The sequence below is a fragment of the Grus americana genome, chromosome 2 (assembly GCF_028858705.1).
Source record: "Grus americana isolate bGruAme1 chromosome 2, bGruAme1.mat, whole genome shotgun sequence".
NCBI classification, from domain to species: domain Eukaryota; kingdom Metazoa; phylum Chordata; class Aves; order Gruiformes; family Gruidae; genus Grus; species Grus americana.
The window spans coordinates 123,198,196-123,486,553 of record NC_072853.1 but is presented as its reverse complement, the minus strand read 5'-3'; the positions used below and the strand labels follow the sequence as shown (position 1 = coordinate 123,486,553).

Sequence of the window (288,358 nt, the reverse complement as noted above, 5' to 3'; positions counted from 1 at the left end):
CCATTCAATTAAATAATTGGTTGTGAGCACCTTTTCTTATTAAAATGAAGCAATTGTAAATAACAGAATGATATTTAAATGAAATGGTATGTAAGGGGAGTAAGAAAGATTTGCGAGAAACATTTGTAATTGCATTATCTCTAAGTAGAAAATTTATAAATTATAATGAATAATACAAATGTATCCTGATATAAAATGGAAATGTTTGATCAAGAGGCTGAATATGTAAGGATTAAGTTATTTTTATTGAGGAAGTTTCTCCTGGCTGTATGCAATATTCATAAAATGTGTTACAAGTTTATAAACAGAAAAGATATTTGTTAAAATACAAATTTAGTATAGAAGGTATATTTTAAATATTTAATGAAACAATTACGCTGTATTAACAGTGTGCTCTTTATTTCTCAGATTAAAAATTCACAGGGATTTTTATCCCTCCCATCTTTATTTGATGTAGCTTTTATTAGTTATTCTCTATACATTTTCAGAAACAGCTGAAGAGTACTAATTATTTAGGTGTACATTTAAGAACACCTGTAGTTTGTGCTTCAAATTTATTATATACATATACATATACATATACATATACATATACATATACATATACATAACATCTCACTTGGGCATTTATTGCCCAAATAGTCTTCACACTCTATGACTGCGTAACTGGAAATATGGCATGTAAACTGGCTGCTTTTTACATGTTCCTGTGATGAAAATGTCCGGCCGTGTGAGGGGAGGAGAGGTGGGAAACGGCCGTCGGGTGAGGAGCAGCAGTGGTTGCCAGGGCTGGAGGACACCAGCTCTGTTCATTGCATTACCTCCCAACGCCTGCCACCTCCTGAGTCCGGGTTGTTCGATGAAATTAGGCAGTACTTCATCTAGGCAATACAGAAAAAAACTTTCCCTCCCCTCCCACCAAGGACATTTCCTCGTAGACCAACCTCTGGCTGCTGAGAGGTCCTGGAGCACAAGGGTTTACCTTCCCAGAGCAGGCTGGTTGGTGATTAAAGAAAAACCACTGTCATTCTGAATTTTCCTATCATTTAAAATGCAGGTCTAATTTTTTTCTGGACTTGTATGAAACCCAGGGAGACTTGACACTGCCCTCTGCATGAAGCCCCACAAATTATTGGCCTGCAGTGAAGCAATCCACTGGGACCTGCTGAAAATACCTCCACAAAACCTCTTTTCTCTTCTCTTTCCCTTTTTCCTTTGGGGCAGGTTTTTTTGACTATTTACATTTTTGTTTGCAGAAAATGTGGGCTCCTTTGCAAAAAGGGTGAACACCTGGCAAAGAAGCCAGCAAACTCAATCCACGCATGGCCCAGGAGGAGGGTTGGTGGGGTGCTGCCCCCAGGCACGGGAACGGGGACCACCGCGGCAGTGGCTGCGAGAAGCTGGGGACCTCCTGACCCACCAGATGATGTGGGGAAACGCTGCAGGTTGCCTGCGGGCAAGAGCAGATGGGGCAGGGCTGTCTGTCCATCCAGGTCACCTCAGTTAGGGCTGCTCTGAGCTGCGGGTTTGAGGGACGTGGATCTGCAAAGCCACCTCTGCTGTGCTTTGCAAAAAGACACCGCAAATGGTCAAATTAAGACTAGCAGGAGATGCATTTTTTTGTAGATGTAAGAAAGGTGACCCAAAGCCTGTCCTGCCGCAGACCTCCTGTGTGCCTCTGGGGCAGTTACCCCAGCTTTGCTTTTGCATTGTGTGAAGACATGACACCAAATATCTTCCCTGGCTGAACTTTCAGACGTTCTCCAAGCTGAGTCAGTGCTAAGGTGTTTCTGAAGTTAAGTTTCTCACCATAGAAGCCACCCAGAAGCCAACAGGGAGCCAAGTGGAGCTTCCTGTAGTGCAGACACTGCTTACAGCAAGTGACACTTACCACCAAGTGCTGCACCAGCTTAACCAGCTAACCGGATTTAAGACAAACCATCACGTGAAGCATAGCAGCCCATGCACCAGCTCAGAGGTACAGTCGTGAACCAGAAAAGAAATGGTCATAACCTCCTGGACACTTACAGCCTGGAGGACAAAAAGCTGTTCTGACTGCTAATGGTTGCTGATCACCTCTTTTAACTTATGGAAATTACTCTGTCCCTTAGGTTGCAAACCCAACAGGTCTAGTATGTTTTTGATTTTTCCACCAACATCTAAGTGACACCATTTGGACTGAGCATCAGAGAAGTTAGAACCTCAGAGCTGCGGGGACGCCTTGCAAATAAGCTTTTAGAGAAGGATTTAATACAATATGAGCCAGGACAAGCACTGCTGGGGACCTTCATGTAGGACTTACTTACCCAAAGGTGGTGAAAACACTCTGTGAAGTAGAGACAGGAATGCAGCACTCAAGGTCAAATTTACTGATAACTTCACAAAGACATTTCTCTTTGCCCAAGATACCAACGTAATACTTGCGAGGAAACTGTTGTGGAAAATGGCTCTCCGGAGCACTGCGACGCTGCTCTGTGCTCTGGGGTGTAACAGGGCAGAGCTGCCATCTCATTTCAGGCGGCATTTTTCTCATAAAAGAACTGATCCCAGATCAGCTCTGAAGACAGTAAAGTGCTACCCACAGCCATTTATTATTTTTAGCCGTGGAAAAAATTTGATAAACTAAGTGGTTTAATTGGCGCAAGACCCATTGCTCAAGCAGCAGGCTTTATCGCGTGATCAATTTAAAGACAAAGAAAGAAAATCCTACCAAAGCAGAGCCTAACCTGGGTGCTGATAGAGCACTGTCAGCATCTGCAGCAAATGACTCAGAGCCTGACAACTGAATTTATTAGAAAGAAGGATCTGGACTCCAATGGATTCAGTCCTGCTGAAAAATTAATGGATTTATAAGTCTCCTTTGAGCTTTTTGAAACATTAATACCTATTTTTATTTGTATTACCTTGATTTTAATGATTGTGCTCTTACATATGAACTGTACATAAATATTGACCTTGTCAGACGTCCGCTCCTTGAAAGGTCCCTGGCAGGTCCCTGTGCTCTACATTTTCTGCTGGATACGGAGAGAGTTTCTAGCTGATGTAACCGTATTTTTGCTCCATTCATACAATTAGTTTAAGAATATTTTTATAGAATAATTATCTGAATGTAGCGTAACTTGATGGAGGAATGCTTTCTAAAATCAGATGAGTTGAGCACGAAATGTCATTTGTGCTAATCTGTCTGAAACTAGGAAAGTGTGAAATGTGCTGTGGGGAGGAATTATCTCTTCTGCAATATTACCGGCCAGGAAAGGAATATCTGTTTATTACACAAAATAAAATATATTTATAATAAACCTTAACTTATTCTCACTCATTCCTGGCTAAGTTAATGTGTTATTAATTGTACATTTTTGGATACAATTTGAGAGGGGGGGAGGACGAACTATCTCTAGCACTGCAGCCACTTAACTGTAATAATCACATTTTCTTTTTAATAGAGCAAGTTAATTTTTAAAGTGATCTACAGAGGAACAGATGGGGAAACGAATTCTCTATGGGTATCTCCCGGTACACCGATGCTCAGAGCACGGAGCGGTGCCTGGTGCCAGGCGCATCTACCTCGCAGTCCTTCCTCCCCTTGTTCTCCCGTTATCTTACGTCTGGTGACCAGAAATGGAAAGCCAGCCTCTGAAGGTAAAATCCCTCCGGCGTTTGAGCTAACCTTGCGTTGCTATCTACTTAGTAAACAAACTCCTTGCTGGGCTGCAGCTTCCCATCCTAGGGGTTCGTCTGCGTGTCTGTAAGCGCGATAGGCCTGCAGCAGCGAGGGAGGAACGTGGGTGCAAGGAGAAAGTCAGGAGAGCGGTCCCTGGCCCACTGATCCCAGTGAAAAATGCCGGAATAATTAACCGCTGCCTCATCCTCTGTTTCGTTTCCCTGCTGGCACGTGAACTCTTGTTATGCAGGAAGCAAAAACCCCACCGGCTTTGATTAAACTGGGATTTCACTCCGGATTGCATCACCCTCATTTTTTTCTCATTAATTATTGCTCCACTGCTTTATCTGTGAAAGCAAGGAGCAGCAACACATCGATCATAAAGCAGACTTGAACTGTGGCTTTTCCATGTCCTGTGATTTTGGAAGGAGGTCTCAGACAAGGGGGACTTGGAGGCTGGAGACTGCTTTAGCAGGTGGTCTGAGAGGCTCCCCGAGCTCCCGGAGCATGTCCTGTCCTCCTCTCCCCTCTCCTCTCCCCATGCACACAGCCTGCTGCCAGCAAAGGGGCTGTGTATTAACACCCAATATTTTTAATCCAAATTTTTGAACCGGAAAGTGTGCTTTCAGTTTACAGTGTTAGTTCAGGCAGCTGATTCAGGGTCACCGCAGGGAATAATCCCACCACCGCAGGAGGAACTGCCTTGGGTGGCTGATGCTCCTTTAGAGTGCCAGATCTGCAGCAGAAACGAGCCTTGTAACATACAGTTAAAAATCTTTAATAATGGTAATTACACAAGAGCAAATAGGAAAGAAACTGAAAAACCCCAACCTTTTCTTTGACATATATTTTTAATTAAAATATTGTCTACATCTGCTACCAACCTCTGAACCCCAGCACCACCCTCCTAGAGTATGCAGAAGCTGAACATTGATGCAGGAGATAAATGTACCTTAACCCATAGTTCATGATGGTGGGAAACATTTTTAACCCTTCTATTAAGGGGATTTACATAATAGATAGAGCTGATTTTGAGAGTTCTGGATTTAGACATGCAAGAGATTGGGGGGAAAAATAAATCTTAGCGGAAGCTGATCCCCTTTCATTTCCAAAGAATGAAATTATTGACTGTTGTATTTATTCCTAACGACAGTAATGTTGTGTTTATCTGACAAATTCAGCTCCAGACCTTCAAAACAAGTGCTGAGGTGCCCCAGAGCCATGCTGTGGTAGCGCTGCATCTCCCTGGGCTCAGAGAAGGAAGGTAGTGCTGGGAGCTGGTGGGGAACTACGCAGGAAGGAAGCCCACCGCCCGGAGAAAAGCCCCGTGATACTCGATGGCGTGTGCGCGCACATCATCCCTCTGCTACCGGATAGAGTTTTACAAGATGTAGATCGCAGCGATGAGAGATGACAGGGCGCTGTGAGGCAACAATGATGTTTCTGGGAAGATGTCTCAGGAGACAAGTATTAGCGTGACAGCTAGCGACGTGCTCAGCCCCTGCTGCCAGCCATGCCCCAGCAGCTCGGGTACCACACAGGGCATCTCCTGGCGAGGATGCCAGCCATGACCCTTGCTCCCTGGGCTTCCTGCTGCCCCGCAGCAGCTTTGCCACAAGCAGCAGCGTTTCTCCATGCGATCAGGCCCGTCCCCGGCTGCCGAGAGCTGCTGGTTGTGCCCCTTGATGAGGTGTGCAAGACAGCGGAGCACGTTTACACGTCCGCTCCTTTAGGACTCAAAATCAGGGATCTTTAGTTGAAGCCTCATCTTTAAACCAGCTCCTCCAAAGCCGCCCATGTCGTTGCAGCAGACTGAGTTTTACTGAAATGTGTTTTCTTCCCTCTAATCAGGGAAGTTTCTCAAGGTCTGTTTTGGCTCTGAAACCACAGAGTCCAAGCAAAACTGAAACACCCTCTCTGGAAAAAATGCAGTTATCTGAGCATTTTAGAGTTATGCGAAGAATTTTAAACCCGTGCTGGGAGTCCATTTCAATTTCATCTGTATTTTAAGAAGCATTTTGGTCGAGTCTGTCCCCTACTGACTATCCCTCCTCGGCCCTCAACAGCCACCCATGCGCTCACGCCACTGCGTCCGAGGAGGTGCAGCACGTGCCTTGGTTTGTTTTCACAGCACGTTATCTGCCTGGATGGCCCAGAAATGGATGGGCCAGATTTCCAGGTCCCCAAGATGAACCCACCTCAAAAATAGCACCATATTTGAGGAGACAGAGATTTTAAAGCCCAGACTTTACTGCTAACTGTCTCCGGGCACCCTGGGCCTCCAGCAGAGCTGGTTTGCCTTTTGGCCAAGCTGAGGAGCATTCTTTAAGGTACACCACGCTAAATGGCACATGTCTATGTGGATTAGAAATTATTCACTCTGTCAGGAAAGGAATCCTTTAAAGCAATTGCAAATCGCTTCAGTGGGCAATGCTTGTCATGGCATTGCATTAGATAGCGCTTTATGGGTGACTGATCAATATGTTTGTGTATACAAGTATGTAAAACTGCATCAGGACTTAGCAAATGCAATATTCATGGAGGTGTGGTGTCGTGGGCATCTCTCCCCACCTCCCCACAGCCAGACCAGTGTCTGCAGTAAATGCAGGACAATCTCATACCTTGTACCTTGGCCGCTCTGTAGTGAGGATCCAGGAAAAGATTGATAAATTCAATATCTGACAGTTTTGCAGAAAAAAATTATTTTGCTAAGTATTTCAATTAGATAAGTGGTCTGACTCTTGTATAAGAGCTTTTTACCAGCTTTGCCAGCGGTGGCATTTAGCAATAGCAAGAAGACACTTCTTGGGGAACGGTTCAGCCCTTAGTCCTTAATACCTGGGGACAAGGTGGGGTAGGTCATTGCCTTTACTTCTACATCCACCTGAAACTATTGGTTCTTCCAGCACATGAGTTAGAAAATATTGATTTGCTCATCAAGATAGATGTGCACAGAGGTAAACAGGAAATAATATGCACCTCATAAGGCTTTTTGCCACTGTAAATTTGATTTCTGATTCTGTTATGTCATGACTCAGCACAAGGAAGGCCTAGGGTTATTTTTCACCACCTTGCACCATTCCTGCAACGTATCACTAAACCATTTTTAAAACACAATTTAGTTGGTCCAGTTCCCAACAGAAAAAAACAATTTCAAGCCCCTACCAATTGCATCTCACTTATCCTTCAGGAAACAGCTATGGGACTTAAAGAGTGAACCCATGTTACGGGTGCCAAATCTCTTAGTTTATCATTAAGTTGATAATACACTTCACCCTCATTACTATTCTATCATTAGGATCTGAGTGGTTTGAGTGTTTGACTAAGTGGCTGTTTTTTCTCCTCAGAGGTATATGAGATGCTGCCTCTCAGCAAGGTGTCCTGAAAACCTTTTCTTAATGAACAAGTGATTAAAAGGCTTAAGTGCAAGCAAGCATCCAAAACACAAGCTGCATTATCACAGAACGAGCCAGAAATAGGCTAACCCTCAGTGCCACCAAGAGCACAGAGGTCCTTCACTCAGATGCGCTCTTGTTTTGTCTCAGTGGTAGCTGCCGGGCAGGGTCCTGTGGGCTACCTGTGCTGTGACCCTGTCTCCGCTGCGGATGGTTGGCTTGTCCTCTGTCATGCACAGCAAAGCCACCCCAGGGCAGAGCTGGCTTTTCCCTGGTCCCCGTACACGTCCCCGTTTCTGGTCTCGGGCAGCTCAGAAACGTGCTGTGACCGTCCTGCTCCTACCGTGGCTGCGTCTCCTTTGACTTGGCTGCCAGGAAAAGCAGAGCTGGCGAGTGAGAGTGAGACAGTCAGAGTCCTTGGTGGTTTGTACTTCTGTGCTATCTTTCACCAGGTCAGATTTTAATATTTCCTGTGGAGGTACAAGAAAATAACACCCGGACTGCAGCAGTCAGCATCCCTTCCCAATTAGTGGAGATGGCTGCAGCAAATGAAAGCACATCCCCTCTGGAAGGAGCGTAATCCAAGGAAATGCAACATCCCCAGAGTGAAACTCCAGTCCTTCAGAAATCAGGGGAAGTTTAGCCAGTGGTTGCAGCAGAGACCAAATTTCACCTCCTTTTCCTCACCAAATGTGAGCGTTGTGCAGATGTACAAAGGCTTTGTGCTTGGTGCTGCTTCTCCAAGGGATCCCTCGGCGCTGGCCCACTGCTGAGGCAGCCCCTGCACGGTATCCGCCTGCTCCCCAAATGGGTGTGGGATGAAAAGGAAGGCTCTGGGGAAGCAATGATGGGTGTTTAACACACCATGCCAAGACCTCCAGGACCTCAGCGTAGCACTAGTGCCGATGTCGTGTGTCTGGTCAGGGCCCTTCAGGTGCTTATTCCCTCAATGAAGAAAGGTGGAGAGATAAAAATAAAACTCTCTCCCTGACATCTGGTAGAAATTTCTCTTCCATTTGTTTCTATTTCTGCCCTCTTCTCCTCCCATTTGTTCCAGTAACTGAAACAGCAGTATGGGCTGACACCATCTGTCATCACCCACATCATTTTCAGTGACATCATTGGTTCAATTAACTGTCCTCATAGATGTCTTCATGCTCCCAAGAATGAAGTTTTATTTCTCTGGCCCCGGAGAAGCTATCTGTGGGGATGGGATCAGTTTTGCTGCCTCTGGTGTCCTCGGGACTTGTCTGGCTGACGGGTTGTGTGGTGGCTCCATCATTTCCTATTTCTTATTGACCCCAAAAGATGCGGGTACCAGGCACCTGTACCACCCCAGCACCACGTCTGAGTTTCACCACCACTGAGTGAATTAAATCTCTGGTCTAGTCTTCCCAGTGGTTGACACCCTGTAATTGTTTTCTTTTTTGAAGCGGTTGTGATAGCCTTGCTCTGAGAAGTGTCTTTGGTGGGGCTGCCTGGGCAGGGATCCTCGCTGATGGCTGGGTCTGCAGCCTGGCCCTGGGCAAGCATGGTGGCCGAAGCCAAGGAAGAACCGTCCTCCTCTTGGTACCATGACCTGGAGAAGAGCTGCCCAGTTTGTCTCTGTTTCTCTGCTGGCCAGTCTTATTCTGGAACATCTTGTTTATTGCAATTCTCTGTAGTGACCAGAATTTAGCATCCTTAGTTTTGATTTAGCTTGTGGTTTCTATACAGATAGCATGTCAGCACATATGACTTCCTTGTAGGTTGTCATTAAGGGCTGTGTATTAGTTTCCAGCGCTGCCTATTTTCTCCCAAAGGCATCTCCTCTCCTTCCAGTCATTTGAGACACCCAGGGAAAAGGAACATTTTGCATTTGCAGACACTAGTTTATGACCTTGCTTTGGCTGAAGAAGACTTTTGACAGAGGAGAGGTTAGTATAATCCAGGTTGTAACAGACTTATCCAGTCCTGGACCTTGGTTAACATCTCATTCCTCTTCTTCTGAAGAGAAGAGGCAGTACAAATCATCTAATGTACCTTGCCCAGGGCTGCGGGCGCAGCGCTGATACACTGGAGAGCAGGGAATCCAGGAGGAAGACTTTATTAACTTCTCGCCCTGCTGGCAGTCTAGGTAGGGGGGAAAAAACGGAGGCTTGGAATTAAAAGTCTGATAACTTGCCAGGGAGATGATGACAAAAATCAGAAGGGAAAGCACATTTTATTTGCAAAGTTCAAGAAGGGTATTACAATCAAGAAGAGGAAAGCAAATTGAAGCATTAAAAATAAAGCACTTGATAGGAGCTCTTCGAAAGGGTGGCTAAAAAGTGTTTCACTCAAACTCCCTCATGACACCACCACGTTCTCCCCTCTCTCCCATTCCCCCCCTGCCCCGTCACATCAATTAATTAGATTACAGCTGTTTGTGACGCCAGCCCGGCTGCAGCCGCGGTGCTGCTGAGCGTGGGCGGTCTCAGGCTGTGCGGGAAGGAGCCCGCTGGGTTATTCTCACCCCTGAACCCCGAAACCAGCTTGCTGGTCCCTGACGCCGTGCTGAACTGCGTGTCGCAGTAAGGTTTATGTCGCAAGTGAGGACAAGGTTAAGTCACCAGGGAAGGCCCCTTGAATATTGAATGTTATGGCACCGACCTGTCAGCAGTCAAGAACTTTGTCTCCTTCCTTCCATGATGGGCCGACCCAAAACAGCGGTGATGGGCTGCGGGCAGTCAGACCCTCTGCTCTAGTCCAGTGTGGAGGTGGGTAGCTGGCAGACAAAATCAAAACTTTAGCTCAAACCTGTTTTTTGTGCTCACTGTTTTTCACTTGTACGTGCAGGGAGCTTGGGGAGCCTCTGGCAAGCCCAGGAGCAGAGCTGCCACCACCAGTGCCACCACCAGTGCCACCACCAGTGCCACCATCACCACCCCAATTTCCCTGCTCGCTGCCGCAGACACCTCAGGGGAACCACCAGCACAGTCGCCTGTTTTGCATTCCTGCGGACAGGCTTTGCGAGGAGGACAAAGACAGTTTGGGGTTTTTTTTTAAAGGCCAAGTTTGTTCAAAAAAGACTTAACCTTGTCTTTGGACACAAGAAATTCCAGCTCAACTTATCTGGAGAGTGCCCCCAGGTCAGGAATAAACCCCTCTGAGCGGAGGAGAGAAAACCCAACACCCTGCAAGTCTACCGGTGTCTGCACGGAAATATCCGTCTCTTGGTGCAACACCAGAAACCTTCTCCTTCTTCCCAGCCCAGGGTCCTCTCTGAAAACTTTAACTGGTGACACATCAGGTACCTTGGGGTTTCTATTTAAAACCTAAAAACTATTTTATTACTCAGCTTCAGAGGAAAGGGAGAATGTCCTGTGAGAAAGGTGGGCTCTCTCCACCATGAATGCTTTTATAATCATCCACCACTGTTTGATGAAGATGGCGATGCTGTATTTAAATATATATCTACATTTCCTTCCAGTCCCTCAGGCTGCTGCTTTGGGTACCACTGCTGGGTACAGCTTGTGCGGCAGTACCGACACGAGGCAGAAGCGAGCTACCAGGTCCAGTGTTACTCAAGTAATACTCCAGCTCAGCCTGTGTTGTAGTTGCTGAGCCTGAACGCTGTGAGAGCCGGGATGCCAGCCCAGGCCACGCTCTGTTTACCTCAGTCTCGGAGCGGAGAATAGGAGAGGCCACAGGGAAGAGGTGGGAGCGGGATGCCTGCCACTGGTGCTCTCCCATGGCCACGAACCTGCGTCCGGCACTTCGCCATCAGAGACTTCCGAGGAGACTGCAAACTCTCCGAAACTTGTCCCTTCTCGCAGCAGGAAGCCAAGGAACAGCCAAGACTAAAAATAGTCAGCATAAACCTCAGCAGCACCAGTTCTTGAATGTAAGGCGCATTTCTTCAAAAGCATAGCATAAATATTTCAATAATTCTTCTGACATTAGAATTACCCAGATGGGCTGAGATAGAAACCCCTCAAACAAATACAATGCAGCAAATTGCATTGCATCAAATCGTCCCCGCTCGCCGGGTACCCACCAGGACTGCGTGAATAACAGGTGGAATTGCAGGAGCGGGTCACCGGAGCTCAACAAGAGCGCAGCAGGGCTCAAAATGCTCAGGGGAAGGCAAGCGAGAAAGGCTAACACAGGAAACGGCTTCTCTGCAAGGCAGAGACACAGCAGAGCAGGACTCTGCCACCACTAAGGGACACAAAAGGACCATGGGGAGGGCAGGAGAGAAGGTCCCGGAGATGCAGGAGCAGCGGGGAAAGGGTGCGCAGGGGGCCGTTACTCACCCTTCCAGGTCTTGTGCAAGAAACCTGTGCAATCATCAGTCTTAAAAGAGAATTAAATATTCAGAGATCAGATTAATGAAAATTAAATGCATACACCCCCCCGCCCCCCCAAAATCCCACATCTTTTTTAGCCAAGTGCTCTATGAATTTAAATAATTTGTCAGCACAAGGTGATGTGGACCCCCAAACCACAAGTGAATTAAAAAGCATGTTTAAACAAATGTACATGCCTCTTGCTTGCTTCTGGAAACAGGGTGTTGGGCTAGGGGATCCCTTAGCAGAGTAAACTTTAAGTTCTTCTGTTATATTAAACGTTTCCATCGATTGTAAGGGTCTTTTAATTTTTTAATGATGCAAAGAGACCTGTTGACTTAATTTTGACCAGTGTGGGGAATGCAAGGGCTGAGCCGGGAGCAGGGCTGGTGGAGGCGGCACCGGTCGGGGTGGAAAGTGGGGGTCGGGCTGGTGCTTCCCTCGGGGGGTCGTCAGCCTCGTGGGATGGGCAGGCTGGGACATATCTGACAGCGGTATCAGGGAAAGGGGGACAATCTTCTCTGAGCCTGCCACCAAAACAAACACCTAAAAGCCATGTTTTCTAAAACCCCCGGGCTGACATGACTTTGCTGGGTCTCAGAGCTCCTCGGAGGATGGGTAGCCCCGAGAGGCACACGGCGGGATGCTACACCTACTGTCCTGGCTACTCCGTCCCAAGTCAGGCAGGTTTTGGTTTCCCTACAAGAGCCATTCATACAGTAGCTAATGGCCAGAAAAAACAGCGGAGGATGTGCATGGTCTTAGAAAGGGCTTTATAGCTCAAGAGAATGGGATTAGTCCTAAAGCAAAAGCTTTATGAATACTTCACTGGTTTTAATAATTTAGTTTGGTTGTTATTGTTTTCCTGTATTTTCCCTGGTTTGGGGTTTTTGATTTTTTTTTTGTGTTCGTATTTAGTTTTAATAGAATTAAACAGGCCAAAGTGTTTGCTGGTTTAGTAGTATGGCAAATTGGCAGGTTTTTGCTCAGTCTGGGAGCCTAGACACTAATCTTGGAAAACTGGTGATGACCTGAGACTGTACCTAAGACATCCTAGCAAACTAGATTCTTAATAACCTTGTCCAATATTTTGGTGTTTATTTTTGTTTTATTTTTTTTGTGTTAAATTTGTAAGGGTAACATGAATTGCTAGAGTTCATATAGCAAATTTTGAGGAGACAGCTGAGCATCCTTCTGCTGTGTTTCAGTCCAAGGGCGTCTTCATAAGCTTTTATGATTTTCTTTTGTTGTGTGTGAGAAGTTCAGGAACGCCTTTTTATGCTGACAAGCAGAAAAGAAGCGCTGTCAAAATGCATGCAAAAAAGGGACTTTCCTTTCTGGTATCCACATTTCTCCTCTTTGGCATTCATGCTGCGGTTTGGTGTTCACTGCCTACACCGAAAAGTCAACATTTATAAAGAGATGCTAACGCAAAAGTTAAAATCAGTGCTGATGTAGAAGTTACTATAAAAGCCAGGACAAGCCAGCTGGATTGCAACACACCAGTTATCGCGGTTCTGGGGGCGTCGCTGTCTGTCCCCCTCGGGCACCGCTTGCCCGCGCCCTGCAGCGCAGCCGGAGGCAGCTCTCAGCTCGGCTCCTCTGTGTCCGCCCGGGGAGCGAGGCTCCCTGACCGGATGATTTACTGCTTGGGGAAGGGCTGGTCGCTAATGCGAATGCCGATCTGTTATGTACGGCACAGGCACCTTACCTCCTACCTGCGCTTCGCGGCCCCGTGCCTCGCGGAGAGCCAGCGTTTAGATACCCCGGTCAGCGTGACCCCACCGCAGAGGGGACCCCCCCCGGGTTTCCGTGGGGGTGCAGGCAGTTGCATCCTCCCGCTGCTGCTGAGGATGCACTTGGCAGAGTGTGTGCATGAGAGTGAGACACACGTGCACACGCACACACACACATGCATGCACGCATGCACTCCTCTGACTCCAAGACGTTAGCGATGAGCGTGCGGGGGGAGGCGGACAGCGAAGGGCACGCTTAGGTTTTGAAATTAGCCTGAGCCAAGACAAAACTGCTGCTCCCTTACATGCCCCAGGGAATTTCTGATGTGCTCCTCCCTTCTGGAGGAAGGGTTAATAAATTGGGCTGCTTCACCGACAGCCATCCCCACCGCCGGGCAAACCTGCCCGGATGGAAAATGGGTCTGGCCCCATGGTGTGGGAGGAAAACGGAGGCAAAGCCCCCGTGCACAGCACACGCTTCTGCACAAGCACGGGCACACTGTCTTGCCACGGCTAGCAGGCAGGCTCCTGGGCTTGCCGCGTGGCTTGTACGCCGGGGTTTTGCCGAAGTGAAGGTAAATACAAAACGGGGGATTTGGGAGAGACCTGGCACAGGAATCTAACAGCAAAGCAAGGGGAAGCTACTGATACAGCGTGAGATAAAATGAAGAGTGAAAGGGCTGTGGGGTAGCAGCAGCCTTATCGGGTTTTTTTAGCCTCGATCTAATTAAAAGAGATACATAATTAAAATGAAGCAATTAACCGTTTTGTAATTAAATACAAAAATAATTAAGTTGAAATTGAACACGATAACATCCAATTGTCAGGACAGGATTTATTTGTACTTTAATCTGATGAATTATTTTCATTGTTCCACTGATTGCGTTCCTGCAGAAAGAAATCGGTCCTTTCTGCAACGGGGGACACAGGCTGTTATTCCACGTCCTTTGGGCTTACTGAAACCTGAACCACGGTACAACACGTATACGGACCTTGATTCCACATTTCTGCAGAAAGAGCTGCGTTTTTGCCAGTGCAACAAAGGTTTCATGTTATAAGCTATGTTTTCCATCACACTTGTTTGTAAGTATTTGGTGGTGAAAAGCACTATGCGAAATGTAAAGCGCTTTGCTTAAACACTGGTTTTGTTGCCGTATAAATGGTGATGCTTTGTACAGAGGTTCAGACCAGAAGAAATAAGTACATGGACATGAAGTCCATTGCAGCGTAGCAAGTGAAGGAACAAATTTACAACCACGTTTTGACAGGTAGACCCTGATCTTTCAATGTTTATGAACCTGTTTATGTTTCATTGTGCTTATGTGTGGGGTATTTATGTGCTTTGCTAGATAAGGGCATTAAAAAGTGGGATTACAATTGCCCAGGTTAAGAATAGGTCACTCATTCTGATGCCTTCGCAGAGGTTTGAGTACATGGGTTTAGACTTCCCACCTTGAACAGGGGATCAAAAAAATCTTTTCCTCTTTCTCCGAGCCAACAGTGACAATTCAGTATCGCTCATCTCAGAACAAGGGCATGTCTTGGTGCCTTGCTTGTCTTCAGTGGAGCTGTGGTGATTTATGAAATAACTGAAGTCATCTGGGCAAAAGGCAACGAAGAACGGTTAGAAATACTGTAAGGATGGAGATCCATCTTTCATTTGGACATTTTCAGCTAACAAATTTCATGCTGGTGTGGGGATTTAGGACATGAGTAGTGTCCTTCATTGCTCTTTACTTGAAGCGTATTGCTATTTGTGTAGCTTTTGGTCTTCTGTACTACAAGTCTTGTGCTTGCAACAGTGATGGAGTGAGCATTGTCCTGCGTGAATATATATTAGAATTTGGCCAGACTCTTCCAGACAAAGCATCTATTTCAAGTAGCTGCCTGGAACTGAGGGGAATGGTGACCTGTGGACCTTTTTGCAGTCTCGGATCTGCACTTGGAAAAAAAAATAATACAAGTGTGGATTTATCTGTGAAAAGAATAATCTCAGTTAAGATCACAGGAACTGCCAAATTTTTTGGCCTCATTGGAGATGGGATACTGGGCAAGCCCAGTGTTAGATGCCTCCAAGAGACGCACAAGAAAACCAAGACAGGCAGATGTCAAATAATCTCCTGCTGCTGCCCACACAGTTCTCTAGTACTCAAACTAGTGTAGGGCACAAAAACCCCCAGTTTAGTACTTATGCCAGAACCTGTTGCCCAATTTAAGGAGCAAAGTCAGTGGTGGGGGGTAATTAAAAGGAAGTCTGTACTGCAGAGAGAAACCCAGCTGTGATAATGGATATTAAAAGAGTATGGTAGTGGAGAGTTGTATAGCTCAGAAAATACTTATCATATAGTAAATGTCATCTCATTGTTCAAGAAAATGATGGTCCTCCCCCACAAGGCTGAAATGAAATGATGCTAAATTCACTTACAGATGCCTCAGTAATACTGGAAAGATGGCAGAGAGGGAAAAACTCCTAAATGAGAAACAGAGAGAAGGTTGAACAAGCTGATTTATGGGGAAAGATTAAAGTAACTAAACACACATCACTCAGCTAAATGACATCTCGGGGGAACGTCATTGCTGACTCCAAGGACTTGAAGGATTGGGCACCAAGGAATGAGAAGAATCCCCAGGGCCACGCAAGGCTGGGAGCTATATAACAGGGAGAAATGAGTGAAAGTGGACAAATGAAAATTCAGGTAGAGGCATGAGAAATGGTTCCTTACGGAGAGATTTCTTCAACTGTGAAATTCTCTCCTAAGGGGCCCAGTGAAATCTTGGATTATTTAGCACTAGACCAAAAAAGCACTTGAAAATATACTAAAAGGCACAAATCTGCATCTGCAGTTGGTGCGCTGGGTAAGTTATAACTTTTTTCTAGGTCTAAATACTACGGCTTTATTTTTTTTTAACAAAGCTGTCCCTCTTCTATAGCATCTGCCCGCAACCCTTTGGTCCTCTGCATTCAGCATCACTCATGGCCCCAGCCCTGTCAAGCCCCGTGCTCTGATACAGCAGATTCTCCGAGCTGAGTCACACGTCCAAGGGAGCCGACGCCACACCGTGACGAGACAACTTCTCTGCTTTGTACCCTGCAAGAAGAAGTGTCACTTGCTAATTGCATAGCATCTCCGGTCTTTCACGTAGTTCTGCTGGCAGCAGCAGAAGATGCAGCGGTCTGTTGGCACGCGCTGGCGGAGCCAGCCCTGGGTGGCAGCCAGTTGCACACATGCAGCAACAGGAATAAAAATCTTGACCTTCATTTCCAAAGACATGGACCTCTGCTGAAGGACCCTGCCCGGTCAGCTAGTCCACAGTATTTTGAGGAGTTAATGCATGCAATTTAGTAAAAGATAGAAGAGTAAATAACTAAGTTTTATTACCAGTGACACCAGGCTGCAGAGTCATTTTAGATACATCGTAATACTCAGAACACAAAGTGATCTGGAGCATAAGGTTTCTCAAGAGGCAATGGTTAAAAAAAATCTTTCAAAACCGAAACAGATCAAGAATATTGGGACTGCCTTTTGTGCTAGAGAAAAAATACAGGGGTCCAGAATTTGTTCCATTATTCATCTGATTTTTTGATGGCAACCAAGCATAGCTGGACTGGTCATCCTTCTCTCTGGCAAGCGAAGAAACCCTAAAGAGACATCTTCACGACTGTTACCTGAGGATAGCAGGTTCCCGAGCCCGGCACACCTCCCACCAGCTGGGAGCAGGTGCTGGGGAAGGGGTTATGGGGGCGAGCTAGACTGTGCCCACGCTGAGATCCATCCCAGCTCTCCTGCTGGGGCGGTGCTGTCTGGTGCAGGTCAGGTCAGCCCCTACCTTGTGCTGGTGACAAGGACAGGAACAAGATGTGCCATCAGACCGAGGCAGGCAGAGGCTGTTCACTGCTCCGATCGCTAGATGGGTAGAAATTGTTCATTGCCTTAATCTGCGCTAGGTGACGAAGAACAGCCAGGCAGTGATTTCTACCTCTTTGCCCTTTCTGTCTGGGTTTTCCTGTTCCTATATTTTTTACATGAAAAAGGAGGAGATGGGGCAGAATGAAACCGATGTCAGCATCAAAAGGATGATAGCGTCTGCGTGGATGTCTACTTTTTTCACTCTTACAGGGTGACGCTCACATCAGTCGGCATTTCAATGCCCAAGAGCGCCCGTCACCAGCAGCCAGGATCCTCTTGACTGGCTGAGAAGAAAGCAGCGGCGTAAACGTGTCAATAGAGCACCAGCGATTTGTCAAGCGGTTATAATGCGCTAATCAGGGGGGTGGAGGGGAGAAAACCCTGCCAAGACTCAGCCAGCTCAAAGGGAGCCACTGCTAGTGCATAATGCCGGGGTTCTTCCATCATGCGGGCAAGCCCGGTAACTTCCTGGGGGTCGCTCAGTAACGAGGCAGAGCCGGCTGCCCTGGCTTTGCTTGCTGGCTCTCGGCTGCTCAGCCCCCCCTGGCCCCCAACAGAGCCACGCCGTGCTGTCGAGGGATGCCACGGCTCCGGGGTGCCCCGGCAGCAGGGGACGGTGCCGGCGAGCATCAGGACAGCCCTCCGAGCCGCACACAGGGACACTGCCTGCGGTTGTCCTCCACCTGTCTGCGCTCACCTCAGACACCCAACAACCTTGCCTTCCAGGTCAAAAAAGTTGGGGCCATTTAGAGCTGGGTTAGTTGCTACGAAGTACCACTCAGCACCTGATTTCCAGAGCTTGCCTGACATAAGAAAAAGCGTTCCAGTCCTTCTGTGGTAGTCTCCCTGGTTTTTTTGTTAATGCAGCACATTCCAGTCGAGAAAGGCACTTGAAAAGCATTGGTAGGCACAAATAAAATTATACCCATGTGGACAGGCAGCAAGGGAAGGAGTACTGCAGTCATGTGCAAAGTTGGGGAATACTTCTGCAAATCAGCCCCCACAGCCCTTAAATATACTCACCCCCCCCCGGGATTGACAAAGAAACCTTTGGAAAAAGAGATCTCCGCTGCATCCAGCGTTGTCTACATTCCTCTCCTCCGCGGTCAGACCAAATAGGCGCAGTATTGATTCATTGCTTCAGGATTTGGGGGGGGGAGAGGGGATGGGGAATGGCTGTACTGCATATTCCCCATGCTATCTTATCATTAATGCATTAAGGAGCTGAACAAGCAATAAGGGCAAATGGACTTCAAAACACAGGGAACTGTCTCCATAGGGTTCAGACTGATTTACGGCAATTACGTCTTGGCAGCATCGCCAAAGCCCATTAAGCCCCGCACCTGGCTGTAACTTGAACATCCCCCGGTTTCGAGGGGGGACTCACCATTAGTCACCCCGGCACTGCCACAAACCCTCCTTCTCTGTGATGGAAAGCAAGATGTAAAACAATGTGGGGAGATTTAACAAAAAGTTAATAGGCTGCAGAGCGCAAATTGATCCGAACTTCAGGGTCGGATACTGTTTCAGATACCGGGATGCTCTGCTGGCCTCCTTCCAAGGTCTGAGGGGAAGGGATCGGAGACAGAGCCTGGAGCCATTGCATTTGACTCAGGTTCTCCTTGTCTATCCGCTTTCTGTTTCATTACCAGAGGTGGGCTGGTTGCTCAGCTATTAATTTCCTTTCCCTGTTTTTTTAATTTTTATTGCTTTTTAAAAGGTGTCTCCTTGTGACACCATTACATCGGCAGGGCAGCTGTGTACAAATCACCAAGAGAAAGCACAGCGCTGCTGGATCCGAGGGGACGGCTTGTGCGAAGCCCTCGGAGGGAGGATGCCGCTCGCTCTGAGGGCTGGGGCGCAGGAAAGCCGGGTTTGCCACGTGCGCTGCTGTTTGTGCGGGGAGTATCACACCGAAAACACAAAAAGAGGGGCATACTTCTGCAGCATCGGCGCACCGAGGACGTGTAAAGATCTCGTGACAGATCCTGATGCTGGGACAGACGCGGATGGACGGGGTTTTGGGGGGGAAGGCAGCTAAGTATTTCATTGCAGATACCACCAGCACAAAAGACCTTCGGAGGAGTTAAAATTTACTCAGTGCTCCAGAAAGTGTTTATGGCCCACATAAAATTTACCAGAAAAATGTCAGATGTCAGCGGATCGTATTAAATGTAAATATTATACAGCTCGCAGCCTCCGTTTCTTATTGCAGCTTGGCACGTAGCTCTCATGGATCTCCTGTTTGAAGGGGAGTCTCTGGAGGTGCTGCTGCTCAGCGGCGGGTTTGGAAAGGTTTCAGCGTGAGCTGTGCCAGGCCGCGCCTCCCCCTTGCCCCCCCATGCCGCACTGCCGGGACCGACCGACGGGTGACTTTTACGGCAGCGAGGGTGCCCGGTTCACCAGAGAAGCCCACCCCATATGTCTGCGACAGACACTGCTGCAACAACGATGTCCGTCGTCCCCAAACCGGCTGTTTTCTCAGGCAGCACCCCGGCGGGGAGAGGAGCGGGTGGCAGAGGATGCTTTCTTGGGTCCCACCATCGCTGCCTCCAGCCCCAGGGGCTGAGCCGGCTGGCTCTGCCCCAGCGAGGTGGGCACCGGCACCGCGTGGTGTCTCCTAGGGGTGACATGGGGAGGAAGGAGGGAGTGTGCCGGCATTGCTGCTTGCTTGGAAGAGGCTCAAGTACACGGCGGCGATGGGATTGCGCAATCGTTAAATGCGCTTCCATTTAACGAAGGGGAAGGCATTTTGTGCGGCTGTCACAGGGGGGCTCAGGCAAGTCCCCCCAAGGCTGAGCGGGGGCTCGATGTAGCTTTCTCCATCAACTCCTCCCCAATGAGCCTGAGAAACATCTGGCATGCTTACATTACTGCTGGACCGCTAATCCGTTTTCTTGGATGTTTCACCAATTTAATAAATTACTGCTTCTTCGGCCTGGCTTGTGGAGCTCAAACGCTGTGTTGTGCACAGGATGTGACTAAGGGCTTGGTACATCTTTTCAGTATTAAGACGTCTTGAGGAGTTACGGTGCTAAGTCATATCAACGTGTTTCCACAGCCGGGCCGAGCCAGGGAAAGTGAGTCAGGGTGGTGCATTGCAGCTGGTAGCAACAGATGCCGGGAAAGGGCTCCGTGCCGTGGAAATGATGTTGTGTGTTGCCCTGTTGTTCATTGTGCGCGTTTTACTCTTGTGGTACCAGCTCTTACAAAGAAAAAAAAAAAAGGAACACACGGAGAAATTTTTTTTTTTTTTTTGCTTGCTTGTCAGAATGTGTAAAGGGAAAAAAAACCCAACCCCAAACGCTTCTTGCTACAACTTATATCATTTAGAGCTGCAGTGGATTTCAGTGTACTTTTCCCCCAAAGGATTAACTTTGATAATACTGTTCCTGAAAATCCCTTTCTGCAGTCTCTGGGAAGCTCACTGGCACAGCACGAGCGCATCCACAAAATGCAGGAGCCTGGCCCATTCATGCTGCAAGATAAAGGGGATTCAGAGTCACACTTCTCCTATAAAAACCGTAAATGTGACAGGCTTTAGGAGGATCTCACAACAGCTTCAAATAAATGTTTCTGGGATCTCTTTTACGGACAGCAAGGTTTTCACTCTGCGCTTAAACAGTGAATTTACTATTTTTAAGTCAGGAGAATGTACGCTGGTATTATCTAGAAATAGCTTCTGGAAAGCAGTTTCAATTCCTGCAGGCATGTAAACAGGGATGATCCTCAAATACGGATTGTATAATGTTTTTTTCTAATACAAGAGAGAAGACCTATTAACAGTTCATTCATGTGTTTTCCAGAAAGCTGAGGAATCCTGTTGATATTTGGAGGAAGGAGTAATTGCCTGAACGAGCAAAATCCTTCTCTCTAGTCGCTACGGCAGAGACACATTGCGGATTTGACTTTGGGAACAGATCCCTCTTGTGCAGACCAAAGAAACAAACTCGCTAAAACTGTATAATGAGATAAGCACGTGCAATTCCTGCTGATAGTCACAACAAGCTGAGGCGCCGTACGCTTGTCAGAGACCTTGCCTTTCATGAGAAACAGCAAAATGTTTAGTCATTCCCTCACTATTAAGCAGCTGGAAGATGCCCCAGCAGCTCGCTGCATCTCCTGGCAGGCTTAGGCTCAAGCACGTGCCGCAATTCTGCGTTTGGCTTCCAGAAGGTGATTTGGGAAAAAAAAAAAAAAATGCAGAAGTTTCCTGCTCAAGAAACCCCCGCCAAATCTACCAGAAGTCACTAAAATAATTTTAGGCATTATTCATGTATTTTGATCTGGCTATATGTGAATGTCTCTGCTTTTCCCCCAGTAACAACAGCTGGGTACACACAGGAGAATTTCATACAGGGTTTAGGGCTTGTGTTTCCCCATAACGCCGCAAAGCCGTTTAGACCTGGGGGGCAGGAGGAACACGCTGTGAGCCCCCATGGGCACCTCCACTCTCCTGACAGAGAAAGAGCACGGTTTTTCCTGTCTTGTTTGACATATGCAATAAGTACATTTTGCTTTCAATCTGTTAAAGCGAGTGATTGCTGCAGCAGTGAGAAGATCTCCTTGGACGGACACAGTTGAAAGGTTAGCAGTGTTTATTGATTTAATAATTCTCACATTCTTTCTCGACAGATTATCTTTCCAGAGACATTAGCAGAGGCAGAGCCCAGAAATGCAGGAGAGCATCTCCGATACGTGACGAAGGCAATGGACAGGGCGGAAAGGTGATGAATTGCTCTGGTCCTGACCTATTAAGCCCTTGGCACAGATTGTGTTCCTATTTTCTATAGGGAACGTTTATAAGGATGCTGTTTACGTTGACCTTTCACACCGAGGTCATGCACCACTTCGTATGACATATTGGTTAGTCAATCACTGGTGCAGACAGCAGGTAGGGTGACATCATGGCTCCACACCTTCTTCTTGTGGGAGCTGGTGAGCTCATGGACAGGGAGGAATCGTGCGCCCTTTTCTAAGTCAGGGTAGAGTGCTTTTCTGGAGGCAGAAGAGTGGGATTGCAGCCCCAGAATATGTTGGTCCTGAGTGGCAGCGACTATCAGATGCCTGCAAACGCACTGTGGGCTTCCCCAAACCAGACTCACCCAACCCACTGAAGGGATGAACAGTCCGTCCCTACTACCCTGCTTTCTACTGCTGTCCGGTTACCATTTCTTATCATTTTCAGAGCATCAGAGGGAACCAATGACATCTCTTCATGTTCCCTTTCTGCTTCTTCCAAAGCAAAAAAAGGTTTGTTACGTGCCCATACAACTGGGAGCTGAACAATCTTGTTTGGAGCAGGTTGAGTACCCACAGGAGAAGTTTATCACACCTTCCAGCCAGACCATGGCAGTGCCTGGGACCTCGTCCTCTTGCCACTGAGATCAGTCCAAACTGATGATTTCCATGATTTTGCTGTATCAACTGAAAATTCCTATTCTGAGCACCCGACCTTTCCTCTCTCTGTAGGCTTGTTCTCCTTCACAACAGAGTGTAGACAGTGGACCTTCTGCCTGAGTTTCGGAGTCGGAGTGGGCCCGCTCCTGAGTTGCACTCCGTACCCCCGCAGCCATGGGCATGCTGAGACCTTTAATGGGTTGCTAATTGCTCTGATTACCAGTCAGGACTGAAGAGGAATTGTTGGATGATGAGCTCCCTGGCAGACAAGAAGATACCAGTGGAACATTTTGGATGAATAATTCAGTAGGCAGGAATGGGAAATGAGCAAGTCTTCTGTCTGCTAAAGGGAAGAAAAAAAAGACCAAAGAAAAAGAGAAGGAAGGACATCTCCTGCAGGAGCGAGGCAGACCCCTCTGAGCTTGGGCTTCAGGCCGCGAATGGCAGCGCAGCCTGGTGTTGTACGAGGGTGGCCGAGCACCGTGCGGAGCCTTTGCGTGATCGCACCAAACCAAGTTATGAAACACTTTGCAAAGCGGAATAAATTTGCCTCTCTGTAGCTATCACTGTGACCAAGTGAGAGCTCACAGGTTCAGGTTCCCATGTGGTGTAAATCCCTCAGAGTCTATTCAGCTATAAGAACATAGTCACAACTAAGGATGAATCAGTGACAAGCTAGCAAGCCACGAAAGCTAGGATAGAGATTTCACATTGGGGCAAGGGATTAAAGGGTTTTTTTTCCATGTGTTTTTAGTTTTGGGTCAGTAGAGTTGGAAGGTCTTAGAACAAATTTGTTTCTCCAATATGAAGAGGAGCTTTTTGCAAGTGTGGCATTTGTTGTGTCCAGACCAGAGGAAGATGTGCAAATACAAGTCTTAGTGCAAGACAGGAACATTTGCAGCGAGGGCCGCTTTTATTTCATGCACGTACTTAAATGTGCCAATAGCAGTGCAAAACTTTCTCCCCATTCACGATGCTGGAGTTGTGATATCTTTTTTTCTCTCTTTATAGTTTCCAATTACTCCTCTCGCCCCCATTCTGCAGATAGATACAAACTAACTTAATCTCTTCACTAACGAAGGTCCGCTGTCTTAATCCAATGGTGACAACAGCGGCAAATATTTCAATTAAAACTTCATCCTGCAAAATAGCTTTATTCGTTATATCATCTCCCTTCCTTTGCGAGGGAAGAACTAATTGAGAACAGCCAGGACTTGCACCCAGAAGCCTGTGAATAGAAATGCACTGGTTACTCTTCCAGCAGAGAGAGAGAGGCAACTGCCCGAGCTGCCGGAGCAAACAGCCACGGCAGAAAGCAGCGAATGGGAAACAAGTGTGCCAGGAGTGAAAGGCTTCCGCCCGCTGTCCTGGGCCATCCCTGGATCCATTCCAGATAAATTCTCCCCCCCTTTTTGAGAGGTCTCAGTGCTGCAGGCTGCGGAGGAGCAGATTCACCGGGTTGCTACAAAGCTGTCGTGGGTAGGGGGGGGGTCTTCACGGAGGAGCTCTGGCCCTTGCTTTGGCACTGCTGCTGCTAGAGGCTCCCACAAAGGGGGACAAGGGGAAACTTTTGGTTTAGGCTCCATTTTCTCTATCAGTTCATGTGCGTAAATCAGGTTACGGTACCTTCTGCAGTTTGCTTCCTCCCTTGGAGTCAAGCTGGGGTGCTGGTTCGTTTGTACAAAGGTGGTATGATCTCATTTGAGACTTGAGGTCTTAAACCCAGGACATGGGGCTTTGCATTAAACTGTTATTTTTCCCTTGGGCAAAGCAGCTCACATGAGGAGATTATCCTGAACTGAATACAGTTCTTCTCACAAGCAAGTGCAAAAATAATTTCCCAGCTTCATTTACAGCTTCCTCTAGAGAAGTTAAAAGCCTGCTAAGGCGAAGCCTGGACACCCCTCTCCCCAGTAAAGAAAGATTCATTTTATTTGGGAGCCTATTGAATCAGCGAATTATACATTGAAATCTTTTGTACTGAAAAGCAGCCAAGTTTGCCATCGAGTACTTTCTTAACAAAAAATAAATGAATGGCTGCAGCAAAGTGTGTTGTAATCATTATTCTCGAGTAGAGAGGGCGGCACAGATCCCCGCCCTGTAAAGCGTGTACGCAGGCATAGCATGCCACATCCAGTCATGGGATTTTCTTTCTCTGCTCTCCTTATCCAGAGGCTGATAGGCATCACAAACACCCGGAAAGGCTGTGCCTCAATTTGCCGTCTCTTTCCAGATAGTTTTAACCAGGGGTTTTTAAAAGGGTGATGGATAAGCTGGGAAACGTGTGTAGCTGCTGGTAGAGCTCATCTCTCTAATGCTGCCTGGCGGCATCTAAGAAGAAATAATAAGAAGGAGAGGATTGAAGTCCAAAGTTTCGGTGTCCACCTGCAGTAAATCCACAGTTTTCAGGATTCTCACGTCTGCTTCAAACACTGAAAGGGCATTTGTCCTTCATACCGCAGCGAGTGCTTTCACCATCACTCACGTTCCTTGTTGCGTACTTCTGTCCCCGGCTATTCATAATGTGAGCTGCTGTGCTGGACCCAAAGGCTCTCCTGCAACCCAGCCCCCACAGCTTGACCCCCGTGTACTTACCAATTTACCCATCGTGGAAGAATATGACACTTCTGAGGGCAGCGCTTGCAGCACGGAGGTCTTTGGTGAGGTTGGAGGGTGTCTCTCACTTTTGAGTGTTGGACATCCCTCCTTGGCCACTCCAGAATTATTCAGGAACCTCATGCTGCTGATTCAACCTGAGAAGAGGACAAGGATAAAGTCACCAAAATGTTGCAGTGTGGATTTGAGATCTTTCAGCTGCTTCTTCATGGCTTTTATCTCCACAATGAAGTATCACAGACTCCATAACACTTCTCCTTATGCCAAATCTTATTTCAATATCTTAAATGGGAAATAATTTTTTTTTTTTTCGGTGGAAACGATAGACATCCCCCTTCAAATGAGGTGAGACTGAAGCTTCAGTCCTTAGTTTTGCTCAAGATATAAACAAGCTTCAGTTCAAAATATCCTTATTAAATACACTCTGTGGGATACGGTTCTAGGGCTATAGGTGACAGTCACAGGCACTGTCTCAAGCCTCTTAAACGTACAATCCTTCTTTACTGTAGTTGCATCATCTTTCACTAGTTCTGAATTTGATCTGTTTGAAAAGTGTGTGCATGTAAGGGAGTGCAGAGACAATTGTCCAATAATGAAATATTAAGGAGAAGGCTTATGTCAAATCTGGGCGATGCCAAAGTATTTGTGATGCAAACGAGCTTGCAAACACAGCCCACCTGCTCTGCTTCAATACTTTTCTGACAATTCAGTGCGTTATTTATTTGGTTAAATCATTCTCTGACCTTCCTCTTGCCCTCCTTCCCCAAGGAAATAACCTTGACCTTTTTTCTTTGCAGAGAAATCCTTAAGAGTGGCTTCTGAATGAAAACACATTGGGATAAGAGCAAACACCAAACATGCTATAAATGAAAACAATTCCATGTCAAGAGGCACCAAAGTCTTGCTGAGCATCGCAAAGAGCACTTCTGCTCCTGAGAGGAAAGGGAGACTTCGTTCTTCCAGGTGACGCAGATGGCGGGAGGAAGGATTCAGTAACAGTGGTAAATAGTTCATGGTTTCAGGCGATTTCCCCCAAATCTCTGAGGGGGGTTTTATGTGCTAAATCAACCCAGCCACCGCAGAAATGCTTCCTAAGTTGCACTGGGTAGCGGGGTGTCCACGACGTGCCCCTGTTTTAGGCACATCCCACGCGATGTTCCAGGCACGACCGTGGCTGGCGGCACCCAGCATCGCCAGCAGCTGGACCGCGCGTGCCCGTCTGGGCAAGGCGAAGCGCGGCCGGGGCGATGCTTAGCTTTCGCAATGGAGGGGAGGGAAGACTCGCCACTCAAGCAGAAACGTTTTCAGAATCAAGAATACAAAAAGAAAAGAAAAGAAAAAAAAAAAACCAAAAAACCCACCCCAAACTTTTAGAAGTCTCGCAGCTGCTATTGCCGATCGTGTGTGTGACTCAGAGGGTAGACTGTACGCTATAAATGGAAATGGGTTACTTACAATTTGACTGATAATGTCTTAGTTTTTGTAAGAAAAATGTCTTTTGAAGAAATACTATAGCGGGGTGGCAAGCTGTACCATATGTTCTTTGCTGCAGCTGACTTTATAATACATCTCAGCTACACTTTAAACTGTATAGCGCTGATTGCATTGTAACTCCTATGTCCTCTGCAGATAAAGTTATGGAAATATAATGATTGCGCTTCAGATATGTGCCAGCGCTGCCTATACTATTTCAAATCATCAGAGAAGAGAAGAGCACCTGCTTGCCTAGGCTTTCCCCGCTTGTTTACCACCTTCTGCACCGCAGCAAGGGAGGCTTGCAGGTCCCCCAGGGAGAGCCACCACCAAAAATAAAAATTCACGCCGGCCGGAGCTGTGCTTTGACTGTGCAGTACTTTGTGGCAAAGGATGGATGCCTTGTGCCCTAACACAGGGAAAAATTAGTAACTTCAGCTGCTTGGGCCATTCCTTCAGAGGGCTAACTGGGGAGGGGACAGCCAGGAGAAAATCTGGACGATGTCCTCCTCCCTGAAGGAAAACAGATCTGGAAATGATGGCCATTGCATCCCAACTTCATCTCGAAATGGCTTGTCTGTTGGGAAATTCCCCGGACCATTTCCTGCCGTACCTCCAGGAAAGGCTGACACCTCTCGCAAGAGCTGCGGTTTGGCCAGCACCCCTGTGATTATTGACTTATTAAATTTTGATATTGCGAGAAGGTTGAAGCCATCCGAAACGCTGTGGTGTGGTCTCCCGGCAGCGTCTTGCTGGGTCGGAGCTAGCAGAGCTCTGCTTCTCTCTGTCTCCAGATAAACAAACTGGCAAGATGTCTATCTGAACTTGAAAGCCTGGCTACGTATTGATATTTGCAGGGAAAACAATTTGTCACTGCAAAGCTGTCTGTACGGGGTGAGGCATCGAAAATGGTTGAAAAATAACTTTCTCACTGAAGATTTTGATGCGGTGTCTCTGGTGGCAATTTTACCACTGCTTTACATATGATATTTTAATATAGGGCTGGATCGAACGGTTGTCTGCCCAAAAAGTCTGTTTGCACCACACAGTATGCCTCAGTCCTGGGCTGTTCAGGTGCCTCAAAGGCTTTACCATGTCTTGTGGCAGGGCAATGCCGTAAAACCTCTGGGGAGCGGCAGGCATCACAGTGTAAGGAGTCCCTAGGTCCCTGCGCTTTACCCTTTGCAACCTCCCACAGCACTCGCTGCTGCCCCTCTGCCGCTGTTGGCAATAGGGCTGGGGGGGCTCTGCATGCTCAGCCACATCTCCGCAGCTCTTCCCTTGGCTGCTCCACCCCGTCTCCCTGCTTCCATGCAATATCTTATTTTTTTTCATGATACTGCAGCTTGGGGACCGTGCCAACCCACAGCAGCCAGGGCTGGCCAAAGTCTCAGGCAGGGCAGTGCTCAGGATATGTTTTTCCAGCGGCGGCCAAGGGCGGTTTTCCCAATTCCCCACGTGCCTCCAGCAGGTCCTGGGGCGATGTCCCTGCACGGCTGGTTATAGTGGCATTAGGCACATATGACCTCAGGAATTGAAAAAGGGACCATGCTGAGGCAGAGGGCTTAATCTTTCTGTAGCCTCCTAAGCAAGGTTGCCTTGAAAGGTTATCGTTTAACCCACACGCTGATTGCAAATCATTTCATATAGGACCAATGGTGAACAAGCAGGAAAAAATTCCATGAGGGATGGCAAAAAGTGATGGTTTATGCATTGCAACGTCGTACACCTCCTTCATATACATATATATATATATAAGCCTGAATGCATTGTATCTACTGAATGCTTTATGGGATGAGGAATGCACAGGCTAAAGGTTGAAAGGAAAATTTAATATCACATTTAAACAGTGACTCAGTGACTTGCAGAGATAATTCCCGATAGGCTGGATGGGTCAGCGCCAGAGAGGGAGCGAGTGTGACTCAGAGGCATGGGGAAAGGTGGGGAAGGGACGGGGAAGGGGCCAAGGCTGGGAGAGGGCAGCTTTGAGTTTGGGAGGACGGGTGGAGCAAGCCCTTGGAAAGCTCTGTGGGCTGGAAGGATACTGTGGGAAGGAGCTGAGGGCTAGGCGAGTGCCAGCGGCTGTGCCAGTGCGTGGTGAGGAGACACCTCCTGTCCTCAGGTGATGGAAGCTCTCAGGAGCTCCTAAAATTCAGGGAAATGACTTTGGGAGCAAAGCAAAAATAAAGTGTGTGTGTGAGGAGTGCTGGCTCTGGGGAAGGAGCCTTGGAAAAAAAAAAAAATCCATCCCCCAAGCAAAGGGTGTTGTAGGTCGACTGCATCAAAATAATGTATCGGTGTGGGGAGCAGGACAGGGACAAGGGCACCAGAGCCACGCCATGCCTGCGGCCTCACGGTGTGGCATCCCTCAAGCAGTGGGACGGCATCGCTGCCGCTTGCCACCATGCCTGAGGTTTGCAGCATCTGTGAGTTGGGGAGGGGAAGGGGGTGCTCTTCCAAGGTTGGACTGCTGCGAACCGTAGTGTCCTGGGCACGGTCTGGGTGCTGTCATGGTAAGACAGGAATAAAAAGGAAGGCAATAGAGACCCTAGACTTTGAAATGCACTTACATATCCTGTGGGGTCAGAGCCTGAGCTGGAAATAAGAATTTCGGCAAAGCCAGCCAAGAGATGGGAAGCCAAGAGGTAAGAAGTTGATTTATAAAAAAAAGCAAGGAAACATGAAGCTTGTGGTCCCAAATGCTGCTAAAGATGATGCCTTACCCATCTGAGCTCCAAGGCTTTCCTAGGAGGCAGCTGGGAGACAGCCGGGTGGTGACCTGCACAGCATCCATCCCCAGACAATATCTACGCTGGTGTCAGTCACAGGGAGAGATGGACCCAGGCAGATCGATGAAGAAAAAAATCCTTATGGAAGAGAAGGGATCCAGAAGGGAACTGGTCATGCATCCTTCTAGCACTCACATGGGTTGGTCCTTCCACGGCACAGAAAGGAGCGTGCAGGTGGAAATGATGTCAAGGGAGAGTCTGCTGCTGTCAGCAACGTGGGAAACACAGCTCATCTGGGTGCTAGGAGGACCTGGACCCCTCAGCAGCGGCAAGGAGTGAGCCACGAGGTCACTTTTTGTGGACGATGCTTCAGTGTGCAAGGTAAATTGGTGAATATTTAACAATTACTCTGCCTCTTGGCAAGACGGGACATGGGATCTGAAGAAACGAGCACTTGTTTGCTGCTGAAGGAAAGACATGTCAGGGATCTGTTTACTTGAAGGAGTCAGTCCTTTCCGTCTCCTGTGAGGTTATTAACTGTGATCCACTCCTGATGTACAGTAGATGCAATTTTATTGCAATTTGTGAGTAATTAATGCCCATTGCTCACTGTTTTACGCAACTAGGTGCACGCATTTGTTTTAATATACCTCAGATGAAGTATGGTATGGGAGGATAGTCCCTCCCCCATCAGTATGCACCAAATTTCATCAGAGTACTTATACTCCTATCCTAATTTCTTTGGCAGACACAGAAGAATCACAGGATTCGTCTAGACTGAGAAAAGAAATCCCACATTACTATCAGGCAGGATACCAATGCCGTTCCAGACTGCTGTACATTATTATCCAAATATAATTTTTCTCCTTCCGCGCTTGTGCCAGCAACGGTGTCGATGGAGCAGCCTATGGAAAGGACTGGTTCAGGTCAGCAGAGAGGTTTTGCAAACATGCTGGCAGAGGTGTTTTCCCTCCTCCTCATGCACAAAACGACAGCCGAGTCTGGAATTGACTCTTTTTGGTTAAATCATTGTCTTGTAGCTCCCCAGGAAACTTGACTATTGGGAGGAAAGGAGCCCCTCATTGTTAGCCTGGCCTGTGAGCTGACCCCTTACAAGCCCTGCTGTCCTGCTCTGTCAGAGCGAAATGCAGAGGCATGTTTGTTCCCTGCTCTCCCATCATTGAGATATCAGTTAATATTAAGACGCAGAGGACCAGAGGCCTCAAAGGCGGCAAGGGAAGATTTACGGCAGAGTGGCTGTCAGTTGCTTTGGTCTAATTAAATGGCTCCTGCCTCCTTGACTCGGTTCCAGTGCAGTGGAGCTTGACTTGTTAAGCATTAAGGAAGCATTCTGGTCGCTCACTGTTACTAATGCCTCAGCCCCAAAGTCTGACTGTCTGAAATAAGCTGTAAAAACCTGTTGTTGCCTTCCCACCCACCTTCGTGGGCAGCCAGACGTCTCTCCTGATGGGTGCCTGCGCCCGTGACAGCTGCAGCAGACCCCATGGGGCAAGGAGCACCATGCGTGGGCAGCAGGACATGGGGTTAGATGCTGCTCCTGCAAGGCCACCGCTACCCTTAGACCCTCTTGGGAGGTATAGGCACTTCTGTTCTCTACCTCCCTTTTGGAGGGGGCAACAGGGAGCCGGCCGTAGAAGAGCACTCTGGAGATGAGGACCAACCCCAGCAGTTGTCCCATGAGGTTCTCTCCATACGACCCCATGCCTCTCGGGTAGGGGTCCTTCCCGTCTTTGCCTGGAGCCACCCTGCCTCTCCTGGGGCACTTTCTGGCCCACCTTGCTGCTCTCCAAATTTCTAAACATCTAGAAACAGAGCTGACTGACTCGTTCACAACGAGTAACTCACCCAACACCCTCAGCTCATTTTTTCATGTCAGTGAAATAAGGAACAGGTCACGGTTTGAGTACATGTGCCTATTAGCCTCAGTCACTTGAATTATTTTTTATTATGGATTATTATATGTGTCTTGTTAGCGAGTTGGCTTGTTTTAGTCGTCAGAGCACATGCCATCTAATTGGCCTTTTACATCATATGTTATTCCCTCACTTCCCTGATTGGGTGAATTAAATTTTATTAAACAGTAGCCTTCTTTCTCTCATTTGCAGATGATACATGAACATTTGTAGCTACTTGGCAATTCTGTTGTGAGACAATAAAAGAGCTTTTCAAAATGCCAGGAGAGGAAATCCAGTGTGCATACTCTTGCAAATATTTGCTTGTGCTCCTATTTGCAGTATTTTATTGTGTAATGGATTTAATGATGCTATTTATCAAATAATTATGATTGTTCTCTTTAATGAATTCAAATTTAACTAAGCAATTTCCAGAAATAACTGTCAAAATTAAAAGAAAATTCCAGTGCACTAAATGCACAAGATACGGGAAACCATTATAAATAATTATAGCTATATGGTGCTTAGATATTGCACAAATGTGTGTTTCACAAGCACCTTAAGAGGAGAGAAAACAAGCCCAGACTTACCTCAGATACAATAACAAATTAGCAAATAGTAAATCTCTGCTTCCTCAATTTGGCAGCACCGATTTAGGACATGGTGAACTGGCCTTTTCATTGCAAGTGGAGCCGAGCAAAGCTGAACGCTACCCAAAGGTCTGTTGCTTCAAGACAGAGCAGTGATACCAGCTGTATTTCAGACACCTGAGATGTTTTCGGGGTTTGGGGATGGTTTCACAAGCAGGGCTGCCTCATCCCGGTAGCCTTCCAGCCCTGCCCTGTGGCCCCAGCCCCGATGCCACCCTTCTCTGCCTCTTGGGGAAAGAGGAAATGGGACCCACCAGCAACGGGGATGTCTAAGAGTCCCTCAGGTTTAACGCATTGGCTGACCAACTCTGGCCATGGAGCTGTGGCTGACGTTTATTCTGCCGAGACCAAAGAAGTTGATGTGGAGACACTGTCCCTCTCTACTTCTTTCCTACCCGTGAAGCTTCCAGCACCTGCAGAGATAATCTCTTGCTACCTTTGCTGGAAAAGAAAATGTTCATTTCAGAGGTATTCAAGAAAACATGGATGAGCATAGTGAGACCTTCCCAAGGTCAGCAGCTGTGCATTTCACGCTTTTCTTTGAAGGATCTTCAAGGATGTGTTCCCAAAATACTGAAGACAAGGTCAGTCTGCAAGTCCAGTCTCTTTCTCTGGAAGCTGAGGGCTGGACATCTTCCAGTGGCCATGACTTGAAAGGCTCCATCCTTTAAATCACTAAGCTGAAAGTGATGGGCTGCAAAAATCCCTCAAAATCTACAGGATCTATGCTAGGTCTAGGAAAAAGAAGCAACAAGGACACATTCTTATCCTAGTCTGAGGGGACGTGTAGTGAAACACCCAAGTTTCTTTGAAATCAAATACACTCTTTCCTTGTCTGATTAAAATGGAGGTACTGACTTTTTCCACATTGCTATGTTGACATGTACCTTGCCTGAATATGCAACACCAGCCTCTATTTCCAAGTAATGCAGTAAACGTGTGCCATGGTTTAAGCCCAGCTGGCAGCTCAGCCCCACACAGCCACTTGCTCGCTCCTCCCTGGTGGGATGGAGGAGAGAATCAGAAGAGTCAAAGTGAGAAAACTTGTGGGTTGAGATAAAGACAGTTTAATAGGTAAAGCAAAGCAAACCAAGGGATTCATTCCCCACTTCCCATGGGCAGGCAGGTGTTCAGCCATCTCCAGGAAAGCAGGGCTCCATCACACGTGACGGTGACCTGGGAAGACAAAAGCCATCACTCTGAACATCCCCCCCTTCCTTCTTCTTCCCCCAGCTTTATCTGCTAAGCATGACGTCATATGGTATGGGATATGCCTTGGGTCAGTTGGGGTCAGCTGTCCTGGCTGTGTCCCCTCCCAACTCCTTGTGCACCCCCAGCCTCCTCGCTGGTGGGGCGGTGTGAGAAGCAGCAAAGGCCTTGGCTCTGTGTAAGCACTGCTCAGCAGTAACGAAAACATCCCTGGGTTATCAACACTGTTTTCAGCACAAATCCAAAACACAGCCCCGTACTAGCTACTATAAAGAAAATTAACTCTATCCCAGCCAAAACAAGCACAATGTGGTTTCTTGGACATCCAAATTCCTCTTTACTAGGTCTGAAGCACCCAAATCTTTAAAGCAAGAAATTTTTCCTCCAGCTGTCCATGCATGAAGTTGATTTATGACTAGTTTTCTGTTCAAACCACTGTAATTTTGTGAAATGATAGCAGTATTGATTCTAGCAAGAGTTTCACTTTGCTGAAACTACCAGGGCAGGGGGACTAAATGGAGCCTTGGAGTGAATAATATAGCTTTCCACTTTATCAATTTCATCTGTTTTGCTCCCCACCTTCACTTAACAACCTACATCTCTTCTTTCCTTCCTTCTTTTCCCTTTAAGGCATTGGTTGTTTGCTGTGGTTCACAGCTGTAAATGATGGAGTGTATTTTCTTACCTGGGAACTCTGAGCAGCATCAAAACACAATCTGAACAATTCATGGACTGCTCGACATCTCCGAGTGGTTCATGTTGCTGTGTGGGAAGCTGAATTCTGGCTCTGAAAGATACTGAATTACGGAGGTGAAAGATGATTATTTTTTTTTCATGGAAGAAAATATTTCTGGTTTAGTTTACCTTAAGATAACAAGTAAGCGAATATATTTGCTTAGAAGAACTAGGAAGTTCCTTATTCTGGGCTAGATTCTGCTCTCAGTTACGTTGATATGAAGATAAACTTTACTGAAGGTAATGAAAATATCTTGGCATAAAACTGGTCGGAAGACCAGTTCCGCAAACAGACAAATCCTCAGCTATGAAGGAGAGAAACACAGGAGAGCTGGGTGACATTTCTGGACCAGTAACCTCAACAATGTCCTATTTTAGAGAATAAGTAAAAATTGCAGATGAAGTCCATGCACATTCCGTCCACACTCGTTGTGTGCAGGTGTGGCCATGTTTCCATTTCCAAAGTCAGGGTGAAAAAAAAGCAGAAAATACGAATGCTTCAGTGGCGCTATTAATTCAGCTATAGGCACAGCGTGTATGTCAGCAGAGATCTTCAGTAGCCTAGCCATCTACTGAAACTGCTGCTTCTGCATTTGCTTTCTCTGTACTTACTTAAAGAAACACATTTCAGAAAACCAGAGGGCTATAAATGTGTTAGGAACAAATGCCACTCAGAAAAAAGAAGAAAAAGCTAAATATGATATTTTTCTGGGCATACATACAACATAGATTTATTTTTGCAAATGGACCACTCGAGGCTCTGTAAGCACGTTAGATGTTTGAAGATTTTTGAGGCAAGTGTTCAGGAAAAAAAAAAAGGCAAATAATGCAAACAGATTTTAGCACAACCAAATACTAGTTTGGATTCTACTATAGGAAACAAGGTTTAAAGTAAAGCTGAGACATGCTGCATTTCTCCAAAAGGCAATGTGTGGCAGTGAGGTTCCAGCACGGGAACGTCACCGGTCGGCACACGGAGTCAGGTGTGAAGGTGGAGGTGGGTCGCTGCCTCCACGCTGGCGCTAAACAGCTCAGTGGTGGCCGTGAAAGCCCCAGGCAGAGGGAAAGGCAAGTAATTGCTCAGCAGCTCCCAACACAGAAAAAAAACCCAAACCACATCATGATGCAGGAGGGAGAAGGCTCCTGCTTGAGAACCAAGCCAAGCATGAAATTAATATTTCCTATACAGTAAAAAAAAAAAAAGAAAGAAAGAAAGCCTGTAACATGGGAATAAATGTAAACTTGAGGTGGGAACAGACTTTGAATCTCCTTGTAAGATGAGCAATGTTTTGGCTGGTTGATGTCTCTCCCTGTTAAGCAGCGTAGTGCCGAAGAGGTGTAGGATGAGCTACAGATCTGACACCCAACCTGCCGCCTGGGTAAAATTCCTGTAGGTCAGGAACCTGTAGGTTCTGTATTCTCAGCCCCCTTGGGAAAATCTCACCTGTGAGGTATAGGCAGGACCCGTGCAAGACTTCAGACCCCCAGGAATGGATTAGCTCCTTCCCTGCCAGCTCTCAGCACCGCTTGCCAAGCAGCCAGGTGCCGAAAACACTGCAGAGAGCTGGTGGGACTTTCCTGCAGACCAAAGGGCAGCGGCGGTGTGCAGGTTGAGCATCAGCAGGTGTTTTTACTTTGACGGTTGGGTTTCACGAAGTCATTTGTATTTCTTCATCCCTCCATTTCCTTTAAGGAACCACTCCAAAACATCTCATATTTGAAACCATCAGCGCTGGGACTGACCGAAAGCAGTGTGTAAAAGTAAAGCTCAGGCAACCCAAGAGGTATGAGATTCAATCAAAACTGCATCTTCATTAAAAATGGCACACTTCCTTCTGCAGTTTCCCGGGGAGGAGCTCTGCACCTCGAGCCCAGCGCGGCGTGGCCGGCGTGGTTATCCCGGCCGGCTTAGCGCAGGAGCAGACATCCCTGCAGCATCACTGGTGCTCCCCAGGGGAGGCAAACTCTTAGTTTGGCCATCACCATGGAGTAATTGAAGCAAAGCAAGTGAGCAGCAGGGACTGGCCAACACCCTGCGTGACAAGCAGAAGCAAAGCCTCCCATGGTGGGGAAGAGCCACATCTACCCAGGATGGGCATGTTTTGGAGGGTGCTGGCGTGGGTGGTGGGCAGGGGAACACCCAACGTGTCGTGCACTTGCTGCCTTTACCTCCTTGAACGGAGTGGGAGGAAGGAGGCAGAGATGGCCGTTCTACGATGGAAACAAATGACCCAGCTTTGCCCATTTTGGACACAACACGCAAGGGAAAAAGAGTAAAATTATGGAAAATGTAGAAAATGTAGGAAACTTTTCAGCACAAGGAAAAAAGCTAAATAAAATCCTATGGCCATTTTGGTTTTGAAAAGCTAGTGTTTGGGAAATCCACTTGCAACTATGCTTCACCTGCCTCTGTTCTGCCTTTGCTGGGCTGAGCCGTTGCTGGTTCATGAGGTCTGACCTGCAGTGATGCTCAGTGCATTGCCGGTATTTTTTCCTGCCCTCCATCCAATGTTTTGGTCACTTGGGCATACCGAAGCTCAGCTCTGTTTTGAGCAAGTCAGCAAGCTGCTCCTTCTCTCTCTCTCTATGAGGAACCCAACATGCCCATTGAAAAAGGCAAAAAAAATCCCTTTTTGTCCTGCAATTGCTGTTTCGGAGCCAACTTGGCTGGCACAGCAGGAGCTGGACTCTGGCCCACGGCACACGTGCCCTTGCTCCCTTCGTGGACCCCCTGCACAGCCGAGGAGGGCGAAGCCATCGCACAAACGCTGCTGCCTTTTTGGGATGGAGTCTGGCAAGGAGTATCTTTCTAAAAGTCAGGTTTTCAAACCTAATCAGAGAGCGATGCTCTGTGGTATCTACTTTTCAAAAAAATAGAGGGGATCTGACAGGAGGAGGCAGCTGGGGCGAGGAGCCCCTCGGCATGCTTGGGATGCCGCCACGCTTTGGTCCCTTTCCCTGGCAGGCTGCCGCTCCCTCCTGCCCTCGGTGCTCCCACAGGCCTTTAAATTCCCCGAAAGCGCTATGTTTTTGGAGGAAATAATTAGAAAAAAGAAGGAAAAAAAGAAAAAGTGGAGGAAAATTCCTCCTTGATTGCTGAGGCACTGATGACAGGACCCCTCCTTCCCGGCGGGTTTCTCTCCCCGTCGAAGCACTTAATCAGGCCGACCCCGCCATCTCCAGCAGCCGCCCCCCCCTCCCCACAGCAGCGGGTGCCCACTGAGGCCGCCTCACGAAATCTCCTCATCACCAGCAAACGGCCATGATGACGGCACAGCAGGCGCCAAGCGAGGCCGGCTCTTAGCGAGCACGGAGGAGCTTCACCAGCACTGCCAGAGCATCCCACCTCTCACCAGTTCCGGCAGGAGGGAGGCTGCTCCGCCGCTGCCCCGGGGCAGGTTCCTCGGGCTCTGGCCACCAGCTGCTGATGCTGAGGATGCTCAGCTCCGAGCCCTGGCGCTGGCGGTGGTGGTGACGGTACAGCCCAGCGCTCCCCAGTTTTGAGCAGGAGGGCTTGTACCTGCTTGGGTGGCGAGCAAACGCCATGATTTCAAAGGACAGGAGGCATCAAGGAGCCGCCTGTGACATAAACTGATTTGACTGACCGCTTTCCTGGTGTTGCACTTTCTTTTTGCTTACGGCAACGTGGCCGGGCTGGCACTCACTGCTCGTCCTCTGGGAAGTTGTGCTGTCACGTATGGTGCTCATACTGGGCCCTATTCCCAATCTGAGCCAATCTTTAGGAATGGCAATAGAAAACACAGTTTGGCACAACCCCAGTGCTTTCCCCTTGGCTTTTGTACCACAAATAGCGGTGCCTTCCCGTGACCCGCAGCTCTCTGCCCCGGGCATTACCAGGGTTACGTGGCTGCCCTCCCAACTTTACTCGAGGTGACGTGATTACAGTCCCTCTCGATAAATGTCTTCAGTTGCTCAGCAACCTCCACACCAGGATTAAATTAACTTTGATTACAATTACAGACAGCACGAATCAGCCCGCGCCATCAGAAGAAAGCAGAGCGCAGGTGGTTTTTTTCTGGAGGATTTTCTTCCCAAAGCGCCGCTCTCGGGAGGAATCACATCTCCCCCCTCTGCTTTGTGCCGAGCGCGGACGCATCCCAGCCCCGAAGCTTTTAAATGTGCAGTGGGATTGAGCACAAAAGAATTGATTTGCGTGCCTGACAATATTTTTTCCTGCGCAGGGAAGGACATAGACAGGAGGCCCAAGTGCTGAAGTGCATCACCCATCACCCTCATAGGGTTCTTGCTGTTGTCTCCTCCAGGTCATCAAATTAATATATGGTAATGTGCAGTTATTTGGCATAGCTCCACATCTCCCTGGAGCAGACTCCCTGGGCAATGAGGGGTTGGGGGTGACCAACCCAGCAGGGATCAGACCTACGGGGTGCAATGCAGGAGGGTTAAATACCTCTATCTGCTGCTCATGGTCTTCTCTGCCTGCACCTGGAGCAGACCTGCCGGGCTGGCAGGATGCTTTCGTGGTGCCCAGCGTCTCCCCACTTGGGCTGTAGTGGGCTGTGCCTGGACTGGCAGGAGAGCCTTCACCGGGGTCTAGAAAACTGAGGGCTGCCTGAAACACTGCTCATTTACTCCTGGCCTCAGGGAGGCCAGGCTGCTCTGCTCCCTGCTCTTGCACCTCTTCATTTCACCACCTCCTCTCAGCCAAACCGGAGCTGCCCTTTCCTCAGCTTTCTTGCTTCCCTGGCTCGTCGCGTGGGAGAGCTGAGTGCTGGCCACCGCCAGCCTGCAAGAGAGCTGCTGGCATCTCCCTGAAGCCCCGACTGAGCTGTTTCTTCAGGGAAGAACCTCCTTCAGGTAGGTGGAGAGGAAAATGGTGCAGAGTGGTGTATCGGTGTGGGAATTGGGACTGGCGGTGCCGTTGAGAGGCATGTAAAGCCTGGGTGTAGTTAAAATTGAGGTTGGTTTGCTAAATGCCTTAGTAGAGGGGCAGCGTTGCTTCTTTCTCTGGACGAGGGGGAATAGGAGAGGGCAGGGCAGCAGCTTTTGCTCCTCTCTGCAGTCCCCTGGCCAGGAGACTTTCGCCAACTTGGTAGGCAGGAGCATTGGTTGCTGCAGGAATTGGCCAGCAGCAAATGACTGCTCCCAAGTGGGAGCAGGGAAGGAAGTGTGGAGGCTCATTACATTTAATGTAATTACTCTAGACTTACAGCAGGGTATGCGACAAAGGAATTTGGCCTTCTCTCTCTTTTTTCCCCCCCCTCTGCCTTAACCTTCAATGATACAAGGGTCTGGTCATACCAGCCCATGATCCAAAGTGTTTCTCCATAGCTTCTCCTTAAACAGGGACACTCCTGGACTTGCACAGGCAGAGTTAACATGGCAGAAAAAATTATAAGTAAGTCTAAAATTTGGCTAAGGCTACTGCTGTGCGGAGGTCTGACGCAAGCAGCTCCCCACCCTGCATCCCCCACCGGGCAGGTTCCTCATGCTGCCGGAGCCGCTGCCCTCCCAGCTTTGCCAGGGATGGGTCAGAGCTGCTCCTTGGCTATCTGCCCATCTCCTGGACAGGAGGCATGGCCGCAGAGGCCAGCAAAATATTGCCTTTGCCTGGGACCCACCACCGCACCTGCACCACCTGCACAACAGATAGCTGGAGAAGTGTTGGCCAGGATGTCCCAGAGGAGGTTGGGATACAGGGGCTTTGATCCACCCACTCATCCCTCCCCAGCTCTAGGCTTTGCCTGCCTTGCTTCCTGCCAGGGAAGATGGAGGTCGCTAAAAAGCTGTGGCAGCGCTGTCCCGCTCCCCTGGGCATGCACCTCTCCTCGGCACCCTGTGCACTGGGGTTGCACCCCTGTCCTGGCAGGGACCCCGTGGATCGTGGGTACTGACCTTCACCCTGGGGTTCCCAAGGCTTGTCTGTGCAAGCCAGGCTGGGGCCATCTCCTGCCAGAGGCATTCACGGGTTACGCAGGCAGGTCCCTGGGCTGTGTCAGTGGGCAGCTACCTGCACCTTGGGAAAGCGCGTGGTCATCATCTGTATCATCCATCGCTGCTCACAGCTGTCTTTCAGTATCTGTTTTCTCTCTCTTGTGAGGTGCTTGATGTTTCCTGACACTTTCACCTTCCTCTTCCTTGTGCGCACCCAGGGGAAAGTGTCTTTGACTCACATTCCTGTTTCACTGTGACGCATTTCAGTCCTGCTGCAGCCTGCTCCGACCACTTGCCTGAGTGCAGTGTGTCAGATACACCAGAGATTGCCAGGATTTGTCTTTCCTAACTGTATTTCTTACGAGAGGAGCCTTTGCATAGTCCACGTCTCGCAGACTGGGTCAAACAGACCACTTTGATCTTGCAGTCATCAAGAAGTTTCAGGTCCATGCTCACCTTTTCCTAGGGTCAAGTTGGACTTTCACACGGTTTAAATTTGGCTTTCTTCTGTCCCTACCAAACATCTCACACCCTTGTTTGTTCCAGCAGGAAATACTCTCTGTGGCCGATCAGTCTGCAGGAGTGCGATGTTTATCTGTTTCGTGCTGCCAGCTCTACGTTTACTCGCATCCCTGAGCAGCCTGCTTTAAACAGAGTCCCCGTCTGGGTACACTGCTTCTCATTTTTTGGTGCTGGAGGTAGCGCAGCACACTTGGTCCTTGCAGTCTGGCCATCAATGAAATGTCACCTCCAACTCACGCTGCACCCAGCCCTACTCAGTGCTTGGCAGGACTGCCTGGAGCCTCCTGCCAGAGAGACCAAGGGTGGTAGGGTGAACCTTCTTCTCCCGTTGAACTATCTGTGTTGTACGCTGTGTGTCCTGCTTGCGTGGGAGACAACTGCTCCACGTACACATGGAGCCACCATTGCTGTGTTTTGCAGACAGGCAGTACAGTTGGCCATGGCTTCCTCCTGGCTGGTGCTCAGGCTGTGCATCCTGCTGGCACCCAGCGATGCTCCATGGTAACCTGCTGTCTCCTCCCCGCGCCTCTCGGGGCTCTGCTGCAGAAAGCCCTGGGCTGTTGTCTCTGCACCAGCAATGCTCAGAGTCCCTCCTCCACGACAGCGCATGGCAGCACTAGCAGCTCCACCTGCCCCCAGTGTGTCAGGGCTTAGCCGTACGTATTGTCTTCTTAAAACTTCCAAGTTCAGAAGGTGGACTTCTTTTCTTCGTGCTACTGGTCACCAAAGTCAACCGTTCGCATACTACAAAAAGAGAGATTGAGCTATTGCTGGCAAGGGCATCTCCATCTCAAGGGCTCTTGTGACACCCTCAAGTCATTGCTTCAGCAGCAGTGATGGAGGCCTCCAAAACGAGATGCCCAGGTGTTCTCACCACCCCCCTCCCTCATGTCAACAGCTGTAGGAGCACCGTTCCCGGCCATGCAATCCACATGTGTCAGCCTACAGCCTCTGGCGAAGGCACTGTCTGTCTTCCGTTTCCCTTTCAGGAGCGAGTGTCCACAGCGTCCATTTCTCCTGTGCAGATAAGCCCAACTTTCAGAATATGAAGGACTTTAGGTCCATTTAAATACTTATTTGCTAACACAAAAGCAAGTGCCCCCATAATTTAATATTCTTCTGGAAGTAATTGGATAGAAGTCCTTTGTTTCTTTTCCTCCTGTCAGCTTGCATTTGTTTAATTTGGCTGTCGTGACATGAAGTGACAGATCCCATGCTCCATTTTTACAGATAGCAAAACTCTGGGATTCTTCTTTCTGCGTTGTTAGAAATTTATGTATTCTCCCCATTCACTCGTACATCACTATCGTGTCAGATTACTGACCCCCGTAAGAATAAATGCATTTTAATACAGCTGACCCAGAAACCTCCCAGAGGGGAGATAAAGCGTAGCTCCGAGAACCAGCTGAATTTGCTGTAGCTTAGAGAGGAATCAGAGAAGGGTGCAAAGCGGGCAGTGGCTCAGTGCCACAGCTATTTCCTATTAACAAGCCTCCCACCATGTCCACATTTCCTGCTGCTCGGCCGCGGCCACTCCTCTGGGTGGGAAGGAGATGCTTGCACAGAGTTTTCTGCAAGGCTTTCCCGGAGATACAGATGCAGGGGAGGATCAGGCTTTATCCCTGTGCAGAGCAGGCAATAGGGCTGTCCCAGACACCTGGGATGCTGGTGTGAGGCGCAGCAGGCACCGAGGACAGCCGAATTCAAGGCCAGGTCTCAACATCTGCAAGGGCGAGAAGGCAGGGGACAACGCAGTCTGCAGGGGTTGGGGTGGTGCATTGTAAATAATGCCTCATGCTATGTTTGCCTGGCTGGCAATGTTCCTGGCACTTCTCTTTAAAGAATATTTTTCAGAAGAAAGGAGAAACAGCAGGAAATTGCAGATTCAACCTTGTATGGAAATGTGAAGCCGCAGAATGCAGGAGAAAAAAAAAAAAAATCATCTTTCTCCTTCTAGAAGTCTTCAGATATTTTTCTCAAATTTCATACAGTGAATCTTGCTCCCCGTCCATTTTAGCAAGTTGTTTTAGACTGATTTCTACAAAATGCATTCAAAGCTTGAAGGACTTGCTCAGTTCTGAGGACCACAGGCTAATAACGCTTTTCTTGCTTTGAGGTTTCTGAGCCGTGTGTTTGGGTCCCTGTGGGTGTCTTCAGTTCAGAGGAAATGTCTTCAGAGCATGGCTGTGGCAAATGGTTGGGGGGAAATCTGTGTCGCGTCGGATGCTTCAGTTACCCATCATGTTATTGTAACACCTTTTGCAAGCACCACAGGCCTTAGGTGCTTAACCTCTGCGCTATAACGTAACAGTGACCTTTTCAGGCAAAACTTACCTTAATTTACGAACTGCATGTTGAATGTTATCCTCAAGCAGTTTATAATGGCCACGTTGTTGTTAGCCCTAAGAGGCTGGTCCTGCAGTGGCCCTGGTAATGACCTTGCCCTGCTGGGAACAGCAGATGTGGGTGGACGCCGCTGCTTGGGAACCTGCCCACGCATTCGGTTTGCCACCACGGGTGGCCCGGCTGTGCGGGGAGTGGGTCTGCATCCACAGAAGGGATGGAGCCTCCCACCGACCAACTTCCCATGCAGCACTGCTGAGGGCACCGGGAAGGTCCTTTGCCCCGGCAATACGCTTCGCGCCCACTCTCGAAGGGACCAAACCCTCCATGGTGCTCTCCCCGTGTCCCACGCACACCTGGAGGTGAGGTCCCCTCGCCCACCTGCCAGCCCGGACCCTGCGGTCATGAGCTGAACCAGGTCTCTGCTCTCACTGCTGGAGCAAGAAGCTGTGGGCACAGCAGGCAGTTTCACACGAGCTGCTGAAGATGTGCTCGCCACGAAGGTGCGGGGACCAGTGCTTCTGCATCCGCTGGGAGCCAGCGCACCTCGTTTAACCTATTAACCCAGGCAGAGCTGAGCCTTTCCGCTGTTTTATTACTGATGATCGGTGGTGTAGGGATGAATCAGAGAGCGGCTAAGTTCATTTACTTGATCTTCCAGCGAAGACTGGGTAGGCTCTTCTAATCCGTGTTTCCCTTCCCTGAGGGGGTATGAAAGCCAAGAGGAGAAAATAGCTGAGGTTCAGATCTCAGGTTGATTTTGCAGCATGGGCAGAAAAAGAAAGCAAGCTTCTCCTCTTGTTTGGACCTGAAGAACATTTGCTCTGGAAGCCCTTGAAAGAAAATAAACACGGTGCAATATGGTGGTGTTTGTACGATCAGTTTTCTGTGAAAAACTTCACTTTAAGTGGTCGTGGAGATCTGGATAATGTTCATCACGCATGTGGATTTAAGGACTATGTTATCACCAGGGTAATATTTCTACAAATGCCTAATTAGGGAATAAAGCAGGCTACAGAGAAAGATGCATTTCTGAGGGCCGCTCGCCTTCTCTCCGATACAAACAGGCTCACACACATGCATATATATACATATATATACACGACTTTATTTAGATCTAAGGCCCATTAAACAACCTGGCTTTAAGACTCATGATGAGATTAATCGGGCATGGTAATTACATGTGCTTGAAAATTACTTAGCAATTATACTTGAAGTTACCAAGAATTTCTATGATGAATTACCTTAGGATTTTAATTCTGAAAGAGGTAAGGACAAGGTTAACAGAGGTCTAGTTTGAAGACAGTTGAGCACCAGATAATTATCCTGTGCTGCTGTATATTTACAGCATGTACTGCTGCCATGAATCTTCAGACCTGTTGCTATGTAATTATTTCTGTTTTCCATAATATGAAATTAATTCTGCACCATGGCTTGGGATTCCCTGCTCAAATACGTGGATATTTTTTTGTCAGTGGTCCAGAGAGGGGACCTGGCAGTCCCTTAGGTGAGCAGGTGGCTCATCCCACTCTCCTTTCCTTACGCACCAAGATGTGGAGCAAGATGCCAGATGCTGGGCACCTATTTGGGGAATTTTCATGGCAGAGGATTAAAAAAATTCTGTTTTCAGAAAGAATTTAAGTTGTATAAAAATGCAGTCTAAGGGGTCGCTGCTTGCCTGTGTCAGCTGACCTAAGGAGAAGATGGAGGGTTGGCATACAGAAGCACACCTTTTTTCATCTACAAACATCTATGCTGTGCATTAAAACCAAAGAAGCCCTAACTTTCCCTTGCTGGCCTCAACCTCCCCAGGGCGTACGAGTTGGGTGGCACCAGGACCTCAGCCCTACGGCAGACCAGGGGTCGGTTTCAGCAGTCAGGCTTGGCACACTGGGTCTGTACCGGCTGCGCGGGCATCCACGGGCACGGTGTCGGTCTGCCGGTGCTCAGGCAGGACCGGCACCCTCCTCACGGCAAATGACAGGCAGAGCCTGGCTCGTCCTCGGCAACATTGCCGTGTCTTCAAGAGTTACACAAGAGAGGGGGTTCGTCCCCGGTGCCCAGGCAGCGGGAGCAGGGGAGAGGTGGGGCTGAATGAAATCTCTGCAGCACTTAAGTTCCCAAGTAAATATCTAATTAGAGAAATGTTTGGCTTCAATAATAAATGAGCAGAATATCAGGAGACATGAGTACTGGCAAAGTAAATCTACGGCAAAGTCTTTGCAATAGGGTCATTTTTTTGGCCTGCCCTCCTATTTAAGATCCTCATGTAAGTGGAAAAACCATGTGTGCAGCTGCTAAGGGTAGGGCATGACTTTCCTCGCTCTTGCTCGAACAATTTGGAGGCACCCATCGGCAAACCCACCCTCATCAATTCTGCATCTTCCTGAAAATGTACTTTTAAGCACCTTAATTGCATTTCAGAGATAACCCTGCAGGCAAAGTGACAGGAAGAGAAACCATATGGAGCAGTTTGGCGGTCGGGCTCTTTGTTTTAAATCAATCAAACATCTGCGGCTAATGTAGCTTTGGGCTGCTCCTCAGGAAACATTAGCCCTATTAGTCTGGGCTGGCAGGAACACAAAATAATATATTTATGGACAAAGCACATGTGCATTACTGCTGGAGAGCGAGCGGAGGAGGAGGAGGAGGAGGAAGAGAAGATCTGTGGTCAGCACTTTGCCTTCTCGGGAGGTCAGCTCCAATACGCAAAGAGCAGGGACGTGGGGTCCTGTCTCCTTGCCCCAGCCCTGTGCCACCCACCTCCCTGCCCGGGTCCAGCCTCAAGACCTGCTGCCCCAAGCCCAGACAGGAAAAACAACCAAAAAGATGCTGGGTGACTTCTTACCGTAACAGAAATGATGTGGGACGGTGCAGTGGGATGTGTTGCAGTCTGCAGGGGCAGCAACGGGAGAAGAGCACTGAGCAGTGGGGCTGGCCGTGGGACAGTGTCTGGCTCCCCACAACACCCCGTCCCTGTAGGGCTGACGTACCCCAGCAAGCACAGCACAGGGATCACACTCATCACTTACGGGCGGAGGCAAGGACCGTGCGTGTGAGGGCAGCAGGGTCCTACTGGGCTGAAGCCAACCAAGGTTTCACGTCAAGGGCTACAAAAGCCCGAAGGGGCTGGTTCCCCATATAGTGTTCCCTTTTAAATCTAGACAGCCTTCGGGTCGTTCATCCCATTTTTCCTCCCAGGCAGTGTCTTTATGCGCGCTCACACAACAGCAGCAGTCCCAAGGAGGAGGCAGGAGATGGAAAGGGTAACAAGGCTATTTCATTTACACTGTCATGCAGACAAATACGTGTGCATTTGCATGTGCATCCATAAACGAGAGGCACAAGGACATATGTCCATCTTCCAGCACCTCTCTGGTCCCTGCACCCGTACCCTGGTTCCAACCGCAGTTTTAGGCTTCCTTGTTTCTATTCCCTACAGAGGAAAACTAAAAAGCCTATGACATTGAGGGGGGTAAGATAGGGCATCCATATTTAAGGAAAAGTAAATCATTGGCATGTTTTGATTCTGCCAAAGCAAAATGTAGCGAATCCTGAAAACACAAATAATTGTTGAATCTAAGAAAAAAACCCAAACTTATGTGGAGTAAGGAGTTGTCTATTAGGTAGGCTGAGACAAACCTTAACCCTGCCCCTTGATGACACTGTGAAGTAGTCATGTATCTATGACATTTCAACTAAGTTTTCAGTCCAGCACTAGATGAGCCTGATTTCCAAAATACAATCGAGTTAATCTTTTATTTTTTCTGATGCTATCAACACTGGGCAGAGTCAGGGATCTGGAGATGCCTGAACTGTGGCTTTCCATATTTTTAAATGCTTATCCCATCTTTGCTCTTCTTCAGATTATAATGGCAGGGGTTGGGGAGAGGAGGATGGCAGCACGTGCAGTTTGAGTATTCTTTTTTTTAACCATGCATCCATTGATGCATTTAGCATTTGTGTGTGTGTGTGTATGAGTTTGAGGAGTTTCCTCTTTTGCCCAGGTTGAAAATGTTGGATTTGTACAGTGACTGTGAAATGCAGAAAGAACAGTATTATATGCAGGAAATGTAACGACTGAAATCTGGAGAATACCGGTTGAATTTACATTTCTGGTCTTCCATGAGCATGCTCATTTGTAAGCTCTGGCTTTCTTGCAGGGATGCAGAGAAGCCAGGCTGGTTTCATAAAGCAGAACTCCTGAAGCAGGTAACTCAGCGTGCCCTGCAGCCCCCCCGCTCCCCGCTGCCTCTGCAGCTTACGTCCCCTCACGTGCCCCTACACCATCCTCCTGCCCACACGCTCTCCCCATTCCTCTTCTGCACACAAGCCCCATGCAGGTGTGTGGGTGTCCCCCCCCCCCATCCTCCTGCTCCTTTCACAGCCCTCGTGCTTTTCCAAAAGATATGTCAGCTCCCAATGTTCTCAGTTGCGCTAAGCCCATTCCTGCCCCAGCAAATATCCCCATTTCGGAGCAGGCACGTGTTTCCACCTTCCTCTTCTCTAAGGGATGGATGAATTGTGCCAACTCATTACCCGTGTTCTTCCAGGAGGGAGCTCCATCCTCTATGAAATGGGACAATCTCTGGGACAGGCATTATTGCCTTTTCCTTTCCCAAAGGCTGACAAAGCTTCAATGCTCAAAGGCAGGAGAGGGACTCACCTGCCGTCCTTTGAGACCTCGTGAATGCAACCTGTGCAAAAATACTAATGGAAGGCTGGAGAAACATCTACACATTTCCTCTGGCACACTCATGAGAAGGCAGAAGTCTGAGGACTGCTGCTAAATTTGTCAAAGGATGTATTTTCCAAAGTACTTCTAACGCAGGCAAATTATCCAATTTATTTGCAAATTATTTGAAAATCCATCCTCTACTCAAAAGAGTAAGTGCTGTAATTCTGCCAGAGATCCGCTGCATCCGCACCAGTCACTCACCACCTTCTCCGAGCGCAAAGAAATGTCATAATTCTCAGCAGCATCCCCATCATGCAAAACACACCGGTTTGGTTTGAATTTTCCCAGCATCACAAGCAAATGTTTCCTTGAGTCACCCAGAGCTGAGGGGCTTCAGGAGGAAATCGAGGGAGAGCTCAGCTGCGAGGACAGGGAAACCGCTGCTGATGGAGCTTCCCAGCGTGGTCAAGGCCCTCCTGGGAGGGTGAGAAGAATAAGTGGGAGGTGTTTCTCGAGGGGAAAATGGTAGAAGGGAGTTAACATTGAAAATAATGCTTACCTCTACCCATAGGCTGCGTACCGTGACAGGGGAAATACCAGGAGGCAGCTGAGGTGTTGAGCAGACTCCGCCGAGCGTCGGCTGCCCCGTGGTCCCCTCAGTGGCTCAGCGGAGCTGGCATCTCTGTTTTGTGGGTCACAGAGCTGGATGGAGTCCCAGGGGCTTGAATTGACCGAATTTAACAGCTTCCCACAGAGGATATTACTATTAGGAGTCACGCTAGCCCATGTGGTCAAAAGGCTATCATCATATACAATATATATGTAACCATCAGCTATAACCAGGGGAAAGCTATTCTTTCTTGACCTGTACTTTGTGGGAACTCATTTTCCAAGGAAAGGGTGCGGGAGCTTCTCATCAGCAATGATGGCAACTCAAAGCAAGGGCGACAGTCCTTCCCTGCGTGGCTGCAGGTCTTGTGAGCCCAAAGAGGTGATACTGCAAAAAGGATTCAGAGAAGAGGCAGAGTTATTCCAAGTTTAGATTGTCCTGTCACCAGCTGCTTGAAAGGCTTCAGTGCTGGACCAATGTTTGAAGTGAGGGACATGGAAAGATAATGAGGGAAGGAGAGGTGAAGTCCTTTGGTGTCAATGTTTGTTGCTGTGGGGAGAGGGAGGCGGTGGCTACCCTCGTGAGGAGTGTGCCTCACAATTAAGAGAAGTGAGAAATGATGTGGTGACCACATGTACATTTGAAGATGGTCTGATAAAACTCCAATCCACGTTCAGAAACAGATGTAGGGGAAGGATGGGACCTGAGGGGAGTTGTCCCACCACCTTCACACCCCTTTGGATGAGATCTGTGGTATTTTCCCTCCCAAGGAAAAATGATGCCCAGGACCCATAACCAAGTGATGTTTGGCCTGTGGCCTCCAGGCTGGGCCCCGTTTGTTTGCCTCTTGCCCCTTCGTTAGTTGTTCATTGGCGAGGCTGCACTCGGGCGGACTGCGGCAGCCCTTTGCAAACAGGCGGCGAGGAGCCCTGCCCGGCTCGCACGGTGGGTTACCAGATAAGGTGGGCTGATAGTGGCTCTTTGCATCTTCGCCCCCACCGGCACCGCCTCTGTGAGCTTTGCAAGACCCATTGTCCGGGAACATAAAGAGTGTCCCTAACCTTTCCCTCAGGTACCAGATCAAACTGTGTTTGGTTTCTTTTGCTTTCAGCAGGTTCTCTAATTATTAACCGTGCAGAAGGGCGTAGGGTTTACTGCGCGGGGTTACTGCCGAGCACCTCGCTCGGGGAAGGTGCTCCGTGCAAGGCGGGGGGCTTGTTTGCTCCTTGGCATTCCTGCGAGATAAGACAGACATCGAACAATGGGAACCCAATAATCTTCCTTTTTCCCCCTTGACCATTAATTTGATTCATGATACTTTTTGTTTGCCACTGATGAGTAATGAGCTATTTCATCTTCGCTCCAGATCTATGCAGAAATGAGAGGTACACATCATGCAATGTAAAATAGGTTTAACCCCTTTGCTCAACAACGCACTGCTAATAACGTGTGCCTTAGAAATAGTGCTGTGGTAGCAGAGGGGAGAAATATTTTTTTTAAATCTACCTTTGATTAGGGACATACATTTTTGGAGTGATGGCCTGCCAGAAATACAGTGTTACACAAGCTCTCATCATTTGAACCAGCATCCTGGAGTAGCTCATTTTTCTCTCTCAAGGTCATCTTGTTATTATGCAATTGCACAAGCAAGGGGTAAAAAGGACAAAGAAGGTTATGAGGCACCCCCAGGAGCACAGGGCCTTTAGGACTGCCCATTTAAGTACATACGTTTGAAATATTCCCCACGCTTTCTCTCAATTTGGCCATTTTTTTGTGTAGCCCCTATGCAGTCTAGGGCAGCAACGTGCCGCCCATCCCCATGTGCCAGGTGCCTTGGGGTCCCGCTCTCCCTCTGCCAGGCTGGAGCTGTGCAAGGAAGGTGCTGTGCAAATATCCAGGTATTCTCCTTCCCACCCATCCGTAGCACGGGGGTAGCTGCTTTGATCTCATCCCAAGCCACCATAGCCAGAAACCGCCCCCATGCCAGGACAGCGTGGCGGTCCCTCCAGCCCAATCTCCTTTCTCCAGCATTGCCCAGTACAGCAGAGGCTCGGTGCCACTGGGACCAGTGCAGGTTACAGGTAGTGGCACCCTGTCTGGCAGACAGCCCTCGCTCCTGCTCCCCTGACTCACCCCGGGTGCCGGCAGGAGAACAAACGTGCGGGTTAATAGCGGTGCCGAAACGGCGATGGTTTTCCAGAGCCCTCCAGAGCTGACTCATAGAACAGAGCTGAACCAGAGATGACAGGGGGGATAGAAATCAGGGCCCTGACGAGCTTCTCCATCAATTATCTATTTATTTCGTGCACCATCTTCCCTTTCTGCTTGTTGGCAATGAGGAGAATTCATAAATGACAGTAATAAATGCGAAATGACAGCTAATCTTAATTGACCAAAGCTTCCCTCAAAAGCCTGGGTCTTGCTGGATGCAATATGCTCTAAATGTAAAACTATAAGCCAGGAAATTACACTGGCGGGTTTACGTGCCTTTAATTAGGCGGGTTTCATGCTGCCAAGCAGCAAAATCAAGGTGGGATCCAGTTGTGAGGGGGATTTTTTTCCCCAAAAGGGGAACTCTGTGGTTCGACGCCCTTGCTTTGCTCCTCAGCCCTGCCACCTCTGCCTCCCAAACCTGCAAATTTGGGCACCACTTGGTAGGGGTTTATTTTCTGTCTAATCTAACCTCATCGGTCTGGGCATCTACGCCCTGCTTGGTGCAGCCACCACGCCATGATGCAGACGAGATGTCCCTGGGGGGAGCCCTGTATTTGGCTACTGAGATTTTACTGTGGTGTGTTACTTTTTTTCTCTCCACCTGTAACGCACCACGGGCTGTTATTTATCCTAGAAAACGTTTTTCCTCCCGGGAAGCTGGTGCTGATAGCAAGATATCCCCTGACGTCCCATCAACTTCAGCACATTTCTCTCTGGATGCCCGGTGGCAGTTTGGGACTTGGGGGAAGGAGAAGGCCAGACACCGTCCCCGCTTTTTCTGTCAGGACAGGCAGGCAGTGCTTGGTGTACCCCTGGCAGACCTCTCCTCCCATCAGAGGGTATCCAAAAGCCAAAATATTTTCCAGCGCTCCCACCTCAGGCTCACGGCACCATCTCGCTCCCCAGATTTCTTGGCTGAGTCAGCAACACCCGGGATGCTGGGGGCGGGACGCGTGAAGGATGAGGGAAAGGCGAGGAAGGAAACCTGAAGACAACAGTGTTTTTGCAGTCCTGCCAGGATGCTCCTGCTTGGGGTTTCTTTCCCCTCTCCCCAACTTGGGTAGGTCCCCTCCCCACCGCCTCCGCTGCCTGCCACGCCAGCTCGGCTGGGGTTGTACTGCGGCACTTTCCTCAGAGCATCCCAGAGACTTCAAAACCTCCTCCTCCTCCTCCTGGCAGAATGACTTGCAGCTTTTCCGAAAACTGGCAGGCAGCCTCAGTGCTTTACCATGGGAAGAGGGTTAACCCCTTCCCTCCTTTTCTCCTTCACTCTCCTTCCCCCGGCCCAGCGCATCGTCCTGCTGGTTTGACTGGGAACGGGCTGGGAGGAAGGACAGAGGAGGAAATATTTGATTTTTAAGAGCATTTAGGCCACGCGGCTCTGTGGCTCAGGGTGACGGGAATGCAGCCTTGCACAGACAGCCTGAGGTTTCATCCGTCTGAGGCCACAGGATAAAATCATTGGCACGTACTTTTGGCAAGGGGCAATTATTGAGGGTTTGGGGGTTGGTCAGTTGGTTGAGGGGTGGGTGAAACATTTAGAAGTGGGGAGAAAAGGTTTATCCTTCAGGCACTGCAGGGAGGAGCTGGCAGTGGCTCAAAGGGCTCCCAGTCCCGAGGGAATATTTGAAAGTTTTCCTATTTTCGAGCTCTGCATAAGAGCAACCTGCAGGAATTGCGCAGCAGGGATCTGGGACTCCTGCCTCCACTTCCTAGCTTTGCCTTGGGCTTGCAGCATGGTCTTTTTCAAGAACACTGGATTTCTTGGTTAATTTTCAGAAATGTAAATTTTTTATTTCCCCTGCCTCCCCCCCCCCCGCCAGGAAGCCTTTGCAGGTACAAAAATCCATCAGGGTTCAATGCGCTGCAGCTGCAAACCCAGCTATCCACCCGGCTCCCCCGTTTGCACCCAGTTAATGTGGGACCCTGCGGCGCTGCCTCCGTCCCCCTCTACCCCTGGGTTCCTCTGGGCCCCCCAACCTCCCCGGGGCACCCCTGGGCCCCCCCCCACTGCTCAGGTGGGAATACACACCCTTCGCCCCTGGTAGAGGCTGCCTGGGAAGGCGGGGGGACGGGTAGCGGGAGAGGTGGGGGCTGAGGAGGAGGAAGGGTAAGAGGTTGCCGCAGTGAAGGGTCCTGCCGAGTAAGCTGGGCTTTAAACTTTTTCCTTCTTCTTTTGCAGACGTGATCCCCACTCTTGCGATGTCAAGACTTCAGATTATTGGGAGATAAATTTAGAAGAGATCTCAAAAGTAATTTAGAGACCTAAAAATAGCACTCTGTGAGCCTGTCTATCCAGAGACTATAAAACCAGAAGGGAGGAGAAAAGAGAAAAAATGACCGGAGGGTTGGAGGAAATGGGAATAAACAACTATGAGAGGGGGCAGCCACCACAGAGAGAAATCTTGAGATCGCTGGGATCTGGAGCCCGACTGCAAGCTATTTTAACTTGTCCTTGCGTGCATTGAGAAAACACAGCCAGGTATTTTGATATTAAAATTGAGAGATGCTATTTTGTGTCATGGTGGGTAACGCCGTGCGACTGCCCACTGGGCTGTGCGGGGCTCCGGCTGCCAGCGGCTTCGCCCTCCGCATCCTGCCCTGGCTGGGGGCATCGCTGGTGCCCGTAGCCCAAAAGGACATGATCCTTCATCTTTCTTTCTTTCTTTTGCTGATTAAGTCATGGGAAAAGTCATTTGCCCTGGGTGTTGAACCAGATGTGGAGCTGGCAGGAATCAAATAGCAAAGGGGATTTTTCTTTTTTTTTTCAGGAGTTTTGGGAAATTGAATAAACGCAACTTGGCCAGTGATGGGGGTTTGGCACAGCAGGGTTGGACACAGAAACCCATTGACAGCCCCCAACATGGTGAGATGCCACCAGGAAATCCAGACAGAAGCAAAAGGAGACAGGGATGGAGACAAGCGACAAGATGTCCGTGCCGGGGAGAAGCCACCCACAGCAGGACCTACAGCGTAGCGTAGGCAAGACCAGTTGCCCCAGCCAGAGTTGAAACAGGTCTCCTGGTCACCTGTGAGAAAACAACCCAAGGAACCAGGGTACTTGACCCCCCATCACAGCACCAGACCCCGTGGGTGGAGTGCAGCAGCCCCATGGGGGCACGAGGAGGGGGCGGCGGGGGCTGCAGATGTTTCCTGCGTGCTGAACGCGAGCTGTGGAGAGGAGATAAACGCCGGCGCTGTGAGCTAAGCCTCGCCTCGTATCGCGCCTTGCTTTTATAACCTCTTCTTTTTAATATCCTGTTGAGACGAACAGCCTGTGCACGTGTGCTGGGGGGACCTGCCGAGCAGCCGAGCATCTTAGAGCATCTCAGCCTGAAAGATGCTCGAATGTCCCCAAAGGGGACATCTTTCAGGCTGAGATGCTCTAAGAAATTCATTATTGCAGCAAAGTGCTGGGCTGCCGGATCGCTCCTGTCCCAACCTCGGCTCCCACGGAGAGACATGATGTGGCCACAGGGTCTGGGTCAGGCACCTTGGTTTGGTGGTGACAGACCACGGAGGTCAGAGATTGCAGCAGGACAGGGAGATGATGTTACAGGTGCTGAGATGGTCAGTCCAAAGACTGATAGGATGTCACAGACATCTCCCTTACGAGCTTTTTGAATGCCACCTGGGCACCATAATGGTTTTGCATGAATACAGGCATTGAGTAGGCAAAAACGTGGCTTCGCGTGTGATGCTACCGCTGACCACCATGAGTCTGTGTCCTAAAATTCTCCTGGCTGCAGCAACGTCACCTCTCCTTCTGTATCTCCCATCAAAAGAAGAGATGACATTGCTGCAGCCCAAGGTATTTTTCTTTCCCCTCTTGGCACAAATCCCTGTTTCTGGAGGGTGTCATTAGATGTCCAGCAGCACACAGGAGCGAGGAGGCAGAGAGCAAGAGCCTTTCCTCTCACACCCGTGTCCCCTGATGACTGACATAGAGCACACGGTGGCATTTCAATTTTCCCCCTTGAACCATGAATTGCACCCTATTTCTGCAACAGGCGTTTTTGGGGTGGACACGTCATCCCTCATGCAATCTGTCACCACACTCCCACCTTTAATTGGAAGGAGGGGCACAGAGGAGGGTGCAGGCGTGGGCTCGGGTGTCACCTCTTCTCACACCATCAGCATCCAGACCGGGAAGGCGGGTGCCCAGCAGCCACATCCAGCAGCTCAACGCTCATCTGGGCTTGGCTGTGGCAATAATCCCCTAAACTGTGAGGTGAGCTTTCAGCCTCACAGGCTTGCCCCAGCACCCTTCGGCATCCCAACCAGCCCCATGCTCCAGTGGTGGTGGGGCCAGATTCTGGTCCCCACCATGGCCTGGGCACCATCCCAGGTGGGGGAGCTGAGGTGAGGGAAGCAGCCTCACCTTGTCCCAGCTCCCACCGTCACCAGCCCCACCAGTAAGGTCTGGTGAACTGTCCCTTCCCCTCGGCAGCGGCTGATGCAGCCCCAGTTACCCCAGTGAGGGACTGAGCTGACTGGGAATGGCGAGGGGGGCACATCCTACTCCCCTGTCCCCAGTTATCAACACCAGGTGCTACTTTGGTGCCTCTCAGAAAAACCCCCACCCTTTTAGTTAAACATGTAGCTCAGACTACTCATTTCTGTCACTTTGGGGACAACCTATTTTTGCAGGGCACGCTAAGCCTTTCGGCCGCTTTGCCGCCGCGGGGTGACGGGCTTTGGGTGTTGGGTTCCCACAGCCCATCTCCACAGCGGTGGTCCCTGCCTCGGGCACAGCGGGGTCTGTCCTCACCAGAGCGGCACAAACCTCAGCCCGTCCTTCCCGTGTCGCTCTGTCCTAACAGTGACATGCAGTGGCGGCACGCTGCAACGGAGGCTGGAGGTACCCCTGCACCCGGCCGGAGCTGCTCGTTACAGCCCCTAACAGGTTTCTGTAGCCGTATCTTGATTTTTCTTTTTTTTTTTACTAACAGGTCGATATTATCTCCATAATGGATTTTGCTCGTTTTGTACAGCATTGTTTTCTTCGAGCTCCTTTTTGTCACACCCACGCGTGCACACGCGTAGCCCTACTACAGCATTTTCTGCCGCGATGCAGCCAAGCAGCAGTAAAGCTGCTACCGCTTTTCCTAGGGCAGGGCCAGCGATGGGCTGCTGCACGTCCCTGCAGCGAGACGCCAGGCTGGCACAGGCTGGGGGATCCCAGCTGCCTCACCCATACCCCACACCCCACATCACCCACGCCGTCTCCCCACCTCTGGGGGTCTCGACGCCCACCCGTGACAGATTCACAGAAACTAAGGGAGCTTCTCCCTCGCCCTGGAGGTGAGGGCGGTCGCAGCCGTCCCTCTCAGCAGGCTGGCGGTGGGGCGCAGCGCCCATCCAGCCCTGGCAGAGCGTGCCCGTGGCCGTGCCCCAGCACATACTTCTGCACTGCTTACCTGCTGCTGCTTGCAGATCAAGTAGCTAATGTCCAAGCAGTCCCATTTAAACCCGCAATCAAATTACAGGAACAAAATTAGAAGCCAGACTGGAGCCACTTTAGAAGTTGCCCCTTATTTAATAATTCTGTCGCAGTTATTTTTCCTCTTATCGCCATTTATTCTCATTCTGAGGCCGGTCTGTAATAACAGAGGAGGTTCATTTGTGCTCCCCCTCCTCTTTCCAATGTCTAGTCTTTCTGCATGGGTTTCATTTCTGCCTTGTGAGAAGACATTAGGATAAATAAAACAACGATGCAGTACTGCAGAGGTCTACATTAATGGGAGCACACCGCGCTCCCCCCATCCGTGACCCTCCCTTTCCCATATGAAAGGGGTGAATCAAATAGATGGAATTCCAATTTCACCCTTGCCCGTACTTATAGGCATCAATCTATCAGGTGTGGAAGAAGAAATTACAGCGCAGCTCTTTCCTTCAAGGCAGCACCCTGCAGATGCGGGAACCCAGCAGAGATGCCGGGGTGCTTTGGGAGCGCCATCTCCCCTCTAGCAGGATCTGCACAGAACCAGAGGAAAGGAGGCGAGAGCCGCCGCTTCCCAACTGATGGAGGGAAGGAGGTGAGAGCCTCCCTTTCCCTCCCAGCTCCTGCCGGCTCCCTGCGCGGCCAACGGTGCAGGCGTGGAGATATCGGGGTGGCGGGGACGTGGAGCCCCAGCTGGGAGCTGGCTTGCACTGAAGGAGCCAAGGGAAATGCTTTTGTCATCATTTGCCCAATTAATTAAAGATGTGGCTCAATAAGAGTTTGGATTCATTCACCTGGCTGGATTTTTGTCTGTTTCCAGATACGACAGGGGAAAAAAATAAACACAGCTTCTCACTAACCCTTTAGCATTTAAGTCAAAGCTGTTTTTAGATCCCTTTTAAAATCAAATCTATAGCCATTCTACAATAGGCAAACACTGCTGTGTGGTCAACAGTCGTCGTCTCCCTAACTGCTGCTGAAATCTGCCAGTATTTAAAAAAAAAATAAAATAGTTTATGTAACATTTTGGTGACAACTGCCTCTGTGGCACACCTGAATCCTTGTCTTCTATGAACAAGGCTTGACCCTAACTCGGGCGTTCGGTGGCAGGAACCACGGCAGGTGCCACGCAGCCTGGGAGCTGCCACAGGACGATGCAGTCTCCTTGGCTTTCTCTGTGCCTTACCTCCACCCCGCAAAGTTTCTTTCTAGAAACAGCCACGTATTCTTGAAGGCTTCAGCCGTGAGCGGGCTGTCAGAGGATCGCTTGGACAGAGGTGTTTAAGATGCCCGAGAGGCTCAAAGATTTCATCCCGCAGCTCAGGGCAGCTGCACGCAGGGAATTAAATTGTGAGTCGGGGGCGCGCAGCAAGCAGAGATGACAGCAGCACAGCGCGCAGGGCTGGCAAGCCTGGAAACAAGCCAGAGCCAAGGGCTGGACGGGGCTCACCATCCCACCGCTCTCAGGAGTCGTCACGTGCCGGTCCTTCTCCCCCAGATCGCACCGCCAGCGTCTTCCACCTGCACATCCTTGCTAAGCGGAGTATTAAGTGTTAATTTCTAAGCAGAATGGTTATTTTCTTTAACCCTTCGTTTATCAAAGCATCTACTGGGGGCACTCAGCAGGCAAAACTGGCGCGTGGTCAAGCACAGGGGCTCAGCATCCAGCAGGATGAGCCGAGGGAGATCAATCTCACTTCTGGCAGGCGCTGAGAGGAACATGAACCTGGGGTAAACGTAAGCAATAATCCCCTTTACAGAGGGGTGTTCTAGCTGGGGGATTTGCATCCACTGAGCCGTTTAGCCTCTGGTTTAGATTTGAGCTCTGAGGGAATGCAAATGTCTTTAAATAAAGTCAAAGCAGAAAAGCAAGCATTTAAATATGACGAAGCTGCAAAGGAAGTGATAGCCTCACCTTGCTCCGCACATAGCTCCAGTCATTTACACATCAAGTAGGTGAATTCAAGAGTGCAGAAATAGACCTGTAAATATATGGAGATTTCTGCTTTTGCAGTAGTTCATTTTCAAAGCACATCGACTTCTTAACGTACATTTGGGGTCACACTCCACCTCACAGCCCTCACCCCGCTTTCCAAAACCAGCTGTTTCAGCTTGCTAGCTTTCCTCTACAAGTGAAGCATAAAATACAACACCTAACTTTTAGCATTGTCACCACTTTCATCTTGCTGCTAATTACTATCACAAATTATGCACATATCCAAAAATGTCTAAATTTCAGTGCAGTACCTTCTTGCTACTTATGTTTCTTGTTTTTTAAATATACATGGCAAATATTTCCATATTTTATATTTCTACATTCTACTGACTGCGTCCAAATCTTAAAGTAGGCTATTCCTGTGATCAAAACGCAATGAGGCAAACTGGAACAGAGCCAAGGTGCTCCACTCCTCTTGTAAAAGCCGGGTTTATGATCTTTTAGTGACAAGTCTTGTTGTACATCTTGATTTTTCATCTTACTTCAGGCAGTCCAGCGTTCCCCCTACCTCATGCTTTGCCCTCAGCTCATTTTTGACTCACGAGAATCCCAAGCGCTGCAGGAGACAGACACCCATTCTTTAAATGTTTCCCATCCAAGTACCAGTCTGGGGCAACGGCGTCCCGCTTGTGAAACAGCACTTGGATTCACAGGACAAGCTTTAGTAAAAGTAGGGATACCAAACCAGTGCCCCACATAGCGCAGATCCAAGCTCTCCAGCCAGACTTCCCTCTAGCTGGTGCCGCAGGCATCCCCCTTACCTTGGTAAGCCGTGTTACTGTGCTAGCCCAAATCAAACTGAAGGCAAGGGAGCTCGGCGGTGGAAACACTAGCTTGCTGTCTAGTTCCAGCACCCAGAGAGGAAGCTATTGTTAAGACAAACAATCAGTGGTTTAGGGGGGCAATGAGGAATTCATTATACAAGAGACTTCAGGTTAGTGCTTAACCCGATTGCAGATGCTGGCCACCTGGGGCTTTGTCGCCCAGAACTTCACACCTACCCCAGGCACATCAGCCAGGTTCTTCTCGCTCCTTGTTTGCCAGCCCTTGCTCTCTCTCTGCGCTAGGCACCCAAACCTTTCACTCACCCAAAACTTTCACGCACCCAGAAGTGAGCCGGCTCTTGAAGCAAACGTTCACACACACCTCCCACTGCTTTTCTACTGAGTTTTGCTGTTTTCAGCTGCCTTGCTCCTTTCTAGCTCTTACTGTTCCTTGTGGGGTACGCTGTCCTTCCTGTTCCATGCCTCTGCTCTATGCACTGGTCCATCTATCACCTGCCTGAAAACCCTGAAGCCTCCATCCATTTTCATCTACTGCCGCTAACACCAGAAAGCAGCTGCTGCACACACCCGTGTCCTGTTCTGATCTTACCAGTCGCACTAAAGCGTGTCCCACTAAAGCGTGTAACTACCTTTTGTCACTTGCCCTTTGACAAGTTTCACTCATGTTTCCTACAAAATAAACCCCCAGGTGAAGCCTTCCGGCACCTTGGGTGCGCTGCCATACTTAAACATCACCAGATGGGCTGACGGTGAACTGGCTAATGCAAAAAGAACCCAACAAAATGACGGGTACACGGAGGAGCCCCAAGAAACTACCCATTTAAACAGCAGTTGACTATTAGCCTTAGGCTTCTAGAGGCTCACATTTTAACCAACGGTAGCAAAGCAGGCATTCCTGAATATGTCTGCCCATATATTGATTCCAGATGTTTTTATTGTGTTCAATCTTGTCTAACTCCCAGTCAAAAAGCTGAATAGCTGTGATCTGAAAGGGCTGGGAATTTGAGGAACCACAACAGACCACAGAGAGCGTGTCAGACGGAGACTGTCACGTCAGTTCAGCATGAATAGTTGTAGCAACCTTAAAAAGATAAGGTTAAAAAAGAAATGCCAGCATTGGTTTAATCCGAGTGAAACCAGATGACGGCATTTGTGTTTGGACCCGTTTTTCCAAGCTCAACACCAACACATTCGCATTCTCCATTTCCATTTCACAATCAGATACAAACGGGGACTTTCTTGTGATGGTTGTGAATGTTTTATTATAGAGTCTTATCAATAAATTACTTCTCTGAAAATCAGTTTTTCAGAACTAAAATCTAATCTGACAGGGTTCAATAAGTAACAAGATGAACTCAGCCATGCAAACAAAATATTACTAAGTTACTTTAATAAAATTTTATCACCACAACCTCAGGAAGAAGAGCGTGTCCTGGAGACTTAGACAGTTAATCTTGGATTTTTATTAATATTTTGGATTCTTTTTTTTCATGCCCTAGCCTCTGGTACACAGCTGTCTTCATTTTGATGCTAGAACAGGATAGATCTTTGGGTGCCTTTATGCCTGTGATTCTTGTCTTATTTTATAGCACTGTAATAAAAATAGCACCATCGGTGTTCAGTGCTCGCCGCAGTACATTTAAGCAACTGGTCATCGCACTGAAACAGAACTTCTGGAGGAACCGAGCTTATTCCTAGACAGTATTTGCTCACAAAAGGTCTAACTGCCAAGTCTTTCCAGTATGTGCCATTCATTTTCTGTTCAGCACCTCTTATGATGTTTATTAAAGTAACTTTATTGGGTTATGTTGCACACAATAGGATATTCAGAATTCCATCTTGACCTTCACAGAAGTATCTAATACTGCCTGGAAGATAACCAACAAACATTTTCTTTGTATATACAACCAGCATTCTAAGCTCGCAGCTACTTGTTGACAAATGCTTACCAGTTTCAGTTAAATACAAGAAAACCTAAGAACATTGAGACATTTGAAAATAAGCATTACCGTATTTTTAATGTATTTTGGATGGATTAGCTCAACTTATTAATTACTCTTGATTTCCAGAGCTTAATTACACACAGTTTGTACAAAAGCAACATCATGTCTTAATGTTAATCAAACATAACATTTAAGTTTTTTTTTTATTGTGCAAAACTTAAGCAATAAGTCTTATTAGTACAATAAGCTGAAAAAGCAAGGGATATTTAAAACAATATTCACATTCAATGTGCAATTTTTACCTCTACTTCCATCTTTTGATGTGGGATATAGAATTCCCATCAGTAAGTGCTATCTGAAAATACCAACGGTTTGTTTCAGCTTTTGCTATTTGGAGGAGACTCAGAATATATTTTTGCATTAGGTTTTTACAATTAAAACAGCTGTTTAAGCTGATAAATACAAATTAGACACTGAAAAGGGTGAAAAATATGTACTGAAGGCATCCACCCAAATGGTGGCATGACTGATTTGTAGTTTATATTCAGAAATATAATTGATATTCTGATTTTCCATTTTGAACTCAAGATTTTAGCAAGTAACCTAAAATTTTGTTTAAAATTCTGGCATCTGCTAATTGAAAAATTAAGTTAATTCAATAGTTAATTTTAATTAAAATCTTTAGCTTGTTAGATATTAAGTGCTACCAGTCAAGGCAGTCACAAAGACTGACGTTTACATAGCACCATATAGATAAATATCTCCTTTAGAAAGAGAGAGATGTTTGGCTGAGAACATAATCAGAGTATTTCTTGAATATTGGAGGTATCTTTGCCTTCCACATCACAAATATGTGCAACAATTCCTTAACTTGAGAAAAAAAAGTGCACAGAATTCTACTCAAGCTTTAAGCTGGTGCTATCATTAATTCAAATTCTCTAGGTATAAAAGTATCAAGAAGTCTTCAGTAGTCAATTTAATATTCAAAAAGTAGATCAATAGTTTTATGTAAACTTGTTAAAAAACAAACCACCACATAATTTGGCTTTAAAGTGACAAAGTATTTTCCTTAATATAATTCACTAAGCATGTGAAGAACTAATGTCAAACTACGATTTCAAAAAGATGCAGAGATCGGATTATCTCTGATATTGAGATACTCAATTAAAATATATAATTATATAAAGAATCTCCAAAACATATAATTTGTTACAGTGGTATTGTTCATTCCAGTGATAATCCTTCCTATAAGGAGGCTGCATGTTAACTAAAATACACTAACCTGTTGTAGTTCCCCATCAGAGAACATCAATATTCTCCCTCTGCCTCTCCTCTGCACTGAATTTACTAAAAAGCGGACTAGGTTTTCTACCCAGGAATTATGCTCACTACCCAGATGGTCATTTCCTAGCCCTAATCAAAACCTTGTTAACTTATCTACAATTGTTAGGTTTAGGCTAGCAACAAATCTTGTGGTAAAGCGTTAAAAATAGGTGGAGTAACTACCAAGCCATCTTCTGTATTTTAAATCACTGTAATCTACATATCAGGATATTTAAGGAAGCATGAGTGCTGGTGACATCATCGACTCTTACAAACTGAGCCTTCCGTAAAAGTTGCATGGATGGAAAAAGATGCTTTGAGATAAATGGAAATAAAATCCAACAGAAGAAAGATTTCCTAATATTGAGCCCCAATTTCTTACAAACTAACATACATATTTCAGTGACAGACATTGCTCAATATTTTGGCCCTGTCCCTCTCCTAAAAATCAGCTTCATAAGCTGTAATCTCTCCAATTAAAAAAAAATAATAGACCCTCTTAAAATATTGCGTACGGAGTTCTGGATTCCAAAAATAAAATATATGAGCATTTTCATATTCTTGCAATGAAACATCAACTAAAAAATATGAATGTTTATAAAGAAACCAAATTGCATTTTATACATTGTATCTATATTGATACAGTTCTCTGTGTTAGTGGAGAATTCAGCATTTTTAGAGAGTTCGACATGTGCAAAATTCAATTAAATTTTGAAGAAAATTCCAGTTTAACAAGTTACATGTAATTTCATACATGACAGGCCAATAATCTAAAGACCAAACAAAACTGTACAAAGTTTGCTTCAAATCTCCCTATTCCCCCCCCCCCCCCCAGAAAAAGGCACTCAGTGGTTTAAGTGTGCAAATGGCTTCTCAGAAGAAACAGTGTGCAAACAGAGCCTGTTCCATTAGCTCTGCATTCTTTAGTGATTTCCTAGAGAGTACTGCTATTAAATACTATCTACGGCATGACTTTCTGAGGAACAGGAGACAGTCAGTCCACAGAATCACAGATATCTTTCACTTTCTGATTGAAGTCTTCAGGTTGATCGGCATACACATAATGACCTGCACCAAGGATAGCCTAGAGGATAAAGGTGAAGAAACAGGTCAAAAATTGCAAGAATGTAATAAGCAAATAAATAAGTACTGGGATACGTGAAGAACCTGACTTGTACACATTACCTACTCGATACGTTATTGCTTGAAAAGAAAAATTTCAAAACTGGAACTGATTTCTTGCACCCAGCCTGTATTAATGGAGTTAGCACATTTGCTGCCAGGAGGTGGTATCATACAGCCTAAAAAGGACTGTAAATGTACGGAAGAACGAAAGCTTGTTTGACCTGTAGAAGAAACTTTGCTACACAGGAAAAGAGGGTAAAACTACTGCTTATTCAACTGCACACCTTGTTGGAAAAAAACACCATTCGGCGCAGACACAAGTCACTGCAAAACAAACTTAGGAGAACGTGCTTTACGTATCAAACTTCTGGTCCATCTTCATTCCCTATTCAAATAGTTCTCTGTTTAGCTCTGTGTTTGCATTAGAGAGAGCATCAAGTCATTTGTATTCTCTTATTATAAAAATTATGTGGAAGAGACTCAAGAGAGTACTAGGATACATGATTAAGAACTCAGGAGCTTAAATTGCTGGGGATTTTCCAGACTTGTGGAAGCAGATTTCAACCCTCTGAATTAACGACTGCTATATTAAGCAGGGACAAGTAAAATCCAAATGATGCAATATATGGGGGGAAACCCCACATTTGTGACCTAGATTATTTCAGAGCAACTATGTAACAAAATTAAGGGCTTAAGTAACCACACACAGGGTAGTTACCCTATTTCTATAATTTATCATTCTCTGCCAAAACTGGTATGAAGCAAGCCATCAGCAGAGTGTACAATAAAGGTACTTAACCTATTTTCTTTCCATTTTATAATCAGTCCAAGATTTATCTGTATTTAAATCTGTTTTCCCCTCCATTAAAACACTCCCTCTTAAGTCTCTAATTGAAGCCCATAAAAGTATAGCTATGTTATTGTGTGAAAAACCCCCACAAACTCAAAATAAAAATTAATTAGAAATAAGCACACATAATAAAACCCCAGAACCTCTGTGCATTTCACCAAGGATGGTACTGCCAGTCCATGTCTCACCCTCAGCCCTTTCCCTCCTATGGTTTTTCAAATGTCCCTATAATTTCTACCACTCCAACTTACCTTTTAGAATTTGTATTTGGCTTGACAAAATTTTAACCTGGAATACAATAAAGTTTTCCGCAGTCCCTTCTACAACCCATTGACCAGATGGGAAAAATCTGCCTGAATTGCTTACCCTAGCAATCTATTGTACACTTGTGAACAGTGACTTTTTGGTACAACTTTCTCTCTCGATATGCAGTTAAGTGGCACTTTCAGTCTGACTGTCAAGATTTATGAAACGTATTTGTGCTCTTTAACACATGTAAACAGTTCAATAATGATATCTTTTCTCTGAGTTCCAGCTCTGATGTCAGCTATATCAAGATTATAAAATTTTATTTGAATGACTTGTCGTGGTATACTATTGACATCACATATTGTTCGCTTCTGTCCAGAGAGATCTAGACATCAGTAAGACAACAGCTGGTGTATTCAAACATTTTATCACCTCATAGCATTGTAACATATATGCATATTCAATTATCACGGCTGACTGATGTGACAATATGTGAAGAGTACTTTTAAATTCGTTTGGGTTTTATAGAAATCAACAAAAAAATGCAGTGTGCACATTCTTATCAAGTTGCAAGTACACACATTTTAAATGATCATGCCATCATGCCCATAAGGGTCGATTTAGATTAGATGTTAGAAAGAAATTCTCTACTGTTAGAGTGGTGAGGTACTGGAATAGGTTGCCCAGAGAAGTTGTGGATGCCCCATCCCTGGAAGTGTTTAAGGCCAGGTTGGATGAGGCTTTGGGCAACGTGGTCTAGTGGAGGGTGTCCTTGCCCATGGCAGGGGGGTTGGAACTAGATGATCTTTAAGGTCCCTTCCAACCCAAACCATTCTATGATTCTATGATTCTAAACAGGAATGTATTAGTTAGGAAGACAACACTAAGTATTTTTTTAATGACTTAAAGAAACCTGCTTACAAGAACCTAAGCACCAGGTGCAAACCATTCTCCTATCAGAGAAACAAAAGCATTATACGGACAGATTAGAACAGTTTATGAGAGCCTCCTCATTGTGTCATACATATATGCAGATACTAAGACTGCTGCAGTTCAAAACACAGACAACACCCTGGACACTTACTAGTGGCCTCACAAATTAGTTCTGTTAGCACACTGTAGAGCAAAATATTTTGCAGAGTGGACGAATGACCTTGCTCAAAGATCTAATTCAGCTTCTAGTGCTACAGTAGGTTTCCTTCTTACTCTGGGAACTCGATACTCTCTTGTCTCAGTTTTCGCTGATCTAACACTTCTTTTCTCTCTCTTTCTGTTACAGAAATTGGAAGTTATTACTCCAGAATTACATCAAAGGGCCAGCATTTCCACAGTTGGTATAAAAACCATGGGTACGATTTAAAGAAATCCATACAATAAACAAAGAACTGCTTTAGAAGTCAACTTACTATTGTCTTCACATACGAATTTGGTCTCAGAGACTGGATAGTGCTGCCAGAATTGCCGTCTATACATGAACGTGCTCCGTAGACCACAGTGATAGGAATGTCTTGATCCATTAGCGGAATCCGTTGCAGCATCGGCCTTTTTGCCCATCCATAAGGAATAGTCATGTTCTTGAAAGCTGTTTCACCGCTTCAAGTCATTCAAAAAGGGTAAAAAGCATTAAATTTCCATTAGACCTGCTTTTTCTCTAAATAGGGAGTATCTGTGCCTTTTGGTAACACAGCGTGCAATAATACATGAGCCTGGAATTTTTTACTATAAAGAACCATAGGTTTTCGAGGTTTGCATGTGATTTTCAACAGAAAGAGCCTATGTTTTTACAGTACTGAGTGATAACACTTAAAAGAATGAAATGCCTTATTTTTAAAGTTTTTCAAGAAATTCTTTATAAATTAAAACAATGTAACAATATTTTATTAAAAATTAGTGCCCAAACTCTCTCAGAATTAATACACAAGTAGTTTAAAAGAAATATAGAATTAGGATAGCTTTTAGATTTTTCAGTTCCTGGAATTCAGAAAAAGTGCTATGCTATTTTTTCTTCAATTAATACAATAAATGTTACAATTTCAAAAAAAAGAAAAAAAAAGGATGCGCACTCTTGCCATGGCCATTGGAGGGAGTAGCAGGCACTCAGTAACTGAACAACAGACTTTAAAACATACACTGGGAAATTCATACTCACCTGGGTGACTGTACATTGCAGTGATAGATATATTCAGCCACAGTATTATCATCAAACATTGATGAATATTTTCGCTTGAAATCTGGTCTTAAACGCTGAACAAGGCTTAATCCTGTTAAAAGAGAAAACACTATTAGAGGAGGAATTAGCGCACACAACTTTATCAGATTGCCTAATGCTTTTCATTATGAACCCCCAAACACATTCCCTTGAAACTTGTGGCTAAGTTTCATGACTTCTACACCAATGTTTTGTTTCACTACTTGCATGTCTTCGGAAAACATGATGGCATTAGACCAAACAGGAATGAAACATAAATATTCTAAAGGATTTTATGCTGCACCAGAAGAGGGGCAATTCAATCCCTGCTGAATACTTATGGGGAATGTCTGAGAAGGGCCACTGCAGCAACAGAAGAAACGCGCAAAAGGACTAAGCAGAGGATCTTTTTGCCACCAGTTTAGTCATACATGATACCAACGCTGTCTTCTTCCTTGCTCTGGCAGCACTAGGTGGGCCAAAAGCATCCCACCTTTCAGAATCAGAAGGCACTGTTGAAAAAGCTGGGCTGTTTTTCCTTAGATACAAGTCTGTGGTCTCCTTTTACAGGACAGTCATCTTCTGAAGCTAGTTCATCTAACTAGTGTTTAGCTGAAAGCACAGAAGTCTATGTTGAAAAACATGTGTAGAAATCTTGACGAGTATAAGACACAAGAACTGGTATAAATTAAGAGATATAACCTAGGATTTAAAGCTATTGCCTCCATGCTCTCTTAACAGCCAAAGTAGAGAAGCGGGTTCCTTCAGGGGCCAGTTCAGGCTTTTTAACATTAAGCTCCCATGCTGAATCACTTTTTTAAGGAAGAAGCCTCTTCTAGTTGACGAGACAGATCTTTGGGACAAAAGCCACACCACAGGCTAATCTCAGTCTAAGAATATTATTCATCCTTGAAGAGACAGGCTCACAGTTTACCACTTGGGTTTATCAACTGAAAATATTGTTGTTAATCTGTGCAACTATGATGTCACTTCTTCCCACCTGTCCCTGGCCAAAGGCCTGGTACTATTTACGTAGACCTTGTCACAGTGATCTATGCTTTTGTAACCTTGAGGTTAGACTACTGCAACGTGCCCTTATGTATGCTTTAAATCAATTTAGAAAACTAATACAGTGCAAGAGAATAGAATTCCCTTATGAAACAGTGATCTAAGTCCAGAAGTGATGAAGATTTTGCAAACATTCTGAAATTTGCTCTGATGTTTGTATTTTTTCTATAGAGAGTTCAATTGCTGGACTTCTGTCTTTTTGGAGTTTTCTCGAACACAAATGATACAGCTGGCTTGGAACAAGAGTACCTGGAAAAAAGAGACAAATTCTGCATCTTCCCCTGCTATCAGTGTAGAGGCCACAGTGTTCCCATTTCCAATAACTAGGAGACTGAAAGCTATAAAATTTTAGAATTCACTTTCCGTTTTGATAAAAAGTGTTTTGTCTGTGGGTCCAAACGCAAAACCATTCTCCATCCTTGGGAATTCAAAGGGGAGAGTTAAACAAGGAGTCAAGGCACCTTGGAACAAATTTTGGAATGAAATCACACTGGTTCATTCTCATAATGTTTATTGAAGACATCCTCAATTTTCTGGCTGATGTTTTCCACAGTGTCTATGGAAATGCTGAACGAAACAGTAATATTGAAGACTCTTGAGTTTCACAAAAAGGGTGTGGTCACAGTGACATTACTGTTGTCCTGAGGAATTTTCAGGCGTTCAACACTAGAAACGGAATTCACAAATCCAATTGAAGCACCGAAACTCCTATACTATGAGCCTCCTGGGTGACTGTTCCAGTTAAATGAAGGAAAACATGCAAATCAACTAACTGGAAACCACTCAAAGAAGAAGATCTCTCTTAATTCTGTCTCTCTCACAGGTTTAAGTATCTGCCTGCGGGTCTGATTAAATATCCACATGACACCATCATGATATCCCAAAGAACCTGACTCACATTTTAGTGCCTAACTCATACCTTTGAACAAGAGCAATTTGCTTTATAGTGAGGATCAGAGCACTACGTCCATCCAGCAGCTTAAGCACACATGCATGTCAAAGGAAACCTAGATTTGGTTCAGTGCCTTCATCAGGTTGGGTTTGATGCCTACCTCACAGCACAGTGTTTAAACTTACCCTTCTCTAAGAACTATGCTTCACCTGTCAAGAATTGCACATTAACTTGATGATGGAAAACTTTTTTAACACATGGAGTGAGAAATGAATGAAAAATTTTGAAAAGCACTGCCCTCCACAGCAACCTATAAGCGAGGCTAGATTGGGGACACCTTGCCAAGACAGAGTCTGTTTCTGCAGCACGGTTTTGACTGCACTTGCCTGCTAAGGGAGACAACTTTGGCTTTGAACTCTTCCACGTGGATTGATTTATGCACGCATTTGTTATTGGATAAAAGGCATTAAATCAGTGCTTATCACTCAATATGCTTCAGGTTGTTTTGTTAACTGAATTAGCATTTTACTTTAAAAAAAAATCTGTTTGTACAAAACACGTTATTTGTCTGAAAAGCTAATTTTGTCACACTCCTGAAAACAATCAAATAGATCAGCATATTAAAACATATATTCTATAGAAAGAGATTTAGGAAACAGATGTGGTTTAAATGTAAACAAAGCCTATAAGCGTCACTAGTTTATCTTCAGACTGAATACTAAAAATGATGAAGAGGTGAGTTAATTGTAACTTGTGAGGGGCCTGAAGGGTATCTGTTTCCAAGCCTCTCCAGTAGATACTCCTGTAGTACAGAGAGCGATAGACAGATAACCTCTTTCCCCTCTAGAAGGAATACATATGATGAATTTAAGATTTGATCACACCCTTCTCCCCACATAAACTAAAACCGTAGTAGTTTTGGTCATCCCTACCTAGTCCTAGTATTAGGGTACATAGAGCTTATCTAACATCCCATCAGGGCTGTTGAAGAAACATAGAAATGTGAAGGATAGACTGCCACTGTAACGCAGGACATCAGTGAGACCCACGAAATTTGCTAGAGTAATAAGAAAATGGCTAATGGAAAGAGCACAGTTTCAATTTAACTTCTCTTAACTCGGGCCAAAGACAAATGAGTTTATGAGAGACTGCCTTCTAATGTTAATCAAATTTGGAAATCCTGTTTGTCCATCAAACTGCAGTTGGAAGGGAAACTAAATGGACCGTGACTGGAGGCAACCAGAAAAAAACCCTTTTCACATTCATGCCTCTGTCAGGCTTCCCCAACAGATGTCCACATAATCTGACTCACTATAATTGTAGCCTACAATAATATAACATAGCTTGCTATAAACTATCATACTAGTATTTCTAGTAGAAAGAGCTTGCCCTCTTGTCCTAAAGACTTCATCTTTCCTCAACCCCTCCCACCTTCTCCTCCAACTCTTTTCTCTGTGGGTGATATGGGCTTGCAACAAAGCTTATGTTAATGGGGTATCTGCCACATGTTTATGTTTAATGGAAACAGAAACGGTATTTAAGAATAGCTAAAACTCACCAAAGGGTCCTGCTATCCTCAGCCCAGCTAATGGATTAAATGGACTCAAAATAGCTCCTAGTGCTTTGATCCAGATTGGAATTGGTCTTTCGTGTTCAGCGTTGTCAGGCCTCTCTGGAAAACCCCATGGCTCCACTAAGATAAGATGTTTGACCCTGTTGGCAAAAAAGGTTCAGAGGTTTAGAGTATGTTATTTTTTTCTTCGACCGCGGAAATGTGCTATCTGTGGACTATGAAACCTGGCTTAGTCACTGTTATCATAGTGGCTTATTACCTAGTGTCTGATTCATCAATGGTTTTGCTTTCGATTGCTAATTAGAGAGACTGAATCGCAACTAATCATACGTCTGAACACCAGAAACTTGAAAGCTCATGTCACAAAGATAAACTCGGTATTCAACAGATACCCACTGTCATACACACAGGAGAAAAAGGCCAGTCTTGCTTCTATTTTTAAAAATAGCCTAATCCATATGCTCAGTCAATATTATTTGGAGAAACGGTTTAACTAGAGAGAAAAGAAGATTAATTGCATCTGTTTCATTTAAGTAAACTTGCTAAATGTCTTTTTCAAGCCATCTAAGATCTCTGTTGTGAGATACAATTTGTCTGAAAAATCATCTCATGAAAGTAAAATTTGAACTGAGAGAGGCAGAGCAAAATTAGCAGTTTTCTAAATTTATCGATTTTAGCTCATGAAAGAAACAACAGAGGCAATTCATAAAACAATTAGTCAAAGGAATCTCAGTATAAAGAGCATAGTAGGAGTCTCCAGCACATACAACTATCAATCCCTTCATGCTGCGAGTCCCCCTCAAGCAAAAAATCTATTTCATCTTAGTAGACTGGAATCGTCCATTTCTGTTTAATCCCATAACAACACCTACTCTAAATGTCCTAGATACTGCTGATTTCTGAAAAAGTGACTCTTAACTATAGTTTTGCATGTTTAAGGTGATTTCCCATGCAAACTTCATCTTTACTTTCTTCTTCATGACTTCCTTCTCTTTCAAAGCCACGAGATTAGATATTTAACACAGCAGAGTTCTTAGTGCCTAAAACGATGTCAGAAGTGATTCCGAAGGCTATTTCTGGACTATAATCAGTTGGGAAACCAAAAATCTGTGCTTGAAATGAGGGGTTGAAAAGGATTAAGCTCACAAAGATGTCTCTTGGCTGTCAGCTCAGCCATGAGCGCATTTGCACACAGCAGCACATGCCAATGGTAAGAGAGGACTGGGTAGAATTTAACTACACAAACCACGCAGAGGACATTAGAGGCTCAGAAGTGCAAGCAAGGAGGAGCCGTTCAGGACAGCCGCACATTCTGTGCGCAAACTATGGCATTAAACATAACACAGCAAACACATCAATAAAAATAAGTTGTTTTTTTTTTTCACATTTCCTTTCTTAATACTTTCCTTCCTATTTGGCATCCCTCCTTTTGGTAATCAAGCCTAAAATATAATTCAGGATAACAGGAAGTTGACCATGAGAATAATTCCAAAAGTAGTAGTCCAGAAGTTGCAGTATTTGAAAATCATGACCCACCACGACCTGGGAATATTCTAAAAGGGAATCTTTTTGGATTAGTAACCTCAGTTGTCCCACGAAGAACTTCAGTACAACGTAGTAAATTAACGGATCATCTAAGCTTGGAGAGACAGATCTACTTTCCTAACAATATGTATCCAGAATCCTTTAAGCCTCTAATGCATTGTTAGATAATCTGGCTGAAAGCTGTGCTATGTTTATCACTTGATTCAATGCTGTCTTAAGATCCTCGTCAATTTGCTATTTTGATGGTGTTAATTTCAGGGAAACATTAGTAATGTGAGAGCACGAACTAAACCAACCTCAAAATAATTAACCCCAACTTAAGCACAGCAAGGCATGAAAACATAAAATGTTGGTTTTGCTGTAAGTCAGCAGGGGGCAGAAACAATATCCCATCCCACAAGGATGGGATAGTGTCATTTATAGATACTTCAGAAGAAGGGGTAAGAAATTTGTAAGTGATCGCTTCTAGAAACTAACTGCAGTTAGCTCAAAGTTCCTTTATGCCCAAAAGGATAACAGGTTTACATCCCTAGAGCAGAGGACTGCATTTCTTCATTGCAATTCTGGATTTAGACACACACCTACTTTCACACATCATTTCCAGTCGCAAGTGTCAGCTGTCATCCACTTGGAAAGAAAGAGGTAAAGTGTTTTAGGAAAAAATGGTGTATGAATTAATTTTAAAATCTCCAACTGAGAGACAAAGAAATGTATATGGTATAAATCAATGTGAATATAAAAGAATAAGATATGTTTTGTATAATATAGAATCTGCACACAATGTGGAAAGCTAAACTTATATTCAGTTTTTCACAGGAGTCTACTATGTGTACCTAAACAAAAGTCCTTTTCGGATACAGAATGACCTCAGTTGGTGGGATCCTAGCTCACCAGGGGCTATATAACCAAACTATATCAAAAAAAGAGACAAATTATTAGTTTAAGGGGAAAAAATGGATTAGCTGTTGGCCACAATGTAGTCCAGAAAATGCTGATGAAATACAATTACAGGACTGTTGTAGCTGGGGTGTTTTGCAAAGAAGAAATATGAAGTGACATACAGACAATTTAAATCAAAAAAGAGTCACTAAAATAATTTTTACATCATCATGCTGGCACCAGGCCGACTGCTAGCATATAGGCATAAATTACCTAGGGGAATTATGTTCAGAAGTTTCAGTGTTATCCACAATAATGGGAAGTTTGGCAGAAACAGGCCTATTTTCCCTTCACAAACCTATGTTTGATCAGAGATATCACAAAACATTCACCCATAAATATGATCTTTGTTATTTTGCCTTGTAACATAGCAAGGGGGTTCTGAACAAAACCAAAGAGGTACAGAAAAGTACACAGAAAAGCATGTTTACCATATCAATTTATTTCTATTCACCTGGAAAGAAACCATACAATTAATACTTTGGACTTAGAATTCAGTATCAAGTTTCTTTAAATCAGCACAATCATTTACTTAAAAATAATCTATAAAGAACCTGATGAAATAAAATCTGGGTTAAAATCACTAGTCAAATACAGAAAAAAAGTCCTTCATTCCTTTATTTTCACATACCTTGATGGGTATTTCAATGAGTAAGCAGCAGCCAGGAATCCACCAAGGTTGTGTCCAAGTAAAATCATTTTTTCTAACCCCACCTCCTTTCTCCATTCTTCTATGGATTCCACAAACTGATTTTCTGCTTCCTGAGCATCGGTGTCAAAGTGGGGTCTACTGCTATGTCCAAATCCCAAGAGGTCGAAAGCATGAACGGTCCTGTTCTCACAGAGATCTTCAAAATTGAGAGCCCACAGTCCAACACCTCCTCCAAACCCATGCAGGAGAACAAGCGGAGTTTTATGTGGACGGTCCGGAGAGAATGTCACTGTCCATATTTTATTTCCATTAGATATATACACATATCGTTTATTGTATGTGCTTGCAATACCTGAAGAAAGAGTGGGAAAAAATGATGTTGCTAGACACGCCTGGTAAAATACGAAGTGCACTCTACGGAAACCACTGTTTTAAATAGGAGCTCCCTTTCAAAGGAGAGAGCCTAAAATCAAATATCTAAATAAGGGAACAATGAAAATCTAATTCCAAAGCTGTTTATTTCATCACAGTATAAAAGCCATATTCAAAAACTTTGATTATATTGAATGTAAATTTACAGCAAATCTAGTTATATCTATAAATCTTATTAAAAACCAAAGACTTACATTTTAGCATTTTGTCTTCTGCCTCTTTAAGGTGTAGCAGTGATGTGGGACACCAGGCAGGAAGCCAGCTGAATAACCATCCTAACCTACAACAGCAATACAGAATAAAAATTACTTGAGCAAGATGGTAATTTTTTGCACCATTTGATGCTTTGAAGACATTTCTTTTGCTGCTCTTCCTAAAAGAGCCCATGTAAATTACACGTTGTGCAGAACAGGAGTGCACAGTGGGAGGGAATTCACTTGCTCCTGATTTTTATCAGGTGGTATCGCGATCAGGGTCATTCTTCAAACGGCACACTGTTTCTCCACTGTGCGTTCCTTATCAGAGTGTACTGATCTATCTCCGTCAGAGCAGGCTTCTTCTGAGAACCTGGAGACATCGGCCCTCACGCCAACCTGACAAGCCTGGCAGGATATATAACACAATCATCGGGGTTTCCAGCCTCCTCTCAAGTTCCCTTGGATGTCTGCCTGCACACACATTACCCTGCGTGAACTTACTAGTTCCAAAAAAGCAATAAACCATGCGCTCGCCAGCCTAACCTGAACTGATTCATACACTAGATAAATTTAAAAAGTGACAAATAAGCACGTTTGTTCTAGCAAAGCAAAGAACTAGGGCCTTCATTACCAACTTAGAAACAGAGTCCCAGAGGAAAACAAAACAGCAATTTCAATTGCCCCAACAGAAGCTGCTTTTCCAGCTGTCAGTTACTATCTTGGTAGTACTAGCTTGACCATGAGAGCAGGGGGAATGACTCAGCCAGCAGCATTGCCTCACTGACAGTGCTTCAAAGGACACAGCAATTGGGTACGGCTCTTCCTGGGTGCTCATTTATCCCTTGTTTTCAAGACGGAATCCTCTTTTTCCCTCTTTCACCTGTTTTTGAAGTGGCTCAGACTATCAGTGCAAAGGCTGCTACTGTAGGAACCCAGACCACTCCTCAAAGGGAAGAGGATACGTTCACCAAATTCACAGTCAACTTACTTTAGCACTTTATTCCTACACTGAACTGCTTCCCAGTTCATTACAGTATTTTCAGGACTGAACGCTGTGAATATTAGTCATACAACAATTAATGTTAAAAGACTATAAGGTTACTAATGTCCAATTTTTCAGAGTGTACACAACACAGCGATAACAAATTACAGATCTGGCCCCCCAAGTTCTTTATCCAAAGGACCTTCTCCCCACCTTTTTAAGGGGCTGAGCTGCTCCAGCTGCATAGCTACTTAAGTTTATGACACGGAAGGGTTTTGGGGGATGCACAATGCATTTGCAAGCAGCACTGTTCAGATTCATAGAAACATATTGGGGAATATCAAGGAAAAAAACCCACCCCAAAACATACCTGATCAAAAAGGATTAATCATCCAATCACCCATGCCCGCTGCTATTCGGTATCATTTAGTCTTCTGAGAAACACACTGATGTCTGGCTGTTGTGTAAATAACCTTCCTGAACCACCAGACCGTGGGAATCGTTACAATGGTATATTGAGGGACTGGGAAGGGACGGCTGTATGTCTTTCCATGCCATGTCCTCATGCAATCTAAGAAATTAAGGAGCTCAGCATCTTACAGGAATGGGCATCCAAGTGGTTTGCTTCCACGTTAATCTACCATTTATTTAAAACTGAGATTTTTAAGAGGTTATAGCTGGCACCAGCCAAAAGCAATTTCACCAGCAAATACCTGTGAAATCTGAGATTAACAATATCACTAATTGTGTCCAATGTTATGAATTACTCTGGTAAATTATTAAACAATAGCTATGTCACCACCCTTCTGAGCCAAACTTTCTGCTAGTTATGAATGAAAATGCCTAGTTGAGCATAACTCTTAGGTCAGAAGCACAAGACCCAGTCACTATTTCCCCAAAGCCAGAACTACACGAAACGTTTCTTCTTGGCCAACCCAGTGATTTAGCAAAGAAATTTCTTTAAACATTTTTTTCAGTTATTTTTAGAGAAATGTATAGCTGCAACTTGTCAACATGAAGACAGTGCAGAGATATGACCATAATGAAATAAAAAAGAAATCTACAGTTCACAGTCCCAGATTTTTATTTCCCAGTCTTAGGGAGACACCTGGATACTCAGGAAAAATATTTAGGAAATTGTATCAGAATAGGAAAGTTGTAACATAGATGTTTCTCTTGTTATTTAGCAGTACTGTTTGTAAATACTGAGATTTCCATTCAGAAGAGACATGACATACACATAGCTTGACAAATACAGTCAGAAAGTTGGAATGCTTAAAATAAAAATTATGTTTGCAATTCAGTCATTCTGTACTCACTGAACTAAAAGAGCAAGTGACGAAAGCTTTCTGTCAAAAAAAGCGATCGCTTTCTAGAAAGTTATTTTAGAAAGAAAATATTTAGTTACCTATATTCAAGATTTAATCCTTTATTTCCCCTCCCTTCAAAAATTATTTACCACATTGCTAGATGTTTTCCTCGTGTGGAGAACAATTAACTATGTAATCTATTTGAATAATTTCTCTGATAGCTTTGCAAGACTAGAATGTGGCTGTATCATTTCTTTTGTATATCTGTGCTAAATGTGCCTTCTAAATGCACACAAGAATGTCAATTGCTTACATGCTGTATCATTTTTATTTCTGTGATATAAAGTTAAAAGAGCTATTTAATGTCAAAAAACAAGCAATGGACCTTTCAAGACAGTGTGCTCACAAGCAACGGAGATAAGATATGAAAGAAAACTAAAGATTTCAGCAGAAGTCTCACATTGTAAGTGAGCTACCCACTGCCAGAAGAGACAGACCCCACTCTGCTCTCATCACCCACCACTTCTCAGACACTCTGTTTCCATCTTTATTTTTACAAAAAGAAAACTCAACAGTGGAATCTTGTATTTTGAGGAGTTAAGAAATCCATTGGGCTTAGCTGATTGCTATATCAAAAAGTGTGAAATAAATCTGGCAACTGACAGCCCAAATTTCTATCATTTTTTTACTGATTGTACATATGGGCGTTCCAAGTCAAATTACCAAGGCATATAACTAGTGCAATTTAACCTGTATATTTGTTTGTGGCCATGCAGTAACATAAATCAGTGTGCATATCCATGCTAAAATAAGCAATAATCAGTAGGACCTAACATGTTGGCTGGCTGGAGCAAGCGTCCTGTTTCCTTGGGTCAAAGCCTAAGAAAGGATAAAAATAATAAATAATAACTATTTAAAAATAAATAATGATTACTATCTTCAGATATCTATGGAGCAAAGATTAATCGGATGTTGTGTAAAATGTAACTAAGGATAATATCGCTTTTCCTTAGCTGCTTGAACATTAATTTGAATTAAGAACTTGTCAGAGCACAGCTTAAATTGCCCAAGGGTAACTTTCAAAAGAACTGAGAATCAAGTAGAGGCAGAGGCATAGTGAACCTGGCCCACCCATCCACCCCCACTAATTAGGTCAAATTGGATGAAGAACGTGGCAAATAGTTAACTCAGATACTACCATTCTGTCAGCTAGATTAATCCTACTTAGCTTGGTGAGAATTAATTACATTGAAGACAAATGATGGATTTGTAGCCAGTTACAAATTTGACATACTTCACAAAAAGCTCATGGAAGCTTAGATAATACTGAAAGAATTGAAAACATCCATTGTAACACTGAGGTATGCACTCAAACAGCTGAATAGTCTATCTCATTTCTGGCTTATAATGTGGGATTTAAAAAATGAAGCTCTACCATAAAAAAATCATAGAATGGTTTGAATTGGAAGGGACCTCGAAGATCATCTAGTTCCAACCCCCCTGCCATGGGCAGGGACACCCTCCACTAGACCAGGTTGCCCAAAGCCTCATCCAACCTGGTCTTAAACACTTCCAGAGGTTATTTGCCCATGTACACCACCATTGTAGAGCTAGCTGTAATAGTCTACGCAAAGCCTGTGTGGCCAAAAAAAGTGAAACAAAAAACCTGTAAGCAGCAGAACTCCACTAAATCAGAGTAAATGAAAGCAGCGCCATTTGATATATGATGATTTGTCAAAAATTGCTGACCCACTGAGGGGGTGAAGATTATTTGGACTTAACAATGACATCCATAGGGAAGCCAGAGCTCAGGGTATACAATTACACAGTAACTCACATGCAAAGGATTACAGGAATGTAACTGAATGTATGAGGAACATAGCTGCCTATCTGTTTTTGTCTTGCTCACAGCAAATGAACATATTTAATATTTTTAATTGAATTTGTTTAGACAATGTGGCAAACTACCAAGGTCTTAGCTAGGGAACAAGCTTAAAAACTTAGAAAGCTGAAACACTGAGTGAACTCACTGGTAAACCATTTCAAGCTTTACCCTTAAATCTTATTAGAATCAAGCTGATCTTTCAAAAACCCTAACCCTTTCCTCTCCAGACTCTCGGAATTAATTCCAGCTATTTAGAAGGAAGGAAACAAAATCAAATTAATGCCGAGAATTCGTTGTATTGTTTCTGCCCAGCACCAAGAGGAATGGCACTGTGATTTTCAGGGCCATCCAGCTGGCACGGCAGTTATGAACACCCACCAATTCAAGCTAGCCCCAAATTAGCAGAATCTTGCACTGTAACAGAAAAACAAGGGTAAGCTAATGGAAAGACAGCTCAGATTCTCCTATCTTGTTTACACATAAAGTATTTTGAAGTAGTGTGCTAGCAAAGGAATTCAGAACTGCCAATGTGTTGAAATCTAAATATGATAAGCACAAGTAAGGCTTACTCTTCCAACGTCTCACGTAACGCCATCACATAAAAACACTTCAATATTGTACTTCAATGAAACTAGTCATATACTTAAGTGTTCTGCTGAACTGAGGTTATAGCGCTCAGCATTTTATCCAAACAAACCCTAAATACATAAATATTATCATTAACCCATAAGCAACACTCAAAAGAGATCAATAATTAAAAGAATAGAGTGACTACCCACAGGGAGAAGCAACTCAGCCCTTTCAATTGTTTTAGAAATACTAAGAATGGGCTAAACGGAAGGAGTGAAAAGGAGCATCGGGTATTCATAATGGGACAAGGGTCAACATATCAAATTTAGGGCAAAGTGCCCATTTTAAAAGTAAAACTGTTTTACTATAATGCTCCAAGAACACTCTATAGTTAACATAGGATTTTGTGTGGAGGATGGATGCTTAAGTGAAATAACTAGAGATACCCTTTTACCCTTTTCATTATCTTATTTTTTTTCTTTTCTCTTTATTTTTGTTTTTAAGAGGAACAGTATAAATAAGTCTGTTTACTGAACGTTTTCTGCATTTTCCTCAGCATGAGCAGTAGTCTACACAAAGCCTAAGAGGTAGGATGTGTTTTCTTCCATGGTCAACACCACCAAGTTTTCAGAGCAAATTCTATTTTTGGTTGCTAAATTTCAACTTTACAGGTAATAACCTGAAACAATACAAAGCAAAAGAAACAGTCAAGGATGACACAATCAAATAGGAGTTTGTGTGTCAAAATGTCAGAGAAAAGTAGCAGGTTTACATCTGGCTAATAGAGTTAAATTATAAGAAACTTTCCTTTTCTCATTTCATTAATTTAATGGCCTGCAACACCAGAATACTGACTGCTGTTCACATGACTGATTACGGCAAGAATTAATGCTTCTTTATTAACATTTACCAGCAATGCTACCATTACAAAACTCCTACTATTTAAGTAAAGAAAAATATTTTTCTTCCTAGCATTCACTATATTCAAGTTCCATCCTGTTCTCTATTTACTCCCAGGAGAACTTCTCTTGAATGTAGGTTGTTTAACAAATCACTGGGGAAAAAAATTACGTTGGAGAAAAATGCAATAAACCTATTTCAAACCAGTGTGTGAAAGAACAACAAAACATGTTTCTAAAACTCCAGTAAATTGAAAGGTAAACTTGAGGAGATACAGAAATGACAACTACTTTCAACTCAAGAAAGTTTTTAAATTATTATATATTGGAATTGCATATCTCTGAATCAAATTTTATAACATTTTTCTGTTTGGTAACACAATATTAAATGACTAATAGCAATAAGAATTTTAAAACGCATAAGGTAGTATCACTAAAATTAGCGTGTCACCTAATCATTGTGATTTTAATTTTATGAACAGGTTCAAGTTCTCCTATATGGTTTCAGACAAGCCAGCAGCCTCTTTAGCATTTCAACAACTGTAATCATTTAAAATCCAAGAAAATGACACATTCAACCTTGGTAGTAATTTAAAGCAGAAATCTTGCTGTGAGGGAAAGCTGGGGTGGAGGAAATTTTAAAGTAAAGAAGTAAATAAAATACATTCTTAAAGACCAAGATTAATGCTCCTTCTATTCAAAGAATATATAACAGTGAGATTTTATTCACTATAAAATGAAGTAAAAACTATAAAGCAAAACACATTTAATTGAAAACGACAGAATGCATTACTGATTAGCATGAAAGAGGACTCAATTTTCCTAATTAAATTTGGAAAGTTTAGGAAATTAGAAAAATATGTTTATCATGTGAAAGCAACATGCTCTGCATGAAACTGAGAACAAGATGCAGCAAATAATTAGACTTAAACCTTTGACAGAAGTAGTTGACTGGAGTTAATATTCAATGTTAGTCTGTTAAGTCATGGAAAGCCAATTTTTAAAATGAGAAGGATAAAACACACAGAGAAGTCTGTGTGTTAGTCCAACTCTGAGAAGCACCCTACTTCTGCATTTTTATTCCTCCGGGTGTCCGTATGTGGTGAACTGGGTGATGTAATGCCTGAATCTCAGGCCACCCTCACTACCAGCAGATCAGATCAGATCAGATCTAAAAGGTTACTATTCCCTCCATTTTGCCAATTCAACTATTTTGTGGCTGCTCTATCAGCTCTATGAAATAATTCAGCTTTAAAAGACACTACATTTTAAACCAGATAATTATGGAGACCCAGCTACCAGAGAAGCCAGTTAACCAGCAGACCTATGGGCTAACAAGGTGGAAAAAAAGACTAGTGCAGCAAGGTGGAGGCCGGCAAGCTTTTAAGTCAGAGCTGCCACTGACAGACAGTCACATATAATCATGACCTCAGTCAGTCTGGATTTAACTGGCCAGGGATGTCTCAGGAACAAGGCTCAGGATATGGTTTCATGAGAACTTTAAGAGCATAACCAATTTTAGGAGTCCTCGTAGTCCTTCATTCCTGACCCCAAAGTGCAGCATGTTTTTTAGTGCCTCAGTTTTCTGAGAGTAATGAATACAGTCAGAATCATTCAAGCATACACAATCTATGTACAGTAACTGTTATTGCAAAGGCTGTATATCCAGGGGCGGAGCTTCTGCACGTACAGTAGAAGTCAGAGGAAGTAACCACAACAACAATTTGAATGAGCTGCTCCTACAACAAAAATTAGGCTCTGGCAGTTGCAGGTAAACATCATGAGAAGAAAAATACTCCATGTTCCACTTCATAATCATTGCATGAAAAGACCAAAAATGTTGTAATCTCAGGGAAAGACCTTGAGGAGCATACTGAAGAGGCAAGACCCAGAAGCAAGAATTAGGAATATGGTATGGAAACAAAAAATCTCAAGCTTTTACCAAATGTCTGTTCACCATTTTCATGTGGTGACAAAAAATATGTATGAAATTGCTGTGAATCGGTTAAAAAGGAAACCAATTTTTTTTCCCCAGATGACATTATAACCCTGCCTATAAGGTTCTGTTTAGATGAGTTTCAAGCCAAGATGCTCCATGCAATTAGATGTTGTGAAACTCTTGGATGCCTCAGTAACATTAAAATAGAATGTTTTGAAAAACTCTCATCATATTTCTAGGAAGTGTAATGTACATCAGCCCCATTCCAACAAAAAGCCCATGATAAGTTATTGCTGAATATTGCCACACTAGGTCAGAGGCAAAAACAATGCATTCCTCATGTCCTTACTGCATCTTGAACTCTGTATTCAAAATGTTCAACATCAGAATTAATCTAAAAATTCAAAAGCAAATTTTATTGCTGTCTCTATATTAACAGTGCTACATAGGACTATCACTGATCAAAATTAACCTGAGAATGTAAATAATGAATATGAATCCATAACCAATGAGCATTTTCTGGCTATTTTAGTACTACTGAAGTTTATCATTTTATTTAAATTGATTTGAGCAACCTGAGCATTCACGTAGTGGAGAGGACCTACAATTTTGCTCCCTCCTATGCTGAACCTCAGCCAGAGGTACACCTCGCTCTATACCTTGCATCATTGCAGCCCTGTTCCTGTTTTCTTCTCTGTCTCCCAGTATTGCCTTTCCTTTTTTTTTTTTTTTTTTGTTTTTTAATCCACGTGTATCCTTTTTGATATGTTTTTGCCATTTCTTCCATCCTCTTTCTAGCTAAACCCAAAGGCATCCATTCCAGGGCACGTGCTTTTTCAGTACATACCACAAGAATGAAGTTTATCCATGCGTTGTCACCCAAGCCTGCAACCTGTAACGCTCATACTGCTTACAAAGCAGCTGTGTTAGCACCCAGTGCAAGAAACCATTAAGCAAGTGTACAATAATGAAGAGACAATGCATGTGGTCATACAGCTGTTACTTATTCCTAATACTGTTCAATGCTATATAGCTTCCAAATCTACAAACAAGGGCAGTGTCCTACCGTCCTTCAAAATGTCACAAAGTCTTCTCCACAGTCAGGTTCAAGTCAGGCCATAAATATACTACAGAGCAGAGAACTAATTAATTCTAACAAGCTTTCAGAAACACTGTTCCTACCGAACTGACAACACACACTCTTACAAGCATTTCCCCTTAAAAACTTTACAGGCTACTAACTTTAATAGTAAGCAGCTAAACAAGCCCTCAGTTATTTTCTTCCATCTCTTCTAAGGACCTATTGTTTTATGTTTTGATTTAAAAGCGAAAATCAAACACAACCGAGAGAAAAATTTATTAGCAACTACAGGCCAGGTGTGGGAGAACACAGAATACAGAGATAAAGATGCAGAGGAGAGGAAAGGGGGGAGCTGCACAGTCCCAGTAAAGCTACTCAACCTTGTGACAGAGATCATGTGTGTAACATACAGGTTAGGTGCCACTGAGGACCTACCTCCTTCTGCCTCCTCCACAGTAAACTCACATCTGACAGAACTTGGCATTGCCACAACTGTTAAGTGGTTTTACAAACAATGCGTTGCACATTGCATTAAGAATTTGTGAAGAAAAGCATAATTAAAATAAAGAAAAAGAACATTTACTCTTGGTGTCTTTCAGATGTTATGTAACTTTCTACTATCATTTTATTCACCCACCTGCTGATATACTCCTGCTGCCCTTCAGATATTGCATAACCTCAACCTCACTTAAACCGTATTTGTCAGCCTCCTCCTACCTACCATGACAGAGGCCCGCATTGCAGACTGTCCCCAAGTTCCATCAAACAGGACAAGAACACAACACACATATAACAGGCACCTCTCATAAATCCGCACCATTGCCCACCCACGCTCTATCCTGCTTATCTTTTGTTTATACTCCATTGTGTATTATGCACAATTTAGATCACAACTTAAATAGGAGATGGATGTTTTCATTTTTCCATAAGGAGCCATATAAGAACATAGATAAAAGACATCTAAAGCACAGGATTATTTCCCTTAGCTCCAATCATACTATACACAAACCCCCCTCGTACTTGAGTGTGAATACATGCTGACGATGGGTTGTTTTACTGCAGATCACTAGAACAGCTTATCATAGTCACCTATGGTGACTAATAGTTACCTATGTCAAACTTCCAGAACTGGTATTCAACATTTTGGGCTACCTAGCCTCATTTCCACTTCTTGGAAAACCTAAGAAGCGCACAACCTTTTTCATAGCAGACTGTTTTGTGTACATGCTTACACTACAAATGCTTTAGATGTCAAGGAAGTATAAGTAGTCTTAAAAATAAGTAAGAAGTTAAATGGGTCTAAAAAGCCACTGCATCAAATGTCCCCTGATGGAAAGGTACAATATAATTAATAAGCATTTAGTGTCATTATGACACTTACTAAATTTAATCAAGAAAAAAAATTTCTACAATAGTCTGCTAGCACTAACCCATTCAATTTCTTTTTTTTTCCCTCATTGCAATACCCTTCTCTTCCTTACTTCAATATACGACTGGACTTTCTCAACGGCAATAGGCGTTCTTGCATCTTTTGTTACAGAATGCATTTTTACGCCTGTATCTTCCCTCCTTTTGTAGTCTCCTATGATCCTGAGTTTTATATCACAACTCAAAGCACCTTCCCCCTCTGCCATTCCTCACCATGTTTTCTTGGTGTCACTTAAAATCCTCCTCTTTCACCCTCTTAACCTTATTCCAGACTGACCTCATTCCCTTACACAGCTTCACTGACTCACAAATCTCTCTTCTCCACTGACCTCTCTCCTGCTGTTCAGCTTCTCAGCTGGATCTTTCAGAGCCAATGCAAGCACAGGCGCTCACCTTTCCTCCCATGCCCTCTTCTCTGTGGCTGTCGGTACAAATCATGCACAAAAACCTATCCTGAAAGAATGTCAGAGTTGCAAGTAAATACTCAAAAGTTATGAAACACGAGAATCAGAATTTCCTCAACAATCTTAATAAACCACTATGTAAGACTGAAGAGAAAAGATGCTTTAATAATTTATCAGTTGGAAAAGTTGTTCAGATTCTCCCATAAAAGTTCAGAAAAGTCAGAGATCCTCCTGGCACAGACACTGTCCCTTTTGGAGGGGTAGGTCTCTAACTGGGCCTATTAGCCCCCCAGTAGGCTCTAAAAAACCTAGAATATACTCAAAGTCACACACAGATTTAGTAGCTGCTATTACTAGTTATCTTACAAGCCATAAGCAGTCCTGCTGAATCCAGAGCGAATCTAACCAAATTCAATACTGGCAAAAGGCTTATGCCAGGCTGTTTGCCTCACAGGCGGAAGGCAACATCTAAAACTCATGCAGAGAAGGTCCAAGGCTGTGAAGAGGTTTGGAAATCGTTAGCAGGTGACATGTTAACCAAGCAATCCCTTCCATGATGAAGACAAAAACATTTGTTTAGTTAATCTCATTCAAAGTCAGGACAATGTCATGAGTATCTTTCGGCTGAGATCTAGAAAGTAACTGAGCCACTGCTATACTGTTTTCACCACACTTACTCAGTTACCAGATTTCAACAAACAGAGTGTTGCATAACAAGTTGAGTCACCCTATTTTTTTCAAAGCAATAAAGTGAAATTCATATTTATTCTTCGTATCCACCTGTCACTAACAATTTAATCCAGAGTTTTCATGGTATATTGTAACTCTTCCTCTCACTGCTATGGAGTTTTAAATCAAAAAATATTTAATATATTTCACTTGTTTATAAATTTCCTTTGGGTACCGAGCTTTGCTCAACTTGAAAAGATGAAGAAATGCTAATTTTGACTATTGTTAGAAACAGACCAATAAAAGCACTAACAACTTGGCGCACTAACATTTCACCAAAGCTAATGCACTTTCTGAATTCATGGAAAAGAAGGATGAGATTTTGTTCTTAGAAGTCTTCAGTGAATTGGGGGGCTTATTCCAAAAGATTTCACGTCAAAATGCCTGGCTGCTCAGAAGGGGGACACTGGCGACACGCTGAAAATCAACCACCTTTAAAAGCTATCCAGCTGAGTAAACCATGATGAGGAACTTGTGATAATCCTTTTGAAAATGTAGCCTGCGATTCCTAACCCTATGTCCAGATCATCTAGTGTTACAACCCTGCGATCCCGACAGGCTACCGAAGTTGAGGGCGCTTGGCATCGCCTCAGCAGCACTCAGCACTCTGTGTGATCAAACCAGACAGCTAGTACAGTTCAGGCTAATGCGCTGAATGAACACACAAACAAAACATGTTGAGGCAGAGCTATTTTAAGACTCTTACTTAGAAAACCTATAAACCATGAACAAGAGGCTTTACAAATGACATGTATTTTATGAATGCGAACGGGTCAGAAAGAGCACAGAACCAAGAAAGGGACTGTACTTTCAAACGGGTAATGTTGCAAAAGGAGGGGTGGCGGGAGGGGAAGATTATTTTTAAAAGCTATTTTAAGTTTGAGGGAAGGAGAGCACAGAGTTACAGAGTAGACGAAACTGCATAGCACTTTGAAAGGGAAGCCTTTGAAGTTTATATACACAGCATTCTCTTTTCAGGTATATGGTGATAAAGGCATAACAAGGAGTTTGGAAAAGATGGATAGTCCAGTTCTGGTCAGATTGAACTGGCAGAGCAGCAAAATATTTAAGATGAAATACCAAAAGCCAGAAGTTGGGAAAAGGACTAAAAAGAGAACAACACTGAGAATGCAGGTAGTTTTGAAAGATAGCAGAACAGACACATAACATGACAACATGCAAACGGTAACATCCTTGATATGAAGTCATGAATGTACAGCATGATTTTCGTGCAAGTAGCTAAAGAATTTTAAGTGGAATTTCTGAAAATAACACAAGACTTAATTGTAAGAGAAGGGAGATAGAGAAGAAAAAGCAAGAAATGAGTTGTTGAGGGCCAGGCAATCAGCAATGAGATACACTACCTGGTATCTGAAGGAACGAGAAACAGGAAAAATGTAAACAATGCATACAAAGCACATATATACATGTGACAGAAGGGATAAAGCACACGTATGACTACAGCACAGCTAGATATTTTCTGATAGAGTATTTTTTGGACTAGAAACATAAAATATGATGGAACAAACTGGGAGATATGTGACCAGCAGACATATTAAGTATGTTTGGTGAACAGACTCAGAGATAGGATGACTGTTATTCTGTAGTGGGATAAAGGAGAGCAGACAAAATATTTGGGGGCAATGGAAGGGTCTGTACTGGAAGCTGAATAAAACATACGCTGAAAGACAAGGTATGAGAAAGCACACGAGTAAAGACTATGTGAATGGAAGAAGAGCAGACCACTGATTAGTACCTTGATTATTATGGAACCATTTCAACGTACACAGACAAAACATATAGTGCGGAACTATGTAATTTCAGGCAGAAGAGTGATTAATAGCTATAATGAAGTCATATATCGAGGGTGTGAGTAAGTAGTTACAAACAAGTATCAGGGATATATGTTAAGAACAGGGGCAGGATAATTTATTCCAGAGGAGTTATTTCGGTAGATGTGAATGCCTTGGCACAGTGAAAGGAAAGAAAAGGTCAGTGGAGATAGCTGAAGATGAAGTAGGCATACAGTACTAGAAAAGGGAAAAGTTAGAGCAACAGCATATAGGTTTATAATTTAAAGATGTGCTCTCATCTCCTACTTGTATCAAGGATTACACAGAAGAATGATGACACAGTGGTAGAGAGGCTGACAAGCCTTACTGGCTGCTTTGCATCTAACTGAACGTATAGAATGGATGGAATGAGAAGATAGGATATTTATATGTACAGGTAAAGCTGCAAATGCACACAAAAGCACAGGGCAGCCGTATATACAGGCATGTGCATACTGGAGTCTGGGGTGCAAAGGAAGGGTAGATGGCAGTAAGAGTGCGTACGTACGTTAAAGCAAAGAAGATAGGGAAATGTGTATGTATACATGCAGGCAGGTGTGCAATTACAACAGCGAGGCCAGGAACTACGAAGCTCGTATGCAGAAGGTGAAGCAGCAGGGGCACGGCGCTTGCACGGACCTGGTGACAGAATCTCCCGGACGCATCTATACATAGAGGAGGAAGCCATAGCTGGAAAGCGGTCTGTGCGGCAGGAAAAATGGCAGACAGCGTGCCTGTATGCCGAGAGAGCAACAAGGCGATGCAGGAGCGCGCAGGGGCAGGTGGGGTGGCCGTACCGGAGGCGCTGCGGGGCGGGGACCCCGGCTGGGCCGCTCGGGGAGGCGGGAGCCCACCCCGGTCAGCGGCGGGAGAAGGTGGGCAGGCAAAGCCTGTAGCCGCAGGGTCTGGCCGGGCCCGCCCCTGTAGGCTTCCTCCCCCCGCCGAGGTCACCTAAGGGGGGGACGGACACACACGAGGGTCACCCCGGGCCCGCTCCACTCACCCTTCGCTGGAGGTCTCCTCCTCGGCCATGGCGGCGGCGCGGCGGCCGGGAGCTGGCAGCGGAGGAGCGGCGGCGGCGGCGGCCGGCAGCGCAGCGAGGGACAGCGCGACAGCGGCGGCACCGGCCATCACGGGCTCCTCCCTTCTTCCCTCCCCCCGCCTGCCCGCCCGTCGCCTGCGTCATCCCCGCGGCGGCCACCCACACCATAGAGCGCGGCGGCTGAGGAGGGCACCGGTGCGGGGGAGGGGTGTGCCCGCGCGCCCCCGAGCGGCCGTTGGGGCTGGCGCCGGGCAGGGGCGGTGTGCGGTGAGAGGCTGGGCCGTTGCCGCCTATCGCCGCCTGGTCGCGGCGTCGTGTGGGCGCGGGTCAGGGTCCGCCTGAGAGGGGAGGAGGTCCCGGGCGCTTCCCAGCCGGCAGCGGCCTTGCTGGAGCAAGGCTCCCGGGATCCTGTTGGTAGGCCCGGTGTCCCCCCGGCTGATGCCGAGACAGCAGCTCAGGCCGGGAGCCCCCGCCCGCCCGCCCGTCCGTGAAGAAGGGCTGCGACTTCCCCAGCCAGGCAGAGGGTGAAGCCTTGTCGGGCTAGTGCTCTGTTGTGGTCAGGAGCGCCTCTGCCCTGTGAACCTTGCATCAAGGGCACAGTGTGTGTACCTATCTACTGAGGGAGCGTATTTCCCGCTGCCTCCCCGCTGTATAATGCATGGCGTGACAGCTGGGCGACTGAACACCAGGCAATTACATCCGACAGGTAGCAAAGCCTCCGTGCCAGCACACAGCTGACGAGTAAAGCAGGAGAGGTGGAAGAACCCAAACAAAAGTCTCAGCCCCTCCACAAACAGATCGCTCGCCAGCTTGCTTAGCAGGGTCCGCAGAGATGGCAGCAATGGTAGTCAGCACTAGGTTTTTAGGCTGGTAGTTTGTGTTTGCTTTTACATGTAAGAAGCAAATTAGGAGCTCTGGATGTAACTTAATATTTAAGTGTCCCTAAGACTATTACGAGTCAAACACTGCAATTTTCAAGTGTTTTGAAAGTCTTAAGTGCAGCCATGCCCATGGGGAGGAGCATGCTGGGGGAGAGGGATGTGCTTGTTTTAGACAGCATTTAGCCTCACGATATAAGTTGCGTTATTATTCAGCTGTGTAAACTGCAGTTGTATTGAACAATCAACAAAGCTTAACTGAAATAAAGCAGCAAGGTGCAGTGAGTGGAAGGAGTGGCGAGAAGTTTTTAAGTCTTGCATTTCTTCTGAATGTTGCCACTGAACTGAAGCACTTTAGAAAAACAGATTGATTACTGTTTCTTTTGATTTCTGATGTCCTTTGATAAAAGGCATAAGGTTAATTTGGTAATAGCTGAAATTATTCTCAGCTAAAACTATTCCATAATTTTAACAACAGTGATGGTTGAGATTACACAATCTCAGCTAAAGTTTGTTTGGCTGTGTTGCAATGGTTTGGCAATCTGACATTTTTCTCTGGAGAGTGTATTTATTTTTTATTATTGCCCTGAAAGATTTTATTTACCAAAAATGTGGATATTGAAGAATGCAGAAGTATATGATCACTGGCAAACATTTGCAATGATGCTGTCTAGAATTTGCAGACCCTGAAACAATAGCTCTGAATGCTATTATTTTTTTCTTTTTAATTTCAATGGAATACTAAGTTTAAAACCTCATAAGCAAGATTTACGCCCCACTCATGGCACATGCAAATGTTCAGACAGAATTATCTCTGCGATTTTAATTCAGTGGTGCTCACACAAGCACTAATTGGTTACACTTGTTTGAGAATGTAAACGTACAAGTAGCCCACTCCCACTTAGCAGCCCTTCTTTCTCTTACTGGGACATGACTCAGTTTCTTTAGAACTGATTTGATTATGTGGCTAAATCAACTGTATTTCTGTGCATGAAGAAATGACTGTGATAATGCTGATAGAAGGAAGAGGGTCATGCATCAGTTGGCTGATGCTGCAGCGTAAATGAATGAAGGATAGCTGTATCATAATGAGAAGCAAATAGTTCAGATCAGTTTTTCCATTTTTGTGTTTCAGAGAAATTTCTGGACACTGAAAATGTTGCTGACTCTAAGGGAATGGTCCCTGCCACTGTTTAATCTCTCACTTCTCTATGTTGATTTTTAGTGGGACTTGTATCTGGTCCTCTTTATTGAATTAATGTCATTCTCTTTAATAAGAGGTATGTTACCCAATATTGCTATTATAAGCCAGAATTTTATTTTCAGATCCCATCATCTAACAGAGATAAGGTTAAAATAGAAAGACTTTCCTCTCTCACAGAGATAAATTAAAAAACCCAAAACACCCAACCAACAGATGTCTGCTTGTTTTGTTGTTGCCCTTACAGCTTCCTTTGTTATACTTTTTTTCAGGGCAAACATCTTTTCCTGCTAGCAGCAGAAGAAAATGCAAGTTCCCTTTGCTGGGAGAAGAAAAGCAATCCAGCTGACCTCACAAATCCCTGTTGTCCTGGACTGAGATAAAAAAAAATCAATCTCCATGCTAGAGAAAGACTCCAGATGACATTACAGAAGTTCGAGTGTCAAAGCCATCTTGCTTACTCTGGATTTCACATAATAACTTTGATACTATCTATGTTAGAGGCCAGTTCACAGTAACTGTCATTGTTCTTAGCTGTTTAACATTTGGGGTTGTACTATTGTCTATGTCAATATTCTTCAAATACACAGAATTTCTAAATATATGTAGTATGCCTATGATCCTACTTTTGATCCAACAGAAGTAGCTACTTGTCAGCTAGAGCTTGTGACTTAATAAAGCACAAAAAGAGAGCAATCGTGTTTATCACCCACATTTTTTCTAACAACCCACTTAGTAAGCTACTTCTCCAAACTGCATCACAAATAGCTTGCTAAAATCAGCCTGAGCAAAAACTGTAGAGAAGCTTGACCTGGTCAAGTATATACAGACTGAGGGGAATAGGTTGTTTATGCTTGTTATTTATATGACAGTGATAAAAACGGCAGCTTGATGAAAGTAACATTATATACTATGCCTGTTCTGATTTGGTAGCAACAACTAAGGTGGCACCCCAGCTCACGAGGAAAGGGGCTTGCACCAGTTGCATCTTTGTGGTGCTTCAGCAAGCATGTAGTTGGCTACCATACAGCCTCTTGCAGGCCCTTTGTTTCCTGCTCCCACAGAACCTTCTCCTCTAAGTGTCTACTCCACATGTTCTCCCTCTTTTAGTTCAGGCATAACTTCCAGCTGAAAATTTGAGCCTTGCATCCCAGGTGGCCCAGGTTGAAAAGGAGAGCCACCTTATTTTGACATTTAGCAGGGACTCAGGATAACAAGGAAAAAGCAGAATAAAACTGATTAGTTTCTGCAAATGAACCTGTCCACGATGGCAAGAGGACCCTGAAGCTGTCATAGGATGTCCCTGGCAGCTCCTATCCATCCCTTGCTGTCACTGGAGGACTTAGCTTACCTGCCAAACTTCAGTCAACAGCCTCAGGGACTGGAGCTGCAGGTGTTGGAGCTAGCTGTGGCAAAGCCTGAGCGGAAGCCCAGATAGGGCTGGAGAACTGAAGATTTACTCAGCTCTCAGGATGTGTAAATGAGGAAGTCTGCCCAGAGTCCTGCTTTGTGTGTTTCTCTGGGAAGGGCTCTTGGTGTTGCTGAGGTGGGAGAGGAATCCAGACATCAGCTGAGCCTCTGCTGCCTGGTTCTGGACCTCAGTGTTATGGCAGTCTGTCAGCTGGATGTTTCAGCCTTTGATAAGTCAGTGAAGAAAGGAAAAGTCATAACTATGTCAGTCTTTGGCAGAGTCTGTAGATTTATGTTACTGGGCACTCTTAGACCCTGGTGGTCTACAGGGGCACTGCAGCCCACAGGCAGCTTGTTCCTTTTTATGTGTCTTACTGCTTTGTAGACTGTCACAGTGCTCCCCTGCAAACTGGAGTGGCAGTTTGAGACCAATGGCAGCATGCTCGTTATGTTCCTAGTGTGCCTGCCCCATGTTACCCTCTGTCCTAGACATATCTGGGTCTGGGAAAAGAGTTTAAAACCAGTATAGGTTCACCAGGAAGTGTTCAGCTCCTTGGAGGTCCTCCTTCACGTTAATTTTGCCAGCACCTTCCAACCAACATGTGTCTGCCTCTGGTGAGCATTAGGAGGCTATTTCTACAGATGCCCAAAGCCCTGGAAGCTGTGAGGGATGTTGGTGACATGGGAGACCCTCCTTGAAGCAAGGCTAGCATTTTGCTATGGTCCTTGTGCCTGAAGCCTGCCCTGCACAGGGAAACTGTGTGTCTCAGCCTCATGTCCTTTCATGCTCTTGCAGTACACGAAGGTCAGCTTTCTTGTGCCCCTTCCAAGACTCACATCTGATCCTGCTCTGGGAGCAGACTGTCTGTGGACTGGGAAACCTATGACAGTCCTGAAGTGAATGGCTGGGGCAACCTGGAGAGTCTCCATGAGCCTGGCACTTGAACAAAAGAGGTGCATTTCAGGAGAGTTGTAAGAAGAGTTTTGCTGGTTACTTCACCAGTGTCATGTCATGTAAGCAAAGTAAATAGCAGTCCTGACTGAGCTGCTGTTTACAACATCTCAGAGTGGGTTTGCATTCAGAGCCCCTCTAGCACTGTTTTGAAACTGCACCCACAGCAGTTGCGGTAGGAAGTTGAGTAACTGTGTGCAAGAGTCAGTTACAGGAGGCCAAGAGAAGTTTAAGTGCGAGTGAACCGCAAAGAGGGGTGCCTAGACACATCTTTATTAATATATCAGTATCAGCATGGCCAAGGCCGTGACAGGCTGTGTTGCTAGCCAGAACTTCCATGTTGTCGTCCTTGGCTATTCCAGAGTACATGACTCATGTGTGATTAACCTGAAATTCCCTCCAGGATACAGGAGTGGCTGGAGAGAGACAAGGTCTCATGTTTTCAGGTGGGTGGAAAGGTGCTCCCATCAAGGGTACTGTGACTATGTCTGCCTGGGTCGTATGTGCTAGCTGTGAGAACCTGTGCTGATGAGGCATTCAGCTGCATGAGACAGGACAGGTAATCTAAGCAGTGTCCCCGTGCCACAACCTTCTGTTTTTCTCAGCTGTGAACGTGAACACCTACGTGAACACACAAGCTGGAGACAGGTGAGCCTTCCAGGCTTTCTGGAGAAGTCCACCACTGAGCAGTGAGGCTATTCGAGTTTTGATTACAACCAATAAGAAGCAACTGGCTGAAAAGGTCAGGGTAAACATCAGATGAGACTGTCCGTGAACTAACAGAGTGAGTTAGTGATCTGCAGGACCAGACCGAGCAGTAGGAGCAACATGAACCCCATGAAAGTCAGGAAGGCAGCCTTCAGTGAACTTGGAGAACAGGAAGGCAGGGATCCCCTGAGAAGCCTGTAAACAGGTAAACGGAAAAGGAAGAGTGAATTTGCAGGAGTTGCTAATATTAAGAGCACAAATACAGGTTTTCATTGTGAAGTAGGCAGCAACTGTAGTTGTTAGGAAACCAGCTCGGCTAAATCACTCAAACTGAAGAAACAAAGCTATAGAGAAGCAGAAAGCAGGTTAGGCTATTAGGGCTGAGAATAAAAGTATAACTGAAGCAATTAGGAACAAAATCAGAAAGGCACACGCATGGAATGAAATGCAACTAGCAAGCAAAATAAAAAACCCACATCACTCTAGAAGCACGCTAATTGTATGAGGTAGAAAGGGTTCTCTAACTGAAGCGAGAAAACTAAAAGGTGTGAGGAAGGCAGTACCTTCTAGACTTCACTGCAAAACATCTGTAAAATAAGGAAATTAATGCATTAGCCTCAGTTAAGAAAAGGGTAGAATACTTAAGTCAGGTATTTTCAAATTGACTTCAAGTCTCTCTTTAACTTCATCCTAGTGTATTTAAAGATCTTGCTAACAATCTCAGTGTCAATAATCAATGTCTTTGAGAAGTTATGGATAGGATAGAGGGAGGCTGTAAAGTGACAAACGTGGTGGAGGGGAGGAAGGGAAAAATAGTGAAAAACATATTTGTACAACCCTGAAAAATAACATAGGGATGATAACCATCAGCAAGAAACCACATCTCAAAAATCTGATTGCCTTTACAACAGCATGACAAATCTTATGGATAGAGAAGAGCTATAGAAGCAATATGTCTTGATTTTCAGATAACTTTTTATGTGATTCCCATAAATAAATTAATAAAGTGAGTTCTACATTGATCTGCAGCTAGGTGTGTGCAAAGCTTGTTGGAAAACCAGAGTAACAGGGTAGTTCTGTATCAAAATGGAAATGCATATCAAGTTGGATTGCACAGATCCAGAATCTGGTGACCTGGATGAAGGCTTATAAAAGGTAATTCACATATGTGTCAGGTTGGGAAGGAGTAAGTATGCAGGAGGACAGGGACAGAAGAAAAAAATATCTTTAATTAGAAATATGAAAAAATGGGAAGTTAGTCAACCAAAACAGCTGCAGACCTAGGCAAGAATAATCAACTGGTAGGAAAACTGGTTAGGTAGCAGTTCTGTACAATAGTAACTCAGGCTTTGAGTGGTCACAGACTGGGTGTGAGTCAACCATGGCTTATTATTGCAAAGAAAGATAAGCGTCCTACTGGGACGTATTATGAGGATTAGAGTTTGCAAGACTTGGCAAGGAATTCTGCTTTGCTTAGCAGTTGTAAAGCTAGTTCTGGATGTTGCACGTGAAGAAGGATGTGGACCACCTGGAGAGCAACCAGGATGTCAAGCGGCCTAGAGGAAATAGTGAATTATTTCAGACTGGTTAATTAGGGAAGAATAAGATGAGTAAGAGAATGACAACAGTCCACAAATATGTGAGAAGTTACTGATGAGATGGGAATAACCTGTTTTCTATGTCCACCAGGGGCAGAAATTGTAACCAGGTATTTTAGGTTAAAAATTAGGACAAATGTTTTTCAAGAGTAGAGGTACTGGAAAAAAGATTGCCAGTGGTATGGTCAGGGTCTGTCACTGGGGTCTTTAAGAACAGGCTATGTACATATCTTCCATAAATAGAAATTTAGTAGGTGTAGTGGAGCTGCCTGGAGGCAGGGAGGCTGTCAATATGACATTCTGAGGACCCTTCAGCCCTATGTCTCTATTGTTGCTAATGTCATAAAATCATAGAATCATAGAATGGTTTGGGTTGTAAGGGACCTTTAAAGGTCATCTAGTCCAACCCCCCTGCAATGAGCAGGGACATCTTTCACTAGATCAGGTAGCTCAAAGTCCCATCCAACCTGACCTTGAGCACTTCCAATGATGGGGCATTGCTTCTCTGGGCAACCAGTTCTAGTGTCTCACCACCTTCATCATAAAAAATGTCTTCCTTAAATCTAAATCTGTCCTTTTTCAGTTGGAAACCATTGCCCCTTGTCCTGTCACTACAGGCCTTGGTAAAAAGTGGATCCTGTCCGCTAGTACACCCATTATCCCATCTCATGTCCTAGAGTCCATGCCACTCCACTTGACACTAGTTGAAGGTTTCAACCCCCAAAAATCCTCCTCATAATCCTGCTCCTAGTTAAGTTAATTTACCTATGAAACACAGTGCAACTTCTCTGGTGCAATCCTGATCTCATCCTAACCCTGTTGGTTGTAAATAAAGACTTGTGCAATGTTTGGAGTTTTCTTTTTACATAAAACTACACCTCTCTTTTTAACCTTAAAACTCATGTTGTAATACACAACTGGTCAACAATCTCCAAACATCTCTAATGGGTAAATACAGGAAGTGTCTTGTGGGCATTGTACTTGATATCTGGTAAGCTCCGAACCTGAGAATTTCCAGTCATTACTCTTGAGAAATAATTTCCTACTGCAGGCTTTTTTTTGTTAAAAATATGATTCTTAATGCTTCTCTGTACTTGAAATAAAAAATAAGTTATTAATGTTTTCAACCAGATTCATAAAAATAACTGATAGTTTTCCAGCCATCTTGAGTCCCAGTTATTTATGTATACAACATGAGTAAAGAATAATTACCTTTACTAATAAAATCTTTTGTTTGTGTGTGTGAAGAGAATATTGAAAGCAATATTTAAAGTCAGTAAACATTTTTGGTTACAATTTTTTAATTGTTGTTTCTTTTTTTGAGAGAAATTGTTCTTTGTTCTCTTTTAATAATAAATCATTAGGACTCAATACGGCAAAAATAAATATTTATTATTTGTACTAATTCTAGCTGGTAGAAAATACTAGTAGTAAGTAGTAGTAGTAGAGTGGAAAATATTCTCCTTGGAGTTTGGCCTTTTTAACATAAAGATCACTTTTGTAAGGCAATGTCAAGATGACTAACTGCTTAAACTTAGTTTAAAAGTACTTTTTTTCCCCCCACTTTGTAGCCTCTGTGGCTGGCCAGATTCAGCCTTGCAAATTTGTTTTTTTTTAAGTTAGGGAACACAGTGACAGAGAACCCAGTTATGTCTGTGGTGCACTGTTTTGATATACAAGGAATGTACACAAAGTTCTATTTCCCTGAAAAGAGGAAGAATCAAACAACAGGAGGCAGATTGTCTGCTTCCAGTTTGTTCTTTTGACTTTCTTGTAGTGACATAAGACTGTTGCTTCTCTTGCTCTCTGTGGCTTTTTTTCTGTTTGCTTGCTGGGTGTTGATGACACACAGATACACACTGTCCTTCCAAACTATACTCAACCTTTGCATTCACATTCAAACCACAGTGCTACCCTTTATATCACATATCTTAGTTCCTACCCCAGCTTTGTCATGCTTGTCCAGATTTCTGTCAGTAGTTTTTACTGTGTCAGTTATTGATAAAAGGCAAATTTAGCATGATTAGATAATTCTGTTGTGCCCACTGTTTTCAGCAGTGCCCACAGAGCAAAGTCAATGGCTACTCCCAGAGACAGCAAATGTACAGGATTAATTTATATTAAAAATTAAATTATAATAAAAAATATTTATAATCTTAGTGTTCAAAGTGCTGCGGTATATGGCAGCATGCGTGCTGCATTTGTATCTTCTTTCCTTCTGGATGAAAATACGCTATAACTTCTGAGGGAAAAGGGCTCTTTCTCCCACTGGTATTTCCCACAGGACTTCAGCAGAAGGCTGGCTTTGGAACTGCTGCTTCCCGCAGCAACAGAATGGTGCTGAACTGTTGCTGTGGGGGGCAGGGAACCCCTGGAGACAGCTCCTGGTGAGTCTTGAGCTAAGTAGGAGGAAAGGACAAGGGACCTTGCTGCTCATGGGGGCAGCTCTTTCCTTTCCTGGATGCTCTGAGTCTCTCAGTTCCAGCTAAGGTCCTCATTCAGCTCTCCCACGGCTACTATAGATCATGGCTGCATGATCATAGAATCACACAATCATAGAATCTTTAAGGTTGGAAAAGACTTCTAAGATCATCAAGTCCAAGCGTCAACCCAACACCACCGTGTCTACTAAACCATGTCCCAAAGTGCCACGTCCACACATCATAAACTGCCTCTGTGTCAGGCAGGGAGTGCTCACGGAGTTCAGACCTCCTCCAAAGGTGGGAAAACCCGCAGTTCAGCCATGGAAGAAACGGCTCCTGTGACCAGCAGAGTTGGTGCATCTGAAGTGGCAGAAACTCCACTATTACACCAAATGCTATCCACGAGCCTTCAAAGATTTAACAAGTCAGTCTCTGAAATGGAGTAAAAATCTTTTGGGGAGGAAAAGAGTATAATTTTTTTCCTAACTGGTTGTGGAACAGAGTTATTCTTTCAATGTTACCACATCTGTGCCTCTAGACAGCTAGCTGTCACTCACACCTCCAGGTCAGCTCCTTGGTGAACAAGTTCTTCAGCTGAACTGAAGAACAGATGGGATGCCAACGGCAGCTGTGATCACACCTTTTCATTAAATCAAGCATAGGATTCTGTGTGATGTAGGAGAGTTTTGTCATTGACCTAACTAGGATCAAAAGGAAATTCTAATGGCTGCCCACAAGACCCTGTGATGTCACTAAAAGTTTTGCCATTGTACTTACGTACCAACTTCTTAACGCATCATGACTTCCATCCACATGTGGACAGAGACCCAATCAACTAGAACTCTTAGCAAGCTTCTGGGATAAAGCTGATAAAAAATAAAACAATGGACCAAAATCTGCTTTGAGTTATTATATGTTTCCTACAAATGTAACTCCATTAATTGCCATTGAATTTATTTTCAGTTGCACTGTTGCAACCAAGTGCAGAGTTTTTGCCTCAAATGTCTCCCAGTTTCAGAAAATGTTCTGATCAGGAATCTTTTAGTTTCTTTCATTTTTCTTGATGCTGAAGTTATTTCACTAACCCTTCTTTATCTTTGCCTCTGAATATACATTTGATTACTAAATTTAGTGCTTCTCTTCACATGACCTATTTCTTTTGAGTCTTATTGCTGTTGCTTGGATACGCTTCTCTTCTAAGTGAGGCACTTGGTTTCAACTTGCTTTTTTCTGTGCTTTGGGCGATACAAATGGATTGTTATTGAATATTTTTTCATGTTTTAAAATGTATTTGGTTTGTCTGGCACCTTGGTTTCAGGAGAACTTTTGTCTTTGCTTTCAGATCTGTGGTTTTATGTGTAGTATAACCTGTGTAATATTGAATAGCTTGCTATTCTTGCTTTTCTTTACAATCAGTTACAAAAATGACACCATTATGCTGAGTAAAGACCAATCACTACATAACTTATGGGAATACTAATATTTATAGATAAGCAGGGAGATATCCAATTTCCTTTTTGTATGTGTACTATAGCTGCAAGTTAATTCCTGGAGCACCTTAGATGAATTCATCTTTTTGTTTTAGTCCTGGGCTAGTAAAAGAATACAACAGGAATAAATTAAAGCATTTTAATTTGGGCCGAAGTATTCTTACTCCTGTATGGAGTTTTGCTTATACCATTTTGAAAAAGGTATAGTAGATGAGAACAAGAAAAAGTTGAAGGAAGGGTGGCAGAGACTTTGAGAGGCAGAGAATAGCTAGCACATGTGGAGACGTTGAATAGGTTAGAATTCTTGGCCTAGAAGAGTGGCGATGGAAAGCAGCAACAAGAAAATCTTTGAAGCAATGGATGGTGTGGAAAGGTAAACAAGAAGCAAACATTCACATAATCTCACAATACAAGAATTAGGAGCATCCTGTGAATCATATAACGGATGAAACAAAATCAGAAGGAAGTACTTTTTCATGTGACAGAAATAGTGGAATGTGATGCTGTTGGAGACTGAGGAGCCAGTACTAGAGAAAAGGGAGTAGGTAGGGTAATGGAAGGTGTGTGTTGGTTGCCATTGAAGGTAGCGGCCAGGTACAAACCAGGTTCAGAGCGTGTTGCTAGATTTTTGTATGGGTTGTATCCTGATTTATATAATGTGCTCTCTGGCCTATGCTGCTGCATCTTCGCTGCTACTGTAACTATGCTAACTGGATTAAAGATAGCACACATATACCTCCCTATGCTACAGGCACATCTTGATTTTGCTGTGTGTGGTGTTTTGGACATGTAGAGCAATTCTGAGAAGAAAGGGGCAACTTTTAAAGTTTATTCTTGCCAAAACATGTCATATGCTTACTGGTATGTGGCTAAGTAACCATGCTGACGTGTTTAATACTGTCATTATGGAAGTGTCATTATGGTTTGTACTGCTGGAGAAATAATAGAAATTGAGGAGTTAGAATTCTGTGAAGAGAGCAGTAATTGATGGTGATGTGTTGTGGAAGCAATGCCTGAAATGAGTTAAGTACTTGGACATTCCATTTATTAACAGTATTACCAAGTGTTACTTGTATGAAGCCGTTACCAGCTTCAATGCATGTTCTTGTTAACAATCAAAATGAGGCTAATGTATATAATCATGTTCTTGACGGGTAACTTCTTGTGCAAAGAACTGTTGGCTTTTGAGGCTGATGCAGAACACTGCTCTCTCAAGAAAAAGAATAAAGTGCCCACCTAACTAGAGAAGCAAAAAGCTCAATAAGCTGCTTGGACATAGCTGTCTAGTACCATTTTAGTTGCTATGTGGTCTATCTCTCCTGTCTTACAGCTGTTGCTTCAGAAAGCTGCACCTCTAGCATCAGGCTTGTGGTGTATCTGCCAGCCCTCTGCAGGTGTCTTCGATACCCAAGGGTATATCAAGTGGCACTAGATGAGGCAGGTGATGTCTGTGAGTGGCAGCTGAAAGGTCACCCGGGGGGCTCTCGCTGACACTCCTTCGGGTAACAAAAGTGTGGAGGAACCTATCTGGAGAACCAATTCCTCACCTAGATGTGTCAGAGCACTTATGTAAAGCCCCCAAAATATAAAAGTTTATACTTTAGTTACATGGGCTGATCTTTGTGGAGTCAATACAAATAAATCACATTACAAAATCATGTATGTCTGAGTTATGCAAGAGCAGATTCCATACTGTATACAGTACAGTACTGCGTACATTACTTTGATTAATTTTTTACTTTATTTTGGTATCTAGTATGGAAGAAACTTTAATAAGGGTCAGTTAAATGCTAATATATTTTTTTCTGGTCTTTTAAGGACCTATGATTTCTTTACTATTTTCCTCCTTATTCAAATATGTTCAGATGCTGTTGAAATTGTCCTGTACCAAGCATGTACATTTAAAATAGCAAATAAATGTATATGACTTTTGAAATTAAAAAAACAAATCAGTGAACTAGCTTTATTATCCACTGCATCCCTCAGAGAGTTGAATAATGACACATAGTTAATAAACCAACAAGTAAATGTAACTACTCCATAGCAAAGAAATAAAAAAATCCCAAAACATTACAGATCTAGATAACAAAATCCAGGAAGATACTAATATCTAGATTAATCTGCAAAATCTCCATCAATCAAGAAATCATTAAAATAATATTACAGAAATAATACCATAAGAGCTCTACATTTTTTTAATCGATGTTAAAAATTTTGGCGAACTTGCAATGTTGTTTTCCTTAGCATTTATCCCACAACATCACTTTGGTCATACAACAAAATCCCAGGAGTATATCGAGACCTCCTGACAGACCATTTAAGTAAATGAGGCACAAATGTTGTCCGTTGAAGGCAAAATACCTTTCACCTTTGAATCTGAAAGTCCTTTTTAAAAATGTCACAAAAGGAATGTGTTTGAATACTTTGCTAATGATTAAGGAAAAAAATGCAATGTATCTGATAACTCAGTATTGCTTCTTATTAAGAGTTGCCTAAGCCAGAGATATGCAAAACCTAAGCATATTCACATGTCTTTCTGCTGGCTAGATGATGCTCTTATCTAGGGTCTTACAGCCTACTGTGTCAGTGTTGGCAAGTGGATCGTTACCTTCAGCGTGAGGTACTGTAATTACATCATCTAATATTGCCAGTACTTATCCTAATTCTGCCATTGACCAATTTCCCTGCTTTTAAGAATGTTAAATGCCCAGAATGTTTTAGACTGGAGTGTTTCCAACCTAGGTTAGTGTGAGTTTCAAACTTCTCTGGATTGATAAAGCTCTGCAGCTGCATACATTGTCAGTGGTTTCAGAGTACACAACCATATTAAGCAGGAACAGGCCCAGAATAGCCTGTTCTACCAGTTGTTGCACAGATCCATGTTTCCAGACACACGGAGGTCCTTGTTTCCAGCAGGTCCTACCTATCTGGCATGTGGAGAACGATCTCTCTAAACACAGTCGTCATATACTACTGAGGGCAGCCTCTCAACCTTTACCACCAGCCATTTGTAAGTGCTCGAGGGAGCATCTTGACTCTGTTACTTGTGCACTTACACCGTCATGGTGACTACTTGTGGACACCTGAAACCATCTCACTTAGTCTGGAGGTGGGATTTCAATTCAGACGAGCTGGCTCAGCGGGGACACAGGACCAGCCCTGCTTCTTACTCTCACTTTTGTCAGTAGACTGCCATCTTCAGAGTGACAACATAAATGAGTGCTGACAGTCACCCAGTATGTCCCAGCATTTCCAGAGAGTCCAGAAGAGCAGAGAAGTTCTCTCACAGTTAAGTGAGAAAGAATCATAGATACTGTTGCAGGTGTGGATTTAATAAAGCAATAGAGGATTTAATCCTCCCACACCTCAACATTAGCCTTCACTGCCTGGTTCCCTGCTGTAGTAGAGGAGTATTAGTATAGCACTGCAGCTTCTCTCAAAGTCTTAAGGCCCATGTGCCTGGCAAGAAGCTGTGGCTGTCTCTAATGGCCAAGAAACGTGTATCTCTCTGCCCACACTGCTGGTCCATGCCATTATGTGACCTCTGGGGGATCGTGTTCTTGCACATAGCCTGATAAGGCCAGGGTGTGCACCTCCAATGTACCCTACACAGAAGAGAGAAGCTTTCATCCGTCGTTTTCATGTATAGCCTCCATCCACCCCAATACTGCAGTAACATATAAGGCATTATGTTCCCATGAGTTCTAGGGCCTTGCATGCAATGCTGGTGGGACTCACAGTGACTCATGTACAGCTTTAAACACACCCACTCACACCCGGGCTGGACAAACTGGGATTGTCTGTACCCAGGCACCTGGCACTCTCATTAAATCTGAAGTGAACACAGACTCTTGGTTATATAACATAATACCAAAATATAATTTTAGTTTTCCTGAAAAAGAAAGAGCCCTCAAACTTGCATTCTGTGCTCCGTTTTCGGTACGTGTCTTCAGATCCCCCAGGAAAAAGATTTTTACGGGCAATATTAATTGTTAATCTTTTCTTGACTTTCACTTGACTTGACATTTGATATTAAGAATGGAGAATCCTTTTTTAATTTAATGTTTTGCTTAGCTTATTTCACTGTAGTACTAGCACAAAGGAGTAGTCCCTTCTGTGGCTTAAAATGGGGCAAATACTACCCTCTTCTGCCATTCTATCTTGACAAACACTAGACATCTGCTTCAAAAAGAACTAAATGAGGAGAACAAAAATAGGATTTCTGTTTTCTACCACATTGCATTTCTAAATGCTGATTGGAGATGATTTTCACTAAAATAAATACTTTTTAAAATTAGGTTTGATACATCTGAGCGTGCTTCAAATCAGATGATAGAACTATACACTACAGAAATAAAAGACAAATTCAATGACCTTGATAAAATCAAGGTTTTTCTGTACAGACGTATGGTATTAAATTTTAAGTGGACCACTTAATACTAATAAAGATAATATACTAGTCTCTAATAAGTTAGAATTTAAAGAAAATTTATTTAAATTTATAAACATTATGTCTCCAGTATTTCTGAATGTATGACTATAGCAGACAGGCTAGGTTAAACATTTTTTTGGTTTCACTGAGAGCGCCTCATGTTCCCCTAAACTGACAGAATATACCATATATCGTTATTACCCCATGCTCTGAACATTTGATGACAGCACTGGGACCCATGTGGACTCAGATGGTGAAAAACTGTACCAGACTTTGCATTCAAGAAGGAACTAACTAAATACCAAAAGTACATGTTGAACTACATCAGCACATGCGGCCTTTTAACAATAGCATATGCACACCTCCTTGTTGTCACTTCTTTGCTTGCCAGCCCTGTAGAAGAGATCACAAGCAAAAGACTTTCTCTTTTGACTCATCCAATTTTTCTTTAACAGCTAGTCTTACTTTAGTGGTTGCTTTGCAGTGTTTTACTGATTATTTCAAATGGTACTATTTTCATGTGTTCAATATTTTGTTCTTGGTGTTGCTGGTTTCTAAGGGGCCAAGTTCCATAATTTTGCAAAGTCCAGTGATCACATTTATATTTTGGCCAAAAAAAAAAAAAAAAGTGATTTATTCAAGGCTTGCCATTTTTATTTCTGTTTTGGAGTCTTGGATGAGCAGATTCCTGTATGTATTATCAATTGGGGGTCATCTGAAAATGAAGGTGAAGCTATGTTTCTGAGTTTGTAGATGTAGTATATAAACTAGACTGACATCAATAGTAATGACAAGATTGGGCCTTTAGAAATAACAATTAACAGAAATAGGATATCTGTAGTTTACTGGATTTAACTAATTTTGTCATTTTCCAAGCAGTGGTGAGAACAGTCAAATGAATAGATGCACAATTCATACTAGGGGAGAGTAAGTAAACAAAGAAATTATATACAGGTCTGCAAATGTATCATACAACACAACAGTGTATACTGTATGAAAGGAAAACAGATCTCAGAGTCTTTGGATTTAAAACTGTTGGACAGCTGTCAAATCTATGATTGTTTTGCCAGCAGTATGCCAGTGCTACAGCCCTTGCCTAACTGTATAAGTCAATGTATTTCCCTAGAGAAATCAAATTATGACAGTTTGAAGAATCAGCTAGAAAAATGTACACAACTCATCTTTTCATAATCAAAAGCTCCAAAAAGACCAGTTCCCAAGTTATGCTTCAAGTTACTTAAAAGTTAGAGTAAAATGGACCATATAGTAAGGTAAAGATGTGGTATCTGCATTTTATATAGGTTCTTTCATGAAGTTGTCTGTAAGAACACATGAAATATTTTATGAAGCACACTAAAAAACCACCATGTGCACATATGGTGTAGTTTGGAATGGCTGATTGTATTCCTGCTCTCTGATTTTTGCTTGCCTTAAAGCCGCATGCTGCCGTTGTCCAGCAGCTGAACAGCAGCTGAACTCAGGCACAAGGAGTGAAAGACAACTGGAATCATCAACTTCTTTTGCCTTCCTACAGCCATTCCCATTCATAATTCAGAGCCCTCAGAATAGGACTGTAAGGGGATTTATCACATCGTTATCTTCAGTGAGTGTTACTTTGAAGGTAGTGGCTGGAAGGACTTTTACTGAATGCTAAATTCCTGAACTTGCCTCTCCCAAACCTTGATTAAGTTCCTTCTGCTATGATCATAATTTAGCAGCCTAGCTAAGAGTTAGCATAATCTTCCTCAGTTCCTGAATCTGGGCAGAGGTATTATTAAAACAGTTCTTTGAAAAACACAGTCTACTGAAAGATCACATCAGATGGTGCAGTCAGGGGCCTCTGTGAGGCACAGTCCCAGTCATAGCCTCATGGCTACTGATGAATCCAGCCTCTGCATGTTTTGTTAGAATGTGTTAAATTATGCCATCTAATAACTCATAGCAATTAACCAATTGACTGTGCAGTAGTGTTTCTAGCCGTGGACTAACATAAACTATGTTCTGCTCATGTGGAATGCACTTTGAATCTTAAAATCATAGAATAGTAGAATCATTTAGATGGGAAATGACCCTTAAGATCATCGAGTTCAACTGTTAACCTAACACTTCCAACTCCACCACTAAACCATGTCCTTAAACTCCACATCTACAGGTCTTTTCAATGCCTCCAGGGATGGTGACTCAACCACTCCCCTGGGCAGCCTGTTCCAGTGCTTGACAACCCTGTCAGTGAAGAAATTTTTCCTACTATCCAATCTAAACCTCCCCCGGCACAACTGGAGGCCATTTCCTCTTGTCCTGTTGCTTGTTACTTGGGAGAAGAGACCAACACCCCCCTGGCTACAACCTCCTTTCAGGTAGTTGTAGAGAGCAATAAGGTCTCCACTCAGCCTCCTTTCCTCCAGGCTAAACCACCCCAGTTCCCTCAGCCGCTTGTGCTCTAGACCATTCACCAGCTTCGTTGCCCTTCTCTGGACACGCTCCAGCACTTCGATGTCCTTGTAGTGAAGGGCCCAGAACTGAACACAGTACTTGAGGTGTGGCCTCACCAGTGCTGAGTACAGGGGGACAATCACTTCCCTAGTCCTGCTGGCCACACTATTTCTGATACAAGCCAGGATGCTATTTGCCTTGATGACTTTTAATTCACTTTCCTTCAATTCATGTATAAATGATGATTAACTTCTTATGCTGATGTTTTACCTTTTGGCTCCTTCTGGGTAATAATTTGAGAGTGGTTTCTCTCACCTATTACAGGCTTAGGCAGGCCGATCCTCCTCTTTCTATGCTGTTTCCATTTTGTTTGACAGGGCAGGGTTTTCTGCTCTTTAATGACCCAATCCGGAAATAGATACCTGAGATAAAACTAGATGTTTGTAATCACCTAGACACAGTGTGAAATGGAAGAGATGTGTCTTCCTTGTACCTTACAGATTAATTACAGCTTCATTGCTCAGTGTTTATGAATCAAAGCTTCCACACTTTGACCCAACAGTGCTTGGACTGCCTGAACACACTTCTGTAAAAATTCCTGGCAGCATGTAAAAATTGTGCCAAATGTGACTCAAAAAATAATTTCCCCTCCATTTGCAGGAAGGTTAAAACATTTTAGTAATGTTTATTACACTGTTGGAAAGATCCAGTATAATCATGTATAATCTGATCAAAAACACCACTGAAGATTGGTAAAATGTCACTATATCTTACTCTGACAAATACATCAATTTAAATTTAATTACAAAAAATTTAATGTAAATACCATGTTAGCCTTAAACTTTAGGTGACCTGTCATCCATTTTACACTCAAACCAATATGTCATTACTTGTGAATAAAAAGCATATTTTACTGTTAATTGCTGCTTCCCTTTATGATAACACAATATACCAGTATGCCTCAAAACCTAGGTAAAGGTAAATCTTAAGAGAATGATTACTATTATGTGTGACTTCAGATAAGAGCCAATATTAATCTCATTTATGTGACTATGTAAAGTATGGTTGTCATACCATGCATATGTCTATGTGCATTTGAATTAATAAGGTTGCTGTATGGAAAGGTGCTTACCTTGTGCCAGCTCTTGATCTTACCTAGCCTTTCTCTGAGCTTATTCAAATCACTAAAATAGAACAAAGCAAAACCAGCCAAAAAGGGGTAGTTTTCTGTGGAGGTGGCAAACTGAATGGGCTCGGAGAAGGATCTGGTGAGTGCCAGAGTTGGTGCAAGTATGGGGCAGAGCCTTAGAGCTGGCAATGAGGGCAGAGGGAGAAGGAAATGGTAATGTTGGACTGGGAGTGAGATCTCACCAGTGAGATGTGGGATGGACTCACCTAGCCATTGAACTATGCCCATAGTATATGCTCATTCTTGTAAGCATAGTTTTCAACCAGAAATAAAAGAGAATTTCACTTCACAGTAGGTTAATGGCTTGTTAATTAAGTACTGTGGTAGTTATTAGTCCAGGGAGAAGAGGGTTAACTACTGAATAAAAAAATCCTCCCCTCTTGAAATTTTGATGGATTCTTTTTTTGTCTCTCTTTTTTTTTCCTTTTTTTTCCCCCTGCCTTACTGCAGCTTATCCATTATACTCTGGCTACAGTCTGCACTGTGACTGACAGAGACAGACCATGAAAATGCTATAATCAGCTAACAAAATCACAAGATGGGACTACAGTCACAAATGGATACAAGTTTGGGTTTTATATTTAGCTATAGCAGTAGTGCAGTTTGCAATTTAGGGTGGGCATACCTGATCCATCTTTAAATTTGCTAATCCTCCAAATGAAAAAGTCTAGTCACTGCAACACTGTGCTTGACACAAGGTAATTTACTTTTTGCCATCATGGTCAGACTGCTTCCAGCGGTATATCTGTACACAGATTACTCTGTAGACACATCCACCATCTACTTATGAATCCTATTTTCCTTTTGTGAACATGGGATTACGTGCTAACCTTTATGCACATGGTTAGCAAAATGCAAACCTTTTAGAAAGAAGAGTGTAACAGTTAAGAATTCATTGCATAGCAAGAATGTGACACCTAGTGGATAGATGACATTGAGGAAATGTGACAGTCTCATCAAGGAATATTGACAGGAAATCACCCTATCCAGTAGAACAATAAATTTGATACCAGAAAAGATATTGATCTTGAGTGACTCTATGCACGGGGCCAAAGTAATTGGATAACTGGGCAAGTCCCCATTGAAAGCTCAGAAGTGAAGAAGGTGTCAGAGATTGTTTGAAAAGAATTTTTTGTAAACCACTGGCAGAATGAAGATGTCAGGCCAAGAAGGCCAGAGGGCTCCTAAAATGCAGAGACCAAAGCCCATGAAGACATTGTGCATACTCGTGACATGCATCAAAACTGGAGACTTCCAACATGTAAAACACAAGAATAAAGTATGTCTAAAAACCCCCTTTTGTTAAACCCATATCTGTGTTATTGCCATGTTATCTCTTCAGGAAGCAAGAGTTTTTGCAGTCAGAGATACTCGGTGAATAACTATATGGCTAGGCCACTGTGAGCTGGACAAGACTGAGACACGGTTTAAGAAGTCTGACAAATACATTCTGCCCAAACTAGCTGATACAGACCATGTCTGTTTGCTGCTCCCCGCTGCAGTCTGTAGTACCTGAATTTCGAGTATTCACATATCTCCATTTTCTGGGGTGTCCTAGTCCCTCACTTCTTCATTTGCTATAAATAACAGAAAAACTCATCACCAGAAACTGTTATCTTATACTGGCTACAGAATACAAACCAAACTTTTCACTGCAAAATTTACAAATTTAAAATCTGTATGCATTTCCAAATATGCCGAAAAGTGCATGTTGAATGTTAGCCAGATGCTAGAGGAAGGATAAAGCTTACCCTCTGACAGTTGTTGCATTCTATATTGGGTTTGTACCTCGGCTCTAAAAACCCTCTAAAACTGGGAGCTTTTTCCCGTGGTCAGTCCCAAATTCCAGTGGATAACCCAAAATGAAGTCACCTTGTGACCAACTGGTTTGCATCAGTCTCAGCTGGTAAGCTCTTAATAGCTCAGAGCCGTTTGCTGTTAGGCAATGCGCAGTGCGCTTACTTGGCATAAACCACAGGGAGAAACACCGTGCAGCTCCCAGCCGGTGCTTTTCAAACTGTGAGGGGCGGTTCCTGTCATCGTCCTAGAGCTGTATGCACTGTTCACACCTGTAGGTTCACCTAATTGGTGAGAAATACCAAAGGTCTTAATATTGTCCAAAACAAAACAAAATATATGGAGAACCTGGTTTAAAAAAAACTTCCACAAGCCCAGCAGGGCAGTGCACTTTGCTAGCCAGCCGCTTTGCCTGCCATTGCTGCGCTGCACGCACACTTTGCTCTTCTCAGCTATGAATGCGTGCGCGGAATTATATTCTCTACAAAAATCTTGGTATCAAAGTGCAAAACCGTCCTTTTTTTGCCTGTAGAAAATGATGTTCAGACGTAAAACTAACCCAGCTGAAGCGCAGGGGTTTTAGCTTGAGCTCCAGAAGGAGATTTGGCCTGACAGAAGACAGCACAGGAAGGGAAAGGTGCAAAAAACCTCCGAGGATGAAGTGAAAGCTCACGGTCCATACAAGTGTTGATAAAACACTGCAATAAAAATATTTTGAAAGCGTTATAGCACCAGGCACCCACTGCCACCGCCTCCGGGGCCCCCAGCCCCGGCCAACAGTCGAAGCCTCCCCTCAGCCGTCCCGCGCTTGCCCCGTGGGCACGCGAACGGGGTGGGGCATCACCGCCTCCGGCCAATGGGAGGAGGAAAGCTAGGTGCGGCGGGCGGGGCTACGGCGCGGAGAGGCGTGGCCAGCGGTGGGCGGTGGCACGTTGGGCCGCCCCGGCGCCACTCCCTACCAGCGCCCGTTGCCTGCGGTCGCAGCCCGCCGTCCGCCCCGCCCTGCGGATGTGGAGCCGGCAGCTGGCGGTGAGTGGGGAGTGGGCGGCTGTCCTCCAGCGGGAAGGGGCTCTCGTTGCCTGCGTCGCTGCCGTGAGGGGAGGAGCCTTCCCGCTGCCCGCCCACCCCGGCCTTCCCCGCCGTGGCGTGGAGCGAACGCCGAGCCGCCCCTTACCGCCCAGGCACGTTCGCCCGGAGGCGTTCAGGCGGGTGGATGCTGGGCCGGGGGCGCTGGGCAGGGCCCGGAACCGGCTCAGCCTTGGAAGCCAGGCCCGTTCCCGGCGCGGTGCCCGCCGCAGCTGTGAGCGCCCCTTCCCCCCGCCGAGGCGGGCGGCGTTCGGGCTCGGGCTCGCCTCCTGCGGGCGCGGGGGGCTCGGGGCGGCGGGGGCTCGAGGCGGGGCCCGGCCTGGCGTCAGGGAGTGAGTCACTGGCCGTGCCGGCGGGGGGGAGGGGGGCCCGGCCGGGCCAGGCCTGTCTCCGCCCCAGTTGCCCGGTTCCTATAAAAGGAGAGCGAGGCGCAGGCGGGCAGCGGGGGTTGCCGGACAGGGTCTGGAGGCTGATGTTATGGCGGTCGCTGCGAGGGGCGCTACCGCTTCTGGCGGCCCGGGGGCGCCGGGCTGGTGGTAGGGCTGCCCGATTCCCAGGCAGCGTGTCCGCCGCTCCTCTGCACCGCCACCACCCCTTGGCAAGGGGGCTGCAGCTCCCACCGCCCTGAGAGCTGTGCTGGCTTGGAGACCGCCCGGCATGGCCACCCAACGGCTTCGTGACTTGGAAGTGACCCGTGGGGGTTTAGAAGTCCTTTTGTCTCTGCTCCCCGCGCTTCTGGGTCTGTCATAAGTTACACTGCACGTTGGTACGAAAGAAGAGGCCAAATTACATCCCACTGGATCTGTGCTAGGCGTTGGACTCTGTGGTATAGGAAATCACAAACGCAGGTTTGAAGAGCGCTGCAGCCCTGTTCGAGTTTTCAGTCGTAATAAGCCTGTAACAAATTTTACCTGGTCACCACACCAAGCGCAGTAAACGATAGGAGCCAAGTTTACTGAGTGGCATGCTGTTTATACAAAAACTGGTTTTGGATGATATCTATATCACTGGAGAGAACAGTTAACTAGTAATAATTAGTAACTAGTACTTTTCATTTTTTAAAATCCATAGAAGTTGCAATATGCACAATGTGACAGCTGTTACCTTTAAAAAAAAAAAACCCAAATCTGATTATGGAAAGTGATGCAATAAGGTGGAGTGACTTGTCAAGATAGTGTAGTCAATCATTGACAATCACAGTTACAGTGCCTAATTGCTGATTATGTTTTCCTTTGATTCATTCTGCTTGTGCAGATTTGCATCTAAAATGTTTTAAAATACTGTTAAAGATATACATGCTTGGGTTCAGAGCTGTGAATCCAAATGCTGCAGAATTGTGTGCGTGTGAACTGGCAAGTAAAACTAACTGAAAACCTCATTGAAATTTGGCTTGAAATTTTTTTTGCCAGTCAAAAGCAAATAGACTTGTTGATTACAATACGCATTTATTTATGGTATCACTGTGTTTTGTAAGATAATTTATATGAAATACTGGAGATTGTGATTTCTATGTGAATCACACAAGCATAACTGTCATAGAAGTTGAACTGCATCTGTAGAACAACTTAGAAATTAAGTAATTTCAGTCTTTGAACAGGAGGAGGGAAAACTGCTTAAAGGCAGTTCCTTTCTTCAGTGAAGTTGTTAGCAAAAAACCCTCCAAACCCCAAACTGTCCCCTCAGTTTTAAATTCAGTAAATTCAGTATATGATAGGCTTTTTTGGTTTTTTGTTTTTTTTTTTTTTAAATTGTATTATTTTAAACTGAGTAGGTTAGTTACCAGATTCATCTTTTTATCTCGACCTCTGGGTTGTTTTATGAAGCCTGATATAATGATCTCTGTAGAATTATTTGTATAAAAATTGAAGGCACAGTGTCAAGAAGACTTATGAGGAGCAACTGAGGGAACTGGGGTGGATTAGCCTGGAGAAAAGGAGGCTGAGTGGAGACCTTATTGCTCTCTACAACTACCTGAAAGGAGGTTGTAGCCAGGGGGGTGTTGGTCTCTTCTCCCAAGTAACAAGCAACAGGACAAGAGGAAATAGCCTCCAGTTGTGCCAGGGGAGGTTTAGGTTGGGTATTAGGAAAAATTTCTTCACTGACAGGGTTGTCAAGCACTGGAACAGGCTGCCCAGGGGAGTGGTTGAGTCACCATCCCTGGAGGTATTTAAAAGACCTGTAGATGTGGTGCTTAGGGACATGGTTTAGTGGTGGAGTTGCAGTGATATGTTAATGACTGGATGAGATGATCTTAGGGTCTTTTCTCACCTGAATGATTCTATGATTCTACAAAGGTTCACTTAGTTCAGTTGGATTATTTACATATAAAACTATGCTCATCCTCAACACTTTGCAGCTGGACTTTGTCACAGAACACTTGGTTTATATCTTCCAACAAGTCATTTAAGTGCTTTGTGCATAATTTGCCTATCTATGTGATAGGTGTCCTGCTCACCTCCCCAAGGTAGTATAAATTTCCTTGGTATGGTTAAAGCTTCACGAGAGCTTCACTGAGAAGGTTCCTCCTTAAGACTATAACGTGTTTGCACACTCTTACCAGGAGGAGCTTATTGGTTTTAGATATGTTTGACTAATGTTCTCTTCTGTTAATATTTTCATTTGCTGAAAAATATACTGTAGGAAGTTGCAAGCTGTTGCTTTCGATGATAGCTTCTCTTTATTACTTTGTTTTTATTTATTTATTTGCTTTCTCTTCATTGCTACTTTGCTATACATAGCAACAACAATTGCCCTACTTACTAGGGCATAAATGCCACCGAAGACTGGGAGCATCTTGGCGAGTGACAATTGGAGAGGTTACTCAAACTGCTCTTTTCAGTAGGTCCACAGAAACAGGTACCTGCCACTTTGCTAAGCACAGACATATGTAACTCTACCATAGTAAAGTTTTGGTTTTTTTAAGATTGATACCAAATATTTTTTTAACACTGGCATTTTTGTTTTGTTTTTGTACTTAGCAAGCTCTCAAAAGATGGCAGAAAGCTGGTCTTTCTTGGATACTTTTGAGCCTAACTTCAGGCCTCTGGTAGTAATTGAGCTTGCAAAAGGCACCAAAGAGGAAACTATAGAATGGTTCACTAAACGAATTGTGGACAAAAAAGCAAATGGAGGTGAGTACAGTATGACCTTCTGTAACACTTTGAAATCAAACTGGCTGTCATTGTGATATGAAGACATACAGAAAATTAGTTTTCAGGTACTTTGTAGTTTAATTAACGTTTAGCCAATCCCACTCTACTTCACATTTTTGAAGTCGCTTAATTTTATGTAAGAGTACAGCTTCATGCTGGGGTCATGAATATGTAATAACTGAATCCGGTTAACACAGTTATTAATGAAAATTGTGGCTTAAGATCACATGCCTGTTGAACTCTAGAGTCCTTCCATTTTTGTGGTGAAACCCTGATAACCTCTCCTTCAACATAGTTTTGATACTAGTTTTTATATTAATTGTCTAGAGCAAGTTTCTGTTGCTTATGAGAACATCGTAAACCTTACCAAAATGAAGACTCATCACATCTGCTATCCTGTCTACAAGACTTGGTACCATGTTGTAGAACGAAATTAAGTTAGCAGGAAGCAATTTAATCTTGATAAATTCATGTTGGATTTTAATTATCTTTTTTGCTACCTTGTAGGCTCTTACAAAGACAGTGTTTCATTACTTGTTTTAGTATACTTCCAGGAATTGAAGTTAGGCTAATTAGCATTTTTTAGAAAGGCATTATTTATAGGTATTGTAGCTTATATTTTCTTGTCAATAATCTTTCCATGGCTGTTGGATTTGTAACTGCTTGCTTTCAGGCCTCTGTTAGATAAGCCAGGGATGTTTCTATTTCAAAAAGTCTAGTCTCCTTAAAATGAGCGGGAGTATTTGCAGAAGCAGTGGTTGCTTACGTGATGTGAGCATGACAGGAGTAGATCCAAACTGTCTCTGTTGTTCCAGTTCACTGTCTGTGAGCGCTTCCACAGAAACAGGGCTAAATCAGGGGCTGACCCCATAAGATTCTCAACACCACAGATCAGCTGCTGTTGAAGCCTTAATTCTTTGTGCCCTTAAAAAGATGAGCTTCAGCGCTCCTGATAACTAGGTCCAATGTGATGGATGCTAAAAACCTAGGTTTTTGAGAGGTAATTTTAATGTATTCTCTTCCTTATTTTGCCTTTCTTTACTTTAAAGGTGCACAACTGCTGGTTAAACCGTTGGTCACAGAAAATGGAGATGAAACTATCTATCTAGTTGGAGCTTCCCACTTAAGGCTGTTGCTGGGAGCTGAAACTGTGGGTTTGGTGAAAGAATGTAATGATAACTCAATGAGAACTTTTACATACAGCAGTAGAAAAACTTTTAAAGATTTTGCAGGTAAGCAATTTTAGGGGTCCTTTTCAATGCAAAGCTGTGGCTAAAGATTATAAGCAGTTATGCTGCTAAATCTTTCATGGTCTTTGTATTCCTTGGAATGGTAACAACAGAACTAGAAAGAACAAGCTGTGAAAAATTTTTACCTATGGCAATTCAGATCGTATAATCAAATACTATTTTTTTTCTTTCACGTGGCTTTCGCTTTCTGCTTATGCTTTACTTTATGCTTTTGCATGCTCCAAATAGTCTCTTATTTGTATGAAAGATTTTTGTTGGAAATAAGGCAAGAAAAAATACTTTATAAACATGAGTGCAGGATTAGCAATCAATGTTATTAATTAACATAGCAATTTAATTTCTGTGAGCCAGTTTTGAGGCTTATCATCTTATAGTTAGCTGGAGAAAATGGAACATTTTGCTCTATTATATTTACATATCTAACAGAATTAAATAATTAAATATCACTACAGAGCCATTCAGTGATATTTGGGCACGATTAGCAAAATCATTCCTTTTCCTCTTTGAGGAGGTGCCAATGCAGTAGCATTTTCTTTTAAATGTACTACCTGTAAGGTATTTAACCCCACTACAGTGGCAGAACTCATTTTGCTCTCCAGAAATATTGGAGTTCTAGCTTAGCAAGACTAATACTTTTTATGCGCCTGTTTTGGTGATGCCTTTCACCGCATTTTCAATATCAAGGTTCTCGGGTCTGTCTGAAACAATAATAAAGTTGAGTTTTGTTGCTTGTTTGATGCTGCTTTATTCAACACTGCTGCTATGTGCAATAACTGTTTCAGTGCCTTTTGTTTTGTGACCTTGCTTTCCTGAAATTAGGAAGCCTTGAGAAGAATTGTCACTTGTAAACATGCCATTTTTGTTTCGTTTACATTCTTAATCTCACCGTCATTGCTAACGTATTGTCTAGTAGCAGCTGGAACTCCAACTGCTGTAAATCTAAAAGATAATTTTTGCTGTATCTCCTGGTCTTTTTTCTTTTTTAAAACACTAATATAATTTTAGTTCTGTCCAGATCTAATCAGAGGATAATATAGTTGACCATGCTTAGATGAGTATGCTTACTGAAAAGGAGATATTTCCTGACATCTTGCTGGTTTTTTGTTATGAAAATGCTTCAGGAACTGTATGGCAGAAAGGGGTATGGAGATTCTGATATTGGCAAATAATGGATGCCCATGTAAGAGTCTTTCAGCAGGGCAGGAGTATGTAGTGCTTGTTGGTATACTATCCCAGCCTCCAGCAATTAGTACTTCTGGGGTGTCTTTGTCCCTTGAGTGATTTGTTCTCTTAGTTCACCTGGGTAGTCAAAAGTGCAGTGGCCAATGTGTGCCAGTTAGAGAAAACGTCTTCCCAAGGTGTTTATTTTTAAAAGTGGAGGTTTTGCTAATGGATGTTGGTTGGCAGTAATTGTCAAATAAATTTTTTTCTGATCATTTTTGATGGTTATTTACTGCCAGGGTTGTCTTCCTATGCTGCACAATTTCATACTGCTTTCTTTTTAATTTAGATGACAATCACAATTTCCTTACAATGGCAGAATGTCAGTATATCATCAAACATGAACTCGAAAATTTGAGAGCTAAAGATGAAAAAATCATCCCTGGATATCCTCAGGCAAAGCTGTATCCAGGAAAATCAATTGGTAAGCAATGTAGTTTGTTGCCTGTAACTCACTGTGTTGATGTAGAATAGTGTTCATGGTGAAAAAAACTTAATTTTCCTGCAATGAAGAGAAATCCTTCAGGCGTTAAAGTCCCTCTAATTTTAATCAACTTTGTTTTCTCACCGCTCCACAGTGATAGGACAAGAGGCAATGGATGCACAGTGCAACAAGAGACATTCTGAATAGATACCGAGAAAATGTTTTTCACAATGAGGGTAATCAAACATTGGAACAGGGTTTTAGAGAGATTGTGGTAACTCTGTCCTGGGAGACTTTTAGATCTTGACTACACAAGGCCCTGAGCAGCCTGATTTAAGCTGGACCTGATGACTTCCAGAGGGCATTCCATCCTGAATCTTTCCGTGAGGCTGAGACTCTGGCCTTATGCTCTTTTCAGTTGGGTAATTTTCACGTATATTGATGTCATCCATTACTTTTATAATTAGTACAAAAATAGTTGTTTTTAAAAAATTACATAATGATATACTTGGATTGTCTCTGTGTAAAAATACTGGAATGACAAACTGTTCCAGAGCTATACATTTCATGATATGAAGGAAGTTTTATTTCGTTCATTTGGTTTTCTCTTTGCTTCAAGAGTTCTTCCTTTTCATGGGAGAAAGAAGCAATGAGAGCTAATGCTATTTTTGTCGTAGCTGGAACTAGTTCATTGGCAGAGATACTACAGTTTCTTAGGAGAATTCATCTTAATATTTGTATGTCAGGAACAATGTCTTTATTCATTAGTGTTGACCATCAAAGAAAGAGATCTGTGCATATCAGTGGTTCAAGAAATGTAAATAAACGTAGATGTCAGATGAGTTTACATTGGTCATTTTTTATATAGCTAAGGTAGTTTTCTAGTTATGTCAAGTAGATGCCAATGGGAAATGGTAAAAAACTATCATACAACTTCCCATGCCTTCCCTCTCCTGTTTTTGAATTTATTTTCTTTTTTAGTATTTCTGTAGTTGTAACTTCCAGAGCAGTTTGTCAGTTGTTTATTCACACAGTTGGTATTGCTTTCTGTAATAAAGTTAAATACAAATTGTGGAATATTTGGTTTGTTTGCAATGAAGATGTGTTGTGATTTATGAATTAGTGTAAATTCAAAAATGTTTTTAGTATCTTTCCCATAATTAATACAAAAATTGCTCTTCAATTTAGTGTGTTGTTTTGGTTTTGCTATGTCAGTGTGATTTGTTATGCCTTTCTTTGCTCAAATGCAAGAGCCAGGCCTTTCCCCACAAAGCTACACGTGGCATTTCAGTTCTGATCTGTAGCACTTTTTGTTACTCAAGCTGCAACTGATTATATTGCAAACCTATGGAATAATTAATAGATGTAAAAAGTTACTCCTTTTCTTCCAGTGGACAGCACAGTCTTTGTAGGAATAGACAGAACTGCTCTCTATAATGAATAATTTTTAACTAACAGGCAATTTATTTGTTTTTAGGGTTTAAATGCTAGATTTATTTCAAAGTAACTTTAGGCTCGCTAAGTACATAATGTAACCTATTTGCTTATATCAACTTCACAGTCCGTTGGAGGAGTGCTAGGTACTTTTTTTTTTTCCTTCTAGTGAGAAGATTATTGACGAGTGGTATTCTAGTTCAGATTTTCCCGCTGCATGATAGAGAAGAGTTGAAAAAGCTCCGTCACAGCTGGTATGGCCGAGTGAAAGTTGGCTATCAACCTTTAGGTATGTGAACACTTACTGCAGTACAAATAAAGTGCAGGGTTTCTTCTGGAGAAGTTTTCTCTTCAGTTTGCGTGAGAAGACCAAGGGTCCTTCCTAACTTCTACTCCAGCATTTAGCCTCTATAGAAGTGAAACTCCTGTATGGATGGTAAGTATTGTGCCAAAAAGTCTGTTGTCTCGCTACAAGTTTATGTTTTCACATCTCCAACAACTCACTGCAGCTCACCTCCTCTAACATTACCTTTCTGCCCAAGTTGCTTCATTGGCCATTGTGAACCAAAGTCTTTGTTTTACCCAGCCTTGCTTTTACTGATCTTGGAATCAACAAAGTGGCTTAGGCTCCAGTTAAGGAAACATCCACATTTCCAGACTTGTCATGCACAGTTGAGATCTCTTCATTGAATTCTCTTTGATTCTAAGATGGCTGTAGGATAATCTTTTTCTGTAATGACTCACAATACAACTGTTCTGGAATGAAGTGCTGGATGTGCAGGCTTCTGTCTCTTGATTTTCTTTCTCGTGGCTGCAGGAGTTCTGTATATAGACCTTTGGTCATAGTTTCCAAGTTGGAGCCAGGGGCAGTTCAAAGGCTCGGCATTTGCACTGTGATCATCTAGCACAGAGTCTTGAAATTGGATCTTTGCTCTTTGCCAGTTGGGAAAGTTTTTCCTCTTTTGGCATTTCCTGTGTAATGGTTGGAGACTTGCAAAATTGGTGGCTTAGAGCTTGCAGATTCAGTGTCTGCAAGCTTCCATGTAACAACAGTCTGCACATCACAAATTCTGCTTACCATCCGTAAAGCAGTAATGGACCAAGCCGAGACTGTTTTCTCAAACTGACTCTTGACCGGAAGGCTCCTCAGTGTATGGAATTCCCAAAGCTATTTTGAGTTGTAGGCATGTTAAGAGAGTGTTTACAACTGTTTGTTTTAAATTCATTGCCTGTATGAAGACTGTATGTTGTTGCGTGCCACCATCACTTGAGTATATTTTACACACTGAATAAGCTTAAAATGAAAATAATTTTTAGTTTAGCAATGTGGAAAGTTCTGGATTCTAAACCTGTAAACTTTACTTAAAAATAAGAAAATAAACATTTGGGAGTTTGCTGGATTATTATTCTCTGGGTCTTGCAGTTGCTTGAGATTCCTTCCTGAGCTACAGGAAGTTAAAGATCTGGCTCGATAATGCCTGCCTCCGAAGTATTGTGTTAAGGGTCTTACTGTGTGCTTGTCTTTTGTTTATGTAGGAGGGGTTTTTTTTAACTGACATTGAATACACACAAAATTTCAAAGTAAATCCCAGGAAGCCTGTTATGCATGTACTAATTTAGGGATGTCTTTCATGTTGTGTGTTTGGAGTGTGAAATGATGCTAATGGCCCACACTTGAACTTACTTGTTAATTTTTGAGGGATGTTGGAGTGCTGATTATTCTGTCTGTTTGCCTTTCATTCTTGCTTTCAGAGACTTAGCTGATTGGCAGTTGTGAACTTCTGCTGTAGTGTTTTGTAAAACATAAGCCATAAGAATATTCTGGTATTGTACAGGAGTGTTTGATGTGCTACTTTTCTATGGAGAGTACGTTTACAGTATCAATTCAGAGGTCATGATGTCATGGCTGTTTTGTTAAGCTGATGAATACGTACCAGTAGCATACAAGCAATCTGGTCTTCCAAGGAGGCAAAGATAAAACAGACTTCAGCATTCTAAACTCGGTTTGCTAGGCATTTCTGTATCTTATTTTGTTCTGCCATTTCTAGATTATGTTGGGTAATACTCCTACAATTTTTATTAGTAGTAAGGTAAGTGAGATCTTGTCTTCCTTGGAGGTAATACATCTGTCATGAAATATATCCATTAGTATTGTACTTTTCAAGTCTTTATAACACCTGAGCAGACAACCTCAGTGTGTACAGCAAATGCGCATTTCATGTATCAGTTGTCTGCTGAAGAGAATGTCTCAGCCTGGGTGTGCTATATGACATCTTCAGTATACCTTTCCATCTATTCCTTTAGTTCCTTGAGGGCTGGCAAAGCACAACTAGTCCTTTTTAGCCCTGAGCAGGCTGAAACAAATTTGTTTCCCAGGTATACATACACCAGTGAGAATCTTCAGAAGTTAGGTGTCACTTGCTGTTAAAGTTTGGTTTTTATTATATCAAATGTCTTCCGTGCCATCCTAGCCATTCATTGATAGATTCTGTTTTCAAGAATGCTAGTGGATTTGGTTTGGGTTTTTTCTCTTTTTTTCCCCTCTGGATATCTGATGTTGATTTGGTAAGTACTGAGAGATTTGACTTCCCTACCATCTGAATATATGTATATACATTTGCGTGTGTGTGTATGTATATATAACAAAAAAAATTCAAATAACTTTCTGAGTTTTTGGAATATGGGAGAGGGAGGAACAAAAAGCAATAATACTCATTGTGTTATTTAGGAAAAAAATGGGCCAAGGGATTCATGTAAAGTAAAGTTTGATGTTATCCTGACATCTATGTTAAGTGTAGTCTTAATTGATTCATTTTTCTCCACAGATGAGATACGCTGCTACTTTGGTGAAACTATTGCTCTCTACTTCGGCTTCTTAGAGTACTTCACATTTGCTTTGATTCCAATGGCTGTCATTGGGATTCCTTATTACATGTTTGCATGGGAAGACTATGACAAATATGTGATGTTTGCCACATTCAATCTGCTCTGGTCCACTGTGATACTGGAAGTTTGGAAGCGGATTTGCGCCATCGTGACATACCGTTGGGGGACACTGTTGATGAAACGACATTTTGAAGAACCAAGACCAGGCTTCCATGGTGTCCTGGGTATCAATCCCGTCACTGGGAGAGAGGAACCAGTGTACTCGAGTATTAAGAGACAGATACGGATTTATCTGGTGTCCTTACCATTTGTGTGCCTTTGCCTCTACTTCTCACTGTACGTGATGATGATTTACTTTGACTTGGAACAGTGGGCTCTGGATTATCATGAAGAGAATGAGTCTAACTTCAGCAGCTTGATGCTGTTTGTGCCCAGTATCATATATGCTGTTGTGATTGAAATTATGAACCGTATCTATCGCTATGCTGCTGAATTCTTAACCTCATGGGGTAAGAAAGTTGTTTATTCTTCTTCCTTGAAGTTAGAATATCAGATGTTTACAATTTATTTGTAGAATATGTTATTGTGAGTTCTTGTTCAATAGAATGCTAAAGAAATTTCCTGAAGTAAATTTTTATTGTGGGGTAAAAAAGATGGCCATTTTAACTTCTTACATTTATTTTGAGTGTTCTGAGACTGCAGTTTCATGTTTGCTGTAATTTCGTCTGAGTCTAGCATGCCATCAAAAGGGGTGATCCTGCCTTCCTCCTCAGCCTCTCTCTGCCTTTGGTGCAGAAGTCCCCCTTCCCTGATTTAACTCTTTGACGATATCAGACATAGCACTGCCAGAAGTGGCAAGGTGAGAGCATGAGGATGGGACCTCAGAGATGGATGGCAGGAGGGACTGTCCTGGCAGTTTGCATCCACAGCCTGGATTCACTGAACGCATCCTGGTCTACTAATATATCTGTGCAGAGGACAGAGGCACCAAAATAATGCAACAAGATCTAAAAACATCAACTAAATGTTATATGAGAGTGTTTGTGTATGCTATATAGATAATGAAGACAGAGATTTCACATCCCTATCAAAATATTTTCCTCTGGGCAGAAGAGGAGGAATGTTATAATAGATTGCCTTGTTTTCCCTGTGTGTGAGACTCATTTAGCAACTTGGGCTTTATGTTTTGTAACCTAACATAAGGGTAGTGAAATGTCAGTGTTCATTTTGAATTTTAGTACTTTTACAGACATGTGCAGTCAACTTCAGACAAAGTTAATAGATGAAGCCAATGGGAAGTTGAGTCTTTTGTGTAGCTCAATATGACATATGTTTACAGGACAGAATCCAGGTTACTAAAGCTGGAGGCCCAGAAAATTAACCTAAGAAAGATTAAGCAAAAGAGAGATTGATGCAGAAGACGGAGTAAAAAGAAGTGTTGAAGTTTGGATTGGTTATGCATGCCAAAATGATTTGCTCAGCAAATCCAACTTGACAGCACGATAGTAAAAGCAAGCAATTTGTTTATGACTGTTCAAGGGTTTTATTTAAATCATGACTTTTAAATTCATATCTAGGTTTCAACTGACTGTTTTGTTTCATTTTTTTCACTGTACTGCAATAAAAAGCCTTTATTCAAAATGCCCAGTTGTGTTTATCAGGTAGACTAAAATAACAAGTAACCCAAGTATTTTTTTGGTTTTAAGCTGATGTTACATATTCAGCAGCAGCAATATTTATGTAACTCACTATACTGACAGCTTCTGCCTTTTCCGTGCTATCCAACGTGTTTATGCTGCTGTGCTTTGAATAGGATGAAGAGGTCATCTGGCTGACCTATCTCATCTCCCACCTGGCGTATTTTCAGCTAAGATCTGACTTAACTGGCAAAACATAGGAAACAATCTGGGGTATTTTTAAGCGCACCTCTTTCACCCATTTATCATGAAAACTGATCATTTAGTGAATGGTAAAAGTTAAAATTGCATTCAGTTCCCTGAGTGCATCTCCCACATGTCAGGCTCAACTTCACGCTATGTCAGAGTAAAAGTCTGCTGTTCTGTCCTGAACAAGGTCCATAGGTGACCGTCTCTTTGCAGCCTTGTTAACACAACTCGTGCTAGTCACTAACTAGGCACATTTTATTAAGTGTTAAGAATGATGGATGGTTTGTCTGTTATAAAACAGCTTTTCTCAGAAAGAAAGATGCAAAAGGAAAAACCTTTGCAGTAGAAAAAATATTGGAGTTGTAGCCAAAAATATATATGTCAATATTGTGCATCAGATTGGCTTTATAGGTTAAGTGAGGTACTGGTACAGTATAAATTCTTTTTGCCATAATGTGTTGAAGGAAATATTCCCTATAAACTATTAGTTAAGCAATTTTTAGATGGAGGAAAAAAGTCTGTTTACTCTTTGTATAACAATGTCTAGAATATAATAAGTGCTTCTGCTGCTTACTGATTAATAATTTTATTGGTATTTTAGAAAATCACAGGCTGGAATCTTCATACCAGAATCATTTAATTCTGAAGGTTTTAGTGGTAAGTATGTCGTATAAGCAGCTTTTGAGATGATTTAAAAAGAGAATTTGTCATGTGTTTTATTAGTGCTTTCCTAGCATTACCTCACTGACCTACAGTTTTGTTCAAGGCCAAACACTAGCACAAATATCAGAGTAAACAGGATTTCTGTTGTGGTTGCAGTAACTGCTAGGCTGTTTCAGGTGCCTCTTTTTATAGTGGAGAGATGGGGTTTTATTTGTATTGATTTGTTCTTTCATTAGGATTCTGGATATGTAAGTTTTTCTGTTAATTGATGTGGCCCTGGCTTCAACTGGGAACTATTCTTTTCACTTTTTGCAAGATTTTATGGTAAACTTACATTTTAAGAAGTTCATGTATTAACTCCCACCTGTAGTAACATTCAGACAATCAGTCAGAGGAGGCTGGAGATACATGTCCATCAGTCTGTTCCTATGCAGTTTGTAGTATATACCGATCTACTTACTTTGTGACTCTGAATGAGTAGCTTTTGTGTGATTATGTGTGTTGCTCTTTTAGGTGTGTATCCAGATGCAACACTGATTCTAAGGAAGTGTACTGTAAATCTTTAATTCTCATATAAGATGTTCAGTAAAAGCAGTTGTAAAGATTGGCTTATTTTGAGACTTAATCTTCTTTTTCCTTTTTGAAAAGATCATTCAATTCTCTTCCAGAGTTCCCTTTTCTTTTTCTTCAACTCTGCATGCTTTTTTATTATTTTTAAATCTGCTTGTTATTCTTCTGTTACCGGTAACCGCTAGAGCTAAAACTCTTGCACGTATCATTTATAGCTTTGCCTCTGCCTTTTTCAAAAAATAACACCCTCTGTTTTTCCCTATAGGAAATTTATATGAAATAATTATAAAAAAAAGTAACATCCCCTAAGTTTCACTTTCAACCTATGAGTGGCTCTTCGCACTCCCCAATATTATCTGTCATCCATGAGCTTGAGCACTGATAGCAAATAGGAAAAGTTTTCTCCTACTTCAGAGCTTAATTATGATTTTTGCAGGTACAATACTGTGATTATGTCTCATTTTAGAAGCAGGGAATATTTTTCTTGGTCATAAAACCTCTTGAAGTGATTAAACGTAAAGGTCAACTAACAAATACCAAGGAACAGTTGTACATATTGAGTGATACATCATCCTATGCATATATCTTGATTAAGTATTTCTTTGGAAAAAAAAAAAATCATTACCCTAAATTAAGATGAATACATCACTTTTATTGCATTACCTATGAGGAAACAGCCAAAAGATGAAAGTTAAGTAGAAGGTGGTGTGTTTTTAATGACCACATTTCTTTGTATACCATGCTTGAGGAAAGCATAAGCTTGTCAAATGAAAGTCTGAGTAGGACCAATATTGAAAATGAGGTTTTCTGACATAACTTTTAAAAATGGTAAAGACAATTATAATAGACAGTTTACATCTGCACGGAAGCTATTTAGTCAAGGTAACTGTCAAGTTAATGTTCTGCATTTGAACTTTTGCTTGAGTACTAATAACAAGTGTTTTTAATTGCAGTTCAACTTCTTAAATTGTTTTGCATCTCTCTTCTACATTGCCTTTGTGCTGTTTGATATGAAGCTTTTGAGGCAGGTGAGTTCCAAGAACATCTTCAGAATGTTGATGAACCTGGGAAAAGATTGAATGAAATAGATACATGAAATATATTAATTGTCAAGTTAATATTTTCTTAGAAATCCAGCTTCCATATTTCAGTTCCTCTAGCACAATTGTAGAATCATAACAGAGCAATGTTAAAGCAATTCTTTCCCTCCACATAAATGAGGAACTGTTTTCAAATAAATTGATTATTCCCTCACACAGATGAAAAATTTTCATTTCCTCCTTCTTTCCCTTTATATTAGAAAATGGCTTTCTCCGTAGTGTTCTAAATGAGAGACTCTTGAGGATAGGAGCATGATTAAGTTTGATGACAATGAGGAGCTGAGAATAAATAAAAGCAAAAATAATTTGTAGTTGGTATTTGAAATCAGCTCTCTGTTGTTAAATTTTTTGAACTCAAACGCATGAAAATCAGGTATAAGGAAAGTATTTTTGCTCTAAATATAATGAACAAAAGAACAAGAATTTAATCTTAAGAACTCTGTTCCTCTAAAGAGAGCTCTAGCAAAATACTTGACATGGCTATACCAGACCTGACATTCATAATATTTCCTATACTTGAAGGTAAAAAGCAAGAAGAAAAAAAATAAGTGACTTGTTTAGCTCTGTTATTGGTGTTGGTGTAAGTTAAGTGTGTATCTTTACCCTTCATTGGACTTTGTGTACTGTCTCCAAGATACATCTACATCTATTTAGACATCTAAGTCTTATTTTGTCCTTTTCAGCACATAGCAAAGAATGGGAACGAGAGCAGCTATACTTTTAATACGCTATTACTAATTTTGTTAGACTGGCCTTCTTTTGTCATAGTGTAACTACTTACAGTACTACTACAACATGCAATATTGGAAATGATCATAGGTTTATCACAGATCTGTACATTTTTTCTCTGTGTTTTGTTTTTTTTTTTTTTTTTTAACTGAAGAGCTTGGCCACTTTGCTGATAACTTCGCAGATCCTCAATCAGTTTGCAGAATCCTTGCTTCCTTACTGGCTCCAAAAGAGACAGAAGAAGAGGATGAAGAAACGCATGTGTTCTCTGAAAACAGATACGGACCTGTCATTAGTCGAGCAAGTCAACGTGGAGAGAGAAATGGGCACCTATTTTGTACGTTTTACTACTGTAAAAAAGTTAAAAGTTTCTGGGCTGTAGTCGACAGGGACATCAGTCAGTGCAACCTAAAACATTCCTGGTTGTCTGGTCTAGCACCTTATTTCCAACTTCATCAGTTTTATTGGTAGTGTTGTTTATATGGCTGTATGGTGCACTGGATCAAGACGCTGATGCAGTGCAGGATCCCAGTTACACCAGCGTGAGTACATAGGAATGAACAGCTGAATCTGGAGCTACCTAGCCCCATGTCACTGGAAGAACTATTTGTGTAATCTGCCCTTAATCTCCAAGGGTAGCCAGGAGGCTACCAGGATGATGAGTAGCATGTCATAGGGAAGGGGGAGGCTGTTACTGGTTTAGTTTGGTTTTGTAGTGATACTAGTTTAAACTGTGGATTAAACTATAGCCTGAGAGCGCGCACTCTTGTCTGGGTTGGGCCAGAAATGAAGAGGGCAGAAAAGACGAGCTCTTCAAACCAATACTGCTGCTGGAAGCTCTTGCTTCTTGAAACTACACCTTTGGCATTCGTTGTCTTCCTAATTCCATTCCTGTCCGCCTCCTACCCAGTACAATTTTTAATTATATTTAACAGACTTTGTGCAATTCATTACTTGCAGTTCTAAAGGAATGTTAATGCCTTACAGACTGGCTGACAGCTTGCTTCAGGTGCTGCAAGCATAGTCACAAGAGGTTTAATACTGTATGATTAATACTTTTACAGAATAAGAATTTTGTGTAGATAGTCTACATTTCATGTAAAAGAGAATAGCAGTTTGAATTTTGATATCAATACTGTATCAGATTCCTCTCTTCTGCAAAATGGGTCATGAAATGGGAAAAGCAAAAAGAAATGCTACCTTTGCAACTGAAAACCTGTGCAAATGTTCATATTTGTGTTCCTCTGGTAAAGCTTGTATGAGGAGAGAGAGATTTAGAGAGCATGGCTACCTTACAATAGAGAACACAGCAGAAATCCCGGAGTTAGTGTCTGTCTGAACTGGTAAATCAGCACAGTCCAGCACTGTGCCTGTGAATAGACCAGCACAGCTCCAAAAGCTGTGTGTGGGCATCAGGTGTTGATATGCCTTACCAAAGAAGCTCTACCTCTTAGACCTGAGCTGCCTTCTGATTCTCAGCTGGCACATACAAAGCCAGTGTGGTGTCTTTGAGTCACATTGCTTGGTGCTTCTTGTGCCCAGCTGGATCAAATGTATCTGCACCTGTTGTACCGTTCTGCCCTGAATAATTTTCCTTGTGGACCCAACAGGTCAATTGTAGAGTTAGGACTTTGCCTTGGAGATGTCCACTTCTAGCCTCAGTTTCAGTTCAAGGTACTGTGTACTCAAGGCCTTAATTTTATTTTCAGTCTAAAGATTTTAATTGTGTTATGCTTGTGAATAAATGATATTAAACCACTGATTTGTTTGCAAGCAGTGAGCTGTCAGCAGGCAGGAGTATTTCTAAAATTAAATCTGTCACAAGGGGGAAGCATTTGACTATGTTTCGTAACTGAGGAGGTTAGCAGGAGTCTTGACAGAATTCTGCGTTTCAGGCTCTTCTCTTTCGTTTTGCTTCCTTCACTTACTCTTTAACATTTAATTCTCTTTTTTGTTTGTCATCTTTATCACTTTTCAAATATCCAGCCCTTAACGCGGTTTAAGATGTAAAAACATTCTGCAATAATTTAATTATTTTTTTAAAATTTCTGCTTCTCTCTTGTTCATTTTCTCCCTGAATTTCTTTGTTGATCCTGTCTCCTTGATGTCATAGTTCACGTGCTGCCCTTGTAGGTGACAATGGCACACTTCGAAATTTGTCCGTCATTTCGGACTCCTGCACAAAGTGTCATAAATTGCGTAAGAGAAAAATAAACATTACTTTTCATGCTCTGCTATTCTAAAAGTCAATAGGTACTGGGCAGGGAACTGAGAAGAAAGGTGTGAAGAAGCAGTGGGAATATTGTGCAGTTACCAGGAGGAGGAGCACAAAGGGAAACATTGCTCCATTCCTGCAGCAGTTGTCTGAGAAAGTGATAGCAGGGACAAATGTGTGACTGCCACTCCAGTGAGTGATCCTGCACAAATGTCCCTAAGGAAGACCTTACTAAAATTCAGAGTTTCTGTGGAAAAATCTTAATGGTTTTAGAAGTTAGGTAGCTCCTCATGGTCTAGCCTGCAGATCAGTTTGTCAGACCCAGCTATACTACACAACTTAATGAGCTCAAGTGAAGAATGCAGCTAATGACCACCCCATGTTGATATCTGAGCTTGCAAGTTTCTGTTGCCTTTTTCTGTTTGCTAGAAATAAAAGCACTAGATGCTGGAGAGGGCAGTTGGTTTAACAGCTATAATCAGCAAAAAAGATCAGAGAATCATGTGTCTGATGCATGGAGCCAAAACCAATTTTGTGTGGTTCCTGTAATAATCTCAGTTATCTCAGACTGTCAAGTCTTTATTATTTCATTTTTGGGAGACAGGACAATATGTGGGTGTGGGCGAATACAAGCTAGTGAGATCCCAGTTTAACTTGTTTGTGGTATTTCACCATCCTTTGTTCAGTGAACACTTCAAAAATGGTTAGTTTGGTTCTTCACTTTCATAAATAATTGCTGTAATCATAGAAAACTAGTATTAATACTACAAAACTAATATGTAAGTATTTGATAACCTACATGTGAATACTTAATCAGCATTTAAGTACCTACGCTCTTTGTTTAAAAGATCAGGTGATAGATGTTTTGTGGATTTTCCAAAATAGGGCTTTTTATATGCTCTAATTATTCCTTTCAGATGTCAGTGCGGCATTCTCTCATTTCAGCCTTCAAGTGGGCCACTAATTCTGACTTAACTGTTTTGAAATAAGCAAGCAGAAATACCAGAAAAGAGTTGCCTATGTACCAACCTACCTTTCTGGTTAGATCTTTCATGGGCAGTCCGAAATACTAGAACTTTTCTTGTCACAATGCTCTTAGGAGAATGTTCTGCCAGTTTAAATGCACGGTGCTGTTTTCCTATCCCCCACTGTTCCTTCTGTAACTGTTTCACTGAGATAGTCAGGAACTTGAATGGGATGAATGTGTTTATACAGTTACTACATGTAATAAGGATAAGAAGTGTGACTGTTCAGGAAAATGCATTAGGCAGAAGGAAAACCTTGGCCGCCTCTTCCTAAGAAGTTTTGAGTAATTGAATAATTCCAAATTTAACTAGATGGGATTGTTTTGTTGTTGTTTTCTATCACCAGTCATTCCCAAACAACTGATTTGGAATGAGGAAGCATGTTTACAAGTGTATTGTGAATTCCATGTTTATTTTTGTGAGTTAAACTTGTTCTTATTTTTGCTCTTTTTTTCAGGGTACTTTTGATGATTACCTGGAGTTGTTCTTACAGTTTGGCTATGTGAGTCTTTTCTCATGTGTTTATCCACTGGCAGCTGTCTTTGCGGTATTAAACAACATCACAGAGATATATTCTGATGCCTTAAAGATGTGTAGAGTTTACAAGCGTCCATTTGCAGAACCCACAGCAAGTATTGGTGTTTGGCAGGTAATTTTTGTGTCTTTCTAGTAATTTGTTTTAAAAGAGGTTTCAACAAATGGATTTAAGCTATGTGTTTGACCCAGCAGCCACTTTAAAGTTAAGTGGTATTTTGTTCTCTTCAATGCCTTAGGATAGTGTCTATCCAGCTGTATATCCAAGTGATTTTTCGTAGGGTTTTTCACCACATGTCTTTCAGTTGCCTTTGAAAAGAAAACAAATCCTTCTTTTAGTCCTTGTATATGTATGTATTGTACTCCTGTTGCAACTGCAACAAAGCAAAGCTACCAGATACTGCTTGGTACTCTTTACAGTCCGCATATTTTAGAAATTGCATCAGATGTTACCATCTCAGAAGCGTGGAGCTCAGCAAGGGTTTCAGAAAAAACTGAAGAACGATAATTAAGTACTTGGATTCCTAAGCCATACTTGGCTGTGTGCCCTTGTGATTACTGGTACTCAAGCTGACTAATTTTAAAATAACCTGGCTCTGTGAGCAGGAGCTAGACCTTTCTGCACAGCCTGAACATTGTAGTCTATCTAAACAATTTCATGGTAGTAGTACTGGGTTAAGGATTTTCTGTCTGCAGTTGTTTGCTCATGCAATCAGGCTAGCACCAGCTAGTTTGGAGCCTGTTGACTATGCTGTGTCAGTGAACTGATTCTGACTAAAAATAACCCTGTAAAACTCCTCCAAAACCAGAGGTTTTTCTGAAAAGACAGACGACCGTTAAGTCGCATCTCCAGAGACTTCAGCATTCTGTAATAGCAGTGGCCTGATAAGGAATGTGAAGTAGGTTGGAGGAAATTTCCAGGGGATGATCCATATTCTAGTTTTATTTAACAACTTTTCTACATAATGGAGAACAAAGGGCACAATAAACTAGTGGATTGTTTAATTTGTAGGTGTTGTAAATGTTGGTACCAAATGAAAGAAGTGGGAGACGGGAAATGAAATCAAGAAACCTCAAATGGAACATCCTGTAAAAACGTGCAAACCAAATAGTCTGAGTGATGTTCATTAGACGCGTACATTGGTATTAATGAAGTGTACTTATAGGGGAAGTCTTTTAATATTATGTCATTAAAATGTGTAAATTATAATCTGATTGCATTTTAACATTTGATGCATCTTCTCAGTCCAAATCTATGCTGCCAACACCCTAATGGCATAGCTGCTTTGACCAGTGGTATGTCCACCAGATAAATGAGGCAGTGGTCGTAAGTCCCAAGCATAGCTGCAGGTATATTAATGGCATTTGGTTGTGCTAGAATAGTTTGTTTCAATCTAGGGAGTAGGCTGAAAAAACGTAACACTAATGGTACAGTCATATTGGTTTGGTTTTTAATAAATAGTGTAGGTTTTTAACTAATAGTGGAATTGAATTTGCTTTTTGAATTAAAAATAATGACTTAAAAATGTAGTTATCTGTTTCATGTGATAAGTTAGAGCATTGGCTGAAAGATTTCTGTTAAAGGAATACTGGAATTATTTTATCAGGTGAGCTGAGTCATCAGCTTGTTGTCAAGGAGAAAGTTACTTCTGCTAATTCATTGTGACAATTGCTACTATTCAATGTCAGTCTTTCTCATTCCAGAGAGGACCTTGGAATAAGTAACCATTATGTTGCGAAAGTTATTGTCATGCTGTAGTAATATTTTCAGGCATTTTGTGGGAGCTCTGTAGGCCACAGCTTCTTAGACTTGTGCAATTGCATGTGTTTAACTGTAAATTTTTGAACAAATTTCAGCTTGTATAACTGGTTGTGATTTAAGAAAGGCATTCTGAACCATCCTTACATTTTCCTGTTACTTAATGTTTAGATAAAACCTCCAAAAACACAGTGTGGGACTGTTAGTTCCTCTAGGAGTTTTGCATTTTTTCCTTTATCCTGAAAGAAATTTATATTTGGGAGTACAACTGTAGATGAGTACATAATCTTTTATGTGTTCAGATTATGAGTTATGAAGATACCAGGCATAAGGCTGCTTTCTTGTCCACTTTTTTGCTTTAGGATTATTCCAAATTTTTCAGGAAGTGATCTGGCATTACCTACATCTCGGATGTTGGTGGTCTGTAAATAACTTCTCAAGGTCTTTACAGTACTACGGAATTGCGGAAGAATAGTGTTTAACTTCTTCACAGCAAACATGCATGCACACACGTAGACAAATCAAATTAGGGAAAAAATCAGGGTTACCAGATGGTCATTGTGGTATTGCAAACCTTGTTGTGGTCTTGTGCTTGCCTGTTCTTAAAGCTGATGAAGTCTGGACTGCTTGCCAAACAAGTCTTATGTCGTAGAATTCAAAAGATGAAGGAAAATAAAAAGTTAAAATAATGGGTCTTCTGAGGATGTAATGAGGAGAGATGTATTGCCCAGAGCAATTTGGGGACCGGTAAATTAGAGATAATGGTCATAACTGAACACATATTTGTGTTTTATTTCAGTTGGCTTTTGAAACTATGAGTGTAATATCAGTAGTCACTAATTGCATACTGATTGGAATGTCTCCACAAGTGAATGCCCTTTTTCCAGACTCAAAAATGGACCTTATTCTAACTGTGGCATTGGTAGAGGTAAGTCTACCTTCAAACAGTGCATGTGGTTTTGTAGCAAATATGAACAACAGTGGAAATAATACCAGGAAGTAGATTTTTTTTTTCCCTTCCATATATTAAAAAGAAATGAAGATTTCCCTACCAAAGAAGTGTTTCAAAGTCTTGCTTCTTGATTTCTTTCTTTTTTTTCTCTGTGTTTTCATGTACTGTGAATGTTGTTGCTATACTTTTCCATACACTCGCAAGACACTGTGTATTTATTGCTTCATGTATTTCAAGAATTTAATAGTGCTATTTCAAGAAGCAAAATAACCATATTTTTGTGAACTGGATGTTTCTCTACTTGATTTGTGACCCCATGTCTTATAAAGACCTCTTGCATAATCTTCGTGGATATTTCCTCTGTGCTTTATCTGAAACAAGTATGTGTCATGACTGTAAATACTAGTGATTGTAACACTATTTGGGTTTCATCTTTTCCTAATTCTATGTAGTAAACACTTAAGTGTCACTCCTTTTCAGGAAATGAGGGATGACTATAGGCATCTTATATAATAACTGAGATTGTAGGACTTTGCCCTGACATATCTTTCTTTGGGGCTTTCTTACATTGCATTGCCGTGACTTTCAACATTATGCTATTTTGTCTTTTAGGAATTGGATTGCTTTATTTGTGGCAAAAAGTCTGGGTTGTTAAATCGCATTACTGTATGGAGGAGCATGTACTTTGTTTTTACACGTGTTATGGGTTATGCAATGAATTATGAGCTTGCTTTAAGTTTTATTTTCCAAGCCTTAAAGTTTGCAGTGTCACCTGGTTTACTGAAGTTTGAATCTACAGACAGCCTGATGTATTCTATTATGCGTGTGTGAACATTTGCATTAACCTCAGTGGAGGTATTTTAATATAAAACTAACTTGGCAATTTAAATGTAATGCTGTAGTTCATTACTAGACAATATATCCAGAGAGATCATATTATGAAAGCTGTATGACTAAATATAAGCAGTATGGATTTATGGTAGCTTAAAGAGATAGGGCTATTTTCGCCTTTGCTTCCTGGGTATTTATTCCCATCTTACCTGTTTTAATGTGAAGCTGGCTACGTGATCTCTAGGCAGGCCTCTGTTTCTTGGTATGCCATAGGAGAATACCAGTATTTTTCTTCCTAAATTTAAGTTCTGCTTATATGTGATCCTTTAAATGACCGGAATTGCAGCATGGTAGTTAGGTATTGGAATTCCTTTTTAACAGCGTATCTCAAATTATCTGAAAATACTGTGGAAAAGCAAATAAAGAAAATAAAGGGACGAAAGTTTGAAGAGAAAAGGTAAATTAGTACTGAGGGAAGGAAAGGCAAAAATATTGTCTTATACCAAGAAGCAACTTTGGCGAAGACCACCAATCTGTAATTAACTACATTGTACAAAGGGACTGATGGAGCTTAATGCTGGGTGAGCCAGAGGAGGGGAAAGGCACCGACTTGGTTAGAGAAAAGTCAAGTTTTTTCTTGCTGTTGTTCTTAGTTAAAAAAACCCCAAAATAACCCTTAATGTACTTGTCAGAAAAGGTGTATTTAAAAAATAGTTTTAATCTCAAGTATCCAGTATGCTCGATACTTTTAGTATGCTGGGTTGATTTTTTTCGGGGGGGGGGCTGTTTTTGTGTTATTACAAATAATTTATTGTCTGAGAAAACACAAAGACGGAAAACCAACATGTGAGTCTTATAGTACTTCTCTGCAGCATAACATGCCATGTGATTTCTGGAATGTTGTTGGTTATAAACAATTCCAAAACTGTTCAACGTGAAATTTAAAACTTTTGCAGTCTCCTGAGGGACAGTCTTTCAGAACATTTTAAACAACATTTAACAACTTCATGGGTGCGGGTTTGTTTTTTTGGTTATTTTTAAAAGAATCAGAGAATAGCTCAGGTCGTATGGTCTTGCAAGAAGTTTTACAACACAAGTTATGAAGCTTCTGGAGTCCAAAAGAGTTCTCTAAAGTGAAACACGTTTTATATATAAAAAATTTTATTTCAAAAACTATATGAAAATGAACACAGCAAACATGATTTGCACTTCTGTTGAAGACAGTTTCCATTGTGTTGACAGTTAAATGTGTTCTCAGTTACAGAAATGAATTTTTTTCATCAGTAGTCATGTTGTACATATTTTAGGTTAAAACATTGATTACAAGAGGTAGAAAGAAGGGAAGGTTACTAGATTTTGTGGGACTATGAACAGTAGCAGTATGGATTTATGGCAGCTTAAAGAGATGGGGCTATTTTCGCCTTTGCTTCCTGGGTATTTATTCCCATCTTATCCATTACATTGGCACTTTATTTTATCTGGTGCATGATGAATCAGATTAGGGGATTGATCTGGGAGAAGCTGTCTGACCCAGTTCACTGGTGAAAGGGAGCAAGGCAGAAGCAGCTGTATGTGGAAGACACACGGCAGTGCTGGAGGTTTGTGCTGGATTAAATTTGTGGGATGTCTGCAGCACTGAGTCTTTCTCCTGTAAGTATCGCTTCATCTGCAGGAAGATCCCTAAACTAGGAGAGGAGCACAAATCTCACGTATTGGCAGTATTCCAGTGCACCTTTACTGTGTTTATTAATATGGAGATGAGAATTTTATGGTGCATTTATGCAATGTTGCCAGCATCAGGCAGTGTGAAAATGTTAAGCACACAAGAAACTTCTTTTAGTAGGCTATGTATGCTTTCACATGTTCAGTTGATGGGGTAACCTACTTGAATCTGTCATTAAATATTTTTATCAGGTTGAAGTGATTGAGACTCCAGTTAAATATTTATATATCTGATGTAAAGGTAAACAGAAAAAGCACTGTTCTTACCAAAGCCAAGCACGCGTTTTAGCAATATCCTGATTTTTTTTTTTCTCCAAAGATGTTTTTTCATTAACTCTACTGCTGTCTACACTTTTGGTGGGAATACGTATTGTATCAGCAAAGTAAGTGCTAATTAAATAGAATAAAATATTAAGCATTTCATAATAAATAATGGTAAGCATTAAAATAATAACATTTAATAATAAAGCATTAAAACAGTGATTTTTTTTTTAACAGTTGACCTATTTTCATCAATCCAACATCTGCTTCCATGGCAACCTGATTTGAACTAGGAGCAGAATCATGAAACTCCCATCTTTTACTTATGAGTAGATGCTAACTGAGTGCAGCAAGTGCAGTTTTCAAACAAAGAAGTAGGTGAAAGTCCTTAAAGCATGAAACAATAAGCCTTTATTAACATAATTTTAAAATAGTTATGTCCCGTAGTGTGTTTAGTTCTTCAGGCTCAACCATAGACACATACTTCTGGTATGAGCCACAGGTGCAAAGTAGGATATTCCAAGCAAGCGTCTGTGCTTGTGTGAAACTGTTCCAAATCACCTCTGACTTCTTAACACTGATTTGAACAAACTGAGAAAATTAAAGAAATTGGGTGACTAGTTGGAGTGGGTTAAAACAAGGTGTAACCTTAATTCTGCAGTGCTATTTTATTTTTCTTTGAAAATTGTTGACGAAGAGTTTTGTTCCTGGTGACTATTTCTTTTTAATTTAGACTCTCGTAAATTTGAAGAATGTTAGTTAAATCAGTTTCAGGACTACTCTGAAAGTTGAGCCCAAGAAATCAGTTGTATGTACAACACTTAGTGATTTTATTTTTTTTATAAGCAGTACGTGAGTAGGAGTGTTTTGAAGGAATAGCTGTAAAGTACAGCTTAACAAGAATGTATCCTAATCTCCAAAAGTAACTTGTATATCCAGCACTCACATGTAGTAAACTAATGGAAAGCTGTTATGCAGATGCACTTAGCCTGGATGTTTTACGTCACACTGAGGCATTTGGGGATTAGCTTTGAAATACCAAGTAATAATGAAGGCACCTTTTCATAGCTGTAGTATAAAATCTGACCTTACAATCTACAAGTACGGTTTTAGGAAGAACGTAATCAGCTCTGGTGTAGATGAAAATGAGGACCTTAGCGTAAGGACAGGATTAGCATATTTGTAGTAAACATGGCTTAAACAATTGGGCCATGTGGATTTGATTTCATGGAGTCCTCATAGGAATTTGAAGTAGATCTTCATGATCTCCATAAAAATATCTATATATCTATATATATATATCTAAAAGTCAGTTATGTAACAGGTATGGAGTGGAATAAGGGAAGTAACCTTTTCTTAAGCTTTGTTTTTTAGGGCTGAGGAGGAGCTGCCAGTCCATTTATGGAAGACTGGAAAGCAGGAATCATAGCTTGTTAATAAAGCTGAAAAGTTAGTGGTGTTATATTTAAAAGTGGTAACTGATGCAAAATCAAAGTGGTTGAGAGTTGCCTGGTACATCTGCTTTTCTCTAGTGTTCAATTTTTATTAAGTGTATTTCTTCATCAAAGGCCTCCTGGTTTACAGTTGGAGCTCTTTGAGCTTCTTCTGAGCGCTCTTCATGTCATGGCCATAACCCTGTCAGCTCAGCAGTAAAATTGACAATTGTTTCTGAAATAATGTGCCAAAGAAACTGGGAAACACTACCAGAGTCAAGCAGTTTGGATTCTAGTAGATGAGAAGGTGTATTTATCATCTGGTTATAGGCATCATCATACTTTGTTTTCTAGATAAACTTGGAAATGAGTAAGCACTGCATCCTGAGTGGAATTGAAGATCTTTTAGATCCACTTCCTGAGCAAAACTAATTTTAGGTGGCTTGTTATGTCAAAATTAAAGTTTTTTCCCTTTATTTCCTTTTAAAAAAATCCTTAAATGTTTTGCAATGTATTTCAGTGCTATCTGTTTTTTCCTGATAAAGCTGGGGGGGGGGGGGGTGATTTTTATTTTTTAAGTACTAGTTGGCGGTTTTCTTAGCAATAACGTACAAGACTAGCGTTGTTGTGGGGTGGAGCTGAGGCTTGGTTCTGTGTGGTACAGTGCTCTGCTTGTGTGGAGCAAACAGCTTTATTTGTGTGGAATTCAGGAATTTGGGATTTAGCAGAGGTGCAAAGTACACTTACATATTGGACAACTTTACATAGTAAAGAAATTAGAATAAAAAAGGAGAAAAATAGGCTGCATCAGTTTCTACACATGTATAAATACATTGGCACTAATGGAGTTATAACAGTGCAAAATTCAAGCAAAACAGCTGTGCTGTTAAATTTTTGTTAAATTATTTCCGTGTTTGTGACAGGCACTACTTTAAAATACAGTAGCTGCAGTGTTTCACATGCTGAATCATAGACTAGTGTAGGTTGAAAGGGACTTGTGGAGATTGTTGAAAGCAGGACCCTAGATTAGGTTATCCAGGGCCTTGTTAAGCTTAAACTAAGGCTTGAGTAATTCCACTGAGGGAGAGCCCACCACTTCTCTGGGAAACCTCTTCCATTGTTTAATTGTTCTCATGGCAAAGAATTGTTTTGGTTTTTTTTTTTCTTATGGCAAGACAAAAATTCCCTGAAGCAACTTGTGGCCTGTGGCCTCTAGTCCTTTCACTTGTGAAACCTTGTGAAGAGGGCACCTCTGTCTTCTGTAAAACTACCCATTAGGCATTGGAAGACCATGGTTAGATCCTCCTCACCCTCCTGAGCCATCTCTTTTCTAGGTGGAGAAAACCCAGTTCCTTCAACTTTTCTTTGTCTGTCAGGTTCTTCAACCCTGTAATCTTGGTGGCCCTCAAATAGACGCCCTCCAAGTTTTCAATGTCTGTGTTCTCCAAGTAAGTTGCCAGTGCCACTTTTAAAGAAACAAGGATTGCTTTTCGCGTGGGCTTGTCTCCTGTCTTCCTGCCAGTTGCAGTGTATATTCTTTCTCTGTCCTCAGTCTATTTCCTCTTTAATCAGAGAAATTCATTGTGATCGTTTCTGGGAGCAATTGTGCAAATCCTAACTTTCTTACTGCTGAATTTTTTTTTTTTGCAACAGTCTCCAGGTATTTGTCTTTCCATGCGCTGATTCTTTTCTATGGCAGTGTGTTTTTTCCATACTGGTATGCATATATACTACATGAAGGTGTTTTGTTTATAGGTTTTGGTTGGAATACTGCTACTTCATGTGTAAACTGAGTAGTTTCTCAGTTTTTGGGTATAAATGTAAAGAGTAGTATTTACTAGTAAGTAAATTTCTGTCTGGTTCAAATTTCTGTCTAATAGTTTGATTTGACTTGAAGTTAAATGTTGTATTGGGTTTGTGTGACCTCCAGCCAGGGTCAACCCACCACAAATGTATTGGAAAAAAATAATTGATTATTTAGCTATAATGAGTAAATATTAAATGGAAAGTTAGACATAAGGCTCTGTTTCTGAAATGCTTCATGGGAAGGTACAAACCTTACTGACAGCTTTACAGCTCTTTTTTGAGAAAATAGTTAGCAAGCTTACTCATCAGGTATTTTATTTTAGTAAAACATATCTTAGGCAAGACCTATCTGTGCTTGCACTTGTGATGAAAATAAGAAAATACAGAAAGATAAATGGGAAAATGCACTTTATGAAACTGGTTAATTATTTGGTTCATTGATACATAATTCTGCAGCATTACTAATTCTGAATGTTAAAAAGGTTAATCCAAGCCATTGGTGATTTCAATTTACATTGTTTCTGTTCAAGAATACCTCTACCTCAGCTGCGAACATATATGTATATACATAAGAAATCACATCTAGAAGTCTTCCTTTAAAAATCTCATGTGTATGTTTTCATTTTTAATGTCATACACAATAGTAATTTGATTTTTATATTCTATGCTAGACAGGTAAGCCACTGAAATTCAGCTTATTCCTAGATTTGCAGTTGTGAGCCATAAAATGTTTTGCATTTTAATTTCAAGCTGAAGCCCTGACAAAAATTATCAGAAGATGCTGAATAGCATTGGCGTAACACTTAGTGGAAGGTTTTAAAGGTTACCATAGTATAAAGACTTAAAGTTTACTGATTCTTTAGTTTACTGTTTGACAACATTTTACAAATAAAAATGAAGTCAAAATTCTGTGCATTTTATGCACAGTACTTTGCAAAAGATTCTTGAAACTGTAGGTTTTATTAGAATATAAAGTTACCAAATACTTTAAGTTATTTTTCTGAGTAACTGGAGAACAGATTGTTCTCAGGGTTTGTTTTTTTTCCTCACCTCAGTGAGAATTTTAACCATTCAGATGGGGGGAGGATTTATGGATTTGTCTGTATAAAATTTTATAAAATGCTTGCTCCTGGGGCCAAGGTAACAAGGTAAAAAAATTACAATTTTGCTAGTTGTACATTAATATAGACTTTGTTTATTTAAAAATCAAGATTTATCACAGATCATCTTATTGCCATCTACTGGTTCTTTGGAGATACTAATTCTGATTTAGTGTAGATTTTTGTTCACTTTAAACAGTAGAGATTAATGGCAAAAGCTTGTCAGTATGAAAACAAACATTACAAAATTCAAAGATCTAAGTAAGTTTGGAGCTGGTGTTTGTATTCTGTGGCTTTCTGCTATTATAGAAATGAAAATGCATATTAACATCCATTTTATAGTCCAATGGCTTTTTCAAAGTCTCAGAATTTAAAACAGTGTTTGTGCATTTTCCTATTTGTTAGTCATTTTAGTTTGTTCCTCCTAATATTCTGTTCTTTTCTCAAACCTTTTTTCATATTCTCAGCTTTGCTATGTTGGAAGTAGAAGAATAATCACACAGATGAATTAATTGTGCTGTTCAAACCATGTATAAACACTGAAATGTTTTAAATATTTGGGTATGCGTAGTAATGTGTAGGAGAGCAAGAAACCACTGTATTGCATCAGCTTTTTCAACCCTGATAACTGAAATGTGTTGGTATACTTTACTACTGTGCCTACCCCAACTGGAGCATTGTATTTTGACAGTAATTTTAATTCCTCAGTTTAGGATGACACAATTCAGAATGCTAGTTTATCTTTAAATATATACATGTCTTGGTTGTAAAGGTCAGACATGGTGTATGAAATACAGCTTTACTATTTTATTATTTTAAACAGATTTTCTTGATCAAATTGAACTTGTGGTATGTACAAAGGCATGGCTGAGCTAGGTCAGATCGTGGGTCTGTCTAGGCCAGAATCCTTTCTGCAGCAGAGGCCAAGGGAAGAGTGTATTAGTATCGCCAACTATGTAGGCGTGCTTCCTCAAAATTAATTCCCAGGATCTGGTGATTTGTGGCGTAAACCTTTTTAATGACCTGTCTCATTACTGAAAATGAGCTAGCTAGAGCTGCATATGAAAGTGTGCGATGCTTTTATATGATAGCATATCCACCTTTTCAAAAGAATTTTTGTTATTTTATAGTGAAAAGCTAGTTAAGCAACTGATGTTAATACAGCCTTAGCTTAGTAAGTAATTATTGTGTGTATTTGTTCTACCTTTGGCTTTTCTACCCTTTCTCTGCTCTTTTTTCAGTTGCGTTTTCTGCGTAAGCAGGACTTTTAATTCTGAATTGGATACTGCCAGGGTGAGTGTGAAATGAGTGGCACAGGAAACCCTCTCACCGGGAAAGAAAACCTGGGAGGTGTCTTAGTAGAAACAATGACAGCAAAAAGGGGTTACTGTCTTCTTGCTGTCAGCCAGGTGGTGGTAGGAACAGGGAGCTACCAAAGTACCAGGTGCTTGTTACCAGAAAGACCTGAATTTTCAAGCAGGATCACAGCAATGCTTTAATTCATGTTGGGGTCCCTTCAGTGAGAAGCAGAAATGGGTGTGTCTTCTGGGATTGTGCCATTCCTCATGACTGTAACATTATCTGGTAGATACTACTGTATTTTTAAATCCTGAGTATACTAGGAAGGTTGGATGGGGGAGATACCTTAGGAATTCTTCCTGGAACAGAGCATATTCCTTAACTATGCTAATAAATGCTTCAGAAATGTCAGCCTGGAAAAACAGCAGGAGAAGCCTGACTAGGAATATTTTTTTCTGTTCCTTCTGGGGTTGTGCAAGGTTGCCAAAATGACAAAACTTCAAAAGGGGAGAGGAATAGAGAACAGAGCTTTGGAGACAATTACAAGACCTTTTAAAGAACTTCTGTAAGAATCAGACTTTCAGATATCTTTTTAAACCCACTTAGCTTAATATTTCCCACAAAGAAGTTTCCTTTAATGTGTAAATATGATATTTCCACCTCAAGCCTGATCAGGATGTAGAGCTTCCTTGCTGGCAGTTGGAAGTTGAACTGCCAGACAAAAGGCAAGTTAATACCTATTAATATTAATTGTTTACCTTCCACTTGATTAAGATTAGTAATTGTTGAATGACAAGATAGAGTATGAACATTCAAAGCCTCCTGGCTTCACAACCTTTCCAAGGTTGGCTTAGCATTTCATGGAACTAAATCGTTTTGTTTTGTAAATAACATATGAGTTTCTCAAATTATTTAAATAATTTTCTGCAAATGTGATATCCATAGCTGCCAGCACAAGCCTGGATAATGGCATTTCTTAGAGAATAAGTAGAGCTATAGGATTCAGATACCATATTTCTGTAAGTCTGTGATGCAGTTTGCAGTAGTGTTTCTTTGTATCTTTCTTACTAGAAGCCTTCCCTCTCAGGGGCTCTGGTGTTCTTGCTGTCTCCAAAGTTTTACATAACTTCATTGTCTGAGGTGGTATGTTTTGGTTGGTTGGTTTATTTGGTTTTTCAATTGTGTGTGGTAGCACTGGAGGATAAATCCAATTCATCATTTGTAGCCTCAGATGGCTAGGAGTGAAAATGAGTGGCTCTGAGCAGGTCAGAGAATCCAAAGGTAGAAAATGTGGGGTTTGCAGCTGCAGTTGGAAGAGATGGAGAACAGGAGATCAGTAAAGCTGTCTTCAAATAGCTGGAGAAAGCCAGTCATACCTGTGTTGGAGCCTCTGTACTGTCAATTAAACACTGCTCTTGAGAGAGAGTCTTAGTGATGTAATGTTGTTGCTTGCATGTTTTCCATTTATAAAATTGCAGAAGAATTTGCTTTTCTTTTATTAAATTTTCTTTGCAGTAGCTTCTAACACTCTGGTTTGGAGTGTTTAGCCTTCTGGATCGACTTTTGTATTCATGTTGCTGACTTTGTTGCACACCTACTCAGTATTGTAAATGTAATTAGTAGCTGTTTATTGGAAACTTGCAGCATGAGTTCTACAGTCTCTTCTTTAAAAATGAGCTAGATTTGTTGTTATAGTTTTTTCCCCTCCTGACCTTCTTTAGAAAGAGTTCCAAAGTGTTTTTGCTTTTTAAAATCTGTGTTTATAAAAAAAAAAAATCCCTCCTTTTTTTGTTTGCTTGCTTTGTTTTGTTTTTCAAGTACAGAGAACCACCTGGCACACTTAATGGAAAACTGATTTTGGAACTTAAATAGCGTAAGAAATGCAGTACTGGGCTGAAAGGCTGTAGTATAGAGTTAATTTTTCAGTAGTTTCTGTGAAAATGTTTTATTGAATGCAGGCTGAAGATGGTCATGAGTCATGCTGTAAAGTAAATGTCAGAAGAAGTGAGGCTTAATTACTTCATTTTTGAACTGAGTTTTTATCTTATACTGGAAGGAAGTGTCAATCCAGAATATAACTTATCAGATGAAATTAGTGGAGTGATATGTAATTTTCAAAGGGATTTTTCATTAACTGTGGCAGTGGGCTAGCCGCCTGGTATGCTGCTGCTTTCTATTCTAATACCTTGAACAGTCTTTTGAAGTCATGGGAGATTTCTAATGCATACCTATAATCGGCTCAATCTCTACAATGAATAATACAAAGGAGATACAGTTAGAAGCTGCTGAGAATTCATAAGCCATAATATGTTTGATCAAGGTTAGTTTTAGGCAGAGGATTTGTCGCAAGATAAAAGTAAGTGTGTGTGCGTGTGTGTGCACGTGGTATAGGGATTACAGATAAACCAATATCAAATATAAAGTATCTTTTATTAAACTTGAAATACAGAGTTTGCAATACTTGTTTATCTGCATCTTAGTGTATTTTTTTTCAGAAGTTCATAACTATTGCAAGTTCTGAGTGAAACTTGTTTTAAAATCCAGTGAAATGGGAATAAACAGTTTATTGAAGGAAATGGCTACATTTTTACTGTTATAGTTTAGCAAATAAAGTTACTGAATTCAAGTACTTTCTTCTTGTTCTAGGTTGTAAAAGGCTTCATTTTAAAAACAGATGGCTATACCAGGAGTAGTTTGTAACAGATAAATTATTAGTGCATCTTGAAGAATAGTATGTTGGAAAAAATTGAAGTATTAGTTTATTTGGTTACATTTGGTAGTCCCGCTTTATTTCCTGTGTAGTTATAGGAACTGCAGGGGCAAGCAGCAGAAATATAATAAGTATTAGTGTGACATCTTTCCAGGGGTTTTCATGCCAGTTTAACAAAATAATTCTGGGGAAAGCGTATTACTTTTTAAAAAGCATAAAATGTGTATATAGGGAGTATTGGAGGGTTAACTCCTTACATGTGAATAAGGAGTCCACAACCCAGACTGCAGACTGTTCCTGTAAGTGCTCCTGTTTCAGTTTCATTCCATGTAATTGCAGGAGACTATAAAATTACTTTTAAATTCTGACTGCAAACTGTCCTTTTAAGAGTGAAAAGCACAACCTGTAGTGAGAATGGGATCTGGAGACAGCAGGTTGAAAAGTGACACTGGTACCAGCATATTAACAGGTTCATGAATTGGTCTTCCCTAAACTTGGATGGTCCCGTCACAGCCAAATAAAACTGACTTTGGATATGTCAGAAGGAATGAGTGAATCTGCCTTTTTAGAGCGTCTAATTTGGATTATTTTGGTGCATATCTTGAAAGCCACATGTAGCACCAAACGTAACTACTGATTTCCTAGGTGAGACTGCAAGTTCTTTGACAACTGCATGGTCTTTGTATCCGTGTGATTGAAATTGCAAGTTCTGAATTTGCCGAGTATGGGTAGAGCCTTCTACCGTTTTGGTTTTCTGTTTTTATGAATCTTTCAAGTTGCTCGGGCTTTCCAAGCAACCTCAAGTTCTGTGATGGTTACGCTAAGACCTTAACTACCTTGAGAAGTTAACAGTAACAGTTACTGAAGAAGAAATGTTAGGGGTGCACCTCCCCATATGGATACTCTGTTATAGTATTATAATAAAATTATTCTGGTATAAATCTTTAAAACTAGAGGTTCAATCTGCTGAGTCTTTAGTCCGTTTTCCATGTCTTCTCCCTTCCTCCCTAGCTGTTTCTGAAGGTGAAGTGAGTAAGTCATGGCAGCTTGCTCTCCCCTCCTGCCCCCCTCCCCGCCAATGTAGATTAAACTCCGAGATCTGTAGTTACAGTTTAAATACAAAATAATTTGTATAGCAATGGATCAAAATCTGTACGTCGCAAAATGTCTTCTAAAGCTGAAGTGTAGGAGTACATACAGCTGTATGATATATGTCTCAAATTTTAGCTAAGGAAGCTATATGCAACAATTGTCTTTCTAATAGAAACACTGAACAGAAAGGGGGAGGGAATCCAGCTTCCTTTGCAATGTCACATTGTATTAATAACTGCAGCTGTATCTTGCTTTGCTCAGCTTCCCTCTGAAGACAGCTGAGCTGCAGAGATGTAACAAGTGATAGGAGCATAATCTTACAAGACATAAGAGACAGATGCTTGTTTTGATCCCACAAAGCAATTGTGGCTAATATGTAAAAAGTTGTATTGTGGCTTCTTTTTAAAGTTTGGAAGAATTACAACTTTGACTCTTATTTCAAAGAAAAGAAGCCTCCCATCTTGTCATTTTCCATTAGTGCGTTGTCTAGATACTGCCTTGGTTCGGTAATATTGATGCATTTCTGCTGGTGCAAACATGTTCTTATGCATGTGTATACAATTTATAATGTGCAATGATAGCTTAATTTTTTTTTTGCAAAAAGTCAAGACTTAAATTCATGCACAAGACTTTGTGCATACTACCATCTATAGCTATAAACTGTATAGCTACATCTGGAAAACCACTGTCGAAATTGTGGAGAGCTTAAGAGTGCTACCTAGTGTTTGGGTGTCTACCTCAGGCAAAGCTTGACTTTGTCAGGATGGGAGCACCGTTCTCCCTCTGCTCCTGTCTACCCTATTTTTCATCAGGAGAAAACATGGGTGGCTGTTTGAAAGTGAAGGAGCTGCAGTACAGTGTAACCACTCCTCCAGGCTGGCTGATTGGGGAATGAGGATTCAGAGTGTTTTGTGGATCGTGCCCTTACGTTTAGCTTAGCGAACTTTTCTTTCCCTGCTCTGAACCAAGATTGTGTGTATCTTCACCAGACCTAGGAGATGTGAGGTTCCTGACATGGGGGTTTTCAGCCTTCCAGCGTAACCTGTGCATGAGCTTTCTATTCTTGTAGTTAAAAAGCTTTTAACCAAAATCTCCTGGGTACAAGTTAAGCTGACTGCTACTTGTAGCGCAGAAAAATAATTGGTCACTCCTTCCTTTATGAGACCTTCAGACTGCTGTGATGTCCTTGTCTTCTGTTTTCTAAACTGCCTGAACTTAAAAAAATCTTTCAACTCTTCCTCACAGGTAATTTTATTTCAAAATACTTGTTGTCCTTTTTTTTTGTGATACCTGAAACCAGATACAAGTGGCTTTATCACTTCTGAGTATAGAAAAGTTCAAGTACGTCCTATGTTGTATGTGATATTCTTTTTAGCATGTCAAAATTTTTTTGTCTTTTCTGCAATAACCTTGTACTGAATCTTCCTTTTTTTCTGAATTGGTGCTATACATCTTTCAATGTGTAGCTATTTGTGTTTGTTTTTATTGAATATCATCTTGTTCATTAAGACTGTTTCTTTAGTTTTTCAGGATCACTGAGTTCTAATCATGCTCTACAGAGCGCTTGACTTTCTCCTTGCTTGATACCATATGTGCAGTTCTTAAGCAGATTTTCCTGTTCAATCACCAAAATTGTTAATGAAACTATTGAACTAGGGTCTGATCCAGCACAGATATTTGTAGGCCCCCACAGCATAGTCCTCCTAGCTTGACAGTTGCTAACGATTCCCATTGGAAGGATTTTCTTTTCCAGTCAGTTGTTTTCTTTTCCAGTCAGTTGTGTGCTCCCCTGTTCAGTAATTTGATTTAGAGTGTTGTGAGTGTGACACAGCTACTATCAATCTTGCCAAAATAGTTACATTTACTTTTATTGTTGCTTCTCAACCCACATTTGAGGTTATATGCATTTTTTCACTATGGTTTCATTTGGGAATGGTTTTGCAAGGAATTTCAGAAATATACATTGGTTTTTAGAAGTTGGTTTCCAGCTATCAAACAAATTATAGGAGAATGTGTTATTCATCCTCTGCCACTGTTCTCTGAATTCTACCCAATTAGTATTATATCAAGGCATGGGCATGTCTGTGTTAAAACATGGGCATGATAGGCAAAAATCACACGAGAGGTTTACGTAGGCAAAGAAGTTAATTGGTTTTTTGTGTTGATAGAGTTTTGCTGGCACTTGAATTTTTGAAGAATTCTACTTGGTAGCTGCAGGTTTATCCCAATGAAAAAAGATAGGGGTCTATTCCGTGAGCTGATGGTGTGCCGTGGTTTCCTATGCTTGCCTCTACTCAGAACAGAGAGAAAGTCTGAGGTGCTCTTAGGTAAGCAGTGTTTTGTGATTCTGTCATTAGTGACCTCTCCCAGTATAGCCTCCTTCATTGTAACAGCATGGAGATTGCAAATACACCAAAGTACTGTCAGTTTGCCGTTGAGCCATGAAAAATGTCGTGAAAGCTCTGATCTGGCCAAACACCAGATAATTCTGTTTCATTAGGACTGATGAATATGTGCAAATATGTACCAATTCAGAATGACTAAATTATGAAACACATTTCTGTTAGTGTGTACAGTCCTTTAGGACCATTGTTGATGCAATAGCAATTTGCTGGATTGCTGCATTAAAGATGACTAGTATGTGGATGGGAGGCTTTTACCCATACTTGCTAATCTAAAATATAGCTATTTTTAAAACTAGATAGCGTGCTAGTCTTCTGTTAAGAAATGGTAACATAATATTTAGGAATATTTGACAGTGTTAAGTCTGGCAGTGTTTGAAGCTGAGTTTCTATTTGAGATAAAATATCTGATGCATTGGTAACGTTTTGGCAATCATAATGCAAATCCCTGCCACAAACATGGGTCAGAGTTGGTGGTGTTCTGTTTTCAGTTCACTGACTACTATTTAAAAACAGAGAATAAATACACTTAAGAAAGGGAAAGGATACAGCGGCTTAGAATGGAAAGAACACAAGCATTCACTTTTGATTCTGGTACTCAAAGGGTTTGATTAAGTGCTAGTGCGTGGTGGAGTTTATTACCTATGTATTAGTATACTTTTTAAACATTCATAAAATCTGGAGAATTCTGTGACATTGTGTTAAATTAGTTTTGTACTTTGTTGATTATTATGTTTTTGTCCTTATATTTAATAACCAAACTACGCGCTCATGACTAAGATAAAGCAAGCTTGTCATCTTCATTGAATAGCTTTCAAAAGAGATTGCAGATAGGCCATTAGTGGCTAAAATATAGTTAGGAGGTATTGTGAGAGTAAGATTTTTATTCTGGAGAGGAGGTGCATAGAAACTGAATATGGAAAGTCTCACGATTATTTTACCACTAGAGGGCTTATTTGTATTACAGTGGGAAGTGTGCTTGAGAAGATTGCCTTGAGACAGCTTTCTGTGCTTCACACCGTCCGGTCGGACAACAAGGGAGAAAAGCACCACCTATAGAAGTGTGACATTGAAAAGATGGAGATGAGACTACAAAGTTAAGAATATTGTGAACTAGCAGTTTGACATTCCTAGTTGTTCTGAACTCAGAAAATGTAATGAGAGATTGTATCTCACTCCACAACTAGACATAGAGGCTGATCAGGAGTAAGAAAATATTGGAGAAAAGAAATGAAAATATCCCATCAAATCATGCTTTTAAAGAGTTTTGCTGTTTATTTGAGCTTTACTTAAAGCACCTCTTTGACAGAGCGATGAATTTTTTGACATCAGTTGCATTATCTTGGTTTCTGCTTTCTTTTGCTTTTCATCACAGCTGAACATTTCTTCATTTTTACAATCCACACTAACATGCAAGATATTTCCTTGGGAATCTGCTTAGTACAGAATGTGCCTCATTCACAATGCCAATGAGACTCCCGGTGCAAGTATCCTCACTTTCCTCTTCATAAAGCCTGAGTTGTAATGGCAGAACATAACATCTCTTTTGGCACTTTGCAGGAGCCTCTCTTTTGTTTTTAAACATTGTTTGGCAGTTGCTTGGCTTGTCAGCACAGAATCTGTGGAAACAGCTTTCCTGAAAACTCCTACTAGCTTTGGGTTTTTGCATGCATACACACTTAAAATTAATTTTTGCAAAACTAGAGTTGTTGGTCTGATTCTATTCTTTTGTTTACAGATCCTGCAAATTCTAGTTAATGAGTCTTAAAATGTACAGCTGTATTCTGAATTTTGTGTCTGTCATAAGCAAGTATTGAACCCCTAATGTAGACAGTGCAACTTCATATTTTTTCAATAATGTCTAGATACCTTGGGTTGGTTTTGGTTTTTTTTTTTCAATAAAGAGTGCATACAACTTGGCAACAAAACTGTTGGTTATATACCAGAGTTCTTGCTATTCCTGGTAGTAATTTCGCATTGAGGAGTTTAAAGGAACGTTTGACAGAATATCCCTCCTCTAAAAAAAAAAATATTTAAGGCAAAGTTTTTGTATTTTGAAACACAAAAAAAAGAATAATTGTCTAGGTTTTTATTTCCATCTTGGTCATCGATATTTCTTTTCCAAAAGAAACCATCTCCTTGGAAGTCTAACATTCCACACCACTACAAAACTCTGTTTCTGTGCAGATAATACTTTTCTCATTTTCTCAGTGGCTTGGTATCACAATGCTGTGATGAAACAAATGCTTAGCAAGTATCGCCTTTCAGCACTAACTTGCCTCTTAATAGTTGTAGATAAAGATTTGGTGGTGGGTTCCCCCCCCGCCCCTTCCTGTTTCCCAACTGTTTCCCAAAACTGTAGACAACAGAGACTTCTCTCATGAGTGTCCCTGACAGCTGTAAGACCCGGATGCCAAGTTCTGGCTCCCGAGCCTTGACCTGTTCTTTGGCTTCTTTTCTGATCTCTTGGCTGGCTCCTCTGCTTGTTGCTGTGGCAGCTGCGGAATCGTCTCTGGAGCTGATTGATGCACAGCTAGCTCATTTGGATTCTGCATTATTGTTGGTGATGCCACTTCTCTTAGACTTAGCTCAGTGAGAATTATCCGTGTGTTTTTAACATATTCTAAGAGTGAGAATTCTTAAAATTCTCAGATTGCTGTGATACAAATACTGATTTTTAATTTTCTTACTGTAAATAGAAAGTGTTTGGTTCTACTTTGCTTGGAGTAAAAACAGTCTGAATATAAATACATGGCACAAAGAACAGTAATCCTCCATCCCTGACATTTTTGTTTGGCACTAGCTCTCTGGATAAAAAGAATGACAGTACTTGCATTGTATGAAATATTTCAGCAACTTTGTAAAGAGTAAGTATGTCTGAGACATGGTTAAAAAAGCTTAAAAGGGATGTGCTTATAATTTGAAGACCAGCATGTATTGAATGTATGTTACCTATTTATGCATTTAATATCAGTAGCTATGCATGAAGAGAGTCTAATCTGGTTTGAAAGAAATTCAGTAGGTTTATTAGAGGGAAGGAGAGAAGCAAACACATGAATACAGGGTGCAGGGCCGGGTCGTGTGTCTAAACCTTGTTTTAGACAACTGGAATTTATGAAAAGGAGACAAGAATTACAATATCCTCTTTCTTTTATCTCAGCAAAAAGTGAAGTTTTAATGCGCAGCAAAACTGTCTGTTGAAATGCAGTATCATTAAAGTCAGATTTACAGTGAGAAAATACAAATAAATGTCTAATGATGTTAGAGGTGAAGCACTATCCATGTCTTTAGCGAAACTATAAAGCAGGACCAAAATCAGCCCTTCGATGAGGATTACATGGTTGCAGAGGATGTGCAGGGTTTTAAGAAAAGCTGCTGTAACTAGATAACCTCTCGTTCTGTTTATCGCAATGCCTGTGGTGGTATTTCAGGGCAGAAGAGACAGTTATAAATACTGAGTAGAGGAATGTAAACTGTTTCCAAACATTTCAATAAAAGAGATGATGGGGGAAAAAAACCAGGTTTGACCCTAACTATGCACAGTATATAATAACATAAACATTCCTTCTCAAACCACCTCAAAATAGCTGTGAAAGAGAGAGAGAGAGATTCAGAAGGGCCAATATCCCATCTTGCTGGAGGAAAGGAAAAGACCATGTGTTCCTTATATCAAGGATAATCCATATAAAGGACAGTTTGGGTACTGATTACAAGCTGGAATTGGGTAATTCCATATGGTCATGTATTTTAGAGACTCAGAGCATTTTGAGGTAGTCAGGGATTGATTGCATCCACCAAAAGATGACAAATGCCAAATCCTTCTGTTGTTTATGAACCTGATTTGATTCCTGAGGAGAGTTGCCCCATCTGAAAGCTTATCTATTTGTCCAAGAGAAGAAAAGTAGCAGAACAGTGCCATAGTGGCTTGCAGGAGAAAATGTAGAACTGTAGGAGTGGATAAGAATCCAAACCAGCACCAGTCTGCAGAAATACTAGCTTTTGGGAAGAACCAGAATCTGTTTAGTTGGGGTTTTCATTCTCCCAACAGTTTCTGACACTACTGTATACTGAGTTAATACACCTTGCTTCCATGAACTGGAGAGAGACAGAGTTTGCAATGCTCTCAGCCTCAGCTGCTTGGAGAGAGAGAGAATTAAAAAAGAAGTTCGAAATGAAATGTGAGTATGAGTCATTTCAATTCTTGGGAGCTTTTTGTAGATAGGGAACATAAGGTGCATAACTGTACAAAGGTCAGGAGAAAGGCAAGACTAGATCAAAGCCCTTCCAGTTGGAATTATTAAAACATATTTGCATATCAGTTAATAATTTGCCATCATTTTTAAGGCATATATTAACTTTCTAAATCTGTCCAGAAATATACGCTGCAATTTATACTAGTAAATTAATTCCATACTGTAGCCATTTTTTAATTTTTGCCATTCACAGTTTGAACATTAGTAACAAAAAAAGAATAAATTTAATATTGTAAATGTTAATGCCAAGATTTTATTCTAAGTGCAAAGTAAATCCAGAACTGATTTAATGTTAGATTTGTGTCTCTTAATGAATATATAGTTTTGTGAGACCTTGAGTGTTAATTTCTAACACATTGATAGTTTTCTTCTTATTAGCCAGTTGTAAATATATGTTCCCAAATAAAAATTCTGTCCTGATCCACCTCCAGATCCAAAGTTCCAGACATTCCCATAACAGCCTAAACCTTCATCCTCTGACTTCTGGAAATCCTTTGGTGTGGTTTCAGGTTTTGAATCTTTGCATTGGTGCATGTTTGACTCTAGGTTTGAGCTCTGTCTATGAAGACATGTAGCAAAACACTGCCTTTGTTTTGCACAGGAGAAGCCTTTTTAATGCTGGATGCCCTGAATGCTGGACATTCTTTGAAGATTTCTGTTGTATCTGAGATATGAGGGGAATGTTACTTTGCCTAAAGGGTTTTCTTATATTTGTGCTTTTTCATCCCAGTGTTACTGCCTCCTCCTGCCTACCAGAGAGTATTGGCAACCCCTTCCAAATGTATGCTTTCCTAACTTTATATAACTTTCTGCCACTGTGTGTGTTTTTTGGAGTTTTTTTGGTCATTGCTCATTCAAGCCCTTGGTGAGCTTGAAGCCATCCTGGCTGTGTGCTGATCTATTTTTATCTGATAATTGGTTTTCCTGCTTGAGGGATTCACACATTGTAAGTGAAGGTACTAATTTGCCTTGTCCCTGCATGATGTTTTTGTTTCCTGGTGAATTGCCACGTTGCTTGGTAAAACTGGTTTATTTTAGAATATTAGCTGCAGATATGTCGAATCAACTAAAATATAACTGAAGGAAAAAACCTAATGCAAACACTTTGTGAATTTTATAATCACCAAGTTTGATAATTAATTACAATATGATCTCTTGTGTGCATACAGAGCAGAATGTTCAATATAAGAACATCTCTATTTTTTATAAAAAAATAATTGATATATGATATGTATTCTTAAAATTGGTTTAAATTAAAATTAAATTTCAGTATTTATGAGTTAGGAAACTGGAGTTGAGGGATAGGATTGTTTTTACCAGAGATAAGTATCAATCCGTGTATTGGTAGAAGGAAAATGAGGAATTGAAATTCCTCATTTATATAACTTACATAATGGAATAAGTATAAATATCTTACTTGGGATTTAGTCAGTTTACTGCAGCTAATGCTATCTTCTTCCCATAGAATGGAACCCCTGCCCAAGGTGATTGACGTTATTGACTCGTAGCTCACTTCCCCTGGCAATAAGTCTATAGGCAGATTTCTTTTTCTGGATCTAGCTGCGTGTTTCCACTTGTGTTTCCACTCCTTTGTCAGAGGCAACATCCCTGCTAATCCGTTGTGAGAGTACTCCTGTATCCATATCAGTTGAGAGAAGTCATTGTAAATCGTATATATTTGCTTATCTAACTTGAAATGGATCAGGGGTCCGTGACCTTCAAATTCTGTAAAGGTCATCTTAGAATAACTAGCTTAAAAATATCCCAATACTCTTAGGAAATTACTGTAAGAAAAAGTTGGAGAAGGCTAGAATGCTGAAATACATGGAAAATGTTATCGTTATCATCAAATGAGGCACTGTGCAGTGCATAATCCAGGTAATTCGCATGGTGTTAATAACGGTAGGAGTAGCTGAACAGAAGCAGTATAGTGAATTTAGCTAGCTGATGTATCTTTTAAATTAATCCTGAAAGTTGAAGTTTGTTGTTCAATGGAAATAATTTATTACAATACCCTTTCATAAGTAGCATTGTTTTGTAACTTTGCGTCAGATCTTCCTATGCAACACTTTGACAGTGTATTTAATTTGAGATGCAAATAAATCATGTATGTTGAATTGAAACCTCCATGCATTCACTACAAAATTAGTTATTTTAAATATTGGGTTAAATTAATATTCAATCATTAAAGCATTCTGTAGTTCCACTTTCAGTATTGTGATGATACTGACATTGATAAAAATCTGTTTGTGAAAAGTTCTACTCAGAACAGGATCGTGTTTGTGTTGAACGAAATAGAAAGAAAAGTTCATAGAGTTGTTATAATAATGGTTTTTCAAACTGTCTTTCCATAACTGATAAGCTTTTATTTCCCATTTAAAACTGTGAGCATTATGTTAAAACTCTGGCATAGCAGTGATATTATTCCAAAGTGGCATACTAATGTTAGTTTGTTTAAACTGCAAAAAACCATCTGTAAGACAGATGTATATATTTTCAAGCTGATGGTTAATTAGCCATGGTTAATAAAAAGGAGAGGTAGTATGTTTACAGCCTGTTATCAAAGTGAAAATATTGCAATTGGGATTGAAGAGCCACTTTATGGGACATAGCTAATTATGAAAATTGAGTTTATAATGGCAAAGATAATTTTATAGTCCATACGTGACTTATCTCCCTAAAATATAAATTAGCAGTACTTTTTTTTAACTGTGTCTTTCATCTTTTATTTTCAGAATGTGTTGACTCAGTAGGGTTGGGGGTTTTTTGTACTTAAAATTTTCTAAGTGAATAAATGCACATCCATTACTGCATTTAACACTGCTGTGCTGAGTGGTGATTGCACAAACACAGGACATCTTCTCAGAAATAGAGTTAAAAGACAAAAAAGTAAATTTATGCATTCTCAATAGCAGCACGTTCTTTTTGGGGGTGCTAGATAGAGATAATTGAAAAGAAGTTTTAAAACAAGTTTTTAAAGTTCTAGTCTGTCATTTCACATTGATAACTTCTAACGTGTTTTCACATGAGAAAAATGAGTCAGGTTTTGTTTGAATGGGGCTTTTCACATAATTTATTAGATGTGTTTTCATATATGTGATTTTGTAGCAGTTGTTCTTTAACTGTTTCTCTTCTACAAGGAACTCTTGACTTCTGCCTGGAATATTTTTTTTTCCTGAATAACCGTATATACTTAAAACTGTGATCCCCATTCAATAGCTAGAATATTTACCAAGAAGTCAGTGACTTGGTTTATGTTACACAGTTTGTTGGGGTACATCCACGATGACAATGCCAGTATCTTCCCTTGCCATGTTATGCTGCACAGGATTGTTCATAATCTTTGCTCAGTAGAGGGTTATTTTTTCTTTCAGCTAGAACTACCTCATAGCTCTTTGTCCAAAATCACTTTGAAATGCAGGATGTTTACATGTATATAGTTAAGTGAAAGGAACTTGTGGGATTAAGTTTGATACAATGTTTCTTTCTAAATAGCCTCTGATACTGAATTAATCCAAATGTCACATGCATCTGTAGTTCCAAAAAGAATCTTGAAATGAGAGAGATGAAATTTGACTGGACAGATACGGGTTACCTCAAAATTTAGACAACTGTTTAATTTTTTTTTTTGGTGATCTGTTGTTTTGGGTTTTTTTTCTTGTGGTTTTATTTTCTTCTGAGTTTTAGCCTGAGGAAGTTAAAATGGTACCAGTGTAATTACTTGGTGCATTAATTATACCTGTATACTGCATGAACTGAAGTTCTAACAGGCCTCCAACACAACATAATCTGCTCTTGTACTAGAATAAAAAAATAACTGAAATAACAACTGAAATAACCCTAGTTGTATGAATGTGCACGTCACCCCATATTAGTGTTACTTGTTGGTTAGACAAGCTCTGAACATTTATAATATGCATTCCATTGTTTTGGAATTTGCCCTTTCTCCCTGCTGATTTACCAGGTACTCAGAACTTAAAACAGTTTCTGCTTGTTTAGTCTTAGAGCTTTAAATTCTGTTCACATTAGCTTTTTAACTATATTTAGGAACTAGAAGGTTTTAGAAGCTCCTTAGTATTTATTGTTTGGGAGGTGGGGAAAATATATCTAAATTCTAATAAAGGATAATTTTTGGAGGGTTTTATGGAACACTCTAAATAGAGAAAAAAAACAACAATCCCAAACTGTTTCAGCCTAGCAAAACTGTGGAACCAGTTTTCAGAAATATTTTAATTACAGAGTTTTTGAAAAACAAAGGCAAATTCTTACACTTTTTTCTCTTGTGCCTTCCCAGACATAATTGATAATTTGCATTCCTGCCTACAGATGTTTCCCTAGTGACAGGATGTTTGGGCTGCGGAAAATAAACTCAATGAAAGTTGACTTAAAATAACTTTAACAGGTATCTGTTTATGATCAGCAATGACATAGGTGTGATGCCAGAATAAGCAAAGTAATGATTTTTTGCTTGATGGAGGAGAGTGAGTCTGGAATGGCTTGAGAGTCATATGAGCACTTAAACAGCTTTTCACTCAATGTTGAAAGCTTTTTGAATAGCGCACACAGAACAAGACCTGTTTCATTGTTATATAGGCACACCATTTTGCAATACAGTAAAACTAGGGTGCTGATCCTTTCAACTAATCACGCATTTTAAGTGAAGAAAAATTTTTTAATCCTGTGTCCAATTAGGTAGTGATCCCGCGTCCGTTGCCGTATTATCTCAGCAGTTGGGAAAATTGCCTAAGCACAAATAAATGGTCTGACAAAGACCAGCGTTCTGTTTCATTTTCCATTTGCAGGCATATTTTGTCCTGTTGATTAAAAGTACGTGGAAAAATGTGTAATGATGGGTTTAGAATTTAGTACAGGGGAATTAATTTATTCCTCCTTATTATCTGATACATACTCATTTTGTGGTAAATGATAAGGTTCTCGTGAACTTAGAACTCTGCTTTTATAATGCAGCTAAGATGCTATTTTAAATCCCAACTGTGGGAAGCAAACTTTGGAAAAAATATTACATAAGCAGACGGGATGTCATTTGCTCTCCTTTTCCTCTGCTTGACACTGAACTGGCTCTGCAAGTCTCCTGTGTATACTCAGGAGTATTTTGAGCCAAATGTTTCAATATTTATATCACACACAAGCAAACAAAACCAAACAAAACAAGCAAAACAACAGAGCCAGGAACCCCAATGGGGTTAATTTAGCTGCTCTCTTCCTCTGCAGTTCAGATTTAATGTATTTATTTATTAAAGCACAGATTGGCCTCCTTATCTTAAAATCTAGAAGATACTTTGAGAACAAAATCATTGTTGTGTAAGCCCGTCTCTTTTTAAAGGAAGCTAATGATGAAACAGAAAAGCTGGCTTTGATCAGTGCTGTCAAAGTTGTTTTGCAATAGTTGCTTAAAGGTAATAAATATTTTTTTTTTTAAGATACTGTTAGGATGGATCCCATGGTCAAGGATGTGCTTCATCCATATATAGTGTAAATTTTAGGGTTAAAAAAAGCCTTTTGATGAAAACAGCTTATTTGATTTGTTTCCCTTTAGCAGTGTTGCACAGTGATCAGGCTGCAAGGAACAATTGATGTGTTTTCAGTTACGTTTTTCAAAATGTTTTGTGACAGAAAAGACTAACGCAAAGATACAGATACAACCTCTGGCACGATGAGTCCTGAAGCAGCAGTTTGCTTAGAGGTATGCTGTGGGAAGTTATCATTATCCACTCGTCTTTTCTTCTGCACTTTCTTCCAGGGACAGGATGTTAGATGTTTGTATGTTCTATTGTTAAGTAAAACAATAACATTTATTTTCATAACCTTCTAAAAGCAGCTTCCACATTCTTGAATTTTAAAATCACTGTCAAATGGGTAGGGCAAAGGAAGAAGGGCTAGTTTGAGGATACTCGGAAGGTGAGGGCAAAGAAACACCTTCTCCACCACGCATTTTCTGGAGTCTGAGACTCAGAGTGTATTGTTTTAGACAGGGCAGGTGGGTTTTTTTCATGGAAAGCTGTGCAGGCAGAATTGAAAAGCGACACCTGTTTCAGTGAGCAGAAGCAGAGTCAAAAGAAGAATGAACTTGGAGTGAAGGACAATAAGCCAGGGGAATGGCTGCCGTGCTTCTGCAGGAGTGACTGCCTTTCCTCAAGCAGTGCCATTGAGAAGAGACTGAGTGACATGGGTTTGAGAGAGCCTGAGCACTGGTGCAAAGTGCAAGATGGCAAGGGGAGAAGGGTAGTGTACGCAGTGAGGTGCATCTGAGGGCAAAAGAGAATTTGGGCTCTCTGGGGAAGGGCTGGAGGTGCTTCGAGACTGTAGGATCTGAATAGGATGGCATACTGAAGTGTTGGGTAGGAGTCCTTTCTGAAAAGGTGTAGAGTTTGTTTGCATCTTTGTATATTTAACACTGAATTCCTCGAAATGCATGAGGTTCCTCCTGAGATCTCAGAAAACAGGATTTCAAGCCATTTTCTTGGGCTCTGGTATCTTCTTGATTTTCAAACTTTGTTGGAATGGCTCTGCTGCTGTTTCTTGTCAGATAGCGACAAGCTGTGTTGGTGGTTACCCACCCTGTCCATGCAGTCAAAGGCAGTAATTCAAGAATAGCTTGTAATAAAAGCTACGCAAAGTGCTTAGAGGAATTGCTCAGAAAGAGTATTCTTTGTTTTATCAGTATGTGATCAGGAGTATGCATTAGCTCCTTTTTTGGGGTATGTTTATGTGTCTAAGGGAATGGATGCTAAAAAAATAAAAAAGGCTTGCAAATAGTGATTGGAACAGTTACAAATGATTGTTTGGAAGACCTCTGGTGATTTTCTCACTTGTCTGTCTGCAGGAATATTCAATAATAGAAAAATCAATTCGTGGCTATGTGTTATAAAATTCTCACACATCTCAAAGTTAAAAAAAAGCTGCTTTGTTTAGATATTTTGAATCATTAAATTGTGCTACATACTGTTAGATGTTGACCTTACAGTGTGGGTTTTTTTCCTGTAGTTTGACAATGATCTTAGAGAAGGGGAAACTTTCAAAAATACTGCTGCATAGCTATTAAGAAAATCTGTCTTAAAGTAAGCAAATCCTTACTGTGACCCTGTTTGGTGGCTTATGTCTGAAAGGACAAGAAAGGAGATGATAAATAATTACAGTGGAGTTATTCCTCTTCAGTTATTGCTCTGTAATAAATGATGTTCCTGTGGTTTTCTCTTGTTGCTAATAACAACATAAACATATCAGTTAATGAGAAGTCTTTATCTGTATTGGCAATCTTGGTTTGGTTTTGAAAGGAAGAATCCAGATGTGGTAGTGTTAGAAACAATAAACTGCCTTTTAGAATGCTTGATCATTCCTCCTGTACCTGCCCCTGTAGTCTCTGTAGCGTGTAATGAAATCTGAGGCAAGAAAATACATGTGGCTTCCTTGGGAATGCAGTGAAGAGAGAGGACTGGATCATAGAATCACAGAATGTTTTGGGTTGGAAGGGACCTCAAAGATCACCTTGTTCCAACCCCCCTGCCATGGGCAGGGACACCCTCCACTAGACCACGTTGCCCAAAGCCCCATCCAACCTGGCCTTGAACACTTCCAGGGATGGGGCATCCACAGCTTCTCTGGGCAACCTGTTCCAGTGCCTCACCACCCTCACAGTAAAGAATTTCTTTCTAATATCTAATCTAAATCGACCCTCCTTCAGCTTAAAGCCATTAAGTGTGTATCTGTATCAAGTAGTATTGCTAGGGCTTTGAAGATAGTGCTATAAAATACTCTTCAGCCGGAAACATAGTGACCTTCTGCAGGATCTAGAAAGTGAGACCGATACTGCTAAAACTTATACACAAATAAATACATTGAAATTAATTCCAAAAAGAAATCTTTAACCTCTTATTCAGCTACCTAAAATACATTTTCTTTTAGGATAGGTACAAATGTTAAATAGAAATTTGTGGTGTTTTTACATATAAACTGAAAATTTCTAACTTCAGAGTTGCTGCCTTCCCTGTGGACAGACCTAAAATTAATTTCATGCTTGTCTATTCTTATCAAAACTTTGTTTACAGTAATAACTCCCTCTAATTTTGCGTCATGATTTTTGTTGAACTTCTGTGTTCCCTTCTTCCTTCATGATAGAGCTCGACTTCAAACCCTTCCCTACTTTCCTTCCTCTCTCTGTTCCCCAAGTGACGGCTGCCTTTGTTTTTGTGACTATTTCTGTATACAGTGCTTATATATCTTAGCGTTCATACCTTATCTTATCTGACACACAAGCTTGCTTTCCTTAAATCCTTATATACTGCTTTCTTAGTATTAGATTGTTCTGGTTAACGCTTGCTGTACATATCGAGTGTTAGAACAAGGGATCTGGTAGTTACCGGGGCTCTGCAACAGCAGTGCTGGCTATTGCCATACCTTGCCTAAAATTCCTGTAATATTGCCACAGAACTGGCTGAGTGTCTAGTGAAAAATGACGGAGAATGAGCTTTTGGAGTGGTAGCTTATGCTGTCCATGATGAACAGCAAAAAGGAACAATCTCTTATAGAGTGGCATAACTTACTGCTGTAGAGTGCATTAATTACTTTTTAGGGCAAATATACTACTATTGTACAGACTTTCCACATATTTACAAGTGTGACATAATTCAGAGTACATGTATGTACTTCTGAAAAGCTCTTCTTTGTATATGCGTGACTTCTGAGTAGATGATTTTTGCTTCAGAACTGTATTTTGGAAGCTAGAAATTAAGATCCGAATGATGTGTTTATGGCAAGTTGCTCAAGTAAACAGGCACAGGATATCAGGCAGAGACTCTTGTGTGATACTTGGAGGAACAGAGAACAAAACGAATTGTTTGGTGTCTGTGTTTTGTGAACAATGCAGGGGACCATCTCTAAAAATTGCTTACTCTCCAAGCTATCAGTGAAATCATTAAGTAGTAGTTTTCAGAAATGAGAAACTATGAATTTGTTAGTCCGTTTTCTTTCTTTTTTAAATAGAAAAATAGTATTTTAATTTCCTTGTCTACTCTGCGTTCTGTGTCCTGGCATGCGGTATTTGGGGGGTTGCTTTGAAAAAGGGACTAGCCAGGCAGAAAGTTGAATGAAATTAAAGACATTTGATTATTTTAATTTGTGGAAGTGTTTATATGCTTCTTACATAACACAGCCTACACTGTCAGCCTGGAACTTTTCTACCTTTAAGATGTATTTGGATCATTGCAACTACTATTAAACTGCTGAATTGACAGATGTGGATTTTTTAGTTTAACTTATTTTACCAAAACAGCAATGAAACTTGACTTTCAGTAATTGCAAATAAAATTTAAACTTCATTCTGTGTGTTGGAATGATGCATTGTTGGGCTTCACATGAGTTTTGTCTTTGCAGATGATGATTATTTTTTGCTTTAACTGTCTATGCATTAATTCAAGAAAAATTAAGAAAACAATTTATTGCAAGATGTGTATCTTTAGTATGAGGTCAATTGATTTAACATTCTTATCTAAATATGCTACAGTACTTATTAAAATATAAAGTAACTTATGCCTTATTAAGAGCTGCATGGTTATTTTACAGCTAAGTATGATTGCTTCGTCCTGTTTAAGAAGATTATCTTCTTTCTGTTTTTAAAACTGTATCATCTCTCCTGGCTAAAGATAGAAGGAGGACAATTTAAATGTCTGATGAGATAGTGTAAAGGCTGTTTGGGAACTTAATAGAAACTTAGTTGATTTTAATTAAAAGTCAATAGAATCAAGTGCATTTACCCACTTTAATGTTATTCCTTTACTATACTGATAATTTACAGACGGATCTTATTTCAATAGGGAAAAGTGACTAATGGAGGTGACAAGAACTTCATGGATTTTTTTTTAATGGATTGTGCTCTGCTTTTGAAAGCAGATCAGCATTGAACCTGTCAATCTTTGTAAAGATCCAAGCATCTGTCATGCACACACAAATACAGTTACTGTAATTTAAAATCTGAGTGTTTACCCTTAGCAGTTGATAAAGGAGCTATTAAATAATGTTTTCCGTTCTAAATTTATCAAATGCTGGGGATTAAAATGAGTACACTGAGTGAACATGCATGGATAGCCTCATTCATGTGAGGTGTTGGATGGCTCTGCCTATGGTTTATGCCTGAGAGGTGGTAATCACTGTATCACCCAGCAAGGCAGTAAGTATTCAGCATTTCTGCACAGTGCTGCTTTTAGTGAGTTCATACATATTTCTATCTGAATTTTTTTTTGCATTATAGTTAAACAGGTTGTTTAAAGATAGATAATATGTAAGAAGTTTGGAAGAGTAAAATAGGTAAATCAAAGTTTTGTATTTACTGTAATCATCTATGTCATGCATCCATTTTTGTTACTATTTATTTATTATTACCTATGAATTTAAGGAAGTTATCCATAGGAAAGTTCAGCTAAGGTTTTGTGGTAAGTTCTAAAGAAGGAATGGGGAGCGTGGACAAATGTATGGCTTGTCTTATATGAAAATAGGATCCTTCAACAGAAAAAAAACCAAACTGCTTTGAATCAATATATATAGAATCAATATGTAGAGAAGAGGCTTTGGAGACATATGCATTTTTACTTCTGTACAACTCTGCAGTGCTACGTGACATTTAAAGTATCGTTAGGCAGCTAAATTAAAAGCCCTCGCTTTTATTTTCCTGGACTTAATAATTAGCTTAACTAGCTAATAAAATATAATAGAGGATGTTGGTTGTAGGGGATGCTAAAAAAAGGTGCTGCTGCAGGAGGTCCCAAATTTTATTTTAAATGAATGTTGGTAGAGGCAACAACTCCCTGTTTTGTGTCTGACTCTTAAACTGCCTCTTTTTTGTAACACTGGTAATGCTTATGCCAGATCTTAGGAACCCCATACATAAGTTCATGGCTTAAAAGAGAAATTAAATGGTGACTAGAAAATCTAGATCCAGACTAAGACCTTTATACTGCCTACAGAAACCAAAGATGCAGTAGAGTGTAGACAATAGTTAAATTGGTTAAGAGAAAGCAATTAATAAAAATATCTTGTTTATCAAAATAAGTGCAATTCCATGTGCAGAGCTGCAGGTTGGTGATTTCTTGGAAGGAAATGGTACAGAAAATACCAGTCTTATGTTCTATGACTTCAGTGCATCTTTGCAATGCACTTCTAATCCAGATAGCCCAGCGTAAACTGTTGTGGCTGTTTAACAAGTAATTTAGGCAAGCATTAGATTGATTTCCTGTGTTGTTAGCAGTTACATTTTATGAAATGGTAATAAAACATCCTAAAATTGTTCAACGATAGAATTAATGAACATGCAAGAAAAAAATGAACAGATATTTTACAACTTTTTATTCCTGAATAAGAAAATGAGTCTGAGTTCTAATCCAGATGGAAAAGTAATAATACTAGTCCATTTAAATAGTGCATAATGATTATGGGCTAACCTCTGGAAATTTGCAATAAAAGTATCTCCAAAGGATTGAACAGTTCCAGATGTTAAATCATTTTGTGCATGTCTCCTTTTATACTGTCATTTCTACCACTGATTTATTTCATAAAACTGTTCTTGAGTTCTGAGAAAAGTATAGATGAGGAATAGCACAGAATGGCATGAACCTGAGGGTGGAGCACTCCAGAGTGCCCAGGGTGAGAGACTTACCCCTGTGGCTTAATTTTCTTACTGGGCAATTATCTTTACTTACCACATAGGGATACTGTGACACTGCATATATCACATACTTTTAAGATGTTTGAATGATCCTCCTTCCACTAACCCAAGAAGAACGGAAGAGAAAGGCTAAAGCTATTCTTGTATTATTTACTCCCATGAAGGTTGTTGCTAGTTTCTTTCCTGTTCTCAAAGTAAACATGGCAAGCCTTTTACAGTTGTGTAATGCCACTTTTAATGTAGAATAGAATGGATGACTCAAACTTATCACCCACTTCGGAAAGGAAGAGATAGCTCAGTTTGCTATAGGCATTTGAAGGAGGGTCCTCGATGGCTTTGTGCAAATTCCAAGTCTTTCACAAAAAGTTTCTATCTGCAGAATAAGCTGTTCATGGAAGCAACATTTTCAAATTATAATTTTCATTCACAGATGCTTTACTTCCTATTCTTGATTGCTGTCAGGATCTTCAAGTCATCTGTGACAATGGAGTCACATTTCTCAAGTTAAACATAAAATACCTTCACCAATTATAGCTGCATGCAGTGCTACCTGAATTCTGGTAGGGAGTTCCAATCTTTTCACTTTCTTCCTCTCTGATTGCATATTGAGACACACTTCTTGACAGATCCTCCTAGAAGCTATGCTAAGGCACATGGAGGACAGGGAGGTGAATCAAGACAGCCAGCACAGCTTCCTAGTGGCCTTCTATGATGGAATAACTACACCAGTGGACCAGGGAAAAGCTACAGATGTCTGTCTGGCCTTCTGTAAGGCCTTTGACACGGTCCCCCACAACATCCTTCTCACTAAATTGGAGAGATAAGGATTTTATGGATAGACTGTTTGGTGGATGAAGAACTGGTTGGATGGTTGCATCCAGGGAGTAGTGGTTAATGGCTCAATGTCCAGATGGCGATCAGTGACAAGTGGTGTCCCTCAGGAGTCCATATTGGGACCAGTACTTTTTAATAGCCTCATCAGTGACATAGACATAGACAGTGGGATCGAGTGCACCCTCAGCAAGTTTGCAGAAGACACCAAGCTCAGGGTGACACACCTGAGGGATGGGATGCCATCCAGAGGGACCTGGACAAGCTTGAGAAGCGGGCCCATGTGAACCTCAGGAGCTTGAACAAGGCCAAGTGCAAGGTCCTGTACATGGGTCGGGGCAACCCTCAGTATCAATGCAGGCTGGGGGATGAAGGAATTGAGAGCAGCCCTGCCGAGCAGACTTGGGGGTACTGGTGGATGAAAAGCTGGACATGAGCTGACAATGCGCACTCACAGCCCAGAAGACCAACCGTATCCTGGGCTGCATCAAAAGAAGTGTGACCAGCAGGTTGAGGAAGGTGATTCTGCCCCTCTACTCAGCTCTCATGAGACCCTACCTGGAGTACTCCATCCAGCTCTGGGGTCCTCAGCACAGGAAAGACATGGACCCGTTGGAATGGGTCCAGAGGAGGGCCACAAAAATGATCAGAGGGCTGGAGCACCTCTCCTGTGAAGACAGGCTGAGAGAGTTGGGGTGGTTCAGTCTGGAGAAGAGAAGGCTTGAGGGAGACCTTGTTACAGCCTTTCAGTCCTTCAACTCACGAGTTGCTTTCATCCCAAAGTAGGGAAATGTTAACATCCTTGTCTTCTAACTGATCGCATTTCTATTATTTTGGTTCTCAGGTCTCTTAAGCAGCTAGCTTGACCAGCTTGCCAGTTAATCCTAGAATGGGAGTGTATCACTTCCCTTAATTTGGGAACTGACAAAAGAAATGATGTCTTGTTAATCTCATGGCTTTTAAAGCACCCTAGGTGCTTACCCACGTTATAGGTGCTTATCCACTCACATTTTCCTCCTCCTTGAAAGCATCCTTTATTGCATATTTTACTAACAGAAGTTCAGAGGAGTATTGGGAAATGTCAGATCCCTTTGCTTGTTAAAATGACTTTAGCGTACACCTAAATATTTATTATACAGCAGCATATTAACCACATTAAGCTATGCGATATGTTAATTGTTTTCTTATGTTAGCCTCCTTAAAAATCCTTGATTTTTTTTTTTTCTGTCTGTTAATGTCATATGAACAGGTGGAATTTGAGTTTAGACCATTTTCCAAGCCCCTCCACCATAATTTCATTTTACATGGGCTATATGATATTCTGGAGGTTGACATCATGTTGAATAGTTTGACAAGTTTGTTACTTTTTCTTTGTATTCAGCCCCTCAGTAAAAGGTGGCTACCTGTGCTCAGGTTCACAGTTCATCATATGAAGTGGTTTATCTTCCGTATGAATGCTTTCTGCAGATTTTATGTCATTTCTTTGAAGTTCTTCTTTTCAAATGCATTGAGAAGCTTGGGTCCTTTTAGGAGATGATAAGCAGAAACAAAACTGAACAATAAAAAAATCCCACCACTTCCATTACTCTACAGCTGCCTATTTCAAAATAAATCTCTGAAATGTCACTGTTGGGTGCTACAACATTCTTGGGATTTGACTGAAAATATACTTCATCTGAAGAACTGGCTTTTCCCAAATTGGTGCAGCACAGGGTCAGCTGTTTTTCTTCTCTAAACAACAAACAAAATTCTCTGTCATCAGACTGCATTTGTGATAACAGGATTGCTAGGTCCTATATCTAACTGAAAAATTGATTATAAAACATAAGTGAAATACTAAACTTCTTTTGGAGTCATTTACTCAGAGAGCTCTGAATTCTTGGCCTGTTTGTTCATTCTGCTACTATCCCAGTGGTTCCTTTCTACTGCCACCATTTTCAGGCTGTTCTCACTGCTTCCCACGTCAGAGAAAAAGTAATTTATTTCAGTGTTAATTAGATGATTTATGTCTTTTGAAATGTAAGCAGTCTGGTTTCTAAGAGTTTTTTATTATTATTTGCCTTTTTTTTATTCTTCACTTTGGAATAAAGAAAACATAGGCTTTATACATTTGGCTAATTCTTGGCTAACATGCTGATCTGTCAAGACACTTTCAGCTCATAAAATGAAGGAAAGTTCCTTTGCTGCTACAGTAAAATTACAAAGATTTTTTTTCATTATTATGGAAAAAACTTGCCTGGAAAAAAAGAATTATGGAGCTTTGCAGTTTTAATTCTCTGTTGCTGCTGTTTGTAGAGTGTATGTAGTGAATGAGTATGCAGTATTTGGTATGTTGACATAATGGAGTTACAGTAGATTTCAAGTAAGTTAGAAGTAAAATGAGATTACCAGAAAGGAAATTGAATAATCAGTGTTTTCCTTGGTTTAGTCCTTTGGGACTCAATTTTATGTGTAACACAACCCCTTAAATCTGACTTTCAGCTAAACAGAAATTTAGTGAGTGTGATACATAGATGAACATGTTACTGGATGTTTTTCAAAATGTCATTTCAAGTTCTGCTAAAGAAGATGTTAAATTTTGAGTTATTCATGTTGGTTTAAAATTAGTTCTTTGCCTTATGTTGGCCAGCTTCTGTAGAACATTTTTCTACAAGTATTGTTTATAATGTTAATGGTTTGCACTGTTTATCACATTATAAATAGAGTTGACTATAAGACTAGTGATAAGAAGAACATCTTAAATGATATCAGGTGTCCTTCATAAGCTACAAGATTGCCAAATGACATTTACACTTGTGAAAGTACTATGCATGAGGGTATAGGTGTACCTTGAAAATGAGTGTTTTGCATAGAACACTTTAGGCACAGAAGAAATTATTTTTCAGGTAGCTCTAGTTTATTTGTGTTGAATATTTCTAAAGATGTCAGGTTTTAAAGCCAGAAAACCACTGAAGTTCTCGTACCACTGGCATGACTTCCATCATATGTTTTCAGTTCTTACTTTTTAAAAATTTGAGTTTGTAGTATATTTTCTTTTTTAAAAAAATAATTGCTGAAAATTATGCATACTTGTACACAAGTTGCAAAACTTGTGTCCCTTGGTACTTGTTTCAAGCATAAATCATCCATGCCATTTAAGAAAAAAAACACCTATTTTGCATCTGATTACCTTCACTTTCTTGTCATTCATTCTTCTTTGCCTCCTTCGGTTTAGGACCCTTCTGTTCCCTTTGAAGTCTCATTTGCATACTTTAATCAAATTACCCTTTAATTGTCGTCTTTACTCTGTAACTATGATTCTTTAATCATTCTTTTTTTTTTCTGTGAGCTTTTCCCATTTTTTCAGCATTGTTCTTAAAGTGGGGGACACTGGATTTCCTATGCTTTTCCAGTACAAGTCTCATAGTACCAGAGGCAAAGTAATTTTGCTTCCTTCTCCAGTTTACCAGGTCAAGTACAATGTTGGCATGCTGTCCAAGGAAACATATTCAAATGATGATTAATCAGTACCCAAATGTCTTTTTATTTTTTTTGAGTTACTGCTGCTTCTGCTACCGAGGACGGTGATCCCCCATTCTGTACCTGATCTTTGTGACCATTTGTAGATGCAGCATTTCACTTGGTTGCTCTGAGGAGTTTTTCTTGGTTGTATGCAGTCAATGAAGAGATGTAGTGCATCTCCATCAGCACCTTGGTTTCTTCTATCACTGCTTATGCACTACAGGTTTTTTCTAGAAATTATTTCACTTTTCTTCCAAAACATCAACATTCTGATCAGTACTGGGTGGTTGAGATGTTTCAGAAAAGGTACAACCATACTAGGATGGTATCCTCAAGCTCTTATGCATCTCATTTTTAAGCCTGTTTAATTTATGTCATGCTGGTGCATTTAATAAAAATGTTGTGTAAAATCAAGTCACATGTTTTCAGAAGCTGTATGTATACTACATCAAAACTGTTGCTTTTTATCAACCAAGTTTTATAATGTCCTCAAGACCCAATACCCACTTAATGTGATACATTTTCTGCTAATGCAGGTTGATTGGAACTAATTGTTAGTGGTGACAAGAACTTATGACTCAGGCATAGAACAGGTGGTGATGGTATAAACCTCCTGTGTCGTGCTCTGTGTCTGTATATCAGATCCTTCTTGATGTAGTTTTATTGGTATAGTCATTCTTTCTGATCTTTTCTAGTTAGCATAATGTGTCATAAAAACAAATGCACTACTCAGGAATGAAGACATTCAGGAAACTTAGTTGTGATTGCAAACATGTGAAAACCAAAATGGTTCTGTTACAGAAACAAGACCCGGCCTAGTAAGAAAGACCATTATGGTAAAGACAGTCTTCTCGTCCTTCCTTTTGGGATTAATGAATTTACGTACAAGGAGGCTCTGAGATTGGGTGTGGCACGTAGAGTGGGATTCTTTATTATCTGTAGGTACTTACTGTTGTGATGGCCACACCAAGTTTACTTTGTAATATTACTCTCCTCTCCAGTGACTGTAGGACTCTTAAAAGTTGACAAGTAGTCCTTGATTTCAGTTCAAATAGTTGAGCCTCTTTTCGTATGTCATTGTATAATCTATGGCACTTTTCTTTTGTAATTTTGTACCTTATATTAACTTGGAAAGATGCTGAGAACAAGACTACATCTGTATTGAAGTGGATTATTAGAAAGTCAATAGAAACACAACAAAAACTGAAATGGCTGGAAATTGTCAGTATAAATTGATCCATGATTGAGATCCTCTTGTTTTCTCAGGAGCAATTTAAACATCTGTACTGAGGTGAGGGACAGGGAAAGCTTACCCTGAAGCCCCAGAAAGCAAGCAAAAAAACCACCGTAGTTTTATCACTGTCCGACTACCAGAATGCTCACAGCATCAATGCACCATAGTTTTGATACTCTATTTCTGTTACATGCTCAAATTTTTCAGTTTAATTTCAGCACATGTGAAACTCTATCCTTTCGATGTGAATTAAATAAGTGACTTTGTAATCCACAGGTAAATTGTAGATTGGCCTTTTGACTTGTGTTTAGAAGAAGGAAAAAAATATTTTTTTTTCTGTCTCATAAAAGAAATAGCTGAAGCCCTTTTCCTTTGTTGCATGATGCGCTTTTTGCAATAGCAAGTATATGTGCCAACATAACCAAATTCCCAGAAATGCAACAAGCATTTCAGCATTGTTCAGAAGCTCTTATATAGTATTTTAAAACTTTTAAAAATGTTACAACTACTTTAATAGGCAACTTCTCAGGAAAGTTACTCCTGATATATTGTATGGTAGCTGTTTGCTATTGCTTTCTTTCACTAAGTTTCTTCACTACAATTTCTTGTTGAAAAGCTAACAAATATGACATTGTCAATAGTTCAATTTATTCTGTGCACAGAAAGCAGGACTGTCTGGAGGTGACTATTCAGTGTCCCAGTAGGCTCAGAAACCTTGGACTAGTCTCTTTTATGACAGTGAGATCAATGCTGCTGTTAAAGCTGCTGAGTGTGTTTAGGCTATAATAATGTCTGCATATTTACCAAAAGAATTCCAGAAGCGCATTGTATGAGAGATTATTTGGTAAGACTTTACACGTTTGGTGGGTTGCGGAATTTAAGGAAAAAGGAGAGGAGAAGCACTTGTTAAACGAAATGTCTAGACTCTTGTCTGTGGAAATCAATTGGCTCTCTCCTATTTGTATATTCATAACACACATCTCCAGCATCATCATTTTTCTCAGCTGTCACTTCACGGCAACAAAGCGGCAGCAGCATTGCCTTAGACATGGCATTTATAACTACCGGAGCAGCGAAACAAAACAAGCAGTCATTCCCTATTGTACTGGGTTTCTTTTGTCTTTATGAAGGAAGAAAGGGATCGTCAGCTGCTTAAATATTTTTCTAAGATTAAAGTATGTAGATGTTCCTGTTCTCCTTCAGTCTGGTATGTTTTCACTTACGGTTTTACACACACACCTCACTTACTTTGTTGTTTTAAAACCTGCTGCACTGTATTATTTTCTAAATACAGTAACTCTGTCCACACTGTTTGGTTATGCTGCTCCTTTCATGACCTGTATGGCTGCTAGTCAGATTTGATGACAGTATTTCCTCTTAGACATGCTAGATGTGGATGCACAGGAGGCACTTTCATAAATTTAAAGTACCTTCTGATGCCAGCCTGAAACGCTTTAGGAGAAAAAAAAAAAAGTCCCAATAGCATTAATACCATTCGTGGTGAGGGGAAGTAAAACTGAAACAGTATTTTGAAATGTGAACTTCTAAAGTAGTTTCAGGTGACTGACACCTCTATGCACAAATATATTCCAAAAAAACTCAGTAGATTATATCCCATACATGCATTTCCATAGTTGTTTGTTCCCCCCTCTTTAATGTTATAATACTTGTGTCATGAAGCATCTGTAACACTTAATAATATGTAACGCTTTATGTAATAATTCATAAAAACTATTCTCTGTTAATAGCATGTCAAAGATTTGTTTTCAGAAAGCCCTAGTACGTGTATTTACCTCTCCATTATAAAAGAACGAAGTAAAAGAAGATGGTAGATGCTAATTCTTATGAGGATAATTTTAGTTTGCTGGTAAACTCATGATAATGATTGTAATGCAATTCTCCACTGGAATAAAAGCTCCTTTCCCTGCATCTTCTCTGAACAAAGCCCAGCCCAGCCCCTCTTTTCAACGAAGACTATTCCAGGGGATTGTGTCATTGCGTTATTTTGAACTGGTTTTAAAAAAATAAATCTCTTTTTTGAAGAGAGGGCTATACTTTTATGGCTCAAATAATTCCTTTGTGTGGTTTCACTTTCATGGAAATCTATGAACTCTAGCTTGATTTCATCAAAGGTAAAGACTTTGATTCTGCTACCAAAAATATCGGTGGACTGCTGCATACCATGCAGATGTTACTGATTTCAAGGATCAAGTATAACATGAAACCTTCAGATGTAGTTTGGGATTGCAATAGAATAGCAAACACAATGCAATGGAAGGATGAGTATATGTTTATTAACATAGAGTACTTTTATAGTTTGAAATACAGAACTTCTTAGTTAATGGACTGTAAAGTGAATATGTCCTGCAGGGCAACTTTTTACCTGAGAAAGCTGAGGAGCAGTAGGTGTTGTTTGGACTATGAATTAAGCATTTCCCATCTCTTGAGTGCTTAACCAGAGCCCCTGATCTGAGTGCTGGCCATGAGTACCTGGCCAGCTGACTTGTATTCAAATCGGTCAGTGCTTCTCTTCTTTAAAATAAAGATTTAAAAAAACAAAATTTTTTGCTAACATAATTTTGTAAAATAGACCTAATAAATGGTGATAATATATATCACATCTAGTAGAGATTAGTCTTTCAGTTTCTGAAGTGGAATATTGACAGTTTAACTAGCCTGAGAGGAGCAGTGATTAATTTGTATGCTTTGAGACAGGGGAAGATGGTGACTTCATGAGGAACAGGAAGCAAAGTTGGCAAGTTGGTGTTTAACACAAGGAAAAAGGGATACTATTGCTTCAGGAGAGACAGCGTCCTAGGTGCTGGCCCCTAGGTTTAATTAATCCTGTTACAGAAGCATACACAATAAGACAGAAAGTGAATTACAAAAAATGGCACTCAAAAATAATTAGGTTCTTGGTCTTCACACCTATCAGTGTTGATTTGCTATACTAGGCAACCTTAGGAGTCCAGTCCGTCTTTCTTGTTGGTTATCCTTTTCTTGTCAGTCACAAAAGCTAGCTCACTGCCCCGGTTTCTTGAGCTGAAAGATGCAGAGAATGGTTGCGAAACACCTGAATCAATAGCGTGTACGTGTGGATGGGACTTTGTGAGCTCATGCCATAATGATTTCTCATCATCTCCTGAGAAGGTTTTAAGATGAAGGTCTGGTCTTTGTTTAATTCAGATGAGCTCATTCATTTTATCCTAAATGACCAAAACCTAATTTGTTTACAGTAGGATGTTACCTGATGTTAGATTTATTTGCTTGAGTACAGAGGGATTTTTTGGGTGTGGGGTTTTTTTTTCCTCCAGTGAAGACATGGTCAAAGGGATTGAAATAGCTTCTAGCTATGGTATGTAGTTCTGACATGTGTGATATTCTTTTAAGGTGTTTGCTTTTGGGGTTTGGGATTTTGTTTGGGGTTTTGTTTTGATAGATCATAAATTTCCGCAATTGTTTAAATAAGAAGCAAAAAAAAGCCTCTATTCTCAGGTCCTCTGGAAGAGGATAAAAAAACCTTTGCTGAATTCCCCACAGATTGGCAGAATTTAAATAGAAAAGTCCTTTAACCAAAAACCAGTCATTTTACTGTCTCAAACTGGAGGAATAACTCAACATTAAAATGAGCAATAGACAAAATGATTCATTTTGTAATACAGTCAAACTGAGTAACATATACTCTTTCTCCACCCCTCTGCCTTTCCTTTTTTTTTCTTTTTTTTTCTTTTTTTTTTTTTTTAAGAAGGGGAAAAAAGCTTTAGCCTGTACATGTTTTAGTGCTGTGGTATCCAGGTTACAACAACTTATTTATAGCCAGGTTCAGAAGTTGCTTCGCTGTCCTAAGATGGTTTCTTTTGTTAGGATTTGTCATTGCGGAGGGAGCATGTTTAGCTTTATCATTAAAGGGGATGTACCACATAACAAAATCTTGGAGTTGCTCGTTTACCGTTAAACACTGACTAAATCTGAACAGCTTGGAAATAATTAAGTCTTCTAGCTGTATACAAATCACAAGTTAATGCCGCAAAAATTTTGCGAGTGAGTTCTTAAGCTATATTTATCAAAGAAGTAAAAGGCTAGAGCAATGTAGTTCTATATACTGTACACGTATGATTTTTTTGAAAGCTCTTATTAGACTGCTGCTGTAGGATAGAGTTGATTTCTACAGTAACTTTAATCTGAAAAAACTGTCATCATTGTTTCTTGTTAACAGTGATAATTTGATTGGTGCATTGTTATTGATATCTGATAAATTTCATTACAGACACATACTTCATACACTCATCAACGTTGTCTTAGAAGTTTAACAAGTAAAGGACCTTTTGAAGATGTTAAAGCAAGCAGTACAGTACTGAAATCTTGGGAGCATCTTTAAATTTTAATGTAAAAATACTCTATTCTTTTTTTTTTTAACTTCATGAAACCCCCTTATTAAAACGCTTTACAAGCTGCACAGTGAATAAGACAGAATGCTGCACATTGCTGTAGTTCTGGTAAACCAGAAGGTCTGTGTGTGTTAAATCTGCATGGTTTCAATCTGTATTTGTATATACCAGGATAACTTATTTACTTTTTTAGCCTGGAGTGGTGTTTATTCAACACTAGGTAAGTGTGGTGGATAAAAACAAAAATATTTTTCAAAATACAGTTTATATGTTAGAGGTTGGTATGTAACCAGTTGTGAGTTTAGACTGGAAAAAAGTTTTCATTTACAAAATGGGAGAATTCTAGTTTGATCCTACAGGAAGGCTGATATTAGCTGTTCGTTCTCCATCATCTTTTTTTCTGTCAAAAGAATCACAGTTATCTTTTTGGAATTATGTGTCATACTGTGTGAAGAGCAGAGCCTGGAATTATTGATTAGCGTTTATTGTAGCGATCAGGACAGACAGAAAGGTGTTTACTCATTAGAACAGCTTCCTGGTTCACTGAGCTCCTTCTATCTCACAGGAATTCTGTCACACTTGGATAAAGCTGTGGTTTGATTCATGTATAGTCACTGTAAACAGCATTATAGGTCTGGATTTTATCAGCACTTGATGGTGTGCTCATATTCCTCTGAGAGCTACCGGTGTGTAGCCAAACTGAATATGCAGCCATAGTACAGAGCAAGATTTTTGAAGTGGTTTTCTACTTTTTAAGGGGAGGTGCCTTCTGGATATTGTATCCTTGAAGTTTGCACTGAAGTCATGTAGATTTGCTTGTATACATCTGTATATGTGGTAGGGTAGGTAGATCTTAAAAAAGAAAGTATCTGTTGGGGACAGTGCATGGGTGATAAAATGAGATGTTTACATCTCTAAGCTTTACCTTGCAATTTTTTTCCTGTGCCTATAATTGAAAACTTAAATATTTTTTATTAGCTCTTACTGTTTTTCATCATACTGAAAAATGTATAATGAAGTCTTGAAGTAATTTAACTAGAACTTAATTCTTCAATCATTTGTTAAAAGAAAAATTGTAATTCTTTTTTTCCTCTGATAATTTAATGCAGAATTATAGATTTTTTTTTTTTTTCCCCTTGAACTTTCCTGGCCCATGAAATCTTTCAATTTTTTCCTCTTATTTACAAACTTTCTTCATCCATGAATCTTATGTTGTAAATGATAAATAACTTTGCAATATCATATAAACTAGCTAAGAGCTCCATTTATAGAAACAAAGTATGTCTAGTATTTCCAAATTTGGTGGAAACAGATGAGGAGGCCTGAGCCCAGAATAAGTCTTCGCTTTGACTGGAAAATCCTTCTTTTCCTCCTTCATCACAGTATCTGTCCACCTGAGCACCTGGTTGGGACTACTCAAAAAGACATTTCCACTCTGTATTTAACTTGAATGTAGGCAATATTTTTGCTTGTTATCTTCATTTTCTTCTCTATTTCTTTTAATGTTTTTAGATATTTTTGTTTGAGCTCAAATACAACACATTCTTCTAAGAAAGGTCCTACTGTTACTTTCTAATCCAGAGTTCATGATCTCAGTGCTCATTATCAGAAATTGAGCTGTGATGGGAAAGAGAGGGAGTTTGGCCTAAACACACTGTCAAAATATTTGTGTAAGAAAACAATGAAGTGAGAAAATAAGACACTCATTTAAAACTATTTTACTACTTGTGTAGTGAGCTTGCTTTTTCTAATTTTGCAATTTTTGATTTATTTCTAAATTCTACATTGCCATCTTATTTATTGTTTGCAGAATGCAACAATTTAGCAGGAGTTTAATTTTCCAACTGGATGTGTGTTCAGAGTTTTATTTGCGTAGAGTATCCTAGAACACAGTGAATTTTTTTTTTTAGTGTGATATGTGGTATTAGGTAAGACCAAGAGCATGAAAGGAATAATTTAATACTTCTGAATTTATTGGTGAAACCTCATGAGAACTCCTGGCCTCATTTACAAGAGTGCAGTAGTGTTGGCTTATTGACCTGAACTACTTGAAATAACTGTCTTAAACATCTCACGCAGAGGCTGGATTCTCCAGCTGAACTACCTGGGCACTGAAGTAATAATGCTACAGCTAATAATATACAAATGTTTAAGAAAAAAAAAAAGTGATTTGCAGTCTGAAGAAGTAGAATAGTGGTAGAATTCTTAGGACACGAGACTGATGTCCTGGGGTAGTTGTGCATCTGGGTTCTTGAAAAGGTAATTTAGAGCTGTTATGAAATGGGGAACCTTAGATTTCAGCATTTTAAAGTAGACTGCTCTTCCGATTCACTGCACAGCACTGGGGAAGTGGATTAACCTCAGTCTTTTTTTCAGCAATAGAGCAGGGAGAACAATTTCACTCTTTTATAACAGATGGTATGAATAGTTTATTTTATGATGCAAGTTCTAAGTGGTTTTGTAGTACTGTAATCCCTCTTCCAGCTTAAGAGATGGAGTAGTATACAACAACCCAGTGGGTAATCAAGAAACTGGCATTTGGGATTGCTGAAGGCTAATGAAGCTTAAAACGTTTGCATTTGACTTGTTGATAGGAAATACTAAAATGGAAATACTAATGGCCGGGGGCTTTAGCAGTAAATTGACCTACATTTTCTGAAAAGGTATGAGACTCCTAATTTAATGTGTCACTTAAAACCATATTTGACTGCACTATTCTGCACTGGGAGTTCATAGAGTAGGTAGACTAAAGGGAGGGTAGGTGGAAGTGTGTGGGGATACTACAAGTTACCTATTTTGATCTGGAATTCCTGGACCTTATCTGACAAGAAAATTATCTCTGAAGACATACTAAGCGATTTCAGAACACTGCTTTTATCCCAAATTCCGTTATCTCTTCATTGTTTTTAATTAGAATGAATTTCTTGTTATCTGGGCCTTGGTCCTGCAAAGGTGGACCTTTGTGTGTTTGCTTTTCTGTAATTGGAGTGGGTTTTCTTTAGCCATGTAATCGAGGGGCTGCTGAACCAGTAAAACCAAGATCAAGCGTTTGTTGATGGGGGGCTCACACCAGTGTAATTAAAGTTCATTTTTCAGCAAGAAAAGACAGCTATTTCCTCAGCATAAGTGGGCAATGATGAGGGATATCCAGCAAGCCAAGTGGTCTTTATATTTTGGGAAAGTGAATGAAGTCAGTAATTTTATTGTACATGAAGAAGTGTTGCATAATTTCATCCCAGAAGCTTGAAAATGATGCATCCTTCCTGTTTTTCTTTTAAGGTGCATGCGCGAATGTTTGGGATGTACCAGACGGTGAGCTAGGATCTTGGCTTACGGAGCCATGACTGAAATTGTCAAAATAACATATGAATTCGTATAAAGACTTCACAGGTAACCACTGGCGTCCAGTTAACATCACTATGATAGTGCCAGGAGCAGAAAGGACGAATTTTACTGCATTTAGCCAAATGGAGCCATGAGGTTACTGAGGTTACAGTGCTTCCGATTAATCTATATGACCTCCTGTTGCTGTTCACTATCTTTTCATTCCTAAGAGGAGGTGGTTTGCTAGACTTCACCATCCACCTTCTGTGGAATAGCATCCTATATCCTATGACCTAGTGCTTTATTCAGGTTTAAGGAACTCTTCACTGGAATTTTCAGTACATTCTGCTGGACTGCCTGTGTTCACTGACTGATATACAACACTTTTTTTTTTCCTCTCTCATTTGGAGACTTCATCAGCTGTGTAAAGATTGGAATTAGCACTTTGCAAAAAAACCAAAAAAACAACAAAACTGTTTGTATCTTTAAAGTTAATTTTTTTCTTTACGTATTTAGTATTATTAAGAACAATGTCTGAGTTAGTGATGATCCAGTTTTGTGTGATTTATTTTTTTTTCCCCAGCAGAAGTCAGAAATTAAGGAGAAGGTTTATCTCCTGATAATCCAGTGATCTTTAATCAGAATACAGTAATTTTAAAATGATTGAGACTGAACACATCAAAATATGTATGAGGACCTTTTCTAAAATAATCCCCACTATCGTAGTCTCAACATTCTTTATCTATACAAAAATAGTTCACAAAATTTTCTCTAATATTCTCCATTTTGTATACAGGTTAAAGGTTTTCTGCAGTCTTACTTATTAAAATATTGAACACATTAGTATTAATGCTATGTGGAAGTCCCAGAGATCTGTTTTAAATGAGACCTCTGTCTGCACCCATTGCACGTGAATAAACCTATTAAGTACAACACTTTGCAGCCTGAACCATCTAACTATTTAGTAGTTAGCTTCAGTAATCACAACAAACTAGAAACTGTACCTCATATTTCATATTGCATAAGTTACACTTGGACTTTTTTATGTTTTAAAGTGACTGTTCAGCAGAAATACAGTATTATAAAAAGGTTTTGGAATATTTCTTCTACTGAAACACTGTTGTGCTTATTTCCTGCTGAAATCAACTGGTGAGACTTTTATGGCATTGACTCTTAAATTTATATAAATTGGAAAACACAACTCTCCCCTAACCTTTAACTATATGAAAGCTAATACCTGTCTGAGGCAGGTTGCTAAGCTACTGTATGGGCAAGGGGGATGTATAGGCTCCTGCAGAGAGTCATTCCTACCTTGGTTTGGAATGGAATGATTTGGCATCTGGGCATGTGTAGTCTGCTAGCTTTGGCTACACTCGATTTCTTAGATAACTAAAGTTAGATGAAAGAAAATCTCATACATTATTTTTATTTTCTTTTGCTCAACAACAACAAAAGTATTGATCCAACTTTGCATGTTTAGCCTTTAATTTCAGGATAATTATTTATAGTGCTTGTCTGTTTCAGTGACCCAAATACTTGGTCAAACTGTAAATATTATATACTAAGACAGAACTTTTAAAATCCAGGTTATCTGATTTCAAGCATCTGTATGTAGGTAGGAAAGTAGCATTGACCTGATTTTCAGAACTAGAGCACTGCTGGTTGTGCCAACAAAAATACAGCATGCTGATGCTTTCTCAGAAGCTGATTTTCAGCATATGATCTCCAAACTCACGTGCTGAGGCATGTAGTGATAGAGGACTGCCTTTCATTTTTAATTTCCGAAGTTATTGTCCCACCTTGATAATATTTGGAACATGTGTTCCGCTTTTAGTCTTGTTCTGCCTCTGCGCTCAGAGCAAGAACAGAGAGGTGGCATACAGGAGTTATTTTGTCTTGTGAACTTCATAGTTAAATGAGTTTTGCAGGGGAAAAAAGAAAGATTGCTATTAAAGTTTTAAAAAGGAGCCACCAAGATGACCTTGTGTTTAACCATTCAGCACTAATCCTTCTTTTCTAATGGTAAATCTATGCCTTCTTGCTTGTTTGGAGTTGACAGTTAATGGCTTTGTGATTGGTCAAAACTGTGGTCTTTGGAGCACCAGCTCTTGGTCTGAGTCATCATTGGAAGTGGAGCGTGTGGGACCGAGGAACACGCAGGTATCTAGCTGGACGGATTTAAAATGGCCTTGCCCAGAAGCAGATTAGGAATTCTATGTCAGTCATGCTGCGTTATGCTCCTACCCATCTTCATATAGAACATCACCCACCCCTGCAGAGTTTCGTATGCTTGGTGGGAAGTCTGCTGCTCTCAGCTGGCTTTCTTCTGCACAGAGGGAATGCTCTGCTGATGGACTATTAGCAGCAAAGGCTATTATTTGCACTACTTAAGCTTACGTAGAGTTAGTGAGCAAGGGAATGCAAGTCTACCCACTCGTGATTGGAAACAGTGTTCGTACTCATTCAAGATAAAACCAAAGCTAGTATTCTTGAAAATGCTTTTAGTTTATTTAAAAAAACCCCTTGTTTTTGTAATGGAGTATTGCTCAGTCGTAAGTACTTTCAGATACAAGGGATTACTTTTCTTTGTAAGTGAATATTTAAAAGAATAATTCATAAAGTAACTTCATGTAAAGAACATCTTTTATTTAGAAAACTATAAGAAAAGTTAATTGAGGAATAGGTTGTCCACTGGAAAACATCTAAATTGCATAAAAGGAAGAAATACGATGCACTACAGAGGTAAAGCAGTTTGTGCAGTCATCTGTCCTAGACGTATTATTGACTGAGGGTAACAAGCTGTGCATTTCAGATAGCAGGCATGGTTGGCATTTCTAACCTGGTGGTTGTGAAGCTATTGAACATAGTCTCATAGCGTGGGAAAAGAACAAACATTAAAACAAGCCCAAAGCTTTGATCAGCATCATGATTTTTAATCATTCGTATGTACTTGGAAGTTTTTATTGGCAAAATCAGATTTTGCAACTCATTGCCTTACGGAAAAAAGCAAGTAATCCTTGATCTTAATACCAGTTTTCTCCCAGTGACACAGTCTAACCAAACTTACTTTCAGAAAGCGTATATAAATGTTGTGTGTAAAGAAAATATGTATTAGATTTGAAGCAAATAATGGTTGTCTGTCTTGCCTCTCTTAAATGAAGAGAAGGAATACAAGTATGCATTCTGAAAAACAGATCTATGTGTAATGCTACAAGCGGCATTATATGTTCAGAAAATGGTATGGTTTTGAACTTTTTTTAAAATGCTGCTGTTGTGCAAATATCTAGAAAGAAGACACACACAACAGTTGAAAACAAAACATAAGCCATCACCCTAGGTTTCCTATTTATAGAAATTCTTTTAATGGTTGAATCTCTGTAATCCTTGTAGTAATCCTAGATGCTGAAACGTTATTTTCTCATGTTTGAAATGGGCCAGCATTGCTGTGTTGGATGCAAATGAGTGGTCTTGTGCATCAGTCTTTTGGATTACACGGGAGTGGCACGTTAATTACGTGAATGGCTATATTCTCACTGTAACTTCGGGTACAGAGAATAAGAGTTGAGGGCTCCAGAGGCATAGCACCTTAGGAGCTTTGGTCCGCAACAAAAGTCATTAGAGTGCATTTTTAAAGGCAGTATGTTGAAAACTGGCTGTGCAAGTTGCAGATTCATCAGAGGATGCCAGTAATTCATCCTATTAAGCATATCCTGTTGCTGACAGTGCACAGAAGACAAGTTTTACTGTGCAGCAGCAAGTTCACCTAGAGATAACAGTTTTGACAATATTCTAAAATATGAAGGAGAATTTAAAATAAAGGTCAGCTGCATATATTTAAGCTTAAAAAAAAATAATCAAAGGACAAAAAAATTGAATAGGCCATGTGAAGCTAAGATTGCTGGCATGATGGGGAATAAAAAGAAGGGAAAGAGAGAGAGGCGAACTTTTAACCCAACCATAATAAATGAAATTTGTGTCCCTCAAAAGCAAAGCATTGTCAGAAAGATTTACCCCTACTAACAACCAAGCATGTCCTTAATGAGATCAAGGAATCAAACCTCTGACAGACCAGGGTAACAAAGCACCTGTCTGATCAATGCTACTGTGTCTTTTTGTTTTGTAAAACTAACCTCTTGTATCTCCTTTGGTATTGTAGCAATAACATTAAGCAAACCTTTCTGTAATGACACTCTTTCCTTTAGAAATCATATTTTAGAATTCTAAAGCATGTTTTGTATTTGCTTTTGGCAACCCAAGTTGACAAACTCTCACAATTTACCTGATTTCAAAGTCTATGTGTTCACCTTGGAAGAATAATGATGCTAAAGACTGGCTTACATCTTCAGAAGAATCTTGAGTGTCAGTGGTCCCCAAATGTTTCTGCTTTGAACCATATTACCTAACACTTCTTAGCTATGTGAGAGAAGTTAGGTAAAAATAAGTAAATGTAACATGGAAAGATGCAAAGTCACTTAAAACAAGTCCCTTCCCTGCAGAACAACAATGGAATCCCTCCAAATTTCTAAAAACCCGAGCCAGGATAAAATATGGTGATACACATGTGTAATGTGTTTAATGATGCAGTGTTTAAAACATGCAAACTGATTTGAAAAGATCAGATAGGCACTTAAAAAAAAAAGCATTGCCTGCATGAACATGCAAAACAAACCAAGCAGCAATCCAACATTTGGTACTTCTCTAGTTTGTTTATCATCCCTGCAAATTTTGAAAAGGATCCAGATGCTTTTCAGATTTGGGGTGATAGGGCAATATGCTTGTTCCCATTGGAAGTGAGCAAAACAATATAATTTCACTGTATATATCTGCTGACTAGTGAAGACGTTGTTTCAGGCTTGAGAGTGCTAGGTATCTGTGATGCTAAAATGATTCATCATAGAAATGGATTTTAAATTGCTATATATACCAAAGTCATATTGTCAAACCCAGAACCATTCAGTACTATCAAAGAAAGGTAATGTTCTTCTGGGCTAAAAGAAAAATGTACTCCATGTTTTTTTTCCTCATATTACTTTTATGTCATACTGGAAGGTCTTACTTTTGAATATTGCTTGAGAAATTTTTTCATGTGTTTGAGATGTACTGATATTTCTTCTGCCAGTAAAAATGTTAGATGAAATGTTAGGAAAAGTGTGTGATGTAGCAAAACTGATTTATGAGCCTGTTATCTGACATGACTTCAACTTTTCAGGATTTTTGTGCGACAACTTACTACGTTAGAAGATAATCCTTTAATTGTTATGTCACAAAAACCCACACAACTTCAAATACTGCCAGATCTCTCAAACATTCTGGGACAAGTTCTCCTGTTGTATTTTTTTTAACCTTTTTGAGTATATGGGGAATATTTCTTTCATACAAAAGGATGTGTGTGTTTGAATTATCAAAGAACACTTGGTCGAGGATATAAAAAAGAAAAAAAAAAAAATCTAGGCCAAGAGGTTTTAGGAATTTCTTCTCTCAGGTAACAGCTCTTAAAGGACTTCCAGGGGAAAAAGGCAAGGTCACAGCAAAGTAACATAGGCAGCCCTGAAAATTTTGTTTGTTTTGCCTGTTCACTCTGCTATTAGTTTGTTTCTAGTTAAGATTCATGTGACTGTTGAAGGAGTCTGTGTTTAGATAAAAGATTTGAAAGGCTGTGATTTTTAATAATCTCACTTTTCTAAACGTGTCTCTTTTTAAGACAGAAATTGCATTAATTTATCAGGACTGCCTATTTTTAGAGGCAATCACGTGCCTCTGCACCCCAGGAGACAGCGGGTCTCGGGGATGGTGAGCAGGGTGGTGCTGCCGTTCAGGGGCAGCGAAGCTGAGAGAGCGGTGGTGTATTGCAGCCGATTCCAAGACTCGCTCTGTTTGCAGCAACAGCCTTGCCCTTGTGCGCCAGGCTTGCTCAGTCCTGCACATTTGCATCCTTTCGACTTTCTCCGTATGCTTCTCTCATTTTTCCTGAAGAAATCTCCTTACCCACAAAAAGGAGCAGCATTTTTTGCTTCATCTAGAAGCTGAAGGAAAGGCACTGTAGAATACTTTTGTTTTCAACATTTCCTTAACTCAAAGAAAGAGAATCACTTTTCAGTCTGGTCATAAGGAAAATGACTAAAAACAAATGGTCCCCAGATTCAGGAAAGAAATACCTGCTTTTCATTATCCATCTATGCAGACCCAGGACTGGTTCAAGACTCGAGGTCTGCAGGATACGTAGTTCTGTAACGCAATTCTTCTGGTTCACAGCAGGGCCAAATCACTACTCTGAGATGTTACTCCTGTAGTGAGGTAATGCCCCTGCACAGGTTTCTCATTCCCAGCTTGAGTTTTGAAGCTGAGACAAACTGTTATTTTTGGTACCATTTTACCCCTATTAATTATGAGTAGCAGACCAGTCACAGAGGATTTCCTCCGTCTGTCCGTGGACTTTTCAGATTCCCATGATAGCACTGGTCAGCTCCGTTGAGATTCATGTGTGAAAAGTCTCAGCTTCCCACCTGTCTCTGCTTGCATGTTATATTATAGTCACTCAAGAACCTGTTCAGATTTAGTCACTGGTCCAAGATCTTGCCTGACATCTCAGCATTGCCCACTTGAGATGCTTGAGGCATCTTTCAGACCCAAGTTCAGAATTGCTACTTAATTCATTTAAAATTGAAAGTGGCCTTCTCAGCTGAGATCATTTCAGCCAGAGAATGAGTCAGCTGCAGGTTTTTATGGCTGATTATTCCTTTGTGATAATGTTTCATAGCAACAAAGTGATGCTGAGCCCTTGCTGCAAGTTGACTCCCAAATGGTCTTAAAATTCTAATTGAATCTGTAAGTAGTGGGGTTTGTTTTTATTTTCAGCCTTGCTATTTGTAGGGAGATAAGTTGTGCTCGCTGCATGTTGCCAAAGCTGTTATGCCACTGAGATTAAACTGCTGGTTTTCTGTTCTGCTTGTAGTTCCAAAGGCCGAACAATCAAGTCTTGGGAAAAAAACCTTAGTGAGTAAGTGACTAACAGTCTTTATTGCTCTGTTGTAATTTTTGCTGGTATTCCTTTCTCCTTATACATCAGAATTCAATTGAGAACCTCTTCCTGATTCAGGCGTGTGATGTTTTTTGAGATGTCCCAGATGCCCACTGAATTTGTCAAGCATTAAGCATTGGATTATGCTGATAGAAGTCTAGTTTTGCAGAACGGAACTGCGCTGATGCAGCTGTGTGTCCCCCAATGTATAGGAGAGTTACTGCTTTCCAGTCTTTATGTTGGGATTCACGTTCTGACTCGCATTCTCAGCTGATTAGAATGATTTGGTACCTTTCACTTACTGCCAGTGTGGAGAACACAGCTTGTTCTTCCTCTCTTCCACTCTGTTTCCTCCCACTTCTCTTCTGGAGTCTGCGCCTTTACGATGGACTTTGCATTCCTTAAGAACATAAGGAGTTATGGAAGTGTTTCATAGCCTGATTTTATGTGAGTGCGTGGAGAGCTAAAGCTGGGAGTTACCTGACTACTGAAAAACTCAGTTGCATGCATGTGGCCTACAAAGGCATCTGCATTAACTGCAGTATTTTGTCTCAAAAGTTAAATTTGGCTCATGGTTAAAGATTCTCTTTTTGTCAGCTTGAACAGACCAGTTGTATTCCCAGCAAGTTGAAGCAGGTCAGCAGCTAAGGCTAAAATCTGGGCTGTGCTCTGTTGCACAGATCGGCCATGGCCGTAAAAGTTGACATGAGAATTGCATGGCTAGCTTCCAGCAGCTTTGATGAAGAACTCTTTTTATAGCAAGGGCAGGTACTGGTGTTCCAGAACAGAGAAGATCATATGTAATTTTGTGAATACCCAGTCACAGAAAAGACAGATAAAGAGGCCTTGAGGATGTACAGGTCTTTTGTCTTTTTTTTTTGTTTGTTTTTAAAGATACAGTTTTTATGCAAGCTTTTCAGGAGTTGGCAGCGTATTCAAACACCTGCTGCAATGTTTAATTAAAATACTCCAGCTGAATGGAAAGCTTTTCTTCTGACCTTTATTGAAAAGCAAGGGATTATTTGACTTTGCATTGTTCTGATGAAAAAAAACACCCCTAGTTTTTACAGAAAAATGCAGATGATGAATTTCCAGTATGAAAATCTTTAATTTAACTTTTCCCTACAGAATTGTTTCAGATTAGCTAGTTTTATTGTACCCATTTCAATTAATTTGTTTTGATTAAAGTTGCATGGGAATAGAGACAACAATTCATCTGTAGCTTACTTGGTGATATATCGCAATGCTGTTATTTTTCTCTGAGTCATGGCTGTGACATTTTGTTCATTATTTAACATTGCATGATTCACCTTCTGGTCCAGATGAAAAAAATGTGCCGTGTCCTACAGAATTTACTTGCAGCTTCAAACAGAAGTAAAGCATGCCACTTAGGACAGGATGAATACACAGAAGCAAGCTGTGCATTACACTAAAATTTTGAATCATTCAATGAAGATGCATTTGCAACGTGGTGAAATACTCTGTTTTGTTTTAAATGTGTTTATTCAGATACAGTTCTTTACTTATCTTGGTGTTGTGAGGTGAACAGATTTTTTTTTTTTCCAGTAAGAATAATGTTATTGTGAATCAATTTTGAAAGCTCCTAAGACAGTTGCATGTAAAGCCAGGTAGTTGCAGGAGAAATAAGCAACTATCTGTAAATACAGTGCGATCCACCTAGTCGGATAACTCGTTATTCACAGTTCAAGGTAAAAACCTGAGGTGTATATCTTCTTTCAAGAATAGCTGGCTGAGACTTCACACTTAAAACTAAACCCCGGTTACTTTTTGTCTTGCTGTTAAGGCAACAGACAAACCCATCAATTTCAATGTTTAAAATAGTTTAAATTCTAGTATAGATGCTACATCACCTTTTCCTAGCATAAACTGAAGAAAAATGTCAGATTGACGAGTCTAGTTGTCTCACAGTCTCCAGAACTAACATACAGTTTTTGGAAAAACATCTGTAAGGCTTGTTAAAGTATAGTGGGTTTACTTTCATGTGTGTACATTTTGTACCTTTGCTGAGTCTCTCCAAAACTCAATTGGGAGTTTTATACCTGTCCAGTTTGGTTGAGGCAGAAGCAAAGAGTTCTCAAAATCTGTGATGGCTACAGTAGGTGATACTTTGTTTATCACTGAACTGATTTAGAGTAGTTTCAAAACCCTGGCAGAAACAATGCTTCGTATCTCCTTATTAATCCCAGGTCATCCAGTCATGTAACCAAGGAGGAATTTCTGAGTCCTCACGAACGGTATTCCTTACAAGGCATAGTTGCAATAACATGTGCTGTAACTTACTTGCATCTTTTTTTCATTGAGAAAATGTATGGCTTAAAGGTGGAAAGAAGTACAAGTTTTGTAGATTAAAAGAAAATAGCAAACTTTTTTTTTTTCCCCTTCCTTGATGTGGAACACTAGGGCATTTTGACAATAAACTATACCTGTCAGAATGGGAGCCAATATGTAATGTCAGCAATCAGCTAAGAGGCACTTCATATGGCTTGGTATTAATCATGCTGTCAATTTTAATTCCATGGGCATCCTTCTTCCCACTTTTCACTTACAATTTATTTCAAAGCATGATCAAAGCTCTACTGTTCATTACATTCAGCATTAGCTAATTTGGCTTTTGGCAACTCTTATCCCAGTTCCTATTAAACACTAGCCATAAATTGAGATAAGAGTTGTGCCAAAACATTTCAGGATTATCAAATTGTAACATAGAGATGGGTGCATTATCATGCTGCTTTCGAGACTGTTGGGTTACTGCAGAATTAACCATTAGCAAATACTTAGAAGCTCCAAGACAAATTTACACCTACAGTGCTTTTTTTTCATGTCTTTTGAATTGACTGCAGGATGAAACAAATGTGAGAAAAATCACATCTTAGAACATTTCTGAAAGGCTCTTCGGTGTATGTTGAGTTTTTATAGAGACTTTTATAGAGACAGTTTTGCAAATGTGTTGTATCATAAAATATTTTGGGTCCCAGAATATGCTGTGTTTATAAAACAAGATTATTAGGGTAACTGTTTTTTCCCAAGCTGCAGTCAGAAGTCTGCGTACAAGATTGATAATAGAAGTTCTTTTATTTAGATATTTTGTTTCAGCAGGTGTTTGTAGAACCTGCTGAATGTTTAATTTCATGTGATAGGCCCAAGAATGGCAATTTCCCTGGAGAAAGGGGAGAGCGTTCCTTGGGTATGTAAATAAAACACTGTACCTTACCAACCCTTGCCCCTCTTTTTCATGCTTCAGCATCTCAAAAAGTACTTAAACAATTCAGAGAAAGTCCTGAAAAAGTAACCTGAAAGTAGGCTTAAAAATACTGGTATAAAAGATCTCTAAAATGGCTTGAACAGACATGTAAATGCTGAGAAATAAAGAACTAGTGGCTTTTTTTGCAGCATCAAATAAGTCAGTGACAAAATTTCTATAGATTTCTGGGCTGTCTCACATCTTACTTGCTATTGTTGGAGAAAATTATGGAGGACAGTTGGGCATCTAAATCTTTTCAAAAAGGCTAATAAAACCAGATACTGCTTCAGTTCATTAGTGACAGAATATGATGCATAACAGCTGTGGTTTAAACATTAGTAAGAAATAATCTATAAATAATTAGAAAATTTGTTTTTAAAAATACTGAATTACTAGAAAGTATAATGGTGCTGTAAGACACTGCAATTGATCAGATTACTTGTGCTTTCAACTCTATTAGCATGTGCATTGGTAGGATGTTTAGTTGTTTAACAGACTGCGGATTTAACAGATGACTTATGTTTAAGGTTGTATTTGCTTTAAATACTTCCTAAGGCTTTCCAAAAGCAGGACTGAGATTCAAAAGTAGTACTGGCTTGCTTTGCTTGCTTTCCAACTGGTCTTGTAGAGCTTTTTTTGAAAACAGGAGGAGAGTACAAAAATATGTAAGGGCAGAAGAGACCAGCTCCCTGACTAGGAGATGATGTTTGCAATATTTTACTTTATTTTTTGCTTTGCTTAACCCATTGCGTTTGCAGTTACTTCCTGGAAATATGAACAGAGAATCTGCTTCCTTAGAGATTACCTTTACTTTTTTTTCCTTTTCTTTTTTTTTTTTTTTTTAAGCTTTCATTTTGTCTTACATATTAATCTCTTGCTCAGGAGCGCTGGTCTGGAGTGGCTTTTTTTAATAGTGATAGTTATATGAAGCAATCGTAGTATTTAAAATAAATGTACTTCTGAAAGAAACCAATTCAACGGTCTTGAGGTGTAAGGCCAAGACTTAACTGGGAAGCGAGGTGTATCAGTGCTACTAGAGGCCGGTGCTGCTAATGTATGTGTAACAGTAACAACAAACTCCAGTTCTCACGCTGTAGCTTGACACTTGTTTTCATGATTGAAATATGCCTCAAAACTGCATGTTAAGCCTGGTATCTTTTAAAGCGTGGATTTCTACTTGCGAGGTTTTATAATAAAAATGCAGACCAGGATTTATGCACTACTTAAAACCATTTCAGAAGTGTAAATGTAAGGAGACTCTGTGCAAGCCGACATTCATCTCTTCAGACAGTTGAATTTAGTATGTCGCGTCCTGCCGCCCCCAGGAAAAGAAAATACGTATTCTGATTCACAAGTTGAATTTTAAGACCCAGATTCAGCAAATTACCTGGGCACTATTTTTTAATCTACTTTTAAGCCCAGGCTTAAATGTTTTTCTGAACATAAATATATTTATAGATATGCTTAAAACTAAACATAAGCTTATATTCTCTGAGCGGGACTAGATTTCACAGTCATGCTGATATGGTCAATAAGAGATTTCAGATCTGCTCTTAGCATTCTGGCAGTCTGCGAGATGTTCTGTCAGAAACATGGCCACCAGTTTTCCTTGGGCAGCCTTTGTGGGTTTGTGTGCGTGTCTTCATTATCTAAGAGGAAGAAACGGACGTTCTGTTCCGAATTATAAATGGACCGGATAATGCCGTCTGTGCTTACGCTTTCTGACACGTTTTATAATAAGCTGCTGTTTAGTTGCATCTATCGCAGCCACATTTTAATGGGGCGAGGCTGAAACTCTCCCTGCTGGATTGAGGTTCTTCAGTTTGGAGTTCTTGCATTTTTACATAAATGCCTTCCTCCTTTTAAGAAAGGAGAACATATATAAATATAAAAATAGCATAAATACAGAATTTTTATAAATATATAAAAATAAGATTACTGTTGGGTTGAGAAGATGCATCATATCGGTGCTCTGAAGTAGCAATGTGAAGGTTGACTGAAGGCTTACTCTGATCTCAACAATGTGCTTTGTGATGCTCCTAGGAGAAAACTGCCCAAACTTGGCAAAGATAGACACTTCTGAAACATCTTTAGTTTATGTGCTTTGTAGAGACTTAAGGGAGCGTAGCAGGTGTAAGTGCACGAACGTTTCACCTGTACTGAGCATATTCCAGTTGAGAGCAGAGGCTGTGCTGGGGTGGCGAGAGGCATTAAATCCAAGGTGGGAAGGCTGCGTTCTGGTCCTAGTGTTTCCCTGGAGTTTTGGCAGGGAGGAGGAGAAAGCTTGTTCTGGCTGAAATGAGGGAGAGATGGGTTATGCTGGTTTGGGGAAAAATGGAGTAGATGGAGTGTGCAGATTGTGGGAGGCATCTGGACTGTAACTGTGTGCATGTCTGTATGAAGAGAAGACAAAGTCTCAAGCTGAACGGGAGATGTGAAGAAGCCTTGAAATAGGACCAGTGTGAAATAACAACTGTTTTATCATTCCCCTCCCCCCCAAGGATTTTGGACATGTCTGTGGATAAAATCAAATTTCGAAAGGAATATCAGAGGTTTTTACTAAGGCAGATTCTGTTCCCATTTTACAAAAATTCCATAGTAATACATGGGATATGAAGTTTTAGAAGAACGAACCTTTTTAAAGTCCCTCATCTGTGATGATTCTGCTCCATTAGCAAGACTCTGTAATGAAGCCAGTTCAGTCTAAAAGTGGGAAGGAAAGTTTAGTTGTGCTTTGTTTTTATGTATATTGCAAAAATATTTGCTCATAAATTTATTTTATCGCTGTCTATTAAAGACAATTTCATTTAATTGAACTTCCTGAGCTTTATGGAACTTTTTCTTTGCTTGTATTGCTCCCTTGAGAGAGTTATTTTTCACTTTCCTGCCGTCTTTTTTTCTACTCTCAAAAAGATGCAAGACCCTCAAAGCTAAAAACCGTTGCCATGGAAAGACAGCGATGATTTTTTTTTTTCTTTTTTTTTTTTTTTGGTCTGTTCTTAGCTTAGTTTAATGTCAGAATACTGTGATCTGGAGTCCTAACAAAGAACCTAATGACCTCCCTGCCTTCTGCTCTGACAGCAGCATGATCTTACATTTTACATTTTACATTTGCAAAGGCATTTTGCATATACCAGTAGAGAATAGAGGTTCAAAGCGAGGTGCTGTTCTCAGGTGTTGACTTTGGCGTAGGGTTCCTGACCTACGCACGGTTAGTAACCAGTGACCATCTTGGTTCATAGTATCTACCACTTCTAGGCTGGACTAGGTCCAGATTTCTCATTTTAATTGGAAGTTTTTACAAATATTTGATTCTAAACCAAGCTTTTGATAGAAAATGTTATTCAAGTCTCTCCAAGCTGATGTTTGGCATGCACTTTGTCAGCTAACCAGCAACGCAGCTACTGCTTATGTTCTTATTTTTTTAATTTTTATTCAGTTGAGTAGATTTTGACAGGAATTGCTGCAATAAGACCATTATAGAAATCAAATTAGCTGTTCAAAATTCCAGGAGTTTAACCCAAATTTGCATTTTATGTTTTACAAGAGATGAGGTTGGGGACCCACTGCTGCAAAATGCAGCTGCTGCTTCTACTCTTGTCGGTGGCTTTGCAGAACAGAATAGTTCTTCTGGCTCTCTAAGCACCTGGCTCAAGACTACAGAGAGGTTGATGGCTCTGCATTTATCAGGGGGGAGACACTCATTGCTGTTTCTCTCTGTGCGCGCTTGGCAGATAGCAAAATAGGAGGGGACTTCGTGTTGGCATCAGAGAGCTTACAGCTTGTGTGAATGTTATTTTGCTCACAGTGAAATAGTCCTCTTGTAATCATGAAGGACATGTTCTTGGAAACACCACCGCTTTTTAACAGTTCCAGTTAGAAATAATGGTTGGGTTTGTAACCTGATTTAACAAAAACACCACCAAAATAAAAATAATTAAAAAAGCAAAACAAAAACCAACACTATGAAGAAATTTTAGTATTGGACAAATACATTTGCACTAGTTGTGCACCAAATTTGGATAAACTTCCATATTTTCTTTTTATAATATATTCATGCTAGTATTAATGTAACTTTATACTACAAAAGAGAATTTTGCTGTCTAGTCTGGTCATTTATACTGTACTCGTAAGACATTTCTTTTTTGAAAGCAGATGTCTCCTTTTTTGTGGATCTGACCTGCAGGTATTATACTAAAACTAGATTAAGAAATCAGTACGAAATGCGAACGACATAATGAACACAACTACTCATCTCCCTACTTTCTCCTTCGATTTCTCTTGAATAACTACTTAAAGTTTCCTTAGTCAAATGGCAATTCCAAAATGCGATATAAACTCTTCATAAGATTAGATACATTTTCTTCTAAAGAGGTTTCAAGAATCATACGACACACATTCATCATTTCTGCCAGTTACCTTCCCAATTTTATTAATATGACTCCTAATTTGCAAATAGGAACAGCTGGAGAAGTTTTCCAAGGGAAACTGTTGCTCTGATGTCTTTTTTTCAGGCTCCCTGGGAGTTAGGAGGTGGAATTGAACTGAATTTGCAGTCTTTTAAGTACAGTATATTTTCTGAGGTGACAGTCGTGCACATGGGGACATCCCACGCAGTTCCGAACACTTCATAACTGATAAAGCTTTGTTTTGATGGGAGGGAAAAGAACATAAAAAAGCCATTCTTAGGAGTACCTAACAGTCACTTATTTTTTTAGTGGCCTGTAGTGGATGTCAGGAAAGAGGATGACAGTAGGGCAAGCAAAAGTAGTGACTTTCCCCATCTGTACTCCAACTTCCAAGCCCTCTCTGGCTTGAAGGCTTTCTAAATCAGAGGTTCTGCCTTCGTGTTTAAGGTTATATCCTTGTGTTTCCAGGCTATGAGTTGTGCTAGCCAGAAAACTGACTTCTCTTCTGACAAGCAGCTAGTTTGTGTCAAAGGCGTTTTTCAATAGCCATGGGTAACAGGTAGCCTATTGCCAAAAACCCGCCTCTGGAATACTACTGAACTGCGAGGCTCTGCTTTGTTGATACAACAATAAAATTCTTCACATGGTGAAGTAGTTAAAACATGTTGCCTTTCTAAATCTATTTTTAAAAATACAGTGTTTTCCAGGATTAGCTGCAGCATTTTTGTTGGTTCTATTTCTGATTTCCCTAGATGTCTCTTCTATTCCTTCCTCACCTCTATCAAAAGTGGGAAAGACTTAGTCAGTCTCTGTCCCCCAAAATATTATTTACATTTCCCTGAAATGATTTTGATGTATTTTGTTAAAAATTGTTTGGATTTGGAGCTATTTTGAAGTCTCTCTGTAAAGTTACTAGCTTGGCTTATGTTTTCAAGGCTCTTCAAGAGGCAATGGCTGAACAATTACAGTTCCAAAATTTGATTCTTGCTCTTTAATATGATTTAAAAAAATTATTTTTCTTTTCTTTTGTTTAGCAAAGTGAGATGAATCCCAGTCGAAAGGACTTTGGGCAGCTAGAAGCTACATTGTGTGATGCCGAGTCTTTTTTTTTTTTTTTTTCCCAACTGAAATGTCCATTGCAACTTTTCAAATAAATATCCCTGTCCAGATCCCTCAGTTTCTGCTAGTTCTGTCAGTCATTTGCCCTAAGTGTTAAGGTTTTGCTCTAATCCTCTTATCTAGTTTTGAGTTACTCTGAATTTGATCTCCTTATTTTCCTATTTCCATAACAAAATTTATCTGTAGATTAGTTATTCCCCTTTAATCTGTGATTCCTTATGACTCTATTCTGCATAGGAGTATTGTTTGTCTTATTTTTTAATACTGTCTTCAACATTTTACCTTTTTCCATTTAAGAGATTCCTCTAAGATGTGTTTTATTGTTATGTATTTCTAGCATAAACCAATGTTGTTTGCTATCATTTTTTTGCAAGAAAAGTTCGCTAGTAGCAGACACTATTAAGTTGAGTGGGAGAATGTTTTACTGTTGACATAATTTTTTTTAATAATGCAGTATTATCCATTGCATTGCACAGTGGACATGCTGATTGCTTCATTAACCTCTTAATCTGTGTTCAGGTTTTCATTGATGATGCTTTGCATTAATTTTGAGCCTTCCTTTCACCTCTTTAAATAAAGTATTATTCCTTGCATTAAGAGTTTGTTTCTTAGACCTACTAATTATTTTTCTGTAATACATTTAAAAAAATAACTTCATGTATGGCGCTCTGTTCTCTTACTTGTTACTATTATCTGATTTCTTACTTTAACTCTTATTTATTGGAATTGGCTTATTTATAGAGCTTCACTACCACTCCTGCGAAGTCTGTAGTGTTTTTGCTAGCTTCTTGCTCACGTAATTCCAGAATCTCCAGGGATTTTTGGTCTTTTATGTTGTTAGTCACATGCCCAAGTGCATAAAGATCATCTGGTTCAGCAAAATGCATTTCAGAAAGGAGCACTGATCTGTTCCATTTTATAAAAAAAAGTCAGGGAAATTTGGTAAGTAGCTTGGACATGCAATCTAAATTTAAGCATGTCTATCAGTATCATTGTGTCAGTGGAACTTAAGCATGTGCTTAAAGTTAAGCCCATGTATTTAAGTGTTGCCTTATATTGGTTGAGGTTTTCTCAGCTGGGAGCAAGCTCCTGCTTGCAAACATGCAGCATGCTGTTGGCTCAGCAACCAGTTCACCACGTCACCTTGATAAAATGAGATTTAATGATTCTTCTTTAGATTATGGTTGACATAAATGAAGAAACAAAACACTGACTTGTTAGTTTGGCACTTGTTTTGGGGGAGATGAGGGGGAATGGTGCATGTTTAAGTGAAATGTAAAGACTAGTCAATGACTAGGTTCAACAGAACTTCATGCTTGTTTTCTCTTAAATAAGATTATAATCTTTTGTGATAAATTATGACTAATTTGGCATCTTATATATGAAATGTTTCTCAATTTCCTGGAAAGTTTCTGTACATGAGTGTTCCTCTTCTTTAAAGAGCATATTTTATTTTGTTTTGTTCTCTTCTGATGCTTTCTCAGGAGTGCTTTTAGATTTCAATAACTTCTCTAATGTAGGGATTTTAAGGCATGCAGAAATTCTATGTCCATATTTTTTACAATGTGCTTGTTTCATTTGTATCATGACATACGTATATGTGTGCACGTATGTATGTTGCTATAATTGGATCTAACTATGCGTAATTATATTTGTGTGTTGTGTATATATGTAAAAATTTCACTATGAAACTATATGTGCTGGGTGCCATAATACCATTTCTATGGACCAATAGTATGTTTTAAAAGCTATTATTTTATCTGGAATCACAAATACAAAATTGAATTAGAAATTTCTAGTACATAGTGAAAATAGGATTATTATGAAAATAAGCCAAACTATATGTGTTTATATTCAAATTATGAATAATTGTAAATAGAAAAAATACAGAGTAGCTGAGGCTCAATGTGATTATAGTTATATATGCTGTGTTGTATCTGTCACAAGAAATAATTGTTTATACCTCTATTACTAAAATTTGGAAATAGTATTATACTGTTCTCTTCATGCTTCAAACTCTAACAAACAATAATTTTCTTTTTTATTTCTTTTGCAGCACTTGCTACTAGCAATAAAGTTTGTCATGGCATTTGTAATTCCGGATAAACCGAGAGATATCCAGATAAAACTAGCCAAATTGGAATTTGAATCTCTAGAGGCTCTCAAACAACAGGTAAGAGCAACTGACACGCAGAGCAGTGAAAAGTGTTGGTGGCCTGAAGGGAAGACAAACTCGGGAGATTCTGCTTTTGTTTTAGGTGGATAAATACGTAAATCCCGGGGTTTTGCAATTCCTGTTCACGTTGTATTAAGATTAGCTAGCTAAAGCCATTCCACCTCTACCGCACAGGTTGTGGTGGCAGAGCTGGGGTGGCTGCGTGGGGAGTGGAGCAGCCGCTGGCAGTACAGCGTGCAGCACAGGGTATTACATAGGAAACAGCGCTGGTTTACTCCTGCGCATTGCGTTGTGAACTGTAGGATTTCAGATACTGCTTCATTTTCTGTTAATCCATTACTGCTTAAGAAGTGGAGGAGAGAGCTGGACAGATTCATCTGTCCTTTCAACCAAATGGTCTTCCTTTTCAGACAGCTTGAAATTCCTGGTATGGCTAGGAATGTAGCAACTTGTAATGGCTGTTGTCCTTGTGTGTGCAAACATACTTTGTTTACATTGTCACTTTTAAAAGGACATTGGGCTCTATGAAACTTTGTTTCATGCCCTGGAGGTGTTTGTGGTTGCAACACTAGAATTTCTTTCATTGCTGAAATACCATCGCAAATAAACAGTTAACTTGTCTCTAATGTGAACAGAAATTGTAATCAGGCTGAACATGTTTGAAGTAATTGTGTCGAGAACTAAGTATGTATGAGAGAATGGTAATGTTACCTTATTTTTACTGTCCATACACTATTCTCATTTTATTGCATAAGTATATTTTACAATATACTTAACAAACATTTCAAAGCAATTTAGGAAAATAAGGAACTAGATTTTTCTACTAAAAATTTCTGTTTTAACAAATGATTCCATAGAGAGAGTGGTGGAGATCACAGGAGATGAAGAATCGTATGGGATTAGCTTCAGTAAGATACAGAGGTACTACAGAGCTGGTTTTGCAATGGTAGCGTTCTTTAGGAATTTCTGGCTGACCTTGCTAGATAGGATTTCTAAGCTAGCTTACATATCAGAACAGAAGAAAAAAAAAACCACCAAAAAAACCTGCAAAACCCAAAACCAGCATGGAGTTGCAGAGACTGGTTCATCTATTTATTGTTAGCTCAGATATTTTTACACTGCAGTGCATGGCTTTACATGAACATGTTCTTTGTGTGCTCCACATGCAGATGCATAACCTCCTCTATACTGTGTTTTTGTGTAGAATAGGAGGTTACTTTTTAAAACGTGACAAAATGATCTCGTAATTCTGGACAAACCGAGCCTGTAAACAATACACTGGCTTTCCTAGTTAAAAACTCACAGTTTTGTGTGATACTATTAAGGTCAGCACTGTCGTCCGTAATCAGCCATAACAAACAAAATCCTAATTACAATTGAATCTAATGCCTTTCTCTAGTATGTTTTGCCTTTCTCCAGTATGTCGATGTGAAGTTACCAGGAGCTTGTCATGGATCTCATGTACTTTTTAGATAATATTAAAAGGAACAGGACTACATTTCTATTTTAGTTGTTCATTCTCTGTTTTCATTTTGTAGACAGGCAAAACTAGGTCATCCACTGGAACCTTAAGCTCAAGTGAATATGGTCACCTTTGGTTATAATGTGCCAACTGGAACATATATGGAGTCGCTTTCAATATGAGTGTACGTGTCAGCACTTAGGACTTCATCCCCTATCCTTGCACCTGTGTGTTCCTACAATAATATATACCTGCTCCCCAGTTTTTCAGGATTGTTTCATTAATTCGGTGGTGAAAAGTTAGTCTGAATTTCACTAAGAACCAGAAGCCTGGCAGTTCTCACCTAATACTTTCAGGCTTCCTGCAGGACCCAGGAAGAATATTGGCTGGTTTTCAGGTGCAATGGTAGGTACTTTAAACACACATGTCTACCATCACCTTTTTAGATTTTCTCTGATTGACACTGTACTACATATCCCATAGGCATGTAGAGATTTGGACTTTTTTTTCTGGTGCCTTAGTTTTTTGAGTAAAAAATATCTGCATTTAAAAGTAATACGTTGACAATGCAAAAAGATACTAAAGAATTTATTTTAAAACACATTTTCTAGTTCTTCCTCTTGTTACTGAGAGTCATTGTGGTAATTTACACTGTATATCTTACTTTCAAGCAAAAAACGGCAACAAAATCCCCCAGAACGACTGTTTAAAGAAAACCAGACATAAAAGTCTGGGGCAAATGTGTTGTGGGATCACATGTTATGGAGAAACTGGTTCATATACTTTTGTGCAAGTATGCATCGCATTCCTCTCTTGATGCTATCCAGACATGCATGCTGTTGTGTTTTACCATATGAGCTTTTAGAGTAGTGCTGTCTTGGATGTAGCTATTAGAAGGGTATTAACATTATCAGAATGTAAACCTCTGAGATGCCAGAATAGATTATTAGGCTCCATATATAGTGCATGGAGAGAAAAATCTCCTAATACAGCTGCTTTGAACAGTTATTTTGATTATGTTTGGGATCCTTAACTTTAGACAATGTGAGCATCTTTACATTTTCATTAATGCTAAGCTAATTACTTTTTAACCTGGTGCAGCAGGACTGTAACTATTCTGTGTTCAAATCCATTTAAAGACTGAGTTAGTGTCTATTTGAAAGGGATTTTAGGGCATACAGTGTCTCAGCTCCCAGATAGAGATGAATGATCATCGTTAGAGCTTATTAAAACCTCCTGTATGGTGAAAAATGCCATAATTAAAAAAAAATCATTTTATATTTGAATGACAGTCTTGGTTTGAAGTTCTCAAACTTTAAGAAAGGTTTTCAGGAAGTTCTGAAATGTTTCTCTGAAATGTTTCTTTACATGGTTTGTGTTAAAACTGCTGAAAGGGAGTGGACTGTTGAATGGGTTATAATAATTTGATCTATTTTGAAAATACTTTATGATACACTGGAAATATCATAACAAAGTTTGTTGACATAAGACAAAATACTTTCCCCAATTTGGATTCAGAAAGGTTAATGTGCTACATCTGTAGGCTTTGCTTCAAATTTCCCTGATGTCCTTCAGTGTAAAGAATGGTACAGGAGGCTGGTTAAGACTCTATTGTGGGGGGACCTGGAGCAGAGAATAAATTAATGTGAAATCTTTAATAGAGAACTAAAGAGAATATGGATCAAGATTTTTGGAAGAGGAGCAGGAGCAATTCCATTCACTCCCTAAAGTGCTACCAGTTTTGTCACCCAGCAAGAAGCCTGGATTGGATGCTGGGCAACTAGAATTGGGTACTGTCTGCTGTTAGGGTGATGGACCCTTTTCTGGTGAACATCATGATCCTTCTTAGTGAAGCAGCTAGCTAATAAAGTGAGGTGAGGGGCCCGAGACTCCTCTTGCTTCTTTGCAGTACTCTGTTGCATCTATTTCTTGCAAGTGCAGAAGCACGCCATGCTCTTTTCTCTAGTTCCTATTTTAATGAAGAGAGGCCAAGTACAGGTGTGTCTGCAAGCAGCAAGGGACAGTTAATTCTGCAGTGGTTCAGGAATTACCATAGGCGTAGGTGAGGACCAATGCTGTAAAACCAGTGTGAGGACGCTATCCAGCATTTTCGGGGCAGTGACAGCAAGAGCTACACTGATAAAAGCATTTTCACTTCTGTGCAGATCAAAGCTTTAATGAATAGACAAAAGGCCCTCGTGGTTGGACATGGGTCAGCAGTCTATTCTTATAAAAGGTCTAAGTTCCAGAAACACAAGACAACCACAGATTAAACAGCATAACTTGCATTTTGTGGGCTAGATTACAATCATGTTTTCAGGTATTACGAGATCTTCCCAGTATTACATTCTTCCACTTGAGGCAAACATCAAATTAATATCTTCTTTCTGCACTGAAACTAGACCAAGGCAAAGCAAACGACAGACAAATTGGGGGAAAGTAATTATTCATGCAATTATTTTCTGAGCATGAAATATATAGAGTAGCAACTCCAACATGATGTATAACTAGTAGAGCCACTTTTCAGGGAAAAATAAAGTTTCAAATGGTGGGGAATGGCATATCTTTTCAAAAAGTGCAACTACCTAGACAGCATCAGTATTAGCTCTGAAAACAAAAGGTTATTGATGTAAAAACACTTGTGTTTTTTATGGTACTTTTGCATTAAAAAAATCTGAATTATATATATTGGATAAATATGTTTTTCCTTATAGCATCTCCTTCACTATCTCAGCAGAATAAACGTGAGAAATGCAGATGTGGAGGGGGTTTTGTTCTGTGCATCCCTTCCCAGTTCCCTCCCCACCCCTTACCTCCAAGGGGACCTCATCTATAAACATCCCATCATCCCTGTGCTCGAGCTTCCTTTCTTAGTCTTCTAGCCATCGGTGGCCAGTATCTTTTAACAGGAACACCTTTTCCTTGTGATAAGTGAAGCCTTTCAAAGCTTCCTCTGAAGAAGCGTGTCCATCTGTTGGATATCTGATGTCCATCTGCAAATGTTCCACCAGAAAGAGACTCCAGATAGATAACATGCTCATGAGCAAAGAGCCCAGGCAGCTGATTGACAGTTGTCATTGTTCCTCAACTGCCAGTAATGAAAAGGGTCAAGCTTATTGAACACAAGCCATGAAAATATGCCTCCTTTCTCCTCCCTGGTGTATTTCTTTTCAGAGTGAGATAAAGCAATGTAGTCATTCAGCCGGGGCCAAGTGGAGAAAGACCTCTTGCTCTTTCATACAGTATCTCCCATGGTGGTTGTACCATCTACATACAATTGCTTAGTGGCGGTGGAATAGTCTGAATATCCATAAACAATTGCTTCAATTGTTTTAGAGTGAGATGTAGGTGTTTGTAAGTTAGTAGTGCTCCTTCTTAATGATTTTCAGCAGAATAACAAGTTTTCCAAAGCAACAGAAGGTGCGACATTCGCAAGGATTTCTCCAGTGATGTCATCCATTTCCTGAAAATGAGTCTCAGTTCCTTCTCCAGGAAATGCAAGAAATTAAGAATGCTGTGACTGATCTCTGCATCATCTTCGTTGATCAAAAGCTTCTTCAAAACATGACAGTGCATTAATTAGTTTCTTTTTGAAAGGGATGATGAGAAATGATAGCAAGAGGCAGGTGTCTGTTTGCCTAGGTGCAGTCATATGGACAGTTTAAACTCTTTCTCCCTCCTTCCACAGGTATTCTGGCATGTAACAGTTGCTATTGTCTCCAGTAAAAACCTTCTGCTTCAAGTAATTTCAGTGCTTTTAACATTGCAATTCACTGCACTGCAGCACTCTAATAATTGCGAAGCTTTCTGGTTTCTGACTGCAATGTCTGGACCTTGCCATTTCCCCTAGGAATAGTACCCACTAGCACTGATGGCGTCCTTTCCAGAATACAGTAGGTTTGAGTGTGCTGGCCCGTCTGGCCCCTGTCCTGTTCAAGTGCTCAGCCGCTCTGAGAGCAGCCTTCTGTAGCTCAGAGCAAACCAAAGAGATATGGCTACCTTAAGGGTCTTCTGCACTGGGCAACGTTTGTGCTTCCTCCTTGCACCTTTTCAAGCAAGTTCTTGCAGAGATTTTCTATTTCCTAACATGTCATGTTTCTCAGAATATGACTGTGGGTGTGATGAGCCAACATAGCTGCTTGAACTGTCGGTGAGCCTCAGAAATGACCTTTCTTTTTTGGCGGGAGAAGGAAGAGAACAGGATCTTTTTCTTTTTTTTTTTTTTAACCATTTAACATTGGGAGAGCACGAGTTGTTAGTTCTTAATTTCCTGCTTATTTATCTTGTGAAATGGGAACTGAAGACAATTTTTGTGAGGTTGAATTTCTGCCTTTTTGTGAGGTAGTGGATCTCTGCCTCATTCAGTGCTATAATTACCAGAATTAGAGGGCTCAGAAAAGGACTCCCTGTAGCTTCAGGACTACCCTCAAAACATCACTGATGATAAAAGCAGAAGCTTGTTCTGTGCTCGCTGGCAATGCTGAGCAAACACAAGGCTGCAGTCAGACAGCAGGAAAGGCAAGTAGCTGAAATGAAAAGATTTCATTCAAATAATCAAAGATTTGCAAAACAGCCTGTAGGAAAGACTAGTGAAACTTGAGCTTAAACACTGAATTGAGGTTAAAACCAAATGAGATGGAATAAAACACTTGCTTTATGTTTTGACACCCCCCCTCCCCCCCCTAAAAATAGTATTGTTTCTAAAGAAAAAATATAACAAAAACTCATGAGATTTTGGGGGTTTTTTCAACAAAAATGTGTGGCTGCACTTTTTTTGATAGGCTCCACTTGTTTGTGTAATCGGACATAACTCACAGGTGAAGTTAAAATAGAACCATTACTAATTGTTGTTTGCTGTAGGCTTTTTAAAGAGTCCAGACCTGTTAATTCAGCTTTGCAAATGCAGTTTTTCCCTAGTGAATAGTCGAATGCTTTCAGACATGTCACTATAACATTTGCATGTGTTTGGTAGCAGCAGGGATATAATGTAAGTAAGATTCATTATATTTTGATAACACAGGTTTTCAAGCGTAGAAAGACTTGCACCCAGTCATAGGAGAACAGATTGTGTTCAAACATAGTTTTGCCAGTGTATTTTACACATGAATTCTTTTAATGCTGGACCTTTCTTGAGAGTATATTTCTGAAATTACTTTCAATATAGAATGTTAGCAAAACCAAAATAAATGGTGATCCTTGAAGAAAAAAAAATTAAATCGAAACCCCATTATTTTGGGGAGAAGATTTTTGTGTCCCCATTTGTGACTTTTCAACTGAAGGTGAGATGACAGCAAGTCTGCCTGGTTTGCAGATAAGTTAAACTTTTAAATATGGGACCCCTGAGAGTTAACAGTATAAATATAAACTTAAATAGATATGAGTATAATGTGATGGTAGCTGATAATTTTGCATGCTCTTAAGGGAAACAGAAACAAACAGTGCACCAACTTCCTAGCAGGTGTAGTTTTCTTTTCCAACAATCCATTTGTTCTCTGAGACTGTTGCCAGGGGTAAAATTGTCCATCAAGTTTTGTTTCTGTAACAGCTGAGTCTCTTTGGAAAGATAACCTGTTTTACCTTTCTCAAATCCTGACCTAGAGCCCAGTGGTGGAATGAACATCAGTCAGTTCAGTCCTCTCTTTTTGCCTGACATCCCACATCATTGACAAGATATGATCTCAACAAGGAACCCTGGAATAAGGGAATAGGATAAAAACTAGGTTAAAATTGTTCCTACTGTAAGAATACTGCAGCTACATCAGGCTTTCATAGTTTCAGAACCCAGAGGGGATCCCAATTATATGTGAACTGGTTTGAATACAAGGGAAGAGGCTATTCCATTTCCCATACAAGTGAGAGTAAAGTACACAGTGAGATTTGGTTTCCAGAAATCTGGTAACTAGCTTTCAACAGGACATTCATGTATCTATAGTTACAGTCCTCTAAGTAACGGTTGCACCTGTTACTGAGAAGGTAAAGTACTAGAGCGAGGAAAAAAAATGAAATCTCTTGTCTCGTTAAAATTCCTTAAAAAAAAAAAAATCCCAAAAGATTATACTTACCATGATTTGATAATGAAATTTTCTTTATAGAACTGAATAGAAGTTGGTGATAAGATAGTATTTGTTGCAAGCAGCTGTGGACTCCTACATCCCTATCATACTTTAAATATCCTTTTCCCTATACCACCTCAAAAAATCCCAGTAAGAACAATAAGCCTTTAAAGGAAATGCTAATTTAATTGGAATAATTAAACTTGACTCTGGAAAGCTTTGTCTATGAGCAGGAAGACAGCAAATAGGATATAGCTCAACTTTTCAGAGATGATGATTTCAGCCAAATTTTAGATGTTTAAATATTACCTGATTACCACCGCCACCACCACCACCCCCCTAAAGAAAATCTCTGTCATCCTGTCTGCAGGAAGGACTCTTTCTGAGACTAACTGGAGATCAAAAAGCAGAAACCCACAGAATTCCTGAAAAAAGAAAAAAAAAAAATTTAAAGTGTGTTGCTAGAGATGACACTTGCACCACGACTGAGTCTTTGCACGTGCTGTGCAGCCCGAGGGTGGTGATTCTGAGAACAAGTATCCAGCATGATATGTTGCCTGTGCAGCCACTGGGGTTTTATCCATTTTGAACTTGAAAAAATCTCTGTGCCTACTGGTGTTGCCTTGAATACTCATACTTTTTATTATATGAGAAATAGCACTCTGATATATATCTGCCATTTTAGTGAGGTGGGTAAGACTCATGCCAAACAGGCAAGTCCTTGCTCTATATATGGATTGATATTTTTTGTTCTGGAATGAGATATAATTGCTTGTCTGAATAACATAAAAAGAAAGAGTGTTTTATATGTGTAAATTTTGTTTAAATTGTGTAGTGTCCATGAATACTTTAATATGTCGTATATACGACTTAAGTAGCACACGCTTTTTTGTATGGTAGAGTAGTCCTTATGCAAATATTTTTTAAACTTTCATCATGGAGTACTTTGTAAAGGTGGTTTTCATTGACCATTGCTTCTCGCACTTTCAAGTACCTAATTCTGTGCCTTCCCTCAACATCTAAAGAATTGCTATAGTTGAAAATGTATTGAGAGGGATGATTTTCAAAAGACAAGATAAAAATAAGCACTTGTTATGTTATTATTTTATTACATTGTTTTTATTTTCCCTATTTGTCATTCTGTGTTGCTGACCTGAACATACAAGTTAGAGGTGCCGTATTTTAATGGGTAGACCATGGCTTTTTTTTTTGTAATCACAGATATGTACAAATAAACCAGGCATAAACAGTGTCACCAGCATATACACATTTTCACTTAATTTACAAGAGACAGCAAAATCCCTCAGTACAGTCAAGGACTGTGTTGCAGAGTGAGAGAGGAGACATGTTCTGCAGACTTTTGATCTGTCCCTACTGAATTCACTCCCAGCACCGTCTTTCCTGAAAGTTTTGCTGCAACTATGCCATGAGATTCATTCTGATAAGGGATCTTCTATTGCAGAGAGCAGTCCCTTGACCATCGCATGCTGGACCCTGTCCTGCATGGCTTGGATCCCTGTCACACAAGCAGTGACAATGCGTGCAGTTAGCTCTCCAACTACTGCTCTGCACTAGTAATGTCCATTAAGATGACTTTTTTTTTTTTCTATAAACCCTTTTGGTGTTAGCAATGAATTCCTTAAAGCATTAACTTTTCCTCTCCCTCATCCTCTCATCTAGTTGTAGTTGAGGATGAGTGGAATTGTTGCTCGCTCTTCTCCAAAGCTAGACAGAGAAAGACTGCGTTACAGGAGGTTTCAGGCTTTGAATGCTGCTGGCTCTTGAGATGTCTTACTGGGGACACGTGCCTGGCAGGTGGTGCGAGTGATTGACTGTCAAATTACTGTCCCCTAGGAGCCACTGAGGTCCCACAGGCTGGACAGCATGTGGCAGCATTTGGGTTTTGGCTTGGGGTTTTTGTGCCACTCATAGTTTTCTAAAACAAATTATCAATTCATATTTCATCTACATTCTTGTAATTTATGCATGTTATCTGGCAGCTCTGTTTTGTCCACTTGTTCTCTTTTGCTGCTTCTCAAAATTTGTGATAATTCACAAATTTGAATGTAGTAAAATTTGTGCTGAGGAAAACCTTCCAAGTGAACAGACGGATGTGAAGCAGCTTGGTCCAACAAAGGTGGTTTTATTTGTTTTAACATCAGTGCATTAGAAGCCTTCTGCAAACTCTACATATGTTCATCTGTTAGGTGAAAAATAATTATGTCTGACATGGGTATCTCTATTGTATCAGAATAGACACCACCCACTTGTTCATAGATAATTAGCAAATACGTGTTCTGTGTCAACACTCATTTTCTAAGACTTAATGTATCTGTAATATAAGGAACTTTGCTATGATGATTTAAAAAGCTTTGCCCTTTACCAATATCTGGACTGATATCTAGACTACATTTAAACATGACCTTTAAGAGTTTGTGATTTCACAGAATCACAGACTGGCTTAGGTTGGAAGGGGACAGCTAGAAGTTATCCAGCCCAGCATCCCCATGTTGAGCTAGCTGATATAACTGGAGCTCTTCGTGGACTAGGAAGGGTCATATTTTTAAGATAAGGACTTCCTCTAGAGTGATACTTTGTCAGAGATGCTTTTGGGTTTTTCTCTTATTTGCTTTGAAGATTAACATAAACAAAATTCATTGTTTGTTTTCTGGGACACATTGAACTGTATGTGAGACTTTTCTTTGTGAACACATGCCATGCATGTGTAAAACTGAGAAGTCCCACCTCTGTCACTAGTAGAGATGTAGGTGCTCTAACTCCAAATTGAATATACATGTGTAGCAGGACAGCACCAGCAAAATTTAGTCCATGTATTTCATAGATATTGTAAGTGAGGAAAGTAATATTTTCACTAATTATTGCATAACCGTGATGGACCTATATTGTTCAATGATGGGCACTACTTGATTGAAATGAAACTGGTAAACGATGGACATCATAGGTCATGCTCTGTTAAGGGATCAAAGTTTCTGATGTCCAGTGTCTGAGGAGGGAGCAGAGATGGCCTCTGCCTGGGAAGGGGAAGGATCAAGTCCCCTTTTCTCCCCAAGCCAGATCAGCCAACAGAACCATGACCCTGTGTTGAGTCACTTAGCTAGAAGCAGGCATGGAGTATCAGTCAGAAAGAAGTTTTAACTTGCTTCATTTTGTGTGTATGCCCCACCAAAACAACTTGCTAGCTTCCTTAGGAGGGGAGTGGTAGTACTTGTATTCCCAAAGGAACTCGGTTTTGGCCTTTTTTAGTCTGGTCTATAAGCTCAGGAAGTCAGAAGGGAGCTGCGGTACCATACCAAGAACGCAGGCGATGGAAGATGGGGAAGTCTGCAGAGATTAAGCTCTGATAGTTTTTCTGGCGAATGCACATTCAAGATGTGCGTGGGAAGAAGTCTGTATCTACCATAGGTACACTTGCAAGCATTTTATTCCAGTAGCAGCAGTTCTTTTTAATACACGTACAAATGATTCTCTTGAGTTATGTGACAGTCTGAACCAACAGTTTGTAACCTTTGCTGCCATAATATAAGGGAGATTATTTAGTGACATGAGTCTTGTAAGACTCTCTTTAGCTCGTCAAGAAACGGGTTGAGATGCCTTGTTATGTATGTATGTAATTACTAGTGCATGGAACGTTAATAGTAGACTTTTTAACCTTCTGATAAAAGCACAATGTGGCCCACTGGCTGAAATTAGATGTTACATAAAGGAGGTGCAATTTTGAGTCTGTGAAAATAGGTGAATGTTGGCCCAGATTAGAAATGGAGTGTATCGGGGCCAAACCAAACTTTTATCAAAGATAGCATGCCATCTCTACCAGCAGCCGCAGACAGATGTCTAGGAAAGAGCAGGAAAGTGTGGCAAGTAGGTGTTGTGCTTCCTCCTAAAACCTCCTACTTTCCAGTCATGTTTAGCTCTGATTTTTCTAAGCCAGATACAATTTTTTTTTTTATTTAGTAATCTTTAGTGATTTTCTGTTCCATGGTGGTGTTCTGTCTCCCTTTGAATCATTTTTAGCTTTAGGGTCCCCAGTGTCCTTCAGCAAGAAAAGAAGTTCTACAACTCATTATTCTCAGTGCTAAGAACACGGGTTGGTTATTTGCAGTTGTCTTAATATAGTCTAATTGGTGGAAAAATTCTTTAACTTTTACATATGAGAAGAGGTATTTGGCTAAACTATAATGGATGTCCTTTTGACTTCTGTAATCTGTGAATTTGAGTTTCCGTAATTTCATTTTACAGGCTTTGTGGAAAACATGACGGCCTGATTTGCTTTTAGCTTGTTAATGATGCTTGCAAATTTGCTTTAAAACAATTAGTATAATCAAATCATGTGCTTCAGGGCTTTAGCTAACTCCTTTTTTCCTCTATTTATGTATAGATGGGCAAACAATGTGAATTGGTGCAGAGAGTCCTCTTTCTTGGAGGCCAGGTTGGGATTTTGCTAACACAATGAAAGCCAGACTGATTACCGAATTTGGGAAAATTTGAGTTAGCGAGGTTCTTGTAGTTTCTGGTCTTCCACTATGGCATGGTATGACTCAGCTCACCTAATCTGTTCCTTGCCACCATAGGGGGGATATTAAGCATTGAGTGTATTTTCCTGTCCTTTTCTCATGGAAAATTGTTTAATCTGCCAAAAACTGCAAAGTCTGAGAACTGTCAGTTTGGTAGTTGTCATTAGATGAGAAGTGCAGGAGTTGGTGGTGGTTGATCTCATGGCTTGTTGTGTCTTTGAAGTATGCCGAGCAGTTAGAGCACAACATAGCAAGTGACATTGTTTAGTTTCTTAAAATAGCTAAGGTCATTTCTATCACTTGGGACTGGGACACTTACAAGTCCATCTTCCAAACTCTGCTAACTTTATAGAAGAAGAAAATATTGCGTTGATGAGGAATAGGTTTATATTGCTTAATGTATTTAGTTATTTTCGTGTGTCTTGTATAAAATTGCATTATGCATCTAAAATTTTAATTATAAATATAAACGTAAAGTAAATACTGCATTAGTAATTAGCTATATTGGCTTTCTTACCAGAGGCATTTCTGTGTAGAAGGGTCAAGCATTTGTTTCATGACAGGAGCTCTCAGAAATACTAAGAGGTTGAATCTTTCAGCTTTTTTGGGATGTCCTGCGTTTCAAAGAGAGCGCTTTGCTTTGGGACTTCTGGCCAGCACCTCCAAAATACGTAGCCAGATTTCTGCAGCCTGTGCTTTCTGCCTAACAGTTGAGTTACATCCTTCCTTTGTAAATACTGTATGCCTTTATTTTCTTAAAGGCATCTGTATAGTCACAAGAGGCAGTTTTTTAAAAGTTCAGCTTGAATATAAGCAGCTGCTTTCCCTGGAGTAGATGCGTTTAAGAGTTACTGTCTTTCTACTCATGTATTGTGTGCATAATGTTTTCCAGCAAACATTAATCATACTGAGTAGCTTTGAGGGCAAAACTGTTGCACTAAGATAAACATTTGAGAGTCTGCTGTAATGCCCAAAGCCTTTTAGCTTTTTTAGGTCAAATTATCTTGCATCCTCTGACTGTGTTTCTAGGCATGCTACTGCTAAATGCTACTTTTTAAATTCAAATTCTGTATTTGTATTTTTGTTGGCAAGGTTAAAGAGAGGGTATCTCACAATTAAGGTCCTAACTTCAATGGCAAGAACAAGATAGTGGTTCTACTTTCTTACAGCTGGCAGTTAAGAAGAATGCTAGTTGTATTATACTTAGAATATTACCTATGCTTTCTGTATATAAATACACATAATACTGGTGTAAAATGAGGATCTTCCATTACAACAGTGTGCTAGAAGTTAAAATTTTTGTTGACCAGAATGTGTGAGTTCAAGTCATTTACACTTTTAGTTTTCTGAAAGTCTTTATTTTACAAGTACTGTTTTCTACAAGCTATAAATAATTACAAGCAAACATGGTTAAAAAAAAACCCCATTATGTACTGCGTAACTATCCTAGGAAAGACAAATAGAATTAATTTTCTTAAGAGCAAAATGCCTTGGCTTTTGCATTGATATCTGCCAAGAAAAAGAGCTCAATTGATAAGAATTGTTTTCTCACAAGATATTTTCAAAAGTTAGTTTTGTTAAACAGATGACTACGGCATTACCAATTTGCTTTCCCTTCCTCCTCAGTGAATGCCCTCGGCTAATATTTGCCATCCACTCAGCTAAAGATCGGATTACTGAGGACTGAGAAGAAACATTTGTAAAAACACAGGTTTCTCCTGCTGCAAAACAGCGGCTGCAGCGTGTGCACAATGTGGTTTTTCTAAAGTTAGGTTTACTGGCAGGGGTTATATGTGAAAATGTCTGAAAACCAGAGATGTCATCTGTTTCTGCTGGTAGCTAGCGTGATGCCATGAGGGTCTGTAATCTAGGGAGCTCAGGGGGAGCGAGGGAGGATTGTTAGTAGTTTTTTAAAATATCTCCTTAAAAGCCAGATAGTGAGAGAGTTAGAGAGGAAGATCTGTCGGATAGTCAAATATCTGGGAGATGGTTTGGCTGTCACAGTATATGAAAGTTATGTAAGGCGTATAAGCACATTACGTAAGTGCTCCCCGGTGCTCCGGGTCACCGGCTGCTCTTCCAAAACTAACCACTGCCCGCCTGAAACCAGCCCAGAAACACAGGCAGCACGCTTGGAAAACGGGCATCTACGTTACTTCTACAGCAGTGGGCAGCACGTTTGCATGAGATACACATATGAATATATTCAAAAGTAATATAATGATCTGTAAGAAGAGCAAAATCAATATCTGTAAGAAATGAATTGAATTTTATTTTGACTGAGTATCAGTTTAAACAAGCAGATCACATACAAAAACTTGCATTGCAGTGGAATATGTTTCAATACTATGAAATGGTGGGGAGTTTTTAGGACCAGCAGGAAGGACCTGCTGTTTATGTACAGTCTGAATAAGCATTTCTTTGCATTTTGACAAGAGAATTGCAACTCAGCTTTTGCTGGCTTTTTTGATATTGCTAGTAAAATCTTCTGTAGATTTAACTGTAGTTCTCCTGCAAATAGAAGCGTGGACAGAAAAAAGAAAAAAAAAAAAAGGTGGGGGAAAATATACTGAGGCCTCTGTAATTCATCATAGGTTAAGATCAGGACGGAAAGGTGTTTGATGTTAATGAACCTTTTCCACCCTCTGAAGCACATTTTAATGGTAGCAGTAAGAGCTCACCTCCTCATGCTTCGGTCAGATAGTTGCAGCACCTTCTTGACAGTGTGCCAGATTTAATTTATATGACAGGTTAAATGGTTGAAATCACTGTATTTAGTAAATGTAACAGGTAACAGATGAGAGCTCTACAAGATGTTCTCTTCTCAAATTATTGGAAAGATTGAATTCAGCTTTGCAAAAGAGTACTCTCTTTCATCCCTCAGCCTCCTCTCAAAAACTCACTCAGAGGTGGGAGAGTTGGCAGAATACCTTCATACAGATGGCATGGGGCCTTTGCAAGGAGCTTGTTTTCACCCAGGTGTTCTGGTACACAGATCACATGTCCTCTCCATGGGTTCCAGAGGCCGAGTGCTGACAGAGCGCTATGATGGTCACCGTCCAAACAAACCAGGAGCAGCATCAATTCCACTCTGTCCAGAAACACTTTGCTTTGGACCTGGGATATTCACCATTAAGCTGAAACCTCTGTACCTGTCAAACATCTAACTAAACTGAACATATTTTTTATTAGAGACATCTCTTGGATGTTGCATCCTGTAATCACACTGGTCTTAAAAATCCCAAGAAAAAATGATATGCCTAAGGCTCCATTGCCATGATGCAGATCGTGCTAGTACTCTGCTAATGTGTAAGCCCAGCCTATAGCCCAGTTACCTCTGCTGCCTGATACCGCTTCAGAGAACTGCAGTTGGGATCCGCATTCACATCCAGCATTGCTGCATCTGGCGTGTTACAGTAGGGTTAATGTGATTCATTGCCAGAGCGAGGGGCAGTTCAGCTGTAGGTCAAAACTTTCTTCTCCATGAAACAAAGAACAAAATTTTGTGTCGACTGACTTGCTAAGTGAAAGGAAGGAAATTCTGTCTGTTGGCAGTCTAATGTTAATCACTAACCTCCTGCAAAAAGCTTTCTGCTATTTCAGTCTGTTGGCTGGTAATCGCCGCTTTCCGTTAACTCTGCGAAGAAACATTTGGCAGAAGTTGCTGCAGCCTGTTTTCCTACTTTGGTGCCATAGAACACGTTTTGTCACCTCACAATTGCTGGGATCTCATTGTCTAGTTTGCAAATAACCGCTTTTTGCTTTGTTAGTGCAAACTGAGTTTGATGTCTTTTCCTTGAGGAAAAACTCTGTTGTGATTTCCCATGTGTAGGGAGATTGTCCCATGAAGCCATCCTGCAGTCCATGTTCTGTTTAAGTGAAACACGTCACACGCACATTCTGTCCACACAGTAACTCATTGCTAGTCACTGGGAGTGAGATCTGTGGACAGGATATTTTTAAAGAAGAATAATTATTTACATGCTGTAGTAAGTAATAGGTTGTTCTTCAGGATGTATAGCCTATGTTCTTCATGCTGCACTCTAAAACTCTATTGAAGCAAAGAATTATATCTTACTAATTCCTAATTGATAAAGAAATTGGGACCTCGTTGTTCCTTCTCCAGTTTGGACTTCAGGACAGTCAGACCACAACGATCATGGGTGTCAAGCGTATCACCAGCAAAACCCGTAGGACAATATAACTTAACCAGTTAAAGTAAAACAATGTTTCTTTAGCATTTAGCTTGCAGGTAAACAAGGCAAACGAGTTAGCTCAGTGTTCTAGTTCTGTACATCAATCTGCAGCCAGGCTGTTACCTTTATCTGACAAAAAGAGTCCTTGACTACGAAATAAATGTGGTTCGTGGGGATTGTTTGGTATAAAAATGGTCTCCTCCCCTTCCTGCCCTATTCTCTCAATTTTTGTACTTGCTTTTCTTATTCCGTCTGATGTGCTTTGTTCTGAAAAGGTTTTTGTCTTTATTCATTCTGGTGTGTAGACTCTTCTAATCTTTTCGGGTTTGCATTTCTTTGTTTTACTTATCTTAATGTTTATAACCTCCACAGGAGAGACGACGTTAGGCTGTAATGCACTGAGTTTCATGAACCTGATTTAATAAGTGTGCTCTTTTGCCTTGTTGCAGTTCACCCTGAACTCTAATCAGTTGTTAGGCATTTTAAAGTCCCTGTACAGTGAGTATTTTGAAAACATCCATTTATTTGCCGCTATGAGTGTTCCACAGCTCTACACACAGGGACAATGGAATTAATCCAGGAAAAGAAACGAGCTGAAAAAAGTCATTTAAGTACCCATGCCAGCCTTGCTCCACTAGGCAGTTTGTTTACATTGATTTTATTAGGACACAAACAAAGAACTAAGGAAGAAAAGAATCTATTTTGAATTGTGCTGTTCACTCATCACAATATTCAGTATTTGAACAAAATCTCCCAGCCTCTCAACTAGATTAAATTGCATTTAATTTACTCTCATTATACACACATTTTGGTTATAGCACTCAAAATACGCAGTTCTTGAAGGCCTTCATTTCAATGAGAACAGAGTGTGCTGGTTTGGAAAGAAAGCCTAGTGCAAAGAAAATTGAATGCTGAAACCTGAAATTGAAAGTTGAGGGAGGTGGAGGAGTGACAGGAAAGGTAGTTGCACATGGCACGCTCATAAGATGTTCCTTCCTTTGATTTTTAATTTTGCGTTGATACCAAAATTGAGCAATTTCATTGTCTTCATGGTAGAAAAAATAATGAGCAATTTCTGCCTTCATCATCAAGTTGAAATATATGTTAACTGTGAATTTTCTTGTTTCTATTTGGAGTACATCTTTATTTTCCTAATACACTAACTCCTGTCAATGTATACACATCCTTATACACCTGCACATGTGTATGAGTCTGTACATAACTATATGTCCTTTATAACTGAATCAGCTTGTAGTGACAATTTTGATAGTAATTGTGATACTGAGTCATTCCGTAGCCGCTTCATTTAACTTCTATTATTATTATTTCAAGATGGGTTTTTTAGAGTATTATTTTTTTCCCTCAGCATCTTATGGCCCCGATACTGCATATGCTTATGGGGAAATGTAATTTTATCTGTGTGAGCTGTTCCACCCTTTGTAAAATAACTTTCACTTTCATGTGTCTTTTTGAGATAGAAGTTCTGCAGTTTGGTTAGAAAGGCTAGGCTGGTCATGAGATATTTTTAGATATATTAAGCCCTTCAATATTGGAGTGGAGTCTGGTTTAATTTCACTGACTGGGAATAAAGAACGCAGATTTAAGAAGATGATTCTTTTACGGCTGAGTAGAAACCACAGTTTCTGAAGGCTGGATTGATGAATGAATGCTCTGTGGTTGTGCTTTGTAACTACTCAACTGAAAAAAGAAAAGATTACCGTAACATTGTGAATCCATAAGCAATGTGAGGTAATATAATGTTATTTTCCAAACATGGCTCAATTAAAATATGCAAAGCATCATTGCACAAACGCAACGAGCTTGACATTTACATTGCTTTGAGAAGATGCACGCTGCTGGATAAACTTTGTGCACTTTCATACACTCAAGATATTAGCTACTTTGGCTGTTGGACGAAGGACAACATTTTTGTACTGTCTTAAGGACAGTCCTAAAGCCTAGTATATCCACATGCACAGATACTTGCCATACACCTTAAATCATTGGAGTCAGTGGATAGGTATAGAAGTTAAGGAGCCCTGTGCATGTGAGGAAGAAAAAATATTTTTAACAGCATAAAATTCCTATAACTAATCGGAAGAATTTGTATAGTACTAGCATTTTGCTATCATAGCTAATGCAGTTCAAAGTAAAATATCTGCACTGAATATTATGTAGACATACTGGGAGAATTCGCTTTAGATACGCTTGTCTCTGCTGTTCCTTGAAGAAGAGCAGAAGAGAGGTTCCTCTGGAAGGTAATTCAGAACAGGAACCTAACTTTGACTTGTGAGCAATCTATGAAGGAACCTACCCCTCTCTGTTAACTGTACATGGAGCGTCTCGGGACAAGTCTCCCTTAGGGTAAAACATGAATATCTTCATGGACAGACACCAGCTAAGAACTTGGTCCATAATATAAATCCTGCTTGAAAATGAAAGCGTTTATATTTTGACCCAGGAAGGGTCAAAATTAGATATGTCATAATTTACTTGAGCATGAATAATGGGGCCCATTAACACAAGGCTGAATTTGAGATTCAGAGAACGTATAGTCCTTATCAAAGATCCTGCTCGATAGTGTTTATTAGTGTCTTTTATTAAGTTTTATTTAAACAATATGGCTGGACTGAAATGGATGAATGGAATGTCTTTTTAAGTGGTAGTCCTCATTTTTACAAATACTTTGTCTAAATATAGATATCTATGCATGAAAATAGAGCATAGAGTGGTTTTGCTTGTTATCCTGTTGGGTTTTTTTTATACATATCTTAGATCAGTTTAAAGAACAGTAGGACCAAAATTATTTGTATCGACTTGTTTGTTTATGCCTAAAGGTCTTTCCATTTTCACTTTTAGTTTTGTTTCCTCCATTATCATAATCACCCTCTTACGCAGAGGGAAAGCATACAATTGAGTTTCTTGCAGACTATTACACAAGAATGATGTAGTTCACCAAGGGCAGTGGAAAAAAAAAATAATAGAGGTACACTGTTGTCAGAGAACAGCATTGCAAACAAACAGTTTCTGTTCTGATCTTAAGAACTTTTGCACCTGCGCCAGGTATAAAATTAGCAATTGGAAATTTGATTTCAGATTGACTGTATCCCTTGCAATGAAGACACTAGAGAACTGTCTTTGTTTCCAAGGCAACAATCAGCCGTGTTCCTAAGGACACGAAAGGTGTTTAAATGATAAGGTCGGCTTCAGAGAACATCTTACTAAATTTAAATTTTACATTCATTCAGAATATCTGGAACTACAAAACTTTCATAATGATGTGGAGTACAGCTCTCAATACATCTTTACTCAGTCATGAGAACAGCTCACTCCTACAAAATATATTCCCTTCTCAACATCATATTCTAAATACATTACAGTTCATGCTGCGTTTCCAATTTCTCACTGCGACTATTATAGGAGACAAGTAGTGATATCTATAGCTAAGATTATCTAATACTTTCTGTTACATTAAACCACAATATTAAAATGATAGCAAAAATTAGACTCTGGAGGACTCTGGAGGTGGTAAAAAAAAAAAATATCAGGTATTCTAGCAGATCTAATCACAGATCTAATGAAGAGCTCTTAGCCCTCCAGGAAGACATGATCACGATGACTTATTAATGCCTGATTATGGTTTTATGAAATGTTCTTTATACGTCAAAAGTGATTTTTTCAGGATACCTTTTTTATTTTTTCCATACCTGTGTGGCAACATGAAAGAACAAACAATGATTTTTGAGGGAGAAGCGTGCTAGCAAGGAAATGATGACAGTGTTTCTTTGGCACAGCAGTGAGAAGAGTTAGTTCTCCATGTCAGAGTGGAGCAAATGGATGAGGAGTAGATTATAAAATTCCGAAAGTCAGAAGCAGTTAGTTTCGTGCAAAGGAACAGTAAGCTTAAGAGAAAGATAGTAAAGTCAAAGGGACAAATTAGAAAGATGATTTTAACAGTAACATTTATGGTTGTTGGGTTTTTTAATGGAAGAGGAGGAGGGATGAGTGTAGGCATAAAAACCTCAGATTCAACTGACAGGGAGACGGAGGAATTTGGTGTTGGGACAGGTTTCACGTTTGCGAGTGATTCTTTGCTCTCTAGTTACACCTTTTGTTTCATGAATGTGCAGATTAAAATTCTTAACACATTTTGGAGATTTGTCTAGCTTGTTTGTGAAGAGTAGATTTGGAAAATAATGATCTTGAGGCAGTACTATTGGGGAGAAGTGATTTACTGAGTCATGTAAGTACTCCTGCAAATCCTTAGAGACAGAATTCTCAAATTACAGTTTCTAATTCCATGGAAATACATTAACTTGAAATTGTGACCTATTTAATTCTCTTTATACGGAAAAGATTGGTTTCTCATGGAGGTTTATTAATCAGCAGATATACTTCTCTGAGAGCTATCATTATAATGGTTTTGAAAGCCTCAATTGTTTTCTAAAATATAGGTATTAAAACCTGTGTAGCTTTCCTGTTGAGTCTGAATGGTGAAACGTACAAATCTGTTTCACTTCATTACTTTTTGCAAGAGTCAAGAAGCAAAAAAGTCTTCAGCTGAAATAATCAGCCCAACTCCATTAGATTCGAGAGCCTCCCACTCGCAAGAGATCTAGCCCAGAGGTTGGGTTTATTTGATGCCTAAAACGCCTAATGTTTTGAAAGACTTTCTAAAACTTAAACCAGCACTAATAATCAATACCAAAATGGGGAATGAAAGTTTGTTAATGATATAGTGGTTGTAAAGTGAGACTAAAGTGAGAAGTAGTAAATTGAAGGGAACTTGCCAAACCTCAGTTTTGCTCCTTGTGCTCTGGATCGTTATTCGAGGTGGCACTGCAGTTTTTAATCCCCCCAATATTCCTACCTCAGTCTGTGATACGTTAGATGATGTTCAGTGAGTGAGATTGCTTTACCTAAATGTGTTTTTATTTTCCACTGTTTAGTGCCAAGGTGAATACTTTCTTCTCTGCTCAGAACCTAACCGCCGCTCCTTCATTTACATGCTGTTTATTATTCAGGATACACAGTTCCTTCACACAGTATAGAGCACAATCTATACTTAAGCAGTGTAAATTCAGAAATGTCTCATTTGCAAATAAATGGTGGTTCTACATAAGTCTTGGATCTTCAAAATTGTAATTACACTCACTGCTTTTTGTTTCTCTGTTGCTTGCTTAATGTATTCTGAGTTGTGAAGAAGGTAGGGATTTTGCAGAAATAATGTATGATAATGTCATCAAAAGCCAAAAGTGGGATTTTCAGAAATGGTGCTGGATTAAGTGTCTAATTTCCACTGTGTATCACTACAAATGATGTGTGGCCTTTATAAATTTTGGAAAAGTTCACCTTTCCTTCATTCCAATTGCCAAATACAAAACCGAATCAATGCTATTTATAATCTTTAACCTCAAGTAACTTTTATCAGACTGGCTAAAACTAATTTTTAGGTGTACGTCCTCCGTAACAATCTGTACAATCCAGGTGTTACTCATAACTGCAAACAACTGGAAAGCTATCCCCTTAGTATAGCGAGTGATGTACTGTGTCTTGAACGTTGCTAGAACTCACAGTGGTTTTGGAAGAAACAACGTGTGTTTCTGCTTTCCTAAAACTAGCTGACTAGCTCTTTTATGCCGTAATTGTTTGTAAATGTGTTTGCACCATAGATCTTGTTTTATTGCAAGTTTCTTCTGTTTCGTATGTTGTACAGTATGATTGTTTGCAATATAAGGAAATCAGTAAACTAAATACTAAATTACTTTTATCCTGGGAGGCGAGATTCCATAGTAATTTAGATTCTGATGAAGCAGCTAGATGTTTAATATACTCTTCTAAAATATTTTCTAAAAGACACTTGTCTTCATTGAGCTGTCCTGTGCTCATCAAATGCTGCATTTGATAAAAAAGTGGTTTGATACATGTAAGTAGGAAGATGCATAATTATTTATTGCAGTATGTCGTCACTTGAATTTACCGTAAATTCGAAATAGCATGAAATGCATAAAAAAGACTATCATGCTCACTTACGTGGCAGTCTTTCTACTGTTTGTATGCTCTATTGTAATCTCTTTTTGGTAGCGTTTTATGCTTTTACATGTTTCAGAAATTTCAAAGTTATATAGTAAAAAGGCTTACAGTAGCTTCTAAATATAAATAAGCTTAAAAATAAATCCTGCAAAACTGCAATGATCCATTTAATAAAGTACCCATTTTTGTAACCGCCCTGAAAGGAGTGGGTGAAAATAGTGTGACACATCATGTGGGCTTAATCTGTTTCGTATAAATTTGCTGTGAAAGCTCTAGTTCAATATAGATAATGTGCAATCTGTTCTAAACATCCAGTTGTACAATAAGGGTAATTTGTGGGAGACAGTTATGGATCTCAAGAGCCCTTTCATCATTCGGAGTATTGAATTAATCTCCTCCTAAATGCTCATTCAGAAAGTGCCAGAAGACTGCTCTGTTTGGTTGCCATGGCACATATTATTCTCCTGGCTCCTTGGAGAGCTAAATTTCTATAAACTGTGAGTGTTTTCAAGTTTATCAAAGCAGTAAGCTGTAGTTACTCTGATTTTTTTTGTTGTTGACAGTTTCCTTCTGTCATATGCTCGCATTAATTTTATTCTTTAAAAAATGTCCTAAAATTTCTTTACCTGGTTGTTTTCTCAAATACAACAATAACTTTCATTTAGAGACAAAAAAGGGCAAAAAAGTATTGTGCGTATAGTCTTACAGTCTTTTTAAGATAAAAATAAAAAGAAATCAGAATATTCAGTAGCTGTATGCTGAAAGACTAGTGAAAATGGCAGAACGCCTTCATACCGTGAAGGAGATTGAACTGATCTCTTATACAATAAACTTTTCCATTTGCATGTTCTCATGTTACACACAATCTGCTTATGAACTAATATGTTCTGTCTTTCCTGACCCTATATACAGCTGTGGTACGTCCCCATTAAACACCTGGCAGCCACTTGCTGGACAGTAGAAGGAATTGAATTGCAATTGTGTTTTCATTGATAAGGGATTGGTTTGTATTTCCCTTCATACCAGGCTACTAATTTTCATAAAATCAAGAGGCACTTGAGACCTCTGCAAATTGATAACTTTAGTTGAAAGCTGGAAAGTTGGTTTGTGGCCCCTTCCTCCATGGCCCCTGCCCTTCAGACACCCAATTCAGGTGATTTTGAAGAGACACACTTGTCACTGTGAAAGGTGCAGATTTTTAGGAGACAGCTGTTGGCCACCACTGAAATTCAGAGACTAGCTTAAGCTTTAAAGAAGACTTATTTAATAATTATTCTGTAGCAATACATTCTGTCAATTCAAGGTGTGTGGTTGTTGTTTGCTTGTCCAGATGCCTATTACAATGTGGGCGCCCATGTGCTTTGAACACGTGAGCTTGAGATTTGATTTGATTTTGATATTTTGGTTACTCTAATTAATTATGCTCAATATAAGCCTATCGCTAGGGAGACTAACTGGATAACAAGTCATGAGAGTTTGCAATGAGATACTTGCCTGCAGTTACCCAGGTACATGCATCAAATGTTCAAATTACAGCGTTGACCTCACAGAAAATTCTGTGGTCCTGACATCTGAAACGTAACCCCCTTGTTTGCTACCTTATTACCAAACTCGTCCCTTTCAGACACATCCAGAAGCAAAGCTGTTCATGGCGGTCCTGTGTTAGCTGTGCAGCTGAAAGACTCTCAAATCTAACTCCTAATCAACTGTGAATACGTGGGAGGATACTGCTTTGAATCAGTGACAACGTGAATGATCGTATGGACAGGCATTGAAGGGAAAAAAGGAAGCTACCCATTAATAATTGGAGTTGTCAGAAGTGTTTTGTTGATATGCAAATTTACCATTTACCTACTTCCAAGTCCTTTTTAGTGAAAGGACAGGGCGTATAGAAACCCTTCGGGTACTGGATAAGCAAGAAAGTATTCATGCTCTACTTCATGATGAATATGCATCCGCAGTGTGAAACTGCGTAAGGATAGCATGTGTTAGTCTTCCTGGAAGGTGACATTTAGTCTGTGTACAAAACATGAAAATATTAAGAACAAAACTGAGGGGAAGACAGATATTTAGAGAACTGAGAAACTCGGAGTAGGATGATGCATCATAAAGCCCTTGAAATGGCTGTATAAAATACATTCATTACCATTGCATTTCCTCTGTAAATCAGATTTGTTTCTAGCATAAGATTGGGGAAAATGCTGTTCTGGACAGAACCTACATGTAGTTCAGAGGGCCAGCAAATCTGTTACAGAAACAACAGCTGAACTATGAAATGATTGAATTGTGAAGTTGATTAAACAAAGAAAAATGAATACAAGAATGTTACTTATGCTAATATGGGGGGGGGATTCAATATGTAAGCAAAATAGGGAGCAAATGAGGCCTGATGTGTTCATGAAGGATGTTCTTTTTAACCTGAACATCCGTAACAGTCAACAAATGAGCATTGCCCGTTCCTTGTCTCGTTCTCCCGTGGTGTATCATAAACGCAGTATTTCTGCTGCATTTGAAGTCTCATACGCTTCTGTGGAAAAGCAGCAAGACTTGACATTTGGGAAAGGCAAGAGGTTTTGTGTTCAAAGAAAGCTGGTTAGGGTCAAAGAGCATCTCGGTCTTTCATTAGCATGCAGCATCCTTTTCATTTTGCATGGGGAATAGTTGAGATTCTTATTGCCTAGTGTGTAGTTAATTCATTACATGCCATGCTGTAAAAACTGCAAGAAATGTGTACTTGCCAAACTGAAAGTAACTGCTGTTTATTATTCATACAGAGGAAGGGTTGTTGTACGTTCAACAGATTATAAAGTGCTAAAATGTATTCTGAGGTAATTTAGAAAGCAGACATCAGTGGAGTTCCGTTAACCTTCTCTTCCTGAAATAAGTATTAAACTGAAGTGTCTGAAATATATTTTTGTCAACTCACTATACTATTCTGCTAGGAACTTTCTGAAGTCATGGGGCGTACTGTAGCTTTCTATAGACGGGCATATATACATCATTGCATATGTATCAGACTTGGTATTGCTGTGTTACAGCAGCAATATGATATTGCCGCTCTGTGTTTATTAAATAAGAGACTGAAGTCTCCAGTATTGAGGGAATTTTCGTAAAAAACAAATTCATTTACGTACATGGAAAGCATCATCCCGTTATATAAATAGCTGTACGCTTAAACAAAAGAATAAGTCTTCCTGTACGTACTCTCAGCAATGGTTGTCTCTGCTGTGCAGTTATATGAATTACAAGCAACATGGCACGTGGTGATAGGTAGCTCATACGCAAGAGAGAACACTGTTCAGGGCAGGTCTGTTGGTGAGATAGTGTCTTTTTGCTTCTGAGAAGCAGGCTGTCAGGAGGTATCAATGGTACTGTTAGGCTCTGCATACCAAAGCATGCTTTTTAAGATGCCTGCTCATATAAAACCGATTAGAGAAGCTAGGAGGAAAATACCTGGGAAAAGAACTAAATTCAGACGGATACGTTATAAAGCTTCATGGTATTTTAAAGTTTTAGTAAAATGAAAATTAAATGGAAAAGCAGGACTAGAAACAAATAGAATAATTTATAAGTTAAGGTGCTATAGTACACTTTTTCTTTTTTTATCTTTTCTATTGACAGCAAGTAAAACTTCAGAAATCATTTCAGAGCATTATGCTCTTCTGTAGTTTGCTAGGTTATTCACCCAGGAATAGGTGTAATGTGCACTGCTTATGGCTGTATATCCTGCAAAATGGATTGAAAAGAGAAAGATTTACTTTCCTAAGAAGCATTTGGAGAATCTAATGTTTAGTTGCCTTGTTTGTTTTCTTAATCTCATTTACAGGCTTTGCTGCCTTTTTTTTTTTTTTTTTTTTGAGTTTGCTTTAGTTCTTGAGTCTTTGTTAGAGCTCCACAGCTAATCTATGAATTTGATTCCTTTCTTTTCATAGGAAAATCTTTTTTTCTTTTTATCTGCTTCCTCAGATGATAATATCATTATATCATTCATATTCCAGCATACTCATTTTTTTTTTCTTCTGCCTCAATTTTTGTTTCACCTGGAAGATCTAGTTGGAACGTGTGTGGAGAAAGCAGCAATACGTGGTAGGTCATTTCTGCAGTGGCGTTGTCTTGGGCCCAGCCATAGCTGTACTTTCTACCTTGTTATCTTGGAGCAGGGCTGTCCAGAGCAATATATAGCGCAGTGGTGCACATCTCAATTGAAGAGTCTGCTGCAGTTCTGTGTCCTCTCCTTGGTCCCTCAGAGCAGAGGAGGAAACACTGAAAACATGTCCTGTATGGGCAGAAATTCGTACCTTGCCAGACACTGAAACTTTGTAGATTATTTGCTTATTGTGGAAGAAGAGGACAAGCCAGAAAGGAGCATCTCCCACATAAAAATCTGGAATGAATCATTTGGGGTAGTTGAGCAGAAAGGGTGGAGAGGTGCAGAGAATAATTATCCCCATCTAGGGGAAAAAAATAGAAGAAAAAATAAACAAATCCCAAAACCCCAGGGAAAAGCAACAAGACATTCAGATCACAAAGCAAGGCTTTTTCCTTTCAAACATGGAATACAGTTTTTGATACTAGAGCAAGTGCTTTCTTTAGAGATTTTACATAAAGACAGAGGTGATTACATTTGGTTCCCGGGTAAATGGAGATAATATTAAAACCTTTTCTAAAAAAGCTAGGCAAAACACGTGGTAGTATTTTGAGCAATCTTGCTCTAATGATGTCCAAATTGGTTGAACAAACTTCCAAGGAGGTGAGCAATCATAGTTCCTTCAAAGATGTGTTAGGAGGAGTTTAAATTTCAATGCAAAGAAAATATGTTAAAGGTTTAGCAGACGTATGCATGCATGCTCACTCCATAACTTTTGATAGGAAAGAAAGGGGAAAAAGTTGCAGGATTTTAAGTCTTTGTAACTATTTTGGTAATTCTCAGGTAGGAGATGGTCCGTCTGCCAGAATGGCTTACCAAACCCAGGTTTTTAATATTCAGTTCAGACACTGAGAGGAAAGAACTGTGTGTGGTAGGTAACTATATAGCAGTGTTTATATAGTTGTAGCACTTAGAGGGCTTATGCACATTAGGACTTCTGTTGCCTTAGCTCTCTATAAAAATGCACAAGTGTTAAGTTCCTGCCCCAGAGGTCTTTTTGGACATCTGTGCCACATATACAGGTCACCATCTGCTTGGCCATGCAGGTTCCAAAAGCTTTGTACAATTCTGCCTGGGAACTGCTTTTGGTTATCTAGGAAGAAAAAAGAAGAAAAAGCTTGGGCAGCAACACGGCCTTAGATGTTTAAGGACAATTTTACCTCCTATTGGAAGAGCAGGGCAGCCTGAAACAAAAGAGGGATTGCTGGATGTCTGTTGAAGAGAAGCTCTGCGTTGGTGCCCTCTTTGCTTTAACAGTTTGAAAGAAATTACAAAACTAAGGAAGTCTATTTCTCTGAAAGGATGGGATTTCTAATCAGCATCTTCTTAAGCTGATAGATTTTTTTTTTTTCTTCAAGAGATAACAGTACTCTTTTCTATATATAACGGAGTAGTAAATTTGCTAAATGGATAAGTTTCTTGTGACTCTTGGTCTTTCCTGTTTCTGACTTGAGATGCTATCAAATTAATCAGTCTGTCTCTTGAAAAAGGTTTGGTCCTCTTTGGGGAGATGGAAAGGTCTGTTCTCACCACATTTTAGCGAACATTTGGTAACTAGTGGTGAGGTAAAAAAAGAAAAAAAGAAGACAGATGGGTTTGGGTTGATGGAAGTACTGTTGAGCAAACCCAGAATTTAGCTGGTCTGCCAAGTTGAGAAACTCTGGGTGACTAGGCGCAGATGTGGTAAGAAGACACCTTCCTTCTGCAGGTGGGACACACCCAGAGTTTCCCTTACTTGTTTTTAACTTCATGATGTTGAAATTATCAGACCAAACCATTAATTAGTTCATGCAGTTACTACTTCTCCGGGAGTGATTAGTCGTGTTGCTTCCATGCAATGTGTACAAAAGTGTAGCGAACACAGTTAAAACTTTGGAATAACTATTAATGGGAGCAGTTGCTTTCTGTATCAATTAGTATTAAGCTTATCTTGTGAATTGGAAGAATTTTCGTATCTGCTTCAAAAACAAGATTATTTTTAATGCCACTGTGGAGGTTCCAGTTTGTTGCACGAACATCTAATACAAGAGCATTTCTATGGATCTTAGTAATTCTGAGTTGTATTTTCTTTTCTATTTTTTCACTGATCAGCAGAAATCAAGAAAAAGATTCACTAACAGACGACAAAGATGACTTCTCTTTAGTCAAACCCCTGCAGATTCCATAAGAGAGAAGATTTTGCTAAGGTGTTACTCATGTATTTTTCCCAATATTATTTGTGATTATTCCCATGTCACAGAAAGATCAAACAAAATCAAGAAGCAAGTTCAGCAGATAGCAGTTTCAATGGGATACATTTCTTTGATAAAAAGTGAATAAGTTTGCAAAATTCAAATATAAATATTTGAAGGTTATTTATATATGAGATTAATACTTAGTAATATAGAGTAGCATATATAATATATATATATTTTAAATTAATGTTTAATGCTAATTAGTCTTTAGGGTATACTGTCTGCTAAAGAACTCCTTTGCTGATCTGAAGTGTGAATTCCCTGTAACTTTATTGTAGCAATATTGGCCAGTTTCCAGATTTCACAGGTTACAAATGAGGAAGGCATCAGGAGAAGAATTCTCAAAGTAGCAAAACAAAACAACCCCCCCTGCCAACACATGGAACCCCAAACCTAACAGCCTCCCACTGATGTTGTTGAAAATGCCCCTTTAAATACAAGCATTATACTGACACGGCTCATTCCCATAAAACTAGCAGTGTTAAAGTCTTTATTTGTTCTTCTGTGTGGATGCATTTTCTTTATATTTTTATATACGTATAGATGCAATCGATATACAGGTACAGAGAGAGAATGAGAATCTGTGTGTGTGGATGCTACTGAGTTCCTTTTGTAAACGTGCTCTAACACTGGCTTATTGTAAACTACAGCCTACAATTCCATTTCTTTTTACTGGGCATACTCTTTTCCTTTGATGTATTTCCTTACACCACTAATAATTGCCGTTATTTCCTATTAACATGGAAAATGATGCCCTCTCTTTTTAGTATGTGAGAGGTATTTGCTTTAAATTATTGAACAAATCTTTCGCTACGCTTAGGAATTATTGTTATTTTAGAAAAGGATGTAACTGGCTGCCGTGGTTTTTGCAGTTCTGTTGGTCCTATAATGGTATATGGAATTTTCACTCTTTGCTTTCTGATCGTTTCCAGTGCCAAGAAGGAAACATGAGCATGGGAGCACTGACATATTATCAAGCTCAAAGTGCAGAAAATGGATTCCTTCAGCTTGTTAATATTTTGTAATTATTTGTCATGTCCCAGCTTGTGTGTTTGATTTGCCCTGAAGGATCTGTGGAAATGTGTGTTCACCTTCCATCTTATACCATCACATAAATTTACAGTGAATTAACTAGGTGACTCACTGGATAATATTAACTCACTTTACTGATGCAAAATCATATGATGTCTTAAACATTTATTTAGAGTCCTTTGACAGCACTTACTGACATGTTTTTTAAAATCTGGTTTGTTTGACAGATGTGACAACCTATTTTATGAAGGTCTTACTATAAAATTTATAAGACCACGTTTATTTTCTGACAAATGGTAATGTTGTACAGTGTTTCTATAGCAATAGGACAGAGTTGTAATGTGCTACAGCTAATGTGTTGAAGAGAAATTATTTTAGATATTTGTGATTGCATGCTAGATTATGTATTTATTGTTGTGGTAGATTAAAATTGAGAAATAGGAATGTGATGGTACGGGTAACCCAGGGTACCCAGTGAAAGCACTTTGCAGTGTGTAAGAAACATTTCAAAGCAAAGCCTTGAGGTCTGATAGAATTAAATTAATGTGGCAATTTAACATGAATCACAATAGTTAATCCCTCGGTGCATACTGAAGCTGGCACCATTAGCTCTAATTTCCATTGAAGCAAAAGAAGGTCAGTCTAGAACAGAGGCTGGTCTGAAGCAGTATATATCTGTTCCACACGTTGATTTCTAGGCTTCAGTTCGTTGCCAGGTTTATCCAGCCCCGCAGAGCAGCAAAGTGGGGCTGTGCTAGCAGAACTTTCTTCCCTCCCTTCCCCTTCCCCTTCCCCACGGAGCGGGAAGATGGAGGAGTGCAGCTCTGTTCCCACCGTAGAGCTGCCAGCCTCTCCAGGGCCAGTCCTCTTGGCAGTTTTTCCCTTTCTGACCCTTACCGACCAGTGAATTTAGATGCAGAAAGCAGCCGTCGCTCGGTTGGAAGAAATTGGAAGTTAAAAATCTGAGGGAGAGGGTGTAACTAGGACAGCAGAACACAGGACAGAGAATCAGCAAGGAATAAATAAAGGGAGTAAAATGCTTTCATAAAGAAAGCAAAAATACTTAACAGAAGTGAAAATGCAGAAAAAAATGAGGAGTCTTACATATGAAAATTTGACTTATTCCATGCATGGAAAGGCCACATAGACAGAAGGTTTGTGTTGAAAAAGTAAAAGAATAATTTCAACGTGCTTACCCTTTTTTTGCAATTATTCAAGTTTTGTTTAGAAGGTAACAGTTTTAATAAGAAGTTCTAAACCTAAAAATTACAATGTTATTAAAATCAATTCTTACAAATTCATGTCTATTATACAAGTAATCTGCTTATGCCTTTATGTATTGTTTTGCACAAAAATTAACAGAGAGAAACTGGGATTATAGGGTTGGCAAGGCTTGAAAAGAACAAAATTAAGTAGTCAGAAATCATTCCTATATTTTTCCAGTCTAAACTTCATCCTAAAATCTTTTTCTGTCGTTGCTTAGTTATATAACGTAGGGTGTTCAAGGCACTAAAGCAGATCTCAGAAACAGAGTACACGCTAATATTCAGCATCTCTACAGATCGTTGTTTGTCTTCATGTTACAAAGCTGCTTAAAAATTCAAATCTCTTCAGCCTGAAAGTAGTAGCTGTTATATAGTTTTAATTTTCCATAGCTTGCTCTTTATTGCAAAATAATTTCATAAAGCTATGGAAAGATTGCTGATAGTATTAGAGGCAGAAAACCACAATGTTTTGTTGGGTCTCTGATAGCAATACGGATAACTCTGGAAAGGGGCTGTGGAGGAAGAGCGCTAGGGCATGGCGGTACTGATGAGTACGGCATCTCGTTTATGTAACTCGCAGGAGGACTTTGTTTTTCTAGCGAAAAAGCAGACAGATGGACAGGAGCTTTACCAGTCGAGCGCTATATCACTTCTGAACAAATGAGGTAAACAACCTGTAGCAAAGAGGTTTTCTTCCCACTAATTTGTTGGAAAAAAGGAAAAGCGTTTTGTTCACTCGTAACCTAGGAAGCACATAAAGGGAAAGTCTGGCTTCGCTGAAGTAAACGAGAACTTTGCCATTGCCTTCAAGGAAACCAGACCTTTACCCTTTGGGTTGTTTAAAATTACTATGGGCATAGCAGAGTAATTTATAAATATTGTTAAACCTATAATTTAGCACTATGTCAGCTGTTATAACTTTACTCATTTTGAAGAAATGCAGAGTTATAAACTACCAAGCCAACCTTTTACTCATTTTCAAAATATCTGTTGCATGCTAATTCAAAGTTTATTCTGACTCTCCTGCATGCTTATTAGACAATCTTTTGTAGTTCTCGGAGTAATGCTTTGTATCCAGTTGTGCACCTTAAATGGAGATGGCAAGTTTAATAAGCTATATATGTCCTGCATGTATATCTGCATAAGGGTTGTGAGATCAAGGGTTTCTCTAGCCCAGGCCCCAAAGTGGCAATAAGCAGATGCATAGAATAGAGCGAAGAGCGGGGCTAACATATATTTCCCCGTAATATTTTCCCATCCTCTGCCTGTGCTCAGCTCAAGAACTTCCTGAGCCAGACAAACCATGAATCCACCATAACTAATATGAGAATTGACTTTATCTGAGTAGGTATATGACTTTATCTGGTCAGATAGCTATCAATTTAAATATATTTTTAAAAGCAAATAAATACCTGCAACTGATCAATACTTATGCTTAGCCCAGTGTCTAATTAAGGGAAAACAAGTTGCCTCTCTTTCCACATGTGCCTAGTCTGCCCAAGGAGCAGGGTGCTTGGCAGAAGGGAGATTTGCCTTGTCACAGGTGTTTCCAGTGCAAGAAGGAATTCTGTCAGTTGTGCCATTGCCATTCTGAAAGTATCTGCAAAGGGACCTTTGATACACTTTAAAATCGGTAGAGGTGATTTCTTCAGAATATTTAGAAAAGACTCCAACTAGTAATTGGTTATCAGCTCTATGTTGATTATTTTTCACTGGGCTGTGAATAGGCAATAGCAGGTAATAGCAGAGCCTCAACAAGAAGTAGAAGAAAGCTTGTCTTTGAAAAGAAATACAAGAATGAGAATGTTACTGTAAATGATACTGTATGGACAAGTGTTTGGGGCAGGAGAGACTCTACTGGGGAGGAAGATAAACAGGGTGACCTGGCGGGTCCCTTCTGTTGCTGGTAGAATCTCTTGGGTAGAATTGAGAGTAGTTCTTCTTCACCAAGTAATTTAAACATTGAATAGTTTTTCCTCCTTTACTGCAGTGAAATGTAATTTTGTGAATACTGTAGTAACAATAACTTTAGAACTGAACTCACTTTCCATGCTGATATGGCAAATAAACCGAGGGGCAAAGTCCTTCTTAAAAAAAACCCTCCTTAAAGAGAGTTGTTGCTTTTGCTATGTATCTACCCAGCACTTAGTGTGGAAGACTAATTTCTAAACATATGCTTTATACCTCAGTATATTTTAGCATTTTCTACTTATATTATTCAGTTTTGATATCTCTGGTGGCATCTGACATACTTGTTCAGCTGAAGTTTTTTGCCTGCTACAAGACAGACGGAAATTTTGTACTGGGGGCATTTTGGCTGGTGTGTGGTAGCAGGACAGAGCACAGCCACGCACCCTCCATGTTGATCTGCTTTTTATATTCAGATTTATATCACAGACAGAAATTTCCAAAAGTAGTGCCTGAAGTTGGATTCTTTATTTCTTATCTGGAGTCCATTCTAGGTTACTTAATTTCCTGTATAGAGGAGTAACCTCTTTTTGTTGTTACCACTAATTTTCAGAAACTGAGTAGGGCTCTGTACGGATCCACAAATTAACAAATTTGGCAAGGAATGTGGGCCCGGGTTATTATTCAGGCAAGCTGGGCTTGGGCTGGGGCTAGGCACGCCTCTGTGTCCACTGGCAGAGCAGAGGGTGGACAGGGGTGACAGAACTTGGGTGCTTACGGGTTGGGCTTTGTGTGCCTGCCTTCCAGTGACGGCCAGATCTGTGGCCAGAAAGTAATGGCGTTACGCAGTATTTTTTTGTCATCTTCTGAGGATTGGGCGTAATACATTTTGAGAGACCATCTCGGCTTTTCACGTAGTCTGCTCCCTGCTGTTGCGCGGATTACAAGGAGATGTGTTCACGCTCTTGATGTTTCCTCTGTTCTTTTTGTGGCATTAAATAGTTTAAACTAGTCTTTTGCCTTTCGTACAACAGAATTTGTTAAAGGATGTTGGTAAAAACTGTGTGGGTTTTGGCGTGTGTAATACTGGAATAGATGTTGTGTGGTCTCCTCAGGGCTAAACCTCTACTACCGCGTGGGCTTACGCACTCGAGGGAGGCTTGTGTCTATAACCCAGCAGGTCCCTTCCAGTCTTAAGTTGGAAAAAAAATGGAAGCGCAGAGCTCACATAGCTTTGCTTGTCTTGAAAGTGTTAGACCGAAACATACATTCTCTCAGAAGCTGTAGCGAGCTGTGTATTTTTGACGTCACCCGAGCACTTAATCATTCAGGCAGAAGCATGAGGAGGAAGGACTGTCGGCTATCTCACCACAGTGCCACCCACCGCCCTCGAGCCCTTCGCCGCTGGTGCTGGCGCTTTTCTTCAGACTCTGGTTCTGCTGTTTCTCAGCTGTGCCTCCTGAATCACGAGGCAGGGTGAGCGCAAAGCACGTGAGCTTAAGGAGTAAGTTAGCATATACTGAGCAACCTGGTCCTTAGCCAGGCCGTTACTGCTATTATAGTTGGTGTAAGGCTTACGCGGTTATGTCTGCAGTTACGCTTCGGTGTCGGGCATATCCATGTCCACAAATTAGGGGTTTGTGTCCAGAGGCCTAGTTAAACTCTGAAAGTGCTGGGTATTGCTCTTCCAAAGGGTCAGTGCTTGCTCAGGGGCATCCTACTTAGGGTATGAGCTTGGTTCAGAGAGGAGGAAGGGTTTATTTTACCCATTTTCTCTTGATTGTAAGTGCAAACTGGTAATTAACATTATCCAAAACTCCTAAGAAAACAAATTTTATCATAGCTCACCCTGAAACCATTAAGACATTATCGATGTGCTATTAATCCAGGGACAAACTGCACCCTTAAACTGTAGTGAATTCTCTTCGACTCAGGTCACAAAATTAAAGAAATATATGACTGACAGGCATATATTCCAGATCTGGAATGACTGTACAGGCCGCCCCGAGATGCTGTCAAGGTCACGTCACTTTGGATATTTTTGCATCATTGCTTTCATAGCTAGTCAATAGTTTCTGACTCCAAAAATCTATTGACCGGCTGCTTATTGGATGGGAGGTAATTGCATAAGCTAAAGGGGAGAACGTTTGCTAGGCTGGGCTGTCATCCTGCGAGTGCGGTTAGAGCGCACGCTCATCATTAGGCATTCAGGCGTACTGTTTAACGTTGTGTATTTATCTTTCACTTTGCAACTACATGGTCAGATACGGTGAAAGAAGTGAATTTTAAAAAGTACAAACTGAAACAAGATAAAAATAATTTAAATGATCTGAGGGTTAGAATACATAAGTTATACTTTTGAAGAATATACTATGATTCTATCTAATGTGACTTCTACTGTTTTTTCTACATTTTTGTACTATCTACTGAACTAAAATAAGGTTCAGCAAAGGGTGACTAATACCGTAAGAATATTGTAATCAGTATTAATTAATACTTTGCAATTTAAATCAGAGACAATATGAAGTAGATCAGAAAAAAATTTTGGAAAAAATCTACTACAAATGGGGTAGCTTTGTCTGCTGTGGCTCACAGCGCAATTAATCAGGCACAATATTCCAAGGCACGTATTATGTGATTCTGCAAGTTTTCCTGACTTTGCGCTTACTGATTTTGCAAACTTACTGTTTCATTAACACTAGCTTTTTTTACTTGGTATCTGTCATCAGTTAGGCATACAAGAAAGGAAAGAGAATTTTTCTTTTGCTGTTACCTGCTATTTATTGTAGCATATTCCCGCTCTAGATCTGTAGAGTCCAGGCAAACTTCTGTGCCAAAATTCCTGTAGGAACAACAATAAACATCTCTCAGCCTGGAGGGACCTCAGAAGGTCTCTAGTCCAACCTCCTGCTCAAAGCAGGGTCAACACCAAATTCAGACCAGGTTGCTTGGGGCTTTTTACAGTCAGGTTTTGAAAACCTCTGAGGACGGAGGCTGCAAAACCTCCTTGGGCCCCTGCTGCAGTGCATAGTTATCCTTCTAGGGTTTGGGGGTGGTTTTTTTTCCTTTTGGCTTATTTCTTTATGACCACTTTATTTCTTGATCTCTTGCTGTGCACCTCGGCAAAGAGCCTGGCTCCATCTTCTTGCTGACCTCCCTGTAGATACCGGCAGGTGTCTCAGCCTTTTCTCACAGGGCATGTGCATCAAATCCCTGCCCATCTTGTGTCCCATGGCTAGACTTGGCGAAGGTGATCGGTATCCTTCTTGTACTGGAGACCCCAAAACTAGACACAATATTCCAGATGCAGCCTAGAGGTAAGGAGAATAATAGTTGAAGTGCTTAGCTTTTCAGTCCTCAAAAAGTTAAATTATTGTAATTGCTTACAGAGTCCTTCTCATGAGAACTACACAGTTCAGCATTTGTTTCTTTGTTAATCTTCAGTTTAAAATTCTTCTCACCTCCTCATCAAAAGTCTGCATTTTGGCTGTTTAATGCTCATCTATGACTTCTCTTTATAGAGAGATGTTTTCACTGGTTTGCACCATCACAGGGTCATTGGTCTGGTAAATAAGGAAGCTGTGAAATTGTTCCTACAGGTCTTTTATCATATTACTTAAGCAGGGAGGAAACTATATTCTGGAAATCAATAGCTTTGAAGAAGACTTAAGGGTTGTACTGGATGAGTTACTGAAAATAGGCATTCAGTGTTATATTGTGGCTGTGTGGTATAACGCAGAAGTCCTGGGATCTATAAACAGGAGTATACTAGTATAGAAGATGTTTATTGCAACTGTAAACAAGCATCAGCTACCATCTCCTGCTATGGCAACTAAGAGGTTGCTGAAAAACTGGTCAGTCTCAGAAATGAGGCTTAAAAGTTACCCCAAACCTGAAGTCCTTAAGCTCCATTCCCTGCAGCATGTTCAACCCCATACACGAAAACCTTGAGGGAAGGGTTTGTGAGTCTACATATGAAGTTACCGCAACTTTCCACCACGATAATCAGCAAGAACAAATTTCCACTAAAGAAGTTTTTACACTTTTACACAGAATAAAATATTGGATGTGGAAGAGGCTTACTGAGTTTTGAAGTGGGTGTTAATTTGCCTCTTCTATAACTGGCTGGTGCTTGCAGATTAAGCTGATAGAGTTCTTGCAGTTGTCAGCAAACAGCTCAAGGCCCAAGAAACTACCTTTGTTGTGACTGTGCACCATTAGGAAAGAATAATTTTAATATATATCCATCATGTTTTCGTATTATAATTAATTTGAGAAAGATACTATGTAACACTATGCTTTCTTTAAGCAGTAAACTGCTAATGAGCCGTTCTATGCGATGAATACAGGAAAAGCAGAAGATGGAGTTGCTGATAAGAGACATCTGCCTTTATGTCATCTTATATTTAACTATATGGCTATTTACATGTCTGTTCTTCGTATATACGTACATAGATGTACATTGAGTACGCACATAGAAAAGCACCATACCAGTGAGTCATTAAGTCCTGGCTTCATTGATTTTCACTTTTAAATGCTTTTCATTCTTTGAAATTGTTTTCCTTAGGTTGTGGCTGAATTGTCAGTTGGGATTAACACACACAGTGATAAAATTAAGAGTGGTTAGAGGCTGGTTTACGGGGACCGAACATAACTGGAAAATAACGGTGTTCTAAACAGTGTTCTAAGCTCAGCAAATGCAAGAAATTACCATTAAACACCCAAACAGAAGTGAGGAATGCAAAGACTGTTAGCCGCCTGATAAAATGTTGGCTGTCCCGTAGAAACCATCCAGGAAAGTTGGGAGCGCTTGATTAGGTTCTGAGTGCGTGTGAAACGAGCACTGGTAACAGCAGAAGTGCTGGGTTCTCTCTTTCATCCTCTCGTGCAGAAAGGAGGTCACAGATAGATTTGCAAGATAGGGTTTGTGACGGGCAGCGCGCGCTTCTCGCTCGCGGGGGCGGAGTGAGGTGCAAAGCATCTCTTCGTCCGTGGGCAGGGTTTGAGAATGGAGGTGGGGCGCGGTTCTCCTCACGCCGTGCAGAAGCGACCTGGATTTCCAGTGAGGCTGCGGCTTGAACAAAGCCCTGGCGCTGCAAGTGGTAAAGCCTTTGGCAACTCAACTGGCCTCCCTTTAGTCGGGGTCTGAGGTGTTGCTGTGTAGTCCTGTTAGTTCGTGTTCGTAGCTGTTTCTTTTACTTGCGTGTATTAATTAGTGTTGTTCACAGCACTAAGTCACGAGCTCAGACTTCCACCGCAGACCCTCTGAACGGAGAGTTACCGGTCATTGATAACTACAGTCAATACGCTGCAGGCTAAAATTTCTATTTCTGGTTGTGAACACACAAAGGAAGTAGCCTGATTTCCAGGCTTGGTATGCAACTGCGTTTGTGCTCCGAAAGTGTCTGTTATGTTTTATTAAAGTGCTTTCAGAAAATTTAATGTTGAAATATAGTGAAATCTAATTAATTGGTAAAGCCTATTTGTAAACCACATTGAAGAATTTTTGCTATTTCTACTGAAAGTACCATCTAATTATATTATGCGTGCTTTACAAAGGAATTTAAACGTAATAAAATGGAAATAGCAAATCTATTGAATTACAGCAGATAAATATTTACAGCAATTCCTAACAGTAGAATTTTAGAATAAACTACACTATGGCATCACTACAATAAACGAATATTAGCTTAAACTTATGCTTCAGTTATTATGTATTGCATCCATAGGCTGCTGTTGCGAAGCGTGCCGTGTGACGAGGAGTGTGACAGTGGCACAGCCACACAGCGGGAGAGAGACGTGGTCCTAAGCGCTGCGTGGAGCCAAGCCTAGCCGGCTAGGGAGGCAGAGCCAAGCCTAGGGGCAGGACGCTGCGGTCAGTTCTCATGTGCCAGCCGCCTGTTTTGCAAAACAGAAGCATTAAACCTTTTGCAAGTAACTCTCAGCGGATAATAAACGTAGAATATTTTATTGAGCTAACTCATCTCTGAGCTACACCTCTGGTTAGTTTTTCAGAGGCTTTTAATACCCCTTTCTTTATCATTATACATTTAGTTGGTTTGAAAAGTAGGCCAAGAAGTTTTTAATACCTTGTTGTCTATATTTTTAAAATACTACTTAAAACTTACAAAGAAGTGATTTTGTGATGGAAGAGTAGTTAACTCTTCCCACAGGTTTGTCAGTGAGCCTGTTGGGGCCATCAGGGAAAAGGTGATCTTAAAATAGAAAGTACCCTGTCCATTCCCTTTCTCAGTATCAGAAAAAAAAATACGCTCCCTTTGCCATATGTTGTGCTAGAGAAATATTTTCCCAGTAAAAGGGAACATTTCCTTTCACAGTAAAAGAAAATTTAAAAATTCTTCAGCCTGACCTTGGCAAAGAATTTCACCATCTAATGGTGCCACCACATGTTGCTTGCCGAAGTGATAGCTCTTAGGAGAGCCCGGTGTTGCCAGGTACTGCAAACTATGTTTTGGTATTAGAAATTATAAAGAAGAAATTAAATATGCAGCTCTTGGGGTTCTCACGTTGCTTATGACTCATTGCCTGAAATACGTGAGTGACTGCATTTGGACTGGTTTTGCCCAGGCTCTGTGTGTGCCACGGCGGCGTGTGAAGATATTTTAAGAGGTTTTTCTACTCACCGGCCCACTGAAGAAGCTGGGAAATTTGTTTGTTCGTCATGTATTTTAAATAGGCTCACATAAGATTGCCAGCATAAGAGAATACTAGCATAAGATTAGCTCAGTTAAAATTAGGAGGGTCTTCAAAAATAAACGACAGTAGTCCTGCTTGTACAGAATTTTTGGACAGATTACCATCTAGCCATCATTAATAGTCACGTGCTTGGGGTTTTTTTCCAGACTTTGGTGAGCCCTGCAGAAATCAGAGAATAAAAATACCTTTCCAGTTTTCTACGTTCGTCATCAATCCCTGTATAATTACAACAATGCTCAGAATTTACGAAAATCATTCAAAAATAAGAGAATTAGGTTTGAATTTGATGAATCATGAACTGAATTAAGTTGCTGTGTTCTGTATCTTTTTAATAGGGGTAGAAGTCACTTTAATTAAGATGCTGTAGTTTTATACAGACATTTATTTAAATAAGTGAATCAGGATGCAGAAGAGGAATCTGTATTTCAGCATTTAGCTATTCTGCACTGTTGCTATGGAGAAGCATATAAATATTTGTATTGCAAACTAATTTTACTTCCCTTATAGATGGCATGGAAATACAGATAAAAATGATAAAGAAGAGTTGTTGTAGGTGGGTTTTATCATGCAGAGTAATGTTTTGGAATGGGTTCAGACACAGACTAGCAGCCAAGGGAAGTCAGAAGGTGCTGTGTTAAAGCAATCCATCTTTATGTTATGGGATAGAAATTGAATGAAAGTATCCATTGTATTTGCAGTTTCCCCGTTTCCAGTTTGTGGTTTGGTTTGGGGTTTTTTTTTTATAGCATTATTAACACAAGCATAAAAGAAGGAACTTTAAGAAACTTAAGCATGTGTCATAGCACCCACTAGGTTGACGATATGGAAACTACACAGCTGCTTAGGAGTTGGAAGCTGCATAAAATTACTTCTTCACATGATCACTTACAGTTTTCATGTTCAGCTCTCTTCTCTCCTTGCGTGCCAAATGGCCTCGAAGGCGGCAGTCACGCTGGGCACCAGCCTCTGGCCTCCTGAATTCCAGCAGTGCTGTGCCTCCCCTCGCCTTCGCTCCTCGCCTTGTCCTTGGGGCTGGTCTCCATCTACTCTCCATCCTTTGTTGTCTCTCAGTCTTTTTTTTGGCGGGGGAACTGAAGTCTTTGTAATTATTTCTTAGTGTATCAGAGTGGTTTCCAGCTTTCCAGACCTTGAAAGACCCTTAGCTCATAACCCCAGGTGAGGTGTGAGAGGCGCCTTTGGCACAATTTAAACTCTGCTCCTGTTGCCTTTGTAAATTCTGTCTGATGAAACATCCCCTTTAACAAGAAGCGGCAAAGAGTGGCTCCGGTTTCTCGTGCTCAGCAGATATTTTGGATGCTTGGTATTGTTATTCTGGTTTCACATTGAGATCTCTCTGGTGACATCCTGAGATAATGAAAACAAAACCAGTTAACAACAGAATTGGAAATAACACACATCACCGTAGCAGTCTGCTACCTCTTTCTTACATCACAGGATGTTTTCAGTCAATTCAGCAGCAAAAAAAAAGGCCTGACCAGAGATAGGGGTTGGGTATTTCCAGCAGCAGTGGCAGCGATGCCAGCTTACACAGCGCTGTCATGAGCACGGTTATTACCTAGGAGCGGCAGAAGAGAGTTCCAACCCTGGCTTTTCATTTTGCCATTCTTACAGCAGTTCCCCCAGTCACGAGTCTGAGGGAGAAGGGTTTTTTCTGTATCTGTTGGGCCCAGTAATTTCAGCGTAAGGCATTATTCATCACAAGAAGAATTAATTAATACACAAATCGCATCATCATTTGCTGAGTCTTTTGGTGGGAAAAGCAATACCTCTGTTAAAACTGTGTGGTTTGTAAAAGTCAGGCATAACAGACTTGCATTTTTGCTTTTAACTACCGAAGCTTGAGTTAATTTTTTTGTGTAGTTTTATTATCCAGTTGGATTCAGAAGTGTCCTGCTTTCAGATCTTGCCGTTTCGTGTAATTTGTCGTGCTACCACAGCACTTAGCGTACCTCTCCTTTTTCTCCCTTCTCTTACAGCAAATGAAGCTTGCCGCTGAGTCACTGAAGGAGTAAACATGAAGGAATGAGGATGACTAAAGCAGTCACATGCGAATGCGGGCACTTATCGAGCATTTGTTTACGCTGATGTGTAGCTCTCGGAGTGTGCACTCTACCATCTCTTCAGTAGGTGGCACCTGCTTATATCATACTTGGTCAATATTCTCTGCCTGACGCTGCAAAAAAAGATCTTTTCTCCTGTTCTCTTTGGTTTTTTATATGCAATTGGTTAACACCAAATAAAAGTACTCCAGCCTATGCTAGGTCTGGTTGAAATCTGCCAGACCCACTGTGCTTCAAGGGATTGAAACCGGATTCTGTGAGTAAGCATCCAGAGCTAACTAGAATTTTCAACTGTAACTTTGTAAAAGAAAAAAAAAAAGGAAGGTAGACTGGTATTTAATTCACAGTATACTATCCCTTTGGGGTTATTGCCACTTTTGTTTCCTTTATTACAATAGCTAATCAAGCCTGTATTATTTCAAAGAGTGCTTATGAGCTACTGTTTGCACATAGCAAAATAAATACATATTTTATACATTGCATAATGAAATACATGATTGTTCCCTACATGATCTGAGAAATATTTGAACATAAATATTATAAAGTATGCATTATATACTCCTGTGTGCTAGTTATCTAAATAAGCCCTAGCTGAAATCTTTTCAAAAGCTGGGTGAAAAGCATTCAGTAGGAAACAGATTGCTGATCAGTAATTTATGAAGTGTATTTATTGTTTAATTTACATTACACTTTGGTATCACTTCCCTGGATTTTAAAATTTCAGTATTGTATGAATGGATCTTCTGGTTAAATGAACTAATAGTAACAGCTCAATTAAACATGATCCTTGATACACCAGTCCTTGTGTATGTAGTAAATACCTGATTTTTTTTTTCTTGCATTTCTCAAAAAGATAGTTTTCCTAATGTTTCATTGTTTTCTGACAGTAATAGGACCAAAATCAACAGTGTTTGCTCCTGTGACCTTGAGAGAGTTTATTTTTTCCTGCTGTGACCTTCACCTTTGGTAGATGTAACTATTTGGGATACTTGCTGGAATTCTGTTTGGAAAATTTCTGCTGTTACAGTAATTAAGGTATTTGCCTACTTTGCACAGTTCAGATTTCTGCCACAGGCCCCCCCGCAGCAGAGTAATATAACTAAACCAAAATAATGTATTCTGTCTGGAATTTAAAATTAGCATTTCTCAAACCCTGCAAGCATGACCCAGTAAAAAGAACCGACTCGGTTCCCTTGGGAAGAGGAGCAAAACCGTGCTGCAGCTGCTGTCTCTGTTCTTGCTTCTCCCACCGCGCATCCCCCCCATGCTGCTGCTATTTCAGGGGTATCTCACGGGCTGCTGCTGTTTCACAGCCTGTTCCTGAAGCCGTGGCAGGGTCGTGGCTGCCCCGAGCAACCAGCCAGGATCTCGGGGCGGGGGGGCGTGTGTCCCCCCTCCCTAGAGCACTGTAGAGATCCCAAAACCAGAGCTTTTTTGAGGAGAGGATCAGTGTGTTCTCCATCAAGCTCCCCAGCTTTGCAGTTTCTTGCCCACTTGGAGCTGAAGTAGCTCATGATTGTTCAAGCACCTAGTCGGTGGTTTTGAGTGAGCAGTTCAGAAGAAGAAAAAAAAAAATAAATCTGTGGGCTGAGTCCCTGGTGGAATATGTTCTTGGGAGCTTGTAGCCCTTTTGAAGGGAATTCTGCTGGTCAGCTAATCTGTGCAGGTTTGTGAGCGTAAAGTTGGTATGTTTTGCTGGTGGCAACTGTATCGGGTGTCTGGAATAATTTTCTAGGATGGGTTGGAAAAGGAATCGAGTCGTGTCTCAACTGTGATCATGTGGGGGGGAAAAAAAGTAGGCTTATGCAAAACTGACTTTGTGGTTGTCCTTGTGGTCCTTTCCTAGAAAATATCTAGTAAGGTTTAGGTACTCAGTGACATAAGTAAGGTTAGCTGTTGCCCTTGCCTTGGGCAGAGTCTTTCACTTCTGCTTAGTTTCCTTATCTATAAATGGGGATCACACTGTTTAGGAGGATTCTCCACCTAAGGCTAGTAGGTGTGGAGGAATTATGACCTTCCCTTGTGTGAGAGAGAAGTACAGGAATCCTTTGTTTTATAGGGATTAGAGTTTGTTCTAGATACTGAGAAAACTTGTTTTAGCATCACTCTGTGTTGTGACAGAGAATGTTTCTGTCCTAAGGAGCATACAACTTGAGCTTGCTGAGAAATGTTACCTGTATATTGCCAAGTAATATTTTGTCACTGAACTGAAATTTAGCTCCTAGTCCTCTGTATGCTGCTCTTTGTCCTTTTACTGGGGGGGGCACTGTGTTTCATATTGTTTGATAATGGGTTTTGGTTTGGTTTTTGGGTTTTTGCATTCATCATGTCACCTATTTTCATTTCTCATTTGAGAGAAAAAATGTCTATGCTTCTGACTGTCTTTGTTTTCTTTCTGCTGTAGGTGCATCTGTAAAAATTGTGGAATGCTAGGGATGAAACTTGTCAAAAATCTGTTGCCAGGTGAAAATATTAGAAAGAATAGTAAGATATTTACTAGTAACTGCCATTCACACACTGTGTAATGTGTCAGTTCCTAATCTGGGTAACTGTGTCCCCAAAGCACACAGGAGCAGAGACTTTATTTCCCTGTTGTGCTCAGGCTATCGCCTGGTGCAGAGCTGACGTACGAGGCTGTTGGGCTGGTTTTCTCAACATGCAGTAGAGAAGGGCACAGTGGGGAAAATGCACTGAAGTGAAAGGAAACAAAGCCACCTCGATCAGAGCATCTGCTTCCCAGTAAGCATCTTCTGTCCTGTCATCTTCCTCAGGGGCGATGTGGGCAACAAGTCCGTCCCTGGGGGTTCATGTCAGGTCAGTTACCCAGCTAGAGAGACCCTTACCCCTCAGAGGCAGCCTCCACTCTGGACCCTTCAGGAGTGCGGGCAAATGGACTTGAGGCTGTGGCAGTTCTTGCAATGCCTGAAATGAAGTAAGTTCATCTCTGGTGTCAAGCTTTAAGGAGAAACCTAGGGTGAAGCTGGAGGCATCTTCTTTGGGAAGACAGCGGTGTGAGAGTAGCCTGTACCTAGCCACAAGGCTTGAATTTTACACATCTCCTTAGCAGCAGTAACAACCAAGCAAGCTGCTTTTAAGGAAAAGGCCAGTCATAAATAATGTACTGGTGATACAAAAGTTTGCTCATCAGGTACATTGTGAGCCACAGGTCTAATTGTGTGGCCCAGAGGCATCTGCTGGCTCAAGCACTCTACTGTACTTGCCAGGCTGCAGCACCTCCTGTGAACTTAGGGACAGCAGAAGAAAATGCTGGAATCATTACATGAGGAAAGGTTCCTCTGTAAGCAGGCAAGCAATTGGGGCATTATAAACTTCCTTGATCTGAGGGAAGCAATCTCAAATCTCATTCAGGAAGACACACCAATGGAGGGTTTACTTCCTCCCACGTAAGCAAAGCCAGCAGGACCCACGTGCTTTCTTCAGGCAAGCTCTGCCCTGCCTTGTCCAAGAGTTGGAGGGGTGAGTGCCAGCACAGGCTGGAGCTGATAGCAGAGCCCGGTGCCTCATCTGTCAGCCCTGAAGGATCTCTCTGCGCCCTGCTGCTTGATTATAAAATACAGTGGTGATGGCATCTGTCATCACTGATGAGGGCAGTCCTGGGCATGGTGTAAGAGCTCATCAGCCCTTCCTGCCAGCTCCCAGGTCTGCAGCGCTGAGCCAAACCTCTCCCAGGCCTTGGGCCCTCAGGCTGAGTGCATGTGGCCCAGAGAAACATCGATCCTTCCCTCCTGCCTCCCCCAGCCCTCTGTTTTTCAAGAGGGAGGAGTGAGAGGGAAGAAATAGGAAGATGTTACACAAGAGTTTGCTGAAGTTAATTGCTAAGGAGACCTGACATGACAGGTCTGAGAGCCTGGTGAAATCCATACAAAACCCCCATGCTTTTCAAGGCCTCTAAATTACCAAGCATGCTTGCATTTTTTCATATGACATAATTCTTCTACCATCTGGGAAAGTAAATAGAGATTTTTTTTTTCCCCTCTAGTATAATAGACTTTGTCACTAATTCAAGGTTCTTGACTTCTAGAAATTGATGTCATTTGTAATACACACGGATAGGCCAAACTGAGTCAACTTGTAACAAGTAATTACAATTTTAAGTTAAAAAAAAAAAAATTAGCCAGAGCCTTTGCTTCAAGAAGGGAGCAAGCTAAAACAGCTACAAGGACACTACTCTGAGAGGAGCACTCCAGCTGTCCTGAGTTCAGTCAGGGAGCCTGGCTGGCTTCAGGCAGTAAGCAACTAAACAAGTGAGTCACAGTTATGCTTCCCAAGCACAGTCATGTCAAGGCATCCTTACTCAAACACCTTTTACTTGAAATCTGGAATTAGTAACAGATATTCTGTTTATGAATGCCACCATGGGAAAGGCTGTCAGGATGGCTGGTTGCCTCTAATGTTTGGGACATTCCAGGTTGCCTGTTCTGTTTATAGCCAGCCATCCACACTGGGATTTCACTGTAACTGGCTAGCACATTTATTTACTAATGAACAATTCATTAAAGAGATCTGACCTATGTGTACCTACTACTGAGATGTTATTGCTTGGCCTTGTCTGAAAAAGAGGGTGGCAGCACAAGATTTCTGACATCTGTCCTCACTCATAGCAGAGTCACAGCCCCCGGTTCCTTGGCCACTCCATGCCTGCTGCCACCTCCACCCCATTGTGCACTAATCAGAGTTGGGCAGCTCAGCAGCGAGGGCAAGGTCCCACCTGCCAAAGCCTCTGGGTCCAGCTTTGCACAGCTGGGCAATCATAAAGCAATCATATGTTAAAGTGCAGACAGTTACTGAAGCCGTTAACTGTGAGCTGCCCACGCTGTGTCCATACTATCTCTGGCCAGTTCCAGGTGCTGTTGGTCACCCATGAGGTCCCACTTGCACCAGCACCATCTCTAAGGGTGAACTCATCCCCCATGTGGGAAGGTGCCAGCCACCTTACTGCACCACCACAGGCTGCTGGGACACACCAGGCAGAGCCTGTTCCAGCAGCACTGGCCAGCACTGCTACCCCCTCCTCACCCTGAACTGCTTCTCACAGTACCTTGGGAAGAATACAGCAAGCAGCAGCTTTAACTCTACATGTTAAGTAAGTGATGACAGCAAGAGCACACGCCTGGATTTGAGCTTAGGTATTTCAGTTGTTCTCTTGGTTCTGCACCGACATACTTAATTCCAGACTCAGCATTCAGGAGCAGATGTTCCCCAGCACATGGCAGTCTAAACACTGCGGTGTGGGACAGAGCTGTAAAACGTACACTGTGAAGCAGTTGCAGTAAATAAGTGGAATTAACTCCTGGGATCCCATTACATGTGACAGCAGAGCTGCATCTCACACTCTGCCTTCAGATCACCACCGGCTTGCATGACAATAGCTTTGCCTCAAGGCGCCCATTGCTTGGTGCACAGTCAGCATGCCCCCTGCGCGCTTCTGATGCGCATCAGTGCTGATGCAGATTTGGCAAACCAATACAGGAGCAGTCATTTTGTCCAACAAGAAAAACCTGAGACACACAAAGCACCTCCTTTCCCCAAGGGTTACAGGGGTGGGTGAGGTGTCCCTCCGGTGACTAACAGACTCATCTGACTTGGGCACTTTAACAGAGACTTCAGAGCCCGTTGTATTCCGTGTTCCAGGCACCAGCTGCCACAACAGCACCAGGTTTGCTAAGATGGTAAGCTGGACAAGTTTGTCATCAACATTCTCTAGCTGAACAGCAGCTTGTGAGATTTACTAAGCCACATAAATCATTCTGCAGTCCTGCCTAAGAAACAGCTCCCTCCACCCTTCAACAAGAAGCAAGGTGCCAACTGTGCCAACTGTGAAGCCCAAACAAATGAACAAGTTTGATCTCTGCAAAAGACTAACTGGAAGTTTGCAAGTTAACACACATCCGCACACAAAGTTGTATTTCACATTTCTAGCACTTTCTGTGGCCGTTTACCACTGAACCGGGTCAGCACTGCTCAGGCCGGGCTGTGCGGTGGCATCTCTGAAGGGTCTGACCTCTGACATGCAGCGGCCAGGAGCTCACACCACCCTTACACAGCAAACACCAAGAGTAACAAACTGCATTGACATGCAAATCATCAGTTATGCATCAATCAAGATATCACTTTTATTAACTGGATTTTCCATTTCTGTCGCACACCATGAATGTTTATACAATGAAAAAGCCAAACATTGCTGGAAGCAATAAGATCAGCTGCTATTTCTGTACCCTCTTAACACACACACAGACTCTTTTCTTGGTGAGAAATTTTTATATTTCTGTTCATTAATTCTGCTTATTTATACTGCTACTCTTAAAATTCTGTGTCAAGATTGTCACATCTTAAATACAGATTAAGTTGCTAGAGGTACATTATTTTATATATATATATTTATATACACACATACAGAAAAATACAAGACTAATTGTTTGTCCACAATATTTAATTTATACACTACTGTAACTATATGCAACTTTTAAAGACACGTTAAGGGGTACAAGAAACTGTTTACTTGCTCTAAATAGTTTGGTCCAATATTATCTTAATGTAGTGGTTATTCTCGCCCTTCCTTTTACGTGACAACATAATACAACATACACCACATGCACAATCATTCACCTGTCAACAACTGGATAAAGGACACCACTCAGACTAACATCTGTACACCCAAAGGTTCAACCAACCACACACAACTCTAAGGCTATAATACAACTATGCAGCATAAATGGTCAACACTGCTGTTTCTAAAGTGAGCACCATATATACAGTCGTATATAAAAACATTGGAAACAAAATACACCTGGGGTTAGTTAAAAGGTGCCATTCCAAGGCTGTACATAATATCAGGAAAGAGTATTTACAATACTTGGAAAAAAAAACTGCAACAAATAAGTTTATTGCCAATGCCCTTTATAAACTTGTCTCCTACTTGGATGTTACGCTCACTGTCCGTGAACCACACATCTCATTTCTGGCCCTTGGTAAGATCCCTGCTCAAAATTTTCAAGCAAATATGTTCTATGGCTTCACCCACACATCTACGCTTGTAGCTTTTGATTTATAAATATCACACTGACTAAACTGCAACTAGAGTTTAAAACTTAAAGCAGCAAAACATTTATCCTTTGCCTTGTTGAGGAAGCAGAATGTAAGATCCCTGGCTAAGCTAGCCAGTAAGAATACCCCATCCAATTCAGACTCTCTTAGTAAAGTCTTTTACTAATCGAGACGAGCTGTCACAAGCTGTTGAAATGACAACCGAGCGTAACGCCGTTCTTTGGTGCCCTGCTCACTCTGCGGCGGATGTGAAATGCATTGTATTTGACCATTCTGCAAGTGTTACAAGATGCTCAACGGTGTAAACTCCTCTCTGACATCCAATGTCTGCCCAGGGCGTTGCTACATACCACCACCAGTTTCACTAGCATTGCTTAGAAGACCCAGTGCACAGCATGAAAAAATAAAACATTCTTGCCCTTCCCAAAACTAGGAATCTGCAATATATTTTATTCTAGGTAATAAAATTCCACAAAGTTAATTCATCTGGTCAAAAGTACCCTTTTGTACAGAAATACTCTAAATCAAGACCTTGCCATGGCAATGGGAAACCCGACAGAAAGGCTAAGAGCTGTAAAATAAATACTTTCCTATATGCTATTTTAAATTGACTTTATGAAAAAGCATGATTACTGAGGGAAAATAAGTGGTGTACATGTGGGGAACAGCAGTATTTGAAGTCTTAAAAAGAATAATAAAGAGAAAAATGTAAATGACAAATTTCAATTTGAATCCAATTACCTAAAGGTTTTCCATCCCTTATTGCCTTTTGAAGTCTCAGGGAGGGGAGGATAGGGGAGAAGGTTTACAAGGTAAAAACCTAAAATATTAAGTGTCATGATATACTAATAACAAAAGTAATTCATACAAATACTTTATTTTCAGTTAGCATGTAAAAACTCAGAAGTAGACTTAATAATTTACCTTTGTTATATTAAAAAAGATTGTCTGCTTGTAATATTAACATATTTCTATGGGAGAAAGCTGCCTTACAAATCTACTTGCCTTTTTTTTTTAAATAAGAAAACTGCCTCTAGCAAAACGAGATCTTTTCAGTTTGATTTTTGAGCCACAACTTTATCCATATCATAGCTTAAGACAAATAGGTGTGGGTTTAAAATCATGTTTCAAGATCGCTAATTTTCAGTGCATCTTTGCTTTGTACAAGCCTTGGAACATCTGAAAGCTCCCTGAAGAGTTTTCAGCATCAAAACATTATTGCTTTGGTTCTGTTTCAGACACATAGAAGTATGCCACATATCACATAGTTTAGATATCACAGAAGGTCAGAACAAGAATTAACATTTCACAAGCAAACAAAAGCTTCTCTCTCTAGTTCAAGTGCAGAACATGAAACTTCTAAGTGCTCCATTTACATTAGGATCCAGATGTTTGTTTTAACTTAATCCAGATCTTCCATAGTAAAATTATAAATGTAAAAATTACACAATAAAATATTCTGCTTTGCTGAAAAAGAAAAAATGCATCGGCTAGCAGCATGCAAAGACCATGCATTGTCATACCATCAAGCAAACACAAAATTAAAGTGTAATAAATAACTGCTCAAAGCCCACTTAAAAATCTTAAGACAACAAAAGGGGGTCCGGTGACAAGGTGTTCACAGCTCTGAACAGGAAGAATGATGCTGTCAAGTACATCAAGCTAGTGAAGTCAGGCCATTGTCAAATGACATGACAACAGCTGGTTTGACTGGAGGTACAGAGCAGCCCCTCCTTTGGGTTCCGCTGAATATTCACAGATATCGTCTTTTCACAGAGAGGTAGTTGTAGCACATTGTTTTTCAAGTTCCTGTTCTTTATCCGTTCCAATTCGTTCGCTGTGTCTGACATTTGGTCAGAAAAAAATTTTAGGTTGCCCAGCGACGAAGCTGGGTTTGCGCTTCCGCTGGAACTTATACACATTTTCCATGTTGATTTCTCCTGTACTTTTACACTGGAAAAGGACAGATTGTTTTGAGGATCAATAATGTATTTAGTGCTGCCATGAATCTGTGAACCTAGGCAAAGGCTCATTAACTTCAGGCTTTCGACCAGTTCCCCTGCACTTCTAGACGATAACTGCATCGAGTTTCCAGATCCAGCGCATCTCCGAGTGGAACCCGATGTGTTGTTGGTGCTGCCACTGGAGCTACCAGAGGGACTCCCCCCACCTTTGTTGTTGTCACTCGGGCTCGTTTTGTCTACCCCTCCGTTTCCGTTACTTGGTTTGCTTTGTCCACCACCATCTCCTTGGCTGCCAGGTGGCCCTTCGCTGCTATCCCGCCGATGCCAGGAGTAAGTAAAGCCACTATCTTTGTCTAGGCGTCTCCTGCTTTCTGAGTCATCGTCGCTTGTTTCTGAGCTACTGCAACTAGAGCCCCGTCCCTGGCTTTTCCTCCTGTGATAGCGTTTATGCACTGTGCTAGGCGAAGCAATATTCATTTTTAACCTGCTGAGCTTTGGGGGTAAGTTCTCATCCATGTCGAACTCGTCATCTGACTCACCCTCCTCAAAGATTTGATTGAGGACTGGTGCGCTCTTTCGCGAAGTGAGACGATTTGTAACTGAAGGCTTACGGCGCAGAACAACTTGAGTAGAAAGCGAAATAGGTTTCTTATCTTCTTCATCCTCCTCCTCATCTTCTTCTACTCTGAACAAGCACTTCCGGCCACTCGTAGTGGGTTTTAAACTGACGGATGGGACTGCTGAAAGCGCCGGTCCAGCTAATTCGGGGATATCTTCTTTCTTCGCTGAATCACCAAGGGCCTTGCTTCTGTGGCCGTTGAGAACATTCTCAGCCGTTCGAGCTGGTGACTGAGGAACAGTTGCGTGGGAGAGAGGAGAAGCTGTAAGGTCATCCTCCAGGTCCTGGGGTACATCAATTTTTGTTGGCCACGATTGTCTATATAAACAGTGATAAAGGATAAAAGAGAAGTTAGATCATGGTGAGCATTCCAGAACATACAAGAAAATGTAAGACCTGCAGAAGAGAAGCACAAGTACTGCCACATAAAGTGGCCTGCTGAGTGGCATGTGTGTAAATACCAGTTCCTGTAGAAATGCTGTTATTTGAAAGGAACATCATATATACAAAAGTATAGGTTAGAGATTTTGCTGGTTACTGTCAAATGAAATCTTAAGATTCCACTGCTCTCAGAAAATGAATTAAGCAATAAAAAGCTTTAAATAATTGTGTCTCAATGAAAATAATCTGAAGTGGGTATAGAACCACAAGTACCTAGAGGAACTCTGATAGCAGCTGATTCAAGTACAACTTAAGTAAGGTGGTATTGCAAACTACTTTTAATCATAAGCTTCTGTTACTTCTCCCCTCCCCCCCCCGCCCCGTATTCTTCATATAAAAATTAGGTTAGAATTAACATGAGTGAGACTGAAGAGTTGAGTCAGAAGAAACATTCTCTCATTTTCAGTAAGTCTCATTCAGACCAAGCTCTATTCTGCAAAATCCCCTTTATTTTTAAACACACATAAATTGAGATGATACATTTATTTGACCTTAGCTGAGCAACTGGAATAATACAGCTGCATGAATTCAGGACTCAAGCTGCTTAAGAATATGACACTTGAATAAACTGTAAATCAAAGTTCAAAATGTATGACTGTGTACTAGCATTAGCTCAAATCAAAATGAAAGTAATACTTGAGTGTAAATCAGCTTTACAGTTAGCAGCTGATGCCTTATCTCCAGTATTTAAGCTAGTATCTAATGATTTGTGTTTTACTTTAAATCCTGAAATATGTTGTCATTTTCTCATAATGCACACAAAATAAATTAAGATGACTGTCAGTCTTTCTCCTCTCTGTTTTGAAAGCCTAATCCAAATGACCAACACCTACAGACCAGCAACTTAACATTGAATAATTCTTCAATTGCTTCACTTAGCATAAGCCTCACATTTCTTGTAGGAGACCAAGAATTTTTTTCAAACCTCTCAGAGTAAATTATCTGTAAGTTAAAGTTTGCCAATCACTTAACTTTACATAACTAAAATACTCTAGCATACCACATGAAAAGCTGTGGTAGAGACCTCTGTTCACATGGATAGCATATTACAAGACATTCCCAACCGTATTTTGGGTGTGCCAAGAGAAAGGGCTGCCTGACTTTGCAGCCCAGGTGTAGGAGGAAAGCAGGAGAGGAAGCAGAGAATGTTTCACACTAAGTGCAACCCCAGATACCTGCTTGGACAGTCACCATATAGATGATGGATCATACCAACTTCCCAATCTGTGCTGTGTTAAAAGGTCAAGCTGAAGAAACAAGGAAAGCTCAGACACCTCTTTGATACTCTTATTCTAAATGTGTTCTTTTGAAGTGTTTGAAGCTAATGGAAGCACCTGCAGTAGGACTGCATTTGCTTAAGGCTCCCTCTGTAATGGCTGGATAGAAAAGGATCCTGAAGTGCAAGATGCCTGTCCACACAGGTAACAACTGACAACTATCCTCCCAACTGTAGGGACTTTGAGGAAGAGTACTTTATGGAGGCCAACACTGAACTCCCCAAGCCTAACTGCAGGCTTCATTTTGAAGTGCTAGCTTCAGTTCTGCTTAACAAACCAGTGATACAAAAATCCACCAGGATCCTCTAACAGTAGGACTTGGCTGCCAAGACACTCGTGCGAGCCTGTGTAGTCCACTGCCTGGGAGGAGCCACACAGGCTCCTTCCTGTCTCGTTGGGCACTGGGAGCTGCTGGTGCCCCCCATTAGTTTCCTTCTGGTGAGAGGTTCTGCCTGGAGGGAGGCCACACAACCAGCAGCTCCGACCCAAGCTGTCCAGACTAGAAGTGGCGCCTAGGCTGTGGTCCTCCTTGGTTTGACACTGGCATCCCCCCTTAGGCCCCAGTGGACTCCAGAAACACTGAGAACCACTGACCTAGTTTTCTGATGACTTCTGCTATGCTGGGTATTTTAAACACAAACAACTGGCAGTGATTAACAAATAGGACTTAAATAAATTAGAAACATAACTACAAAAGTATCATTAGAAAATGAAGATCTAAGTGTTTCAAGAATTTACCGTGCTTTAAGAACAGACTGGTTTATCAGCAAAAAAAGGAAGAGAGTTCTGTGGCTGTCACAATAAAGGGTAAATATAGTATCTAACAGTACTGTAGTTTCCAGGCAATAAGCCTCCTCACTACAGTATGTTTATCTCTCATAGCAGCCCATGTTTGCCTCCCTTCCCCTCCCTTTATTCCCAGTAAGCCTGAGGGGAGAGTGAGGACAGAAGGGAAGCTCCAGGTTGCAAGTTAAATTTTTTTTTAAAATCTTTTGAAGTCTCAAAATCAAAGTAATGCACTACTCTGTTGTCTTTTCCATGAGGTCATTCTATATAAACCCATGGAGTTTAGAACCATCATGAAGACAAGGAACAGCTACCTGGGACCATTAAGGGCAAGAGTTCCTGAATTTAAGCAGATGTCCTTGTCAAAAAAAATTACACTTGTAAGGCAGGCTTCAACTACTCCATTCAACTTTAAAAATTCATATCAAGATTTAGATTCAATGAACTTGTTTGTTCCAGTTCCTCATATAACTGGAACAGCTCTTCTACTGAAACTGTGACTGATGCAGAAGAAAAAACCCACAGTTTAAAAGCAGACTTTGTAGTTTTAGAAAGGTAAACTCAAATATTTCCTGTAATTTGTTTTATAACTAATACTTAGTGTATTAGACACATCTGATGCTCTGCTTGGATTTCTTTTAAAAAAGAAACTGAGATAAAACAAGAGGATGACCCATTAAGAGAACCACAGAGTCAAAGTTACAGTATTACCCTTGAAGAGAAGTAAGCTCTGTAACAGTAAGCTCCAGACCATTTAGGTTCTGTAGGCAACCCTTAGTTGTCTGCAACAATAACTCTTCTAAAGCACTTGTAACCATGCAACATAAGATAAAATTTTGTATGTAAGTGACCATTAAGTGAATGACCTTTTAAGTGCCACAACAAAATTTCGGTCTAGTCTAGTACACAAGACAGGGTGCAGTCTCATCTGGAGATGACAAAGATGTTGAGAACCACTGTAAGGTTCAGAGAGAAACAGCTCCTTGTTCAGGGAGATGCTCCTCTGTCCTCTTCGGACGAAGCTCCTCTAAAAGCCTCCAAAATCTCAACCTAAGTCCAAGGTAACAATCAATGGAGATTACATATCTTTAACCTATTTTCCAAAGTGTGCGCCCTTAATTTATAACAAGCATCCTTTTTTTCCTAGATTGAACTTGAGGTGGTTGTACCTTACTTTTATCAGTTAGGCCAAGGAAAATATGGTTATGCACCAGAAGGACACCATAGCATTTATGTCCCTATTATCATTCCTATTAGATGATTTCACACACGACCTCGCATCAAAGTTGCACAAAGAAACCTCTGGAATGAACAAGCTATTTTTGCTTTTTCTCTAAATCCTACCGATAGATTAACACCACTGAATGTAGGCAGCAACTCTAAACATCAGCACAAGCACTTCAAATTGTTCTCCCGTTAAGAGATTAGCTACTAAGAATTATTATTGTGAATAATATTTTACCAAAACCTAAAAGTCAACTTTTTAAGAAACTGGAGGTTAGATAACAAAAATTAATGGAAATGCCTCAGCACATCCTCCTCCTTCACCGGAAAGATTGTCAAGATAGGCCAATAAAGTCTTTTTTAGTACCAGTAGATGCCTAGTCATAGTCTAAAACTTAACTCAGGAAGTTAAACCCAAAATGTTTAAGAAAAGTAACTGTTCAAAACATGCATCCTCCAATATAAATCTACAGGTGGAAAGTATACTATTTGCCTTGTGTTTGTTTTGTTTGGTTGGTTGATTTGTTTGTTTTTAAAGTATTATGCTGCTCTAACTGAAAATATGGAATGCTTTGGTAACTGGCTGCAGAGCAAATGGACTGGTTGAACATACTAATACCAATATTGGTATTGTATTAGATGCCAGAACCTCACTGCCCCCCTTTAGTTTTACTGTGTCACAGGCTGAAGCTTTGAAAGTCTCAGGGAACCTTACTATAAGGTTTTTTGACAAAAACATGATTTAAAACTAAAAAAAAATAAAAAAACATAACTTACAAATGTTTGCTCTAAGCTTGATATAGGGGATGTTTGGCCCCTTAAAAATCAGTGCTAACAACTAAACCATAACATCAAATTCAGAGTGATTTCTCATTTATAACTAATTCCCCATCGACATGTTTATGGATTATGCAACTACATTTTTTCCAGGGACACTACATACCCAAGTTGTATGAGGAACTGAAGGTCAATCGACATGCCCTTTCCTAGCAGGTGTGAAAACTTACTACTTCAGATTGATTAGGCATTCCTGAAAATGGTACGAATTGAAGATACTATTGTAACTGATTTCTGAACAGTTTCTGAGGCGTCCACAGCACTTTAAAAGACACCTAAAATTTGCAATAAGTATTTTAAGAAAGAACTACTTGATCAATTCAATAATACTCTCATTAAGGCAGGTTAAAAAAAAGAAACCATTTAGGAATCTAAATTCTCACCTGAACTGAGCTTTGATGTTGCTAGGGCTTGCAGATCTGGTCTGAATTTCTTTCTCTTGTTTTTCTCGCAGAATCCTTTCAGCTAGTAAGAAGTAAGTAGCAGTGATGTGATTGTATTTGTTAGTTTCCAATGCCCTAGGGAAAATGCAGAACATGAAATAAACCATACATCAATGGTTTTTAGAAAACTGGACATACATCTCACACCTTGCTGTACTTCTAGCAGGAAGAGCACCTGAAAACAGAACTGTCTATTTTTGATGTTTTGACAAGCATGTCTTGGTTTTATTAAGAATAAAGAGCCAACAAGTCTGGTAATTTCAACGATAGTTGGAAGAGGATATCTTTAGATTATCATCCAAAAAAATTAAGTAATTCTTCCTTTATTAAACATTTTTTAAATACTAAAAGTGTATTTTCATTAATGTCATGCACTAATGGTAGGCCTTCCCACTGGCAAATACAATCACAAAGCACTAATATTTGTTTATGCAACAACCAGAGGAAGAAAACATTATTATTATTTTAGGGTTGTCACATTAAGTTCACAGCAAAATTAAGTTCATAACTCAGTAAGCATAATTCAGACATTCTAACAGAAAGGATGCCACTGTTACGCAGCTAAAAGCTTAAGAAGCAAGACCACTGCTTCCCCACCACACACACCCCACCACCCAAATGGTAAGACAGTAACAGTTTTTCCGGTTTAAACACAATCAAACAGACAACACAATTTTAAGTCCTCTTTCAATTTCGAAAATGTTTTAGAAATTTGGGGGGTTTAATCTGTTAAAAAAAAACACATAGCTTTTTAGTAAGCTCACTCTGTGACAATGACTATTTGGCATTATATAGATAAAAGGAATAATATTTTAAATTAACAAAGATTCAGGTATACTGGAAACATACTAAGGGAAAAATTCTGAAATTTGATCACCTCCAAATATGCATGAGATATGAAGCACAAGTAAAAGCATGGATTTCAAAGCAGTTCAGTTTACTTGAAATGGCAAACTACCACCGGAATCGAACACTGTTCCAACACATTTTCTTGAAGTGTTTCCTAAGGTTGTGTGTCCTTAAGTATTTCTCATCCTAGAATATCCTATCACAGAGCATGACTGTAATATTTTGTTTAACCGAATGGCTTGACATTTAAACACTGAAGTACCCAGGCTGTCATGACATTCTTTGATCAAAAATGACAGATGCACAAAAACTGCATAAAGAAAATTGACAACTTACTCCACTATTGTATCTCGATCTGCAATATCACCGAGAACCATGCGTTGTATTATACTGTTGTGTTCCTCCTCAGACAGATTTTTATATGACACAAGAGGAATATTGTACTTTGTTGCAGGAGAAGGGTCGACTCCTTGGAGCCATGCATGGTTTTCTATCTCTTCCAAAGATGCCCTTCGCTTCGGGTCTCTCTGCAACATCCGTGTAATTAGACTGTGAATAAAAAATAAATCTAAACAAAATGCACTCACGTGTTTTAAAAGCAGCCATTGTAAGAGTAACATTAGAAAGAAATTTTCTGCTGTCAGTCCACATAGATTTTTAGAAGTCTCTACAGTAAACAATGTGATGGGAAATTGTTTGTTCTCAAAGACATTCCAAATATTGCTGAACTGAAACAAGCAATTTACTTATTACAAACTATAAATATCAAACTCTCCAGATTTCATTTACTATGCTTAGATTCTTAACCTGATTTTTTTGGTTTGTTTGGTTTTTATAGGTCTTATAGGGCAACTGTCATAGACGGCCTACAGGCTGGCTCTGTGAAGTAAATAGAAATACAATTTTCTATTATTGCTGCTGTCAACAAGAACATGGAATGGCAAGATAAGTAGAAATATTTTATTCTGAAATACCTATCAGACATTTGATTCTTCAGTATCTCTGAAAAAACAGTGATTTGTTCTATCCATAGAGAGGGGGGAAAACACCCAACATAAAACCAAAATACTATCTGGGATGATGAAGTGCCAAACCTACCAACGGGTTGATACTGAATGTTTACAAGTGCTGGAAAGGAAGGGCATAAATTCCCCAAACAGAGAAAGAAGACTTGATTAGCACAGCACATCTCTATTCACTTACTATACATGAAAAATTCTTGGGGAAGGTATTTTTGGCTTTGCACAACAAACAGAACATGGATATACAGTTTTGGTGCCAACGTTTCAATGAAACTTCATTGCTCCAACATATGGAATGAAAGTTCTGCAGTTCTCACATAATGCTTTTTATTGCACTAACTATACTACACCATGCAACTTCAAACTGCAAGGCCACACAAATCACAAAAGTAATCACAATTCTATTTTTTTGTAGTGTGAGATGCTGTACAGAATTAAAAATGGAGGTTAATTCAGACTTCTTAAAACTCTACTGTAAAAACAGGATGTCACATATGTACTCAGTAGCTGTGGTCTCTGACTTTACCAAAAGGAAAGGCGGGGTGAGACATGGGAGCCTTAATTTTCTTTGCTTTTGTTAGTATTATAACAGAAAGGGAACAAACTATATAATTCATTTGACTTTTTTTAAACTACACCTGTAGTAAAGCCACACAAATGTATCACATCTGCCTCCTGCTTTAAGCTTGCTTATGCATCCCATGAGCAGGAAGTTTAAACATTCCCAGAGTCTTTTCCCTAAGAAAACCTAACTTATAGAGGACTTGGGTAACCAGATCCTACATTGTTGATGCATCGCATAGAGAAAGCGGATCTACTTGGGCCTTTAAGTAAATTAGAGTTAGTCAATCTATGAAGCGAAGGGCTGCAAAAATAAGTTTCCTGGCCTCAGCACAGCATGCGGCATCTCAAGATATTTATTCAATAGAATTCACTGATAAGAGCTCTCTTTTAAACCTCTTCCTGTATTGCATTTTAAACCCATTTCTGCACGTAAAGCTCTTCAAGCTGTCGAGAGCACTGTTTCCATGTTAGCAGAAACGCTAGATGCTAATGAAAAGACACAAAAACCAGCTATGGCATCATGTTATGCATTAGATTCCTGGACCACATAGATGCCAGGTGAAAAGAGAAACGGTCATTATGACCACAACTGTAACTATTTCCCTCCTGTGTCAAATAAAAGATACTGCTCTAGTTTTTTTGACTGGACCAAATCCATTTTTCAAGCATTTATAAAGGCATCTGGACTTTCATATTGAAAATAAAAAGATACCCTATCGCAGATTGAAGAACCCAAGCAAACATTGTAAAATAGTTTAAGTGATGCAACTGGGATATATATGAAAAGGACTGAAGAGGTCATTAACTGATAGGGAAATATGGGAAATATTGAAGCATACAAAAAAAATATTAAAAAGCTGCAGTGAACACTGCAGAAAAACAACACGTCAAAATGAGTCACGATTCCCAAGTGGCATATGGTATTTGCAGACAGAATTTTTTCTCCCTTGATTGCCTAGAATGTTGATTTGGAGTTGCAATTTCAGTAGGAGATTTCAGTAGGAGACGAGTAAAACTTGCTGTGGTATCCTTGGGTTTTGACAACTTGTATTTTGAGCAGAAATCTGTAGGAATCATTACCTTTTTAACCCCTGCCACAAAATACTCTCAGCAACACCTTGTAATTTGTCCAGCAAGAGTGGTGGCCAAAGCCAGTCAGTGGTGAGCAGCTTCTTCAATCACTTATAAAAGGCATAACAACTGAGATACATAAAAGAAAGATACATTGTGTAAAATCAAAAAGAAGTTTCACACAAACATGGGAAAAACTGATTGGCAAAAAATATCATGGGATTAACCTTTAGTAAGAAGAGCCACAAAGAATAAAAAAATGCAATACTGCGCCCAAGAAACTACTCCATCAATGTGAAGAAATACTCATAACTAAGCAAAAGCAGCAGGCATAATATCTTATTAACAGGCAAGGAATATTCTACACACTGATAATATGGTATGGAGAACTCCAAAAGGTAATAAGAATCCACTTCCATGAATGCTTCCAAGTTTTTTAGTACTCTACTTACTCTTTACATTCTTTGGACACATGAGGTGGCACTGTGTATTTGCAGTCCATTATCATAGTCAGAGTTTCACTGTCATTTGCTTCTTGAAATGGTGGTTGTCCACAAACCAACATGAAGAGGATGACCCCCAAACTCCAAATATCTGTAAATATATTTTCAAATAACTGTGAGGAAGCAGACAATTACCATCAAAACTGTGACGTATTCTTGAGATGCATACTGGGGTTGCTACTGCAGTCTTGATTATCAGTGTTACTCGTGGAATTTGCAATTCCACTAAACTACAAGATACAGTAGTTCCATTGCCTGAAGGCTTTTATAGTTTTAGAGGAAAAGAGTACCAGATTTCATGACTTCAGGGATGCACCACAGTTTGCTGTCAAAGCTGTTATGCATCTCAAATTGTTAGATACAGCTGAAGATAATCTGGTCACTCAGAAGACAAGAATTCATTACGCTTTTCTTCACAGGTAGGCACAGATTATTAGAGATTTGTATTCAAAGCACATTCCTTTTTGAAGGACAAGCATAAACCATTCTAAGTATAGTTTACACGTTACTCTATGAACTAAGAAATTACAAAGAAAGTCACTTATTTCAAATGAGACTGAGCTAGATGTTTTCCCTTCAGTAGCGTTGCTTTAAAAAATTCTTTACTACTTCTAATGGTAAATAAGTTAAATCATTCAGGTAAAACCACCTTCTTACACCAATCACACTACAAAGTGTAGAGCGTTTTGTTTTTCTAAAATACCCAAATATAACATAATTAACAGCAATCTCTACTACACACTGGGAGTCTCCTTGTTTCCTAATTCTTGCTTGTGTACAATAAAAACCATTTAACTGTCTTGTTCCTCAATGAAATAGCATATCAAAAGATGAAAGAGAAGCACTGCTGGGCATGAAGCCCTTTAGTTGGTTTCTACTCACTGTAAATGCTAATATTTACTTTAAATCTTTATTAAGAGTTTGCCTAGAAGAAAATATTTCACAAGGAAGCTTAAATATTGAGAAGTATATCATATTGCATAAAAACAAATAACTCCAATATACACTTAGAGAAAAGGCCATGCTCTTAAACTTTAGCTACACCTCCATGCTCTGGAAATTGCAATGGCAATTTTGGGTCTGACACCCTAGCATTTCACAGACCTGTCCCCAGTAAAACCAACCAGCTGAAGTGAACAGGCCTCCCGAGGGAAGAGGGGAGCGCAGCTGGCAGTTGTCTAAGCCGCAGAGCACACCAGCTCTGTCCTGGAAGGGCTTGCAAGAGGGAACCACAGAGTGACCTACCCAACTGCATCGTGCTTTTCGTGGCCTACTCAAAATACTTGACACGCATTTAATGCTGAGGGATGGCTACAATTTTATTTAATAATGTAAATCACACACATTCATCCCTAGAACAATTACTCGTTTTGCTAGTTACAACCCATTCTTCATATGGTTTAGCTGACAGAGGACAAGAAAGACTACATGGTAATTTTCTTTAGAGCTCTAATTTGTAGTAAGTGTATGCTATTAACTCAAACAATTATTTGATTTCTTTTATGCTTACTAGGGCCTTAATACTATAGGTACTATGCATTTTGAGGCCGGTACACCATATCATGCATACTTGCAAATTCAACATGACTACTCAAGTGTTTAAGATTCAATAAATGCGTTAATACTTTCTTAGCCTAATGCCAGAAAGCTGAATGTTCTTAAATACAGGATTTTAAAAAAGCCTCACAAGACAGAGAGGTAGTTTCACCTAAGAGGTACACCTTTACTTTTGTAAAGCTATTTATGTCTTTCTCCTACTGTTTAGCTTGAAAGCAGCCAAAATGTTTTGGTGCATCATCTATCTCCCACCACCCACCAGATTACAAGCACTCATTTTTGCAAGCACATAAAACATGTGAATTTATGCATTTCTACAAACAGTCATCTTTGGGGTATCAATGTCCTCCTAGATTTTTAACTTTGCTTAAGATCTATTTTGTGATACAATCTAGTATCCTGTTTGACACTCCCCCCACAATAAAATAGAATGCTTCATGCCTCCTTTCAGCATGAAGTATTTTAGCAGACTCCATATAATATTCTTAATTACAGACAAATAATTTTAGCTATAATAAAGCAATATACATTGGCTAAATTTAAGCCAAAAGAAAAATAATGTGGAGGGGAACAATGCAATTGAACCATAAGTTAAAAATAAGCATATAAAAAATTTAAACAGAAGTAAAAACACAATATTCTAAGAAGTCAAGTGTAAAATAAGACAGTCCTGAGAAAAGGATAGCAATCACAGTAAGACAACAATTAAAGTTCCATGAAATCATCATATACAGGAAACTCTTATACTGGGGAGGACAAGGTCTAGCAGACCTTGAAGTTTCAACTGCAATGAGTAGATACTGAATATCCTTAAGTATTTTCTTTTAGAAGGTAGTCTCCTAATCAATTTTCTCTTTTACACACATGGCTTCTTTTCTGGGATACACTTTTCCATATTTCAATTTCAAAGGATTTGTGATGACAGATACTGTTTTAGTTTTCCAAAAGTTATTGAGATAAACACATATGTACATGTCCTGGTTTCGGCAGGGATAGAGTTAATTTTCTTCCTAGCAGCTGGTGTAGGGATGTGGTTTGGATTTAGAATGGGAATAATGTTGATAACACACTGATGTTTGTAGTTGTTGCCAAGCAGTCAAGGACTTTTCAGCTTCTCATACTGTCCTGCTGATGAGAAGGTGGGGGTGTCCCAGAAACTAGGAGGGGACACAGCCAGGACAGCTGACCCAAACTGGCCAAAGGGATATTCCATACCATATGATATCATGCTTCATATGTAACGGGGGGTTAACCAGGAGGCAATGGGGCTCAGGAACTAGCTGAGCATCAGCTTTGATTGGTGAGCAATTGTGCTGTGCATCACTTGTTTTGTATATTCTTTTATCATTATTATTATTCTCTTCCTTTTCTGTCCTATTAAACTGTCTTTATCTCAACCCACAAGTTTTACCCTTTTTTTCCTTTTCAATTCTCTCTCCCATCCCACTGGAGAGTGGGGGGAAGTGACCAAACAGCTGTGTGGTTGTTTTACCTGCCTGCCAAATTAAACCATAACAATACATTTACTTTATAAAAAAAATAAATCCAACTAGATCCTCTAAACGCAAAAAAAACCACCCCAAAACCTATTGTTTGCTATAACACAATGACCAGTTAGATATCAACCTATATGTTTTGCCAAATAAACCAGTAATTACTGATTATCCAGCACATAAGAGAATTTTGTGTATTTCTTTCACTAGTTACTATATTTTGCACTCTATCTACAGGCCTTTCCAGATAAGAGTTGCAAATAGTGAAATGAAACTTTTTTTTAAGTACAACTGCATGAAAAATAGACTACAAACTCTTATTAATAGTGAAATACCAGTCATGCACTGAACTGCTACCATATTTCATTGTATCATGCATGTTGTGTTACTAAAAAGGCATCATGTGTATGCAGAAAAAAGTTGTTAGAAAATAAAAATGGTGCTCAAGACTTTTTGACCTTATGATATTATCTAGATGTTCTTACACTCTCACTGACAAGCACTAGGGTATAGCAACAACTACAATTTCTTTCATTCTTACACACTACAGGCAAAGGTTACTATGACACTTTTCTGACAAAAGTGTCTTTTGTTAGCCTGACAGCACAGCAGACACTTAATCTGATGTGGATAAGAAATAACAGTGGACAGAAACAATTACATGGCTTTTATTCTCACCATATTTTTATAGCTGTGGCTGAAGAACAACTTCATTGCATCTGCAGTCATGGCTACTAAAATGACTCAGCTCAGAGCATCAAGGACACAGCTGAGCAGCCTTAGCAGAATTAAAAGTACACTAATAACTAGGAAGCAAGAAAATAGTGTCCCTAAGTAAGTCTAATCTACATGTAAAGACTGAAAACAGAAAAATTACTGGAAGACTTAGTGCAGACCTTGTGTCACACAACAGATGTCATCTTGAGATCATCTTCACAAGCCCTCCAAGTATCATGTTATAGCAAGTCTCATTCATAGAAGCAGAGCTAAGTGTTTGGATGTCTGTAGGTGTATTAAGAGGACACATTAAAGAGTTCTGTCTTGACCCTTCACATGCAGACTCACAAATCAAGGGGTTGCTGCCTAACCTATTCTCTGTGCCACAGTTTAACTAGACCCAATCACTTGTTTGCAACTCCACATACAACTAAAACCAACCAACCTGATGAATGATGCAACATCTTTAATAAGGGCCTCTTTCTGGTCAACTGCAAGTTGCCACCTTATTAAAGGTAAAGGCACAATGGAAAATGTATACAATGCTACAGCCACAGCTAAAAAAGACACTCAGTTTTTGCACCCCCCAAAAAAGTGAGAAAACTTACTTAGTGAATATTTCAGCAGCTTTTATCCTACATGCAAGTGACTAGAGATCAGCCTACAGATCTTGGTCACAGGTACTTGCAGAAGTTTTTGATCCTTTTTTTGACTGGAAAAGTAGTGTCATGGCCAAGCTCACTCCTATGTTTTGCCATCCAGCATTTCAGACAACACTCTATGAGTGTTTGTATTTAGAAAAGAAAAAATGAACGAATACTTAATGAATCACCATAATCTTGAATCACAATAATTAGGAGGGGTGTCACCAACAGATCAAGGGAGGTGACCCTTCACTTCTGCTCAACACTGAGGCCACACCTGGAGTGCTGTGTCTGGTTCTGGGCTCCCCACTACAAGAGAGACATGGACATACTGGATTGTCCAATGAAGGGCCATGAAGAAGGGACTGGAGCATCTCTGCTATGATAAAAGGCTGAGAGAGCTGGGACTGCTCAGTTTAAAGAGAAGACTCAGCAGGGGAACCAATGCATATAAATACGTGAAGGGAGGATGCAAAGAGGACAGACCCAGGCTCTTTTCAGTGGTGCCCAGTGACAGGACCAGAGCCAATGGGCACAAACTGAAACACAGGAGGGTCCCTCTGAACATAGGATCATAGAATGGTTTGGGTTGGAAGGGACCTTAAAGATCATCTAGTTCCAACCCCCCTGCCATGGGCAGGGACACCCTCCACTAGACCACGTTGCCCAAAGCCTCATCCAACCTAGCCTTAAAAACTTCCAGGAATGGGGCATCCACAACCTCTCTGGGCAACCTGTTCCAGTGCCTCACCACCCTCACAGTCAAGAATTTCTTTCTAACATCTAATCTAAATCGACCCTCCTTCAGCTTAAACCCATTACCCCATGTCCTATCACTACACTCCCTGATAAACAGTCCCTCACCATCTTTCCTGTAGGCCCCTTCAGATACTGGTAAGCTGCAATTAGATCTCCTCGGAGCCTTCTCTTCTCCAGGCTGAACAATCCCAAGTCTCTCAGCCTGTCCTCATAGCAGAGGTGCTCCAGCCCTCTGATCAGCTTCGTGGCCCTCCTCTGGGCTCGCTCCAACAGCTCCATGTCTCTCCTGTACTGGGGCCCAGTACTCCAGGTGGGGTCTCACAAGAGCAGAGTAGAGGGGCAGGAAACATCAGGAAGCAGTTTTTCAATGTGAGGGTGGCTGAGCCCTGGCACAGGTTGCCCAGGGAGGCTGTGGAGTATCCATCTCTGGAGATATTAAAAAGCCATCTGGGCATGGTCCTGGGCAACTGATTCTAGGTGTTCCTGCTTGACCAGAGCAATTACACCAAATGACCTTCAGAGGTACCTCACTGGAGTACGCAGTACCAACAGGAAAACTGTACTTCCGTTTGCCAATCCGAAGCAGCACATTGTAGGTGTTTGAGAAAATGAAAGCATGACACAGCAAGGTAAGAACTAAAATAATGTTGATAGCGTAAACATACAGAACTCGAATGCTTCATTTAAACCAGCAAAGGGTTGTCTCAGCTATAAACACAATTATTTTTCACTCACCAAACACAGCGTAAAGGATAGTAAGTGTCAAGGAAGTGGTAAAAAAAGTGGAAAGAAACAGGAAAACATTAAACTGATTTTCAAAGTAACTTAATTTGAAATACACAAACCCTGCAAGAACAATGTAAAAATGGAACTGGTACAAGAAGGGAATTAATTCACTGATATTTCAAACTACCACAATTATTCAGACAACAACTGCATGCAATCCTAAACAAAACAACAACAGTAACAACAGTATCTTGCCCTTCTCAACCTACCACAAAATTTCACATTGGCATTTTTTCTAAGACACACACAACACTGGATGAAATTAAAAAAGTAGAATTTTTACTGGCAGATTTCTGCAATTAAGTTTCCAGGACAATAGAAATCCCTGCAGGTTTTGCATTATTAAGTTTTTATTTTGCATGCTTTGAAGACACTTAGCTTGACATAGGTAATAATACTAAAAGGGGAAATCATCTTCTCTTTGTAAAAAAGGATCCATGAACTTCAGAGTTACAAGTCTTACTTATTTGTAAATTTAGAAGACACATTTAAGTAGATGACCTACACTCCCAACACGCAAGTAAGTTTAAACATGTTGGTTTGCTAGCCTTCAGTGTAACTCAAAATCCAAGGTTTAGAATCTGAAGTTGTCAAAGCAGACATTCCAAAATAATGAGTTAATACCCACATATCATTTTGAAAGATTAAAAAACCCCAACAGTTATAGGACTATATGGTACACATATAAGAAGTGCTAATATTTGTACCTGATTTATTAGTTAAGCCATTCTATACATGAAAAAAATCAATCCTGTATCTGCACTTTCCACTTTTCTCTACTGAGATTTATAGCTGCATATTTTTCAAGTCCAGAAAATATACTGCAAAAAAGATTGAAAGAAATGAAAATGCCTTCTCTTTAAAGATACAAGTTTCATTCACTCATTTAATGTAATAACCACGGTACACTTTGGAAAATTCTTGGTTTTCAGAAGAGTGTCATCTGAGAGGGGCAAAATTCAAGATCTTTATGCACAGCTGTCTGAGAAATTAGTAAAAGAGAACCACAGCTTATTTTAGTCCTTATTAACCAAATTTCAGTATTTCCCCAAACAATACAAAAAGCTGCACACAGGAATATTCTTTACCATACTGTTTTGTGCTGCCATAATAAATGTGGCTTTATTATTCTTTCCTATTAATAAAAAGAAATCTCATCTGTCCTCTGGATCCTAAGGAACCTAAGGAATCTGGAGAGGGTTTGCACTCAACTGATGAGTGCTTTGACCGACACTTGGTCAGCACATGCTGCTCATTCTTGTGCTGCACCATGCTATAGGAAATTTCTGCTCATATATTAGGTGTAGCAAAAGGGGAATAACTGTTTCTGCTGGGGAGACCACTTCCACCTGCAGAGCAGACAATGACACCTTGATCTTTCATACCTAAGTCCCAAGAAGCATTCTTACCCTATTATAAATGGGAGTTTCACTCAAACTGAGTGAAAGCCTCAGTCAAAATGACCTGATTTGGTCAAAAGCATCAACTTTGACAAGACAGTTGTGTGAGCTGATTAGAAAGATGTTTGAGCAGCAATGAAATAAGAGCCTGACATCTCATCAAAGCAAGGCTTCTAGAAAGAAATAGCATCTCTTATTAGACCAGCTAATAACTGGGGAAAGGGAGGGGAAAAAAATAACTCAAAGTTTAAAGGAACAGAAGTTTTTCTTTAGATCTCCACACACTCGTGAAAACATACTTTTTTTAGTCAAGGCAGCCCTTATAGTATGTTCTTAATTTGATATACCTTATGTCAGCTCAGGGGACAGTTTCCTGCTTTCACACATTATTAGAAGCTGTAGATACACATTTAAAAGCAAAACACAACTACTTACATTTTAACCCCCCAAAAAGAGAGGAGAGCAGAGAACTACATTGCAGGATCTGAATGCAGAGCAAGACCTGTTAAATGGGCTGCACCATTAAAAAAAAAATCTCACCTTCAGTTCTATGCAAATGTGGTTTGACATACAGTATACACGGTAAAGAACTCTGCAGAGATCTGCCTCTCCTCCACCTTCACACCCCTGGCATACCGTTTTAATATAATATATTAACTATGGTGCTATGTTAATACTCAAAAAAAATCATGTTTTAGACAAAAGCTTTAGATATTGTAATACATTTACTACTGGATAGTTTAACTAGATAAAGAACAGGTTTTGTAAGCAAAACTCTTGCCTTGGACAAATAAGTCAGCATACATTTGCAGCTATATTCCCTTATCACAGCTCAGAACTCAGGTGCTAGTGCCAATTCTACATTCAAGACTCTTAACTGAAAGAGCACAAGGAAGAGAAGGGTTAAAGAGACACATTTTTAGAAGAGCAGATTTAAACAAGAACTTTTTCAAAACTTCAAGGTTTTTTACTACTCTTAGTAATTAGCAGTTGAAGGCTTTACAGAAACTGCTTACCTCTCTCTTCCCCGCCAAGGGTCATCTAATTTGCCCTCTGCAGAAAATTGATGCAAAAATAGAATTTAGACCTGACATGCTGCATGCGTTTAGCACACTTAAAGCCTGTAAAACTTCAAATGAGTATACTGAAGGAAGGCATACTTGTATACTGCAGTGGCCGAAATCAAGGTCTTTCAAAAGCACAGTGAAGATGAAGATGCAATTTAGCCTTTAAATTGGGTACTAGTAACTTGAAACTGCCATTGCCATAACAAGAATAAACTAAAGATATTATTAGGACTTTTAAAAGCACTAGCTAGCTAGCTGCAGTAGAGAATATTTTATTGTTTTTAAAGCCATTAAATAATGTTGATCAGGAAAGGACTGTTCAAGCAGGATTCCCAGAACCATGACAACCAGGGCTGTGTATACGCAACTTCCTTACATAACATGAAGTCACTGCCATAGAAACCAAACTACGTCATTAGCTGTCTATGCTATGCCTGTCTTAAACACAGGGCAGTCAAACATCTGTTATGTTCCAGTTTGTACACTGCATAAAGCATATACATATTCATCTGATTAACCACTGAGCTGGGCTTCACCATTAGCTATTTACTGCTTTCTAAAGTTCCTGGTTTAGTAAGCACTACGCATTTCAGAAAGTCACAATTTATGTGACATTGGGGATCCTTATAACATAAGATTTGCTCAAATTTCTACCATTCCTCAGAAGTCAGGCACTTGTCACACTTTATACGTTATGTGAATTTGTGATTTTAAGCAGCTAAAAGTCCATGCTTATTTTGGAATAGACACATTCACATTTAATGACATAAATTGAGTCTGTTTAATAAAGTTGTTTATTCTAGACCTTTATGGGAAAAAAGATTTTTTTTCCCTCCTAACTTATACGTAGAACTGCTTAACAGTTTACACAGTATATATTGCTCATTTGGTAAGACACGTCTTTCTACAGAAAGCCTGCTGCTTCAGAAGTAATTTGTAATACTGAGTAAATTTAGTCAGGTTTTATACATTTGTCATTGGAATGTTTACTGTAACAGCTGAACACAATAGTTATCTTCCACTAGAAGCCACTTAAGCAAAAAAAGAAAACAAAACAACTTTTATGGAGATGACAGAAATGTTTCCATGTTTATTTTGCAAAGGTATCAGACTGTGGATAAGTGAAGGATGGAAATGAACCCTGATTTCCAGAATCATGGGCAATTACTCTAACCACTATCTTAACACATTAAAGAGACTATCATGACCACTGCTATAACCTCTTCAGAGCAGATCTATGGAAGAAAGTCTAATCCATAGAAGCCTGTTGAAGACAAGCCTTGAAAGAGACTCAGCTTCAGTATCAAGTTCTTCTATGCAGAGCTAAATATGAAAATCTAATGTAAGGATCATCAGCATCTCCGCAGTCTGGGCATGTTCAGGGCTAGGCAGCAACTAGGCAATATGGGCATGTTCAGGGCTAGGCAGCAACTAGGCAATATCCGAATATTGCTGTTTTGAACGTGGACACAAAACCCCATCATGAACTACTTTATTTGGATTGGAATTTAAAGGTGAACCTTCACTGAGCTCAGCAGTAGGTACAGGCTGATAACGCACAAGGATAACAGTGGTAAGCATGCTTGTTACAAGTTGAAATTTAAGATCCTGTTCATAGCGTAGGCTATGGAAGAAAGAACGAACACTCAAATTTATAGCGTAGCTTCACATAGTTGTCTGAAAAACCAAAACACAGTTTAAGAGTAAAAATTCGTATGATAAATCAAACACTGCAGAAAATGAGAGTTCTATTAAAAACAGTGATGAAAAATTACATACTACAGTATAAAAGGATAAAAGCTGGTATCATACTACTGAATTGTTTGAATGGTGCCTATTATATTGTTGATATACTTGTCCTTCAAAAGGAGAATAAGAAAAGTATTTCCACCCCTATATAAGCTAAAGAGATTTAAAAGGTTGTATCCCTTGTATAAAAACTCAATACCAAGATAGTCCAGGATAATTTTGTGTTAACAATTTCAGCATTTCTATGCATTGCAAGTATTTTTACACTACCATGTGCACAGACTGCTGACAAATTTGGAAGATGCTCAAACTGGACCAGTTGTAAATTTTAAAGAATATGGGTAAAGAACAAAGATTATTTTTTTGCAGATACTCTATTTTTAGCTGACTGAACTATTCTTCCTTTCTTTTAACTTGTCATGAAAAAGGCTTTGAATAAACTTGTATACTGACCTCTCTGGTTTTCAGAGATGCCACCATCAGTTAATTCAGCTTTTTTTTGTCTTTGTGAAATGAGATTTATTCTTCCCTTGCAGAAGGCTGAGGAAGAGATCAACTACAATCAATGCTAACATTTTCAAAATTAACAGGCAGAACTAGGTTTTCTCCTTGTTTTAAAGCACTACAAATCCAATTAAAATTACTATTAGAACACATAGCAGACAAGAGAATTAGGAGATATCTTTTCCTTCCCCTATCCCTCCAAAAAAGAGCATAAGTAGCAAATGGCATTTAGCAAATTATTTTCATAATTAGCTTATCTGTCTGATGAAACAGTCTGTTCTATATATGTTATTGTATTTGACTAAGACATGATCATCAGTAACTAGTCTTATCTTTGGAAGCGATTCTTATTTGCATTCAGTCTGGCAACTAGTACTTATTTTTCCCTGAAGACACTAGCATGGGTTTTGCTGGTTGCATAAAACTATTAAAATACAAATAGTTCTTTATTTTTTAGTAACTACTGCATCTCTAATTTCAGTAAGGATATTTTAACAAAACACACCACCATTGAAAGGTCTTACTGAACTCATGCCACTGCCTCTACTCCAAAACAGTTTTATTCTGATTCATCAATTCTGCATTTAGAAATGCATTTCTTTCGCCTTCGGTTTCTCTTGCTTAGCCACATTTCAGAAGTTACAGAACCTACATTAAAAACAAACCCAACATTTTCTGCATGAACTTTCCAGTATTACTACTCCAGAATATAATTAGTCAGGATAAAAATCTGTATTAATTAGATGTAGAAGGAAGTTTCTCTGTATAAAACATGTTCCCAAAATCATCGGACGTGTCAAAGTCTATACAACACATACAGCTTATATGCATGTTTCACTGCAATGTTTTTGGTCTGTCTTTTATATATATATTAAAGAATTTGCTCCAGGTATCTAAGAAATCCTTCATATTTTCTGATGGACAATCTTTTCCTACAGATTTTAGCTGTAAAATGTATACTTTGTACTTTATTTATACAAATTAACATCTTAGTACAGCTTTACACATGAATGCAAAACTTGGGCATCTGGTCTATAACCAAGTAGTAGTAGACATTATTAGGTCCACCAGATCTGTGTTGCCAAATCAGTCAGCTATGGGTTGAACATAAGTAATCTGGATATTTGTTTGCAAGATACATAAAATAAAGCTTCCTGGCTATGGAGATATATTTATCAGAATGAAATCTTGCTCCACAACAGCAGTTTTAAATACTATGAAAACTGTTTTGCCATGAACACAGCAAGATGACTAAGAAACATCCTGACAGTTAAGGTACAATGTAGCTGATATGGTAGTAACTGAAGACTATCTTGACAGCTTCTCCTCTGTAGTTTCGCTCAGATAAATTATTCTTTGCTTCACCCAGCAGTTAACTGGTAAATGTATTAAAATTTGTGCATAAATCAGTCCAGAATGGATCACAGACTCCTACCCTTCATTATAGCCCAGTCATATCATAACTTCCCTTCTGAATACAATGCTCCAATACCTATAACATAACCTCAATAATTTGAGACACTGGAAGTATTTTCTTGTCAACAAACTAATTAATTAGATTGAGGGGAGAAAAAGAAGAATCAAAGGATAGCATACTACATAAGAACTGGACTCCCCTTCCATTAAAAATAAATTTTACTACCTGCATACGAATTGCCACAAACTTAATACATTCTTTGTTAACATGACATGAATATCCTCAAGATTGAAGCTTTCTAAAATTATTCCACAATCAATTCCTTACATTTGCCCCTTCTAAAAAAGTATAAAAAGCTCATTTCTGATCATTTTTCAAGTTTGACTCTGTTTTTTCACCAGTGTGAGTGTTGTGGTTTAATCCCAGCTGGCAACGATACTTGATGAGTTTCAGTCAAATGAGTTTCTCTTACATGGAATGTGAAGATAAGTGAGCTAGGCTGAGTTATCTAACCTAAACTTGCTAACACAGAAGAGGGGCAAGTCCTACCACCTTTCCCCCCAGAATTCTAGTCCCTTTAGTCCAAGCTGCATGCTCTCTTCACCTCCTCTGCACCAGCTCTTCCACTCAATGCTAACGGAACAAACAGCTCTGATAACTTGGCAGAAGTTAAGCCTGCAGAAAAGTTAAGTTTTCTGTCAAATTAGCTAATAAAAATCATTAAATGGTCAGCCATGCAGAGTGCGGCACATGAGAAGCAGGAGCTCTGCCCTGACAAGCAAAATGGAAGGGGAAGACCTCTTATGCTGGAAGCAGCTGAATACTACACTTTTAGCTTTCTGCACCCTTACTCCTTCAAGCTCATTCTGTAATATATCTAACCATAAATCTTCTGAAGTATTGCAATGCAACATTAAAAAGGGAGATTTTCAAAACAAAACCATTGGTGAAAAGCTTTTGTAGGAATTTTTGCTTTTCATTTCTGTCAAGTTTGGCTGTAATCTGATTTTGAGCATACTGAAACTCCAAACTGCTGTCAGGTATGCTAAATGATTCAGTACCATATATGGCTTGCAAATATCTTACCACTTTTTTTTTTTTACTCAAGTCTGTCAAATCTTATATTCAGCATTTTTATAGTGTAAAAGGTTACTGTACATACCCACTGGCCATTATGCTTACATTAGTCACTCAGTTTGTGAATAAAGTGCTATACACATGCAGAAGCATTAGAACTAGCTCTACACAGGTCAGATCGGGTCATCAGGACTACTTAGCTATCCTCAAGCACCTAGCAAATATGGCTGAAGCTTTGAAACACCAAACACACTTCGGCAATACTATATGCAGGTAACAAATGCTTGATGCAAAAAGAAAACAAAAGAATTTGGGATCATTCCAACAGAGGCATAGCGGGTCTAAAAGCAGTATCATCACCTCAGGAAAGGGAAAGGTACGGATGACAAACCCTCTGTTTCCTTTAATAATCAAAAATATACGACTAGATAATGAATACATACAGCCATTATCTTACTATGCTGTCAGAAGATATCCAGGTCTGAGTTGTGCAAGAAAGCCAGCAAAGTAATGAATGTTATCAAGTGGTTGGCTCCTGCAACTTCCAAGAAGGCAGCAAGTTGGATTTGGACTACAAACTGCCAGTTGAATAGCATTGAGCTACAGTAACCATAATATTCTTGTTAGTCATGTCTTATGAGGAACATCTTGCCACCATTCTCTTGGAGTTGCTGTGACAACAGACTACAATGCTAAATAATTGTGATGATACCTACAATGTTATTTGTGCATTGCAGTACTGTTCCAGAGACCTGTGCTCAACTGTGCTAAAAAGACAATCCCAATCTTACAATCTGAATTTGCCCATTTCTCATTCCCAGAACAATGAATTTAGTCTGCAAATGTTTCTATGCATCTACAAAATCACATACAGAATACCCAACTACAATAATAAAAACCTATCAGAAATGTCTATGTGTTCCAGAATAACTGTAGCCTACGCAGCACTTCATACTTTATAGAGATGCCAAGCAGTTAAAATAGAACTTGCTCTCCTCTGAAAGAATCAACTAATCTGAAAAACTATAATTAAACTTTATCACCTAGGAAAGAGGTGATTTCTATTTATTTAATGATCCAATCTCTGCTGATGTTCGTAGACTAACAAAGGAAAAGTATTACGAGGAGCATGCTTTATTCTCTCATCTGTAGTTACCCACTTTTGAATACTGCTGAAGTTTGCTGGATTTACACCACTGCTCTAGACAGAGCCCTGATCTAAAATATGTCCATTTGATTTACAAAGTGAACTCTGTGTGCAACAACAGTCCTCTCACTTTCCTCTGACTAGAACAAATTTTAATTAAGTGTAAAAAACCATGGGAAACTACAAGCATCAGAACTTCTCATTATCTAACTCACTCAGCTTTTTGAAAAGCCCTGGGAACATATGATCATTGCCTAATATTCCTCTTGCATAATTTTAACTACAGCCTTAAACACAAAAGGAAATGAGACCTAAATTAACTAGTATCTTTTCAAGTGTGAAAACTTTCAAGTAGCATCACAAATGGCAGATTAATCCCTAAACTAGCTGAAACAGTTACCTTTCCATAAAGCAAGCTTTTCCATTGTATCTATTAAGCATATAATTTCATAAAGGATTTGCCCTGAATATTTCAGCTCTGTGGCAAGAAAATCTGAAGTCTTTTCCTTTATAAACTCATTCTAATATTATTCATAAGACATCAGAAAAGCCATGTTTGTGGGAAAGGTCTTTGGCAAAAAAACCCTTCATATAAATTTTTCTCGCAATAATTTTTGTGAATCTAACAATTTTGGATAAATGAGAGGTGTGGGGTTTTTAAAATATTATAATGAATGCAAATGTACTTTAACATGCACAGAGTAAAAGCAGGGCAATCCTTTTTAATTTGGCAGTTTAGTAATTTGAGTTGGCTCACAAAGGGGCAGGACTATGTAGTCACACTGGAGAAAGCATGATGTCCTTTCTCATAAGCCACTAGCTTTTAGATTGGTTCAGCTACAACATAATTTCATCCTAACTGGCAAAATATCTTTCCCATTGTCAGTCATTATTATTGCTATATTAATAGTCCAATTCACCCAATAGCTGCATGAGTTCACAGCGCTTCACCATTTCAGGCTATATATACACCTTGCACTTTACTAGCATCAAAAAGCAACTGATGTAATCTCTCTTTTGAAAATGTCTGCTTCTGAATTTATACATACTTCCAGTCCGCAAGTATGACCTCATCTTAGCATGAAAGTTTATCTTTAAAGGTTAAGAAAGGTTTGCAGGAGCTGGTTTCTCAGCTGCATAATTACATGGTTAGCAATAACTTTCCTAAACATATATTCTTTTAAGATTCTACACTTAAGACTCCATTTGGGGGAAGGAAGGCTTTAAAGAAGTCTCTAATTTTTTTCCCCACAATCTTTGCATTTAAAATACACAAATAATTCATATTTAGAGAGCTTACATAGCATATCTTACCTTTTTACCCTCAGAAAAGGAAAACCCAGACTCTGCAAGGTCATTATCTTATTGGCAACTTGTAGCAAATTTTGATATTTTCATTCTGTAACTATTGTACTGACAGTACTTTAGAGATTTTGTAGTGCATTACAAAGTAATGAAAACTGTGCCACTAAAAGAGTTAGAATACAAACACTGCAATCTGTCAACTAGGATAGAAGTTCTAGCATCCAGTAACCAAGACAGTATACTGAGGAATAAGTAAGCTGAAACTAACTACTGATGTGTATTTAAATATTATCAGAAATATAACTTTACTAGCATTCTTAAACATCAGCTAGAAGAAATTAATTTTTTCTAGTTTTTCTACTGTTCATATCAATCTACTCTATATTAGCCAGACCACCTCCTCTCAGAATCCATTCAACCATTTTCTTGTAGTACTATTCAAAAGTTTACCAACCTAATTGCTTTCAAAATCCTCTAAAAAACTATTTATGTGATGCCACCATTCTTATATTTATCATTAGGAGGTTTAAAGTGTGCTTTGTTAACTATATAATTCAATTTGGACCATCTGGTCATAATGCTCTTAATGCCCTCCCCGTGCCCCTGTATTAATCCCCATACACCTTTCTTCCAAGCATCTTCAGTTGAGCAGCAATATCAAAAGTTCAGTTTTTGCTCATCCTCCAAAATTTGACTGTTACTCCATTTTTCAAGAAAAAATTCATATAAGGCACTGTACAGAATATTTAACAAATGCACTTTTCCATCTAATTTCAGAGGCCATTGCAATCAGTTACACTCATTCTTCAGGAAATTCTCAAAATGAAAAGACATAGCAGAACACAGAAGAACTCAACAGTTCGGATCTCTAGCTTGCCACTAATAAAACCAGAACCAACTCACCTAAAACATTTCCAGTACCTTTCCAGTACCTGAAGGGGCCTACAGGAAAGATGGTGAGGGACTGCTTATCAGGGAGTGTAGTGACAGGACAAGGGGGTAATGGGTTTAAGCTGAAGGAGGGTCGATTTAGATTAGATATTAGAAAGAAATTCTTTACTATTAGAGTGGTGAGGCACTGGCACAGGTTGCCCAGAGAGGTTGTGGAGGCCCCATCCCTGGAAGTGTTTAAGGCTAGGTTGGATGAGGCTTTGGGCAACGTGGTCTAGTGGAGGGTGTCCCTGCCCGTGGCAAGTGGGGTTGGAACTAGATGATCTTTGAGGTCCCTTCCAACCGAAACCATTCTATGATTTGACTCTTAAATAGAAATCATTTCGTCAAGCATCACTGTGGCATCAACATGGATTTACAAAACCACAAATAGCACAGACATCTAAAATTCCTAATTATAGCACACTTGAGAAAGTACTTTCAGGTCCAGAAAACCCACAGTAAAATACCTATTCAAAGTTAGAAGTCATAAAGTGATATTCAAATGTTTACGCAAAGACCATAAGATCCACTAGCTAAAAATATTTATATTAAATACAATGCAAGAATTTTTGTTCAGCAGTGTGCAGGAATACCTTGTCAGCATACAAAATTAGCTGATTGATTACCCCAGTAAATTAGCAAAAAAATTGCATAAGTCAGTCTTAATTTAAACCATCACTACAGCCACTACTATAACCATAGCAAAACACACAGAGCACCATGTACAGCATCCTAACAGGTGTTAAGACAGCAAAAGTATCAGATACTGGGCACAGAAGAACAAGAGGCATGTTAACTACAATAACCTGGTTTTGAAGGATCATTTGGAATTATATGTACCTAAATTTGTTGGAGAAGCAAGTTCTACCTGAACCAACAGATACAAGCAATCTGTATGACTACAGGACATTATTCAGTGACTATCAATGTTTACAGCTATTTAAAAAATCCTCTAAGTTAATTCTAATAGCATATGCAGTAGACATAACAGTAAGAGAATTATCTGTCATAGTCTGTCTAGCACACTCCACTTTCCAGCTAGAAACATGAAGACTAATTTACACATTACCATTTCTCTTACCTTTTAAAGAATTGGGAGCAACTGGGAACTCACCCCCTACTTTCAGTTCACAGACAAGAAAAGCACATACAATGGGAATAGGGAGTTAAAACCTTCCTTAATTCCCTGTCTCCTCCTATAGCCAAGTTAGTACTTATTAAAAATGGATTCCTACCACCTCGCAACAGAACACTTAAGTAGCCTGTGCTCACAACTTCATTCTTATATGGCTAAACTGAGCAAAGAAAAATCACTGAGTGGTTGGGGTTTTTTTGCGGGCAGGGGGTGTGATGTAAAAAAATTAAAACCAGGCACTTTTCTGAAAAGAAGTTGAGTCCTCTAACAAAGCAAGTACAATACACACATTGCATTCACATTATTATTAATAGAAAGGTTAATTATGATGTATACAATTGCATAATTTCATACAAAAAGAAGTTTTAAGTATTTTTGAGTATGTCCGAGTATCTCTTTCAAACACAGCTGCACCAGCATTAACTCATGTGTAACACATCCAGGTTATAATATTATTTCTTGCCAATTAGCTGGCTTCCACATATGGCATTATCTCAAAACAGAAACAGAGCAGTACAACATCATGGTACTTAGGTTTAGATTACTGGTTGAATTCAAAGAGGACATACCCACTGCTGGTGCATCATATTCATCCCCAAGCAAAATTTCAGGAGCAGAATATGCAAGAGATCCACAGCTTGTGGTGAGCTTCTTCCCAGGTTGAAATTTGTTGCTGAAGCCAAAATCAGTCAATTTCACAAGTCCTTGTTTTTCAAAGAAGACCACATTCTCTGGTTTTAAGTCTCTATGAACTACGTGCAGTTTATGGCAGTAGGATATAGCATGAACTATTTGAGCAAAGTATTTTTTTGCTAGATCCTCATTCAGACCTTCTTCATGTTTCATGATGTAATCAAACATATCTCCTCCATCACCTAGCTCTAAGATAAGATAAAGCTTAGTCTGGGTGTCAATCACTTCATATAGCCGTACTATATTGGGATGCTGCACTAGTTTCATGCATCTAACTTCTTGAAAAAGATGTCCAGTGGCTAGAGTGTCCAGTTTGGTCTTGTCAATTACTTTTACTGCTACTTTTTCACCTGTAAAGACATGCCGAGCAAGTTTGACCACAGCAAAATGGCCTCTGCCCAAAGTTTTATCCAAGTCATACAATCCTGCAATTTTTCCATCATATCCTCGTTTGAAGCCTGCCATTCTGTTTCAGAAGATGAAATAATATTTAAGCTCTTTGGATACGTGATCTTTTCATATAAGAGTATCTGATGCAAATAAATAGTCCATTGTCACGGCCAAGCATACCTAAAAATAAAGAGACAAGATTATATAGTTGTATAAAAATAAGCAAAAATTATTATCCTGTAATTCCCTTAAAGTTACATTGGCACATTATTACAGATTACTTGTGAAATTCTTCAGGGGTTTTTGCAAAGGGTTTGATAAGCCATGCTGTGGTAGCCAACAGATTTCTGAAATCACATTATCACTATGCTTGAAGAAAGTGAATTTCAACAGCGCAATAATGAAAATTTCTCTGAAACTCAGTGGCCTTCATGTTCTTGAGTTAGAAACCTTGCAAGCAACACTTGAAGAAATTAGTATTACAAGGATGGTTAAAATTGGCAAAGCTGAAATGTGTAACTTTCCCAGCTACATTAGAAATCAGCTGGGCAGCACAGAATATTGACAAGAGAAACATGCTTGATTTATCTTATTTTTGGCATATTCCTTCATGTTGCAGCATTAAAGAGCTCTAATATGAAGTTCTGATGGCATGACTTTGGGCTTTTACCTTCTCCCTTTAACAGCTTCCTGTTTAGCAAAGCTCAGACTGACATACAAGACTTAATTTTGTTACTCTAATTAGTTTGAGCATTATCAATCAATACTGTAATTACAACAAACGAACAAAGCTTTACAGGCTGAAATGAAACATTTGGGTTAGATGTACTCTTAGTGCTAAATAAAATGTCTTGTTAAATATTTTGACTGGAGTTATAAAAACTAGTGTTAAAAAGTTTGCATGTAGGCTGCGTATGTTCAGTAGTCCTGGGAATGAGTCAGGAGAAGGGGAAGAAGAGTGGGAAGGAAGGGGAGAGAACTCAAGAGTTCAGCTTATTTGTGCTGAACTCCTGCTTACCAGTTAATTTGGCATTTAAGCAAACAAGATCCAACTTATAAAACATTCATAATCAAACCTGGTTTTGAAGGTCTTATATCCCATCGTCCTTTTTTTCCCCCACACACAAAGCTTCCCAAAAACTTTTCCTGCATCTTAAACTTAGATCGAGGTTCAAATAAAAATCTGTAGCTATCAAAAAGCTAACCATTTCTCTCACTTTGAGTGCAAAGTAGCTAGAAATATGAAAATTAGATGGCTTATTGCCAACTCAATAAAATACAGAAAACATAGCTCTTTAGAATATATTTTCACAGTTTCAAAACTGAACTTCAAAAACAAAATCTTTGAAAAGGAAGCTGGCAAACAAACAGCCCCTTACATTAGTTATTCTCAAGTTGAAATGTAAGCATTAGATTAAAAACACTCCCTGCTAAACAAGTTATTTCACAGGCAGTGAAACTAATGAACCTGGTTTCATATGGATTCAATTACAAGGTTGGGGGTCCTGTGAGGATTCTCTGATGTTTAACAAGCTCACCTTACTGCTTCTCTCAGCTGGAGCCATGGTATAACTTCTCTATCCAGCTGTCTACTGCCACAAAGTCCGTGGGAATTCAGTTTGAGACCTCCACCCCTGTAAAATTTGAATGAAATCAATCAACTTCTGAAGCCTCATAACTTAGAAAAGGAACAGGGTAAGTGTAACTATCATATAAACATTGGGGTTTGGGTGTTTTTCTTTAAAGATAATCATCAAGCTTTAAAAAACCTTCATTGGGTTTTATGTTACTGTACCCTTTCATTCTGCTATTAAGCACTATGCTTCAGATGCTCTTCCAAAAACCACTCCACTTCACTAGAAGATGCCATAGTATCAAAATTGGGTTTGGCATATCTGCTTCCCAACACAGCCCATACTGCTCATCTTGCAAAGCTTCCCCTACCGCTCCCAATTACCCATGTAATACCATCTCATCCTTATTCCAGAAAGCACAAAACTAGATTAAAGAATGCTACATTAAACCAAATGCTCATGTCAAACACCCTCCTACCTGGTAAGTAACCATTAAAGGATGCACAGGGAAGAACACAGCACAATGGCAAGCATAACAGATAATGAAACTTGCCTTATCTTTAAGAGATACAGAAAATTCTTTACATGAGAGGGCAGTGGCTTTATGTTTAATAATGCTTGATGGATTCCACCCCACCCCTCCTTGTGAAACTGGGCAGGTGCTTTATTAGAGCATGTGAATTTTTAGTATCAAGAACACCCTGGAACAAGGAGTTTAATACTTTAACTATGTGCTGTGAGAAGAACCACTTCCTCCTGTTTGTTTTTAATCATCTGATAATTTGTGCATCTTCTCATTCAGTCTGTTCCAAAACAAGAACTATCATACTCTATTTACCTTGCCTCAAGCAACTCACAGTTTTAGCTTCCTCCCTTCCTAGCTTCAGTTCAGTCTTGTTCAAGTCCTAGTCTGTCACTCCTTTTATTCCAGAGGTTATTCCACAGGCTTTAGCATTCTTCTCACCTTTCTCTACACATTTTCTGGTTTGTTCTATACTACTTACTTAGGCCAGTTTGGGGTTTTTAACTACTACTGAGCACTGACATAATGTTTTCATATAATGCTTTGTTATATAATGTACCATCATACTGACCTAACCCCCAAAATGCAGGCTAATGTAAAATAGTCCATTTTCACACATAAACCACCTCACCTTAACCTGTATGAAGCAACAGGGGAGATATTAATCAGCGGTGCCCCATATGGCTGTGCAATGCCAGAGTCTCAATCCTAAAAGGATTGCAAGCATTTAACAGAAAAAAACCCACCAAAAACCCCACCCGAACACACTTTCTAGAACTGCTGTCTCCACAGCACCCTAATCAGACTCTTTACTGCTTCTAGATTAAATAAAAATAAAAGAACACACAAACTTAAAGACAACTTTTTTTACTGCCACTAGGACATCATGCCTCCTTTCAAATCTGTTTTAACCATAATGCATCCTATAGTCAATACCTTATACTAAACTACTTAAAAGTTTTAGAACCCTTAAATTTAAGAAAGACAAAACACCATAAAAGTTGTGTCAAAAACAGCCAGCCATTCCCTATGCAACTGAAGCTACCAACAACAAACTCCAGTGCTCAAGTTTTTACAGACTATTTATTTCTTGAATGTTAAGTCAAACTTCAAGATTTACATCTCTATTCACACGAATTCATCACATCCTACAAATCCTGCCCAGATCATGAAACACCTTTACTCTCTGAGCAGAAGACGCATGGCTTTAAGATAGATTTTCTGTTATGTCTCAGATTCGAAAAACACCACCCGCAAACAAGACAGAGCTTTCTTAGTGCATGGCAAAATCAAAGTTTTGTTACTGGAAGAGGTAAGAAAGATGGAGGTTAAAAAAACTCAGTCAGTTTTGACTTAGCTTTTCTTTCTTAAATTCAAGAAGGTTTCATCCCTGGCAAAGCTGAAGGCAGACAGCAAGCCCAGCCAGATGTAACAGAACATAACTTGTATGAATTTAAGAAACTACAACACTCAGCAGTAAGGAAAGATTTATACTAATTATTTTCTTCACTTGGCACACTCTCAACCATCTTTATATAAACTCAACAAGTGTTTTATCTCTAAATGACAGAGTACACATAAACATCAACCTGTCAACAAAATTCCAGCAAAAATCAGTTATGCTTAAGCCATGGAGAAATACATCAGACAGTAATCAATAGGATAAGAGCTTACAGAAATGGAAAATAAACTATGTTTACTAATGTTGCAGCCCCATTAGCTGAAATAAAATTAATGCAGATTTATTAACAGTTTAACATAAAGTCTCCACAATACCTCCACCAACTAACTTTTAATTCTGTGGTTTTAAAATAAATTTTCAGAGATGAGGCTCCCACAGCTAAACACAAGGATCTTAAACACACACACGGTTTGAAGTGAACATACCAAAATTACAAATTGTTCATTAGTAGGAAATGGATACAAATTGTTGATTAGTAGGAAATGGATACAAAACTGTCATAGTGCATATAGATATAAACCTTGATTACAATTTAAATATGCTACCTAAAGGATCACACTTGCTATGCCAATACTTTTCAGAGAAGTAGTTTCTTTTTCTCAGTTTCTCTCTAGAGTAAGAAAGCAGAATTTTTGAAAGCACTGAAGGATCAACTAAGAGTGCACTTTCACAAGGTACCAGCTTTCCAACTGAAGCCTCTTTGTGACCCTTTCTTTGCAGTTGTCTCCTTAGTTACATCAGTAAAACTTTTGGGGCTAACTATAAATGGAATCACCCAAAACTTCCAGATTTAACATATCATGCTCCAAAACAAGGTTAGTTTTAATGACAGATCATTTCAGTGATCCAGTTTACAATATGACCTCTGGGATAATCAAAATTTTGACCAGCCATGCTTTGCCAGCAAGCCAAACTACACTCTGAGGAAAAACATTTAAGAGCCAGTTATATCACAGAAAATATTTACCTTTCTTTTAATTCACATTATCTCAAGTCCCTTATAAGTTCATTTTTCAGCATTAGAGAGTTTGGGTTTTCTAGCTGGTGAGCTTGCTAACCATTAGCAGTATTTAATCCATGTGGCAAATTATTGTTTTCAAATGCAGTTTTCCCTAACTATAGCAGAATTCAGCTATGCCCCTGATATTCATTTTATGCAATGTAGACATTTACTAGTAAGTAGATTCAGAACAGATCCTTCCTTTAATAGAAGCTTATATACCCTATCCCACAAAACACTGCAAACAGCCTCTGTACCAGAGATCTGCAGAAGCCGTTTTGTAATATCACATGCATCCTATTAAGAGGCTTAACAACAGTACTGTGATTCAACCATCTCTAAAAGATGGATGTAGAGATCTCTAATAGATTTGTTTAGAAAGACAGCATGTTTCAGAGACACTAGTTTTTCTTTAAGCAATTCATCCTGTCCAAAAAGTTTCATTATATTATACATTATACTCAAGACCAGCCTGGTTCATCTTAAAGTGTGTATTAGCTACTTACTTTAGAAAAATGAAGACTTAACATCTCATTTCAACAAAATGTTACAATACTATCAATGCAAAAACTTCCCTGCATTATCAGGCTAACAGACATAAAAGCTGAAGTAATCTTCACTGGGACTTGTCCGTCCACAGACAGCTAACCATTCCCGTCTCTCTTCACAATAAACGGAGACTCAGTCACCACAGATAAGAGTCTATGATAAAACAAATTGCACCCTAAAGCAGACAGCTAAATAGATCAAATGAATCATATCTTAAAAGCACGCATTTTTGTTTTCTGTAACAGGAGTTTGGGATGACTAGTTCAGTGGATGTACATATTATATGCATCCACAAGATAGATTAAATAAATTTCCTTGTTTCTCCTTTTGTTCTCTTTTGTCTCAGATGAATAACAGTATCTATACCAATTATTTATTTACTACATAATTATATGTTGAGTGTAAGACTTATGTTGCTATTCTTCCTAGAAACAGTAAATGAAGATTTGACATAAACTGATCTCAGAGATCCAGAAGCAATTTTTTTTACTCTGAAAGCAATTTGTACAAATCATTAAAATTTGAGAGCAAACTGAAGGAAGTATCAACTCAGTATCCAAACTGTGCAAGTATATTTTTCCACATTTTACCAATATTTCCTATCAATTTTTATCTGCTACCCTACGAAGAGATACCTTCACAGCCTAATCTATGAACCTTTAAAAACAGTCTGTCTTTGTTACTGTATGAGACAACTTATATGTGATGTTACACCTTCACCAGTGTGTCAGTCTACTTCCCCCAGAGGCCTTTCGATCCTTTTATATAAGGAAGAGCCAACACGCCAGAAACAGGTACAAAGCATTGCAAGAGTGAAGTGTGAAGAACATACACACTTAATGCATACCACATATTCTGAAAACTAGTCATGATTCAATAATTCCTCCAGAGTATTTGAAACTTTAAGCCTCATACTACCCAATATTCCTTGAATATTCAAGACACAATATGGGACTTGGGATCCCAAGAACCTGTATTCTCCTTTTGTTTCCACACACAGGTGTCACAGCCCAGCAAAGCCCTTCCTCCCACACCTTCCTGTGACCTAAGCCTTCACAACTACCATTCAAAGGTACTCAAAGAAGCGATGGCAATCTATACCTGCCCGACAGCCAAACACTTTGCAGATGCAGCATTCTTAGGGGGTGGGGACAGTGGCATTACAACTCAGCCCTTATACACACAACGTTATCTAATGCTTTATTTTCCACTTTGCGTGACTGCACCACAGCATACACGCATATCTTCGCCTTCACTGATGACAAACCCCATGAACTCTCCTGCTCCTGACAAGTTCCACAATAAAACACTACCGTAGATTTTTTAAGGCATATATGCACTTTCATTTTCATAGTAGGCCTCACAGTCATCTTCCACAACATCAGCATCCACCTCACAGTACGTTACTAAAATGTCAAGATGTATCAGCAAGTCCCTCTACCATATCAGCATGGCTACACCTAAAATGATGAAGATAGAGTTATCAAGTAGTTCTATGTTCCAAACATAAAAAGAAGAATTAACTTGCACAATTTAATGACATTCCCTAGTTTTAAATAGTCTCCAGAATTTGGTCTGGAAAGATATGGGAGCTGCCAATTGCCGATTAATTTTTGCTATTAAACGTTTGGGAAGCCTGTAGTGAAGTGTTAGTGCTTTGTTATTTTAGGATGTATCGCAGGCAGAGCTACTGATGCCTAGCCTTAAACTCTTCTTAGAATCCAGAAATAAAAACAAATGCTAACAAGAATGCTTCAACTCTAAGGTCCATTATTCAGTGAACAGCCAGCAGCAGAAATATTTGGCAGGCCAATAAACTTAAAACATTGTTCACAGACCTATAAACAAAAGGTTGGAGGGGGAAGAGGTAGCATTATGTATTTGAGAAGAAATAAAAGTTACTAATATTGTTTTGTAACAAAAAATTAAGAGAGCCTGCATGACCTGAGATCTAAGAGCAAGGCTTTGAGGCAGCTACAACGTATGAGAAAAATAAAATTTAAATATGACACGATTCAGGTTTATCATCAAATAATACATTTATGTCTTAGACAATAAATTCTCAAACGTTTAGACCTACAGATTGCTGTCTGCCATCCTGTTTTCTTGAAGTCACAGTACAGTTACATCAAGTATGGAAAGTTTAAACTTTCTTCTTTCACACAGGTTTGCAAAGCTGCGGTGAGCTGTTTGCAGAACATAAGTAAACAGCAAGCTAAAATTTGAGAACTGTGTTGTAGAAACTCCACTAGATAGTCAATACCTTTGTGAGAATCATCTTCAATACAGACAAGCAAAAAAAGCCACTGGATCTAAATTGGTCCTTCAAGGCCCCCCATTTTAAAAGTCAAGAATGTATATTTCCTCTTTCACAACACATAGGCAAAAGAAAAAAATACAGACAACACTGAGGTAGGTATATACTGCAAAGTAATAGCAAGATAGTAGTAGTAGTAATGGCAAGCTTGTGATTACAGACTAGACACCAAAGCTATTAAGAGGACATATGTGCTAAGTGATCAAACTATAATCCACTGACAAACCCACTATTAGTAGTCACTGGCATTGATTCCAACCACCTCTAGCTGTGAAACGTGTTAGAAGCCAAATACTTTCATAACCTCTCTGATCATCACTGTAGTTCACAAGGCACTTTCCATTTCTACGCAATCTGCCTTATGGATTTGAGAACTCAGCAATAGCTTGACACCATTTAAAGTCCTCACACCAGTCACAGCTCCAAAAGCAATTAATTTCATGTCTCTGTTTTCCTCTTGTACCTACTCTCCAAATCCATTACGTAGCTAAACAAATAAAAAAGTAATACAGACACCATCACCCTGTTCACCTATCAGATGCTTCAGCAACACACCACTAGAGATCTAAAGCTGCTCTTAAAATACTATTGCAGAGGAAGAGAAGAATACCAGACCTTCCCAAATGGCCATGTCCCCTAAATTATCTTCTGCAAAGTAGTATGCAATAACATCTTTTAAAAATTACTTGCTCCACATTTTATGATATCTGCTAGTATTTTCTTTCTGTATCTGTAAATCAGTTATAAAACTCTGTTCAGATCTTGTGATGTCATGATGTATAAAAAATTAGTTTCAATTGAAATGATCATGTTTTGCAGTTCCTACTGAAATAAAAATTTCTCCTTAGCTACAGGAAATTAACACAGTATCTTAGTTACAGACATTCATAAACCTAACCAATCAAGATGTGGTATCAAAGAAGTCTGAAGATCACAGAAACCAACAAGCTTTTCAGTCAACCATCTTATAAGCAGCAGAGATAACTCATGGTAGTTGGACTCTCTAGCCCAAAATTATACTTTTCTAATCTTGATAAGCAGTATCCAAGTAATTCTCACAGGCTTTAATATTCTAAACCTCATCACGTTTTCCTTTTTTCTTCTTCCTCCTGTCCTCAAAAAAAATAACTAGGAACATGAAACTGATGAAGAAACTCTCTGCATATCAGACAGAAGTCATATTATTGTGATTCATGACTGTATCACTATCTTTTAGACAGGATGTTACATCTTTATTTCTAGGAAGTCCACTGCAGGAACTTTGCAGAAAACAGACAACTCTGATTCCTATTCTGCCAATCTGGACACTTTTAGAGGAATCACCTCATCTACTCCATGTTCATGAATTCTTAGAATTGTTTCATCTCTTTCTAATGCCTGTTTATTAACATTACCATGTAACTTTCTCATGCCAGTGTAGCAAAGACCACTAACAGGAACTCTAAACATCGCACCATTAATGAATGAGCACTTCAGTGTGGCTTAATACTAAGTTACCACTGTTGTAACAACACCCAATGTCATCTTTGTTGTGTAAATTCAGAATCACAAACATGGTTTTTATTCTGTATCAAGGGAGGTGAAAGCATCAAACGCTAGCTCTAATATGAGTAAACAGATGCAAATATGCACATGTATTGTTAGTACCTATTATGAGCAATAATACTTTCTATGAAATTTCTTAAAATGATCTCTGAGCTCAAATTTCAGATTTATTTGTTTAGCAACCTCTCTGATAAGTCAATTCCATACTTAAGTTTTATGTCTAGTTACCTCTGGGATACTGACATTTTCCTTCTAGTACATAAGCTACTTAAACCTTAAGAAATAGCACCTACCCCAACCTACAGTTACTTATTTTCAATACTTTATCCTCATTTATAGCATCCTAAATTAGTTAGTTAGGAACTGGCAGACACCTAGAATTCACCATGCTTGAACATGAACTAAAATTATAGAAGTCTAGGCTATCATCTTATCTCTCAGGTAAAGTTGGTTTAAGTCCAGTGAGTAACTAAACAGGAGACTGCTGCAGAAAACACAGAATGATATATGAAGAGCAAAAACCAGCCTGTCAAATTCAGTCCAACATTCATGTCCCAACACTGTTGTAGAACATCACTGTACAACTGAGAGATTCAGCTTTTCAGAAAGCAAACATGCTCTCTTTTATATTTCACAAGTGTAAGAGCTACACAGCACTTTTTCCTCATTAAGTCCTTAACATTGGTGACTTAATCAACTTATGTGTACTAGAACTCTGCCAGGGTAAGTCATCCTAGAATTGTTAGTGAATATGCAGTTTTTCAAATCCTCTTAAGCTCTTACATAATACTGTTATGTGTATTAAAACAACAGCTACTTTACATTATTACAAGAGCTGTAGGATTCCTGTTAAGTGCTTGAAAGTAGCGTGACAAGGAAGATGCAGAACCTCATAGGTTAGTAAAGTTAAGAGCTTATACAATTTAATATTACTATATTCCTCATAACTGCAGTTCAGCGCTATATACAAAAGACAGTGTCCCTGATCTCAACCATGTTTCATCAGTTTCTTATTTTAAGACGTAAGTAGAAAACATGAATAAGTAGGAATGGACAAAAGTTCCTGAAGAAGTTCTACAGCTAGAGCATTTCAGTGGAATTTTGAAAGGAGACAAAATCCAAGAAAAGTAGTGCATTATGTCATGAGACACACATTCTGAGGAAAAGAGCTAGCTGCACCAGGATATTGTGCCCTTGAAAGCAAGGCAGGCAAAGCAAGACAAAGGCACTAGTTTGGCATTACAGTTGGGATAAAAAGGACAATGATACACCGAAGGTGCAGACTGCAAAAGAATTATTCAAATATGATCTCAAAGGCAGCAAGTTAGAGCCTTAAAAGAGATCAGGTTGGTCAGAACAGTGCATGAGGAAGATGACTACTGCAAGTAGAAGAATATCTGCAGTAGCATATTAACATGCATACTCTTAACATGCTATTTGTTTAAAATAATCAGAAAGCAGACTGTATCTAAAGTGCAACCACCCACACCACATGGGAATATCAATTCTCATAGCAAGACGATTCAAGGACCAGCAGTAACCTGTACAGAAATTTCAGCATCCAGAACTCAATCTGTACTTTCTTGCTTCTCGATTGTGTAAAAAGAAAAAAAAAAATACACAGTTTATCATTGAGTCCACTTACGATGTCATCTTCCCTTTTCCCTGTTTTTGTTGGAAGCTTTAGGTGTGGATCACAAAGATTCTCTTAAGAGCCAGGTGAATGTGCTGTCTTAGACGATACCTTGCCTACACCAGGCACTTCTGGTGTTACATGCTTTTACCAACCACTTGAAAAACCATGCCATCATTCTATCACTTTTCTGGTCATTTAGAATATTCAGGAAAAATGTGAGACAAGACTGGACTTTCTCCTCCTTAGCTTTTATTGTTAAATCATCAAATCTGAATGTTTTCATGCACTAGAAGGGGCAGATATTAGTCTATTTAAGTTAACATTTCAATGTGTTCCACAAGGTAATATTTGATTGCATTATGTAGCAATGACTGTTAGTTCTTGTAAGTTTGTTTCAGATTCCTTCTTTCTAAGGATCAGCAATAGTACAAAAATAACCACCAGCCAAGTTCCCACTTTCTGTTATATACTTAGAGCTATCAAATCCCCCCCATATCATTCATTAACCCAGTTCATGGTGCATACCTTACAAGAACTGCTTCATTCTAACATAATAAACATTTGCTTGTAAACACTTCTATATAGATTTCATTTTGCTGAGATTCATTAAACTGGTCCTTCCCCAGAGCCTGAAGATCTAAATATATCCATAATAAACAACTCCAAAAAGCAGCCTATACGACTAAGTAGCAACTGCACTACAGAGGGCAGGCGTAAGCAGATTTGCATGCAATTCATTCATGCTAGATGGCTGTAAATCATACAATACACTTCAGCTGCTCCAGGAACTGCAATGGTACCATTGAGGAAACCACTTCTTTGCATATCTACTCTTACCAAGGTCTTGAAAAGAAGATGATCAGTAAGAAACTATCTATACATAAGTAAAAACCCAAAGCTTTTTATATGTCCATATCAAGCTTTCTCCTTCACAGGTGTTCTAGTGTCCCTTACCAATAAAAATATCCAATCTGAAAATAGGTCACACTTGTTGCCAACCTTCCCCTGCACAATATAGGCTTTTTCCCTAGTGGATGTTCTCCAATACTTTATTCAGTCTACTTATTAAAGAAACACCACCAAAACCAACCACACATCTGTCCTTCAGTTATTACCAAGACCATACATCAACCACAAACATCTTTAAAAGTAATCTTCCATAAATTTTAGTAGTGGAGTACCACCTGAGTGCCAAAACCCACCTAGTAAAAAACACAAAGACCCCTCTCCAGGACTCGCCTACTTATCCGACCAATTTCTATAGTAATCTAAAGGCAGTAAATTCAACACAGTAAGTGTACTGACAGAAGCAATATGCATATTGACAAAGAACGAGGGACACTTGTGCTTTCAGCCTCTGTCAGGGGCATGCTCCAGCTCTGTGAACAGAAAAGACGCCAGCTTGCATTCTGAGCAAACCTGTTGGCTATGCACCTGGTTCCGAGGGGTAAGATGCACCGTCATTCCCCCAAAACGCACCCGTGACCGGACCGACTCTCTAACCGGAGAGCTTTAGCCTCGCTTGTTTATCTTTTTTTCCAAGCGACAGAAAACAGGCGGCGGAGCTGGCGAGGGCAGCAGGGTGGCGGAGGGGCAAACTCCCCGCCACTTTTCCCGCGGTGACCCCGCGTACGCTGCTCCAGGGCGAACGGCGAGGACACACACCCCGGCGGACACGCACGGGCACAGACACGCGCGGGGTCAGATGGCAGCGGCCGGGAGCCGGTCACACGCACGCCTCGCCACACGCGCTGCTGCCGCGGGGACGGGGACGTGTCGCACGGACACTGCCTCGGAGGGGGAAGAGGACTCGCGTGGGGCACGCCGGGCTGTGCCACGCCAGGGGGCACAGGAGGCTCCCGCCGGGAGCCCGCCGTCCCCGCAGTAACACCCGCTCCTCCCCTCCCCCAAATCCCTCTCCTCAAGCCCCGGGCAGCACCGACACACCGACCTTCGGCGGCCGGGAAACGTCCCCCCTCCGCCTCCTCCTGGGCCGAGGCCGCCATTGGGCCGGCCGGGAGGAGCGCGACGGGCGAGGCCGGGTCCGGGAGAAACGGAAAGGCGAAGGGAGGGGAGGACGGGAACCCACCACACCCCACCGGGCCGGCCCCGTCCTCACCGGCCCAGCCCAAGCTGAACCCGACCCAACCCCGCCGGCAACTTACTGCCTGCAGCAGCGGCGGCGTCTCCTCGGGCCGCCGCACCCCGCGCCGCCCCCTGCATGGGCAGCACCCGCCGCGCCTGCCCTCGGGAGCGGGGACGGGGAGCGCGGCGGGAAGGGAGGGAAAAGGGGTCGAGGACAGCAGCGGGGAAGCTCAGCTGGGCCGCGGGAGCTCAGGGGCGGCGGCTGCGGCGACTCCTACCCCGCGACCAGCTGGCTGGTTTGCGCTCCGCCGGGCCCTGCCGCTGCGGCGACTCCGAGACGCAACTGACAACAACGGCCGCGGCAGCTCGCGGAAAGCCGTTGGGGGGGGGGGGGGGGGGGGGGGGGGGGGGGGGGCGAGGCGGGGCAACGGACACCCGCGCGAGCCCCTGAGTCGGGCACCACTGCGCCTGCGCAGCGGGGAGGCCGCGCCATTGCCGTCACGGCCGGCCAATGGGGGAAGGGAGAGCGCGTTCGACGGCGGCGGGGCGGGGCGGGGCGGGGCAGCGAGCGGCGGGTGGGGAGGGGAAGGGGAGAGGCCGCCTGAGGGAAGGGCAGGAGGGGGCACTTGAGGGGACGGGGTGGGTCCGCCGGCTGGCCGGCGGCACTGGGGGACAGGGCTTGCTGCCGTTCCTGCCCGCCCTGGGCTCCGACTTCGTAAAGGTCCTGAGCAGTTCGCCCTGGAAACGGCAAAAATAAGAGAGGAGGGCAAAGCGTTGAAGGTCTGAGGAGAGGGCGAAGCCCGCGGGCCCACCTCCTGGGTTGGTGGCAGCTCTGCCACTCGTTCGCCGCCCCTCTCCCTCTGGAGGGGATGCTGGACGTGCTGAAATGGCCATACCAGTGTTTCCTGGCTGATCCCATCGCAAGTGAAGGCGGTAGAAACAATAGCATATTAATAAGAGTATAGAGATGGCGGCCTTTGTATCCTCGGCTGGTTGCCGAGGTAGTGATGGTATGTGGGCAGATTCCCCTGTGGTGAGAAGGACAGGATAAAGATGGGTGGTGGAGGTTGGCTGGGAGTAGGGGTAGTGAAAGGAAGGGATGACATTGAGGCTAGTAGGAAAAAAAGTAGGCCAAGGAATGAGCCTGACAGGAGTTTTGGAGGGAAACAGCCATATATGTAATGAAGGGGAAGGAAAAACCTCGAACAATTGTGCTACAAAAGCATTCGGGCTCCTGCGTGCTGAGGGGTATGAGCAAAGCGGTTGCTCGGAGCATCAGAAATAACGCAAGACTTTCCTCTGAAGATCAAGGAAAGAAAATCTTTGAATAGCCAGGGAAAGGAAAGACTTAAACGTGGCACTTCACAAAGTGCCCCTTTTTTCAAATAGAAATGGCCAATCAAGGTATGTGGAAAGAGAATACAAAAGATCATTATACTGAAGCCCATTTTTAAGCAAATGTTTGATAAATGCTTTTTGCTTTTCCCCATGCTTTGACAAAATTTAGATGTCATTCCTTCATGAATAGCTTATAGTACTTTGTACAGCAGGGGCTATTGAATTAACCTGGAATTTCTTAGGTTGAAAACAATCATTTGTGAATAAACTCAACTAGGAAATACAGTTCAGGAAGTGACTAAACTGAAATAGTGTAATCATATGTAATAAAAAGGACCTCATGATATCATATTTTAAGGTTTCAAAAGAAATAGAAAAAAATACATAAAGATTTCAGGATTGATCACTGCTTCCTAATGAGAATGTCTTCATTTTGTTGTCATTTAAACCATTCAGTAGGCCTGATTCTCCACTCTTGCACCAATTTGACACCAATAAACCACAATTGATTGCTGAATTCACAAGACAGATCTGATGTAAGAGATTGCAATAACCAGCCCATCATCTCTGGCTGCCTGCTCATCATTGATTTCTCAAGTCTGAGTTTGCACCAGCATGCAACATGCACCACTTGGATTTCTAAGCCTACTACAGTCAGATGACGCCTAATGTTTATGGTTCTGTAAAACTTAAGCCTAGATTCTGTCTCTTGCTTTCTAGTTAATAATAGCTATGATTTCCACTTGTTTTTCTGTTTGAGTTTCATTTGCATTTGGAGAAGGCGCATCCTTACAAAGACCATATACATATGAAAGTTGTAATGATTCTTCAGTTCAGTGTTACTAAATCTCCCTTTGCAAAATACTTTGCCCTAAAGGACTTTTTAATATTTGCTCAAACTCACGTTATCTGTTACATGGCCATACAGGGTATCACGCTCAGATGCACTCAACCATTCAGTGTGTTTGCATGTGTGTTTGCTTATGTGGGAGAACTAGTGGGTGGAAAAGGATAAAAAAATAATATTCTTGCCTGCGATATTGCTGTTGGGTCAGTGGTATAACACAACAGTTCTTTTACTCAATGTTATAAAACTTTGTAGGTGAATATGTGTGAGACTAAACACAAGAAGGGGGTCAAGGATACGTGCAGCACTTAAGGGGAAACAATGGGGACTGGGAGAAGTCTGGCAGTCACAGTGGGCTGGAATTCAGTACAGGCTGGTTTGCCTTTTTTCAGGCAGTTTTATTACTGCTTACGCTAGATCGCACGCTGCTGGGTAAGACCAGTACCATTCCCCCAACAGGCTAATGTAAATCTCCTGTCACATATACAGTCACTTACACTGGGCTTTGTCTTCAGTGGCACAGGGCCTTGTTTAGGTTTTGTGAGGTTTTTTGCAGCGAAAACTTAATGTGGTAGCTACACACCTGTAAAATCAGACAAGCTGCAGCTAGGTTGCTTGGGGAGGTCAGCACTACGCTGCTGCTTTTGGTTGGCCTCACCTGGTTTATCTCGCAATAAAAGTGCCGTGCCTTGTCTCCACGCCGGTTTTAAAACAAGGTAGCTCATACGCGTTAGCTATGCCGCAGCAAAACACACCTCATCCGTCAGTCGTTAGCCTGACTGTATTTACCTAGGCAAGGTGACAGCAACAGCCCTCATGCATCTATTTGAGAGGTTGCTCACAGCATATACGCATCCAAATCAGACCAGACGACGTTCCTCTTTGCTAAATCCAAGCTTAGTCTACTATAGAAAGAAAATGGTAGATAATATTTGTTTTTACAGAAGTCTTACTGGCTTACATCAGAAACAACCTTATTTTATATAATATAGTAAATGTGTAAGCCGTCTGTGAAAAGTATGGAGTATATACACATATGAAATTGTTAGTCTACAGTATTTGAGAAGGGATATGTTTTTCAAAAGATGAATCATTATGGTTCACCTGTTTCAGAAATTAGGCTAATACTTAATGTAAATTATTTTGCACCTTTCCAATGAGATGTGTTTGAAATGCAAAATAGTGAAAATATTGAGATGTTTTAAAGTGCATGAGGCTTAAATAATGACTTTGAACCAGCCTTTGTCAGCCTATCCATTCTCCCTAGTAATTCCCAAACCCACTGGTCAAATCTGAATTAAAGGGGTAGATATCTCCAGAATTACATGTTTTCCTAAGTGTCATGAAACTAGGGCTAGGTACTGGAGAGTAACCTTACCTGTACTCCCTGTACAGCAAAAGCTGCAGTGTGAGCTCACCCTTTATTAGTCACAGGAGAAACCACATGGATGAGAGTGGCTTTTTCCCCTCAGGGTGGAAAAAGCTTCAGTCAAAATTCACACTTCATTAGACACTGGATAATCTGAGCATGAGGCTCAAATCCATAGGCCTCATTAGTTCCCTTTCATTATTAAATTATTAACAGTTTCCCTGACAAAGCAGAGCAAAGCAGCTGCCTTTGGACAGATACAGAAGAGCACAATTTATACTGAAGCTTATGCAGGACATTCAGATATTACATTTCTTAGTAGTCTCGGTGCTCGCATTTGAATGTTCTGTACATTTCCACCATCAGAATAGCTAACTCAGGTTTCTGGGCTGGTGCAGAAACTGCATCACATACAGTCTCTTTTCTGAGGTCAGAGCTCAACTAGAGTTAAGATTTC

At 40.6% G+C, this 288,358-nt stretch overlaps 3 protein-coding genes across 11 annotated transcripts; 1 reads left to right on the top strand and 2 right to left on the bottom strand.

The window, feature by feature from the left end:
• Positions 1-59,474: 59,474 nt before the first annotated feature.
• On the bottom strand, positions 59,475-87,454 carry ABHD5 (abhydrolase domain containing 5, lysophosphatidic acid acyltransferase). Of its 4 annotated transcripts, none has more exons than XM_054816516.1 (8): positions 87,278-87,373; positions 83,639-83,762; positions 73,213-73,298; positions 72,566-72,938; positions 69,436-69,590; positions 65,879-65,990; positions 65,136-65,322; positions 59,475-62,589 (listed from the first exon to the last, which is right to left on the bottom strand). In XM_054816516.1, exons 3-8 carry the CDS (start codon positions 73,220-73,222, stop codon positions 62,500-62,502), a joined length of 927 nt encoding a protein of 308 aa, XP_054672491.1. In that variant the 5' UTR covers positions 73,223-73,298; positions 83,639-83,762; positions 87,278-87,373; the 3' UTR covers positions 59,475-62,499. The 4 variants fall into 4 exon arrangements, with proteins under 4 accessions (XP_054672491.1, XP_054672490.1, XP_054672488.1 ...); XM_054816515.1 differs by having other exon boundaries at positions 83,703-83,762; XM_054816513.1 differs by lacking the exon at positions 83,639-83,762 and having other exon boundaries at positions 87,278-87,454.
• Positions 87,455-108,753: 21,299 nt separating this feature from the next.
• Positions 108,754-235,797, top strand: ANO10 (anoctamin 10). Of its 5 annotated transcripts, none has more exons than XM_054817459.1 (13): positions 108,754-108,856; positions 111,892-112,044; positions 113,115-113,297; positions 114,826-114,960; positions 116,564-116,683; positions 119,220-119,789; positions 121,768-121,823; positions 123,353-123,427; positions 124,383-124,565; positions 127,926-128,117; positions 130,561-130,689; positions 192,439-192,555; positions 234,135-235,016. In XM_054817459.1, the coding sequence occupies exons 2-13, from the start codon at positions 111,906-111,908 to the stop codon at positions 234,168-234,170; spliced, it is 1,935 nt and encodes a 644-aa protein (XP_054673434.1). In that variant the 5' UTR covers positions 108,754-108,856; positions 111,892-111,905; the 3' UTR covers positions 234,171-235,016. The 5 variants fall into 5 exon arrangements, with proteins under 5 accessions (XP_054673434.1, XP_054673435.1, XP_054673436.1 ...); XM_054817460.1 differs by lacking the exon at positions 108,754-108,856 and adding an exon at positions 108,907-109,008; XM_054817461.1 differs by lacking the exon at positions 108,754-108,856 and adding an exon at positions 109,019-109,127 and having other exon boundaries at positions 234,135-235,797.
• Positions 235,798-240,330: 4,533 nt separating this feature from the next.
• Positions 240,331-284,722, bottom strand: SNRK (SNF related kinase). 2 transcript variants are annotated; one of them, XM_054815025.1, is made up of 7 exons: positions 284,428-284,722; positions 273,195-273,290; positions 271,143-271,836; positions 252,833-252,974; positions 250,060-250,272; positions 248,815-248,949; positions 240,331-244,184 (listed from the first exon to the last, which is right to left on the bottom strand). In XM_054815025.1, exons 3-7 carry the CDS (start codon positions 271,729-271,731, stop codon positions 242,966-242,968), a joined length of 2,298 nt encoding a protein of 765 aa, XP_054671000.1. In that variant the 5' UTR covers positions 271,732-271,836; positions 273,195-273,290; positions 284,428-284,722; the 3' UTR covers positions 240,331-242,965. The 2 variants fall into 2 exon arrangements, with proteins under 2 accessions (XP_054671000.1, XP_054671001.1); XM_054815026.1 differs by lacking the exon at positions 273,195-273,290.
• Positions 284,723-288,358: the final 3,636 nt, after the last annotated feature.

Bases quoted from the DNA above. Each gene is read 5' to 3' on its own strand.
- SNRK (XM_054815025.1), bottom strand. From the start codon at position 271,731: ATGGCAGGCTTCAAACGAGGATATGATGGAAAAATTGCAGGATTGTAT. The intron at 252,975-271,142 runs GTATGTCCTCTT...ATATATTTACAG, and splicing joins ATATGATGCACCAGCAGTGG to ATATTTGGAGTTTGGGGGTC. The intron at 250,273-252,832 runs GTAAGTAGAGTA...TTTTATTCACAG, and splicing joins GTGTCCAAAGAATGTAAAGA to TCTAATTACACGGATGTTGC.
- ANO10 (XM_054817461.1), top strand. From the start codon at position 111,906: ATGGCAGAAAGCTGGTCTTTCTTGGATACTTTTGAGCCTAACTTCAGG. The intron at 123,428-124,382 runs GTGAGTTCCAAG...TTTTAACTGAAG, and splicing joins ATATGAAGCTTTTGAGGCAG to AGCTTGGCCACTTTGCTGAT. The intron at 192,556-234,134 runs GTAAGAGCAACT...CTTCTCTTACAG, and splicing joins TAGAGGCTCTCAAACAACAG to CAAATGAAGCTTGCCGCTGA.
- ABHD5 (XM_054816513.1), bottom strand. From the start codon at position 87,405: ATGGCCGGTGCCGCCGCTGTCGCGCTGTCCCTCGCTGCGCTGCCGGCC. The intron at 73,299-87,277 runs GTGAGTGGAGCG...TTGCTGTTGTAG, and splicing joins GAGGAGACCTCCAGCGAAGG to GTTAGGATGGTTATTCAGCT. The intron at 72,939-73,212 runs GTAAGTCTTTGG...CTCTTTCTTCAG, and splicing joins AGAAGACAAAATGCTAAAAT to GTATTGCAAGCACATACAAT.